This window comes from Prionailurus bengalensis, chromosome C1 (genome assembly GCF_016509475.1).
Source record: "Prionailurus bengalensis isolate Pbe53 chromosome C1, Fcat_Pben_1.1_paternal_pri, whole genome shotgun sequence".
Taxonomy (NCBI): domain Eukaryota; kingdom Metazoa; phylum Chordata; class Mammalia; order Carnivora; family Felidae; genus Prionailurus; species Prionailurus bengalensis.
The window spans coordinates 31,516,889-31,801,000 of NC_057345.1; the positions used below are offsets into that span (position 1 = coordinate 31,516,889).

General features: G+C 50.2%; 4 protein-coding genes, 3 long non-coding RNA genes and 1 pseudogene across 11 annotated transcripts; 4 read left to right on the top strand and 4 right to left on the bottom strand.

Annotated features, from left to right (window-relative positions):
• Positions 1-17,711: 17,711 nt before the first annotated feature.
• On the bottom strand, positions 17,712-58,665 carry RIMS3 (regulating synaptic membrane exocytosis 3). Of its 2 annotated transcripts, XM_043574564.1 has the most exons (9): positions 58,353-58,665; positions 41,672-41,848; positions 36,087-36,334; positions 30,657-30,798; positions 28,168-28,280; positions 25,858-25,959; positions 25,387-25,526; positions 25,029-25,130; positions 23,676-23,798 (listed from the first exon to the last, which is right to left on the bottom strand). In XM_043574564.1, exons 3-8 carry the CDS (start codon positions 36,301-36,303, stop codon positions 25,029-25,031), a joined length of 816 nt encoding a protein of 271 aa, XP_043430499.1. In that variant the 5' UTR covers positions 36,304-36,334; positions 41,672-41,848; positions 58,353-58,665; the 3' UTR covers positions 23,676-23,798. The 2 variants fall into 2 exon arrangements, with proteins under 2 accessions (XP_043430498.1, XP_043430499.1); XM_043574563.1 differs by lacking the exon at positions 25,029-25,130 and having other exon boundaries at positions 17,712-23,798; positions 58,353-58,664.
• A 7,498-nt stretch (positions 58,666-66,163) lies between these two features.
• LOC122479571 lies at positions 66,164-67,996 on the bottom strand. The gene is made up of 3 exons (XR_006296367.1): positions 67,419-67,996; positions 67,212-67,296; positions 66,164-66,316 (listed from the first exon to the last, which is right to left on the bottom strand). It is a non-coding gene; the product is annotated as an uncharacterized LOC122479571 (long non-coding RNA).
• Positions 67,997-76,802: 8,806 nt separating this feature from the next.
• NFYC (nuclear transcription factor Y subunit gamma) lies at positions 76,803-143,455 on the top strand. 4 transcript variants are annotated; one of them, XM_043574568.1, is made up of 10 exons: positions 76,803-77,061; positions 113,980-114,092; positions 121,556-121,627; positions 123,597-123,710; positions 126,568-126,663; positions 131,649-131,822; positions 135,319-135,477; positions 138,623-138,730; positions 141,175-141,234; positions 142,557-143,455. In XM_043574568.1, exons 2-10 carry the CDS (start codon positions 113,988-113,990, stop codon positions 142,674-142,676), a joined length of 1,008 nt encoding a protein of 335 aa, XP_043430503.1. In that variant the 5' UTR covers positions 76,803-77,061; positions 113,980-113,987; the 3' UTR covers positions 142,677-143,455. The 4 variants fall into 4 exon arrangements, with proteins under 4 accessions (XP_043430503.1, XP_043430501.1, XP_043430500.1 ...); XM_043574566.1 differs by having other exon boundaries at positions 76,827-77,061; positions 142,245-143,455; XM_043574565.1 differs by lacking the exon at positions 76,803-77,061 and adding an exon at positions 92,614-92,903 and having other exon boundaries at positions 142,245-143,455.
• LOC122482179 lies at positions 110,865-110,947 on the bottom strand (annotated as a pseudogene).
• An 11,039-nt stretch (positions 143,456-154,494) lies between the features above and the next one.
• On the top strand, positions 154,495-207,823 carry KCNQ4 (potassium voltage-gated channel subfamily Q member 4). Its single transcript, XM_043574570.1, is given in 15 exon segments — positions 154,495-154,531; positions 154,533-154,810; positions 184,416-184,506; positions 185,154-185,280; positions 185,575-185,750; positions 186,372-186,497; positions 186,886-186,996; positions 187,188-187,283; positions 190,153-190,241; positions 191,906-192,067; positions 198,978-199,198; positions 200,081-200,180; positions 202,508-202,639; positions 204,902-205,031; positions 205,628-207,823. Coding segments are annotated over 15 exon segments (2,088 nt in total). The 5' UTR covers position 154,495; the 3' UTR covers positions 205,841-207,823.
• A 19,687-nt stretch (positions 207,824-227,510) lies between these two features.
• Positions 227,511-229,575, top strand: LOC122480336. The gene is made up of 2 exons (XR_006296557.1): positions 227,511-227,621; positions 229,317-229,575. It is a non-coding gene; the product is annotated as an uncharacterized LOC122480336 (long non-coding RNA).
• CITED4 (Cbp/p300 interacting transactivator with Glu/Asp rich carboxy-terminal domain 4) lies at positions 227,622-228,983 on the bottom strand. Its single transcript, XM_043574571.1, has one exon. It carries the CDS (start codon positions 228,701-228,703, stop codon positions 228,149-228,151), a length of 555 nt encoding a protein of 184 aa, XP_043430506.1. The 5' UTR covers positions 228,704-228,983; the 3' UTR covers positions 227,622-228,148.
• A 37,890-nt stretch (positions 229,576-267,465) lies between the features above and the next one.
• LOC122480337 lies at positions 267,466-273,831 on the top strand. Its single transcript, XR_006296558.1, has 2 exons — positions 267,466-267,719; positions 273,306-273,831. It is a non-coding gene; the product is annotated as an uncharacterized LOC122480337 (long non-coding RNA).
• Positions 273,832-284,112: the final 10,281 nt, after the last annotated feature.

A 284,112-nucleotide genomic window follows, 5' to 3' on the forward strand; every position in this document is an offset into this window, starting at 1 on the left:
GTTATTTACATGAAATTAGATGCAACGATCAATGGAACCAGATAGAAAGCCCATAAATAAACCCATGTCTATATGGTCAATTAATCTAAGACAAAGGAGGCAAGAATATACAATGGGGAAAAGACAGTCTTTTCAATAATAAAATGGTAGTGGGAAAATTGGACAGCTACATGCAAAAGAATGAAACTCAACCACTTTCTTATACCATGCATAAAAATATACTAAAAAATGGATTAAAGACCTGCATGTGAGACCTGAAACCATAAACCCCTAAAAGAAAATGTGGGCAATAATCTCTTACATATCAGCTTTAGCAACATATTTATGAATAGGTTTCTGCAGACAAGGGAAACAAAAGAAAAAATAATTAGGACTATTCCAAGATAAAAAGCTTTGGGTTAGGAAAATATACATAGAACTTATACAACTCAACACCAAATGAAACAAACAATAAGATTAAAAGATGGACAGAGGACCTGAGTAGACATTGTTCCAAGAAGACATCCAGATGGCCGGACACATGAAAAGATACTCATTATCACTAATTATCAAAGAAATGCAAATCAAAACTAATGAGGGGCACCTGGGTGGCTCAGCCAGTTAAGTATGTGACTCTTGATTTCAGCTCAGGTCATGATCTCACAGTTCATGAGATCAAGCCCCATGTTGGCTCTGCACTAGAAGCATGGAGACTGCTTGGGATTCCCTCTCTCTCTCTCTCTCTCTCTCTCTCTCTCTCTCTCTCTCTGTCTCTCTCTGCCCCTTCCTCACTCATGTGCACCCTCTCTCTCAAAACAAATAAACATGAAATAAATAATAAAACATTCTATTTAAAAAAACTACGGTGAGGGACACCTGGGTGGCTTAAGTCAGTTGAACAACTGACTTCCACTCAGGTCATGATCTCACGGTTCATGAGTTCAAGCGTCATATCGGGCTCACTGCTATCAGATCCTCTGTCCCCTTCTCTTTCTGCTCCTCCCCTGCTCATGCTCTCTTTCTCTAAAATAAAAATAAAACAGTGAAAAAAAAAACAAACTACAATTAGATATCACCTCCCACCAGTCAGAATAGCTAGTATCAAACAGACAAGAAATACAAGTGTCGTTGAGGAGGCAGAGAAGAGAGAATCTTCATACACTCTGAGAATGTACTTTGGTGGTACCACTGTGGAAAACAGTATGGAGGTTCATCAAAAAATTAAAAATAGAAATACCTTATGATCCAGTGATTCCACTACTGGGTATTTACCTAAAGAAAACAAACACTAATTCAAGGGGCGGCTGGGTGGCTCAGTCAGTTGAATGTCTGACTCTTGATTTCAGCTCAGGTCATGATCTCACAGTTCAGGAGTTCGGGCCCTACATCCAGCTCTATGCTGACACTGTGGAGCCTGTTTGGGATTCTCTCTCCCTCTCTCCTGCTCACACTTGCTTTCTGTCAAAATAAATAAACTTTTTAAAAAACCACGAATTCAAAAAGATATGTGCATCCCTATATTTATTGTAGCATTATTTATAATAGCCAAGATATGGAAGCAATCCAAGTGCCCATGGATAGATGAGCAGATAAAAAACGATGTAGTATAGGGGCACCTGGGTGGCTCAGTTGGTTAAGCGTCTGACTTCGGCTCAGGTCACGATCTCGCGGTATGTGAGTTCGAGCCCCACGTCGGGCTCTGTGCTGACTGCTCAGAGCCTGGAGCCTGTTTCAGATTCTGTGTCTCCCTCTCTCTCTGACTGTCCCCTGTTCATGCTCTGTCTCTGTCTCAAAAATAAATAAACGTTAAAAAAATTTTTTTTAAATTAAAAAAAAAAGATGTAGTATATATATATATATATATACACACACACACACACACACACACAATGGAATATTACACAGCCATAAAATAGAATGAAATCTTGCCATTTGCAACACGAACGGACCCAGATGGTATTATGCTCAATGAAATAAATCAGAGAAAGACAAATACCATATGATTTCACTTATATGTGGAATCTAAAGAATAAAACAAACAGCAACCAGAAAAACCCCAAAGACTCTTAATTACAGCGAACAAATTGGTGGTTGCCAGAGGGAAACTGGGCAGGAGGATGGGTGAAATTGGTGAAGGGAATTAAGAGGTACAAACGTACAGTTAGAGGATAAATAAGCCATAAAGATGAGAAGTACAACATAGGGAATATAGTCAATAATATCGTAATAACATTGTATGGTGACAGTGACTACACTTGTCTTGGTTAGCACTGACTGAGTTTTTTAAATGGTATCATTAGAGGAAAGTGTTATACAGAAAGCAACTTGTGTAGTACCACATAGCTGGCCCTCTCTCCCAGCCTCCCCCCGGTCCCTTTTTTTAAACATTTTTTTAATTTGAGAGACAGAGAGAGAGAGAGAGAGAGAGAGAGAGAGAGAGAAGGGGAGCTTCAAGCAGGCTCCATGTTCAGCACAGAACCTGGTGTGGGGCTCGATCTCCTGAACCATGAGATCATGACCGGAGCTGAAATCAAGAGTCAGATTCTCAGCCAACTGAGCCACCCAGGCGCCCCCCTCTCCACCAGTTCCAAATACAATTTTATCACATCCCTACATTTGGGATACTGAGCGAAGCTTTGCTTAATTTAATCATATTATTCTAGGTAAATGAATTGCAACCCTCCAAATGAGTTTATGTGATCCTGATATTCATTTAATTCCAAATATTGTTAACCTCCCAGCCAGAAAGTCCTCAGAGCCACTTTAGGCACTTGCTCTTAAAATGTCCAGAGCTTCAGTTACCCATTCAAATGGACTTAAATTCAACCATGAATTGTCCTTGACAGTCTAATTGGATGGATATATTTAGTAAATGTTCCTGCATTGAAAGCCATTCATGCATGTGAGAGGCATTCGTGGAGTGCCAGTCCTGGGCCAGGCAATCTGATGGGTAAAGGCTGGCCTACTCATTCTCCCTCCGTGCACCCCTCTGTGTGGTCTGGAAATGCCTGTCCTCTCTGTGAGTCAGCTGAGGTTGGCAAGCACGAGGCAGGTCACTTGGAGCATTCTGGAATTTCAATAAGAATGGTCATTTTTGCAGACATCAATGAGATCACTTAAAGCAGGATTTCCTTTATGCATCTTCTAGGACTGACTGGAACTCAGATTTCATGGAAGGCGCTCAGGATAGCAGGAGAAAGTATGGATGGCCTAGAAAATTAGGTAGAGGTCTGTGACTTCAAGCAGTGAATAAGGAATCACTTAAGGTGATTTATCCCAGATGTGGAATAAACAACATTGGATGTTTCGGGTAGAAAATTTGGCAGAGACATTAAGATTACTTAGAAAGTGTGTGACAGTAGGAAGTGCTCACAAGGAGTTGCCTCTTTCAGTCATAGACTGATGGAGACCCAGCTCAGCAGCGTACAATAGGGAAGGACAGTATTTCCCTAGAAAAAACTATAGAAAACAAGGAAATTTGTAGTGTACAATATAGTATTTACTCAAACTGACACCATGGCTTCTAGGAGAGAAAGAATGCTATGAAGATAGAAAGGTCGGAGTTATTCCAAGGGTTCTGAAAAGCACAGAGACCATGAACCAGAGGCCAATCTGCTGTCAGGTTACCAGCTTCCCCTCTCGGTGGTTCTAGGACTTTACAGAAGTTACTTGACATCACTGACCTCCCACCTCCTGTCTTTCTAGTTCGGGTTCCCTGATACCCACATTCTAATAATTCTTCAGTTTCACTGGGATTTCCAGGACCGGACACACACGACTTTCCACCAACTCGTCTTCCCCTCCTGTCTCCACTTTCTACCTTTCCCGGCATAGATTCCACTGTCTTTTTGAAGAACTTCAACCTTTTCTCTCCCCTCTCCACCCATCATACTAATCTAGGAAACCTCCAGCCTTGATAAACCCAACTCTGACTTCTGGGCCTGTACTCAAGCAGCTGATCAGTGCCGGAGAAAGGCCCACAGAACACTGACCGCCTTCACTTTACCTCCCCGACTACAGATGTGGGGAGTAAGTACCACACGCGACATAAACCAATTTGCCTCTTACCATCCCTTTAAATATTTAGTGGGGGTAATCTCCTTTCCTGGAAGGGAGTCCAACAGACCTGTAACTTTTCTTCTCTTGGCAAACAGACAGTCCTACCCTCATTTTTGGTCCCAAACCCAGTCTGGCTACAGTGACAAGAATGTCCAGACGTGACCTGGTGTGGAGCCTTCCCACCTGCCCCAGGTGGGAACGGCTTCTGGTAGGAAGCTTGCGGTGGGAAAGGGCTTGATCACTGTGCTCTCTCCTCTCTTCCTGCTCACCTCCTCCCCTATCCGTTAATCACTGTTGGGGACCCATTAGAGTGTAAGGTCGGAGGAGGAGGTGAAGGAGGAAGTGGAGGAGGAATAAAAGTAGTATGTGAATGAATGCTCTTGAAAACTGGTCTCAAGCCCTTGGGTGCAAGTTGGCTCTCTGGTTGCATCTGGTAGATGAAGAAAGCCAATGCTCTCGTGGTGCTGTTACTCAGAGGTTTCACATCACTGACACGTTTCTTCGGTGAGCTGGACTCTGGAACGCACTTCTGTTCAGGTGGCTGTTTATGATTCCTTCCTCAGCCCTGGCACCACGTCTCAGCCTCTGTCCGCCAAGGTCTCCTCATCCCACTAGACAGTGCCGTTGATGGGGACCCAAGGCAACACTACGACAGCTCCTCTCTAGCTTCTGGCGCAGGAAACATTTGTATCTTCTTGCCTGGGCACATTCAGGCATGGGATCTGCCCCAGGGCAGCAAGACGCCCGTCAGACAGACCCCCTCCAGCCCTCCAGACTTCCACGTCCACAGGCCGCCGCACTGGGCGTCCCCTTTTCCCAGGGGCCCCCCAGCCTCTTTGCTCCCGGCTTAGGTGGGTGCTTTTGAAGCCCCCTTCACTAGGCTGAGATTCCAGAGTGGCATCCTCCCACTCGGCTGCCAAAGAGGAGGGAGGACCCTCAGCTTGGCATCGGCAACATTGCCCCGAAGAAGACCCTTCACACGTCTCCTCTCTGCCTCCATTGTCTGGCAGAAGGTAGGAGTTCTGAAAAAGATCCTTAGGTCACATTCTTTGTAGGTCTTCATAGGGCGACTTGGGCCCTCACTCTGGGATCTCCCGTCTTGCATCAACTGTATCTTGTTGCCAAGTCAAGACTTCAACTTTAACAGCTGGGTTCACTTAGCAGAGGCCTCAGCAACCCCCCCTCCCCCCCCCCCCCCTCCCCCCCCCCCCCCCCCCAGGAATCCTACAGTTCATCCATTAGCGTGTTGCCGGCTTTCCAAGACTACTGCAGAGTCAGGGCAAAGGTGCCTGAATTGCAGGGCTCTCTCCGCCCGCTTAGCAGCTGGCTAACCTCGGGCAACTTATTTAACTTCTCCGTGCCTTAATTTCCCTATCTGCAGAATGGGCTCAAAACGGCACCTACTTCTCAGCGGTAGGAGGTTGAAACGAGTGGACGCTAGCAAAGTGCTTAGACGGCCACCTGCCGTCTAGGGCGCCCTCGGTGCCAGGTGTTACTACTCTCTGCCCTTTCTGGCAAGCAGGTGCAACTCCTCGCTGTCTCCTGATGGCTTTCCCTCCTTTGACCGAAAGAGTAAGACAACCGGAAAGGGAAGCCCTCCTCTTCCGGCCACCAAAGCTACCGGCGTGCCTGCATCCGTGCGGATATTCTTTCCTTCCTCTGCCCGTTGAAACTATCCCTGCCAACCCCCCACCCCGCCCCAACCTGTGCTCGAGACGCCACCCCGTTTCCCTCCAGGGACTTGACATCCCCCCCCCCATTTCCGGTGCATGCAGAGAGAACTTTTAGAACAAGAACCCAAACAAGCAAACAAACAAAAACCACAACCACAACAACAAATCCCAAGCCCTTCCTCGACCCTGCATCCCTCGGCAGGCTCTGCAGAATGGAGGGAGGAAGAAAGGAGAGAGCCCCCCATCTCCGCCATGGGGTTACTGAGAAAAGAATGACCTAATAAACAACGTCAAGTCCTGAGCACAGCACCTAGCTTACAGCAAGCGCACAAACGTTAGCTAGTGTTCTTGGTGCTATTATTATGGTAAACTTTCCTGCTGTGCTTGCTGCCAGAAGGGAATCTCTTCAAAAGCCATTTTTGGGCAACAATTAGGAATCCAAACCCGAGGTACAATTCACGTAAGTCGCTTCAATATTTGCCTATATTGTAGCCTCTTCCCGCTTGATCAACCAGACGCCTCCGTCTTCTGCCTGCCGGCTGGCAAGTTCTAATGGGCTGGCGCTCTCCCTCTTAATATTTTTTTTTCATTAACGTGTCCGCCAGTCTCTCCTGACCAGGAGAAAACGCTTGGGCACAAAAGTAGAGGCCCTTAGGGACAAGTCCTCCCTCCAGGTTGGGGCCGCCCTCCCTGCTATCTCGGCCCCAGCGCGGGTGGTCTGGGCGGAGGCGTCGAGGCCCCCAGGATTAGCGGGTTCCAGGCCTATATTTTGGGGTGCCCGCAGAGCAATCCCGCCTGGAGGCTCCTAAAGCCCGTATGGCACGACCCCCTCCCCCACAACTCGGATACCTACCCTGCTAGGTTTTCTCAGGCCTACGTGGAGAAACCTTCCGACTCCGTTCAAATGGAATCCAAAGCCATTCAAACCAGAAGGAGCTGAGAAATTATATTCAAGATAAGCTCTCCGAGTGCCCTCTCCTGCCTAAGTCAAGGAGCAACCTAGTGCCGAGTGAGCAGAATTCTAGGAAAGGAAGCAGCGGGGGCCCCAGGCCAGCACTCACCGGCACAGACTGAAAGCTTGGCGGGGGCGGTCTCGGCTGAGCCAGGGTTACACCTACCGCCCCAGGCTGCCTCCCTTAAAAGTGAGAAGGGCTCTACTCACCACACCTGGGTTTCTCACCACCTTTAGGGAGTTCCTTGATTGCGTCCGGTCACCTCTGGCCTGATCATTCCATCACCTTGATTCGATTGCGGGTGAAATCTCCCCCAGCATACCAGTGATGGTGGGAGCTCACCGGATTATTTTAAATCCACTGAACTAATTTCCTTTAACTGTCCAGTGCCGGCTGGGTTCAAGTGAAAGGCAGGGCGCCTCTGCTCCCCGGGTAAGGCCACAAGATGCAGGCGCTCTGAGGAGTCATGGGCATGTCAACTCCAAGCCCCTGACTAACCGCTTCCAATCACACGACTGAAGTTGCCTACTGTCCCCTGTTTGAATACAAAAAGTCCCTATTTGGGGCACCTGGCAGGCTCAGTCAGTTAAGCTTCTGACTTTGGCTCAGGTCATGATCTCTCAGTTCGCAAGTTCCAGCCTTGCATGGGGCTCTGTGCTGATGGCTCAGAGCCTGGAGCCTGGTTCGGATCCTGTGTCTCCTTCTCTCTCTGTCCCTCCCTGCTCACGCTCTGTCTCTGTCTCTGTCTCTCTCTCAAAAATAAATAAACATTAAAAAAAAAAAAGAAACAAAAAGTCCCTATTTTACCTCTCTGATCATTCCTTTCATCTTAAAACACTCTCTTGCCGTGGGCCCCATGACACCCCATGCTCCTGGGTTTCCTCCTGCCTCTCAGGGTGCTCATCTCCAGTCTGCTTGGTGGACTCCTCAGTCTGTCTGGGGCCATAAATGCTGTTCCTTGCTCCTAGGTGCTGTCCCTCCTCCCTTAATATCCCTTTTGAAGGGTATATGTTTGCAGACACCTCTCAAATGGCACGCATCGCTCAGTTCTCTCTCTGAGCTCCTGGAGGACACCCAAATGTCAACCCATGTCCTACAGTGCACTTGATTCTTAATAGCTCAAAGCTAGGACCCTCCACCTGCCCATTCTTTGTCCCATCAGACAAACCTGCCCTTTTTTTTTTTCTTAATTTTTATTTATTCTTGGGAGAGAGAGAGAGAGAGAGAGAGAGAACGAGAGAGGGAGGGACAGAGAGAGAACCCCAAGCAGGCTCCATACTGTCAGCACGGAGCCCGATGTGGGGCTTGACCTCGCGAACCGTGAGATCGTGACCTGAGCCGAAACCAAAGTCAGACACTTAACCGACTGAGCCAGCCAGGTGCCCCTCACCTGCTCTTCTAATCTTCCCCATCCACCCTGCTGCCTAAGCCAGAAACTCGGGTGCTAAGCTCACCTCTCCCTGTATCTCGCTCCCAACGAGTCAGTAAGTCCTGCCCATTCTGCCTCCTTAATTCATCTCAGATGGCCCCCTCCATCCTCACCCCCTGCGCAGCGGAGACCAGTCTAGATTCTGTGCGATAGCTTCTTACCTGCACTCCTTGCTTCCTCCTTCGGTGTAGTCCACACGCGGGATCTGAGCAGTGTTTCTAAAACGTGATTCTAGCCATGCCTTTCTCCTTCTCAAAAGCTTTCCGAGCCTCCGACATTTCACGGGATAAAGTCCACTCTCTGTAAGGTGGCTTACGGAGCCCCACCAGGAGAGACCGCAGCTCAGCTCTTCGGCATCTCTCTTGCAGAAACTCCCCAAAACCTCCACTGGCGATGACCGTGTCACCACAGAGCGCTCTCTCGATGCCAGGTCTTCTTCTGTGTCGTTTCTTTTCCCCGGATGTTGCTGCCATAACAACCCCACGTCTTTAGCTCTGCTAATTCTGCACCTCTCCCCCCCCACCCTCGACCCTTAATTTGGGGGCCCAGGCAAGGACTCCTGCTGTGGTCTGGCCACCGTGCGGCCTCCACTCCAGCCACGTGCGTCCCGCTCTCAGTCTCCTTATAGGTGTCCCCTGGGAAGTCTCTGTCTCTTTCCAGAGCCACCGAGTCTGGCTTGGCACGCTTCTATGTGCTTCCGTGGCACCCTGGGCCTCCCCTATCGGCACTTTTCACAGGGGTTTCTGATGGCCTTTTGCTCGTGTCCCGTCAGATGGTAACCATTTTGCGACCACAGAGCGCTGTTGTCCTACTGGCTCTGTTTTTCTGGAAAGCCATGACAAATATGGCTATTAGGAGTTCAGGAGTTCATGCACACACATACAGACAGAAATAGGACAGGGTTCCCTGATAAAGCAGAGGTTCTGCTCCAAGGTGGGAGGCTTAGTACTGCTATCAACTCCCGCTTCTGCCCTGAATCAGAGGAATGAAAGAAAAAAAAAAATATTTTTTTCAGTTTTTATTTACTTATTGTGGGGGGAAAGAGAGAGCAAGCATAAGTGGAGGAGGGCAGAGAGAGAAGGAGGGAGAGAGAGAGAGAATTCCAAGAAGACTGCACCATCAGCACAGAGCCTGACGAGGGCCTTGATCTCACGAACCGCGAGATCATGACCTGAGCCCCAACCAAGAGCCAGAGGCTCAACTGCCTGAGCCATCCGGCCTTTCTTCCTCTGGGAGACCCTCAGAAATGGCTACTATGGGTATCTTGGTTTAAAGAGGAGGTGCTCAGGGGCACCTGGGTGGCTCAGTCGGTTAAGCCTCTGGCTCTTGGTTGGGGCTCAGGTCATAATCTCACGGTTTCGTGAGTTCAAGCCCCGCATCAGGCACCATCTGGCAGCACAGAGCCTGCTTGGGATTCTCTCTCTCCTCTCTCTCTGCCCCTCCCCCACTTGTCTCTGTCTCTGTCTCTCTCAAAAACTTAAAAAAGTTTTTTTTTTTTAAATCTATTATAATACTGGGAACCAAGAAGGGGTTTCCTTGATGGACCAGAGACGATTAGGAATCCCTGAAAGCCAGAGCTAGATTGGCTAACAGGGACACATCAGCGACAAAGATGAGTACGTGAGAATCCCACACGTCTGAGGAATTCTAAAATCATAAAAGAAAGAGGCACAACGGAGACAGAAAGGGTGGTTGTGGCTTCTGTCATTACATCCACGTCCCCTTATCTGCCCGTCCCATTTCCCCAAGTGGTCATTCAAGGACAAGAGCACAGAACCAGGTGTCCGGATTCTGGTTCTGGGACTGTTCCAAGGCCGTGTGGCCCTGGGCAGCTGTCTATCTCTCTCTGGGCATAGTTTCTTCTTCCTTAAAATGGAGGTAACATGCCCGCCCTGTGACATTCTAGTGGGACAGAGTGAGAAAGGTATGGGAAGAGCTAATGCAATGACCAGAGGGAAGCTCTAAACTCTTCTTCATTCCTTCTTCTGCTCCAGGACCTTCTTCCCCGGCTCCCCATACCCAGGCCTGGATGGGAGCTCAGTGGTTTCTCGGTGCGTGGGTCAGTATTGCTTTTCATTTCATGTTCAATCTCTTTTCCTGGGCATATGCAGCAGGCTTTCTCATGGTAGGGAGGTAAGGGGCTTCTTCTAAATTCCGGCAATGCCTGGACAGGAGCAGAAGGTGCCTATCAAGGCTCCTTCCAGGATGACAGAGAGTGGCCACCTCCCTTGTGGGCCACCTAGGGCGGACCCTAATGGGCAGAGGGGCCCCCGCCACTCCCTGGAGAGCCCTGTCCTATGACCCACTGCCAGTCTGCCTAGAACTGGTTTTATGAGCTCTGGATTGGGTTCTGCCCACACCATGTCTCTAACTGACTGGTGGGTGATTTGGGACAACCCTCTGGGCCTTTGGTTCTTAATTTGTCAGGTGGAGAAAGCTGTACTCGAGGATCTCAAAAGTGCCTTCCAAGTCAAAATGGTGTAGAATCTTGGACTCTCTTTTGACGGAGTCGGAGTCACAATGGAATCAAGCGAAGAAAGAATGCAGAACGCTGAGGCCATCACACAGACCCTCATTTCTCAACTGCGAGCCATGCAGAAGAAGCTGCCTGGCCTCACTCCTGCTCAGCGTGCTCTTCATCGCACTCCTCCTGCCCCCTCCCTGCCCGCTGTCCCGCCTCTTGTCCCTGTGACTTCCCTGCCTCTCCAGCCTATGCCTGCCTCGGTCACCAGTTACTCAGACCAACCTGGTTCTCTTCCTACCTCATGCCCAGACCACCTGCCTCCTCTTACGGGTTTCACCCCTTCCCAGTTCCCTGCCTGGGGCCCTTCCACCCTTGCCTGCCCCCCTGCTCCTCCCACCACCCACCTCCCCCCTCTCTCTCTCACCTGCATCCGCCGCCCCTTCCGACTGGCCCCCCTCTCCTCCCACCCCTCTCCCTTTACCCCTGCCCCTCCTCCTCACCCTACTTCTTCCCCACCTTCATGGGCCTTGGGCCCAGATAGGCCTCCCCTGCTCCTGCTAGGACATCTGCCCCCAACCAGCCCTCACCAGGCCTGATGATTCCCACACTCCATCATGGAAGCCTCGCGTCCCTCCCAGAACTCCTGGGAAGGTGATGTCCAGCATCCTGGTGACATGGTGAACACGGGGGGCACTGGATGATGACCAGCAGGCACACAACCAGGAGGGGCACCTCCCTCAGGTAAAGGTCTCTTTCCCCCATGTCCTGGTTATCTTGCTGCCTGAGGATAGCATATCCCTCCATATCCATTCCTTACATCATATAAAAATGAGGATCTTATTATTTTTACTTAAGAGACTCCGCAGGGAATAGAGCTTGGGGAAGATTGCTGAATTCTGATGGTCGTTGTTCATCTCAACACTTAAGTCACGGACACCCCCCCACACACAGGTATCTGTGCACACCCCCAGGTCCAGGTCACCAGAGATCAGCACGGGAGGTCCAGGCAGCTCTGGCCTGATGATGGTGTGAATGGAAGGTTCCGAGATGTTCTGTTTTCCAGCCCTTTTACGCAGTCTGAAAACCTTGGTTCTGATCTCTCAGTTTGCTTCTGTATCATGTTGATTGGTTGAGGTCCATTTGGTCATAGAAGACCTTTCTCCTGGGATAAGGAAACTCTGTTTTCAAGTTTGTTTGTTTGTTTGTTTGTTTAGAGAGGCAGAGAGGCAGAGAGGCAGAGAGAGAGAGAGAGAAAGAGAGAGAGAGAGAGAGAGAGAGAGAGAGAGAATCCCAAGCTGGCCCTGAGCCCATCACAGGGCTCAATCCCAAGAACCATGAGATCATGACCTGAGCCAAAATCAAGAGTCAGACACTTAACCAACTGAGCCACCCAGGTGTCCTGAGGAACCTTTTTTTTTTTTTTTTTTTTTTTTTTTAACACCAGGAGCAGAGTCAGCTGAGTTAATCATTCTCTTGGGTTCCTAACATGCTTGTATCATTGGCCTGAGGAAGGCTCCTCTCATGTTCTATTTATTCACTTTTATGCCCATTTCTCACTTCTTTCCTCATGTAAACACCACTCAAAATATTTTGACAGGTATGTGTATGTATTCTCACAAAATCTGTGGTGTTATTTTGTGAGCTGTATTTTTAATTTTCATACATGAGATTAGGCACTAGGTTTCATTCTGTTTGCTAACTTTCACCCAGCACTCTATTTTCAGGATGTGCCTGTGTGTGTGTGTGTGTGTGTGATCTCTGCTTCTAACTTCTGCACTGTCTCCTGCCGAGCTTCTCCCCCAGAGGACGCTCATCCATTTCCCCAGGGACAGTCACACATCCCCAATGCTCTGACTCTTCACCACCGTGGACAATTCCAAACCAACCGTCCTTGTATAGGCTCACTTGTGACGCTATGTGAGAGTTCTCAGGGATGGGTGCCCCGCACTGAGAGCACTGAGTTAAAGGGCCTCATCTTCCATCATTCACAAACAAGTGTTCTTGTTGGGGTGAGAAACTGTTCATTAAATATTATTCGTAAAGTGAGTTCAGTAAACTCCTTCTGGGCCATCTATGCCCAAGACCTAGGAAGTGAAATGATATTATCAAACCTATAAGATGACTTTTGGCCTTTAATAACCAGCCTACATTTCACAAATTTTCCTGGATCTCAGGTGATGGGTTTTTTTGTTTTTTTAATCAGTTTCTGGAGTTTCGAGGCAAGTGCACACACATATGAATCAAGACCGTAGACTCTCTACTTGACCGCCAGCACTGGCCAACATTAGCTATGGGTCAACGCCTCATTGTTGGCCTTTATTTACAAAAGAACTGCTTGTTGGACATCTTCTGCAACATCTTTGCCATTTGTTCTTGTAATTTTTAGTATTACTAATTACGGTAGTTGCTGCTCTATGCCAGTCCATAATGCCTCACACTTTCAGAAGCTGTTGGGGTCTTTGGTAAGTTCCTTTTCCTCAAGAAGATTACTTTCCCTGTGTCCCTAATCCTTGCCTGGTTGGTTGGCCAGTCTCCCTTGGTAACTGTCCTCTCATGCCACCTGGGCTTATGGCTAAACCAATGGAAGATGCAGGACTGGTGATGGCCGAGCCGGAAAGAATACAGGGGCCTGCCCTCAGAGAGACCATGGCTGGGGGGTCCTGGGTAACTTCCTTCCAGGTGCACCATCTCATCTGTATCCCAGAAAATTCCAGAAAAGTCCTCTGTGACCACCAAGGCTTTCACATGCTGAGAACGCATCTTTTGCAGGAAGAGGGAAGGTTTACAGTGTTTTTATCAAAGCCATGATCTTTTCAAGTGGCCCTTACCCTGAAATTTACAAGGTAGCATTGCTAAATGTATATGCCTAGGGAATCACTACCACATCCAGATATAGGATCGCCCCCAAATGTTTTTATGATCCTTTGTAGTCAATACCATCCACCCCAAATCCTCAGGAAACATTGATTGGCATTTTATCCCTGTAGATTAGTCTTGTGTGGTCAGGAATTTCATATAACAGGATTTACCCTTTCATGTCTGATTTCATTCATTCCGTATGCTGTTTTTGCCATTCATCGATGTTATTTTGTCTATCAGTAGTTCATTCTAGTTAGTGCCGAATGGGATCCCGTTATATTAATACATCAAATTGTTTTTCCATTGCACTTGTTGCTAGGTGTGACAGTTATCAATTTGTTGCCCCTGAACTCCAAATCTACCCTTCATTACCTGCTCTGCAGTAGTAAGATAGCTCTTTGAAGCATTTCTCACTTGCATCGAGAACAATATTGAGCCATGGCAGTAGATGGCGCTGGAGGGACGCGGCAGGAGGAAGAGACTTCCCTTCCGGGGCCCAGCGGGCTTCTGTTTGCTTCAGCTCCTCTGCACCTGCTACCAGAGATGAACGCATGGGCACATCCTCTGCTCTGCCCCAGCTATGCATCCAGATGTGGGCTCACGGCCTCAGGCCTAGCCCAGTGCCCACTTCACTACGGCCCACTTCATGGACTCTGCAAACCTCAGGCCTCACATGCCCTGCTGGAGAACAGACCACCGACTCCCCTGGGCACCAGCCTGCCGGCCTCAGCCCACTGGCTCCCGGGGGAAGTGTTTCCAGGGGCCATCCAGACACGGGCACAAGCACCCCAGGCCTTCACCACTCTGCCTGTAAGTAGGTTCCTGACTTGGACTCCCCCAGGGCACTCCCCGCCAGCCTCTGCCATCAGCAACCCAGAGGGACATTTGATGCTGACCTGGAGACTATCGGCCAGGCCTTGCACATTTTTCAACAAGGTGTGAATCCCAGCTTGAAGGAGAGGACACTCTTCCCATCTGTTCCCTCCTTGGATACTCTCCTACCTTAGAAGGTTCTGTACAGGTCTCTTAGGGTTACTCCACTGCTAAGGTAATACTTTTTACGATTAAATTTTCCATATTCCAATTACTGTGTGGTTCCTGTCCTCTGATTGAACCTTGACAGATATGTTAGACATTTGTATGGCTTCAGTTTTTTGGCTATTATGAATAAAGCTGCCGTGAACATTTTTGTCTTTGGGTGGACATATGTGGTCATTTTTCCTGATAAACACCCAGAAAAGGAATTGCTGGGTCATGTGGTAAGTGTGTAAGATATTTAAGAGAAATTGCCCAACCATATTCCAAAGTAGTTGTACCATTTAATATTTTCAGCAAAAGTCCTGCTCACCTCCATGCCAGCACCTTCATATTGCCAGTCCTTAATTTCAGCTATTCTAGTGGCTATGCAGCTCCCTGACGAATAATGGTGATGAGTGGGTTTTTAAAAAGTGTTTATTTATTTTTGAGAGAGAGAGAAAAAGAGTACAAGTGGGGGAGGGGCAGAGAGAGAGGTGACACAGAATCCAAAACAGCTCCAGGCTCTGAGCCCCAACATGGGGCTTGAACTCACGAACCATGAGATCATGACCAGAGCCGAAGTTGGTCGCTTAACCGACTGAACCACCCAGGCACCCCTTTTAAAATTTTTTTTTTTTAATTTTTTTTTTTTTCAACGTTTTTATTTATTTTTGGGACAGAGAGAGACAGAGCATGAACGGGGGAGGGGCAGAGAGAGAGGGAGACACAGAATCGGAAGCAGGCTCCAGGCTCCGAGCCATCAGCCCAGAGCCTGACGCGGGGCTCGAACTCACGGACCGCGAGATCGTGACCTGGCTGAAGTCGGACGCTTAACCGACTGCGCCACCCAGGCGCCCCTTAAAATTTTTTTAAATGTTTATTTATTTTTGAGACAGAGAGAGAGCTCATTTTATGAGCAGGAAGGAGCAGAGAGAGAGGGAGACACAGGCTCCAGGCTCTGAGCTGTCAGCACAGAGCCTTGGCTCAGGGCTCGAACTCACGAATGCAAGATCATGACCTAAGCTGAAGTTAGGTCATGGGTGGCTGCTTAACCGACTGAGCCACCCAAGCGCCCAGATGTTGCGTGTCTTTTTATGTGCCAGTTGGCAATTTGTATATCTTCTTTTGTGATACATTTGTTCTGACCTTTTGCCTGTTTTTACTTTGGTTCTCTTATGAAATTATCATTTTATTAGGAGTCTTAATGGTGTCTTTTAAAGAGATTTTAGTTTTGGGGCGCCTGGGTGGCGTAGTCGGTTAAGCGTCCGACTTCAGCCAGGTCACGATCTTGCGGTCCGTGAGTTCGAGCCCCGCGTCGGGCTCTGGGCTGATGGCTCAGAGCCTGGAGCCTGTTTCCGATTCTGTGTCTCCCTCTCTCTCTGCCCCTCCCCCGTTCATGCTCTGTCTCTCTCTGTCCCAAAAATAAATAAACGTTGAAAAAAAAATTAAAAAAAAAAAAAAATAAAGAGATTTTAGTTTTGATGAAATCCAATTTATCTTTATATTTCAGGGTTAAGTGCTTTTTATGTTCTAAGAAACCACTGCCTACCATAAAGTTATGAACATTTTTTCCCCACATTTTCTTCTAGAAGTTTTCAACTTTTTTAAAAAATTTTTTTTTCAATGTTTATTTATTTTTGGGACAGAGAGAGACAGAGCATGAACAGGGGAGGGGCAGAGAGAGAGGGAGACACAGAATCAGAAACAGGCTCCAGGCTCTGAGCCATCAGCCCAGAGCCCGACGCGGGGCTCGAACTCCCGGACCGTGAGATCATGACCTGGCTGAAGTCGGACGCTTAACCGACTGCGCCACCCAGGCGCCCCAAGTTTTCAACTTTTATGTTTAGGTCTATGACCCATTTTGAGTTAGTTTTGTGTACAATGTGGAAGGTCAAGATTCATATTTTTCTATGCAAATATCTGGCTGCTGTAGCTCCATTTGTTGGAAAGATTACTTGGCATCTTTGTAAAAGTCAATTGGCCATGCATAAGTCTATTTCTGCACACTGTTCTGTTCCACTGGTCTATAGGTCCATCCTTCCGCCAATACGCCAATACACTGTTACTTTATGTAAGTCTTAGGTAGCATAATTCTTTCAACTTGGTGGTTCTTTTTCAAAATTGCTTTAGCTATTCAAGGTCTTTTGCATTTCCAAATAAATTTTAGTCAGTATATCAATTTCTTCAAAAAGCCTGTTGGGACTTTTACTGAAAGTGCAATGAATCTGGTGATAAATATGGAGAGAATAGACATCCTCATAATTGTGTCTTTCAATCCATGAACATGGTATGACTTACTCTCCATATATTTAGTCTTTCAGTTCTCTCACACCACACGTCTCTGACCATTCCTCTGCAATCATATCTCACTTTGATGACAGCTGGGAAAAGTTTGCCACTTTTAAGGACCCAAGTGATTAGATTGGGCCCACCCAGATAACGCAGAGAGCAGAGGTGGAAAAGAAATGAAAGACAGAACCCTGGGAAGCACTCGAGCTCATATAGTGAGCCTGGCCTCATGACCCTTCTCTCAAGAGAGGGTGCCCCCTGGAACTGCAAGGGCACAGGCCAGAGCCAAGGCAGTGGTCGTGCTGAAGGACCCTTGGGGTGGAGGATGCCAGCCTTGCCCCTGGCAAGCATGTGACATTGGGACACTTCCTTTACCCATCTCCCGTACCCACAGCCCCAGCCCCAGGAGGACAATGACACTGGCCAGAAGTGACTAAACGTTAACATACCTTTCTGTCCCTTCCTGACAGGGAGGGGAAGGGGTGCTCCAGGGGTCAATGGTTGCTGTAGTTCACGGGGTGGAGGTCAACTGCTATGTTTACTGCTGGTATCGAGTGGCTGAAATAAACAAGACTGTCCCCACCATATGCATGAGCAGAGCTCCTGGACCTGAGAGCTCAGAAAGCAATGTATGAGGGGTCAAAAGCAGTGGCCTTAGCTCCACGTTACCTTCCCCTCTATTTGACTCTGGGCATCCCTTGCGAAGTCTGTGGGGAGAGAAGGCTTTGAGGGCCTGTAAGCAGGAACCCTGGGAGACAGCCAGGAAGCTGCCCGGCCCAGTCCCATTCCATGGCCCACGGACATCCCTGTGGCCACAGAGTTCCCGCACAGGACTCAGAGACCCAGGTCGAGGTTTCAGGCCCTTTTCGGAGACGTACTGCCCTCTCCTGCCTCTCAGCCTTCACATCGTCCTCCTCGTTTTAGTCACCTGGAACCCGGTTTTCTCTCTCGCAGAATTCAGAACTGTCTTCAGAAGGCAACACACGAAACCATTTTCAAACTGACTTTAATCTTTTTTTTTTTTTTTTTTTTTTTTTTGCTGCCCAAATATTGTACATGCAGAAGCCATGTGAAGAATTTTCTCCTCAAGGGAATTGGCAAGAATGTTGGACGAAACAGCCGGCAGTCCTCCCAGCCGTCCACCTGCCACCTAGGAGCCACAGCAAGTTTGGGAAGATGCTGCACATAGAAAATGTATAGAGCGCAGATATAAAAGGCTAATTGCTTCTTATCTAAACAGTGTGCTTGTCAGTCCCTATCAGCTATCTCTTTCTTTGCAGGATGCATTTGGAAATTCTAAAAAAGGGGTTCCTGCCTCCTGTGAATTTACATTCTAAAGGAGTGGATGGAATAATCAGGCCAACTTTTCCTAAGGAAGCAGCCACTCTGCCTGCGGAGATGATGTCTGGTGAGAGATTCTGGAGAGAGGAACGGTTTTAAGAAGCAAAATACTTTGACAGGAAGTAAGTGCCCTCTCTCCTCCCATCAGAGACCATTGCCTTCAACGTCCTCAGGTGTTCAACTCTCCCACGGATGTCATTCTAGAAGCAGAAATGAGGACTGACCCGGTCTCATCTGCTGGTGGGGATACTGACCTACTGCAGGGTGCAGCTGAGGTTGTGACATCACATCAGCACCGTGAAAATTGTCCATTGTAGACAACCCTTAATTATTTCTCATCAGTATGCAAGAAGAAAAGAGGGAGAACAAACCACGAAGAGGGGGAAGCAGAGTCTGTTAGGATTCCCAGAGTTCTTGTCAGAAGCAGCATCTGGGCATGGACGGATGAGGACCTGCACCCAGTTGGGGCACGAGGGGCTGGAAGGTTCCGGCCCGTGGAACCAGGTGCACCAGGCTCAAAACCCTCCTCAGCTCCAGATCAGACTTTTAAAACCTGGAAGGAACCATGGAGCAACTAGCAAATGCTCTGATTTTGCGGATGAGGAAGCTGAGGCCCGGAAAAGAGAGGAGTCTTGCACAAGGTCACAGTTTTGGACAAAACTGTATATAACAGCCTTCCATTCCCTGTAACCAGCCGTCCAGGCCATTGACCCGTGGGGCGGATGCTCTGTTGCCCATGGATTCCCAGGGCCCATTTCTGTTAGCCAAACTCTCTGGGCCCCAGTCTCGCGGACCCTTCCTGACAACGGGGTGGACTCCTTGGGGTGGGGGTGGGGGGGGTGGGGACCAGGGCCCCTGGCCTTACTGGCTAAGTTTCCAACTAGAGCCCCGGAATGTTTTCCCAAAGCAGTAACGCACTTTTCAACAAGCATCGCCCCAAGCTAGTCTAGGCCCCTGACAGAATTCTCTTACTGGTGTGGTTCTCCTCACAGGCACAGCCACGCTGGGCCCACAAAAGCCCGAGCTCAGGGTTGGGGGAGGGGGGGGAGAAGGAGTTGCTTTGCTACATGGAAAGATTAAGCCCTTTGTCAGAGAACAAGGTCCCACCATCAGGCACGCCAACACCTGCGGCCCAGTCGGTGCCCGGGGGGGGGGAGACCGAGTTGCTCTCTTTGGCATCACCGACATTGCTCTGAGATGCTCAGGCACTCTCAAAATAACCCATTCCCAGCCAGACCAGGCCAATCCAGCCGCCATCAGGCCTCGCCTGATTGGGCGGGACCCCCCTGCCTTCAGTCGCCAGTGTTTGGTTTTGCCCCGTCCTCTTCTGACCTGAGTGAAAAGCAGACTTGAGGGAGAAGGCAGGGGGGAGTCTACACGCCCATCGCTTCCCTCTTCGTTCAGTGAGAGAGAATCCGGTACAGGAAGCAGCATTTTAGAGAACCTCTTTGCGGGCCAGGATATTGGAGAAGACGGCGAGGAGAGGGAGTTACAGGGAGGAGTCGGGCCGGGAGGCAGGCCTCTTCTTTTCCGGCTCCTTGCAGACGCCGCGGAAACGCTGCTGGACAACCTGGCCCGGAATGGTACACCATCTCCCGCGCCCAGGCGGGGGGCACCTCGTCTACACCATCAAGCAAAGGCAGCCATTTCTTGCACAGAGTTTGCACAGTGCAGGAAGCAATCAGAGACACAGAAGAGCAGCCTTACTGAAGCTCTGCTGCTTTCTGGGCCGAGGAAGAGAGGGAATGGGAGGCAGCGGGAGCCCTGGAGTCCCAGGGTGGGGGAGGAGCTCAGCGTCTCCTGGGCAGCAGGGCGAGGAGCAAGAGCCCTGGTCGCGGGTCAGGGCTCCTGGTAACGCAGTCTAAGATTGTGCTACATTTCATTTCCAAAGACGGACCCTTGGAGGTCTCTAGTGTCTTTAAGGGGTGGGGGAGGGGCCTGCTCTCCTGGAGGCTGGCCCTGGCAGGCGTCATGCCCCTGGGAGAACCGGCGATCCCACCAGCGATGGGCTACACGGGTGCCCTCTCTCTGGAGCCCCGGGGCTCTGCCTCACCCCCCTGGAATGCTGGCATGCCCCAGAGGGCCTCCTTAGCCCACCGCTCCTTTCCTGGGAGCACTGGGAGGTGGAAGAGACCGCACGGGGAGTCGTTTTGGAGATGGTTCTTCCCTGAAGGATCAAATCCCCCTTGTCAAACCTAGAGTTGGCCCCGTTTACTGGAGCCTGATTCATACCAAAGGCCCTCAGACCTTCCTGTAGGGAAGGAGTCTAAGAAGGAAGTAGGACACATGGAACAGAGCAGAAACGTGAAGACAGATGCTCTGAATCATCCGTCACGGTTCCTGCCCACAGCCCAGCAATGCCGCGGGGCCACCCCCATCTCTGCCACATCCTCCACGAATCCTGCCTGAGCAGAGGAAGGGGAATGGCAGAGTCCCATCCTGTACTCAGCTCTGGGTTTCACCTGGGGTGAGGAGGCCTTCAGAGCCAGGAGGCTGTACCTGGCAGCGAGTCGGCCCCAGTTCAGGGAGAACTCTGGAGGAGATGGTTCCTTCCTTCCCCACCATCCTCTCCTCAAAGATGCTGCCCTCCCCAGGGAAGGACAGGAGTCTCACTAGTGCTCCCTCCCCTCCTGGGACAGGCTCGCTCCCAAACGGTTTCTCAGACAAACCCCTGGATCCAGGAGGGTGAGAAACAGACCCTTAAATCCAGCCATTCACCGTCACACACGCATCAGTCTCATGTGACCTCACCATCATGGGGGGTGGGAGGGGGGAGGGAATCCACTGGGGATTAGTAACTTATTTGGTGCCAAGGGTTAAAAAGAATAATTCCCTAAGGTCTACCCGGGGAGGATTGCTTCCCACTAGAGAGGTGGGAGAGTGAGTGGCCCAGCTCTTGGGCAGTTTTGGCAGCTAGGGACTGTAGGCAGGCCCAAGTCACCACACGTCACGCCCCATCTCTGGCTAGAAGTTCCACGGTGCTAACCAACCCTCCCCCAGAGGTGAGGGCATCGTTGCCTGCAGCTACCCAGAGGCCATTGCTCTGCGGGCAGCCCTCCACCTTCTCTGTCTTCCTGGGCCCCTAGAGGAATGAAGGTGATACCCCTCAGTGGTATCCCCCGTTCCCTGGGGATGACTGTGTGGTCTGGGTCTCACCACTCAGTGCTACATCAGCAAATGTCTACACTGTCCTGTGGATCACTACGAATCCCACCATTCCAAAAGTGTAGAGTACGTTCACACCGTCCTGAGGGAGGCCGCTCTGAAGGTGAACACCTCACGGACAAAACAAAAAAATACCCTTTTGTGAGCGAGTTTCCTCCCTTTCCCTACCCTAGGGTCAAAGAGTAGAGCCCTTCACCTTATTTTTAGAAACATGAGAAATGCATGCATTACCCAGTCCCGACAACAGGAGAGAATTTCTGCCTAAAGAGAAAACTCGACCCAGCTGCCTCCTCCCTCGCTCTACGCCCACAGCAGTCCTCATCTGTGATCAGACAAGGACGGAGGCTCCGGCAGGAGCCAGGAGCCCATTCGGTTCATTTCTTACTGCCCGTACCCACTTTCTGTCTGTGGGCAGGGCCGATGGGGTTTTCCTGGGAGAGAGGTGACCGGGCTCTGGCTTTAACCTGATGTGGCTTCCTGCCAGGAAAGGAGGCCCTTTGGGCAGAGACGCTTCCACCTCCACCTGCCCTCAGATCCGCCTCTCCGCCCATCCATCCACCTTTGGTTACAAATGGAGCCCAAGCACTCAGGCCCAGAGACCCCTCCCTCCACTGCTCGGCGGGGTAGCTCCCCTCCACCTCCAGTAGGTGGGTCAGAGTCATCGCAACCTGTGGGGCTGACGCTGGGGGAAGAGGCAGAGGGACAGTCTTCTCCACACCTTGACCCCTCCTGCCACCTCTTGGCTCCCCACCAGACGCGGACCCAAGCGCTACTGTGTCCATCCCCTGGGCAACCTCTAGCCTTTTGCCCTAGACCCGAGGAGGAAGAGGACAGATTTGGGCATTTCCTAGCAGACATCTCACAGGGCCAGTCCAGGCCCCGGTCCCCACCCACAGGGCCCAGCTGTCAGATGAAGTCAGGGTTTTTGAGTGGCTTTGGGAAGCTCCAGACAAGGGTAGAAAGAAAGCAGAGGCAGGTGAGGCGCCTAGGGCCAGCCAGGCCACTCTCCAGAGGGCAGCTGCGGAGCGCAAGGAGGTGGGGAGGCAGAAAGGGGAAAGTATTGCTTGTACAGAGCTGGTGTCTATGGCAGTCTAGCTGAGTCCAGAGCCAGGCTGCCCATGGGGCCAGAAGGCTGGAGCCCAAGTGAGTCTGAGCTCCCACACAGGGACCCTGGTCTGGAAATGAGCAAACAAAGAGAAACCCAAATGATCAACCTCATGCAGCTAATCCCCAAAGGTCAGACGGGATTCTCAAGGGGCACAGGGCAGGTCAGCCCCAGCGCCCCCCATTCCAGTAAGCAGCCCCACCCTCAGCACCTCCTCCACAAGCCAGGCCCCTCCAGCATGAGCCCAGAGAGGGACAGGACCACCCCCAGGGCCTGGAGAGGACACAGGTGCCCCCAGGGACCATCTGCTGGGGCAGATAACATCCCCCTTCTGAGGCCAGCCTCCTGGATGTCAAGACCCTCCACGTCCACACCTCCTGGGATCCACTGGGAGAGCTCCTTTGGCATGTTGGAAGTGAGGAGGTTCGGAGGAAGACAGGAGGTGAAGAACATGCCTAAGGGAGGTGCCAGCACTTCCCTCTAAGGGGCCTGGCCAGCAACCCTGGGAACTAAGACTTCCTAGCGTCTCACCCATAGGAAGGAGGCGGCTCCGGCCCAAGGGAGAAGATGGTCTCCAAGCCCTCAGCTCCCTGGGCATCCTCTGCTCCCCAGGCCCCTGGCCAGGGCACCAGATGAGCATGGCACATGCTGCAGATGCATTCAGTGGGAAGAGCTGCCAGAGCGCTCGGGTGGGGAGGAGGGCGTCGGGTCCCAGAGGGGCCTCGGGGTGGCCAGCTGCAGTGGGTGCTACATTCCTCAAAAGAGAGCAGTGGTGCTGGGAGAAGCAAAGGTGGAACACAGGACAAGACAGAAAACTAAGCAGGGACCGCCAAGAGGCGGCCCAGGCGGGGACATGTGGGCTCGGCCCCGGGCACAGGGCCAGGCAGGACGGACTGGCGGCCACGGCCCCCATTTTTACCCCTGGACTCGGGGGGGATTGGTGCCCACACAACACTCCTTTGGGTTTCTTTTCAACAAGACACAGAGGGATGTGGATTGTAGCCCATGTAGTCACCAAGACTGACCGTACCCAGACAGATGAACAGATATAACATGGTCACACACAGACACAGACATACACACACACACACACGCACACACTACAGTCTCCACTGCCAGCTGGGACGGGCCCAGTAGCCAACAGGCATGCAGCAGGGCAAGGGGGCCAGAAAGACACAAAGACTATGTACAAGGGAGGGGAGGCCATCAGGCATCCCTTCCCACACTACATCCTGGCCTCTTCTGGAGGTCCTTAGGAGCACGAGGGGCTGGTGGCACTCTCCAGGGAGGACTGGGACAGGCGCCTGGTGAGGGATCCAAGCGAAGAGTCTGCCACTGAGGACGTAGGGAAGAGTTTGTACCAGCCGGCGACCGCGGCGCTCAGGTCCAGCTCGTCCAGCATGATCTGGGCCATGCCCATGAAGCATTTGTGGTCCATGCGGCCGTAGTCTCCCCAGACGATCACCTGCCGGAGGGGTTGGGGGTGGCTGGTGAGACAGAGGCACTGAGCCAACTCCCTGACTCCAGGGCTCAGTAGTGGGCCCAGGAACCTGCAAGTTTCACCAGAGCACAGATGAGACAGAGAGAGCTGGAACGAAGACTGATCTGGGGCAACAGCTTACTGAGCACTTAAGGTGTGCCACAGGCTGGATCCTATAGACTTGTATCTATTATCTCAATTGTTACAACCATCTGTTACAACAGTTGTTGTACTGTTACAACAGTAAAGGTGTTGTGTATCGTTATTTTGACAAAGAGGACACTGGAGCTCAGAGAGGTTGATTAACTAACCCAGAGATATACCGTAATTGGTGGCAGAGCTGGGATGGGAACCTGGGTCTGCCTTCCAGAGCCTCCCAGCATCCCAGATGACAGCCTTCCCCATTAAGGAGCAGACTGAGAGTCCAGGACCTGAGTCATAGCTCCCAGTCTGCCCCTGGCTCAGGGTGGAGCTTGGGGAGACCCCTGGCCCTCGCTGGACCTCAGTGTCCCCGTCCATAAAACTGGAAGAGGGGACTAGATGAGCTCAGTGATTTTCACGCTTGTGTTTTTATCGGTGGATCCTTTTTACAAAGCGGAATCCCAATATATGCGTGCGTGTGTGTATGGAAACAGACACCCAAGATCACCCCTTCCCCCACAGAACCCTGGAGTTCTACAGCCTTTGCCATTTGCAACTCTGAGGGCTGTTGCCATGCAACCGCCTCAGCCCAGAGGAAGGGCCCTAGATGAGCAGTCGCACAGCCCAGACCGTCCCTGGCTCAGGCCTCCCCTCCGCCACCCACGTGGCCTCCGGCAAGGCCAACAGCCACAGCCACCACCGCCAATACCTAGCGAGTAGCTGTCTGTGCGCCAGGCGCTATGTGAGGCTCTTCACATGCACCTCTCGTTTACTCTTCACAACATACCACCCGCAGACCGTGATGGAGCTGGAACTTGAACCCAGGACTGAACCCAGAGCCCAGCCCCACTGTGAACTATCCCCACTTAGCCTCTCGAGCACCTCAGGCGCCTCATCTGCGGCTGGGGGTGATGATCCCTCCCTCCCAGTGCTGTTGCGGAGGGCACCGCACTCTCAGGCAGTTGGGGCGAGGTCACCTCGGCCCCGGGGTCACCCTGGCTGTGCAAGTTACCAGCTGAAACCTCACACGAGTCACTTCCCCGTTCTGAGACTGCAAGATGGGGATCATCATACCTACTTCCCAGGACCATCTCGAGCACAAAAGGAGGTCAGGACTGGAAAGCACTTAACACAGAGCCTGGCATGGAGCTGATGAGCAACAGACATTAGCGCCGGCTGGAAAGAGAAGGCGGCGGTCACACCCTGCTTCTAACTACGAGCAGGGCAACCTGGGGGACAGTGGAGCTGTCCCCCTGAACTCTGGTTTCCTAATGAATCAACCAGGGGCAATAACACCTCCCTGGGCTGTGAAAACAAACGTGTAAAGCGCATCAGTGCACCTGGTACGGTGCCCAGCACGGGACACATCGTACGTGGAAGAGATCTGAAATGACAACCTGCGGTTTTTGAGGATTGCCCCCATCACACTCACCTGCAGCACCTTGCCCTGGGGCCCCTCGTCAAAGAGCAGAGCCTGCTGGTACAGGGGGTCACAGGTCTTCTTGGCGACCTTTGTCTTCTTTTTGGCCAAGCAGGCCCCATTCTCAAGCAGGTAAACCTTGATATAGGTGGCTGCGGGACGGGAGAGAGCATGATGGGAAGGGTCCAGGAGAGAATGCTATGCCCTGCTCCACCCCCTGACATCCAGCTGGCCCTGGAGGTGAGCAAGGTGAGTGGGACGAGCTGACCAGTGGACAGCAGTAGAAAAGATGGACTCAAACACGGACTCGTCCGTCCTCCCCTCCCCCCAACCCTGTCCACTGGCCTTCCAGGCAAGCCAAGTCGAGAACACGGCTCTAGGCCAAGGGGCAGCCGAGGATGTGCTAGACCCGGAGCTCAGTTGCATACCCCTCCCTGGCAGGACTCCAGATGGAAAACCCCTCTCCCTGCTGCTCTGCCTTACCTGGGAGGGATTTGGAGCCTGGTTTGGGGGTCAGGCCCCGGGCCTCAATCACTTCCACCTCCAGCTGGCCACTCCGGTCCATGATGGCAACGTGCACGTCCCCTGCAAGGGAGAAGAGGGACAGTCCAGGCAGAGGCAGACGCAGGGGCAGGCCGGCCAGCTGCTGTAGAGAACGCCGTCTGCAGAGGACGCTACAGCACTGGAAAGGGCACAATATGCAAAAAATTGCATGTGCCAGGATTGCTCTCGGGAGGCCACTTGAGAGCAGGCTGTGAAATACTTTGACAGGTCCCCTGAGGAGAGGCAGGGGCATGGCCCTCGGTGGGGGCCATGCTTGAGTAACAACAAATGGCTGCCAAATTCCCAGGCGAGGCTAGGCGAGGAAACCCTGGGGGGCTTCTGTCTCACCGAACAGGACAGCAGGTTTGGGGACAGAACTTCCGGCGTCAGGAAGAAAGCGAGGGAGGCTGTGGGTTTAGCGGCTCTTATTCACCTTCTACGCAGAAGCCCTCCACCACGCCCCAAAATACATTTTGTCAAACGAGTATAGACAAAATATCAGTTTGCAGAGACGCAGAGATAGGAGCTTGTGTGGGACAGGAGGCCCCTGCCTGGGAACGAGGGGTCTGTTCGTACCCTTGCCAAAGGAGGGAGGAAAGGCCGGCTCTCCTGGGAGCAGAGAGCTCAGAATTCCTCACTATGCTCCCACAAACGATTATCTCGCTGAGGCAAGTTCTGTGTGAAGTCATGTCAGTTATTTCTAGAACTCTTCGCTTTGTTCGACACCAGTTAGCAGAATTTGAAATTATGCATTAGTCACTTGGAGCATCCTTCAAAGGAGTGCAGAATCATAAGCCTGATGCGGAAAGATGAAAATGGGCCAGACTTTGGGTTCAGCCACCCGTTTTAGATACACTGAGCCATCGTGCAATTGTTTGTATTTGCATACTTGGGAAGATGGGGATTTATTACTTTCAGGAAACCTCCTGGAAGTCATCACCCTCCCTCTAGCTATTTCTGACCTCCCCATGGGGGAGTGGGAAGGGGGAGGTCTCACTGTAACATCCCTAACAAGATGAGCAAATACAAGCCTGTCCTTTCCACTTCTAGACACCAGGCGGCGCCACACACAAATGTTCTAGGCTGTGGTGGTGCAAAAGCCTTGTGGAGATGGCTGGCTCCTCTCACTGCCTCCCAGCCCCTGGCTGGGCCTAGGGCTGGGAAAAGCAGATTCCCCAGGCCCGTAAGAGCCTGTAAGCAAGGGCTGGGAATTAGCCAAATCCTACCCAAGAGCCAGAGGAGAGCTGAGGGGTCCCCGTGGACCCCCCCCCCCGCCCTTCCAGCAGACAAAGCCTCCTGTGTAAGCACATTAGAGCAAGACAGGGCAGTATGGTGGGATAGAAACCCAGCTCCACAGCTTGGCTTAAGGCAGAGCACTGTCTGAGCCCAGCTCTCTCATGGGCTGTGACGTCAGCACTTTGAACCTCAACACTTTGAACCTGTGAGGTCAACATCTGAACACTGTTCAAATGAAGACTGAGTCCAGATGTCTGGGTCAGACTCCTAGGTAGGACTGATGGGGAAGCTAGTTCCTGGGAGGAGCTGCTTAAAGCCAACACAGTATCTAAGAGAGGGAAAGAGGGAGGGAGGGGACCAGAAGTGCAGCTAAAAGGACCAAGTGTAGACTCCGGGAAATAGGTCCTAGCTGCAAGGAAGGGAGATGAAAAAATTACTTAAAAGGCTTTCAGGTGCCAGGCACTATTAAGTAACAAGTCAAAGAAGACACACTTTCTAAGGAGTTAATGAAATAACTTCACTCAAAGCAGCGAATAGGAACTCAGCGAATTGTTGTTAGATTGCAGTACTAAGGCAGGTATTATTGTTCCCATTTTACAGATGAGGAAATTGAGGCCCAAAGAAGGGAAGTGACGTGGCCAAGGTTACACAGGGCATCAGTGGCAGAATGGACTTGGTGAACATCAATGCTGTGATGATTTTTGTTCACCGTTTTCCGCCCAGCACTCAGCACCGCCAGGCGGGTAGCAGGTGGTGGGAGAGTGTGTGGGGGGGGGGGTGGTGCGTGGTGGTGAGGGCAGGGGTGTGCTATAAAGCTGCTGCAGGGTAGCCAGCAGAGCAAGGCTGGCTCCCTTTGTCCTCTCTGATGAGAGACAGACTGAGGAGTGCCGGGCTCCTTCTTGGGGCACAAAAGCCGGAGTGAGGGCTCCTCTCTGCAGCTCACACTGTATCACACAGGGCCCCCACCGAGCTCACCCCTTCCGCCCTACTCGCTCTGCCCTCAAGGAGACTCACCCATTGGTGGTGTCGCCAATGTCTGTCGCCCCACAATCTGGGCTGGTCCCAGCCCATCCAGGAAATCACTAAACTGGCTTTCAGCCCCGAGCCGGGTGGTGGGGAAAATGAACCTGGAGGAAGAGGCAGAGGGGTATGAGGTGGTCTAGATAGTGAGATGCAGTGGCTTTGCCCCAAGGACACTGGGCCATGCCCCTCTGTGCCTCAATTCCCCACCCCCTACACAGTATGAGAACACTACTTTAGCTGGGAACAAACAGAACTGCTCATCTCTGCACATTGAAGAAAAATACTTTGATGTCTCTTGAGAAATAATAAAGATAATAATGTTATTCAATCCTCAAGCACCAGGATTTCTAAGATAACCCTTAGAAGGCAGGGCTTGCTGGGCACCTGTGTCCTCCCCAGGGGGGTATGGATGCCAAGAACCAGAAACATGGGCCAGGAATTTCAATGCCTGGAGCAAGTTCCGAGAACTGAGGTTTAGTTGACCATATGTTTGAAATCCAAGTCAATAATCTGAGGTGGTGCCCCAAACAGCAGCCGAGACCAAAATAACACAATTACAGGGTTGAGATAAAAGGCGAGTGATGGTGGGTGGTCCCTGGTTGTGGGGGCCTGGAAATAGTAACAAGCAAACTGACAGTGATTGAAAGTTGGCCAGACGCCAGCAGCACACTGAATGCTCAGCATACATTATATCATTTCATCCTTATAGCCATTTCCGCGCTCCAGGGGCTATTATTCAGTTTTACAGATGAGAAAACAGAGGCTCCAAGAGGTGAGAGACTTGCCTTGGCTTCAAAACAGAGAGGATGCCCAACTCATAGGGTCATGGCGGGGGGGAGGGGGAAGATCAGGGCAGGTGATGCATGAAAGCCCCAGACAAACAGGAAACAAAAAAAATGGTAGTTATTATGCTGCTGCCGTTAACATCAAGGGGAAGTGCTACTTGTTCATGTCCTCAAGCCTAGATGTTCTGGAGGTGGCCAGCAGAGAAAGGCCAGATACTAGAGGGCTGACCCGGGTCTTCTCAGGACCTACGAAGGACCGAAGTTCTAAGACCTCCTAGCATAGCCTCGGTTCCTGGCCTGAGAGATCAGATTGTCCCAGAATGACTCCCTGTTGGAGAGTGTGGCCTTGAGTTCCCCTTGGCCAGTGACAGGCAGGGAGAAAGACACAGGACATACCCTTGTTGAAGAGGGCCTGGATCTCCCCAACTAGGAAGTTGGCTGGGCTCTACTTCCTGGGAAGGGGCTTCGAGGCCCACCCGCTCTTACTGGCCAGCAGCAATAGCCTCATACTGAATTCTGTCTGAGAAGGTTACATACATAAAGTAACAGACTCTCAAGGTCACAGAATCAGAGAGAGCGTAGAGGTTGTGAAAAAAAGGTTATAGAGTCCAGTGGCCTTAATTCAAATCCTGACTCCACCACCACTGAATGGCTGTGACCTGGGGTAAAGGACCTCGCCCTCTTCCCATGCCTCAGTCTCTCCACCCGTAAAATGGAGTTATAATGGTACCGACATCCCCCAGTGTTGTTGTTGTGTTAAATGAGATTCTATTTTTGCTCTGATAGTAGCTGGTAGATCCCAGAGTAAAAGGCACTCACCTGATGCCCTGCATACAGTAAGATGCAATAAATGTCACTGGCCATTTGCATTCATGGAAGTGGGCACAGTAGTGACATATGAGGTCACAGAATCCTAAATAATAGAGCCACAGGGTCCTAAAGTCAATGGGCCTTGATGAAGCCAAACCAAAAAATCTTAGTCATATAACCAGTTGTATAGATTTAGGAGAGACCAAGGGAATATCTAACCCAGTGACTTTCAAATTTTTAACTGTAACGCCCCCTTCCCCCCCTCCCCCCAGGCAACAGAAGCAATATATTTAACACCACGGACCTCTGTGTATCCATATATTAAAAAAACAAAAATTCCCAAGGTAATTCATCCTCACTCCACAGGATATGTTTGAATTTTCCATTTCTTCTTCTAATGTTGGTTTTGACCCACTAAACTGATTTTACTTCCTGCCTGAGTCACCACCCACAGTTTGAAAAACACTGATCTAGTCCAACCTCCTCCTCTAAGCCCCAGGCAAGACCACTTGCGAGAACTCCATTCATCTGAGCCATAACAATGGTTTCAGAGAAGAATTTTAGGATCACATTTTCCTTTCGAGCCCCCTCCTCTGGAGCAAGGCAGCATGTAGGTGCTGGAGGGGGGGGTGGGTAGGGGGTGGGGATGAGACATACAGATGGGATACACTGCCCTGAGGCTGCTGGGGGGGTATTTGGAGGGGAAACAGCAGCTTGGAGCAGAGGAAGACTGGAGCCCAGGCGGCGGACCTCCAGGGGGGGGCAGGGACGCAGAAGAACCCGGATATCCGGACTGGAAACCCCTGCAGGAAGATTTCCCAGCCCTGCCCCTGGAGGGTGCAGGAGGGTGGAGCAGAGACCACAGTGGGCATGGGCTGCACGCACGTGCCCTCGGAGCTGTTGCTGTTGGTGCTCCCATCCGTAGACTCCCGGCTGCCCTGGCGTGTGACCCGACTCCGCATTTCCACGGCGATGCCTGTCTCTGTGCTCCTCCGGATGTTGCTGCGCAGCTTCTTGGTGGCCCCTTCTGTGACCCCCCCGAAAGCACAGAAAGGGAACAAGGTCAGATTGCTGAAGAGGCTTCGGAGAGCATGCTGCCAAAGTCACCTCCCAGGAAGGGGCAGGATGGGCAGGACTCGAACTGGAGGCAGGGGCACAGGTGAGCTGGAGCTGCAGGGTGGGGGGATCACCAGGTGGAGACAAGCCCTGCAGCCCTCACTCAGCCTCATCCCTGCCAGGCTCCCTGATGGCCACCTTCCCAACGCAATTCCAGCCTTTGCCCCAAATGGTTACATGCTCCTTTCTCTTCTGGAAAGTTTGCTTTCTCTGGCATTCCCAGATTTGCTTTCCCCCTTACCCTCATGAACCCTATCACACCCGGACCTCGCAATCCACCTCTGACTCTGATTCCTTCACAGAACCAATAAAAAACCCCATGTGAAGTTTAGCCACTCTCACATTAACCCACATTCTCAATGTGGGCCTGAATGTGGAAAGAGATGTGTGTGGCGGGCTGGAGGGGCCGTTAGGGAAGCAAGACTGAGAGGGACCACTAGGTTGGCCTGAATTGACCTTGGTTCTGAAAGAGAGGTCTGCAGAAGAACTCCAGAAGCCATGCGGTGAGAGCTTACTCGGTGTCTCTGTACCTCTTGTTTGGAGGGCCCTCTACCCTCACCCCAGCCCCCCTCTTGAGCCTTGCAGGGAACACGGGGCACTTTGCCTCTCCTAGCAGCACACCATCCTGCCTGGGTTTCCATGGCAACCTCCTCAGCATTGCAGTGAGGTCCCACTAGACACCCTCTCCTCCTGGGGGTGGGGGGAGCAGAAGACGAGTGGAAGGTTTGCAGGGCTTTCCCCTGCTGGCGCTTTGCTGCCTACGGAGCTTCATAGGTAGGAAGAGGCACTCAGATAAGGACTATACCAAAGGAGCCATTTGCTGTCACTGGTTAGAGGCCTGGGCAAATGACGAGTGGAGATGCTGACAGGGATGGGGAGGCTGGGAGTGGGGCCGGCAACACAGCCTCCAAAAGCAGTGGGGAGGGGGGAGTTGGCTATGCTGGCAACCTCCTCTCTTGGTCACACCCAATGGTAAATTGGGGAGGGGATGTTCAAAACACCAGCCTGCGCAAAGGGGAACTTTATTCCTCCTGCTTCGTCCTACTTACCTTTCAGGAAGTCCCACTGGGAGAGGGACAGCTGAGAAGGCCGGCATCACTAGCAGATGGGATGGGGGTCCTGGGAGTGGGGATGGGCTGGTGGTGAGGAGGAATGTCTTCTCTGAAACCACCCCAGCTTCTGGGATATTGGAATAGCTACTAACCATGAGTCAATGAGACCGCTGATATGACTGTTTGCTGGTCTATTTCTCCCCCCCCCCACCTTTCTCTCTCTCTCTCTCACACACACACACACACACAGTCACTTTAGCTCATGTGTATTTCTTTCACATTGACATAAGCAGATATACATGAGTGCTAATGATCACATGTATGAGTACAGTGATCTCACACACCAGGTCATGTATGTTCATATAATGGGCACACAGTCACAAATGGTCCTACCAGGTCTTAGTCATACATACACATGACATACTCTGCCACGGACATGTGACCTTCATGCCCTAACACTTGGAGTTGAACCCATCCACTCGATCACACACGTAGATACAAACTCATAAATGGTGTGTGACCCACCACACACACAGGGCAATAACAGTGGGTGTAGGGGACTCACGGTGTCCCTGGCTCCTAACTGCCACACCCCCCCAACCCAGTTAGGAGACAGAGGGTCTGTGGGAGCTGCACTTTATCCTCCCTTCTCATATCCCCCCCCCCAACAATACACACCCTAAGCTGAAGCCAGAGCCTCACCACCCCATGGCCCCAATCCCCCCTCTTCTACAACTTGAGAAGCTTTGACCCAGTTGGGAGAAAATTTACCTTCTTTGACCTACCCAACCCACTACGAGCCCCTGGGAAGGGTGTCGCAGAATCCTGAAGTGTTGGAGACACCTCGCTGACCTCCCACTGCCATAGATGGGGAGCCCAAGGTCCACATGCTCATAGGGCTGGGGCCAGACCCCAGGCCCACACTCTCCCAGTCTACTGATAGCCAACTTTTCACCCCCTCCATCAACTCCACATCGATTTGAGAGGTGATTCAGCAGAGATTCAGTTCTGTGTCTTCTGAGTGGGGAGAAAGTTCTTGCAACATCAGAGAAAATTCCTCTACTGGTTGGATACTTGTCCAGTCTGAATTCTGTCCATCTGGGGAATAACTTTATGTAGCCTCTCTCTAGAGAACTGGGTTCCTTGCAATAGTTCTGTGGTTCCTGGAAATTGAAAGACTCAAGGAACCATCCCATCTGTCCCACCACATAGAAGGGACAGGCAGTCGGAGCGCTCAGCACCACTCACAGGGCATCTCCTGGAAGGGTCCTGAGTCCTCTCCCCACCTTGACCCAGAGCCCAGAGCTGAGGTGGGAAGAGCTGCTGTCCCTGGTACTGAAAAGAGGAGCTCCATTTGGGCAAGGGCTGGAATAGCCCAGGGTGGGCCCTGAGTAGACCCAGCCTAAGGCCAGGCCAGAACCCACCTATGTCCTAGGACCCTAAAACTCTGACCCTACCTTCATCATTGCTCCCACAACTTAGAGAATGTTAGATATAGCCAGAAGCTGGGAGACCATCTCTATAGTTCCATTTTATAGAAGAGGAAATAGAGACCCAGTGGAAATGTGACTTTCCCAAGGACCCACGGGGAGTTACAGAGCCAGAATGAAACTCTGAAGTTTCAGGGTGAGTTTCTTCAAGGCCACTTGAGGAAAATGTGAGGAAAAAACTGGAAGGGGCAGGCAGGAGGCAGGAGAATTAGAGAGGAGGCTGGGGCAATAGTCCAGGCTAGATATCATGGGTCCTGAACTAGGACAGAGGAGGAGATGGGTGGCGCTGGAGCCAATGCAGAGTATGGACAGATCAGGAGGAAGGAAGCTCCTGGGAAGGGCAGACCTAGAGCTCAGAAGCTGGGGTCCAAGAGAGGAGTTCTCCCCACTTCACACAGCCCAGCCCTTCAGGGAACTGAGCCATCCCATCTGGGGGCAGCAGGGGCACCCTGCTAGGATCTTTTCCCAGAACCGAGTTTCCAGAGCCAGTGCGAGGTAGCCCATACATCCCCCTGGGGCCAGACTCTCCTACCCAGAAGGAGGCTCCAAGTTGGGACACTGGCAACCTCAAGACTGGGGAGAAAAAAAATGGAAAGAAAGAATTACAGATGGGAGAGGAGTATGCTACTGCTGAGAGGCAGAGTTGTGGGGGCTAGAGAACTCACTTCTTGTTGGGTCCTACTGTGTGGCCATGGGTAATAATAATACCAACAATTTACCAAGTATCTATTATGTGCTGGCATGAGGCTGAGTGGCTTTGCATATCCTGTCTCATGTAATTCCCTGGAAAGTCTGCAAGACAGGTATCATTGTCCTTATTCCACAATCAAGGAAGCAAGCTCGGAGAAGCGAAGTAACTTGCCTGAATCACCCAACTAGTAAATGACAGGGTGTGGCTGTGAAGGCCAACTTGAAGTTGTTCTCCAGGAAAGTGCCTTCTCCTCTCCAGGCTCAGATGCCTCATCGATAAAATGAGTGTAGGGGACTAGATGATCCCAAGGGGCCCTCCCTGCTCTCCCATTCGGAGACTGGATGATTCACAGAGAATTTTGGTTAAAAGGGCATCTGGGCAATTCTCCTGGCTCAGGCCCCAGGCCTTCAGCTGTACCCATGCCTACCATGGAGACAAGTGATCCAGGAGCCTCACCGTCATTCATCTCCCCTCGAGGCTTGAGATCTTCTTGGTGTTTACTCCAGTCCCTGCCCGTTGACTGTGGAGTCTGGGTAGGTGGACAGCCCCAGGCAGATCACCAGAATGTCTCCCAGTGACTCAGGCCCCAGCCCTGACCTTGGAAAACCATCTGTTCAAATCACTTCGGGCATGAAGAAGCCTTTGGGTCTGAAGCTGAATCAGCCAGATTCCTAAAGCCAGACTCCTGGAGCCCAATACCTCCTCAACCTCCTAATCTTAATCCCCCAACCTTAATCCCACCCCTTGGTTCTGTGCCAGCCGAACTCCTGGATCCCCATCCCCCTGATTCCCTAGCACGAGGCCCACACTGCAAACACAAAGGCCATGCCTTCTGGGCCACTGATAACCTGAAGCCCCCTCCCCATCTAACATTTCTCTGAGCTAAAAAACACACTGCAGCTTGATTGCTGGAAAAGACCATCCCACGTGCTCCTGTGAAGGGCTTTGTAAAAATCTATTTTAAGGCCTGGAAAAGTCTCCCACCCTCAACTGGGAGTCTTGATGAGCATTCTCTCTGGATCCTCCGGCGCCCCCGCCCCCTCACCACCCCCATCCAGCTGCCTATTTGAAGGTTTCCTGGGGAAGTTGTTACTCTGAACAAAATAAGCAGGAAGAGATTTTAAAACAAAACCAGCTGGTGTCTGGGCTGATGCCACAAAGTGAGGAGGTCTTGGGAGGGGAGGGCTGGCTCCTCCTCCGTGATGTGGGGTCCAGGGTGACTGTGTGTGACAAAGTGGGTCACCCCCCAGTCCAAGCATCACTAGGACTCCAAAACTAGGTGGCTGAGAAAATACGTTATTCAGGATGTAGCTGTTAAGGCGTGTGTGAACGTGGCTTTGGGAGGTATGTGCGTGTACGTATACGTGTGCGACATGTTTCTGTGACCATGGGCTGTTGTGTGTGTGCGCATGCGACTGTGCTTCAGTGATCTGGGTCTGTACATTACGACTCAGAGGAGCGTGCTTGTGCGATTTGCATGACTGGCTTCATTGTGAGTGTCTCTCTTGTGACTTGGTAATGTGTGGCTGCATTCCTGTGGCTATTTGTACTTGGGAAATTCAGAGAATGCAGGTGAGACTGTATCCTGCGGATGCGTGTCTGTGGAGCCGTGCCACTTAGCACAGTGCCAGGAATACGGTGGCTGTTGAAGGCGTAAGGGTGCGCACGGAGGCAGCACAGCGTAAAGTTCGGGAGCATGAACCCCGCAGCCCGGCTGCTTTGAATTCAGGCTCCAGCGACCCGCTTGCTATGTAGTTGGGGGCATCTTACTTCCCTTCTCTTGCTTCAGGATCTGCCTCATGGAGTTTATGGGGATCCAATGAGTTAGGACACGTACTGGACCCAGAGTAGCAGCTGATATACGGTAAGTGCTATATAAGTATTTGTAGGCATGAGGACACCCCCTGGGTGCCCTGTCATTGCAAGGTACCCCACCCCACCCCCTCCGTGTCCCACGTCCCCTCACCAGACTGGGGGAGCTGGAGTGTGCTCTTGCTCCACTGAGTCAGGCCCACGATGGCCACCATCTTGGCCCCAAGGCTGCTGCGCCGCTTCTTGGCCGTGGTGGTCCCGGTCCCACCCCCAGCCTGCTGGGAGCCACAGATTTCACCGCTGATGCTGGAGCTCCGAACCACATTCCTGGAGGCCGCGGCCGAGGCCGGACCAGGCTCCCCGTTAAACATGGTCCGAGGGGCGGCAAGGCCTCAGGCAATCCTGTGGGGGGAGGGCAGGAAACAAAGGGGTGCCACATCAGGCCCTGGGGCCACTCTACGGCAGCCCACCACTTCCTAGCTGTGTGACCTTGGGCAAGTCACTTGGCCTCTCTGAGGCTGTGAGGATTAAACGAATCAATAAACGTAAAGAGTGTGCACAGGGTCTGGCTCAATAATGGAACTATTCCTATTAGCACATGGCTATCCTGGCAAATGACCTGGTTTGGCCAGGTCAAGGCAGAGGCTGTGGAGTCGTACGGCCCACTCTTGAATTCCAAAGGCCTCTACACACTGGCTGTGTGATCTTGTGACCAAGCACCTCGCGGCTTCAGTGAACACCTCAGCAGAACGAGAAATAAAAGCACTCACCTCACAAGACTGTCGAAAGGATTAAATTAGAGCATGTGAAGGCGCCAAAACAGTGCCAGGCACAGAGTAAATAAAAAGTGTGATTATTGTCATGGCCAATAATAAGAACAGAGACAGCAGGACTGGCCCCAGCCTGTGGGGTCGGGGTGGGGGTGGCGGCTCCGGAAGGGGCCCTCCTGCTGGAAGGGACAGCACAGAAAAGTAGAAAGAAGCAGGCACAGGTCGCCCTTAAGCGCACCACGGAGTGGCGGCCCCTGGAGGCGTTTTGATCTGATTTCCTCCCAGTCTCTTTTCTATGCATTTTTAAAAATAATTGAACTCATAGTGCAAATACAATTTTGCATCCTGGTATCTTTCGTTTAACATCATATCACAAGCATTTCCCACTGTCGTGAACGCTTGGTATAAATGTTTTAACGCCACCATAATATTTCATTGTATAGAGGTAGCATAATTGACTTAAGTATTTCAATATCATGACCTCTTAGATCGGGTCTGACTTCCTCCTCTGTCTCCTGTCTTCTTTTTTTTTTTTTTTAATGTTTATTTATTTTGAGAGAGAGAGAAGAGGGAGGGCAGAGTGAGAGAGAGCAAGCAGGCTCTATGTGGTCAACACAGAGCCCAACACAGGGCTCCATCTCACAAACCATGAGATCATGACCTGAGCCAAAATCCAAGAGTCGGATGCTTAACCGACTGAGCCACCCAGGCGCCCCTCTCCTGTCTTTTAAACAACATCACTCAATACTGCTTTGATCTACTTATTTCCTTAGGATTGAGTCCCAGAAACAGAGTCACTAGGCTGAGTGTGGATACTGCCAGGAGCCTCCCCAACAGCCACACTCCTTTCCTGCTTCTTGACAGAGCGCTTGTTTTGTGCAGCCACCAGCCCATCCCATTTCAGAGGCAGATCCTGATTAGTTCAAGCCAATCAGTGAGCGGCCCTCATCTTGGTAACTCGTACTGGTACAAGGGCAGGCATATGACTAAGTTGGCCTGATCTGACTTAAGGGGAAGATTTGGATTCCATGCTTACCAGCGAAGTGGGGTCTCTCTCCCCACTTCTTCCCTCAAGACTCTTCCCCCTAGAGAGGGCCCAGTCCCAAGAGGAATCCAGTGTTGTCGAGCGCAGCACAGCACAGACAGAAAGGACCTCGGCCACCCTGGAGCCTGCTTTTCTCTGGCCTTCCAGTTATGTGAGATAATGTGTTTTCCACTGCTTAAGCCAATTTGAATCAGTGGTCTCAGTTACATCCCAAAGCATCCTACCTGATACCAAGGACATAAACATTTCTCTGATTCTTGTAAAATATTGCCGAATTCCTTTCCAGAGCTGGATTCAAAAAATATCGAAGCCCCCCCAAATTTCAAGGCCTGTGCAGAGTGCCGAGGATACAGCAGCGAGCCAGGCCGACTTGGTCCTGCCCGCTCAGAGTCTCCAGTCCAAGAGAGACAGACAGCGAGTGACTGATTACGTAATTAAATATTAAATCGGATTGTTCTGATGAGTGCTAGGGAAGACAGAGGGCATTGGAAGCCACTCTGGGGGAGCTGGGTGGCTCAGTGTTACACAGAGATGGGATCTCCAGCTATCGGCCTCTACAACTTGGCTGAAGGTCCAATGCTGCGGCAGGTGCCCTCTGCTCAGAGTATGGGAAAAACGGCTGCTCCGGCAGGCTCTGCACACAGCCCTTCCCAGCTCTGTCTCAGCCTACAGAGCTCTTCCCAGGGCAGCCCATCTCCGGTCACTTTGCTCGACCCTCTGCTCTCAGCCCTGTCACCCTGAGGGAATCTGCCTTTTCAAAAGGACATAGTTGAAGTGTCAGGTCAGGGGAGAAGGAGGGAGGAGGGAGGATGCCACTCTAGAGGATTTCAGTCCCCAGATAGCTGTGAACGGTGGCCACTTGGCCTCCTGGTCAGCATGGCTCCTGCCAACCAGGCAGATTAGGGCTGACAGTGGGGATGAGTCAAAGCTGTGTTCTCCCTTCTTTGTGGTTGTCTGGACTGTTTTCGCTCACCCTGTGATGTACACAGAGTCCCGGATTGTATTTCTCCATCCATCCCCCATTAACCTTGCAGCTAATGGAAAGTCCCCCTGGACTTGGGCCTATGATGATCTCTTCTCTTCAGTTTCCAATTCTAGTGCCAATTTGTGTGGGGTTTTTTTGGGGGGTACCTGCATGGTCTTTTGGTGAATGGTGGGAGAGGGCGTAAGCCTAACTTACTCTTTAAAGTATTGTTGTTAGGGGCACCTGGGTGGCTCAGTCATAAGCGTCTGACTCTTGGTTTCAGCTCAGGTCATGATCTAATGGTTTATGAGTTTGAGCCCTGAGTCGGGCTCTATGCTGGCAGTGCGGAGCCTGCTTGGGATTCTCTCTCTCCTCTCTCTGCCCATACCCCACTCGTTTTTTCTCTCTCTCTCTCTCTCTTTCTCAAAATAAATAATAAAATAAACTTAAAAAAATGTTTAAAGTATTTTTGTTAGGTGTATGGTAATCTCCACGTCATAGATCAGAAAAGTGAAGGCCTTGCCCATCCTACTTGGCTACGAAATGGCAACACCTGGACTCGAACCCAGGTCTCCTCTTCCCACAAAGATGTGAACACACTCAGCAGTTCCTGCCCCATCGACCCAGACCTCACCCAAAGGTGTCGGCCCATCCCTCTCACTCAGGCTTTGCCCTGGGTCTCCGGCTTTTTGAAAACTCTGCAAGAAAATTATCTCTGATGAGAAAAACCTCTCTGGGCCAGGTTTCCACAGCAGGCACAAGCATCTGGGGGCAGTAGAAACCCCACCCAGACACAGCTGGAGAAGGAAGCACTTCCCTAGCGCAGCCTACAGGAAGCTCAAGATTATCACTCCCAGGGGTTGAGAAGGGAAGGAAGTATGGGACAAAATTCCTGACCCTGCCAACCCAGGGGCTCATGTTTCCTCATGAATAATGAATGACATTGACAAGCAGATGGTTTGACATCCAGGACTCTGCACCATCTGGAGCCGCTTTCTCATCTTTAACTACCCAGGGATCACCCAGAGGGGCCTAGAGAGCTGGCGAATGCTTCAGAGGGCCCAGCCAGACAGGCCACCCTCAAGGGGACAGGAGGAACCAGACCCAAAGCAGTGGACCCAAGGTCTTAGGGCCTGACCTCTGGTGCAGGAGTGCTGGGCAGGGCAGCCTGGGAGAATGAAGAATCAGAAAGTGGGATTTGAATGCCTATGGATTCTTTGTGTCACTTTCTCTGGGCCTTGGTTTCCTCATCTGTGTGTAAAACAAAGGGGTTGGATTAGGCGAGCTCTACAAGTCCTTGTAACTGGAGAGCAGAGCCTAAGGACACATTCTGCATTGGCAGAACGGGGGCTCTGGCTGCTTCTCTGACAGTCAGTCTAGTTCAAGAGGGATAAGACAGAGGGGCACCGGGGTGGCTCAGTCGGTGAAGTGTCTGACTTCGGTTCAGGTCATGATCCCATGGTTCGTGAGTCCAAGCCCCACATCAGGCTCTGTGCTGTCAGTGTAGAGCCTGCTTGGGACTCTCTCTCTCTCTCTCTCTCTCTCTCTCTCTCTCTCTCTCGTCTTCTTTCTCTGCCCCTCCCCCACTCGTTCTCTCTCCCCCACCCCCAAAATAAATAAATAAACTTAAAAAAAAAAGAGGGGTATGGGGCACCTGGGCGGCTCAGTCAGCTAAGCGTCTGACTTTGGCTCAGGTCATGATCTCACAGTTCGTGAGTTCGAGCCCTGCGTCGGGCTCTGTACTGACAGCTCAGAGCCTGGAGCCTGCTTTGGGTTCTGTGTCTCCCTCTCTCTCTGCTCCTCCCCCACTCACGCTCTGTCTCTCTCGGTCTCTCAAAAAAAAAAAAGAGGTTTAAAAAAAGGGGGGGGGTAGACAGAGAGACAGAGCCAGCCACCTGGCCCCCATGTAAGTCCTACTTATAGTGCCCTCTGAGCCATGAGACCACAGGGATGGGGAAGGGGCAGCAGGCAGAGATGGGGGCAGAGTGTGAGGGGCCAGCAAGCCACAGAGCACAGCATCTCACATATTGGTGGTTCCAAGAGATTGCTAAATGACCTATATCCTTTCTACAAAAGTCACTTCAACAATTCTCTGCCTCTGAGCAGGACTGTCCCTTTCCCAGCCCAGTTCATGGCACCTCAAGGAAGGGAGCCTTTCCTTGCCGGGTCACAGACACCTCACTCTGGAGTTCTCTCTGCTGACCCCCATCTACTGCCACAGCAGCATCTACTACTATGGCTCGGGTGTCCCCTCCAGGGACGAGTCCTACTGTCCCCACTCCTGCCAAAGCTCCATGCCCGCAGATACCTTCCAAGCTCCCCAAGCAAGGAGGCTAGTGTTTTCTTTCCAGTTATGGATGTTTGGCCTCTACCCTGGAGTCACAGTACCCGAAGCGCTCCCCAGACCATCTCTTGAATCCTGACAGCTGGGGTTTCAGAGCTCTGCCAGGCTACCCAGGTCCCTCATGTGTCTAACCAGATCATAAGCCTGTTTTGAGAGTCAAACAGGGCCATCCAAAAGCCCAACATAAACCTAGCTACCCACTCTTTCAACAGGAGAGACCAAGGAATCTGTCACAGGGTGATGGACTGGTAGGTTGGAAGGGATGGCAAATAACTGAGGCTCTTACCACCTCTCTCCTTCTTCCACCCACAGCAGACATCACTAATCCATCTCTTTCCCACCAAGGACAGATTTAACCTCAGAATCCCTCTCAACACAGCTCCAGCACCAATTGGTGAAAAGCGGCCCATGATTTAAAACAGATTTGCCAACCCCATTCCAGCCTGAGTCTTTCATTTTGCAGAGTGGGAAATCAAGGCCCAGGGAAAGAGACACACCCAGGGTCACACAGAAAATTGGTGACAAAACTAGAGCTCCAACCCAATTCTCCTAACTCCCAGGTCCCACATCACCTGGCAGGTGCTTCCTCCCCACTTTGAAGAAAACCCAAACTCACCCAACTGATGAATCTGAGCGTGGTGTTCCACATCACAGGGGGCTGTGCCCCTACCAACAGCACACCCCTAGGGCATTTACACGAGGCTTCTGTTAACTTCTGCCCAGACACCAGTTTTCAAGAAAGGAGGTGAAGGCAATCAGGGTAGCTTCTAGGAGGAGGTGATGTGATAAGAGTCTGGAAGGAAAGAGGGGAGTTTAGAGGAAGGGCTAGTGAAAACATCTATCCTTAAGGGCTTCCAGGAGCTTGCAGAGTTAAGAGACAGACTTTGGAGATGGCTATGGGATGTTGAGCAAATCATTTAAACTCTCTGCTTCTGTTTCCTACTTTGTAGAAAGCATCTCAACTCCTGGGTCCCCGAATCTGCCTGTAGGCACGTTAATGTCAAACTACTGCTGCTGAAGCCCCACCCATAATTTTACGACTTTTAACACACAAGGGACAAATGGAGGTCCAACGGCTAAGAAGCTCTACATCTTACTCTTTCTTCCTCAGTCCTCCCTCCCACTGAAGGGATGTCCCTCCCCAGATACTGTGAGATACCCCGGGATGGGGGGTGGAGCACTTCTGGCTCCACCCCCAGCCATGTGACCCGGAACGAGTCATTCAGCCTCTCTGAACTTCCGGCTCCTCTTCTGTGCGGGGGAGTCTACTTGCCACCTGGACGCAGCCCCACTCTCCAGGCTGGACTTGGTGCCGGATGGGAAAACGAGGAGCAGGAAAACGCTGATTAAAAACACAGGCTTTGGAGGCAGACCTACTTGGTTCAAAACCTAGATCTGTCACTTGCAAGCCGTATGACGCCGGGCAATTTCCTTAACAACCCGCCCCCCCTCCCCCCTCCCCGAGCCTACTGCTCCTCACCACTAGAGTGGGGATAATAATGCCTGCCTTAGGATTATTAGATGAGATGCTATAAAATAAGTGTCGGTAACGTGCTAAATGCTCGGTTGGCCAACTACACTGTTACTACTCATAATGGTGCCTTTGTTAAACAGGGAAGGACTGTATGGGTGTCAGTGCTCACTGGGCCAGACTGCACACCGGGTGCAACCACTTCGTGGGAAGGCTCAGAGACCGAGAGGATCACCTCTCACCTGCTTCCCCCCAGAGCGCAGGACAGCGTGGGATGTGGGTCCCTGTGCCTCTCAGTTGAGGTGGGAGCTGGCACGTGAAACTGTGCTTTTCTTCTCCAGCCTCTCAGCTCCTGGGCCCTCACTGGGTGCTGGGTCTGACTTTTGAGGGCCCTGACCCAATCCCAGTCCACCACCAGGGCTTCCCGCTGCATCTCCCGTACCAGTCTGTGTCCATGTCAGGGGCCAGTGTCTGCATCCACAGAAGGGGAGAAGGGTTCTCTTTTTTTCTAGTTCTGCTTTACCCCACCCCCAGGAAAAGATGGGCGGGTGACAAGGCTGGCATATGGTGGGGGAGGCAGGCTGGGCTGAGGGAGCACACCCAGCTTGCATGGGGAGCACCATGCCAGGTCTCCTCCTGATTATGTGACCTTTGTCTCCCCCAAGCCAGACTCACATGCACAACACTATACACACACAGGGGGAGACACAGGGCACTGAGTTTCAAATGTGTGGTCACACACCATACCAACCCAGACGGATGACATACACTTAAAAGACATAATCACCTACGTACACAGCCAGGCACATGCACCCCCAAGACAAAAGTGCACAGAAGCAGCCACATTGACAGTCACAGGCGTTTGCAGACTCACATATGTGTACACACCCACGCACACTCAAACACACACACCTCCTCCTTGGCCTCTGCCCAGCCCAGGGAGGTGGGAGGAGCCCCATCCCTTTAGTGGGCAGGGAAGTAGGAAGGGTCATACCTGGATCCTGGGTTCTCTTGGCTGAGGCACGCACACCAGCTCTGAGCAGGTGCCTGTGCGAGCTTGAATACGTACACACTCATACCAGCTCCAGCCCCGAGTACCACCCTCCTGGCCCCCATCCCTGCAGGCCGGACAAAAGAGCTCATCGGTGAGGTTTGTGGTGAGGAGATGAGAAGGCTGGCAGGGAGCAGCTGCTGTCACCATGGCTACCAAGCTGACCCACTTCTCCTCCACCCAGCCTGGCCCACCCGGCCCAGGCAAGGGAGGAAAGGCAGCTTTGGGCAGGGGGGCCCTCTCCTGTCACACACAGTAAAGAGTCTCTGAGGGTGTGGTGAGGGATGGGTTGAGCACCAGGCTAGTTCCTGCATAGAAAGGAAATAGCCAGACATTCTTTGAGGGCAGCAAGGTGCTCAGGATATAGCCCCTGCAAAACCTAGCCCCTGGCCTCCCTCAGCTTTGGCGCCTCTGGCCCCAGGGACCTACGTGGGTCATGTGCCTACCCTGGACACATTCTCAGACACAGTCTTCACGGCAGGGCAGAGGGTGAGGCAGCCGGACCCAGAGCTCTGTCCACAACTCCAAGAGCTCAGGACACTGAAGGGCAAGATAGACCCAGAGCCGGCTGCACCCTGTGTCCTGCTCAGATCAAGGTTCCTGAGGGCAGGGCTTGTCCTCCCCATTTGAACCAGGGGCTGCTGAAGACACGGCCATGCCTTCATTCCTCAGACAGAGCTACCATGTGTCTTTCCTCAGCCAGGGGGCTCCTGAGGACATGGCCATGTGTCTTCCCTCAGAACTGGGGAATATAGAGGAAGCACACAGCCTTCAGACAGCTCAGTTTTGTGAGATCACTCACAAGGCAGAATGAATCACTCCTGCAAGACAGCTTGCCATAGCTCCCTAATTCTTTCAGGAGAAGGTAAAAACCCCTCACACCAAGGCCCACAAGCCAAGTGAGCCAGATTGTCCCGTGCTCTTGCTCCGCTTCTGTATTCCAGCTGCACTTGCCTTTTTTCCATTCCTCAAAAGTGCCCTGGGTCTCCTGTCTGCCTGGAATGTTCTTCTCCAGCTGACTCCCACCCTCATGTTCTGATGCCCTCTGTTTCTCTGTGTGCTGCCTTTGCCTGGCTAATCCCTATTCATCGCTCAGTCCCAGTTGGAAGGTCATTTCCTAGGAGAGTCTTCCCAAAATGACTCCCCCTGTCATGCTCTCCCAGACTCTGTACTGTTCCTGCCCGTTATGGGTTGAATTCTCCCCCCGGGAAAGATATGTCGAGGTAGTAACCCCAGTACCTCAGAATCTGACTTTGTTTTGGAATAGGGTCATTGCAGATGTCATTAGTTACACTGAGGTCATGCTGGAGTAGGGTGGGTCTCTAATCCAATATGACTGGTGTCCTCATAAGAATGCAACCACATGAAGGGCGCCTGGGTGGCTCAGTTGGTTAAGCGTCCGACTTCAGCTCAGGTCACAATCTCCCGGTTCATGAGTTCGAGCCCCGTGTCAGGCTCTGTGCTGACAGCTCAGAGCCTGGAGCCTTCTTTGGATTCTGTGTCTCCCTCTCTCTCTGCCCCTCCCCTACTCCTGCCCTGTCTCTGTCTCTCAAAAATAAATAAATGTTAGAATGCAACCACATGAAGGCAGAGACACACAGGGAGAATGCCACATGATGATGTGGGCAGAGTTTGGACTAATTCAGCAACAAACTGAAGAACACCAAGGATTGCCAGCGGTCACCAGAAGCTAGGAGAGAGCCATGGAACAGCATCTCCCTCAGCAGAACCAATCCTGCCACCTGCCTCCAGGACTGTTAGAGAATAAGTTTCTATTGTTTTAGGCCACCCAGTTTGTTATAGCTGCCCTAGGAAACTCATATACTGCTATTCTTAATTTGTTTAATGCCTGTCTCCCACACTCCACCTAAAACAGAAACCATATCTTCTTCACCCTGAACCTCCAGTGCCTGGCATAGACCTGGCTCTGTAAAAACGTGTTGAGGGCGCCTGGGTGGCTCAGTTGGTTGGGCGTCCGACTTTGGCTCAGGTCATGATCTCACGGTTTGTGAGTTTGAGCCCCGCGTCGGGGTCTGTGCTGACAGCTCGGAGCCTGGAGCCTGCTTCGGATTCTGTGTCTCCTTCTCTCTCTGCCCCTCCCCAACTTGTGCTCTGTCTCTCTATGTCTCTCAAAAGATAAATAATGTAAAAAAAAAATTTTTTTAAACGTGTTGAAGGAATGAATGACAATCTCAAACAAATATTAAATTGACAATATTTATATCTGGATAGTAGAATTGTGAGTTATTTTTATTTTCTTCATGTGACATACCGTGTTTTTTTAAGTTCCCACTTTAGAAACTGTATTGATGCTATCATAAAGAAAAACTAGGGGCACCTGGGTGGCGCAGTCGGTTAAGCGTCCGACTTCAACCAGGTCACGATCTCGCGGTCCGTGAGTTCGAGCCCCGCGTCGGGCTCTGGGCTGATGGCTCAGAGCCTGGAGCCTGTTTCCGATTCTGTGTCTCCCTCTCTCTCTGACCCTCCCCCGTTCATGCTCTGTCTCTCTCTGTCCCAAAAATAAATAAACGTTGAAAAAAAAATTTTTTTAAAAAAGAAAAGAAAAACTAAAATACATATTTTTCTTTTCAAAATATACATTAAAATAACAGTCATTTCCACCAGTATGTGTTTTGTGAAGAGGAAGAAGTTCTGCTATATGCTTGATAACTACTTTTTCATCGATTAATTGATTCCTCCTTGTGTCGCTAGAGTACTTTCTCGAGTCAGATTTACAGAGCTTGAGCTCTGGGGCCTTTTGGGGCATAGATTCCAGGTAGGAGGGGCCAGGCAAAGTATGCATGCTTCACAGCCATCTCAACCATCCACCCCTTCTCATAGCTCATGGGATCTGGCCAGATGTGCCACCTGTCACCTGATGGGGGCTGTTAGACTTGGCACTTAAGAACACCACCAGCCCTGGCTGAAGGCCATTCCCAAACAAAAGATCCTACCCTCAAACTTAAATATTTACACAAATCACTTGGGGATCTTGTTGAAATGCAGATTTCAATCCCATGGGTCCCAAGTGGAACCTGAGATTTTGCATTTCTAACAAGGTCTCAGGTGATACCCATGTTGCTGGTCTATGGGTGACCCAAGGCACTGAAAGTTAAAAATTAAATACTCTGGTTGTTCTTCAAGAGTGAATGCTTCAGGGGGTGCCTGGGTGGCTCAGTCAGTTAAGCGTCCAACTTCGGCTCAGGTCATGATCTTGTGGTCCATGGGTTCAAGCCCTGCGTTGGGCAGACAGCTCAGAGCCTGAAGCCTGCTTTGGATTCTATGTCTCCCTCTCTCTCTGCTCCTCCGCCACTCATGCTTTCTCTCTCTCAAAAGTAAACATTAAAAAAAAAAAAGAGTGAATGCTTCAGGATGAGGAGACTAGAAAAGGCACATTGGGAAGTGCATTGCAGAATACCTCAAAAGATCGGCAGGATTAGGAGAGATAGAAGTGGCAGGAGAGAAATGGAAACTACCTGGACCAGAAATGGAAACTACTGAAGGACCAGAGAGGAAGTGTTATGTTCACAGGATGGTGAATAGGGCAGTGCAGTTGGAACAGGAGGTAAGTACAATTGCGGAAGAGAAGGCTAAAAAGGTAGGCTTGGCACAGCCAGTGAAGGGCTCTGAATGCAGGGCTAAGAAGCTTGACTTTAATCCTGTAAGGAGTGAAATCTGACATGACTTGGAGGTAATGTTTTACAGAGCTCAATCTGACACTGAGTGCAGAATCAGAAGAAAGCCTGACAGAAGGAAAAACAGTCAAAAAGCAGATAAGAAGACTGCACTGCTTCAGACAATGCAGATGGAAAGAGGAAAAGGGTGGTCAGGAGTCATGAGAAGGCTTGGGGCATTGCCTAGAGTTAGTGATGGGACGAGGTTGGGGAGAGGAAAAAACAGAATCCAAAGTGATTTATAGGAAGGGTAGAGACTGAGAGGTGCCATCAGCAAAGCTTGAGGTCCCAGAGGAAAACACTGGCTTAAGGGGAAGATGAGTCCCATCTTAGATGTGATGAGTCTGAGATAATACTGCAACTCCCACATAGAGGCATTGGGCAGGTAAGCAGATTCACTGGAGCTCAGGAGAGCAATGTAAGTGGGCAGGATTTGGATGTGTACCCTGAGGGGAAAAGTGGCATATGGAAAGGAAAGAGAATGCCCAGAGGGGAGTACAAAGTGAGCAAAGGGCGAGGGATAGGAGGAATATAGAATCCACTGAAGAAGGGAGTATCAGCAGAGAAGTCAGAGAAAATGCCATGAGTATACAGATGGCCAACCTGGAGGCCCTACCACACCGTCACATCAAAACCAAGGGAAGACTTGCCCAGCCAAGAATGTAGACGGGCAAGGAAAGTCTAGGCCTGAAAAAAAAAGCACAGCTTGAATAGAAAGCAGGATTTGGATTGGTGGAGAAGAGGACGGATTCCCTGGGGAATGTCTGGGCTTCAGCAGGATCCCAAGGGGCCTGGGGCTCCCAAGCACTTATTCCAGATCAGCCCTAGCACAGGAAAGACGATCCCCTCACCTGCAAACACACTTAGTGCTCACACCCCCAGAACCTACAGAACCCCTCCCCCACCCCGGAGCAGAGAAGGTGGGATAAGAGGTCTTTGGAGCAAAGCCTTATTGTGGGAATGCACATAGTTTATCATCCAAATAAGACTTTTGAGAGTAAGCAGAGATGCTACCAACAATCACACCAGGACCACAGGTGTATATTAGGGTTGTCTCAGCCAAACACAGCCCTACTCTTAGCCTAGCCACAGCAGGGGGGAAGGGGGGAGAGGATGGTAGATCCTCCAAAATGCCCGTTTGATCCCTGTTCTCCCTTCCTAGATGGGGTGGCGGAATTGAGAGACAGGCGATAGGAGCAGGCAAGCTCATCCTCCGAGGCAGGGGCCCCAGCCAGAGCATGTTGGTGGATGGGGAAGATTTCGCTCCCCCCTCCCGGCAGCACCATGGACAGCGGCCGGTCCGCTCGCTCCCCTCCCCCTGGCCCCTGTTTCTCCAGGGCTGCAGCGAGGCCGATCAATATTTCATGGGGGAAGGGGCTCTGGTTACCAGCCCCGCGCCTAGCCGGAAGGCGCCACCCGCTCCCGCCGAGCTCTGGGGACCCTCCCCGGGAACCCAGCACACCCACGGCACGGCCTGGCTGGGGCAGGCGCCACCTTCAGGCACGCTCAGCATTCCCGGGCCCACTGCTCTGCGCCCCCGCCCCTGCCCTGGCACAAAGACCCGCGCGCACGCCACACGGCTTCCCGCGGCCACTCAGACACACCACGTATTCGGATGCGCGCTGTACAAAGCCAGCGGCCACACAGAATAACAGGCACACACCGCACCCAGCAGCCAGCCACCTAGACACACAGCACACACACAATATGCCTCACAGACACGCACCACGTGGAGATGAGTTCACTACAGACCCACACGCACATCAGACGCCCTGCCACACATACGCAAACTCACATGCTGCACAAAAACTCCCTCACAGAGAACCTCAGATTTATCCCACGCAATACATTTACCACAGATGCACATATCACACACTGTGTGCGCACACACGTACGACATGCGCTCAGAGTCCTTCAGATATATCGTTCAGAAGTACATCACCACGGAGAGCTACATGGATCTCACACACACACACACACACACACACACACACACACACACAGAGTCACAAGCGCGTGCACACACACAGTATGCTGGAGAGCGACACTCATCACACACACACACACAGTCACACACGCACGCACACATGCACACACCATGCCAGAGAACTACATTCATCACACACACACACACACACACACACACATGCACACACACACACAGTATGCTGGAGAGCTACATTCATCACACACACACTGTCACATGTGCATGCATGCACATGCACACACACACATACACAGTATGCTGGAGAGCTACATTCATCACACACACACACACACACACACACTCTCTCTGTCACACACACGCACACACACACAATATGCTTTCACAGAGACCCTCAGACATTCACCATGGATACAGGAGCACATGCCTCACACTACCCAGGCCCCCCACCCTCCTGGAGCCCAGGCCTGCCCCCCTGCTGTGGACATGGTTCTGGGGAAGAGTCAGGCGGGACCTCCACCCCTCCTGCCTGGCCCCAGTGTTGACTCCTGTGGATAAATTCTGTGTCCTCTGAGGACTCCCAGGGTTGCTGCCCAATCCCCGGGGGCAAGTAGGCAGCGGCACAAAGGGATGGGAAGGGGGTAACTGGGGAAAGGGAACCTTTGAGACCCCGAAGCCTCCTGGCTTTGTGGCCCCGGGGCCCCAAGCTCTGGGGCACCAGGCTCCAGGGATGGCCTTGCCCTCACTGGCAGCTCCCACGGCCTCTGTGCTCCCTGGGACTCCTGCCCTCTGGGAGGCCCCGAGGTTTGTGTTGTGCCTGGGGACCAGGAGAACTGTGGAGTCTACAGCTCCTGCTCTCCCCAGGAGTGCCCACATGCTGCCTCAGAGATGAGGGGGCATCCTACCGCCATCTAGACACCCCAACTCCAAGAGCCTCCCTCTCTCGTGGACTGAGGGAAGAGTGGCACAAAATCTGTCTGCAGAATAATCATGGCAGGATTTTCTGAAAGAATCTCAAGACGGGGCATGTGGTGAGGAGAGGGAAGTGGGCTGGCAAAGCAGGAAGAGACCCCTAAGTTTTCCAGGCAGGTGGAAGGCACCTTCAATATTACCCAGGTGAATAGTCCATGTCTCTGACATCCCCACACCACTTCCCAATTTTGCATTATCCACATAACAGTGTGCCCTGTCAACAATTTCTGCCATACTCTTGTACTGCTCCTTATTTATTGTGCTGACATTGACACTTTTAACTTACACGCATTTATTATAAGTAGAAATTTTGTGTTACTACTATAAATGCAACTATTATTGCTTTTAATAAATAGAAAATGAAAGTACAATACCTACCGTAAAAGCCAAGCTGTATTACTAAATTTTAGTTACCTGGAGTTGCCAGTCAAGACCTCTTTGTTAAAAAGGGAAGGGCAGCAGTGTTGGCAAGTTGTTAAAGACATACTGGCACTTTCTCCCTGGGACAAATTTGGACTTGATGGAGTGGAAAGGGAACCAACTTTCTCACTATGGGAGCCAATGCTCTGTAATAACAGGTCTGCGAGCCACTGAAAGTCACCTCAGGTCTCACTGAAGGTGCTACTACCCACGGTGGGAAGCTCTAGGCTTGGGCACAGTGGCTAGCTGGAGCCCTGTTATCACAGTCCAGTCTGGTAACAATAATCCTTAGAAATTGCTCAGTTCTTTCCCATTTACAAATTATCCTTAGAGCCACTATCTAGTATGAGCTGCGTACCGGGAATTATCATCCCATTTCCGAATGAGAAAATAGAGGCTCTAAAAGATGAAGAGATTTGTCCAGAATCACATAGCTGTACAGGGTTAAGTCCACGAGTGGGAGACCCTCAACTCTACCTGTCTCCATTTGTCTCATCTCTGGGATCCCTTGTTCTGGGCTGGCCCCTTGCTGGGCAGTGGGCGGGAGAGGGAGAATGGTAATCTTGTATTTGCCTGTGAGGCCCTCACAATCCTGAAAGGCCAACAGGCAAGTGAGTAAGTAGTGGAAGATAAGAACTTTTACTCTGGAGTCACACTGTGTGTCCCTAGCCATAAAAGTCACCTCTCTGAACCTGTTTCCTTGTCTGTAAAATGGGGGTAATAATAGTGCCTATTTAATAGGGTGTGAGGATTCAATGAAATAGTGCATGTGCGTGGTGTTTGGGACAAAGTAAGGGCTCAAAAATGTTTATTACGAGGGAAGTACAAAGAATAGAATTAATTCAGATAAAAAATGGCTGACGGTGGGGAGCGGGGAGGTAGGCATGGCATGGTTCTTCATAGAGGAGAGGAAATGAGTTCCATCTTAGAGAATGAATATGATTTTGGTAGGAGAACTATCCCGTCTGCTCCCACCCTCCCCTTCCTCCAAAGACAAGTGAGAAAATTTTGGGTCTCATCTATCTATCTCTCTGCTCTGGCCTTTGAATGACAACTGACAGGCTCTTCAAAGCCTGCCCTAGCATTGCTGCCCCAGGAAAAGACACCCCTTTAAGTCACAATGCCTGGGCTGTTTTCTCCAGGTGCTATCCAGATGGAAGGGTGGGGGCCAGGCACAGCCTGGCGCTCTGAGGGTTCTAGCAGATGTCTTTTAAAAAGTACTTGCCCCGATAACAAAGACTCTCCCCACCACCACCTTTCCATAAGGGGGTCAAGAGCAACGTCTGCAAATCTGACTTTGAGAGCCTTCCCAGCAGGCTGCAGTTGATTGGACCAGGGTGGGCACCTGACCAACTCTGAGCCAATCAGATCCTCTCATACAAGTTTGGATTTGGATCTGCCGAACCCTGGGTTCCCTGTCTGAATGTGGCGGGAACGCAGGACACGGTAGAGGAACTATAGGTAGTTCAGGGTCTGGTAAAGCAGGACAAACCAGTCCGTGGAGAAAGAAAGCTAAAGGCGGCCAGCAAGGTGCAGAGGATGGCTTGCTTCCATTTCTCCTGGCCTACAGCTTCTGCCTCCCAGAGGCTAACGATTTTTCTGCCCCTCAGTTCTCAGGAATCTCTTGTGTCCTGGTAATAAACCCTTCTTTATTACCGAAGCTGGCCCGAGTCGGTTTCTATATACAAGCAGAGACCCAATTAAGACGGGGGAGAAGCTGGGAGCTAAGAGGCACAAAGATGGACAATCCTGGAGGAAAAAAAAAAAAAAAAATCACTGTGCCTGCCCTGGATGAGCTCAGCTGACCGGGAGATGAGGAAGAGTCGACCTCTGTCGAGATGTAGACTCTGTACAGATGTGGCCGAGGGAGGGTGGGTTAGCTCTGTCCAGGAAGGGCCAGGACGGTCCTCAGAGGCTTCACAGCAAAGGTGGCAGCTAAACCAGTTTTGAAGAGTGAAGGACGTTCTCCAGGGAGAGAAAGCTGGGGTGGGGAGGCATTACAGGCGGCGGGAACACAAAGTGCAGAGGCACAGAGGCACAAAACAGCCTGACGTGTTACAGGAACTGCCAGCAGTTCAAAGTGTGGTGGGGGAGCAGGGAAGACGAAGCTGGAGAGGCCGGTCGGGTGCAGATCACAAAGGGCTTTGAATTCTATGCTAAGAAGATGAGGCCTTTCCTGTCAGCGATAGGGAGCTATTGAAGTATTTTAAGTAGCAGGGGGTGACAGGGTCAGTTCTGTGCTTTAGAAAGATCGCTCTGGGGCCCCCACGAAGAAAGGACTGGAGAAGGCAGGCCTGAAGGCAGGGAGGCCAGTTAGGGTACTGCAGCAATGATTCATCTAGCCCTTTCATCCACTGAGCAGCTCACTGTGTACCTACTGGGTGCTGGGGCTGGGCAAAACAGGACCCCTGACCCCACGGAGTTCACAGGCCAGCAAGACAGAGAAACAAGGGAGAAGCAACTCAAGTGTCCTGAGTGTCCTGAAGAAGTACGAGGTCCCACGGAGGGGGGCGGTGTTCAGTTTCTGGTTGTTACGCTTCACTGTGGAAATGCTACAAGAGCTGGTATCTCTCTGAAGGATAAGTAGGAGTTAACAAGGCACTAGGAGGAGTGCATTCCGGGATGAAGGAACATGTGTGAAAGTCCTGCTGCTGGGAGAGAGGAGAACGGTACCAGATGATCGAAAAAGGTAGGCAAGGACCAGATCACACGGGGCCCTGTAGGCTACATCAGAGTCTGGCTTTTATTCCAAGAAGTCTTAGAAGGGTCTTACACGGGGAAATGATACAGTCAAACATTTCTCTTTAGAAGACCACTCTGGCCACAGTGTGAAAAATGAAACAAAGCAGGGCAAGAACAGAAACGTACAGAGCCCAGTCTAGGAGGCTATCGCTGCGGTTCAGGTGGGCACCGATGGTGGTCTGGCATGGGGCGGCGGGCAGGGAGAGAGACACAGGACAGCTAGCACGATTGCTGAGGATGGCTGTGGGCTGTGGGGGTGAGGGAGAGGGAGGTGTCCAGGAGAACTTCCAGCTTTCCAGCTTGAGCAAGTGGGTGGATGGTGGCAGCAGAGATGAGCTGGGGATGTTGGAGGCAGAGCAGGTGCTGGCAGGCGGAGCTGGGGACCTGGGTTTGGACTCTAGGCTGATTGTGAGACATCTAAATGTGGTTAGACCTGCAGGGCTTGAGCCCAGAAGAGATCACTCAACTCAAGAGAGTAAGGAGATTACCGGGCAGTGGAGGAGGAGAGGGCAGGGCAGCGAGACGAGACGAGACGAGACGAGAGCAGGGACAGCTGGGAGGAATCCTGGGGGCAGCAGGGCCTGGGGGCAAGAGTGACCGAGAGCTCTGAGCCTGGCAAGTGAGAACCACAAAATCCAAAGGTTAATTCCCTCAGCCCCAGGGGGCATCAGGCTTTGGCTCCCACTCTCCTGGCCAAGCATCGGGCCTCAGCACAGACGCTTTCCAGCAGAGACAGCCCTCTTCTTGCTCCGAGTTACCTTCAGACTCGGCTCAGGGGACCCCTTCTCCTAGAGAAGACTTCCCTGGTCCGGGCATGCACTGTGCTGTCCAACAACCTGGGTTTGAATCCCAGTTCTGCCTCTTGATAGCTGTGTGACTTTGGCCAAATGTAACCTCACTTTCCTCATCTGTATAATGGCAATAATACTACCTACCTCATGGGGCTGTTTGAGGATGAGTACTTAGCAGAGAACCTAACACACAGTAAGCACTAAATAAATGTTACTATTATTAACATCCCACCCACCTTGGGACAGTTAGTCATGCCCTCCACCTTACACCTCCTCCAGTTGGGAACTATTTGTCAGTCTGTGTCTCGCCCAGCCTCTCCCTACCCCTACCCAGTTTGTAGGGCTACGTACGATGGAGGGCCCAGTGCTAAAGGAAAATGTGGGACCCCTTGTTCAAAATTAAGAATTTCAAGACGGTGACAGTAAAACTGAGGATGGGGTCCTTCTAACCCAGGGCTCCGTGCAACCAGACTCGTGAAGCCAGTCCTGTCCCCCCCCACCCAGCCCTGGGCCCGGCCTGGAGTAGACGTCAGTGCCATGCTACAAAGTAACATGCCAAATGACATTGGAATGGGTTCCATAATTTCCATCTGGAATTTCGTTTTATCCTTCCTATAGAAATAACATCAATCCAGTTTTATGGTTGAGGACACGGAGGTTGAGAGATGGGGTGTGCCTTGCCAGAAGTCACCTGCCTCGTGCAATGCAGAGCTAGGATGTGAACGTAGACCAGCTTGGTGCCGAAGCCCTGCCTCTTACCCTCTGGCTTCCTGGGGAGGTGGGGAGAACCTGGCCCCAAGGGGTGAACGTTGTCAACAAGGCCCACGGGGAGGGAGCTGAAGGGACTGGGACTGGCCTCCTCCTGGGGAGAGCCACATAAACAACGAGCTCCCTGGGCACCAGGGCTGCTACACAGGGAAGGGAGTGTGAGAGGGCAAAAGGTCACTCCTGAGAAGGCTCTGCCCGAGAGCCGCAGACCCTAGCCCACGCTCTCTGGACATCAAACCCTGCCTTCTTGCCTTAAAGCCCTTCAGGGGCTGCCACTGGCCTCAGGATAACTCCCAAGCCTTTAATATCCTGCTGGACCAGGGAGGTCCGCCCTCTGCTACCTGTGCACTCTCTACCCTCTCTCCTCCACTTCTGTCCTCCCCTCCCCCATACCAGGCCCCACCTGCCATCACCCAGGCCTTAGCCCACACTGCTCCCTCTCCTCATCGCTGCTTCTTTGCCTCAACTCCTGGTCACTCTAGGCTCCCTGAATCTCTCCTTTTGACACACGATACAGGGGCCATCACCTGCCCTGGACCATCCTGGGCTAGAATGCAGGCTCCATGGAGGCAGGGCTGCTTGGCTCACAATGCTTGGTACATCAGGTGTCTGAAGGCACCCCCCTGCAACAGAGGCAGGAGGGTCCTGCACTCCTTCTCCCCTTCTCTCCACTCCCTCCTAGTCCTCTTTTTCTTGTCCAGGCATCTCGAGCTCAAGGTGGGAGAAGCTCAAACTTGCAAGGGGAAGAGAATCATCATAGAGTATCCTCCCCACGCCCCACCTGCCAGGCCTGGGCTGGGTGTTGTACATCCAGTTACTGTATCTAATCCCCAAGCACCTTCCAGATGAGGGTGGGCACTATGAATGCAAATTATTCCTATTTTCCAGAGGAGTCTGAGACCACCTGCCTGAAGTGGCAACAGAGCCTGTAAGTGGAGAATGCAGGATTTGAACCCAGGTCTGTCTGATGCCCAAATACCTGGCATCCCCTCTGTCCCTATGACTCACTGTTTGGAGCCAGCTCCCTTCCAACCAGGGAGAGTTGTTTCTCACCCATGCCTTCAGTTCACACACACACCCAGGCAGCTCAGCTACCCTGTGAGATCAGCAAAACCCTAGTGCAGAAGGCAGCACCCCCATCAGTGAGAGGCCAGTGTAGAAGTCACCCCTCCTCTGGGTCAACAAAATGCCAGTGTAGTAGAAATACCCCCCAGGTCAGCCAAACACTAATGGGGGAGACACCCCCACTGTCAGCAAAATGCTGGTACGGGAGGTATACCCTGCACCCCAAGTCAGCAAAAAGCCAGTGAGAGAGAAACTTCTTCACTCCTCTCTGCCCAGGGCCCATGACATGGGCTGGGGGTGCACAGAGTCCTCCAAGGTGGTGCTCTTGGGGTGGGGTAGGGGGAAGCAATGGGGCTGGGGCGGCCGCTGCCGGGGGGAGGAGGCTGCAGCTGGGGAGCGGGGCAGACTCGGGTGAGAGTTCTCACATGGCACTAATGAAATCAACCACCAGCCTGCCCCCCCTTCCCCAGGGACCCTCCAGCCTCCAGCTGATGCAATGCCCAGGCCAGATAATTGTTTTCTTCCCTCCTTAAAGGGCCAGCTGCTGTTGCAGCTGCAGACATCACCCAGACCCCTGAAAGACCCCACAGAGCGTAGCACCTGGTTAGGGATAGGGGGAGCCCAGAAAGTAGCGGCTTGGCCCAGGCTCTGCAGAGGAAAATCCAATTAATGCCCGAGACCAGAAATGTCTGTGAGCAAGGAGGGAGAGATGAGAGTTAAGACAGAGACAGCGCCTGGCCCACAACCACATGCCCCGAGGGAAGGGAACCTGGTCCCGGGCTGGGTCCCCAATACCTGGCTTCCTTCTGCCTGCCTGTCCCGTCAGGTCCTTGGCACAGGGGTTGCTAGTGAGTTCAGTAGTTCTCTCCCAAGCTTCCCTGAGTGCCAGGTACTATGCGAAGCAGTTCAAATCCACCATTTCATTCACTCCTCCCAGCAGAACTGGAAGGTGGAACTGTTTTACTGAAGGAGGCTCCAAGAGGGGAAGGGATTTCCTCAATAGCAGCCAGAAAGTGGCAGAGCTGGGTCTGAAGTCAAGTTTGCCTGACTCTGGACTTCATACCTTGCAGAAGGTCGAGTACGTGTGGAACCCCAGGGCTGGAGGTCCCTATGCCAGGCAGCCCAGCACTGAGGTCAGCAAGGAGGGTCTATGGGCCCTAAACAGGTTCAGAAGGGCACAGTGCTTGGTTTAAGCACAGATTTCACAGACCCCTTCCCCAGTCACCTCCCCCAACCCCCAACCAGAGAATGCCCCATTAGGCTGCCCACATGCCCCCAGGGACAGTTGGCAGCTGCCTGATTACAGACTAATTGGTGGCTGGCAGCAACTCTTGGGGGGTGGGGGGGTGGTGGTGGTGGCTAGTTAACCCTCTGGTGACCAGGCCTAGCCCAGAAAGGCCCTCTCCCCACCACTTCAGGCCCCAAACCCAAGGACCCTAGACTTAAGAAGGCATCATAGGCAGAGGACCGGACCAAAGGGGCATCAGGCTTCCTCTCCACACCCAGACAACATCCATGGGGCTAGAGGTAGACTCTGACATTCACCTAGGCTCCCCAGCCCCAAAGTGGCAGTGCCAGCCAGCACCCCTTGTTCCCTGGCCTTGAGTATGGCATTGCCTACGCCATCAAGACCACAGAAGCTATGGGCACTCCCTGGATTTCCAGGCCCAGAATACTGGGAAGAAACCCACTCCTCTGGGCTGGGTTATCCAGACAAGGGGATGTAGGCATGGGTCCAGGCAGCCTGGAGGCTAGCCAGTGAAGCTACCCTCCCCCTGAATGAATGAGGGTCCAGGTTGCCCACCAAGAGTCCTGCCAAGCCTCCCTGAACTCCCCACCATGGATTGACCAACTGCCTTTCCCAGTTTCCCAAAAGCCCCCTCTTCCCCTCCTAGGGCCGGAGTGAGCACCATCCCTTTCCTTTCATGGGCTGAGGGGGTTCTCTGGGCACCACAATGGTGTTTCATTGGGAGGAAAGAGTGGCTGCTTGTCAACCAGGGCACAGGCAGGAGGGAGAAAGCAGGCTGCCTTCCAGCTCCCTTTCCAGGAGAGATTTTAAGCACTTTCCAAAAATGCCATGCGAGGCAATGCTGTTGAAGACCATGGCCCCAGGTGCTCTGAGAATCAGCAAAGAACTCAAGACTCTGGGGTCCTCTACCCCATTTTCCAGGTTTCCTCAAACACCCCACGTTCCCCTCTCATACCTTAGCCCCCACCCCAGAGCCATCAAACACACTCTGCTGATCCCCTGAGGCCCCGCCCCCCCCCCGACCCTGCACACTCACATCCTTACGTGGCTCCTCACGGCCCGAGCCCCCCTCCCCCGCTGGTAGTCCCCCAGACCTCCGCAGCCCCCTCCCCACGTCCACTCCCAAGCGAGCAAGGCCTACTGACTTACCCGGAGGTGGGTCCAGGGTCCAGACAGGGAGGGGTCTCCGCCGGGCTTGGCGGCTCCACAAGGCGGGGCAGGTGCTGCCCCGGGACCCCGCCCCGCGGACCCGGCGGTGGGCGCGGCCCCGTCCCAGGCGGGCGGCGGACTCCGAGGGGGTAGGGGCGCGGGGCGGGGAGGGGCGGCGAAAGAGGCTCACGGGGGCATCGCCCGACACCGGGCCGGGCAGCTCCGCTCCGCCCGCCTGCGCTGCTGGCTCCGCAGCCGCCACGGTTCTCAGCCGCCGCCGGGTGCAAAGCCCAAGCCCCGGCCGGCGGGAGGCGAAGAGGGAGGCGGGGCCTGACGGGGGCGGGGCCTCGGCCGGCGGGTGGGGCCACTGGAGGGGCGGGGTTAATGGGGGCAGGGCCTTTGGTGGTGGGCGGAACCTAGGGAAATGAGGAGAGTCTGGGTTTGCCCAGTTGCAGGCCCCAGGGTAACAAGACCAGCCTCGAAGGGTTTGGGGTCTAGAGGACGCCTCAAGCCTCTCCACGTCTCTCGGACACTCTGGCTTCATGACTGGTCCCCCTCTCTACCACCATTTATATCTGCACTTTTTCATCCTTCCTCCTCTTTGGGGAACCTCGCAGGACATCACTGGCACCACGGTACCACTACTCCCTGCTGGACCAGATCCAGGAAAGTCAGATGGTGGGAGATGAGGAAATGACTTACAAACTCAAATGCAATGTATAGGTGGAAAAACTGAAGCCTAGAGAGGAGAAAAGCCTTGTGCAAGTGCCTGCTGTGAGGAAAAAAACTTTCTGTGACCCGAAAATGTGGAAGACCTGAAGCTGGATCCCACAACTGGCCAGAGGGGAAGCCAGGACTCAATTCCATTCACATATTAATTAAGCTTTTGTTATCATCTAATCTACATCACGCCTAGAACTAGGGCCCGTGTTGTAGCATGAATGCTCTGGAGCAGCAGGGACATTAGATTGGAGGGACAAGACAGAGACCAGGGAAACGGCTGGAACAATGGTAGAGGTGAAGGGTGGGGAGAGCAGAGCCTGTGAGGATGTGGGAGAGGAGGGAGAAATTGAGGTTCCCTTGTGCTCTTCCCATGCTCCCTATCACAGAGACATGGAAACCAGGGGCTCCCTTTGGAATCATGGTCCCTTTGCGCATTTGATGACAACTTAGACAAATGTGCAAATGTATGCTTTGCAGATAGTTTTAGGGACTCCAGGGACAGAGGATTGGGTGGAGGGTTGATTCTTAAGTGCATATAGAAGAATAAACATGCAGGAATTAAAAAAGAAATCTAGAGAAAAAGGAATGGAAAGAGATTTTGCCTTACCTGATATTAAAACATAAAGTCAACGTACTTAAAGCAGTATGGTATTGAAGCAGGACTACACGAATCAGTGAGGCAAAATGGGGTAGAGGAATGGATTCAACTCCACAAAGGAATGCGGGTATGATAAAGATGGCGCTTCAGGCAAATGGAGGAAATAGGCCTTTCTTTTTTTTTTTTTTTCAACGTTTATCCATTTTTGGGACAGAGAGAGACAGAGCATGAACGGGGGAGGGGCAGAGAGAGAGGGAAACACAGAATCGGAAACAGGCTCCAGGCTCTGAGCCATCAGCCCAGAGCCCGATGCGGGGCTCGAGCTCACGGACCGCGAGATCGTGACCTGGCTGAAGTCGGACGCTTAACCGACTGCGCCACCCAGGCGCCCCGGAAGTAGGCCTTTCAACAAATGGGTGAGATAACTGGCAAGTCATTTGAGGAAATGAGAGAGAGCTGTGTCCTTACCTCACACCGAAGTAAATTCCAGGTGAAGAGCATATTTATATAACAACACCAAATGTACCAGAAGAAAGCATGAGTGGATGTTTTAATAATCCTAGAGACGGAAAAGACTTTCCTAAGCATGGCGAGAGCTAGAGGCCAAAGGAAAAATACCGATAAAATTTAAAACTTCTATGGAGAAGACGATAGGCACTATAAAAACTTCTATAGAGAAGAAATTATCATACTCAAGTTTGAGAGACAAATGACAGACTGGAGACCCTAAATCCCAGCTGCCTTCTACTACTGTCCCCTGAGAAACGGGTGAGCAGAAGGGACGGCGGCGTCTGTGAGAGGGCCAAGCACATTGCGGAGGCTCCTCCCACAGCGCCCTGGCCAGCGCCCACCTGTTCAGGGGCCGGGAAGCCCCGGAAATCCCAGTCGGGCCATCTGGGTCCACAGCAGGTGCTTATAGCACAGCAGAGCCAGAGTCAGCCCCGATGTTGCTCACCACTTCCCTCGTGTGGCCATCCTGGGAACTGTAATCCTGTAATCCAAGGTTCCAGTTCGTGCAGCTCTCAGACGTTAAGGTGGGATTTTTTTTTTTTTTAAGATTTTATTTTTAAGTAATCTCTGCACCCAGGGTGGGGCTTGAAATTACAACCCAGAGATCAAGAGTCGCACGCTTCACCGACTGAGCCACTCAGGCGCCCCATGGGATCTTTTTTTCTTAAAATAAATAACAGCTAAATTTTTGAGGAAGCTAACAATGTTCTAGGCATTGTACCAAACACTTAACATACAGCATTTCATTAACGCTCAAAGCTGCTCTTCTACGTCCACTTTATTATCACCTCCATTTCACACATGAAGAAACAGGATTTGAGGAGAAGTGACTTGTCCAAATTCGAAGTAGCAGCATCAGGATTCAAAGCCTGACTCTTGGTCCCACTCTTGATACGAGAAAGCCAAGGCCTTGGAAGAATTCAATGAAACAAAGTTTTTTGAAGTTACCCTTGAGCCAGGCTTTGTCCCAGGTGCTGGGGATTCAGTTGAGAAAAAGTCATTAGGGGAGACAGGCAGAGAAACATTTCTGACACAGTGAATCCTGGGAACAGTCAAGGCCCTGTTAACCACGGGGGAGAGAGGAGAGGTGCAGGCCCTTGAAGCTGAGTCCTGTGGAGTTTGAGAGAGGGGTGAAGGAGTGGGCAACACTTACAAGTCTGGGTGGAGGATGAGTGGAATTAGGGGAGGAGCAGTGGTCTGAGTCTGACTCTGGGGTAGGTTAGAGATGAGGCTGGACAAATATACTAGGGCCAAGTTCGAGTTTGGGCAAGAAGATTTTGAGAACTTTTCTATGGTTCCATAGACTTGGTCTAGGGGTCACCTGCTCTGCTGACCCAACCTGCCTCTTTCCTCCCAGATAGTCCCCACCTGAGCTCGGGGTACCAGTTGCTTAAGTCAGAAGCCTGGGAGTCACCCTTGACTCGTCCCTCGTCCTCACCTCCATCCAGTTCATTATCAGGGCCTGCGCAGTCTACCTTGTAAATACTCCCCAGGTTCATTTGCTGCTATCCGTCCCCCATGGCCGCTCCCCTCGTCCACACTGCCCTCCTCTCGCTCCTGAATCCACTGCTGGCAGTGACTTGGTGTGGAGGTCTCAACATCTCCAAACTTTCACACAAGAGAAAGCCTTCTAAAACACATCTGTCCACATCTACTCTCCTACTGAAAACCCTTTTCATTGACCCATTCAACAAACATCAAGCGAGCGTTTGTTACATGTTAAATACTGAGGACACGACAATGAGAAAAACAGAGAATTTAAAGTCTGTTAGGAGGGCAGACGTCAATCAAATGACTCCCACACCAAAATAATACATAATTACAAACTGGAATATGTGCCCTAGGAGGGCCTGACCTAGTAAGGGAGGTGCTAGAATGCTCCCCAAGGTACTTCGTCTCAAGTGAATAGCAACCAGAGCAGAGTCAAGGATAGGGTAAGAGCTTATGCAAAAAAGCTTCTCTGAGTCTCAGTTTCCTCAGCTGTACCATGGGGCTATTTACAGTTGTGAGGATTAAGTGAGTGAATATATAGAAAGTCCTTAGAACAGGTCTTAGGACATGATAAATTTTCCGTAAGTGTTAGCTATAGTAACAATAATTATTATTTAAATTTGCTTTAAGTAGAGAGCCAATGACGGTTTATCAGCAAAGGAGTTAAATCATAAAGAAGTATTTTTTAACGGTCATTCTTGCTGCAGTGAGGAGCATGGTTTGGAACAAGGAAAGAGCAGATTGGGGGGGGTTAATGAGGGCGATTTTGCAGGGGCCCACTGAGAGCTGTGGGGCATTTAAACCAAGGAGGCAGAGAGCATTTGGAGACATTTTGTGATTCGGGTGGGCGAAGCCACTGGCCTTGGTGTTTCGTGGTAGGAGGCTGCGGGAGGTGGCAAGGGGCTCCCAACATCTCGGCCCTAGCAACAGGGTGGGTGGTGATGTTCTTCACCAGATTGGGAAAGCTTGGAGGAGGACCAGGACTGGGGGAGGTGCTGAGGCCAGTTATGGATGTGTTCAGGCACAGGCACTGTGGGGCGTCCTAGATACGGGATGCAGAAGCAGCTGATTGGGTCTGGAGTCCAGGGAAGAAATAGTGGCTGCAGACACAAAATTGGGATTGTTGGCAAATACTTGAAAATTCGACCTCAATCATCCCGTCTGTAAAATGGTAGGAGGAAGGAGATAGCTAGGTGATTTTTTTTTTCTTTAAAGGTTTTATTTTTGAGAGAGAGAGAGAGAATGCATGCAGGGGAAGGGCAGAGAGAGAGGGAGACAGAGGATCCGAAGCAGGCTCTGTGCTGGCAGCAGAGAACCCAGACTGGGGCTTGAACTCATGAACTGTGAGATCATGACCCGAGCTGAAGTTGGACGCTTAACTGACTGAGCCACCCGGGCGCCCCAATAGCTAGATGATTTTTAAGGTTTCTCCAACATGTGTAAGATTCCAGTCGTTGAGGCTGGTAGGACCACAGAGACAAGGAGAAAAAAATCCACGTGGCCTAAAAGATTTGGCAGAGGCTCTTTGGAGGCTCTTTGCTATTCTTTCATCACACTATCTTTTACTGAGCAGCTACTATGAGCCAAAAGCTCTCCTGGAGTTGGGAGAGTAAGACCTTGCCCTTGCCCTCAGGGAATTCAGTTTGGTGCTGGGACAAAGCAAAGGGCAATTACAAAAATGTAACCCAAGTACCCGAAGGCAAGCTTGGGAGACCAAGAAGGCTTCCTAGAGGAACTGACATCCAAGACAACACCTGAAATTCAGGCAGAAGAAAGCCCTGTGGGGAATCTGGGCTGGGGAAGATTATGTGGTTATTTTAGAGATTTTCATCCCTCCCGATTTTTTCATCTGGACTCTGCCCTGAGAGTCTATTTCCCATGGAAAGCACAGCAAGAGAGGCGCCCAGAGCGCAAACTTAGGGAGGCACTCACTCTCAAGGGTGTGCAACGTGTCCTTGGCCGGGCTCCCCGTTCACACCCCCACTCCAGACTCTCCGGTGCTCATATCTTGCTGTCCACACACAGGGCTCTGTTTACAAAGACCCTCCCCCACCCCCATTGGCCTGGTGAAAGCTCACTCCTGCTCCAAGGCTCAGCTCTATCTGAAAGTCTACTGCTCTCACCACCCATCCCTGCCTCCACCCTAGGCCAAGGTGGTCCTCTGTGCCCTAACAGCATGGTAACGGCTGCATAGTGCAAACCAGACTCTGGCATCAGAGCCCTGCTGTGCTATTTATCGTCTGTGAACCACTCTCTGAGCTGGTTTCCGCATGTGGAAAATGTGGTGCTGACTTCACAAGGGAGTTGTAAAGATTAAATGAGAACATGTATGTAAAGTGATCTGCAGTGATTGGTACAGACTCCTCAGTAAGCGGTAGGTATTAATACTTTGTTTATACTTCTTCTAAAGCACTCATGTATTCTAATTATTCTCCTGTCTTTATCTTCACTATACCATAAGTTCCTTGGGGCAGGGGGGAGGAGGAGGAGAGGAAGGAGGAGGAAGATCTTTACAAATGACATTGAACAAGCCCTAAGACATGTCTGCTGCATAAATCAAAGAAATGACAAATTCTATGGAAAAAGTTCTGGGCAGGAAATCTGGAGCCTTGGGCTCTAGTCACATGGTCCCAGTGATGGCACAGTGCCTGCCCAACTTACACTCACTTGGAAGAAAAGCTGCCCAAACCGCAAACCCTTTTGAGCCCGTTGCTTTAGACCACTTGGCCCCTTCAGCTTCTAGACTTGAACAAATGGGGCCAGCACCAGAGCCACGGGTTACCATTTCAAATATTAGCCGGTGACCTTTAACTAATGGCCTACCACAACAATCTGAGACAGGCCAATTAGAGGCTCTCTTGGACCAAGGAACAGAAAGAAACTGTCAGGTAGCGGAGGGAGTTGGAGTAGGCAGGTCAGAGAAAAGTGAGCCTCGGCCAGTAAAGCCATGTGCAAGCCAAGATAAGAGGGAGCAGAGACCAAGAAGCAGCAGAAGCTGGTTAGTAGGAAGAGGAGAAAGGAGCAGCCCTGTGCAGAGATGGGGAGGGTGTCAGGGGAAGGAGAATGAATAGAACAGTGAGTCCTAGGGCTGCCTCATTCCTGCTGGCATTTCAATTCCAGTCCTCACAAGAAAAAATTCTTTATATTTCAGCTACATTGGGTAGATTTCTGTACCTTGCAGCCCAATGAGGCTGACTCTACTTGTTATGTTGGTCAGTCTCTGCCTCTCTCTCTGCACCTCAGTTTGACTAGACCATCTCCATGGTCTTCTCCAGATCAATGTTTGCTTTGAACACCATGTAGAGAGAATGAATTTTAGGTTGTTGGCCACTGAGTTCAGCATTAGTTACAGAGTGCCATGACATCCTGGCTCCCGAAATAGCTTGGTGACTGGTTAAAGAGCCTGTAGGAGGATCCAACACGTACCTGACTTTGAACCTGAGCCCTGCTGATAGTCTGCCTCCCCCTGTCCATTGCATCCTTTGTTGGATCACAAAGGAACTGAGAAACCAGGGCTGGTGTTTCTCCAGTGTCTTTGGCTGCTGAATGCCCTACCTACTGCCTTAACACTTTCCTGGACCCACTTCAGCATTTCAGAGGAGTCCAGTGCCAGGTCTGCTCCAAAGAAAGTGCCACTCCAGGAAGATTGTGAACAAAGAAAGTTTCCTTCTTTGGTGCTAAGATTTCCTGCCTTCCAGCTGTTTGGCTCTCAGCCTGTGCCCTGCCGTCAGCTTTCTAAACTAACAACTATGTTGATAATAATACTTCCTTGCTTTTGTATGGTACTTTGTACTTTTCAGAGCATTTTCATGCTTGTTGTCTTATTTGATACTCACAGAAACCCAGGGAGAATGGGCAAGAAGTGAGGTGTAGAGGATAATACCTATCATTTCTCCCATCACATCCACCCCCCCTTGAAACAATTTATTTTAAAAGAACTTAAAAAATTATCCCTCTGTTCTTTTTAAAATACATGAAAATAATGAGACTGAGCTTGATTAAGTGACTTGCCCAAGATCACAGGGCAGGTAGACAGCTGAGTTGGAACTAGAAAGTTTCCAGTCACGGATCACACTTAAGCAGGACACATCTTGCAAAACACTGCTGGCCATGGCAAGGGACCTCAGAGACATGGTGTGCTCGCACTACTGTCCCTCCCCCTCCCCCCCCCGCTTTTTAAAAATGTTTTATTTACTTTTGAGAGAGAGAGCGTGAGCAGGTCCCTACCTGCAGGGGGGGGGGGGGCAAGGGACAGAGGATCCAAAGCAGGCTCTGTGTTGACAGCAGCAAGACTGATGTGGGGCTCGAAATCACAAACCACGAAATCATGACCTGAGCTGAAGTCAGACGTTCAACCCATTGAGCCACCCAGGCGCCCCCACCCTGCTGCCCTTTTGAGGCCTCTGGGGATCGTTCACCATCTTACCGCTCTCGTCCCTACAGAGACTTGGCTACCCTACAGTGGCATGGGTAGCACCAGGAGCCCACAGAAGGTTAGATCCAAGCATTTAGTAATGGTTCCTTACATGTTGGCAAAGATAAGTGCTTTTGGAAGAGTCCGTGTTCTTGCTTTGATTACAGAGCCCTTCACGGAAGGTAAGACAGGAAAGGAAAGGCTGAGTCCCTCCTTCAACCAGCACCTCTGAAAAAGAGGAAGCAGAAGTAATAGTTCTTGCCCATCCTCCTTTCCTAAACTCTACTCCGCAGCAAGGACACCCTGTCCTGGCCCCTCTGTTTTGGGCCCCTTCACGAACTGTTCTCATTGCTGCACTGTCACCTGGTCAGGATGAGCCCACCCCTCCCAATCACAGCACAGATTCAAGTTACCCTGGGAGACAGCAGTAAATTCTCACCTCACAGTTCTAATAGGGGTAGGCGAGGAAGCAAAAGAAGTGGGAAGCCTCTGTGCTTTCTCCGGGTCTGCCCTTGCTCCTTCCCCAGCGCCCCCTAGAGGGCATAGTGTGCTTCTCTTGTGGCATCACCCAGCCCCGCAACTCCAAACAGCACAACTGGGAAATGAGTCAAGGCAGTCAGCCTATCCAATGGCCCGGACAGTATGTCAGCTCAGGTGAAGACAAGAGAATAGAAAATGTGCTTGGAATTTTGAACAGAGGGAATTTATTCCAGAGGACAGCTTAGAAACCTGTTGGCTTGTAGGAGCAAAAGGGCAGGGTGGGGCAGACTAGAGAGTAATAGCTGCAGGAAGCTTCTACCAGGCTTGGAAGATCAAATGGAAGGGTGTTCCTGGCTCCTGAAGTGCACTTGTTGCTGACAGTGTGCGAGCTTAGTTTTTGAAATGATGCTGCTGGCAGAGCTGCTTGAGGTCACTGGAGCCCACAGGTACCCACTGCTGCCCCCCCACCCCCCAGGACCACCAACACTGCTAGAGCCCGTGACAGTAACCCACCACTGCTGGAAATGCTGAATGTCTCCGAGCCCATAACCACCAGCTGCTGCCAGAGTCTCCAGTGGATGCAGAGAGGAAATGACTTTGCCTGTCCCGCTCCGGTCCCATCTCCAGGCATACCGTTTCTCACCTGTACTTCCCATTCGCAGAATCTGACAGGAAGCCAGTTGGCAAAGGGAGCCTGGGAAATGTAGTTTTCAGGACCCGGCATTCTTCTGTACAAAGCAGAGCATTGAAAGGCTAGAGCAATAGGCAAATGACCAGCACAAATGCTACTGAAAGTTACACCTCATTTGGGCATCTTAAAGGCCATAGGTATTGGACGTTAGCTGATTACCTCATGACTCCATTTTCCCTTTTCTAGGATCCATGTGTTTCTAGGAAGCTGGCTCCCTGGGAGCAGAGCAGGGCTGAGTCAGTCAATCCCACTGGCCAGAATGATTGGTTCAGGGTGGTCATATGAATCAGCCAGTCCAATCAGAGGGAATTTCAGGATTTTTGCTGAGAAGGCTGGCACACAGGCTGTCTCTTCCTTGCTAGCAATGAATGAGGAAGCAGGAAGGCCTTGGGAGCTGTTGGCAGTCATCTTGGGACAATAATAGGAGCAGAAACCAGGAAGAAAGAGTGGCCTTGAAGACTGGGAGACTGATTTGGGGGCACATAACCCAGATGCTGTGGCCACTGTGTAGGAAGCTCTGGCAGAGGTGATCAGTCTTGTGCCCTTTATGGTGCCTATTAGCAACCCACAAAGCAAGACCAATTTATGAGCATCATGGAAAAATCTGGAAGAGAAAGAAAGTTCTAGGAATCAGCCACTTTTCCCATGGTCACATCTTGGACCAGTGGCGTTTAAACGTTTTTTATTGTACCTTCAATACATGTGTGACCAGTACACATGTAGCTGTATAAATAACTCAAATAAAGCTTCACAACAGTTTTCACTGTATTTACCCTGCTATGTGCAATTAATTCAAATTTTCAATTCTATTCCATTTTTAAATAAAGCTGCTCATAAATTTCTAAATGATTTCATGATCTAATGGTTAGGACCTGCAATTTGAAAAACATTACCCTATACCATGCCATCATCAATTGCTGTAAAACTTAACTCTTGATTTTAATCATCCTAACCTTTGCTAACTTTCCTGCTTTTGTACCCATATTCCCTGTCTTCCTTTGCTCTGAAGGACAGTTACAGTGTCCCATGTCTTATTGGAGGTGAACCTCTCTCCAACCTGACACAAGAACACCAAGAATCTACCTCTGTAGCTATTCTCTTTTGCATTGCCAATTTCTGCCTGTCTACTGGAATGTTGAGTTTATAAAATTGCTCTAGAGTCTCTCTCTCTTTTTTTTAATTTTAAAATTTTTGTAGTTTTGAGAGAGCGAGTGAGGGGGGCGGGGAGGCAGAGAGAGAGGGAGACAAAGAATTCCAAGCAGATTATGCACTGTAAGCACAGAGCCCGATGTAGGACTTGGTCACAAAATGTGAGATCACGACCTGAGGCAAAATCAAGAGTCAGACATTTAACCAACTGAGCCACCCAGGTGCCCCTAGAGTCTCTCTTCTTTAGAGTCTCTCTCTAAACTCTCTTGAGTCTCTCTTCTCTAGAGTCTCCAAAGTCCCCTTTGATCCCATTTCAATAGCCACTTCCTTAAGTCAACCCAGATATGGTTGAATGGGATAGGAAGAAGAAGGGTGGCCTAGAGGTGAACTCAGTAGAGGGATGAGGACTCTGTCAAGAAGGCAAGTAGTGGGCACAAAAAGGAGAAGAAGGCATCACAATTTATGTGAACAGACAGAAATCAGAAGTGAACTCTTTGTGTGTGTGTGAGAGAGAGAGAGGTTGAGTGGGGAAGGGGCAGAGGGAAAGGGAGAGAGAGAATCTTAAAGCAGGCTTTATGCCCAGTGTGGAGCTCAACATGGGGCTCAGTCTCACGACCGTGAGATCAAAGAGCTGAAATCAAGAGTTGGACGCTTAACTGACTGAGCCACCCAGGTGTCCTGTAATCACAAGCAAACTTTGACTCAAGAACTGCCTTCCTTAAACCCCACTTTTGAGAATCCTGCTCCTTCCTTTGTTGGTGGAGCCTGGAATCTGGAGTGGTAAGCTCAAGTTCCATACTAGCTCTGCCATTTCTGAGCTGGCTAACTTTGGATAAATTACATCTCTTCTTTAAGTTTTCTCATCTGTAAGATTAGTCTAATAAAACCTACCTTATCAAGCTGGCTTAAGGATTAAATTAGATAAATACGTGTTAGCTCTTATGATTAAGGCCTTTTCCCATCCTTATACAAAACCTTACCTCCCCCCACCCACTAATAATAATTACCATAGTGACCACTTGTTAAGCAATGAATTCCTCTGTGCCAGGCAATATGCTAAGGACCTTTCCAACTGTTTCCAAGCCAACAAGGATTCCCTGGCCACCTTCTTACTGCAGAGTTTTTTTTCCCCTGATGATGTACTTGATATTTATAGAGTGTCTACCATGCATCAGGAAGTCAACTGACTTACTCACATTTCATTCATTCTATAGATGTTAGTTAAGCACCTACTATGGTGCCAGGAACTTACTAGGTGTTGGAGATACCAAGATGAACGAGGCCCTGAACCTCGAAGGACTCACAATCCAGTCACATAGTAAGTGTTATGTAGTGAGGGGAGGTATAGGAGATGTTCATTACCTGTGGCTTCCTTGGTCTAGACAACCCCATCTTTGGCTCCAGACCTAATGACTGATTCAGTGTTTGATTCTGTGTTTCTGGCTTGACTTTGGAGCCCTACTTTTAGGACACGCCTTTCAGTTCTCAACTCCCCATGGGCCATCAGGATTAAGAGAAAATTTTTGTGTTTCTTGTCTCTCCCTGCCTGGGATCCCCCTCCAGAGGAAAGGAACTTAGCAGATGTCCAAAAGACAGATAAATTGCTGGTTGGTTTTCACCCCAACACACTTTTAACACTTTCTGTCTTAATCTACTCAGTCTCCTAATTGCCAAATTCAATAGACTTTTTGTGCCTTTGCAGGTCTTTCTGGTATCACATATCATTTACTGTTCTTTGCATCTTTCACCTCTATAGCTCAGAGGGGTTAAGTAACCTGTTCAATTTACACCACTAAGAACTAGAGTTGGGACTCAAACCCAGAGTAGACTGACTCAAAAGCACATGCTTTAGCCACCATTCCCTACTGCCTTCCCAAGCAGACCAGTAGTCTAGGTCTGTGCTGTCCAATGTGTAGTCATTAAGTGCATATAATTATTTAAATTGAAAATAAAATAAAATAAAAATTCAGTGATCCCTTCATGCCCAGGCAGACTCTCTTCATGAAGCAGAAATGATGGCCACTCACAGATCCTTATGGCTCAAGATCTCCAGAAGAAACGTCCTGTCTCTACTGTACCTATGCTTCACATCTTTCAGAGGGCTTTGCTCAGCTTAGTTTGGGTCATGTGCCCATCTGTTCAGAAACTGTGACCTGTCTTAGCAAGGGTTCCTAGAAAACAAAGCCTGAAGAAGGGATCATGTGCCAAAGGCTTTTGTGGACGCACATTTCCAGGGAAGTGAGAATGAGGGGAGGGGGAAGCAGGAAAAGATGGGAAGCAATGCAAGCAAACGTTTGTTACTTCTTCACAATGAGCTGTGAACAGACACGGCTACTCTCTTGAGAGGTCCACCTACTTGGCCATGCAGAATGTCTCTAGACAGGTTGTATAGAGAAATTACACCTTAAAACAGACCATCAGAGGAAGGAAAAGAGTGGATTGTTCTCTCCTGCCACTTCCTGTCTCTTGTCTCCCAGTGATCACTGTGCCCTATGGGTAACGAAGTCTCCTGTACTTCTAGGTTGCTTCATTGGCCCCTTCGGGAAGCCAGAGCTCATGTTCTGTGAGGAGGTGTGTCATCAGGGTCTGGAAGTTTGCAGAAGCCAGAGAATATACGTTTGCAATTAGTTGGCCTCAGGCAGCGGAGCTGTGAGACCTCACTCAGAATTGATCAGCCATGCCTGTGGGTGAGGTGGACCAGATAACTAATGGTCTGAGACTGAATCACACTGAGAGACTGAAGAGGCACTGGGCCAAGATGTGGGGATCACTGAGATCAGTCAGACTGGGTCACATGCTTATCCCTACAGCTGATGGGATATGGAAGAAACACTGGGGAAGGAAATAGCCCATCCTTCTTCCCCTTATGCCAGTTCAGATCCTCAGAGAATCAGATACTGAGGCAGGATTAAGTGCAAAGGATTTATTATGAAAAACACCTGTGAGAGAAAATGGGGCAGAACCTGAGAGAGACTGACTGAGGACCACCAGATAGTGATGCAAATCTGACCCTGAAGGAAGGAGCGAGAAGGAAGGAGTTCTAGGTGGAAGGGTCTTTGACTGCAGTGTAGTTCTAAGCAAAGTCTGGCAAGGCCATTGAGGAGTCCTTGAGCCAAAGTCACCCATCAGAAGAGTATCCGTTTATCCTAAAAAAAAAAAAAAAAAAAAAAAAAAAAAAATCCTGTCCTGAAATTCCTGCTGGGCTGTCAGTGGCCAGGAGCAACCCATGGGGAGTGAAGCCTGGGAGAGAGGGGTGATGGATTTCATAGCTCAGCAGCTGGGCTGCTGAGGAGTTACACTTCTCCCAGTTGGAGATCTGAAAAGTGCATTCTCATGGCCACACACTCTCCCAGCCCAGCACTACATGCAGATGAAGAAGGATGGCTCTACAATCTAAAAGAAGAAAAAACGTACAGTGCCATTTCAGTTGAAAGGGCAAAGACAATGAGCAGGCAAGACAACAAATGTCCACCTATAGCTTACAATGTCTCATGTATAATTCAAACTCTACCTGTTCCAACCTGATCCCGTGACTTCTCCATGCCCTGAAAAAGTCCAGAAGTCTTCATCTGGAGACCACCATCCTCCTAACTGTGAAAGCTAGAAGTCATATTAAACACCTCTTGATCCCCTCTCCCCTGTCCCCTGAAATAGTCAATCAGTTCTCCAGTCCTTCCAATCCTACCTTGGAAATGTCACCTCTGCACTTGTACACTCTTCTCTCCATTCTCACTGCTACTGATGTATTCAGAAGCTCATTGCATCTTGCCTGAACTACTGTGAAAGTCTCCAATGGTCATTTTACAATCCCATTCCATCTTATTATCTCTGCCAGATTGTCTTTAAATGCAGTTTTGACCATTTCAATCCCTTTGTAAAAACTTCTATCACTGGGAAGTTTTTGATGGTGATGGAAGTTTTGAAGTTTTGATGGAAGATGGTGTAGCCACAGTGGAAAACAGTATGGCAGTTCCTCAAAAAATTAAACACAGAATCACCATATGACCCAGAAATTTCACTTCTAGGTATATACCCCAAAGAACTGAAAGCAGAGACTCAGATAATTGTACACCAATATTCACAGTCAGCATTATTCACAGTACCCAAAAGATGGAAACAACCCAAATGTCCATTTATGGATAAACGATAAACAAAATGTGTTATATATACATAACAAAATACTACATTCAGCCATAAACAGAAATGAAATTTTGGTGTGATATGGATTAACTTTGAATACATTATGCTAAGTGAAATAAGCCAGACACAAAAGGACAAATATTGAATGATTCCACTTACATGAGATACCTAGAATAGTCAAATGCAAAGAGACAGAAAACAGAACAGTTGTCACCAGGAGCTGGAGGAAGGGAGGATGGGGAATTATTGTTTAATGGGTGCAGAGTTTCAACAGGGGGTGATGAAACAATTCTGGAGATGGACAGTGCTGATATTTACAAAACAATGTGAATGTACTTAATGTCAATGAACTATATACTTAAAAATGGCTAAAGTGGTGAAACAAACAAAAACAAAAACAAAATTCCACACTAACTCTACTTAGCAGAAAATAAAACCCAAGAACCTTAATCTGAGCATATGTAACTTTCCAGATGATTCTTCTTCCTTTTCCTCTTACTCTATGTTTCCTCAAGTGATCTCCTGCTTCCTATATTTGCTCCAGTGGCCACCTACAAAGGGCATGCTCTTCCCCTACTTCTCATTTTTTTCAAGACCCCCTTCAAAGGTCACATCCTTGCAAATCTTTCCCGAACTCCTCCCTGTTTCATACTACGTGGAAGTAATCACTCCCTTTTTTGAACTCCTACAGCTTGTGAATTGTGTCTGTCTTTAACACTTACTGCTTTTCTTTTCTTTTTAAAGTTTATTTATTTATTTTGAGAGAGAGAGAGAGAGAGAGAGAGAGAGAGAGGCACAGAGAGAGAGAATCCCAAGCAGGTCCATTCTATCTGTGCAGAACCTGAGTGGGGCTCCATCCCATGAACAGCAAGATCATGAGCTGAGCCAAAATTAAGAGTCGGACACTCAACCGACTGAGCCAGCCAGGCGCCCCTTTTGGATCACAGAAGGCACACAAGGAGATAGAGAGGTATAGCTGAGGGTAGTCTAGCTGGCACTCTAGACAGGTCCCTCTACAGTGCTACAACTTTAAGGAATTTACTAACATCCCAGAACTGGTCTTCAACTTTATAAATTCAGAACCCTGATTTTAATAAGTAAACAGAGGGGAATCATCTCTCAAGGGGGCTCCTGGATCCACTAAGTTCACAGAGACTGGAAGTTACATAAGCCAGAATCCAATAGATTGATTTATAATGAAAAATGTCATTATCAAAAGAACTGAGATCCTCTAGGCAGCAGGTCACTAAATTCTGTCCCCACAGGTGAGACGTTTGCTGGGTGAGCAATCACACCGGGGAAGCACGTTGATCTTTTCTTAGCTGAGGCAGCCTGAGATACTCTCACCCACTATAGGGATGACATGGACAAGGAAATCCTAACGCTTAGGTCAGCTTGACTGAGGCAGGGCGTAGAAGGGCAATGCTAAAGTTTGCCTCTGTGACTGCCCAGTTTTGGGCTGTCATGGCTGATTAAGCCCTTTGGTTCACAGAATCTCTCTCCAAATAGGATATAGAATGATTGGTTGATAAGATTGACTAAGCATCTATTTATTAAATTACAATCACATTGGCTTTCATGAGATTCCTCCTGTATGCCTGGCCCAGAATTTGGTTTGCTTTTTGATCGTGTTTGTAGAGAAACTCTTGGCTTACTGCCACAGATAGCTAATTTTAGGGTTGTATTAGTCAGCTTAGGCTAGCTAGGTTATGCTACGGAAACAAACAACTAAACCTATTTCAGTGGCTTGCAACAAAGGTTTATTTCTCACTCACCTTACATTACAGGTCATGTACATCAGCTGTGGCTCTGCACATCTTCGTTCTGGGACCAACCCTGGAGAAGCAGTTCTATTTGGGACATGCTGCTCTCAAGGCAGAGGAAAAACAATATGGCGGAATCATTAGATGGCCCATTTATTTCTGTTCAGAAGTGGCTCATGTCATTGCATATTTCATTGACCAAAGTAACCCCAAGCTTGATGACATTAGTGTGAGAAGTATAATCTCCCAGGGACAGACAGACCAGATAGGCAGGGTTTTAGAAAGGCAGGGGCAGAGAATATTGATAATAATAGTCTACAACAAGGACTAGTATTCAGCCTGTGCACCAGTATGACTGGTACCAGTTATAATACTATCAAAATAGTGAAATGGTTTTGTACTGATTAATGCCTGCTGTCCCAAGCCTCCTGAGAACTCCCCACTCCTGGGAACTACTACTCACAAATTAGCAACTAAAGAGTTAATAACTAGCACAGAAAGATCTCTCCAGGACAGTTTATGGACTGCAAATCTGCTAGATCAATGCTTGAGCCCTACTTGTAGTTAAATATGTTTATAATCACCTTTGGCTGATTTCCTCCACTATGTAAATTCTTATTAGTTTAATTCTGAGGGCAACCTGATTTCCAGGCTCTTGGAGGGAAACTGACTGAAGCCCCTATGTGCTGTCAACACTTCATTATAACTATTTTTTTTTCTCAACGTTTTTTAATTTATTTTTGGGACAGAGAGAGACAGAGCATGAACGGGGGAGGGGCAGAGAGAGAGGGAGACACAGAATCGGAAACAGGCTCCAGGCTCCGAGCCATCAGCCCAGAGCCTGACGCGGGGCTCGAACTCACGGACCGCGAGATCGTGACCTGGCTGAAGTCGGACGCTTAACCGACTGCGCCACCCAGGCGCCCCTCATTATGACTATCTAATAACACTAATTTGTGCTCATTCCTACACATTTTTACATCTTTTGCAACAAAGTATATGCAATAATTAACTTAATAAGTATTTGTAGAAAGACTCACTTAGCTTTTTCCCATTAGCTGAGCTCATCTCTGTACTATCTTAACATAGTATTTATTTTGGGTCTCTCTGTTTTGAATTTTTTTTTTAATGTTTATTGAGATTGAGAGTGCCAGTGGGGGAGGGGCAGAGAGGCGGGGGGGGGGGGGGGGGGGAGATGGAGGACCTGAAGCAGGCTCTGTGCTGAACCCAAAGAGCCCTGGTGCAGGGCTTGAACTCCAACTGTAAGGTTATCACCTGAGTGGAAGTCAGATGGTCAACCGGCTGAGCCACCCAGGCGCCCCATCTCTGTTTTGAATTTTTAATGTCATTTCTCATGTCTGAAAATGTCATCATTATCACTAACTTCTTTATGACACTTCTGCAATTTGTGAAGCACTCTCCCTTACACTATTTCATTCAATCTCCCCAACCAACACTCCCAGGAGACAGGAATTAGATCATTTTACAGACAAAGAAATTGAGACTCAGTGAAGTCAGGTGTCGTATAGCTAGTTAGGTTTTGTTCATTCATTCATCAAATATTTATTGAGTGCTTGAAGTGAGATTTATTCAGGTTGGATCTGAAAACAATTTCCCTGAATTCAAGTCAAGGGCTTATTCCAGTATGCTCAACACCTTCATCACCAGGGTCATACACTCAAAGGGAAGAAATAATAATAGTGTGTTGGTTATAATGTTGAAGACCCCTGCAACCCAAGTCTCAGAAAGGCTCCAAGGTCATTTATAAAATTTAAGGTAACCACTAGCACCAGCAGTTTCATTTGTCTCTGTGCTTACACCTAACCCACTGGTTCAATGTAGATAGTCCCATTCCATACGTATTTGGTGAATTTATCGACACATTTTGGAGCTACTCACACTGAGTTTTGACACTTAATAGCTGTGGGACTTTGATCAAGTCACTTAACCCTTTGAGCATCAGTTTTATCATCTGTAAAACAGAAATACTAACGCCTTGGGACCAAGCGGTTGCGGAGATGAAAGAGCTAAAAAGATGTAATGCCCATTGTAACTGGGGTTTTCAAACGTCTTGATGAAGTTTTAAACTGCATTTAAATGAGAAAAGCAGTGTCTATGTCGACGTAAGGTTACCAGCGACAATTCTTGGGATGTGCTGTTCTTTACTCTGGAGTATATCATTTTACAGTTTTGATGTTAAATCCCTTTTTATGGTACTGGTAGCTATCTTCTTTACCGGTGCACGTAATCTGGCATCCCCGTGTCGTCCTTCGTCCCCCCAGCTCTTTCCTTCCAAATTAAACAAACCCAAAAAACCAAAAAAAACGTATTTCCTAACATTCAAGGGTGCGCACCACATCAAACGCCAAGCATAGAACACCCTGTGGAAGTCACCAGGCAACGCCTCCGGGTCCCCTAGAAGGGGGTGGGGTCAGAAGGCTCTCTGATCTCATTCCGCCTCCCCAGGTCGTCGCCCCTTCCTAATTCTCGCGAGATTTCAAACAACCCAGCTTCTGCGCACTTCAAGATACTGGGAGTCAAGGCGCCAAGGGAGGGGGAGGGGAAGGTGGGGGGAGACGGTGCAAACGGCGTGGCCGCCATCTTGTTTGTGCCCCCGCTTCGCGCGCGCTCCGTTCTCCGTGACGCACGCTTCCCCCTCCCCTCCGCCGTGCCCAGGCCTCTGCATTGCCGGACTCCGCAGGAGCGCGGGGGCGGCTCCTGCTCTTCCCTGGACTCCTGAGCAGAGGCGTGTGAGTGTGCGGGAGCGTCTGTGGGAGGGAGGGTGAGAGGCGAGCGGCGGCGGGGGGAGGGGCAGCGCTTCCCGCCTTCGGCGGAGACCTCACTTCCCTCTCGCGGCTGCCGCTGTAGTTCGGTCCGGCCTGCCCGCCGCCATGTTGTGTTCTCGCCAGGCCCGCCGCTGTCGCCGCCGTCGCGCTCCTGGGGTCCGTGCGCCTCGTCGGCCCGGCCCGCGGGCTTTCTCCCATTGGCGGAAGGCGACTGCGGGGGGGCTCGCTCGTGATTGGTCGGTGGCGGGGAGGCCGCGGACCTGGCACCTTATTGGTCGCGCTGGCTCGGGCCTGGGGGGTGATGAAGGAGTCGGAGGCTGCGGGGATGCGCGCGTCTCGGGCTCGGACGGCAGGGCGGTGACCCCCTCCGGTGCAGGCGTGGGGTGGAGGCCGGGGGCGAGCCTAGAGACCTTAAGGGGGAAACAGGGTGATGGTCTGGCAGGTACTGTGGGGATAGCCTGTGCACGCCCCGGAGTGGGAGGCACTCCTAACTCCAGAGGTACACTCCGTGGAACATGCGTGGCCCATCATAGAGAGGCGTACAAGCCCCAAGGGTGCCATGCTTGGAAACGCTGAAACCTGAGTTAGGGTCTGAGACGGTCTTTGAGATCCAAGAGTGCTAGACTTGGAGGTGTTTTTGTTTTTGTTTTTTAATTCCAGTATAGGTAACATAGAGTGTTACATTAGTTCAGGTGTATAACGTAATGATCCAACAATTCCCAACACCCAGTGCTCGTGGTGGGGAGTGCACTCCTTAATCTCCATCACTTGTTTCACCTATCCCCCCCCCCACCACCTGTTTCCCCCTGGTAACCATCAGTTTGTTCTCTACAGTTAAGACAGACTGGAGTTTAACACAGTTTGTGAATGACTTTGATGTCCATGGATGTCAGGTCTGAGGGCGTGGTATAGGAAAAAAGGCATCTGGGCCTTAGGGACCTATCTAAAGGATAGGATGAGATCAAGAATTTTGCTGGAGAGTGATAACATTGAAACCGAGGTTTCAGAGTTACCAGACCTGGGATGTGATATGAGGAGAAAATAAACAGACCCAGCCCGAGAGGTGGATCCTATTGGACCAGTGCGCTGGGCCTTCACCAAGTCTAAGAGGCAGGGGCATGAGGTAGTGACATCTATAAGAATGAGGAAGTGCAAAGCATTGGGGGAACATTTTCAGACTTGGGAATTATAGTAAGGGAGCAATTATAGATTATTGGGTCTCAGGACCATGCGGCCAATTTTGTAATGTTACATAAAGTTTTCCTGTATTGGGAAGGATATAGGTCAGGGCTGAGTTTCTAAAGCTACACTTGCTGGCAGATATTAGATACTTGGTATTTGTTTGAATAGATATTGGTAGGTATCTCTTTAGTGGAAGAGAGCTTAACAGAGATCCTGGACCTTGACTTATTTGTTTTCCTTTTTTAAAGTTTATTTTTGAGAGAGAGGGAGAGCGTGAGCGAGTGCATGCAAGTGGGGTTGGGGCAGAAAGAGAGGGAAAATCCCAAACACTAATAGTGCAGAGCCTGATGTGTAGCTGGAACTCATGAACTGTGAGATCATGACCTGAGCCCAAGTCAGACACATAACAGACTGAGCCACCCAGGCGCCCCTCTTTTCTTTTATATATACCTAAAAATTACACTCATCTTCCTGTGCACTTAAAATTTTTTTTTTAAAAGAAATAAGCAGATTTGAGAATAAACTAGTACACAGTTCCTTGCATCTCGTTTTGAGTAACAGGACTTGTCAACACTTTCTGGTTTGTATTTCACAAAACTTTTGTTCTAATCAAGAGTTGTTAGAGTAAGCTTGTTGGAGGTATTTTATCATTTTCCAATTTATTGTTATGACTTGAATTGTTCTACATTTGCATTTCCCAAGGTTTAGGGATCGTGGAAACACATTTGTGTTAAACTTCTCTGTTCCCTAATTTGTTTTTCCTCGTCTATGTTAGGTGGTCCTCTCTAGTTTCAGATAGATGCTATAAATCTGTTTTTATACCAATGTCGAGAAACTTTTCTGGTTTTCAAATGTGGTCAATTTGTGAATGCAACAACATTTTCAAGAGAGAAGAGGAAAGTAGTAGAGGAAGGGAATTGACATTTTGGGGCACATATTTCCTATTATGTAGGCATTATCATTTGCATATTGCAGATGAGAAAATTGAGGATCAGAGAGGTTGTGTAGCTTGTCCAGTGTCTGTGTGGTTGAACTGGGATTCATATCCAAGTTGCCCAGTGGCAAAGCCTGTAGTGTTATCTGCTGTGTTGTGTTATCTGCTGTGTCGTGTTATCAGTATAAACCTGATTAGTCAAACTTCCAGATAGCATTATATTTTATTTATTTATTTAGTAATTATTATTTTTTAAAATATTATTGTCAAGTTAGCTAACATACAGTGTATACATTGTGCCCTTGGTAGATAGCATTGTATTTCAAAGTGGATCATCTTTCTTTGATTGCTGGGAATTAGGAGCATATTGAGTGAGGAGAACATAATTAACAAGAGTTTGTTGTACTGTTTCAAAGACTCAGACCACAGGGTAGGAGCCATGTAGAATTTAGGTTCTTCAACTAGGTATTTAAATCATATCTCTTGTTTTTTATTGTGTAGAGAAAGATTAAAAGTAAACTGTTGGAGTTTTTCTGAAGCCAGGTAGATAATAGGGGAAAGTATGTACAGAAAGTTTAAGAATCTGCGTTCTTTAAAACCAGTCTTCAGAATATTGCTGACATAGTTTTTCTATATATGGAAGTGATTAATGTCAAGGAGTGAGGAACTACCAAGTATATAAAGAACTCACCTGGGAGCTTTTTCAAATATCACTAGTACTTTAGATGTTTGTCTCCAAACATTGGGATCTGTCCAGAAGCCTAGTGCCTTCTTCAAACTGTGCGATAGTGATTCTACTATATGCTTATCCTGAATGATATATAAAATTAAAACTGGATACAACAAAATATTTGTAATCCCAATTTTGCATGGAAATCTTTAAATAATTTAGGTTTCAAGGGGAGACCAATGATTTGGTAGTCTGAGTTACTTTGTGACTTAATGCAATTAGGTGAGGGTCTCCTCACTTTTATTTGCAATTACACTGCAGTGTAGGAGATGGAGTTAAAATATAAGGGGAATTAGGGCTTGCCATATTTTGTACATTGGTCATCTCAAGCTTCATTTGGCTCAGTCATTAAGTTAGCCAAATATGAAGAATGTTACAGCATCCATGACTTAGTTCTTTTTTAGTAAGTCTAGACAAGGTTGCAAAAACAAATATACACATATTCAGCAAGCATTTCTTAATTACCTTCCCTTCAACAACGGTGATCACCTTCATTCCCATTAACTCCTTACATCCATGGCCGGTTGCTGGGCCTTGTTATCATACATAATTCTGTTATCTCATTTATGTGTACATATTTTCCATTTGGTCAAAACTGATTCATTGTACTAGAAAAGATACAGGGTTTCTTAACCTCATTTACAGAGATGCAGAGGCAAAGTGAAATGAGGAGCCATGCTAGGTGTCCCTGAGGCAATTTTGAAATTCATATCTCTTTTAGTTCGGAGGTACTGAGCCATTAAGGATCTATGAATCAAACTCAGGAATGATATAGTTAGTTACTAACTTTTATTGAGTGCTTATGTTGCACCAGCTAGGGTGTAAATGTATTGTATATATTATCCACACTCTGTATGTGGTGGACACTATTACCACCTTTATTTTTGTGTGTGAAGAAACTGAAGGGTTAGGTAATTTGTTCAAGGTCACACAAGGTGGCAGAGCTCAGATTCAAACTTAGGTCTATAACTCTTAATTCCTACGAAATTTGTGGAACCCTTACTCTTAAACTGTGTTTTCTTGACACCTTAAAATATTATGAGAAAAGAAAAATTCCTGCATCTTAGGTCAGGAAGTGACCTTCAGTTTTTTTCAGGCAGGTACTCTTTAACTGAGGCCCTAGAGTGTGATGACCTTGACAAGGTCACTTGGCTTGGCAAGGGGAGAGCCAGGTGTAACCCAGATTGTTGGATTCCCAGACCAGTCTCATTCCACTGGACAGTATTGCCTCTTCCGTGGAAACATTGGCTTGATGATAGGGTTGACTCTAAGGCCCTTTTATATTTTGACAAGTTTGCCTCATTCATAGGAAGGAGAATGGCAAGAGGACATTATTAAAGATACAAATGACCTTCTTGAGGTTTATTCCAGCCTCAGGCATACAACCTAGGAAGAACATTCCTTAGCCAGCAAGTTGTTCTTTTCCATTCAGTTTCTTGTGCTCAAAGCAGACTTATTGTGAGTTATCTGATGTCTTCCAGTCTCTTTTCATTTTGTTTATTCAGTTTTTCATGCATGTGCTGTGACTAGTTAGGAAGGCTACAAGGTCATTTTAGTATTTTCCCAGTGACTCAAAGTACCTAACATAATTTAAGTAGATTAATCATAGGAAGAAGTGGATTTAAAATACTTTGGCCAAAAAATGCCATTGGGAGGGGGTAGTGTAGTTGCTGACGCTGGAGTCAGACCTGGGAAAGAATTCTGTCTGCGTTTACCCTCTGTGTGAGCTCGGGGTCAGATTCTTGACCTGTCTAAGCCTTAGTTTCTTCCTATGTAAATTAGTGGTAATGATACCTCTGTTACAGAGTAGTTATGAAAAATGAATACAGCAGCATATGGTAGGTGCCTGTCACCAAGTGGACCTTAGTAAGTGAGGGAACACATCACTTTCTTTTTAGAACAGCATAAAATCTGTCAGCCTGTTAAAGCTTCCCCAATGAGGAGGTCGTTTGTAATCGTCTGTTCTTTCATGTACGGTAAGATTTCTACGTGGGGGAGCAACCACTTGACATGAAAGAAATAACCTAATTTAGTTGTGGTGTTGTGATTTGGGAGCTGATTTATAGTGGATCTCTGTTATTATTAGTCTGTATTATTTATGAATGCACAAAGCAGTAGTATCTTCTGCTTCAGAGTTAGGTTGTCTCCAGATTGCCTCTGTTCATTCTTGGGTGCTAAGTGGTAATGATTTTGATGAGATGAGAACTTTTCTGTATTTGCCAAATAGCAATAATTACTAAAATCAGAACAACCAGTTTTATCTTTCAATCCAGAAAGATTTACATTATAGTCATTTAAAACTTTTTCTAGGGGTGCCTGGATAGCTCAGTCTGACTCTTGATTTTGGCGCAGGTCATGATCTCATGGTTTGTGATCATGATCTCCCAGTTTGTGAGATCGAGCTGCACATCAGGCCCTGTGCTGATGGCACAGAGCCTGCTTGGCATTCTCTCCCTGCCCCTCCCCTGCTTGCGCTTTATCTCTCTCTCTCTCTCAAAATAAATAAACTTAAAAAAATTGTTTTTCTAATTGTAGAAGTTGTCAGTTGAAGTGGGACTGTCAGTTTGGCTTGTAGTCACCTGGTAACATTTTCTTTGAAGTAAGCAGGAAGACAGCATTGTAAAATGGTTCAAGAAAAAAAGTCTGTCTGCCTGCAGAAATTTTTTGCCAGGTTGCGAAATTTGCTGCACCCTTCCCACACTTCTCCATGTTTTAGCAGTGATGTACCTGATAACAGTGAGGCAACATTTGTGCTCATTTTCAGTGTGAGAGTTGTATTTTCTGTTTTGGGTTAAGTCCTTACTTGTTTGCAGACAGATTACTTCTAAATTCAGTGTACTTTTATACTGTGAGAGCTTTCTAATGGATCAACTTCAGGTGCAGTTTAGAGAGAGGGACTAGGCTAACCTTTGCATTTGAATGTTTCCAGTGGAATAGGTTTACCTTAAAGGTTCAGATCTTCATGTCCAAGGTACATAAGGTGTCCTCATTAGATGAATACTCTCCATTTAAAATCAACGGTATCTTGTTACAGATCAGATTTAAGAATTAATCTTAAGTACATTCATGGGTATGAGCTATAAATAGTGATCTTGACCAGTGCTTCGATGAATGCCACAGTGACTCATAGGGAATGATATCGGAGTATGGAATATTTTGTATGATGTCACTGGCTTAAATCTATTAGAGTTAAAGTCGTCCCACCCATTACCTGTGGTTTCGCTTTCTACGGTTTCGGTTACCCATGGTCAGCCGTGGTCCAGAAGCAGATGATCCTCCGCTGACTATTGTCAGAGGATCAGTAGTAGCCCAGTGCCCTATCACAATGTCTGTCCTCACGTCACTTCAGCTCATCACGAAGGCATCTTATTTAGCGGCATCACAAGAAGGGTGAGTGCAGAGCAATAAGATTTTGAGGCAGAAAGAGACCACATTCACATAGTTTTTATTACAGTATATTGTTATAATTGTTCTATTTTATTATTATTATTTCTTACTGCGCCTAATTTATAAATTAAACTTTATCTTTGGTGTGTGTGTATGGAAGAAATGAATTGTAAATAGGGTTTGGTACTATCTGCAGTTTTAGGCATCTCCTGGGCAGGGCGCGAGTAGTGTCTTGGAACGTATCTCCTATAGATCAGGAGGGACTACTGTACTGAAGGTTTTCACAGTTTCTGTTATTGCTCACCCTTTCCTCAGGAGCTGCAAATTGTCCAGTGATCTGTATGAAGTGAGATTCTTTGCCCAATGTTAAGAAGACCTATCCTCCTCACTAGTGGTGTGATCAATTCATTTAGGAGAGGAAAGTGAAAGTACGTGCAATCTGCACAGTTGAACATCTTTGTCATTTTTAACTGTGTTAAAAATTATTGCTGTACCCTGAAGGGTAAGTGGCTTAGAATTTGCTCATTATCAGCTGACAAAGTTGTGGCCTTTTTAAAAAGCAAAGCACACTTGGTTGGCAGTAATTTGGGAGGCAGAGGATTGCTATTTATGGTGATATTTAATGTCATTTTTAGTAAGACTAAATTAAAAGGGAAAGGCCATAATGTGTGTAAAACTCCAACCATTTTGGAAGGTGGTCAGAATAGAGTTGCCTATAATCTTTTCATTCGGCTAAAATCTGTAAGGCAGCTTAGCGCAGCATTTCCTAAACTGTTTCATTGAACTTTAGTTCTTATACAATGTAATAAATGTCCTCTGGAGTTGAAAAAAGGATCCTTGACAAAATGATAGCTAAAGTGAAATGCATTTCTTTACTGCAGAATTAGTATTCAGGGCCTTTGTGTTTACGTGCCTTATGACCCTTCAAGAGAGAGGATACATAATGCAGTGTTTCTTGGACATATTTGGCCATGGAACCCTGTTCGTGAGAACATCTAATAAGTATTTCATGTTATGACTGGGGTGTTGTGGGGCCCAGTTGAGCAGTTCTAGTGCAGAGAGCTTATGAGTAAAAAATGAATCTTTTGTAGAGGATAGTTTGGCCAGTAGCGGAAAAGGATTTTTCTGGGAACATACAACGCAGGTCTCCAAAGTAACATGGACTCTTAGGGGTGAATATGATTTCAAAGGCCATCTAACCCCGTTGCCAGCATCCGTGACACTGGTGGCAGCTACCATTTTTTTTGTGCACTTGCTGTTTATCAGTCGGTGGTGGTGTTCTACATGCATTATTAACCACTGGTCTTCATGTTATTTATTTATTTATTTTTACCTTCTTAATATTTCCCATTCATCTACTTTTCAACATCTGCACTGCTACGTTTTCTGGTAACTAGAGTACTGCAGTGTCTTGTTTTCCCTGCTATCTGTCTAGAGCTGCCAGTCTCCCACCCGGTCCCACTTCTCCATACTGTACCCCAAATGATCTTTTAAAAGGGTAATTCTGAGAGGCGCCTGGGTGGCTCAGCTGGTTGGGTGACTGACTTCGGCTCTGGTCATGATCTCACAATTTGTGAGTTCGAGTCCCGCATCGGGCTGTGTGCTGACAGCTTAGAGCCTGGAACCTGCTTCGGATTCTGTGTCTCCCCCTCTCTCTACCCCTCCCCTGCTCTCTGTCTCTCAATAATAAATAAACTTTAAAAAGAATTAAAAAAAATAAAAGGGTAATTCTGATTGTGCCAGTCCCATGCTTAAACTCTTCAGTGGCTCACTGTTGTCCCTTAGAATAAAGTTCTAGTATCGTAGTCTTGTCCAGCCCTGTTCATGTTTCTGAGTTAACTTGTAGCCTTTTGCCCCTGGGCTACTGCCATACCAAACTATAGCCCTTTCAGGAATGTAATGCTTTATGTCAGCTCCAGGCCTTTGCACATGCAGTTTCTTTGTCTGTCTCATTAAGTTCCTATTCTTAGGATTTAAATCTCCCAAGAAGCCATTTCTGACTGGCCTGAAATTGAGTTAGGCCATGGGCTAAGGGGCTCTGCTTATGTCCTGTACTATGCATTTGTTTCTGTTGTAACTCTTAACATAGAGCACTATGATTGCCTGTTTTAATTTTCCTCTTTGTTATAATAGACTTTAGTCTCATTGAGGACAGGGACTGTATTGTTTAGGATCCCCACGTCTTAGCACAATGCCTACACCTAAGTATTTATTGAATGAGTGAAAGTTTCCTTAATCTTTACAGCCTTGCAAGATGGTTTATAGTTTAGGAAATTGGCCTCAGTGGGGTTAAATACCTAGTTTGAGGTTACTCAGCTAAAAAGAGGTGAAGAGGGATTAGAATCTAAATCTGTCTAGCTGCAAAGACTGTTTTTTCCCCCCTGCTTCTCCACATGGCTGCTCTTTTTCATCTTGTCTTTACATATTCCTGTCAAGTGTTCAAACAGCCTGTGCTAACAACCCCATCCATAGCTTCTGAAGCAGCTTGTGCCATCTTTGGACAGCTCTGAGAGAATAGAATAGTTTTCTAGAATAGTTTTCCATCCATTGGTCTTAATTTATGCTTTGGAGAATATAATTTATTTTTAAAAACAAGTAATTCAGGGGTGCCTAGGTGGCTCAGTTGGTTGAGCGTTCGACTTTGGCTCAGGTCATGATCTCACGGTTCCGTGTTTGAGGTGCGCATTGGGCTTGCTGCTGTCATCATGGAGCCTGCTTTGGACCCTCTGTTCCCTTCTCCCTCTGCCCCTCCCCCACTCACATTCTCTCTCTCTCTCTCTCTCTCTCTCTATCTCTCAACTTAAAAAAAAAAAAAAAGAGTAATTCAGGGGGCCCCTGGGTGGCTCAGTTGCTTAAGTGTCTGACTCTTGATTTTGGTTCCAGTCATGATCTCATAGTTCATGACAAGCCTCACGTTGGGCTCTGTGCTGACAGTGTGGAGACTTCTTGAGGTTCTCCGTCTTTCCCTCTCTCTCTGTCTCCCCCTCCCCACTGGCTCTCTCTCGCTTTCTCTCAAGCATTAAAAAAAAAAAAAATTCAGAATTTATAATCCACTTAAGGTCTCATTTATTAGTTTACTTCATTAATTTGTTGAGCAGTGATTTACTGGGCATCAGTGCTATATTCCTTATTCTAATGATACTATCATTGCTCAAAATGTTTCTGGGACTTTGGGGTTCTTTGGGGGTTATCTTCAGAACTTCTGTCAGATTCTTTTGAAAATGTGTGGACACACTTTTTTAAACCTCGAAGGTGGATTTGGTTTGGGAAATAACTAATAGTTGTTCAGGACCAAGTCAGGTGAAAGAAATGGGTCAGAAGCTACAATCTGGCAGCCCTTAATTTTCTTTGGTCTGCTTATAATTTAAAAAAAAAAAAAAAACTGAACCAAAATTGAAACTGGAAAGATTTAACATTCAAACAATCTGGCTTTCATGTTTGTATATATTTTTTCCTCAACCAGACAAAATGATACTATTTATGAAGTCATTGCGGTGGTTCTGGAAGGGATAATGAGGGTATAAAGGAATGGGCATAATAGATGTTCTCTGTGATGCTATTTACAATATTTTAAAATTGAAGATACTGAGGGATTAATATCTAAAGTATATAAAAAAATGTCTGCATCTCAACACCAAAAAGTAAACAGTCCAGTTAAAAAATGGGCAGAGGACCCGAAAAGACATTTTTCCAAGGAAGACATATAGATGGCCAACAAACACGTGAAAAGATGCTCAACGTTACTAATCGTCAGGAAAATGCAAACCAAAACCCAATGAGATATACCACCTTACACCTGTCAGAATGGCTAAAATCAAAAAGACAAGAAATAAGTGTTGGCAAGGATGTGGAGAAAAAGGAACCTTTGTGTGCTGTTTTTTTTCCTTCAAAAAATTAAAAATAGAAATACTGTATGGTCCAATAATTCTGCTGGATATCTACCCAAAGAAGATGAAAACACTAATTCAAAAAGATCTATGTACCCCTATGTTCATTGCATCTTTGGTATTATTTACAGTAGCCAAGATGTGGAAGCTAGGTGTCCATCAATAGACAAGTGGATAAGGAAGATGTGTGTATACACACATACACATACATGCATGCACAGTGGAATATTACATAGCCATTTAAAAGGATTAGATTGTGCCATTTGCAACAACATGGATGGACCTAGAGGGTATCATGCTCAGTGAAATAAGTCAGAGAGATGAATATTATATGATTTTTACTTATATGTAGAATCTAAAAAACAAAACTAATGAACAACAGAAAAGCAGAATCAGACCTATGAGTACAGAGAGCAAATTGATGGTTGCCAAAGTGGCGGGTGGTGGGCAAAATGGGTGAAGGGGAGTGAGAGATACAGGCTTCTAGTTATGGAATGAATAAATCAGAAGAGTGAAAAGCACAGCATAGGGAATATAGTCAATGATACTGTAATAGTGTTGTGTGGTGACAGATGGTAGCTATACTTGTGAGCATAACATAACACCTAGAGAAGTTGAATCACTATGTTACACACCTGAGACTAATGTAACATTGTGTGTCATACATCAAAAGGTAAAAAAAACCACAAAACATTGTAGACAGTGAAGTTATTAATATAAAACTGATAGAAAAATTATGGTATAGCCATTCAATGGAATATACTCCAATTGTAAATGATATAGATACAGATTTGATATGGAAAATTGTTCACATATTTAAGTGAAAATTACAAAGCAGTTTGTATAATATTATTATACAATATGTTAGATGGTATTAAAAGACTAACTCAGCCTTGTTTCTAACTGACATAAGCAAAATACAGTGTTTGATTCTGAGTGGTTGCTTTAAAGGTATTCTTAAAAAAATAGCCCATCTGCCTAACTGATAACATCAGTACAATACTGCTTTATACATCCATCTCATCAACTTAGTATATAAGTCACACAATGTATTTAATAGTCAAGTGAATATGGCTTTGTATTCATATCATAACATACGAAAAGTTCATTTTTCTCTAGAGGTTGTCTGATATTTCTTGAGGCTTCTAAGTGTACTTACTTTACTAAGTCAGTTAGGGACATCATCAATAAAATGTTCAGGGCACTGAAGAGCCCAGTTTCTTTGCTGCTATTTCTGCTTCTGATGTGATTGATACAGCATAACCTCCAAGATAGGTAATCTTGGGGGACTGAACAAGACTGTCCTTGACAAGAATTATCAGGGTGGTTAAGGCCAACTTCTGTCATAACTCTGGTCCTTCAGTCGTTCCTCAGGATCCCAGAGCAAGAGCTGTTCTGGCATCAGCTTTTTGTGTTCAGGATCTGACTTTTGTTTCTTTTATTGACTCTGAGGCTCTTGCTACAGTGGACTAGTATTCCTTCATGGCTTTTGTCAGTTGGAGCTGAATAGTAGCTGCCCCTTCAGATGGGACATACGCTCTCCAGTTTTCCTCAGTCCTCATTACTCATTACTTCATTGACACTGTGGCTAAGGTTGGGTTTGATGTATTGGGGATATATGTGGATATAAATAAAACACAGCCACTAACTTCAAGAAGCCTTCCTCTGGTAATAGAGACATGGTTAAAAGTAATTATAATGTGTGATAAATGCTATAGTCAAGTGTATATTTAGATGTTACTGAGTATCTACCACATGCTAGGTGTTAATGCTGAGTGCTTTAACCTTATATCATTTAAACCTCAATGCTCCCACGGGTTGGTGTTATTTTTTTTTTTTTTTTCCATTTTATACATGAAGAAGTGAGCTTAGGGATGGATAACAGCCAGTAAATAGGTAGCTATGATTCAGAATCAGTTTTCTGACCAAGAGCATCATTTCCCATGCTGCCTACTTTGAGAGCTTGAACCAGGTAACCAGAGGCAGTCATTTTGCCTCATAGTGATCTGGCTGTTTTTTAGGGCAAGACAATGCAGTTGTCTGTTGCAGAGGGCTGCTGATATCCAGGACCAGGGAAGAATGTGAGTTGGAATTCCAGAGATCCCATGAGGCTGTTAGTCCACAGTAACAACAGGCTAGAGAAGGGAAAGCTATAGTAAGTAAGTACAGTATAGTAAGCCGCCAGATGGAAATTCTAGGATAATTTCAGTTCTCTTCCCACTAGTAGCTTGAATTCTAGTAAGGTGGCTGTTGATGAGAAATAGGGGTTCGAGTGGTTTTCTTGCAAACCTTCCAAGAACTAATAAAAACTATGCCAAAGGTATTCACAGAGTATTAAGGGACATGTTTGGTTTAATCGGGTATATCAAACTCAGAATCAGAGGATGGGCATGTGGAACAACAACCAAATCTTGGCCTGGATGGGTGATGAAAAGCATGGGGAAGATTTTTTGTAGCAGCTGGGAGTCCTCCCACACTGCCCTTTATGGCTTAGGAGTTGCTTTCTGCAGGGTTGCAGGGTATGCTGGAGATGGAGGAGAGACAGCCCCTCCTAGTAGCTTTGGGGCATTAAGGAGAGAGACCTTTCTGCATCTTAACCCTGTATAAAACAAGGAATTTGGACTGGATGACTTCTAGCACTTTACAGTTTTTCAGTGCTTACTAGGCACAATACAATATACATGTGTTAACTCATTTAATACTTATGGTGGCTCTGGATATAGAATGGTGACATCCATGTATTACAGATGAGGAAGCTGAGGCTCAGGGTTAGTTCAGTGTCACACAGTTAATAAGCAGAGGAGTCAGAATTTGAAATAAGCTCTGTCTGATTCCCAGGTGCTTAGTTGTTTTTTCCCTAGTGATAAGTAATTAATAGTCAGCGATGTGAATGTTCTCCCTCTTCCTCTGCTTCCCACCTCATATAAGCTTCTTTGCTTCCTTCCAGCCGACTTGACCTCCAGTGTTGAGGGGTTGGAAGACTCTAGTGTGGATGAGACACAACTGGCTTTTTGGCCCTCTGCCTTCTCTTCTCAGGCTGGTAGCTATTCAGAATCTGGGATCGAAACTTCTGAGAAAAGAACTATAATACCTGCAGTTCTGTAGCTTCAGCAGTCATCCTACAACACACCCTGTTGGCATAACTAAACTCTTATTTAGATGCCATAGTAAAATCGCCACACAATCCCGTAACAGTTTATTTTGTGTTAATGATTTAATCACTAGTTGTTCCAAGTCCTGATAAATTATAAATGTGATTTGCTACTGGTTAAATGCCCCTAATACTTCAGTAGTAAAATGTATATCAACTTATAGGGTGCTACTTTGTCATATACTCAGCTAGGTCTCTAACCATCAGGTGAAGTTCAACATCAGTCAGATTTCTAATTTTTAGATTAATGAAGGTGGGTTTAACGGTTTATGCTACCTCTACATATGTGTGACTCCTAGGAATTTCCTTGGATGTGCCCTGGGGTGTTCCATGTCTTGGTGTCAGCCTTGTGGTACAATAGAAAGAATACCGCCCTAGGTTGGGACCTGAGTTTGCATTCTAGATGTATGGCTAGGGGCCAGTTGTTAAACTTTGTGAACCTCACTCTTTTTCACATATAAAAGAGGATAGTGAGGATTAGAAGGGGGAAAGTCTGTAAAATATCTAGTATAGAACCTGGCACTAATTGGTGTTCAGAAATTAATTCATTGCAGTTTGAGAAATGAGTAGAATGTGTGTAGAGAAGTTAATATGGATGGCAAAGTGATTAGGCGGACTACCTTGCTTTTTTTTTTTAATTTTTTAAAAATGTTTGTTTATTTTTGGAAGAGAGAGAAAGAGTGTGAGGAGGGGAGGGGCAGAGAGAGAGGAAGACACAGAATCTGAAGCAGGCTCCAGGCTCTGAGTTGTTAGCACAGAGCCTTATGTGGAGCTCGAACCCATTAACCGTGAGATCATGACCTGAGCTGAAGTTGGAGGTTTAACTAACTGACCCACCTAGGGACCCCGACCACCTTGCTATTTCAGGACTCTGCCACATCTCTGCATATGCCCATGATGACTTTTCATGTAAGGTCAGCTGAGGTATTTCTAGAGAAGGATTCATCCTGAGCAAACAGTCGTGTTTGTTTCATCCTGGGATGCTTAGTTTTCATGGGAGGAAGCAGTTCTAAGGAGATTGTTCAGAACTTTCAGTAATAGTGCAGTGTTTCTATTTGACCCATTTTGTAAAAAGAAAAGAAGACATGTTAACTGATTTTCACCTTTTTTTAGGAGGTTCCTCTTAAAACCTCAACAGTTGGGCACAAAATCCATAAGCAAATCTTTGACCACTGGTAAACCTCAGCACCCCAGAATGTTTTCCATAACTGCAGTACTTACAGTATCTTTCCTGGGCTCATTCCTGCTACTTATTCTTGAAAATGTGGTAAAAAGTTTATCTTCCATGATATCAGAACTCTGTAAGATTAAAAGCTGATAAACATTTTATGACCATCCTAAATAAATTAATCCAAACTATAATATACTTTAAACAGTGTAATCACTGGTGTTCTATCTCTGCCAGTGTTCCCCACCCTTTATTATTATATTTCCCTCTTGGGTTCCTGGTAGACTTTTTGGCAGTGCCACTGTCCCTGTCACTACCTTCTGACATTACTGCAGAATTTTCCTGTTTAGGTTAGTTTGTGTTTCAAAGTAAGGTGATTTTTCCTAGCACTAATATGTGCTTTTAAAATTACCAGGGACAAGATGACAGATTCCTTTTTAGAAATCCTACAAACTGTTGTAAGGCCATTGGTATCACTCTTTGTAACAGCTGTTAAAGAGGTTACATTTTCTCTGGAGCTATTTGATGAGCCCACCCTGGTTTCTTTTTCTTCTTCTGTTAATGCTCAACAGAAAACTGTAGATAGTTAAGCCACAACTTTCAGATCTTGTGCACATTGCTTCTCTGGTTTACTGCCATAGGATACTGTAGCAATATCTTACAGACATCTTTGATGGCCAATCAGAAGCAGTTAAATTACCTTAAATTTTTTAAATGGAACTCTGACAGCCAATAAGAAATCCTTTGGGTGGGAACTGTAACAACCCTTTCGTGTGATTTTAAAGAACAATTGTAAATTTGCAGTTTCCTGTGTTTTGGAAGCACAAGAGGCCCTAGTGCATCTGCTGTGTGCATTTGCCAGGCATTTCCAAGCCTTAAGTTCCCTGTAGTTTGAAGTCTGGATCTGACCCCTGTTCTGCTTCTCAAGGTAACTTTAAAACAGGAAGTGTACAAAGGAGGTAACTGATGACGTGAACAGCCAATCATGGCTTTGTGTTCTTAGCTGATAAAGCAGCTCAGCCAATGGGACCACTCTGGAGGCAAGGTTTGGTGTCAAATAGCATGCTAGATTGAATGCCTTTGACTGTTAAAGTGGAAGGAGGCTGCAGGGCTTCATTGGAGCCTCGGAGTTTTTCACTGAGGCAGGGGTCAGCTGAAAGACAAAGAAAAATGGCGAATAGTTTGCTGGGGGGTGGGGGGACAGCTGTTCGGGTTTTCACTGGAGTGGACATTCCAGACTCAGGTTTCTGCATCTCCTGCTGCCTTTTGTTTCCTCCGTCCTTTTGGGGGGGAGGGCTAGGAGTGACTTAAATTCTCCCTGTCCGAGGAGATATAAATAACTACATGTAAAATTAATGCAGTTCCCGGTAAGTTTAATTCTTTGTTTTGTGTTAAAATGGTAGAAACTGTTTAGCTTCAGAGAGTGTAGACAAGTTGCACTGTTTCAGAAAATGGCCACTTTACATTCCATGCATACCTTTTGGTGCACCTAGAATACCTTGCTCTGTTTAGATTTTGCATGCCCTTCACCTAGGATTTCTTTTCCTAGTTGAGTATTGACAAGATCAGGTACATGAAGAAAGGCTAATCATTTTTCAGGGGCACACAGAAACAAGGCACTTTCTCTTCGCATTGGGTAAACTTAACTGTTTTCCAAATAATTTTCCTTTGTTCAAGTGCACTGAAGCTTTCCTACAGAATAAGCTGAGTTGTTGTAAGACTTTTTCTGTTTCCATGCACTTTGTTGACATCTGTGTTTTCAGAGGTGGAAGCAACACTATTGCTGTGCTAAATTTGTGTGAAAATACGGTTTGCACGAATGCAGCTTCTAATGGTGAAGGCCCACATGGCAGTGTGAAATTCTCCCGGTAACTTTCTTGATTTACCTGTCTGCTTCTATTCTGATACGTACCAACTAATTAAATAACAGTCTTTGTTTTGAAATGCACGTTTGAGCTTAGAATGCTGGTGAGGAACATACTTTTCCACTATATTGGCAGTGACAAGAGCAAATCTTTTTCTGTCAATTTCACACATTTTTGTCAGGCATTGATTTGGTTCTTTAAAGTGATGTGAGCAAAGTGCTTTTCATTTTCTGTATGAAATATTTCGAATCCTAATTTACCTGCAGTTTGTGAATTGGAAAGTTAAGAGTACAGGCAACCCTATCTTTTGCCCTTGATATATTTTTCCCCTCTTTTAGGGATAGGAAGCTAATGCTGGTTGCTAATCAGTAACCAGCCAGTTTTTGTGAATAGTGCACTCTTCTGTCCCGTGTACTAACATCTATAATACACTTGATTTTAAAAAGCAGTTCTTTGTTTTCTTCTTATTTGCAAATATGGAATGAAGGTCATTGGAACATTTCTGCAGCAGACTCAGTGTGGAGCAGTGAGCCAGCAGTACTCAGTCTCTGGGTAGGGAAAAGGAACAGGCCCTAGTAGAGAAGTTTGGAGGGTGTTGATTTGCCTTCCCCTGGCTTCCCCTCCTGTAAGGGATTTACCTGAGAGGATCGATAGGGGTTTAGATTCGGGGCTCTTTGAATTGGAGTGGTGTTGCAGTGAAAGTTGCTAGATGCAGGCCTCTGTCGTTGCTCGCAAAAGTGACCTTGAAAAACTGCCGAGGAGTTGAAAGATTGAAGGACAAAGTTTGTTTATACAGATTTAGACTGAAAAGCTCTATTTAAGATGAAAAGAGACTGTACTTCTGATGTTCAAGTCGAGTGGTTAGTAGGAATATGTTATAGATTCAGATTAGGAGTTTTCAAGCAATAAGACAATGGGGCTGCATTCATTCTCTCTCCCACTTTTCTCCGTTCCTTCCCCCAGCAAAAAAATTCTAAATCCTTTTGGTATGATAGTTGAGTGAACTGCCTAACAGATTCAGAATTCCTTGCACGCTACCTTGTCTTCTGTGTAATCTAGAGGGTTCTTTAGTGAAGAATGGCATTTCAGGAGTTCAAAGCAGTTATGTTTGTAAAACTTCTTTGGGGGAATTGGAATGCTTATGGTAAGAAGACTCATTCTGGGAAGTTAAATCATAAGAGAAAGGAGTATGTGTTAAGGATTACATTTTAACAGGTAATTAATTTCCATTTATTTTTTATAAGTCATTGATTTATATGTTACCAGTTGCTCCAGGTTTTATGTATGATTTAAAAAACTCGTAGATCCTGAATGACTCTTAGCCTGGGAGAGGGCCTGGAGCAGGCAAGGCAGAATAAGTGGGGCACAGTACGAGGCCTTGATAAAAACTCTTTCTCTTGAGAACTTTGTGGATTTAGCTTCTTGGAAAGATATGTGGCTATTGCCTCTAGCTTGGGTTCTTAACCTTTCAGAATCATGGACTCTTGAGAATCTGACCCACTACCTGGAAAAATGCATATAGGCATGCCTATGCAGAACTCCTGGTGACTGAGAAAACTTCCAGTATATGCCGAATGGTTTTTTATGTGATCTCCTCATTTAATACTTTAGCCAGATAAATGTTTCCCAGAAAAAGGAAGGAAACTCTACTTCCATAAGGAGCAAAGGCCTTCTAGAGCTAACTATAACTTAGACTAAGGGTTGGTGTGTAGGGATGGGTGAGGCTTAGATGGGGTCTTAGATTTGGGCATTTGTTTACTCTGATTACAGTGTATGAAGTAGTATAGTGTAGTAGCAAAAGCAGGCTATTTAAAGTCAGGAGACCTGTGTTCAGGTTCCACTCAGCTATCACCAGCTTTGTGAGCTTGGGCAAGTCAGCCATTTAGTGTCAGCTTCCTCACATGTAAAAATGGGGCCTAAAAATAGCACCTTCCTATTTAGTGGTGAGGCTCAAATGAGCTCATGTATGTCAAAGTGCTTTTGCAAATTGTGAATTGCTACATTAATATAAGTTGTTACTAATCCAGACTGTTGGGGGAGGGGTGTTAAATACTTAGGAAGATAGATGGGCATCAGAGAAAAGAATGCCAGTATTTTAATATTTTTACAAAGGAGTTTGCTTAAATTGGACACATGTCTTTGTAAGCCAGTTCCATGTGCCTTCACGTGCACATTCCCGTTTGTGCTGACATGATCCTATGTAATTCATATGTTGAGACCATCAAACCTTCCCTTACCAGGATTCCTTTGAAAGAATTTTAACCCCTTTTTCAAAAATTAAGAGTCTCTCAGAGTAAGATGAAATGGGAATGCTGATTTTTAAAAAACCCTTAACTAGATTTAGGAACCTCTCAGAGTAGAAACTGGGAACCTGTTCTGATTTGTGTTATAATGCAGGTGAGTTCTAATAGTTAGTTGCAGATGTTTACTAAGCAGAGGTTACATTTTTAGTTTGTGCACCAAATATTTATAAAGTAAACTGGAGCCATTTTTTGTTGTTGTTTGCTTTGTGGTCATATGATTTTTTTGGTCAGTTTTCAAGCTTGGGAGGTAGTTATAGCTTGCAAAGTGGTAGCAAACCAGTCAATGTTGGGATAAAAACTGAAAAAAATAAAATAGTTGGTCTCTCATCAAAATATAAGCACTAGCAGGAATTTCACATAGCTGATACATACTGTGACAGAGATAAATTTCCAAGATAAATGGTGGAAACCCAGGGGGGGTTCTTTATCACCCATTTTACATGCCTGGTGTCCTCTATTTTTAGGACTCTTTTTCTTCCCCTGGGGTGGGGTGGATATTTTGTGATCTATTTGATTTCCTGTCCTATTAAGTCACTTCCTCTCAGGCGTGGTCAGTCAGCATTGATGTCTGCCTCCTTTCTGTGCATTGAAAGAATCATTCACACAGAATAAGGTTTGCCAAAATTGGCATTGGCCTCTCCAAATAAAAGTCCGCTTCCAGGGATGTGTACATTTGAAAACAACAGTCATGGTCACTGTGGGCTTTCTGTTCCTAAAACAAAATGAGATCTCCTTTTAGAGAAGCTATATACTTTTCGTGGAGGCATCAGTAACCCCAAAAGCATTCTTAAAGCCAATCATTTATACGTGGTCTTCTTCATGAGTGGATTTAATTTTTGCCTATTTCTATCCCCAATAACATATGCATACAGAGTTTTTATACTCTTAAGCTGATGGAAATCATTTCAGGATCTAGTCTACTTCCTTTCTTGTAAAGTGGGGAAGTTGATGCCCAGAGAGGTTAAGTGCCCTTGTCTGTCAGCCTTTTTTTTTTTTAATTTTTAATTTTAATGTTTATTTTTGACAGAGAGAGAGAGCAAGCAGGAGAGGGACAGAGAGAGGGCGACAGAATCTGAAGCAGGCTCCGCAGAGTCTGATGCAGGGCTCCAATTCATGAAAAAAACGTGAGATCACAACCTGAGCCGAAGTCAGACCCTTAGCCAACTGAGCCACGCAGGTGCCCCAGTCTTGTCAGCTTTTTAATGACTGGCCTACGCAGATTCAGAGATTCAGCTCCCACTTAGTTCATTCCAGGTTTCTTTACTTTTTATTTTTCATATTTCTCTTCCTTTTGGCATATCCATACAGGTTTGCTGTTTGAACACAGAAGGAACAGGGAAAATGGGCTAGGTAAGAGGTTCAGAAGTCTCCATGTGGAGTCTGTTGGTTAGAAAGTCTGCTGTGGCAGCAGACTTATAGTCCCTTTTGGGATATGAAGATTTCTTGCCTCAGCCAGTTGCTTATTCAGAAAGTAGAGAATCAGCTAGGAAGCTAATGGTGTCCACCTGGCTGAGGTGTCCCAGAGAGCTGGTTACTTTCATATATTACAAGGAAGTAAACTAAGGTGTACAAACACAGCACCTGCATGCCAGTTAGTTGGGTTTTTGTTTTGTTTAGTTTTGTTTTTTTGGTGGTGGTGGTGGTGGTGGTGGTGGTGGTGGTGAATACATCTTACAGACAAGCTAACTCCCAAACAAGTTTGGGCCTGGTTGTTCAAGTGAGTCAACTGGTATTTATAACTAAGGTCTCAGGATCGTTTTATTTTATTGTTTATTTATTAACATTTATTTATTTATTTTGAGAGAGAGAGAGCATGAGCAGGGGAGGGGCAGAGAGAGAGGGAGAGAGTGAGAATCCCAAGCAGGCTCCATGCTGTCAGTGCAGAGCCCAATGTGGGCCTTGAACTCATGAACTGTGAGATTGTGATGAGTTGAAATCAGGAGTCCCACGCTTAACTGGCTGAGCAACCCGTGTGCCCCTCAGGATCATTTTAAGCATTCGACAAGACTGAAATAGAAATCGATATCTGTATACTCCCCAAATAATATTTTAACTATGTTGACTTTAATCTTTACCACCAACAGTTGTATTGTGTGTCTGCACGTGTGTGTTTGGGTAGTTGTGGATTTGGTTTTGTTCTTATTTTGCATTCTCTGATAGACTATAATCTACTTGAAACTTTCATTTTATTTACTTATTTTTAAATGTTTCTATTTTTGAGAGAGAGTGCAAGCAGGAGAAGGGCAGAGAGAGACAGACAGACAGACACATAATCTGAAGCAGCGCCAGGCTCTAAGCTGTCAACACAGAGCCCGATGTGGGGCTCGAACTCGTGAACTGCAAGATGATGACCTGAGCCACCAGGTGCCCCCTGAACCTTTAACATTTTTTCTTTGTAGTTGCATTTCTTTTCACCACCTTCATATATTTGAATTAAAGTTACAATTCATTGAAAGAATGAGAGCCTGAATGATGTGCATCTTATGTAATGTTTAAGTGCTGAGGCATACCGTGTCTGAAAATTAGAATAGACACAGCTGGATAGTATCTTCCTCATGTCTGAATTTCCCAGAAGCTTAGTTTTCTTTTTAATCTCTTCTCTCTGCTGCCTCACTGTTGGGCCCAGATCTTTAGAACTTGGTCAGATTCTGTTTGTATTGTCATTCTTCTCTTCCTGTCTCTCCCCTTGGTGTCCCAAAGCCAGACCCCACTGTTCAGTAAGTGACCAAAAGTTTTCCTTTGTTGATTGTTCACTATGAATTGAGTTACAGTGCTGCACTCTGTAGTGAAAAAGGGCACTTGAAGGGTAAGAAATAAAGGTAAATTCCAGTGTAAATGCAAAACTAAAGAAAAAAAATCTAGTAAATGTTTAACCTTAAAGTGGCATAACATAGTTTATGACCTTGTATTCTTTAGTTCAAAGGAAGAAAGGAGACAAACCACAGCAAACAGCAGTGCCGATTCGCTTGGTTACCTTTTTTCTTGGAAGTATTATTATTTGGTCTGTCTTCATCATTTTCATTTACATAGAAAACTAAAGCAAGACCTGCTTGACTGGAAATACCCCAGATAGAATGAATTTTTCCTTTATCTCCTTAACCTGTATAGTTCTTACCTACGAGGAAGTCCCAAAGGTGTACGCTGTATACTTTCTTTCACTGATTCAGCATGCACGCATGTCTTACATGTGGAGACTTAAAAACGTGCACAAATAACATTTTACTCCAGGACCTAACATTTCTGGTAGGAGAAACAGAGGATGTATATCAAGTACATGAAACTGATATGGAAAGTACAAGCAAAGGACACAATTCAGAGGAGGGGAGACCTCTACTTCTGACCTAGGAATGAAGGAAGGCAGTTTAACTGAGCGTTGGACTCAGGGAGGTAAGAACAAGGGCATTCCAAGCATGGGGAAAGGAGGAGAAAGGTCATGACTGAAAAAGTGCAGCATGTGCCGAAGAGAGCAGTGAATGGTCCAGTCTGCTTAGACCATATAAGGAGATGAGTTAGGGACAGGAGGGAGTGGAAAAAGAAGTCTGGAGAAGTAAGTTGGGGTCTGCTGTTGGAGGGCCTTGACTGTCAAGAAATTTGAACCATCTCTGCTTGAATTGGTGAACCGTTGAAGATCTGGGGTAATAGATTGATGTGGCAGTCTCAGGTGTGTGCTTTTATAAGATTTATGAAGAGATTTATTATGTATTTATTATGTAGACATGAGTAGAATTTGAGTAGAAGGCACCAGAAACAGTGAACAATGCAGTGAGTTTGCATACTGGGTTCACAACCCTTACAGGATTGTTATGGGGGTGAAAAGGGAGAGCAATGCTAGTACCTGACACACAGCACTAAACCAGTATTAGGTATTATGATCATCATATTTGTTATTATATGGAGATGATGAGGGCCTGAATAGAGATAGTGGCCATATGAAGAAAGGTCAGGAGATGGACACTGTTGGACACTGTTACTCCAGAACCTGGAATTGATTAGAATTGAACAACAGAGTCTAGGACAACTCTGAGGTTTCAAGCCTAGGTGACTGGAAGACTGAAAAGTTAGAAGGAGCAGGTTTGGGGAAAGAGGAAGAATTTGGACACGTGGAGTTTGAGTTTGAATTCTGGGTGGCTTTCCAGTTGGAGAGGTCCAACATGCAGGACTGGAGGAATAGCAGAACTGGTAATGCATACTTGGAATTTAGGCTGTAGAGATTATGGCTGAACCTGGGGAAAAGATGAGAGAGAATCAAGGGAGAAAATAGACAGAAGGACCGGAAGAATAAAGTTTCATGTCAAAATTGGAAACAAAAGGTTGTACCCTCAAGCTGAGAAATGTAGAAGTGAACATAGTGGAGTTGTCTAGGTCAGTGTTCTGTAAGCATTTTTGAATTTTTTTTTTTCAACGTTTGTTTTTTTTTTTGTTTTGTTTTGTTTTATTTTTGGGACAGAGAGAGACAGAGCATGAACGGGGGAGGGGCAGAGAGAGAGGGAGACACAGAATCGGAAACAGGCTCCAGGCTCCGAGCCATCAGCCCAGAGCCTGATGCGGGGCTCGAACTCCCGGACCGCGAGATCGTGACCTGGCTGAAGTCGGATGCTTAACCGACTGCGCCACCCAGGCGCCCCTCTGTAAGCATTTTTGATTGTGCACCCCTATCATCTGAGTGTGCAACTCTCATATATGCATTAGTATTCTTTAAAATTGCTTATTCCTTTTTTAAAATGTTGGTTTAGTTAAAACCAGAGAATATCTATAGCTTCCCTATTCCAGGCCTACATAACGAAGTAAGGTGTCATTGTTAGCCCACATTTTTCTCAGAATACTTAGAGCACCATGCGTGATACATGATCTTGTGACAAGTTAAACGGAATGAGGGCGTCAGTATCAGCCCATAGCTTAAGTATTCAGAAAGCTAATATTAACATTTTCAGTGTGTGCTTTGATATGTAGAAGACTAAAAATCCTGCTTTAAAATCGGGTGGCCTTCATTTCTTCTGAATATGTACAAATATTTCCTTGAAATGTTTTCCACTAGTTCCTTGAGATTAGTTATATATATGTTTCTGTATATGTGTGTAGGTATGTATAGCCATAAGCTTTCTCTGTCCAGTGCAAAAACTAAGTCATTCGAGGGCCTGGGTGGCTCAGTCAGTTAAGCATCTGACCCTTGGTTTCGGCTCAGGTCATGATCTCACGGTTGGTGCATTCGAGCCCCACATCGGGCTGACAGCGTGGAGCCTGCTTGAGATTCTCTCTCCCCATCTCTCTCTGTTCCTCCCCTCCTCGTACGTTCTCTCCAATTCTCTCTCAAAATAAGTAAATAAACTTAAAAACAACAACAACAACAAAAACTAGGTTGTTGGTTTGTTTCCCAAGTTGCATGGGGCTTGATCTTCACTGGTGTTAAGTTTATAATAAAGTCTCAAATGGCAGCCTCTGCATGAAGCATAAATACACATGTAGGAATTCGGTAGCATTTGCTTAGCAAGTAACTTATAGCCACATGATCATGATAACACTAATGAGCAGCATAGAATATAAATTACCAGCAATAGGATAGCCTCGTCTGTAGGATTTAGCAGAACTTTTATTTTATATATTTTATTTTTATTTTTTTGCAGAACTTTTAATATAAGGCACCTATATTTAGTTTCTAGGTTAGGTATGTTGTAATTACCCTCAATTTAAAATAAAAGTAATAAACTTTTCACTAGAGAAAAAGTGGTAAAGTGGTAAATTTCCAGCCATAATCCATGATTATGTCTCTCCTGGTAGTTAAATGGCCAAATACCCATGAAGCTAGCCTTGAAGGTAGTTAAGCAGCGTAATAGTATGTAATGTTTATATGAAATAGTACGTTACAGTTAATGGAATGATTTGATATTCATTCTGTCACTTGGTATTTACCTAAGGTAGGTAAAACAGAAATATTAATCCCATTTTGTGGGTGAGGAAGTAAGAGGCAGAGCCTAGTGGCATGAGCCCTGTGTTCTTTGCACCTTGTTACTTTGTATGAAAAACAAGCTATAGCTGTGTCCATCTTCCAGGACTAATTCTTCCTTCCACCTCTTCTTGTGTGTGCTGCTCTTCCCCAGAAAGGAGACACATAAAAATTTTTTTTTCTCCAGAGATCACACATAATCTTACATGAAATGACTAAACAGTTGATCATAAAAGGAGCAAATATATAGTCAAACTGTATTATTATTTTTTTAAAATTTAATGTTGATTTATTTTTGAGAGAGAGACACAGAGCACGAACGGGGGAGGGGCTGAGAGAGTGGGAGACACAGAATCTGAAACAGGCCCCAGGCTCTGAGCTGTCAGCACAGCCCCAATGTGGGGCTCAAACCCACAAGCTGTGAGATCATGACCTGAGCTGAAGTCTGACGCTTAACCGAATGAGCCACCCAGGTGCCCACTGAGTTTTTTTTTTTTTTAAGTTTATTTATTTTGAGAGAGACAGAGACAGTATGAGTGGAGGAGGGGCAGAAAGGGAGAGAGAAAGAATCCCAAGCAGGTTCCACACTGCCGGCGCGGAGCGTGACCTGGGGCTCCATCTCACAAAACTGAGAGAGATCATGACCTGAGTCAGACGCTTAACTGACTGAGCTACCTGGGCGCCCCTATTTTTTAAGTTTTCTCAAACATAGCCACTTTTCTTTTCAGAACACGGCATAGTGCAAATAGGTAGGTACTAAATGAGTACCACCAGTGTGGTGGGAAATTTGTCTTTCCTGAATCCTAAATTCACTAAGGTCAGTAAGTAGTTGAAGGACTTTTTCCGAATGGATAGGAGGTTAGAGTTGTGTTATGTGTTCTATGCTGTTCCTTAGTTGTGCAAATGCACACATTATGGTGTGTATTGGGCACCCCCTAGATTTGTGTTCTTATCTGGAACCATAGATTGGTATTTTTAGATGCCTTATGGTGTTTTTAGATAATCAGTTGCTTTATATTTCCTAGCTGTGATTTCTAATCCTTGCTTTACCCCTAGTGAGGTAGTTAGGACAAAGGAATTCTGATTTCTTGGAGTGATGGCTGCACAAGTAAAATAACATTGTCATCATGTTCACAATGTGGCAATAGCTATAATTTTGCGACACTGAATAATACTGAGTCAGGTGATTCCTCCTGTTAATGTGCACGTCTGGAAACACCTCCAGCCAGAGGGCCAGGCTAAGGCTATGTCTGAACCAAAGGGAAGCAGTAAAGGGACTTCCCATCACCAGGCCCCCAGAGAGTTAACTTGATCTACCAAACCTTTTCATCCTCACTCTTGGTTAATGACCAGGTGACCTCAACTTCCCAGTCCTTGTGGGCAACTGCAGCTTTAACCAGTTTGAAAACAAAGCTCTCCGCTTTGAAATGTATAAGAATCTGGCATCTTGGTCTTTTGGAGTACTTCTTCCAGGAGAATGATGGACTTATTTATGTTCCAGGCTTCGAAGACCCATACATTCTTAAGTTTTTGGTCCTCTGTTGAGTTATTAATTCTACGAAGGGAGGAGGACATGTGGTGTAAGAGCACAGAACTGAGTGTCAGGACACGTGGATTTTCATTTGAGCTCTGGCATGTGCTTGCCCTGTGCCTTCTGACAAGTCCCTCAGTCTGTCTGAAGTGTTTTTGTCAGATGGGAATATTAATTAGTACCTGTGCCGTGTTTATAGCGAAAAACAAATGAGATGACAGAAAGAGAGTTACTGTACAAAGTGCACATACAGCATGTACAGATGGAAAGGACTAGCATTACCATCTCAGTTGCTTTCCACTCTTTGAAGTCGTCTTTACATTCTCAGTTCCTGACAGCTACATACCTGGAGGTAGGAGGGTCAGTGCTTGTTGGGCCTGGAGGATTTGTTTCTTCTGCTTTTTTCATTGCCTGCCTTCCTTTCAACATTTAAGTCAATGATAAAAGACACTTAGCAGAGGGCAGAATTTAGTGTGTCTGTGAATCAGCAGAATCCATACAGCCAAATCAATACAACCAAGCTCGCATTGACATTCTTACAATACCCTGCAGGTTTTTAATTGAGAATTCTTTGCTCACTGCCCTACCCCCGGTTTTAGATGGATTAACTCATCAGCACAATCTCCCGTTTTCCAGTGGAGTCCATGATTAGAGAATTATCTGCATTCGTGGTATGTTTTCTGAAGAAGACAGGTTTCTCTCCATACCTACTTTTTTTTTTTTTTTTTTTTTTTTTTACTTTTCTGTTGGATTACTGCACAAAGGTTATTGCACAGCAGAGTACAGGCACTTAAGAAGGGGTTTCCCCATGTGAACATTTCAGAGAAAAGGACCCAGAGTGAGGCCAAAGATACTTGGAGTCTTAAAATAGTTCTTGAGGAGCTTGTATTTGTCCAGTAGATTTGTGTTGAATTCCTACTATGAGCAAGGCATGTTTCCCTTGAGGATGTGCCAGAAACAAAGACAATTACATAAGAACTGGGGAGAAGATAGGAGCAGGGAAATTTTAGGCTTAAGAAATAATGTGCCAAATAATAACATGCCACACAAGTCTGAAGAAAGTGAATATGTTAATTGTAGAAATAGATTTTATTGGGTGCTGGGAATGGTTTCTTGGGGAGAAAAAAATTTAGTGGTCACTAATTAGTGAGCGTGTATATTTAGTTTAATTTGTTACAGTTGTACTGTAAAAAGCAAGCTTCTTAACAGTGCTCCCCCCCCCCCCCCCCAAAAAAAAAAACGTAAAAGATTGGTTTCAGTCCATGAGATAGTCTGAATAGTTCTTGCTTTCAGAACATGTTCCCTGTACTCCAGGGTTTGGGATGGAGATGGAAGGAGCCAGAGGTCTCTTCAGAGCTCAAAACAGAATCTTTTTCTTAGCCTTTGGGGCCAGGTAGGGTGGAGGCTGCCTAGACTCTAGGTCTCCTGTGCCCTCTAAAGTAACAAGATTTCTTCTGAAGGACAAAGCAGCCACACACACTCCTAGCTTACAGAAGTCTGAGGTGTCCAAGGAGACATGTTCTAGGAATTTAAATGTTTTTGGCTTAGTCTGGAGGGGAAACCTGCATAGCTACTGGTCATTGACATTCTCAGGGATTTAAATGTGGAGCATTCCTAGTCATTTCCATTTGAATTCTTTGCTTATTTGGATCAGTACACTCATTCTAAATTTAATAGTTTAAAGGGCTTTAAAATTTATTTCTTGTCTATTAAAAGAGATGGGAGAAGATTTCTCTGTATTTGTTTTTAGCATATTTTCTAAGAGTCCAGTTTCAGATGCATGGAAACAAAGTAAGTCTAAATTAGAGGATGAAGCAAGTTGAGTTACTGGCTACAGTACCTAAGGGAGGTTGGACTTGGGACTTGATGTTCTGTCTGAGACCATTCAGGCCAGGATTAGATGTCTTATCTAGCTCTGAGCAGTGAAGATTATATGCCATCTGGCATTTGTATGATTCTTGGTATTTTTCGAGGCCTTCTAGCATGTATTTTCCCATTTGTGTGCTGCAACTGCCCTGTGAGGTGCTCCTGCAGGTGAGCAAAGGCCCCCAAGAAGTTAAGAGATTTGCCCAAGATCATAAACATAGCAAGTTAGTCGTCAGAGAGGGAGAACCTCCATGTCCAGTACATTTTCTTTATGTATTTATCCTGTACTTTACTGCCCCCCACTGTTCACAGCTGAGTATTCATAGGTGCTGCCTACTGACCTGGAGACCTGCAAAGGGGAAGGAAAAAAATAGGAAAGAAAAAAGGACAGAGCTTGGAAAGAGACAACAGAGAAATAAGAAAAGGATGTTTATATGGTAGTAGATAAGAGTGCTATTAGCATCTTCTATTATTGTCACAGAAATGATGGGAGCAGGTGGATAAAAATGATCATTTGGGTTAAGGATTTGAGTCATTGATCTAAGCCAAGACTGCTTATCTCTCTGAACAGTTTGAATATACACATACCTTAAAACAGTGCAAAAAGTGAGGATGAACAAGCTGACTTAAGGCAAGAACAGAATTTTAGAGCTCCACCATTAACTATATTGTGATCTTGAGCAAGTAACTTAAGATAACTAATCCTCTGCTTTCTTATTTGTAAAATTGAAATAATATTGATCTCTTTATCACTGAGCTGAGTGAAGATCAATTGAGGGTAATGACTGTGACAAGTAGTTTGTGAACTCAACAGCTCTTAAGCTGGCATCGAAACATTCTGCAGAGTCCTACTTCTCACCTCTCCTGGGCACACACAAATACAGGATCCTGCCAGAACAGGAAGAGGTGGTTCTCAGGGTTTCTGAATCTCAGAAGGAATCCAGTAAGCAAAATGCCTCTTTGTTTTAGGATACAATTTAAAACTCAGGCTACTGGCACTGTTTGTCTCCAACTAATGTCAGAATTCTCTTTCAGGCTCAGAGCCTGAAAAACCAGTAACTCTCCATTCTTCTTGCAAGAATTTATTTACTCTCCAGAGGTTGGAGAGTCAAAGAGATTAACAAATATTCCTGTGGGGCGGAGCGGGTTGGCCCAGTTCACTCCTTCCTAATGGAGGCTGAACAGGTGAGGGAGCTGTGTAACAGCTGTGTGATCTAGGGCAAGTTTCTCCACCTCTGGTGCTAAGTTTCCCCATCAGTAAATGAGGGATGACACTCTTCTGTCATGGAAGGATTCATTGAAATAAAACTTAACAGTTTCGAACTGGGTTCTAAATGTTATCTGATCCTTTTTGTGTAAAGGGCCAGATAATATTTTTGGCTTGCAGGTCATACAGTTTATGCTGTAACTGTTCAGCTCTGCTAATGTAGCATGAAAGCAGCTTTAGTGTAAGTGAATGACGGTGCAGTCTTCTAATAAAACTTATTTTATGAGAACAGGCTGCAGGCCAGATTTGGCCTGTGGTCTGTAGTTCACAGACCCTTGCTTTAGAATACTTCACTAAAATACTTGATTTTTTTTCCTCCAACATACAAAATAGTGTTTTATTGCTGTCCCGTATGCAGGGATGGTTTAAGAACATTACTGAAGAAATGAAGAAAGTGTGTGAAGTAAGATGTTTACACATCATTTTCTATTCCACAGAAACAAATCTTAAAATGTTTTGTTCATGCCTTCCTATAAGTTTCATTGCTTATACCAGATGCTGTGCCTTCATTTATTTTCTAGTTATAACTGCATTATGATCTGGCCCTTGTTTAAAAGATTATGTTGTAGTAGATAGCAAACAGAAACATGTTTTTGTTTTTGAAGCAAAGTGTTTCTGCTGCCAATTTAAAAATGTGTCCTTGTGAACAGATCTTTGGGGAGAGCAATGTGCAGCTAGTTCCAACCCTTCGTCTTTTGGGAAGCATGGTTTTTCTAGTAGGCATTTTGAAAAGCAACTTCATACCTAGCCTCTTGGAGCTAAAAACAGACACACCCTCAAACATTGAACTTGGCATTAATCAGGGTTGGGGAAAGGGGTCTTCAGTCAGGCTGCATTATTCATTCTTATAGTACTGGATACTGTATAATCACCTGCGAATAGTAAGTATGACTAGCTGATATACAGTCAAGTAAGGGTTTAGAACTTAAGTAAGAAGGTTTCTGGCACTACGCTTAGTGCTTTCTTGCGTGATTAAGTAGAAACCTTAGATGAGCTTACATAAAGATTGTTGACCCCTCTTTTCTCTCTAGTCACCCTGCCTTCTTTTGTATTCATTCATTTATTGCATCAACTAGTGAAGTGTCGGTCTTCCATACCAGACGACCCCTTTGGCCTGCATGGTGAGTATACATTGCTCCTGGAGTGCCTTAGTGGAATGACTGGCCCAGGGCCACCAATTAGTAGGCAGTAGGCCAGTTCACAGACGTAGGTCTTTTAATTTCCAGAGGGATGCTATTTTTCTCCTGAAATTGTTGATTTGAGATTGGTTTTATTGTAGAGAACGCATGCCTCCTTAAGGTTTGAAATACTCTTTAGCCATGATTGATGATGGGTCCATCTGTACAAACTTTAGAACCAAATTGACTGTTGGTGGAATTGTTTGGTTTCAAAAGTCTCAGTTTTCAAATGTCATTTACACTTTTCTTTGTAGTTTAGAAGAATATCTAAAATAGCAAGCACAGATAAGCTTAAATCCTACCCCCTTCTTATCCATCTAGTAATTCACATTAACATTCTTTTTTTTTCTGTGTATTGCTCTCTCACCATTTGAAATGTAACATTCCAACAGTTTTGGCTATTTCAAATAAACCTGGAGCTAACTACAATAAATATCTGAACAGTACTGGAATGTAATAAAAGGCATGCAAAAATGCTGGCAGTTGGGCAAGATAAAAAACATGTCATCTAAAGGGCGCCTGGGTGGCGCAGTCGGTTAAGCGTCCGACTTCAGCCAGGTCACGATCTCGCGGTCCGTGAGTTCGAGCCCCGCGTCAGGCTCTGGGCTGATGGTTCGGAGCCTGGAGCCTGTTTCCGATTCTGTGTCTCCCTCTCTCTCTGCCCCTCCCCCGTTCATGCTCTGTCTCTCTCTGTCCCAAAATAAATAAAAAACGTTGAAAAAAATTAAAAAAAAAAAAAAAGGAAAAAAAAAAAACCATGTCATCTAATGACAGAGGAAGGCATGCTCAAAATGCAAGGCACAAAAGGGAGTGAAGAAGGTATGTGCTTTGCACATAGGGAGATAACTTGATACATGTTAAGTTGGAGATACACAGGAATGATTAAGGTTGCTTATAGCCTAAAGGCCGCAAGTTGGATTGGGGGGCGGTCATTAAAAGGAAATGGTGGTACCAATGTTTAGATTTGTTTTTCAGTCAAAACTGGGCTAAGATATATTTGCATTTGACAGTAAGAGTATTGTTTTTAGGTGAAACCTGACTGCCTGGAATGGGTCAGCTCTAGTACTTTAATAGAAAGCAGCATTGGTCAAGGTTTGCGTTTCATTTCAAGGGAGCTTTCTTTGATCTTTTTTCCTTGAACAGTTGTTATATTAGGGTTTTAGGTATTATCTCCCAACAACATCTATTTGGTTTTAGTTATTTTCAAAGAGCTATAAAGTGGGTTTAGGAATATTGTAAAGGACTTTCATAGAGCGAATGAGATTATGTGCCAAGAAAAGAGAGCTAAAGTCTAAAGGTACAGAGTTTTAGAAACCAGGGCATATTGCAATAAAACTTATATTTCTATATAATTTTATGAGGTAGATCTTTTTGATACATCCTGTTTCATGTCTAGGCATATCACTGAGGGAGGATTTGGTGAATCGTGGTACCTGGTCAAGAGGAAGAGCTTGGAATATTTCCAAGACCTTAAAAAGAGGAACACTCTGTTCTGAGATGTTTTGAAAACTGCTTAGGTCTCTTTTTCTTCATCAATGATAGAGTAACTGGATATTAGAGTGACAGCTAGATTCTCCATCCTTCAGTGATATGATTGAATCATCTCGTTTCCTCCATGCTTTTCTCCTTCTCTTCCTGCTAATGTATGGCCAGAGATACTTGCCCTCCCCCTACTTACCTTTTGTCATTAATTTTTCAAACTTTTCTAATCTATCGTGGTCACCTTCCTGACAAAGTTCTGTCTTTCAAAAGATTTACACTTGGGAATGGTATGCACCCATGTTTCCAGGCTTCCAGTCTGCCTTGCAACTTGCACAAGGTGTGTATGGGGGTGTGGGGGTGTGGCCTTCCTACCCTGCCCTTTTATCTTAAATTCACTTCAGTAAGTTTCAGGTGGATTTCTGATTGTTGTCCTTCTTACTTTAAAGGCCCAGAGAGAACCCCCTTTATCTGAGCTTCCCAGAATAGCTCCTATAACCACTTCCTTTGGTTGGTTGTTCAGGCAATCCCATTAAGTCTATTTCAGGGCCACACTCTTCAAGAGACCTCTTTTTCTCAGAAAGGCCATACCCAGCAATTCTCTTGCCTCTTCATTCAGAAGTAATCAAACTGGGTGCTAGATACTGTGAGGGATCCAGAGATAAATCATATTTAGGTCCTACCTACAAAGAGCTTGTAAACCAGAAAGGGAAATATGATAAGACATACACATAAATAATGATCATATAAGATAATCTGGTGAAGGCAGAAAGAGGTGCAGATCAGGGGCCCTGAAGGTTCACAGGAAGGAGTGATCACGTTCGGATGGGGATGTTTAGAGAAGACTTGTGGACAGATGGCTGTTAAGTTGAGCATTGGAGAAACAGCCTTTTTGTGATGGACCTTGATTCTTCTCTTTCTAGCTTTGGAAAGCAAACTGTTTTTAAAAAAGCAGGTAAATTAATAGATACTGGGAGTTGAGATTACCTCTGGCAACAACCATTCTATATACTTCATCTGATCCTTATGTCTTTATTAAATAGTTAAACATCTTATTCAGGTAGTATGAAGTAATTAACATGAATGGTAAATCTAATACTAATAATTAAATCTGGGAAATTCTATGCTGCATGTCTCATGAGTGATCTAAAGCTAATACAGCTTGATCTTAAGGCAGTTTTGTTGTCAACTGTGTATAAATAGCCTTGTCCTGTGATGGGATAGCAATTTAACATGGAATAAAAAGGATCCTGGAATATAAATCTTTCTTACTTTTTAACATACCTTCTCTCATTACTCTAGAAAATGAATCTGGCATGTATTTCATGAGCTGTAAATGTTATGAATAGGCTACTTCTGTAGCAGAATCAACTCAGTGGCAATTAATGCATTAATTATTAAAATCAGAAGTAATAAGATTAAGGTCAGTTTATATATATTTTTTAACTTGTTGGGGTGTTTGGTGAGCAAAATGCTGATTAGGTTTCGTTATTTTAATCCTGTGCCTCAGTGGGAAAATATTGAGAACACCAATTTGTTCTTATAAAATCTGTTGCTTGAGATTTGGTCTAATTTCTTTTCAATTAATTTTTTTTGAGAGAGAGAGAGAGAGAGAGAGAGAGAGAGAGAGAGAGAACGAACACACACTGGAGGGGCAGAGAGAGGGAATCCCAAGCAGGCTCCACACTGTCAGCATGGAGCCTGACGTGGGGCTCAAACTCAGGAACCATCAGATCGTGACCTGAGCCAAGTTCAAGAGTCAGATGTTTAACTGACTGAGCCACTCAGGCACCCTGAGATTTGGTCTAATTTTTAAAGCCCTGTGTAATGACCAGATCTGCTTTAATGAAAACCTTTTGAATGAAAGTAGTCACCTTTTCTTGGAATTTACAGTAACAAAGAGGTATTAACAGAATTACCTACTCATCATCTCTGTGCAAAGATGCTACACTTGATCTTAGCCAAAAGGCCGAGAAGCAATCTCTGTGCAGAGATGCTAGAAATCCTGCTCCTAATGAGATCTTCTGTTTCTGATGAGAATACCTTTGGTTTTGAAGTCAGAAATTTATAAAAAGAGGTTTCTGGATGGAAAAATCATAAAGCCTATAACTCTAAATCCAAAGCTCAAGTGGAACTTTGAAAATAAAACCTAATGTAAAGAACAGTGAGAGCTGTTCAAAGATGGAAAAGAATGCCTTATCAGCAAGACATTTTCCCAAAACTGGGGAGGGAGATACTCATATTGAAGTTGAATGACCACTTGGGATGGGATTGAGGAGGTTCAGCAGAGGTTGGAGTAGAGCAGTGTTCTTTAGATAGGTGGGCCTTGGCGGCTTTCGATGTCTTTTTTTTTTTTTTTTTTTTTCCTTTTTTCAGTCCTAAACTTCTGTGATGCAATAGAATACAGAGGACATTATTATTGACTATATTTTGTCATTGTCTGTGATTTTCTAATGCCGATGGGCATCTGAAGTTAGATATTTAACCTTTAGTACATTTTTCAATTCTAGAAATATTTGACAACTTCTGTTTTGTATCTAACCTTCACTCCTAACAGTGTGTGGCTCTGAGCCAGCCAGGTTCATTGATAATCTATTGACTGCACAGATGTTTGGGAACTGATCATACCAGCACATCCTTAGTTGGGATAGTTCAAAATTTAAAAGCATACTGTCCACAGACAGAATTTAAAGGTGCTTCTTGAATTGAGCACCTTTGTAATGTTTGTGGGAACAGATCACAGGACAACCAAAACTTGTTACCAACTTTCTAAATCTCACAGACCTTTTGCACTCAAACTGAATCTACCGGTCACTAGCAAGTATACAAAAATATCACACTGGCACTGGTTCATCTTCCTCCTTTGACTGTAGCAGTTTGTGTGGCAAATTTTGCTAGATCAGGCCTATCCATGGATCCATACAATAAAAAGTTAGATTCTTTTTTAAGTTTTTTGATACTTATTTTTATTTCTGGAAAGATTTTTTATTCCATTTTAAAAGGTTACATACAGTCTTCATTGTCCTGAGTACCTTGTAGATATCTGTTAATAAAAGTAGACTTCTCTAGGGGCGCCTGGGTGGCTCAGTCGGTTAAGCGTCTGACTTTGGCTCAGGTCATGATCTCACGGTCCGTGAGTTCGAGCCCCGCGTCGGGCTCTGTGCTGACAGCTCAGAGCCTGGAGCCTGCTTCAGATTCTGTGTCTCCCTCTCTCTCTGCCCCTCCCCCGTTCATGCTCTGTCTCTCTCTGTCTCAAAAATAAATAAACATAAAAAAAATTAAAAAAAAATTTCTGTAGATTACTTTGATTTCTTTGTTCTCAGTACATCTAAGAGCATAGTGTATAGGCCATGTGCATACAATGATGAATGAAAATGTCGTGGGAGCTGAGTTGAGAGGACCATACTTGGTTATTGAGGACTAAAGACTTTATCTAGTCGTTTCAGCTGTGATTCAACACTCTTCACTTTAATTCCCTCCAGAAACTCCAGGATCATATTGCTTCCTAGTACTTAGAGTTCTGTTGATGTATGGAGCTGCTTGTTGGCCTCCACCACCAGAAATTGGCTCCAAATCTTTTCCCATTACATCATCACCCACTAATGTCATTACACCAGAGTGAAATTTGCTTTGAAGATTGTACTCTTGTTTTCCTTCCATTTCTTTCCTCTCATCATTTCCTTTAGAAGGAAAAAGAAAAAAAAAAAAAAGAGAGAGACCTCTAGGACAATCCCGGCAAATATTTAAGAGGGAATCAAAACACCCTCACAGTCTAAACCGATGATTTATCAGCCCTCATTCCACTCGGCTAACGGAGAGTGATCTGCCCAGTGTGCGTCCACACAGGGTCTGGAAAGGAACACGTTTGGTCACATGATGCTTGGCTTTGGTGCTTTTCTTTCAGCCCTTCAGAATTAGTTCTTAATGATTTACATAGCTCTCTGCCAGCATCCTGTCACTGGCATGTTAAACCTTTTTAAATAATTTCCCAGAATAGAAATTCTTAGGACATCACTAAGTTTCTTGTTCTTTGTATTTAATTAAACTGTTTCTTGCATTTAAGTATTTGCCAGATAAGCATTTATGCCATCTGGAGTTTTTTACTTTCCCACCGTAAATCTTTTAAGACTTTATAGTATCATCTACTGTTCTAACTGATATGGGGGTTCTTATTCATCTTCCCTCCCCCATCACAAAAGCAGTTGACTGCATGCAGGTTTTGACCCTCTTTTCTTCATCCTAAATTTAATTCCCTGTTATTTTTCAACCACCTTTAAAGCTTCCAGTTGACAGTGTGCTTTGTTTGGCTTTGTTCCTAACAGAAGGCTTCAGGTAAGGAAAGAACTGGGAAGTGGTTCCAGTTTGGAGACTTGGTGCCACCCACTCAATTATTGGCCAAGGCTTCAGTGCTTCTGTGCCCTTGGAGGGAGATTAGCTGGAGAGTAGAAGGAATAATAATCATCAGTAGCCTCAAAGAAATGGGGCCACGGTGTCTGAAACAAAGGAATAAAATGGGCTCTTACTTTTAAGACTTGGGTTTACATTTCTATACAGTGTTAGTCACTGGGACCCTCAGTATGTCTGCTGCAGGCTGTGACATGGAATGTGAGAAACCATGTCGAACTTGAAAAAACATTCAAGGGAATGGCATTGAAAATTATGGACCAGACTAGAGCACCAACCAAGTACCCTTTTTGTCCCCTCCTAAGACAAGACATTAAAAGGCCTGATTCACATTAAGATTTCAGTTTGGATTTCTAGTAATTTTAGGTTTTCTAGTTAGAGCTCTTTGTTAGTGTCTGTGGTATAGGTTGGATAGAAGGGAAAACTTTTCCCATATTTTTTTGCTGACATTTAAGTTTGTATCAAGAGCCTCTTCACAATTATATACCTTCTCAGATTGAAAAATTGAATGAAATTGTGAAAACAGCCATAAGGAAAGATATAAATAACCTGAACAGAAAGTCTGCCGTTATTACTTCTAATGTATCTTATGTATGTGTTTATTTTCAGTTGTCAGAATGTCCACAGAAGGAGGATTTGGTGGCACTAGCAGCAGTGATGCCCAGCAAAGCCTCCAGTCCTTCTGGCCTCGTGTCATGGAAGAAATCCGGAATTTAACAGTGGTAAGTAAGAATGAGAAGCTTGTAGAGTGTAAAGAACTGTGAGATGAATAAGCAATACTGAGAGTAAAACGTTTTTAATTTCAAGTACATTTACAAAGGCATAGTTCATTCCTTACCTTTGGGTGGGAACATGAAGATGTAATTTACCTTAGTGAGGTAACTACAAGGGTTTTCTTTTTATATCTTAGTGGCTCTCCTTAGGCATGTGGGTGTATAGCGGATGCTTTGATGCAGAGATAGCTTAATGTGAGGCATATCTTTTGGAGAATGTGGAAAAACAGAGCTCTCACCTTCCTTCAGTAGCTGTAGCTCATTTCTTAGTCCTGTTTCAGTGGCCCTGCCAAATTTCTGGAATCATAAATGCTGTCGGGCAATTTATTCAACAACAAATCTGTAAGCAGGCATTCTTTCTAGGTGTTAAAAGATACCCTTTAGATCAGGGTTTCTGCACAGCAGCTTTATTGACATTTAGGCTGGATCATTCTCTGCTGTGGGGGACTGTCCTGTGCATTGTAGGATGTTTAGCAGCATCTCTGGCCTCTCTACTCATGAGATGCCAGTAGCAATCTTCTCCAGTTGTGACAACCAAAAACGTCCCCGTACATTGGCAGGTGTCTCCTGGGGGCTAAAATCATCCCATTGAGAACCACTGACTTAGAAGAATCAAATATAACCCTGGCCCTTGAGGGGCTTACAATCTAGTAATTACAACCAGAGTCATTTATTCAGTGAATATTTATTGAATATGATAGTGAATATACTTACTGAGGCAGGCACAGTGATGAGTCTAAAGTAGTAAAAGTCGAAGTGCTACGGGATTACAGAGGACATAGTGCTTGTTCCTCCCTGGTTGAGTTAGGGAGGCTTTAAGTAAAGGGAACATTTTTTTGGATCTTGAAATAGGAGAAGCATTCACCAGATGGAAAGGATGGGTGTGAGAGTATCTTAGGTAGAGAGATTGGCATTCGTAAAGGCCTGGAGGCCCAGAGGGGAGGGCCTTCTGTTTCAAGGAACAACAAGAAGTTCAGAGTGGCTGGAGGTTACTGTGTGAGTAATAGGGGTGAGGGGAGGAGTAAAGTGGTATGACAGTGGTAGAAGGAGGTGAGACTCATTAGAATGAAAATGTTTCAAGCGTGTAGTGTTATTTTCTTAGTGAAGACTGTTCCATTTGGTGTCATTTTAGCAAATACTGAAGGATCTCTCTGTTTTAGATGTGTCATTCCTGCCCGGAAGGCATTAAGCATCCTAGGAGAACAGATACTGGACTCCTTCCTAATGTAGAACTCATGTTGCACTTTCTTAGAGCTAGTGGTCTTTAAATCTCCGACGTAGGAGGTCAGTTTATTTGCTTACTCAGCAAATATTTATTATATACCTACTGTGGCTGTGCTACTTACTGTGGATCCAGTAGCGGGCCAGACAAGATCGTTGCACTCACAGAACATGCATCCTGGTGGGAGAGAGAGACTCTATAAACAAGTAGTGAATGAATAAAATAAAATAACTTCTCTTTATGGTAAAGGCCCCACTGACTTCAGGGCTTAAAAAAAAAAACAGATTCATATTCTGATGTACCTGTAGGTCATGTTTGTTTATATGGGGCATTTTAGCAGCTGAATTTGGCTTGGCCTTTCTCGGAGTGGCTTGCATTCACAGATGAATTTCCCCTGAAAAGTCATTGTTTCTTTTATTTAGTGTAAAGGTGGCAGTTACCTATACTGTCTCAGATAGAGGAGAAAAAGAAATGATAAAGCAAAATGTAGGGTATTTTGCTCATATTTTGAGTGGGTAATCTCAGTCAGGCTTATCAGGTGTTGGTGCAGGAGTCAGCCTGGCATAAAGCTAGTGCCCTCCTGGGCTGTGGTGGGATTGGGCCAGTGCTGCAACTCCAGCTTGAGCATGGAAGCAAAAATTCAGGATCAGGCAAGTGGCCAGATAAACTCTGGAGGTTCAAGCTCAGCACTTAACTTTTCTGTAGTTTGAGTTTTGATTTTTTTTTTTTTAATTGTGGAAAAGAATATGTAACAAACCGTGTCATCTTAACAATTTTAAAATGTATAGTTTAGTAGTGTTAAGTATATTTACATTATCGTGAAACAGATCTCCAGGACTTTTTCATCTTGCAAAGCTGAAACTCTATACCCCTGAAACAGCAACTACCCTTTGCCCCCTCCCCAGCCCCTGGTAGCTACCATCTACTTTCTGTTGCTGAATTTGACCACTCTGATGAGTACCTTCCATAAGTGGAATCATACAGTATTTGCCCTTTTTGTGACTGGCTTATTTCACTTAGTGTAATGTTGTAGCTTATGACAGGATTTCTTTCCCTTTTAAAGCTGAATAGTATTCCATATATATGTGTATACCACGTTTTGTTTATCCGTTCATCTGTCAGTGGGTATTTGCGTTGCTTCCACCTCTTGGTTATAGTGAATAATGCTGCAATGAACATGTGTATTCACATATCTCTTTGAGACTCTGGGCTGTGGTTTTTACTCGCCTTGGTTTAATTTGCAAGTTTGATTGCCAAAAAAGCAGATGGTGGTGTTGACCAACTTTTATTCTCTAGACAGCTAGTCAACCAGAGGGTCAAAGTGGGTTACTCTGAGGGATTCAGTTTTAGTTCACATTTTATGAATGAAGAGAAAGGCCAGCAAGGAGGACAGTTGTCTTTAATGATTCTTCTATAGATGGCTAAAGCTTTTTCCCCCTTGAAAAAGACTCCTGGACCACTACCATGGGACCGCTTAGATCAGATGCTTAGAGCAGCGGTTGGCATTTAATAATATTTAAGTGAATCAGACTCCCCTACTTGAGATTGAGTGTGAGGCAACATCAGTGGCGACTTCAAGTAGGGATGCGGTCTACTAAAGTTGGGGTGCTCTTTCCTTTGGTAGGACCCTTCTTTCTCCTCTGCCTGCAGCACATAAAGGCATCTTCCTCTCTGCCTGTGTAAATACTTTAGTATTTAATCTGTGCCTTTCCAGAACTCAACAGTACTTACAACCAGACTTCTTCAGATATGTCAGAGCCTCTTAGGTTGACATCTCAAAATTTCGAACAGATTTTTAAAAAATCCATAGGTTCAAACTGTCCAAATGTAGATAAAGGTTTTGCGAATATTCATAAGGTGTTGGAGTCCCTCTGAAACTGGGACAAATTTGTTCTAAAAACAAATTGAAATTTGCTAGGTGATCTATTTCATGATGTATTGGGAACACTGGCCCCAATCATTTTGGTCTCAGCTTTGCAAAAGCAATTTATCTTTCATCTCAGCTTGGCCATTATGTTCTCCTCGCTCTTAAAAGGCTCTGTAATTGTCCATAAATCCAGGTGATGTTCAGTTGGGATTGAAATTGGTTAAAAATCATACCAAAATGATGTACACTAGGATGATTGTGCAAAGTACCGTATTCCTACTCAACAGAGCTCTGGGAACGATAATTAACAGACTTCTTGGCATTGAGTTTTATCCCTCTAGACCTCTTTGAAAGTGGGGAAGAAAAAGCTAACTTCATATTTTTGGGGGCAGGTGGGGAAGTGCAGCAATGCTGAATCTTGAAAAATCTCCTCCTCTTATTCCCTCCATTCTGTTCAGCCTTTAGTTAGCTGTAATTTGATGCATAGGCCACTTTCTTTTAATTGCCAGTTACATCTTATTTTTTGGTGCCTTCAGATTGGACGGTGACATTTCTAACATTACAATCAAGCCAGATAACCGTTTAAACAAGAACTTAGAGATGAAGGTTGGTGGGCTGTTACAAAACAGCTCTTGTGCTGTTTGAGCCCTTCCTGTCGAGCAGCGCCTCTTTAAAGTTTATTGTCTATATGAACCAGATGAGGATCTGGTTAAAATACAGATTTTGAGGGGTGTCTGGGTGGCCCAGTTGGTTGAGTATCTGACTTCATTTCGGGGTCATGATCTCTCAGTTCATGGGTTCGGACCCCATATCGGGCTCTGTGCTGTCAGTGCCGGGCCCACCTCAGATCTTCTGCCCCCACCCCCTGCCCTGCCTCCATCACTTGCTCACTCTCTCTCGCTCACTCTCTCTCTCAAAAATAAACGTTAATAAAATATATATGTATATATATTTATATGTGTGTGTGTATATGTATTATATGTATTATAATGGATGTATATTATATGTACACATACACACATATATATATGTATATAGATTTTGATTTAGTACGTTTGGAGTGGAATCTAAGTTCTGCATTTCTTTTGAGTTTCCAGGTGATGCCATTGCTTGGTCTGAGGACCTCACTTTGAGTAGCAAGGCTTTTAAAGCGGTGGTCCTTAACTCTCACTGTGGGTCATAGTCATCAGGCTAGTTTTCAAAAACACTTGATGCCCCCTAGAGTTCCTTGTTCAGTTAGTTTGTGGTAGAGCCCAGGCCTCTTGATTTTCAGAAGCTCCCCAGGTGTTTCTAACATGCAGCCAAGGCTGAGAATCAGTGCTTTGGAGAGGATTAGAACATGGACTTTGCTGGAATGCCTGACTGGGTAGGACTGGAAAAGATTTCTCATCATTATTTGAAACTCCGGATGTTCTTTAGTGCAGCCTGAGACCCGTTGACTTTTCTTTGGCTCCAGATTCTCATTGAGTGAATTCAGACTTCTTGAAACTCGGCGGTTTCAGATGGCAGTGTTTTTAATGTAGTTCTTTGGTTGTGGTCAGGACCATGAGAATTTTCTGAGAGTGAATCTCTTCTTCCCCCTTGCTGATATCACTCCCAAGGGTACAAAAGAAAAGTCAGTATGTGTCAATTGTTCATCCACTTGGATCAGCATCAGGAGAAGTTAAATGCTATTCACATCAGTTGCATGGCTGCCATTGACAAGGGGAGCAGGGAATTGAAAGGCAATTTAGTGGACCTTAGCCTGTTGCTGGTGAAAGGGCTCCCCTCTCCAGTAAGCTTGTCGTAAACCCTTACACGTGACTGAAAAGGTAGGATGAGATTATAGAAGACTGGGCTCTTGTCAGCAATAATGAACCACACACGCACATATGAAGATCCACTTTTCACACACTGCGCCTTGAGATCTCAAGGTCTGGGGATCACGATAAAGTTTCCCAAAAGAAAAGGCTTTTTGGAAGGGAGACTTACAGCAGAGTTGTTTTGTAAATTTCTGCCACCTTTTATATCTCTACAAGATGGGACCCGTTTTTGTTTGAAGAATAGTCTCATAGAAATTCTAGAAGTAATAGATGGAAGAATTATTGATTGAAGAATAGTCTCATAGAAATTCTAGAAGTAATACTCTTCTCTTTCAAGTTGGGGAAGGAGGTCTTCTTCTCAGCTTTGGGCTTTGGTTAAGAAATTTTAGAACAGTCGTGTGGAAATACATTAAATAACTAAGCCCAATGAGAGCACACTTGCAAGAGAGTTAAATCTTGTGGTCATAATCTTGTGCTGTATGTATCACCCTGGGAGGCCTTCCAAAGGAATTATCCCCAGCATTCTCTTTAGCATTTCTGTTTAGCATCATCATTTTGTGTGATATGCCACATAAGAAGGAAGACCAGTGATTGATTTCTGTGGTTAAACATTTTTTAAAATCCCTTCAGGGTCTGGCCCCAATCCAGCATTCCCTTTCCTGCTGCTCCCCTCTGTACTCAGATCATACATCTAAAACTTAAATAGGCCATGTTTTTTGTGTCACCATACTTTTGCTTCTGACTGAATAACATTCTCATACTTTTCCAACAAGCACATTTTGTAACATCCTTTAGACACAGTTCAGATGTCAGCCCTTCTGTGGAACGTTTGCCAGCTCCTCTTGTTCATTCCAACCCCTCCCCTTGCCCCACCAGCTGCCTATTTCCTTTCTTGTCACTGGGATTTTACACCCCCATCCTAGTATAGCATAGGGGGGTTATATTTTTTATGTGACGGTCTTTAACAATTAAACTATAAATCTGTTCAAAGATAAGAATAGACTTGCATCTTTTACATAGTAGCAGGTATCATACATTCACTATTGGTCGAGTTGCATGAATGAGTGAATGAAAGAGGAGAAAAATAAGAATAGAAGGAATGTATCCTCCTGTCCTTTTCTGGTGAAATTCCAATCATTTGAACTTGTAAAGCTCTGCCACTCCAGAGGTAGTTTTAGTAGAAGCCTTATGGAAAATGTTTTACCTAAGTTGGAAAGAGAAAAGGTAAAAAAATTGGTGTTGGAGGTTTGCGGAGTTGGTGAGTGGTCCCAAGCAGCCCGTTGGGTTTGTGAGGAGAAATCCAGTGTCTCGGTGTGCATTTTATCCTAATAAAACTAACTCTTCCTTCTGTAGTCATAAAAATGGATTCTGGGAAGGCTGGTGATGTTTTTCTAAAATGCCCCACTGCCTTCTTTGACATATAGTTGAGAGTTTCTTTTGGTCTTAGAATAGAAAGTTCACTTATGCATGTTCATTATACCAAATCTAAAATAATAGCTGCTCCTTCCATAATGTGATGATGCAAATTCCCAGGTGAGCACGTTGGGTTTGGTGAGTCACATTTCAGACCACTTATAGAATCAGTCACTTGACACCTGGGCCCAGTAGGGGTTTCGCTGATTTTAGCCGGTCTCTCCCTTTGCACCTTTCTCTTCACTGCGGCTCTGAAACCCAGAATTGATTTTTATTTCTAGAATTGCATCCATCACTGGGCATGTGTTTAAGTACCAGTAGTATCAAAAGGGCTTAAATCGCAAATAATTGAGTAGTGCTGGTAAGAAAGCCCTTTCCTAAATTCTGTCCCTAGTAAAGTCACGTGGTTTCCTCCCAGCCCCAGGGCAGTTCCTAAAAGGCAGCTGAAAAATTTACCCATTTTTCTCCATACTCTTCCACTCCCACCCCAAACCCCGAACCCCAACCCCCAACCCCACCCCCAAGCAAACTTCGGAGACCAGGCCTTTGCTGCTGTGATGGGAAAGGAAGGCCCTCCTCCCCGATTTCTGGTGTCAGGTTAGTGCAAAGGTCAGAAGTAGCCCATATCAGCCAGTGCTGGCTGAAGACAACTGTGGGTCACAGTGGTCAGGTGCTGCTGGCACCTTGCCCTTGTAGTCCCAGAATAGAAGAAAAAACTAGCAACTCAAAGGAATGCCCTTGAGGCAAAAGTCTCATTTTAATCTACATATCGCAGACTGGTTGGTGTGCTTAGGGGGGCGGCGGTGGGCACTCAAGATGTACCTCAATATTGTGCTGGCACAGAATCTGATATTGTTTGGGGCTACTCTTCATGAGGGCGCTGTTAGATGGCATTGTAAGTTTATCCTGAAACCTTTAATTGTCTGAAGCTCTGCATGGGTTAAGAAGAATTTTGCTCTGAAACTTGTATTCTCTTCATTTAATTTGTAGCTCCTCTCCTGCCATGTTTTTTGAAAGGAGGGACTAAACCAGTCACAGTGTTTCAAGATGCCTGTCATGCCCTGTTGATTGTCCCCACCATTTATGTGCCTCTTGTTACTCATTTCAGAAAGATTTCCGAGTACAAGAACTCCCACTGGCTCGTATTAAGAAGATCATGAAACTGGATGAAGACGTGAAGGTGAATTCACTTTCGTTTTTATTATTCATATTGAAGTTATAATGGTGGGTAGGTTGTCGCTCATTTTTGTAGTGCTCAAAGCTTAAAAATGAAAATTTTGTTGGGGCGCCTGGGTGGCGCAGTCGGTTAAGCGTCCGACTTCAGCTAGGTCACGATCTCGCGGTCCGTGAGTTCGAGCCCCGTGTCAGGCTCTGGGCTGATGGCTCAGAGCCTGAGCCTGTTTCCGATTCTGTGTCTCCCTCTCTCTCTGCCCCTCCCCCGTTCATGCTCTGTCTCTCTCTGTCCCAAAAATAAATAAACGTTGAAAAAAAAAAATTAAAAAAAAAAATGAAAATTTTGTTATTGTTTCTTGCTTTTTTTATTTCTTTCCTGTCTAAAATTGTTAAGTGAGCTGAAATTGAACAGTTTTAATTATTATATCGTGCTTCTCTGGAAATTAAGGATATCTTGTTTTCCAGATGTTGATAATATGCTGTTTGCCTTTTTTTTTTAATGTTTATTTTTTTGAGAGCGGTTGAGAGAGAGCAAGCAGGGGAGGGGCAGAGAGAGAAGGAGACACAGAATCTTAAGTAGGCTCCAGGCTCTGAGCTGTCAGCACACAGCGCAATGCAGGGCTCCCAAATTGTGAACCCCAGGATCATGACCTGAGCCGAGGTCGGCCGTTTAACCGACTGAGCCACTCAGGCACCCCTGCTGTTTGCTTTTTGAATCACCCATCCTTTTCACTGTGTAGGGTAAACACAGATTATATCAGCAGGACAGTGCCATCTTCTCAGTTACCATTTTATTGCAATCTCTAGTTTGTCAATATAAGCTCTAAGAGATGCTTGATAAAGATACTGCTCTTGTTCTAATTTTTCAATCTGTGAGTTGTTTTACATGAATGACAACCTGTGAGGTTTCCTTGAAGGTGGCTATTTCTGTATACCTAGGCGCCCACCTCTTATTTCAACTCTCAGGAAGAGAGCAACACTCTCAGCTTTTTCTTTTTTTTAAGTTTATTTATTTTGAGAGAGAGGGCACACATAACACGTGAGTTGGGGGCAGGGGTGCAGAGAAAGAGGGAGACCCAGAATCTCAAGCAGGCTCTGTGCTGTCAGTGCAGAACCCAATGTGGGGCTCAATCCCACAAACGGTGAGATCATGACCTGAGCTGAAACCAAGAGTTGGACACTTAACTGAGCTACCCAGGTGCCCCTTCACTCTTCTTATCACTGAAAACTAATAGTCCCTTGTGTTTGTATAGAAAGCTAACAGTTCACAGCAATTTTCCCTTTTATTAGCTCTCACTTCTCCTTCTTTAACTCCAGAGCTCTTTCCATGGCTCTGTCCTGCACAGACCAGCTCACCAAGGGTTCAGAGCCTTGTTTGATCAAGAGCTTGAACTTTGAAATCAGACATGGCAAAGCAGCTTACATTACTTGAGCACTTACTAAGTGCCAGGCCCTGTGCTGGGTGCTTTTATATACATGACCTCATTTGATTCCCACAACAACACCGAAAGGTTGTCTTCTTTTTCAATATGTGAAAAGTAAAACCCAGAAGGATGGGAAGCCTGAAATTTTATCTAAATCCATTGGCTCTCAAACTCATTATCTTTCCCCACATTGTCTGTCCTTGGATTAGGACCTTAACCCTGCCACTTAACTGGCTCTTTTGCTGTGGGCAAGTCACTTTACCTCTCCTAAACCCTAGTTTCTTTAGGTTTCTTTGAAAGTCTGTTATGAGAATAAGAAAGTATGTGGTAGTTGCTAGAAAAGTATTCTTTTTCCCTCTTCCTTTCTTCTACTTGCTTTCTGCTTTGCCCGATTCTTAAGGATTTACTTTACCTTGGAATCTCTTGGGACTGCCACCTTCTCATTTTCCAGCCTTTACCCCATCGTCGATGGCAGGACGTGAGGCAAGGGACAAGTGGGCTGGTTTGAATGACATGCTGGTGATTGACAGGGAGGGCCTACATCTGTTGCAGATGATCAGTGCAGAAGCCCCTGTGCTCTTTGCCAAGGCAGCCCAGATTTTTATCACAGAGTTGACTCTTCGAGCCTGGATCCACACGGAGGATAACAAGCGCCGGACTCTACAGGTAATGTTGTAGACGTACATGGGGAAAGGGGACAGGCAACTGCCCTTGCCTTTGTCTGCTTTTCTTGCATCGTTTTGGACCAAAGATTGTTCTTCCTTAGGTTTCTGTCAAGCTGATGTGTGTAATTGGCATCTTCCTCCCACTGTTGTGAGGCAGGCATACTCTATAGCCATGATTGTATTTCCCCACCAAGAATCTTAATTGCCAGTTCTCACGTTTTTCACAGCTCAGTGACTGAACTCTTCACTTGGTGAGCTTTGACTATAGACAGAGGCTCAAGTGTTTGATCTATTTCCAGATGTAAACAACTTCTGGTTGGAAGCCTTGTGAGACTCCAGGAGAGGGCAGTCCCAGGAAGAATCCATCTCACTTACCTCATTTGCCTTTTTGTTCCTTGTCTGCCTTCCTGGGAACCCTTTCCTTTTCTTTCTCATTTTCCTTTTATTTTAAAAATCAACATTCACATTGTGTGTGAATTTCCCTTTACCTCCAAATTGAAGATGCGTGCTTATTTATTCTGCAAGTATTTATTGAACACCCACAGTATGCCAAGCAGTGTTCACACAAAACAGAAAGAACCCCCACACCCTTGGGAAGCCTACATTCTAATGCAGCTAGACATTGAGAACTTACTTTATGCTGCTGTGAAGGAAGCCTATGACTCTAGAGAGATCCAGTTAAAGCTATCTTCAAGATGAGTCCAGATTAAAAAATGACCAAGACACTTGGACAGTGTTTCAAAAAAGATACCCAAATGACCAATAAACATATGAAAAGGTGTGCGGCATCATTGTCACCTGGGAACTAGAAATTAGAACAAGACACTGGTTTACATCCACTAGAATGGCTAAAACAAAAATGATTGACAATACCAAGTGTTGGTGAGGGAGTGGGGTGAGTGAAACTCATATAGTGCTTACTGCTGGTCAGGATGTGAAGTGGTCCAGTTGCTTCGGGAAACTGGCACTTTCCAATAAACTTAAACGTATCCCCACTGTGTGACACAGCCGTTCTACTCCTGCGTATACACCCTGAAGTGTGGATGTTATTGTGTAAGAATGTTCATAACAAGCTTACTTATGATGGCCGAAAACTGGAGACAACTCAAATATCCATCAAGATGGGGATATAGAAACAAAAGGTTATAGTCATAAAGTGGATTACTACTCAACAACAATAACAAAAAACTGTTGTTCCATACAATGTGGGTGAAATCTGAAAAAATTATTATGTTAAGCAAAAGAAACCAGAGGGGGAAAAATTATATAACACATGATTCCATATACTCTCACCATCTGTGGTGATAGAAACCAGAGTAGTGCTTGCCTCAGATTCAGGGGGGAGGGCAGTTGATTGGAAAGGGATAGAAGGACACTTTTTATAATCTTATCTGGTTGATAGCTGTGTGGGTACGTATATTTATTAAAATTCATCAAGCTGTGTCCTCAAGACTTCTGTATTTTACTGAATGTGAGTATTCAGTAAAATACTACTGGCTTTAACAAAGGCAAAATAAAAAAAAGACCAACTCTACGTATATTTGTGTTTCCAAAATACTGTAGCACACTTTGGTGTATGTTCTTTTGTTCCCCACCCCCACTGTTCCCCCAATTCCATCCATAGATGAGCTGTTTAGATAGCTTTGAGTAGGTGACATCATCAGGAATGTGATACTGTATCGTACCGATCTTAAATGAGACCTGGCGACCTTAAGATGCACCCCGCTTCTGTTGGAGGGTTATTGTCAAGCTGGTGGTTGGCAAGAAGGGTGGATTGGAGTTTTGCATTTCAGTGGCTTGGGGCCATCACAGAGACAAGGGAAGGAAAAAACAAAATTTCCATCCCCTTTTGTTTTGTCTGGTGAGTCACCTCTCTTAAGATGTGATATATAGAGAGATTGCTAGGGATTTCTGTTACCATGTTCACTTACCCCCAACATTTTGTTACGAAAACATTCAAACATAAGCAAAGTTTACAGTATACTTACCTCTTAGATCCTACCGTTAAGTTTACTTGCTTTATCCCCGTATCTGTCTGTCCCTCTGTCCATCAAGTCATCTGTTTTTAAGTGCATTTCCCCTCAAGACTTCAATATATATATCACTCACTAGAGTTCACTACTTTTTCCTGTTGTTGTTGTTTTTTTTTTTTTTTGCTTTAAAATTTTCATGCAATGAAGTATACAGATCTTAAGGATCATGTGTTGGTTTTTAATTACAAAATTTTAAAAATTATTTAAAGAAAGGGAGTATCACTCTTAGAATTCCATTGGAACAAGCCTTGGTTTTGGTATCATTAGTCAATTCTAGTAACTTCAGACTTCCCCTTATTCATATCACATTAAACAAGATATAAACCACGGATTTAACATTGTGACTTTGAATTCCAAAATAAAAATCATAGCCTTGTGGGAACTAATATATAGATCCAGTGACCAGAAAATAATTGTAAAAAGTTATTAGGATTTCAGTAGAGATTCAGAAAGATTATAAGATTGAATAGTAGCTTAACCTTGAAACCTGCCAGTTGAGATTGCTAGACTTGTACAAATTTAGCTGGAGGATGATAATTTAACAATTGTGGGGCAGGCCTGGTGTAGGATCCAGCAGAGGTGATAGTTGTAGTTGGAGGCTCAAATCCCTAGCTTGTAGAGCATGAGCTACATGTAGATCTTCCGTGAAGTCTGATGTGAAGTGTATGAGTTTGGCTGTGCTTGCTTTAGCTATAGCCTTGGCTGTGGTTGTTGAGTTTGGCTTAGAAGTCATCATCTTATCTTACTTGTAACGTGGAGGGTGTAAAGCCAGGTGAACTAGTTTCTCCCCAGGCTAATTTTTCACCCTGCTTTTCTTTGTTACAGAGGAATGATATCGCCATGGCAATTACAAAATTTGATCAGTTTGACTTTCTCATCGATATTGTTCCAAGAGATGAACTGAAACCTCCAAAGCGTCAGGTGAGCCGGGAAGGCATTGCTGCTGCTTCTGACCAAAGAGCACCTTGCGTGCTGGTGTCAGATATGCTCCTTTTCCTCTCTCAAGTCATTTGCTGTTCCTTTTGCTTTTCTTTCTCTAGACCAGATCCATCCTTAACATCTCCCTCTGTTACTCATTTATGGATACTTTTAACTCAGTGCCTCTGAGGTGGTATTTCAGTGAAAGTAGACAAAATGAAAGTTAAAGACAAGTTACAAACAGGAAAGTGAAGCTCATTTCAAGGTATCCTAGGGAATTTCTCAGAGTTCTTAATCTGGGATGGGAGAACATTCCCAGCAAAGCACAGATTTTAGATTTTCCAGATACAAAGAAACAGCTTCTCTGTGTGCCCAGTGGTATTTGAATGGACTTTGGTTTTCTCTTACTCTGGTTTGCGGTTCTCTATATAGTGCTCTGGCTATCCATTAGATCACCTGTTAGGGTTTAAAAAAATACTAGTGTCCGGGCCCCACCCCACACCAGCTGAGTCAGAATCTGACAGGGAGGCCCAGGCATCAGTGCTTTGTCGAGCTTTTCAGATGTGCCTAATGTGCACCCAAGTTTGAGAACCACCACTTAAACCGTTTTCTGAGCAGTCATGAGAAAGAATGTGAATATCTGTCTTTCCCTCTCTTCTGCCTGCCCCTCTCCAAAGGCCACACTGATTGTCTTTTCAGCACCTTGGGTGCATAAAGCTCTTAACTGCAGTTGTAATAGACCCCTTTCCTGTAGAGCTCATTGTTTGAGGCACACGGATTGCATGACTCAGTCAGTGTGGTAGAGACACTTGGGGAATGGTGGCAGGGTCTGACAGGAACAAAGCCGTGCCTTGTTCTCCTCGCTTTATTTTGTTAATAAAATTTTAAGTGTTTTGAATGAATTATTTCATAATATATTATCCTTAGAACAGAGTCATTCAGTGACAACCATTGTCCTATGCTGTCTCATACTGATAATCAGTCAGGAAGTATAGAAGTGGGCATCTTAAAGGACACCTGTAATCCTGACCCTGCCTGGAGGCCTTTGGACCAGCAAATCCTCTGTCCCCTCCTTACTAGAGCAGGTGCCTCACTGCGGCTCCGTTCTTTCTGGGCAGTCTTTGCTACTGTAAACATCCTTGACTGGAAGCTGTAAGGTGTTCAGAGGAGCTTTCAGTCGGATGTTTACAGCGGCAGGCTGCCACGGTCGTCCCCCCGCTGCGCATCGCCTTTGAGACAATTGCAGGTTTGTGCCCACAGGCTCAGTTCCTCCTTGGGGTGTTTCCCTCCTCTCTGAGAAGTCACTACAACAAGAACTCCGACTACTTCTCTTCCCCCAAAACAAATGCTACCATACCCCTGCTCTCCTTGTTGGAATTTGTTCCAGAAGCCCCCTTTAAAAACAAGGTGTTGAGCTCTGTGACAAAGTCAGGCCTTGTGCTAACTCCTGCTTGTTCTCTATGGGCCGTCTGCTGAACCAGCTGGCTGCAGGGAAGGGTCATGTCCTGTCCCTTCCTCAAGCCCTCAGTGCCTGACTGACTCAGGGTGTCAGACAGTTCCTTGTTCCATCCTAGCCCGGCTCACAATGCTGTGATCCATCTCCTTTTAAAGTATGTCTAGCTGAAACAGCTCCTTGCTGCCTGGATTCAGGTCTTTGTAGGTGTTCAAGCCATTGATTGGCGTCCTGTTGGGGACAGCTGCTGCCTGGCCTTTGAAAGGTTGAGATTGCTGAAAGCTGGCCTGAAATTCTAAGATAGCACTTTTAATCCTCTGTAGACTCAAAGTTTTCCCAAGCTCCAAATTGGCTGGCACCTCCTTAAGTCCTTTAAAAGCGCCTACTCTCCAAAACTCACCCTTTCTGAAGGAGGCAGCAGTTCATTTCTGGCTACTGAAGCAAATGTACTTTTTTCAGTTTGGGGCTGGCTGCACAACTCTGTAGTGATGGCCCTGGGATGCTGCTCATTCTCTGACATTTGTCAGTCACCACTTCTGAAAAGATTCCAAGCGTAAGCCCTCTGGTCAGGGAGGCCACTGCGAAAGCTGGGCAAGTGCCCCATTCTGGATTGATCCAGTCATTCAGAGATTGTCCTAGCGCAGGGGGTGATTTCCCACTGCTGGGGAGAGAAACTAGCCAGAAATACTGAATTGTAGATCTAAGGTCCTTGACTTCTCAAGAAATGCTTGGAAATTTCTCTTGTTCTTTGGGGAAGCCAGTAAAGGCTATTTAGAAGCAGAGAAGAGTTGAGGCTGACTTCTACTCCACTAAAGCTATGAGTTGAAAGTTCCTGCCCATTGAAATGTCATTTTCTCTTCACCCATTTCTTTAAACCAAGCATAATCATTCCCTTGCTAGCTTGCCCTCCATTGGCCGGATGAGTCTCCATAATGCAGAAGAACCTTAGATGTACCTCCTTCCATTCCAGTGATTCGAGAACAATCTCGCCTGGTCCTCACAACACAAACCTAGGCGCCTCTACTTGGTACTCTCAGAGTGACCTAGACACTGCCTAGTTCATAAACAACTTAAGGGGGAGTGATGGGCAGTTTAGGAGAAGCTTTTTTACCTGCTGTCACAGTTTTTGGCAAGGAGTATTTTGGCTTTTGAAAGGGATGCTTAAAGGGTTTGCTTTTTGTCTGGCAAAAAGACTATATTCACTTGTAGACCAGTTGCAGTCAGAGATAACTGGAGACAGAACAATCACAGGTCAGGGCTGGGAGGCACCAGTTTCTCCCTCCTCCCTGACTTCTTCAAGTTGGTTGTGGCGGTGGGGGGTGGTGGGTTCTTGGTTCTCTACACCCTCTCATTACCCAAGAGCTTTTGTAAGTTAGGTCTAGACTACAGTGATGGATGTTTTTTTTATAAAATGAGAAGGGCATTCTCAGTGGAAAATAAATACGTTGAACCTATTTCAAGAGCTTTGAAAAGAGCTGTTGGCCTTTGTTTCTTGGTTAAGGGAGGGTATCTGTATTTATCCCTGCCACAGCCAAGAGCTAATTGACAGGCTGGCCTTTATTTATAATGGTGAAAAGTTGAGTTGAAATGGAGATGATGATGATGTCACAGTTACATTGTTCTGGAAACTGAGACCTCAATGAAAATAAAGGGGACCTCCTTTTTCTTCTGCCTCAGCATGGTTATGGTCAGGGTTCAGATTGTTTGGGTCTAAGGCACAGACTGCATTAACCTAGAAAATTCATTCTTGTTTGAGAACTAGCTTAGAAATCCAGAATGTTAAAAGTGTCTGCTGAGGCTGGGTGGGTGGCCGTTAGGGAATCTTGTCATGCCAAGACCCCAGTTCCTCAAAGCCTGGATGTCAACAGTACTAGTATCCTGGGCCCCCAGTCACCAGGCAAGCCCTGTTCTGTAGGGGACATGAGCTCCCCACACCATGACCACAAAATCCTAGAGGCAACAAAAGAGAGTGTAGCTACTCTTTTCTGTTGGTAATAGCTGTTGGGTTCAAGAGACTGTCATACACCAACTTAAGCGAAAAAGCACTTTCCCGGGTGCCTGGCTGGCTCAGTCAGTAAAGCATGTGACTCTTGATATTGGGGTCGTGAGTTTAAGCCCCATTCTGGGTATAGAGCTTAAAAAAAAAAAAAAGCACTTTCCTACCTGCAGCTGTCTGCCTGGCTCTATAAATCCATCCATCATTCAGCAACCTCTTACTAAGTACCTACAAGGGAATGAATGGCTGGAACAGTGGAGAGCAAGAGTTAAGCCCTCATAGGGCTTCCACTCAAGCAGGGAGGGCACTTGACAAGCAAGCAAAACAAAGTGTAGTGAGGAAAGGACTGCACAACATAGATTGGGGCACCTAACATAGTGAGGGTATGGGGTCAATACCGGCTGTGTCATTGTCATTTTGGGGAACTTTGAGGCAGCCCACAGTGCCTCTATACCTTGAAGAAGTGCCTTTTCCTCTCTTCTTGAGCCTGGCATACTTAGCCCAGAACAAGGAATTGGGTAAATGAAGCAAATTTTCTGCTCAGTCAACCCAAGTGGTTGTATGTTTCTGTTGTTTTTGTTGTCCCAGGCAGGGGCACCGTGTGTCGCAGGGCCCTCCGGAGCAGACGCCGACCTCTGTGTCAGTGGTCAGGGGCCAGTCAACCCCGGACCCTCAGGCTCTAACCATGTCGTAGTGTGTGTAAACATCCTACACTCTCAGCTGTGAGCTCAAGGTGGCTGGGAGAGGGTTGTTTACTCCTTCTGCCATGGAAAACGTCAGCTGAAGAAGGAACAGTCTCCTCATCCCGCAGATTGGACAGAATGCGACCTCCCTAGTCAGCCAAGGCCGCCCCCCAGCGGAGAGCTGTCCCTCAGGCCCCCTGGGTTGCGCTTCCGTGGCTAAGTACAACCAGAACCAGACCTGACGCTGGACAGATGTGCCTTCAGTGACCACGGAGCTCTTGATGTGCTGTGAAAAGCTAGGCGCTTACCTACCAGTGCTCTCAATCCTGACACTCAATTCTGAAGTTCCAGCCCAGGGAAAGCCCTGTTTCCCTTTTCCCTGCTCTGTCCCTCCAGAGCTGGCAGGAACCAAATAAGGAGAGTGCTGCCTACTGGGGAGATTGGGGGCTGGCCTGAGATGAGAGCCTGATGTTTGGGTAGCATCTTCCCAGTGCTCGCAATTAGCACCGTTTGCAGATCACAGGCCTTGACGGCGTTTACTGACAGGCACTGCTGGTGCGTGGTTTTTAGTTACGGTAATTATTTGCCCATTTGCAACTCATCACGCAATGGGTGATTACTCTGTACTTCAGAAAATTGGCTGTATGTTTTGTGAAGCCTATGGAATCTGTTATTTTTAGTTTGATTTAGCACAACTGGTCTCTTCGAATTCCACTTTCCCTTGGCTTCAAATGTGGAGAGCTCAGCATTCAGCAGGCAACTGCACAGAGTCCGTTTGGGGGAAGAATGGAAATTCACTGTGGCGGCTGCTGAGTCAGTTCTTTTCCTCTTACCTGCTGCTCCTTCTACCCCACAGGAGGAGGTGCGCCAGTCCGTGACTCCCGCCGAGCCCGTCCAGTACTACTTCACACTGGCTCAGCAGCCCGCTGCCGTGCAAGTCCAGGGGCAGCAGCAGGGCCAGCAGACCACCAGCTCCACGACCACCATCCAGCCTGGGCAGATCATCATCGCGCAGCCTCAGCAGGGCCAGGTCTGTGAGCTGCAGAGGGTGCCCGCCGGCAACACGGCACCGCTTAGGTTGGGGAGAGCACGGCCGGGGCAGAGGAGCAGGCCGGTCGTTTTACGACACCAAGTTTGAGGTCTAGAAACTTGGGCTTCTCCCCAGATTCAGCCACCATAGTGACATGTCACCCTGACCTCTCTGGGTCCTGGTTTCCTCACGGGTCACGTGAGGAGATGCAGTGAGAAGATGCTCTCCAGGATCCCTATGAGCTAAAACATTTTGGAAGGAAAAAAGTCTATATCATGCCCCCATGAAGAGTAGTAACATCCCCATGGGAGGTATTACAAGTGGACCCCGTGCCTGTGTTTACACTGGAACTAGGATTTGTTGTACCTCTAAGGAAGGGATCAGGCATCATTTCCAGTTTGCGTACTTCCCCTCCTCTTCTCCCTGTCGTTTTTCCGTCACACCATAGTTGTGTCAAGTGATCTTTTTACAGTAGCGACCAGAATATTCCCTCCCCCCAGTGGATTGTTGTGAAAGCAGTAACATCCATGCTTGTTGGGGATCGCGGGAGGCTGTGAAGAACTCTGTTCTCTGAGCTCTGACTCCAGATTCCCCGACAAGCATTAATTTATTCACCAAAGATTGAGTCCTATCCTATGTGCCTGGAATATAAGCATGAATAAAACAGTCCCTATTTTTAAGAATTTTCACAATCGGAGTGCCTGGGTGGCTCAGTTGGTTAAGCGTCCTGACTGTTGATTTCAGCTCAGGTCATGATCTCTCACAGTTAATGGGATCGAACCCCACACCGGCCTCTGTGCTGACAGTGTGGAGCCTGCTTGGAATTCTCTCTCTCCTTCTCTTTCTCTGCCCCTCCCCTGCTCATGCGCTCACTCCCGCTGGTGCTGTCTGTCTGTCTGTCTGTCTCTCAATAAATAAATAAGTAAATAAATAAACATTAAAAAAAAAAGAATTTCCACAAACTAGTAGGGTACAGTTACATAAAGGTCATACCACCACCACCTGAGAAGTGTAGAAATATTCTTAGGGCTGTGTAAAGGGTGTTAAGGGATCACATCAAAAGGGATACCTAACAAAAATGTGAGAGAGGTGGTAGAAGTGGATGTCAGAGAAGGTTCCCGAAAGGGAATAATCCAACTTTTAGAGGGAGAACAGTGGCAATGAATCAGATAAAGAGGGCAAGGAGGGCTTTCCCAGTAGCACAGCACAAGCAAAGGCTTGGAGGTGGGAACCCGCACCGGGAGTGGCGGGAGGGTGCAGTCAGCATGGGGACATCTAGGCAAGTCTGAAAATAGAGGCAGAGGACACATGCTAGATAGTCTTGTGTATGCCGGTAAGGATCTGGGTTTGCCTAGAAGGAAAAAACGATGACGGAGGTAGATTTAACTATTAATTATGATTTTAGGATTTATTCCCTGCTCCCCTTTTTATCCGTATAACAAGTTTTAGGGTGCTCGCTCTTTGCCAGACACTGTGCCGGGCAGGAGGGGTTCAAAGATGATCACAGCCTAGTCCCTGCTTCAAGGCGTTCACTGTACCATGATGCCTAAGGGATCTTTTTTGGCCAAGGCTTGTGCCTCTGCAGTGGTGAGAGCTTTATCCCTCCACAGAGCAAACTTTGAGGGAGTCTACGAAGCGCTGGCTCTCATCGACTCAACATCTAAGAAGCTCGTGGTTGTTGTGTCCTGACAGCAGGGCACACGCCATACGTGATTTGACAGCTGCCAACTAGCACAAGCCTTCATTTTCGTGAAGTGACTCAGAAATACCATGGAAATCCTCTTGGGGAAATTGAGTTGGTAAAGTACAGTGATGAGTTGGCAGTATACATTTTTTTTAGTCAGCAAGAATTTCATCTATTCTCTTTGCCACCCCAGACTTCTCAGCTTGGAGCTGGTGAGGCTTGTGGGGATGGGGAAGTTGGCCTCTCTCTGTGTCTTCTAGCTGTGGTTCTCTGTCCTGCTGGTTCAGGGTGGCCTTGTGCTGTATCACCCCTGCTTAGGCCTGTAGTAATGATTATTTCAGGTTGAGTTCAGATAACCTTTGCGGGACAGAACACATATTAAAGTTGGAAGGAGAGCATATTTTGGTAAAGTGAATCCTGTGCGTTCTGTCATAAAATTGGAAACTTCTATTCCTGGAGGTTGGAATAGAATAGGCTGAGTTGAAAATCGTGGTGTGAGAGAACAGGAGGTGTTTCCTGTTGTCCTGGCCTACCGCATGTATTTTTACAGAGATCCCTCTGTCCTCTTTACCTGCTGTGTCCAGTTCATAGTAATTTCTCCTTCCTTAGTAATCCCCTGCATCTCCTCTATAGTTCCTGGGACACATCCCCTTCTCCTGTAACTAGATGCATAGTATACGTATGCAGGCAAAGTCTGAGAGCATCAGAATAACAACATCAGTAGAAGCCCAGATTCACTGAGATTCCCAGAGTCGTCTTACTGAGGTAATTCTTAATTCAGAGTGGGACGGGACCATACCCAAATTGGGGCATTGGGGGTGTGAGAGTAGTTTAAAAGATTCCACCCTCCTGCCACTCCCATGACCGCCACCCCCTAACCCCTCCATTGCCATGTGCCACTACCACCCCACCCCCACCACATGAACCGAGTGCTGGGCCCACTGCTCTAGGTAATCTGCAAAGGTCACATCTGGGGCTAAAGTTTTAAAATTTTGAACAAGTGACCGACCAACCCTTTTGACAGTTCACGTCTACCGTCTCTCAAAGGAGTAAGTTTCGTAGGACTACAACCCACTAAGTTTGTGTGAGAGACACGGAACCTGCCAGGTCGTGTGTGGTAGACAGAATTTTCTTACATCTGAGATTCTTGTTTCTGGAAAGATAAAATCCTCGCTTTATTAAATTCTGTTACTTAGGGGTGGCCTCAGTTAACATCCACATCTTAGTGGCGTTTGCCTCTCCCGTGGGAAGCCGTGCTGGATCCAGAGCAGCCAGCTGGCCGGTGTGGGCTGGCGCTGCTCTGCTGCTTGAGTGCAGCCAGCGTGCGCCTTAGTTTCCTCCCAGTGTCTTGCATGCCTGGAATGGACTCCAGGATCCTGAACCCAGTAAATTCGTACTGACCCCGCTTTCCATTCAGTTTGCTCTCCAAATTCACCTGCTCCAGACCTGACTTTGGCCATTTCTCAAATGAACTGTCACGGTTGCTTTTGATTCTTTTGTATTGGATGTGCCTTTCTTTCGTTGCAAGAGCTCTGAAAGATTGCAGTATTTGAAGCATAGAGGTGTTTGGGGCTTGGGCAAATATTCTGTATCATGAGCCTAAACATCTGCGTGGCTTTCTCCCATCCTTTGTCTTGGAGAGTAACTTTAGCAGTGCCCCCTGTACACTGAGTATTGCTAAATAGTGTTAAGGTGAGTTTGGGTGTCCATGGAGGGGGTTTGCTCCCAGTTAATTGGTCGTTATTAACCCCTTGGTAAGCGCAGTGGCTCTAATCTCGAGCTGAATCCTCTTTTCTCATAACTCCTCTCTAGACCACACCTGTGACCATGCAGGTTGGAGAAGGTCAGCAGGTGCAGATTGTCCAGGCTCAGCCACAGGGTCAAGCCCAGCAGGCCCAGAGCAGCACCGGACAGACCATGCAGGTGATGCAGCAGATCATCACAAACACAGGAGAGATCCAGCAGATCCCGGTAAGGCCCGTTCTGCCTTGCAGCCGCAAGGCGCTGTGCTCGTGTGGGGGCGGGAGTGCTTCCAGATCTTACACACAGAGGATCTCGTATACCCATATGTGTAGATATACACGTGTTTTTTTAAACCTATGTCCCTGTTCACCCAGACCACAACTTGCTTCCCTGTATACTGCCTGCTTTCCTCTAATCCACTTCAGGTTTGCCACCGTGGGGCAGCGCCTCTCCACGTCCCCGCACTCCACCTACGCAGAGGATGCTGGTAACCACTGTTCCATGCCAGGACCTGACGGCCCTGGGAGGCAGTCCTGTCTTTTGATTAGCAGAGAATAAGAGGGAGGTGTACGGGGAAGGCCATAAATAACACTTGTTGCATATTCATGAGTCAGTTCCCAGTGGAGCCTGCAGCAAAGTGTATTTTTGGCTTTCATTTAACTTACCCATTCCTTCACTGTGGACTGCTGCTTCCTGTGTGCCTTGAGGGATTTCATTTCTTAGATTTGTTGGCTTTTTTACTTGTACTTGCTCTTTTGTAAGAAATGTCCTATCTTAACACTTGCCACCTATACACTGGTCATTTTGCCACCCGAAAACGTGGAAAGTGAGTGACACGGAGCAGTCCTTCTGTTTCTGCCCCTTGGTCTGCCTGTTGTAAATGACACGGAGGCAGATATAGAAAGTCATTTGGACTTGGCTAATCACTTCCTCTTTGCAGAAAGCTCTGTTTTTGTAACTGTTCTTACTAAGTTAGCAGATAGACCAAGAGAAAGCTTAGGAAAGTGGAGTGTGTGAGTCTCTGTACCTGTCTTTCTGTCTCCTCTCCCTCCCTCCCTTTCTTGCGCTTTTGGCGCACTCTCCCTCTGCTAGAGCTTGCTCCTTCTCCCTCCCTCCCTCCCTCTCTCCCTCCCCCTTCCCCCTTCCCCCTCCACCCCCCCCCCCACCCCCCCACATACAGACCCATCAGTTTCAGGTGCCTTGCCTCATTGTGTCAGGCACTAACCAAGACCTCTCTCTTGAATGGTCCTCTGTTTTACATGTGAAGGCATCAGAACAAATTTACTTAAGCAGAGAAGAGTTCCCACTTTATAGTAACTTTAACTCAAGTCTTTTTAACCCTCTGGGGTACAGAGCTTTAGCACGTATTTGTTGCAAATTCATTATTTTCAGATACCTTCTGTAGGAGTCTGCATTTTTGAACTCAAGAGTGCTCACCCCAATAGAGGGGACCTTCAGGAAGGAAACTTTGCTTCTCTTTTGAAAGCCCGAGGAGTTGGCTTATTTATCCTGTAGTTAACATCAAAAAGCTGCCAGGCGCCCCAGACCTGTCCTTGTGGCAGAGCACTGAGGGCAGAGCATCATTAGATGTCTAAACCTAAGCCTAAAAGAGGAGCTTCTTGCTTCTAAGAACTGCTTGGAAACTCTCTGGCTCACAATTTTTCAGTCACATCTGTTTCTGCAAAGAGCTCTTCCCAGCTGAGAGGTGTAAAATCTCTGTGGCTGTCAGTATACTTTCCCTGTTCTTGAGACAAGGCTTTAGTCTTTCATCCTGGTTCCTGGTCTGGAGTTCGGGGACTCCTGGGACCAGCCACCATCAGTGTCGGCAGATGAGGCTTCCCGAGCCTCCACACAGCTGCCTTCAGCCCCGCAAGCAACTTAGTGTTGTTGCCTGGAAGCCACATTACGGGATTTAAGGGGGGCGGTCTGGGCCTGGCATCACAACTTCCCAGCAGCTCTTCTTGACGTGTTCTCGGAAAGAAAAGACCGCAGGTCGCAATATCTTGCCCTGTCTCCTGTGAACCCGGTTCTTAACGGGTTTAGACTTTCTATCCCTCCGTTTTCCTAAGTGGACAATTCTGGAATGGTCTACCAAGAACTTCCAAGGTCTACACTGACTACCAAGTGTTAGTCTTTTCTTGGCGGGTCACATCCCCTTTGAGACCACAGTTGCAGAGAAGCAGTGTGACTGCATGCACACGGGCAGTTGCATTTACCAGCACTGTCCTCATGGAGGTAAAGTTCCCTGCCAGGGAGCTGGCTCTTGAAGGCAAGGGGAGAACTCACTCCGGGACAAGGAGGCATGACTTACCTGTTCACGTCAAGAAGTTCACCCTTGCAACAAAGGCAGGCTGGGCAGCCAGGGAGGGTGGTGTCTGGGCCCTCAGATAGAGAGAGACCAGTCTGTCCTCCTGGTACCTCTTTCATCGCCCAGATCTCGAGTGTGGATGTCTGCAGTGCTCTGCTGACTCTCTTCTGCTGAGCCATGGCTCCTCTCGGTGCAGCCGCCTTGGTCTCTCCGTTCCCGCTCGAGGCACAGAGACTTCCATGGTACACTGGAGCGTTAAGAGCCTGAGTTAAGGCTTTTAGCGCACAATTAAATGCAGCATGTGGTATTATTGTATTATCTGAGACTTAATCTTAAGCATGAGGGACTCTAAAGGCCTTTTTGTAGCTTTGGTTTCCCGTGATGGGGTTTTCTCTGAAAGGTTTATTGATTCAGTTTCCCCTTGGGAGGAGTTTGGCTAGAAGCTAGTGCTGAACACCAAAGATCCTAAAAGTCCCACAGACCCCCATTGGTCCTGGCTCTTGGGGACAGAGATAGTGAAGCAGGCCAGCTTTTTCTTCCGAGATGTGCAGCATGGGGTTGGGCAGGACTGGGGCTAGGGCACGGAGTGACGGCCATCTGCCGTGGGCTCCTGGCAGATGCTGGAGCTCTTGTGAGTATTGGATCAGCCATCCCGGGAAATAGGGTGGCGGGGTGTGGAGGTAGAGGGGGGAAAGGCCCACACTTTAGGGACAGAGCATTCCGATCATGTCTCACAGTCTTTGGGATAAAATCCTAAGATAAACTAAGCAAACAGCTAAGAGTCCGTGAATGTTGAGGGTGCAGCCATGCTCTTCGTCACATATGTGGCCAGATCCTCTGGGAATTTTCTCCACAGTCCATTCAGGGAACATATCCTCTGTTGTGTTTTGTGACTTGTGGGGTGGGGATGTTCTGGTTTTGCCTGTATTGACCTCTGTTGAAGAGGAGCTTTTCAGAGTCAGCTTCTTTGGAGAGCTTGGGGGGCAGGGGACGGTCACCGCAGGGGAAGCTTGCCTGGTGAGACCACACTCAGTCCCCTGCGTCTGTCTGTCTGCCCCACCCTAGGTGCAGCTGAATGCCGGCCAGCTACAGTACATTCGCTTAGCCCAGCCTGTATCAGGCACCCAAGTCGTGCAGGGACAGATCCAGACACTTGCCACCAGCGCTCCACAGGTATGTGCCCCAAAGGTGCAGGGCTTGGGTAGGGGACCGGCCCGAGCTGGCTTCTGGCTGGAAAGGAGGGCTCAGCAATCGCTCTCTTGCCACCTCACCCTTCAGCAAGGGTGACACCTCCACACCCTTCACATCTCTTCACCCCAAAGGACAGACGGGGTTTAGTGGAGGACTGGATTCAAAGCATGTCTCTTACCATCTTGTTCTCGAGGGACAAAGAAATGCAAAGGAGGGGAAATCTCAAGGACGCTTGTGAAGAAAGCCTGATGTATGTGTGTACATGTCTGACCAGAGGAAGCACTTTGACAGACTGCCTCCTCGTCAGCCTGAGTTTCCATCTTTGAACCTAAATAGCTGTTGTGTTCTGGCAGCCGCTGTGCCCTTTGGAAAGTTAGCCTGGATTTTACTTCCCCATGCACGCCCAGCCAGAGACTGTCCGCTTCGTCTCCTCTCGTGCCCTAAGAGACGGAGGACTGTGAGCCACAGGTGCTGAGGGGACAGCCTCCCTGGGCTTGAGGATTGGGGGTTGGGGAGTATGGGCATCATTTGCACTGGATGGGGGATGCTGGTCAGGGGGAGGCATTGTTAATGGATTCTTTTGCCTCAGACCCAAAAAAAGCAGCGATCGTTTAAGAGCTGGACCCGTCTGGCCCAGTTGCATTTCTGGTGATGTATCTATTGACAGTGGTGACAGAGCTGAGTTTGTAGAGCAGGTCTCCAAAGATCTCATTTGGGAAAATATAAGGAATGAGCCAAAAGCAAGGCTTCTGAGTTCCATATAGTCTCTGGGATCATTAAAGGGCCTGTTCTAAACCCATGCCTTGGCTCACATAAGGGCTTGGCCTTTTCCCTAATTCCTTTGGGGCTGACTGGCATGGAGTCACATCTCCAAACCGGTCAGGTCACACCCTTAGGTACCCCTCTTTTTAAAACACAAAAAACAAAAAGTCTTGTAAGATTTTAACCTGGGATCCAAAAACTTTTCATGGCGAGGGGATGGGAGGAAATGAGAAAGAAGAGGTTTCAGTTCCTCAGAGGCCAGTTTGGGGGCCAGAAACCAAAGCCAGTGAGTGGGGAGAGTCGGGTTGTCAGACAGGAGGGGGAAGAAGCAAGAAGAGGGCACCATTACAACAACTACATTACAACAGGTTGTGACTGTGACGGCCCGGCATGTAGTAGTACGTGTTTGTTGAATGACTGCTGAGTGAATAACGTGTAAATGGCATTTAAAGGTAAATGAAATTTTCTCAGCTCGTGTGAAGAGCAGTCCTGCTGGCCACAGGGCACAGTTGACCTTCTCATCTATGAAGATATTTGCCATTTGTCTCAGGGTCATTCATTTATTCTGTAGACATTTCTTGAATACTTAACTTTGCACTGGAGGCTGTAAAGATAGCCACTTAGAGACTGGTAGACTGGTGGGAGGGGAAGGACCCCCAGTAAGGGACAACAGTAGGAAACCGTCATGAAGCCCTATCACGCCTGTCCCCTCCTTACTCCTGACGGCCTTACGGGTAGGCCTGACAGGGTGTTTTTGGCTGTTGTGAGGACCCTCGAGAGGGTAGTCTGTACCTTGCAGGTTGGCTGTGAGGGTTCCAGGAGATGGTACACAGAGGACATTCCTAGTCAGATGTTGCAGAGGTGCACATATGCACATAAGCCTGCTTTCGTCTTCTTACTAGTCTACCAGGCTGCGTCCGCAGCTCGCACTATATGATGCGGTTCTGCACGTCAGCCAGCACGTTTCTTTTCAAATGTACTTAAAATCCCCACGTAAGATTGTAAGTACATGTGATACATGTTTTCCTTGCTCCACCCGCCTCCACCCTCCCCCCCCCCCCCCCCCGCTTGGCCCAGACGACTTCACGTGGCCTGTCTCGGAAAAAGTACTTCATAGGTGTGCCACAAGGGCTTCCAGGGCCAAGGCCACCTCCCCGCCAGGGTGTTTCATATTCCAGGCAGATAATCTAGGTGATACGGGTTTGGTTTGGAGCCCACCTTCCAAGAATGAAACAGACCACTCACCCCTTTGCCCCGCGTTTTGCAGTCTGCATTCACTGGCTGAAGGTCTCCCGGGGTTTCTGCCTAAGCCGTAAATGTTAGGCCTTGTCATGTTAGCACCTAGGAGCTTGCAATGAAAAGCAGGTGGGAAGCAGGTGGACATTAAGAGAGAGGGTTATGGAAGTTGTGTATGTTACACGTTCTGGGGTTCTCTGTGGTCCCCTCTGTGGCCCTCGGCTCGGAGTAGCCATCAGTAGTTGGGATGGGGAAGGACCCTTGCTCTCCTGCTACTCATTAAGCACCTGCTCTGTGCCAGGCCTCATTCCGGGCACTTGATGTGCATTGTCTCACGCAGTCTTCACAACCCTCTCCTGGTTGTGGGCTGCCGGAGGAGTGGGCCAGACCCTGCAGCTGACCTTACTCTGCCATCTTGATTCCTGCAGATCACGCAGACAGAGGTGCAGCAAGGACAGCAGCAGTTCAGCCAGTTCACGGACGGACAGGTAGGACACCCAGCTGGGGGAGGGGCCATGGGGGAGAGGCTGTGGGGGGGTAGCGGGTGTGAGATCTGTGGGTTTGGATGGTTACGGCAACTGTCCTATTTTCCGTTAATGAGTGGACAGAAATTGTTAAAGCGGGTTCAGTCTTGAATTTGGAGTACAAATCCTTTAGATTTAGATTTGTGGGAGCTGAAAATAATCTCAGACATTGTATAGTCCCAATCCCCATTTTACAGATGAGTCAGCCGAGTCCTAGAGATGAGAAGTGTCTTGTCTGTGCTCACGCAGCTCTTGATTGCAGAACCAGGACTAGAATGCGGGTCTCCTGTTTCCTTCTTTAGGACTAGTTTTTTCTAAGCTATGCCGCTTTTTAATAGCATGGGTTAGTTGAAATGCAGCGAACATGTGACTTCTCAAGCTCTCTTGGTGCCTGGAATTCAGTTAATTCTGAACTCATGTGAGGAAGGAGTCACCCTTTCCCTCTGTCTTTTCCCTCACACTAACAGTCCCAGAGACCCCCGAGTACATGGTAGGATGACCACCCCCCCACCCCCCCACGCCTGTGTTCTCTGCTGCCCAGAAGGGAGAGGAGCCGGCATCAGGACCCACGTCTGGCCCCTGCCTGCACCACACACTAGGCTCACATGCCAGGGCTCTTGTGGCACGGGGTGGGGGGCGGGCGGGGTCTTCGCCTGTGGGCTTTTTGAGGGGGGAATGCTTGAGAAGTCAAGTGTCCAGTTGGCCGTGTCTTTCCACAGTGGCTACCTGAGCTGCTTCTCCACGCCTCACGGGTCTTGGCTTAGTAAGCGTTTAAACCCAGGCCACCTCCTCAGCAGGGCCCATGTAGGAAACGCAGGTTCACTGTAGCCTCGGCCTGAGCCAGGTACTCGGAGGAAAGGAGGAGGAGAGGGGGTAATCCTACTGCCCCTGCTAGTGAGGATTACCAAGAGTTGGGGAAATGCTGACTTCCAAGCTGCTGGTACAGTGGATCGAATTGCTTGTGTTTGTCACAGAGGAACAGCGTGCAGCCAGCCCGAGGCTCTGAGCTAACGGGAGAGGCAGAGCCCAGAGAAGTGAAAGCCACGGGAAATGCAACTCCCTGCACCTCTTCCCCGCCCACCACACACACCCCCTCACACCGGGCCGGAGCCTCCTGTGTCTGCTGCGCCCAGCCCCCGCAGAGCCCCACTCCCCCTCCTCCCTCCGACGCCTTACAGTGGGTGGTGGTCGAGGTGTCCGGGGCCCCCAGCCAACTCGAGGCCCATAGGGAGCTGCATGCCCCTCTCCCGGGGGTGACCTCACTCTCTCCTCTCCACCCCTCGCAGCAGCTCTACCAGATCCAGCAAGTCACCATGCCCGCCGGCCAGGACCTCGCCCAGCCCATGTTCATCCAGTCAGCCAACCAGCCCTCCGACGGGCAGGCCCCCCAGGTGACCGGCGACTGAGGGCCTGAGCTGGCAAGGCCACGGACGCCCAACACAATTTTTGCCATACAGCTCCGGGCGATGGGTACAGCCTCCCTCCCCAGAGGACCCGGCCGACCTCCGCGCCTCCTACAGGCTAGGACACTGGTGCACTGCGCCCCACGCTGGAGGCCGAGATTCTCCAACAGAAAGATGCAATATTTTTTATTTCCTTTTTCTCCATTTTTTCTCCGAGGAATCAATATTTCAGTATGTTGAGCTGTGTGTCCAATGCTATGAAATGAATATTAAATAACATATTTATGGCATTTTCTTGAAGAGTGTGGTTGAAGAAATATTTCTTTTGTTTTCCTTTTTTTTTTTTATTCTTACCGCCACTTCTTTCCAGGAGCACATCTCCTCAGGGGGGTATGTTATCTCCTGAGTCTCGGAGCAGCTGCGGCCCTAGGATTTGCCACCTTGTTCTGCCCGCAGATTGAATTAGGTGACCACGTAGCTTCTTTCTCACTAGTGGTCCTCTTCCTCGTGACCCTGTGCTCGTCCCAGAGCTTTGTGTGTTTGCACCCAGAGGCCGTGGAAACATTCCTTGCGTTTAAGAGGTGAACTCATTTGCCATGGAGAGTGGATGGTTTCATTTCCAAACCCTTCTCTCCCAGGGACCCAAGGAGACTAGAACTTTGTGCATTTGCCCACCTCCACCCCCCATTTTTTATCTTTAAAATGCATTAAAAATTGTGCTAGTCTCCTTTGCTGCATGGACTTCAAACTGCATGAAATGCAATAAATCTCATTTTAGATAATTTAGAGTCTGGGTTTCTGTGTCTGGGGCATTCATGGGGCCACTTTTCTTGGGAAGGCTTGGAAATTAGGTTTGTTTGCCCTCAGGTTGCGTGTCTGTGAAGGAGCGGGACCCTTGTGAAGAGCGGGCGTCCAAAGCTAAGGGAGCTAATGCTGCATATCTGATTCAAATGGAGGTCTTCCGCTGATTTTGCAAATGAACTAGATCAGAATCTGTTTGCTGCTTGGAGACGCCCGCCTGCCTTCCCTCCTAGACTACCACATGTGGGCCAGATGCAGCGGTGTCCTGCTGGTTGAGCGTCAAGAGAGCATCTCTCGTGGAAGAAACTGTCTCTGTCCTTCAAACCAAGGACCCGGATCAGTCCCTCCACTTCTGCCTTGGCACAGGCTGCCATTCTGAGCTGCCGGCTACAGCCGTGCCCATTACCAGAGGCATGGCATCTGCCACGGAGGGCAGCCCAAGCCTCTTGTTAGCCAGCAGATCAGAGGGTTCTACAGCCAGGGTGTGCTTCCTGATAATCGAAGCAGGAAGAATAGAGCATTCCACTTCTTCACTGGCTTTTGTTGGCCACAGAGGCCAGCGGTGGGCCTCTTTTCCTAACCCTCACCGTACCATCCTTACAACCTGAGCGAGGCCTGCTGTTGTGGGGAGAGCAGGGAATGGAGTACGAGGAGGAAGGAGGTATTAATTTCTTCTCTGATGGTAATATGCCATAAAACCGTGGGCAACTCCCTTCTCTTTGGACTATCCTAAGGAGTGAAATGGGGACAGGGAAGGGGCTTTGATATGAGGTGATGGCAAGTCTGACCCTGATACCCTGGTAACTCTCACACCAAATGTCCCTCGCTGTTAACCATGGTAAGTACTTGGGCATCTGTCATCGATTTCATTTTCGATCATTTACCTAAGTGTACCTTGCGGTATTCCACAAGAAAAATTAAGATGGCTTGTGTAGAAAACATACACAAAGACATAATAAAATATGACAAATTAGGATTAAGAAGAATATCATTGAGTGGGAAATCCAGATTGTAAACGTGAACACAAACATTCTGGCCAGAAAGACCTACGTAGCTGTTTGAATTCAATTTCACATTTGGCCCTGGGCTCCCTGGCCACCGAGGCAAAAAGATGAGACCAGGTAACGGATTCATACTATAAAGGGAAGAAGAGTAACATTGTCTTTCAAAAGCAAAGATTTTCTCAGTTGTAAGGTTTTGGATACATGGTTCCCCTCCGGTGACCTCTTGGTAGGTGAAGCAGGTGATAACTATCACAAGAAGTCGGTAGTTCCGCCCCCATGAGTCAGGGGCAGCCCCCCCAGGCTTCTTCCTGACTCCCAAGTTTAGCGCCCCCCCCCCCCTACAGTTATCTTCGTTCTAGTTCTGGACTCTTCTCTGAAGGGGATCATCTGGCTTTTCCCACTGCCCTGTACCCAGTCTCACCCAGCCCCACGCGGAGAGATGCAGGCTCAAGGAACGCCAGCCTCAGAGGAACAGCAGCAGCCCAGTGATTTTGTTTCCTCACCAACCTCCCATGTTGAGGCCACAGCGCTGTCCCACCTTGCTGCTCTTCAACTCATTCTCGAAAACCCAAGTAGTTGGATTTTCACACCAGCCGGGGGGTCCCCGTTTCCCATGGACTTCCATTCTTATTTTGGAGATGTTTGGATCAGTTGTGATTGGCAAGCAGCTTCCTTACTGAGCACGTTCCCTTTAAATTTCCCCGCCAGCAAGGCCCATCTGGGTGTAAACAAACACTTTAGTGCAGCCCAAGAGAGCCCCTGTCTAATCCCCAGCACGATCCCCTTACATCCGGAGCACGCTTTCAACATTTTTCCTAGCACTTGCAGCATCCGATGATCTTCACGGTGACCCTGCAGGGGAGACAGGAAGAGGGATCATGATGCCTGTGTTACAGATGGAGACATGGGAGGCCTAGCAAGGTGCAGTGACTTGCCCAAGGTCACTCCGTGAATAGGGGTGGAGCTGAAGCCAAAACGGTGGTATCCTGACCCGTGTGTGTGCATAGTGGCTTTCCGGCCAAAGGTGGTGGGGTGCACGTAAGAACAAGACTTTACCAAATGTGAACAGTCTCCTTTTGTTCTGCCTCCCCAAGCCATTGGTCCAGTCTTGGGTATACGCGGAGTAAATAAAGCAATCGGATCTGGTGTGTGGACAGCTGGTGGTTGGGATGGCTGTCTCAGACTGGTGCTGGAGACTGGAGGCCCCTGGGGTTTTGAAGGCCACCTGGCCAGCCTCCTTGCTGTTCAGTTCTGCTGAGGCCACAAGGGGGCAGCAGGCAGCACTTCCCCAAGCCTCAGGATGGTGCCGTGTCTCACCCACCTTTATCCTGACTTGAGGCTGTTCTAGGAACTACAAGGGGGTAGGACTGTCCCCTTTTTCAGTGGGTCCTAAGTTCTTAACCCCATCCCTGGTAAGACCCTTAACTTTTGAAGGCAGGGGCATCTCTAGGGCAACTGAGGGCTGCAAACACTGTCCCAAGCATTACATCAGGGTAGGTTCTCAGGTTTTATTTATTTTTTAAAGTAATCTTTATACCCAGCCTGGGGCTCGAACTCATGACCCCAAGATGAAGCGTCACATGCTCTACTGACCGAGCCAGCCAGTTACCCCCGTTCTCAGATTTTAATAAGACTTTCTGGCAACCCAAGTTCATTCGAGGCCCTTCTTATCTCCCTAGTTTTGTGTCTTTCCACTCTCCTCTCTCCACTCTATGCACTCGGTTACCCACTGGTCCCTGACCTCACCTCCATGTTTTCAGAATGTACTGGCCCAATGCCTGGAATGTTTTTTTTTTACTTCCTCTTCCACTTACTGATGTCCTAGACATCCATCAAGGCCCAATTTAAATGGCGCTTGCTGAGAAACTTCTAACTCCTGGGGCAGAGTCTGCAAAGACCTCTTCCATGCTCCCACAGCAGTGTCTACAGCCTCTCCTGTTTGCGCTCGTATTCACAGTCATTCAGCAAATATTTCCTTGGCACTTTCTGTGTGTCCGAAATTGTTTTGGACATTGTAAAAACAGCTGAAAATTAGCCAGATGAGATTGTGTTATCGTGGAGCTTACATTGGGTTGGGGGAAAGGGGGGAGAGTGGATGGGAATGAGAGAGAGAGAGAGAGAGAGAAGCAGAAATCCCCTATCACTCTTAGAAGTTTCTGGATTTGGCTGTCTTCCTTACAGATGGTCCTCCTCCAGTTCAGAGTCCTCTCTGCACCTCCAGAGCCCAGCACAGGGCCTGGGACCAAGAGGATACGAGTGACTGATGAAGAGTGAATGAACATAAACCCTTCCCTGAAAACAGGGCCTCCACACCCCCACTCATTCCCACCTCCGCTCGTCTCTTGCTATTGCTTTTCCCTTGTTAACAATTTTTGTTTGTTTTATTGAGCTCTGATACTGTGCGAGGCAGGGATAGTAGATAGAGATTATTCTTTAGAGAAATTTCTGTGTAGGAAAATATATTTAAGCTTGATGCCTAATAGATGATCTCATTTCATCTTTACATCCTCATAAGGTAGGTATTCTCGTTTTATAAGTGAGAAGTGGGGGTTCAAAGAGGTTGAGAAATTACCTGAGGTCACCAGCTGGTCGAGTGGAGCCAGATGCTTCAAGAAGCCTCCCGTCCCAGCCGGGCTCAGCCCCATTGGTCTCCTCCCCTCTGTTCAGGATTCTTTCAACGTTTATTTATTTTTGGGACAGAGAGAGACAGAGCATGAACGGGGGAGGGGCAGAGAGAGAGGGAGACACAGAATCGGAAACAGGCTCCAGGCTCTGAGCCATCAACCCAGAGCCTGACGCGGGGCTCGAACTCACGGACCGCGAGATCGTGACCTGGCTGAAGTCGGACGCTTAACCAACTGCGCCACCCAGGCGCCCCCCTCTGTTCAGGATTCTTCTCCGCTAGAGAATAAGAGCTCCCGCACTCCCCTCCCCTGGTAGGGACCTAGCTTTTGTCCCACGACTCCAGCGTCTGTAAGGCCTCTGTACGGGGGCATCTGACCTCCCAGGAGGAGAGGACCCTAGAGGGGAGGTCAAGTGCCTGGTCACAGGAGCAACTTGGATGTGGCCTCCCCAAGCTCCCTGAGCTGGGCCGGTGGTGTTACTCCCTAGCTTGGGTTTGGAAGAGGGGATGGGAGAAGCAGCAAGGCTGGTGCCCGGGAGGGGAGAACATAAGATGGGTCCCAGTTGAGGACAGGGTGGGCTGGGTTCCTCTGGCTGGTGCTGAGGAGCAGTCCAAAGTAGCCAGCCCCCCTCGGCAGCCTGGAGCCCCCTCACCTCTCCAGCTCCCCAACTCTCCCCCAAGCCCCTGTGCCTCTCTCTTTCAAGTGAAATTCTGAGACAGAAGCTTTCTAAGATCTCGCATGTGTCAAATGTCTTTATTTTGCCCTTTGTTTGGCGACGGATGGCATTCTAACTTCACAATTATTTGCGCTCAGCACTCTGAAGATACTATTCCATTGTCTTTTGGCATCTGTTGTTGCTGATGAGACGCTTACTGTCAGTTCAATTATTGGACCTTTGTAGATAAGCTATCTTTTCTCTCTGGTGGCTTTTAGAATTTCCTTTTTATTCTTGATATTCTACACTTTAGCTAAAAGGTGTCTAGATGTCGTTTTGTTTTGTTTTTAAAGATATCTTACTAGGCAGTCTGAGTCTTTTCGATCTAGAAATTCATGTCTTATTTCTGGAAAGATCTTAGTCACTCTTTCCAGTATCTTTTTCCGGAGATAAAACATGCTGGGGTTTCTTCTTCAATCTTCAATGCCTCTTGCATGTTTTTAATCTCCTTATCGTACTGTGCTTTGTTCTGGAGGATTTCCTTGGTTCTAGTTTCTAATTCACTAATTCTCTCTTCAGCTGCATTCACTCTACTAACCCACGTATTGACTTTTTTTTTTAATGTCAGTGACTTTAGTTTTCATTTCTAAAATTTCTAGATAGTTCTGTTCATATCTGCTACATGGTTTGACATCTTTCTGTTCTTGTTTTATAGATGCTATTCCTTCTTTTATCTTCTTGAGGATTTTAACTATATTACACTTCCTTTCAGATTGCTCCGTTATCTCTAGATCTTTAAGTATGAAGTCTCCCATGAGAGCGATGTCTCTCAAGATACTGTACTTTTTCTTACATGTTGTGAAGTTTATCCTTGAGATAGTTCTTTTCAGCACATTTTCCTGACCATACCTGGAGATATAGAAGCCACCCAAAGAGCTGATTTCTCAGCTGTATTTGCCCAAACCATGTGGATGTGCACAGCCCCAAACTAGTTCTTATATTAGTGTCTTGGCTTGGGACTTTTCTGCCCAGAGCCAAGACCAGGAGGCTAGGAGGCAGAGATCTATTAGTCCTGTGTATGGCAGGCAGCACTTGCCCAGACCCAGCATCAGGCAGGGAGCCTATGGCAGCCCCTGCCACTTGTGGGGTTTGCAACTATACCTTCTGTCCTGCTGAATGCCTCCTCAGAGGTATAGCCTCTACTATTCACCAGAATGCCCTCTCACTTCTGGCCCTTAGAGACTTCTCACTCTTGCTTTTGAGTTTGGATATATTTTTATAAGTCGTCCAGAATTTATCTTGTATGTATCTTTTAAGGAAGAGGGACTTTAATACATGTTCAATCAAGTTCGACCTGGAAGTCCCACTCTCTGGGCCTCGACCCCTGTCATTGAGCCCCCAGCCTCCCTTCTGAGCCCCCATTATCCTCCTTGGACCCCTATCTCCTTCACCAAGTCTTATCCCTTTTCTGGACCCCCTTCTCTGCTACTCAGCCTGCAGTCCCTTCTGCTAACATCATCTCCTTCCCTGAGCCTGCATCGAAGCTTCTCCCACCAGGGGAGCAGGGAAGCTTTCTTCCAATGCACCCTCAGCAACTCAGAAACGTCCTTCCTCTTCGCTTTGCAACCGAGTCCACAAGTCCCAGCGGATCTCACTGAGAACACGGAGCCTACCAGCACGCCTGCAGTAGTAGTGGAGCCTTCTGCATGGTCTTCCAGGGGTTGGGGGTCAAGGAGGAAGAATCTCGAAGCCAGAGGAGGAGCCACAAAAGAAGGGATGGTTTTGACTTTCAACTCCACACCCCCTCTCCTTCAGTGTCTCCTCTTTGTGGGCCCCCCTCCAGCCCTGAGGATCAATGGGGGTTCACTTTCGCTGAGCTCAGCAACACCGTTCCCTCCCTACTTCCTGTGTCTCTGAACTGACTGGCCCTGAAGGCCTGCGTGGGCTGGGCTGGGGAAAGCTCAGGGGCACACGGAGATCTGGGGGGATAGAAACTCCTCTGTTCCCTCCGGTACCTCCCACCTGCCGAGGGGCCTAAGTCTCTTGTTCTCTCTGGCCTCACTGCGAAACAGAAGCAGGCCTGATCTTTATACTTCTTCCTCCTGCTCACAGTGGAGTGGAGCCCTGGGAGTGAATGATGCAAGTGATGCCATTACCCCGTGTGCACCCCACCCTGCACGCCAAGCCCCTGCTCCTAGGAAGCCTTCCCAGATTGAGAAGAGCTGCTAAGACTAGGAGCTTCTCACACCATGCCCCCTCTCCCATGCATTCAGTCTTCCTGATAGCTGGGCAAGGTGGGGTAGAGGTGGAGTGGCTTGCCCAAGGTTACCAGCTAATCCAGAGGTAGAGGCAGGAAGCCCAGCCATGACCTGTAGTTCAGTGCTCTTTCTGCCCCTGGCACTGCCGGCCTCCTTGGGTGCCGATCCCTCCAACTCCACCCCTCCTGAGCCCTCTCCTATGGAGCCCCAGCCTCTGCAGCATGGCCAGGCTAAGGCTGTGGCCAGACTCTTTCCTATCAGGCCAAACTGGACCCTCCAGCTTAGCATTCAAGGCCCCTGGTGTCCCCCTTGCCAAGCTTGCCCTTCCTCCCCTCTGCTCTATAACTTCTCCATCCCTACCCCCCACCTACACATACACACACACCCTACAACACAGGGGTAGAGAGCAAGATTAGGTGAGTCTCTTCACTGACCCTCGGTCTTCTTGTCTGTAAAATGGGGGTGTAAGCAGCGTTGCATCACAGGGTTTTGGGTTGGGGTGCCGAAATAAGACAATGCAGGCGGATCACCCTGGATAAGGCCTAGCATTTAGCCCGGACCTCATTAACGGGGTCTGCAGGCGTCATTGGCTGCACTTCTCCGCACCTCTCCGAGTCCCCCTGCCCCTGTCCCCTTGTGGAGACATTGCCAGTGGAGACTTTTCCCTTGTCTGACCTCTAGCAGCCCTAAGAGCTGTAAGAAAACCCCGGGGGAGAAGGAAGAGGAGGAAGTCGGGTGGGTGGAACCTCGACCCCCCCCCTCACCCCAACCCAAGCAGAACACCTGTGCTTGAATACTTCTTACATGTTGGGGTGCTACTTTACGATTCTGTCTATAAGGAGGATTCCACTGTTAGTAAAATCTGAAAACCACAGACTTAAAACCCCGCTTCCCACTCCAAGAAAAGACTCTGCACCTTTGGTTGACCTGAGATCACACCGGTGGGCTGTTATAGTCAATGACAGGCTTGAGCCTGGCCCCGGGACAGAGGTCCCAGACACTTTTAGACCCGAACCCTCACAGACCCGGGAGCCTCCACCCCTGGCAGGGGTGAGCCACGGAGAACAAGGATCAGGCCATCTACAGTTCCCCTCAGCCTACAGCACTGGTCCCAGGATCCCAGTGCACAGTAGGCAGGTGCCAGCCAGCAGGGAGGACAGGTCACAGACAGTTCTGGGGTCACCCACGGGCTGTGTATCCTTCAGTGCGTTCCTGTATCTCTCTGAGCCTCAGCTTCCACACATGCAAATGGCTGCTCTCTGTCTCAGATGGGGCAGGACCTGGCACACAGCTGGTGCCCTGCAAATGGGAGCTCTCCCTCCCCACCCTTCCTCTCAATCAATACTTGCTCCATTGATGGATGATGGTGACAGTGATGAACTACAGGAGATCCTGGAGTCCTGCCCCCTTCTTCTGGTACAGATGGAAAAACTGAGGCCCATAGTGGGGAAGGGACCCGCCCAGGTGGGTCTGGGCAGAGTGGAGACATTCCGGTAGTGTTAGGCAGTGTTACCAGGGAGAGGTGCAGGGGCTGGGGGGTGGGAAAGAAGCTGCTGAGGGTGGGGTACAGGGAACAGGTGGGAGAGAGGAAGAGAAGGAGGAGGGTGGGAAGCCACAGCACCCCCCCCCCACCCCTGCAGCAGGGAGGCGGACTGAGAGAGCTTGAGACAGCTGTTTGCTCAGAAAAGTGTCTTAGTCACTAAAGGCTGTGGTGAGGAAAGTCCATCCTCCCAGTCATGTCCTGGGAATCCGGATGGGGGCAGGAAGGCCACCGGGTGACCCTCAAAGTGGCCACCTGTCCTCTCAGAACCGGACTTTCTCCTCTGCCTCTTCCAGTCCTTATGCGCACGCATGCGCGCGCGCACACACACACACACACACACACACACACACACCCCAAATAAACCGCTTATGGCCTCCTAGGACCATCTTCTCCATTCCCCTCACCCCTTAAGAAGAGTCCACGTCTTTCCACTTTAAAAAGGAGTGGGCCTGTCCCTCTGTTTGTTACACACACCCCTGCAGGAGAAACAGGCAAAGTCTGTGTCCTATGAAAGTCCTTCCTGAGATCTAACTTCCATCCCTCTGGCAGCCATGGTCTCTTTCCTTTTCCTGCTGCCAGTGAGGAGGTTGTCTGGAGCTGGAGTTGGCAAAGGTGATGAGGGGCCCTCTCCTGGCAGTGAGGGCTCCTCACAAAGAGAGGAAGCGACTTGTTCAGCATCTCAGATGGGAAGAGAACCGTGGGGTCCAGAGGTGACACTAAGCTTAAAGATCAGATTTCCAAGAACAGACCCAGGTTCAGATATTCTGGGTATTGGTAAGGGCAACCTGGGTTCAAGTGGCGTTTCTGCCACAGAACGGCCTCTAAAAGATCTCCGGAACAACCCAGATCCTTTAACAACTGCTTTTCTTTCCACCTACCATTCAAGTCCTCAGATCTTCTTAGTCCTACCCTACAGGACCCCTCCCTGATTGTGGAAGCCCAGACAGTCCCATAGAGTACCGGAAAGCGTTGCCGCATCTCTAGGGGGTGCTAGCTTCATCCCACAGGGAGACAGGAAGGATGCGGTGCATCTGTAGCTGGGCCCTGGGGTCCAGAAACCTTCACCAGCTACCAGCGAGGTCGGGGCATAACCTGCCCAGAGGCACCAGGCTCTGGCCCTGGGCACACCTGCAGCTTCAAGGAACAGCAGGAAAGATTCAGGTCAGACCCCAGAAGGCATCCCGTGTTATGCAGAGGGAAAAGGGTCACTAGCCGGGCACGGGTGTGGGCCAGCTGCCAAGCTGGGCTCGGGGACCCCCCAGGTCCCGGCAGCCCCCTCCCCGCCGCCTGCAGATCTGCCTCTCTCCCTCCCCCACAGGCGCTCAGCAGATCAATGCTGCCTTTGCTGACAGCTGAGAATCGAGCTCGCCTTCCCGCCCCCTGCCCCGCCCCTCCCGCTCCGCTGGGTCCCCCGAGATCCTCCCGGAGGAACGAGAAGAGTTTGCTGCGGAAGCCTTCACCCTGGGGCAGGGCGGGAGGAGGGAGCGGCTGGTGGGGCCCAGGCTTCCGTCAGGGGAAGAGGGAAGGAGGATCGGGAAACCCAAATTACCACTCCGCGCAGGGCCCAGAGGGCTAAAGGGAACGAAAGGGCTGCCCCCTACTGCTAGAGGAGGTCAGGCACCAAGAACTTTCCAGCTGGAGAGGGAGTTCGTGGGAAAAGAGTCTCCCGTTTGAGGGTGGGATTCTGTGGGCCTCTGGGGAGAAAGTTGTCCGGCCCGCAGCGCTAGTTCAGAGCTCACCTCCCATCACCCACGTGCCTTGACCTGGGAGGGAGGCCAGGTAGCGGTTCAGGCTGGGTTGGCTGGGAGCAGGCCCCTCCATCAGAGGAGACTCTTCGTAGGGCAGGGTGGCCAGCCAGGAGGCTCTTTCCCCCACACGAAGAAGGGAAGCGCAGACGTGGGCGTGGGGCTGGGGGTGGGAGGAAGAACGGACACACCCGGGGTCCACTGTGCAACACACTGTGACCCAGCTCGGCAGCGCTGGGACAGCAGGCCTTTCAGGTAGGAGCTGCTCGCCGAGCCACACGCGGCACCGGCACATTCTACACACGCCGCCCAGCGGACTAAGGGCACGACCCGACGGGGCACACCTCATCGCTTCCACCGCCACACCCAGCGGGGCCTGGACGGTGCACACTCCTCTTCACACCCCTCCCCATCGTGCCCACGCCCCACACCTGCACGCACTCCATCCCATCACCGCGCGCACCCGCAGCCGCCCGCTCTGCACACACGGAGCACGCACTTCTGCATCCACTCGCACCCGAACTCCACGGGACGCCGAGCCCCGTCCACGGCCGCGGCCGCAACTCCACACTCCACGCCCCACTTTCCGCAGCCACACACCGGGCGTCCCACCCCAGCCCGGCCTTCGGGGCCCGGCAGCCCCTCGCGGCGGTGCACGCCACTTGCACGCGGCCACAGCCCCCCGGGGGCCGCCGCCACGCGGTCGGGTCCCGGCACCGACTCGGCGGCCCGCGCGGCCGGCGCGCCCGGCCCCGCCGCTCGCTCCGCGCGCCCCCCTCCGCCTCGCCGCGCCCGCCCGCTCGCTCCCTCCCGATTTGGGAAGGCGGCCGCGGGGCGGGCGGGGGTGGCGGGGGAGGGGCGGGGCGGGGGAGGATGACATGTGAGCGGCGCGCCTGAGGCAGGTGGAAAGGCGAGCGGCATGGAGCGCGTAATAAGAGAGTTGGAGTCGGAAAGAGCCGCCCCAGTCGCCGGGGAAGCGGGCGGTCAGTGCGGGCTCCGGCGGCCCCCAGGCTCCGCGCGCCCGCCCCCGGCCCCCGCGCCTCCCCGGCCCGGCCCCTAGCCCCCGCCGCCCCGCGCCGGCCCCGGGCTGCCCCGCCGGGCCCGGGTCCGAGCCATGCGCCGCTGAGCGCCCCGCGCGCGCCCGCCCCGGACCTTAGCCGGGCCCCGGCCCCCCCTCTGCCCGGCGCCGCCCATGGCCGAGGCCCCCCCGCGCCGCCTCGGCCTGGCCCCCCCCGCCCGGGGACGCCCCCCGAGCCGAGCTGGTGGCGCTCACCGCGGTGCAGAGCGAGCGGGGCGAGGCGGGCGGGGGCGGCTCCCCGCGCCGCCTCGGCCTTCTGGGCAGCCCCCTGCCGCCGGGCGCGCCCCTCCCTGGGCCGGGCTCGGGCTCGGGCTCCGCCTGCGGCCAGCGCTCCTCCGCCGCGCACAAGCGCTACCGCCGCCTGCAGAACTGGGTCTACAACGTGCTGGAGCGACCCCGCGGCTGGGCCTTCGTCTACCACGTCTTCATGTGAGTTTGCGACCCTGCGCCCCTTGCCGCGCCCCCGTGTGTCGACCCCCGCGCGGCCGCTGCCCGAGCCCGGGGCTCCCCGGGGATGGTCGGCCGCCATGACTCCGCCCCCCGCACCCCCCCACCCCAAGTTCCCACGACCGACCCTCCTCTCTACCCCCAAGCCTGAGCCCGATTTCTGATCCCCCGGTCTGACCTTAACCCTGATCCCCAGGTCCTGATCCCCGCTTGACCTCGCTTCTGACCTCCCCACCGCAACTCTTTATTTTCACCCTGATCTCCAACCCCTGCTCCTCTGTCCCAGGTACTCCCCACATCCAGCTTCTGGTCCCCCATCCTCTCTGCATTCCGGAGCCACTACAGCGGGGTCCCCTTTCCTCTTCCCTGCCTGTCTCCTTGTGCCCCAGACACAAAAGGGACTCATTGGCCCCCACACACTTTCTGTCACCATCTCCCCAACTTTGTTGGCAGAGTGGGCTTCCCCCCCGGGCTCCCCTTGGAGATGACCCTGTCCAGGAATGGCCTCCACTCCATTCTGGGGCTGGCCCCCCATTGTAGGTGTTTGGGGGTCCCCGTGAGCCACCTGAGCCCTGACACTCGTGTGTGCTGTATGTCTGTCTTCACCCAGCCTCCCCTCCACCGTCAACTCCCCAGTGGCAGCAGCGGGCGGCCCTGCTAGCTTGCCCAGCTCGCTGGCTGCTGCACCAGGCCTGGCGCTGGGCACCCTGGGGAAAAAGAAAGAGGAGAGGGGCAGGTTTGGAAACACTGACGCTGCGGGCCCCCTCCTCCCCCTTGCCGAGCTCCTACAACTTTCAAAAACACTGACCCCTCTTGGATGTAAAGAGTGAATTTTGGCAGCTTAGAGCTCAGTCTTGGGGGACGGCCTGGCCCAGCCGGGAACATGAGAGGCCCCGCAGATATCAGTTGAAGGGCCGGGCCTGGCGCTGGGACGCCCGGAGGTGCCCGAGAAAGACCTCCGGTCCCTGGAAAATGTACCGATATTAATTCCTTATTGCTGCTCTCAGAGAGGGCTCTCTGGTCTTGGGGTCTCCTGGGTGGTCCCCTTGCCTACCCACCTGACTGTCAGACGGTCTTTCTGCCTTGTCTGGCTGGCCCTGTGCCGGAATTTCCACCTGTGTGTGGTTGGCCCGTCTATTCATCTCTCCCCCTGACTGTCCAGCCGTCCCTCTGCTTGTCTGTTTCCGTCCCTCTGTGTGCCTGCCTGTCCACCTGTCCATCTGCCTGTCCACCTGCCTCACTCTTCTACTTGTCTTTTTCTTCCTGCCTGCCTCTGCCCCATCCTGACTGGGCCCACAGAATTTCAGAGGTGCAGGGGAGGAAAATGCTAGCAAAAGAGCCCCCCCCCCCCCCCCCCCCCCCCCCCCCCCCCCCCCCCCCCGCCACAGGGAAGGTGGAGGAAAAGAACTCTCTCAGCCAGTATGCTTGGGGGCAGGGGTGGGGATGGGGGTGGGGGTGTAGCCTTGACTTTGTGCAGAGACCCCCGCTGGGCTAGGCCCCGGGGCAGAGTGGAGTTTGTCAGGACATAAGGTCAGGTTTAGGGTCATGGTCAGCTGTTAGGAGTAGTTCAACGCCCCCCCCCCCATGCCCATTGGGAGGGTCCAAGCTGAATATTTTTCGCGGCAGAGAGGACTGCTGGAGTGACGACAGTACAAGGGACAGTGGGGTCAGGTGAGAGGAGCAGGGGGACTGCTAATTAAGGGTGGTTGTACTGCTTGCATTGCAGCCTGGGGTGCCCAAGGAGGCTGAGATGCAGAGAGCGCTGTGCCTTCCGTGGGCTCCTCTTGGGAGATGACTTGTCCAAGGCATGGCTGGGCCTGGGGAAGCCAGTTGCCCTCTGGGGTGGGGGTCTTTAGTCCCGAGGCCTGGCCTCTCGGTCTCCATGGGGGTCACTGGAGGTGAAGGACCAGCCTCATGTCACCTGGCTAGCCACTGTCTTCGCCTCCTCTGGAAGGGCCTCTCCTTCCTCTCCAGGAGCTAAATCCGCTGGCACCTTTGCCCCACATCCTGCCCTTTCCGGATGCCAGGAATGCCCTGGCCAGGGGCACGCTTGTTCTGACCACTTGTGCCCGGGAGCCCAGGGACGAGGCATCTCAGGAGCTCTGAGGAAGGAAATGCGGTGTGAAAACATCCAGACATTTAGGAGTTCTCAGGGAACTGGTCATCTGACTTAGAGATCAAAGGAAGTGAGGGGTTGGGAGCCCCACCTCTTGTGGGCTGTGTGATCTTGGGTTGATGGCTGGGCCTCTCTGAGCTTTTAGATGTCTCGGCCATCAAAGTGGTTAGAAACCCCAGCCTTGTGGACCTCCCTCTTGGATAAGGTAATAGGTGGGAAAGAGCTTGGTGAGCTGGAAGGGTCTGAGTGTAAAAGATGGATGTTATTATTGGGGCTGGCAGACGGGGCCCACACAGGAGGCCTCTCCCATTCTCGAGGCGCTCCAGGTGTGGGGTTTCTCAGTCACTCACTGTAGGGTCTTGGCTGTTCTTGCCAGGAAGTGCTTCCTGCTCTTGGACTTCTAGCTCTCCCGCTGCACTGTTGGTCAAATCCCTTCCCCACTCCACAATGGCGCTCAGAGGCAGCTCAAGCGTAGGGGTTCCAATGTGCACAGTTAGCAAGCACCCCCTTCCCAGAGGCTCAGGCCCAAGTAGGAGGGCCCTGGCAGAAAAGCCTGGAAGAGGAGGGCTCAGAAGGAGGGAATTGGGGTGAGCTGGGTCTGTTCACCCCAGGCGACACCGCCCTCACACCTGCCAGCGAGGTCCTCCTGGGCCCCGCACCTTTTCTGGCACCGAGGTGTGGGAGATTACCCAGAAGACAAGCCCCGATTTTTCCTCTCCTGCCAGTGCAGCTGTGGCCTCTGGGAAGTGGGAACCGCTGACTCCGGTCTTCTCCTTACTGAGGTCCAGCCTGAGGGATTGTGGGCCCATCTCTGAGCTCTCTCACCTCTCTTTAGGCTCCCAGTCCTCTCAGCCAGTCCCTCCTCTGCATCCCCAGCCTTTGACTTAAGCCCTCAACCCTTTATAGACCCTGCTCTCTGAATTTTGAGAAACACCACATCACTGCCCATCCTGCTTCTTGAGCCTTCGGGAAGGATGCTCACCTCCTTGCTGCATTCTCTCAAAGGCCACCCCAGCCTCCCTTTTGAAGCCAGAGCGCTGGAAGGGGCTGATACAGGGCAAGGCCCCATCACTTCCCATCTTCCCCGCGCCACTGTGAGGCTGGCTGCTTCCAGCCCCCAGCTGCCCAGTACTTTCTCTATGTGAAGGCTTACACTCTGTAAACATCCTCCTCAGCCTTGTCCCTGGGGTCAGAAGCTGTGGGAATGGGGAGGGAAGGAGGTGGCCGCCGCTCCTGGGGCCCTAGACTCCTAATGCGGGAGTCCTCCAAGCTCCCACCCTGACCATCTGAGAAAGATCACCGCCTGGGTTGGAAATAAGTCCAGCAGAGGGGGCCCAGAGCCCTCAGGCATCCCCACTAGGTGGGTCCTCACATTTTGACAGCCCATTTTGCTTATGAGAAAACTAAGGCTCCCGAGTCAAACAGTGAATGAGAAGCAAATGCAGAACCAGACGCAAAGACTCCTGACTTCCTGTCCAGGACCACCCCCTGCTCCCTGCAGCCGCCTGGGTTGGCCCTTGGAATTTGAACTGAAGTTTCTCATCACGCGTGGAGCATCGGTTATGTGGCCGGGCACCGTGCTAAGTGCTCTCCGTAGACCATGTCCTTGAGGAGGGTACTGTTCTCCTCCTCCTTTGACAGATGGGGAGACTGAGGCTCAAGAGAGGTCACTGAGGAGCCTGCTCAGAGCTAGGTCGGACTCAGAGCTGTCTTTCTCCTGCGACTCGGCTTAGGCCAGCAGCCCAGCCCCAGGCCCAGCCTCAGGCGCGGTAGTCCTGCATCAGTGGTTTCTCTGGCCCCAGCACCCAGCACACAGGCAGCAGGGGGTGGGCAGTGACAAGGGTTTGTGGGATTGGGTGGAAACTGCCCAGCCTCACCCAAGGCAGTCATACTTCTGCTGTTCACGGCTTTGCACACACGTCCCCGTGGCACACTCAGCAGCCTGCCTCATGCACACGCTCACTACAACTTGGACACACACGGCCGTGGATGTCACACACGCACCTGCAGCAGGCATCCAGTGAAAGGAAACCTAATGCACAGCTGTGTCCACTCTGCACTCGCTTTGCAGACACACACCTGGGCCTGCGGCCCCAGCCCAGACCCGTAGGACAGAGCAGAGTTGACCCCACTCCCGAGTTTTCTGCCCCCCCCCCCCCCGCCTGTCCATACCTGCGGGGCTGCCCTTACAGGTCTGTGTGTATTTGTGCGTTTGTCTGGGAGGGCGGCCTCAGGCCCGCGTGGGAGCAGCGTGGGTGGCCTCCTAGAATTTTGCTGGCCTTTGCTTCCCCCGAAGGGCCCTCTGAGGCCCTTCTGCCCAGGCCTGCAGTGTGCTGCTGGGTACACCAAGGCACGGAAAGGGGCAGATCGGTGGTATGACTGTGCCAGGAGCCCAGGCCTTCTGCCTCCCAGGTCAGGACTTGAGATGACAGTGTTCCTCACCCCCCCTGGGCTGACGCTCCAAGAACTTAGCCTGATGCTGGGGACAGCCTTGGAGCGTGACCCCAATTTTTTTGTGCCGCTGTTTTTAAGTTCTTAATTCTTTTGTCTGGTCTTTGTGAGGAGGGGGCGAATGGAGAGACCATCCTGCCAGCTTTCTATCCCTTCTATTCCCCACCCTCCCCCTTAGGTCCCTTTGCACCCTCCTGCCCGAACTCTCCTTTGGGGGTCACCCGAGCAGGTTAGATTCCTCGCTGCTACCCCACCCCAACCCCGTAGTACATTCGTTCCTGCCGTTGAGGAAGCCGTGCTGAATGACTAACTTCAGTCCGTATTGCCGTGGAAGCCTAGATTCTTGAACGTTGGAGCCAGGAGTGTTTCAAGAGGTGATTATTCTTGGGCTGATGGCAGCACTTTGAGTGGGTGATTAATTGAAGTTTCTCTGAGCCAGTCAAGGGAGCTCGAACCGCCTGGGGAGCAGGAGAGAGGAAAGCTCTGCAGAGTCTGTGGCCAAGGCCTTGCCCCTGCTCCAAAGGAGGCCACGCAGGGAGCTTCCCCGACTCGGAGCGGCTCATCACCCTTCCTCCCCGCACCACACGCACGGGGGCCGTTGCGCAGGACTGACCCTCCTATGGGCCAAGGGGCCCAGCGGGGAACTCTGGGGGCAGCCCCTCTCTAACACCCCCAGTGTGGGAGTCGTGGGGCTGGGGTGGAGAAAGGGGCGACGTGTCCTGTCTCCAGTGGCTGCCCCACCGAGGGTTAAGAGCATGGGATCTGAGCCGGACAGATTTGGGTGCACTTCTGGTTCTACCCTTAGCGGTTATGTGCCCTTGGGCAAGTTACTTCACCTCTCTGAGCTTCAATTTTTATCATCTGAAAGCTGGGAATGACCATTCCAGCCTCTGGGATAGTCAAGACCAAGTGGGTTAAAGCACCTGCTCTGTGCCCTGCATGGGCCGCAGCCACCGGCAAGGGCACCGGCGTATTGTGTTGTTGTCATTTTCACTGTTCTGCCTGGGGAGGGTCCGACCGGGTGCTGGCCCAGTAGGGGGCAGAGTGTGAGCTCTCCGCGGGGGTCCTGAGGGCCCCAGCCTGAGCCCCTTCCTTGTGGTCCCCCATGTAACCGCGTTCACATCTGAGCAAAGTGAGGCCGGTGAGAGGGTGCCACCCACCTATATGCTACCTTGTACCAGGTCACGTAACTAGTGAAGGGTGGTGCCAGGACTCCAACTTGGATCCTTAGGACGCTCTCCACCAGGCCTGGGGGCGGGGGGGGGGGGGGGCACAGGGAGACAGACCTAGGACTGGGGCCCAGGGAGAAGTCTGCTGAGACTGTCTGGCCACTGGCCTTTCCTGCTTCCTCTCCCAGGGACTGGCGGAGAGGTCTGGGGGGTAAGTGTGAGCATGTCTGTGTGGTGCGGGGGGAGGAGCGTGTATGCGACAGGGTCACCGTCTGGCCAGGCAGGCCGAGGTGTGGGCCTCGTTAGCAAACCCTGCAGCGAGCCTGGCCCCAGGGAGATGGAAGAACAGCCATGGTGCTCAGGGGGACAGTGGGGGGGCTGCTGGGAGAGGAGGGCGATACCCCACTCTCTCCTGAGTGTATCATCCTGGGGAATGGGGACAGGGAATCCCAAAGGTGATTCAGAGATCTCAACACCTGCTGGGAAGGTACCCACCCCCACGCCACCCCAATCCCCAAGCCTCACTCTCCTCCCCTGTAAAATGCGGCTGAACTGGAAAGTGGACCATTCAGGGCTATCAGGCGCAGAGTGATTCTGGAGGGCCGGAAGAGCCACCATATAGACTCCGAGTGTTGCCAGGCGAGGACCTGGGCAGTCTCCAGCACCTTCTCCCTGGGCCCCTCAGAGGACTGGGAGCACCAAGAAGGGCACCCAGGAGGCTGGAGCACCCAGCTGGGGCTCTAAGGGGCTGGGGAGAGGGTGCTGGTCAGACCACTGGGGCCCCCATGAAGTGCCCCTAGGACTCCAGGCTTTCTGGGCAACTCTCTCCCTAGGGCAGGATCTTCGTGCCCTGGGGGTTGGCACCTGGTGGGGGGTGAGGAGGGAATGGGAGGGGCAGCCCCAGGCAGCAGACTAATTGGGCTGGGAATCTGTGGGCAGCGCCTGAGGGAGGGAGGCAAAGAGAGCTGGAGCTCAGCAGTTCCTTCCCTCTTTCTTACTTCTTGGAGATTCGGGGAAGAGTGGGTGGAGTGGGGTCTCTGGCCTAGGGGCCCTCCCCAGTCCCTGCAGGGAAATCTGGGGGGTACTTTCTCCTGACTCCTCAGACATCTAGGCCAGGCAGGTGGGAGAGGGAGGAAAGCTTGCTGGAGATCAGTGGAGCAGGGTTCCCACTGAAGCATAAGGGATGCAGGTCAGACAGCAGGAAGGACTGCCCAACAACCAGGAGGCGGAGCGTATTCCCTGGGGTGCTCTTTCTAAAGCTTGGGGACCCATGTCTAGCGTGGCTGGACAAGATCTACTCTGCTAATTATCCTCGGCAAGCAAGCGGTACCCCTCCCTAACAGTGTGAGAATGGAAAACAGAGACGGCTCCCTGGAGCCCAGCTCTGGGGGCTGGGGGGAGAGGGGTCCAATCCGGTATCTTTTGGCTTTGGTGGGAGGGGGAGGTGGTCACAAGCTACCTCTCTGCCACCCTTCCTTCCCGGCCACTCCTCCCTGGGAGCCTCAGGCCCGTCCAGGTCACCGTCTTTGGGTTTATTTTTTGCTGGGCTAGGCTGTCCCCTGGGAGGGGAGGGGGCAGGGAGCAAAGGAGGGGAGAAGGAACAGCTTTGTCAGCACAATCCCGGGCGCCTCTGCTCCTGCCCTCCTTGGCCTGGCTGCCACCCTCTTCCGGAGAGACCGGTCCCTGGGCCCAATGGGGACCCAGACCCCTGCGGGATGTCCTTCCCTGGGGCACAAATAGGCCTTTCTCCCCTCACCGCTTCTCATTTTGTCCTGCGGCTAGCTTCTTTTCACACATGGGGAAACTGAGGCCAGGAGGAGAGACCCGACTGCCCGAGGACACAGCACACGCGGGCCTCCTCAGTGGATGGGTGCTGTACTGTAATCGTCCAGGACCGAGGAATGCCTCCCTCTGCATTCCACCCCTGATTTCACTCACTCGTCTAATTTCCCGACTTCTGGGGATCGCTGGAACTCTGGCGGGAGAGACAGAGGAGGGACGGAAGTGTGACCCGGGCCGGGCCGGCAGAGGGAGGGAGGTACAGCCTGGGGATGCAGTGAAGGCCGCCCAAGCTTGTCGGCCCTCTCCCCTCTGCCCTTCATTCCCCTTTCTGTAAAAATAAATTAGCCCTATTTTACAGACGGGGGAATGAAGGCCTAAAGGCAACATAGCTGCTAAGTAGTGGAGGGAGGATTCACACCCACAACGTGGTTCCCTGGGACGCTGCCACGTCGCCCCTGAGGGTCGAAGCCTGTTGGGCCTTCCCTTGCGGAGCCCACCCTTCCCTTGACTCTCTGGCTCTTCTCCTTCTGCCTGTAGAATGTTGGGGTTCCTCGGGGCTCTGCCCTGTGTCCTCCTCCCTGTACAGAGTTTTTGTGGAGGGGGGGGGCGGGCTCATGCCCTCCTGTGTCACTGGGAGTCACCTCTGTGATGACAGCCTGCCCCTCCGCAGCTCCAGCCCTGAGCTTCCTGTGGACGCCTTGCCTTCTCTTCTGGTGGGCACCTCAAACTCAGCCTCTCCCTCCAGCCTACCCTTCCCCAGTCTCCCCTGACGGTGACGCTTGTACCCTCACTGCCCAAGGCAGGAACCCCTTCCTCAAACATCCTTAGTGACCCACGTAAGAAGCAACTTGTGTCTCCAGCACATGCTGTTTAATGCTCCCTCTGCTTTCCCCTCGCCCTGAAACTCCCTCCCCTCGCCCATCCGTCATCTCAAGAACTCCTGTTCGCCTCTCAGCTTGAGGACCACCTCTTCTCGGAGTCACTCCCCGCACACCCCCACCCCCGGCTCAACAGGGGGCCCTTCCCCAGAGCTCCGCTCCGCTGGCTTCGCCCAACCAGCCCTGTGCGTTCTTCTGGACGCTTCTGCACCAGGATTGTGAGGTCTGGCCGGTGGGGGTTGAGCACAGGCCTTGGCGTGTGGTTGGTAATTTGTAAATGTTTGCTGAGCCAAGGGAACAAAGGTGGCATTGAGGCGGTTGTAAGGATGAGAACAGTTTTGCCAACTAGAGAGAGGTTGGAATAAGGACCCCAGGTCCTCTGTGCGCAGGCACTGAACTGGAAGCTTTAGCGATTTTTATCCTGAGTGCATTCCACGTGGAGGCAACAGCGAGAGCGAAGGCTCTGGGGTGGAATGCTCTTCCTCTACCCTTTCTGCCCCAGGATCTGCAGAGTCTGTTGTTGTGTCCGCGGCCCTGAGGGTGGAGCCTGGATCATCAGGCTATGGAGGTAGACTTTGCCCTGTGGGCAGTGGGGGACAGCCATAGGCAGTGGCAGGACAGGGAGGTGCCACCGGCTGGAAGCCTGATTTCTTCCCAGGAGCTAGTGCTTTGCAAACACTATTGTTCCCATTTTGCAGATAGGAAACTAAGGCTCAGAGAGGAGAAATAACTTGCCCCAGATCACACAGCTTGTCCACGGGGGAGCCAGGATTCGAACCCACGTCCGTGTGGCCCCCGGCCCAAGCTCCGGATGTCGCTCAGATACGTCAGCAGACCCATGCGGTTCTCAGTGGCCTAAGGCAAAATTGAAGGAAATAAGGACAATGTGGTGACTTCTTCATAAAGCTAAATTTATTCCACTTAAAGGAGTTTTAGTCTGAGATTATGTCCTTTCTTTTATGAAATGATGGGGCTGGGAACTTTTTTCAAATGTCCTTACTTGGCAAAATAAAAAGTTGACAACCAGTCCCCAAGTGTTTTTGGGAAGTTTTACCCGTGCGTGAAATCCTTGAGTCTGGGCGCCACCCAGCCGCCTCCCTCCTGAGCTCGAAGGCCGGAAGAGTCTGGGTGGGATGGAAGGATTAGGGGGATGGTCAGTCTCCACTATCCATTCCTTCTGGGCCTGTGCACCCAGAGGGCAGTGAGGACCAGCTCAGGCTCTAGCCAAGATTGGGCTGGGGGTGGGTGGGGACAGGGTCAACCACAGTCAGGGTTCACCTGTCAGTGAAGGGAGCACTGGGGAGGGGCGCCTGGTGGCTCAGTCAGTTAAGCTTCCGACTTTTGATTTCAGCTCAGGTCATGATCTCACAGTTGTGTGATCGAGCCGCGACTCAGACTCTGAGCTGACAGCACAGAGCCTGCTTGGAATTCTCTCTCTCCCCCTCTCTCTGCCTCTCCCCCTGCTCGTGCTCACTCTCTCTCTCAAAATAAATAAGTAAAGGGCGCCTGGGTGGCTCAGTCGGTTGAGCTTCCGACTTTGGCTCAGGTCACAATCTCACGGTCCGTGAGTTCGAGCCCCGCGTCAGCCTCGGTGCTGATAGTGCGGAGCCTGCTTGGGATTCTGTCTCTCTCCCTCTCTCTCTGCCCCTCCCCTGCTAGCTCGGGCGCAAGTGTTCTCTCTCTCTCTCTCTCTCTCTCTTTCTCTCTTGATCTTAGCCAAAAGGCTGAGAAGCGATGTCCATCTCTCTCAAAATAAATAAAAACAAACTTTAAAAAAGAAAAGAAAGAAAAAAGAGATATCTCAGGTATTGTGCCAAATGTTTTCCAAATATCACTTCATTTAATCCTTCCAAGAGCCCTGGGGGTAGGTACTATCATTACCCCACTGCACAGAAGAGGACACTGAAGCATAAAGGGTTAAGCACCCGGGAGGGCGGGACTTTAAGCCTGAGCGTGCAAGGACTCTGGGGTGAGCAGGTCTTCAGGGCCGCAGTCAGTGTGTGTGAGGGGGCGGGATGGGGGGGGCGCGGTGGCGCTCACAGTGTACATGGGGATGTGGGTTGGGATGGGAAGGCCACCTTCCTGCTGGGTGGCCTCCAGCGGTCACCTTCCTCTCTGAGCCTCAGCCTCCCTCTCCTACTATGGCTCTCAATAATAAGAGAGATAATAATAGCAAAGGCTTACCCATCATATTATGCCTGACTGGCCCTCATGGTCCTGCAGCCAGTATGAGAACCAGCTGAGCCTCAAAGTTCATGGTCTTGTCCTCCACCCCAGTTCTGCGCTGGGAACTTGCTCTCTCATTTGGGAAGCCTTCACTGGCAATCGCTTGGGGCCCGTCACTCTCCCAGGTGCTGGGGACAGAGTAGTGAATCAGACCCTCCCTTGGTCCCCGGGGAGATGTGGCAGAAGCTGATGGTTGTCCGGGGAGTGCAGAGTCCTGTAGGAGCCCAGCACAAAGGGGCCAAACCCAGCCCTAAATTGGGCATGGCTAGGAAGGCCTCCCGGGGGAAGAGGTTTAAGTCGAGCCCTACAACATGAGTAGGAGTAGTAGTTAACCAAGCCAAAAGGAGCATGGAACAGCATTCTGGGCAGAGGGACTAGCATGGGCAAAGCCCAGAGGTGAGGCTGACCATGGCATTTGCAAAGACCTCCAAGAGGTCAGGAGAGTGGGAGCCTGGAGGGAGCAGGAGGTGTGCAGAGAAGAGGCTGGGACACGAGCTGAGGGTGTCAGGCTGAGGAGCAGTGACTTCCTGGAGGAGAAGGAAGGAAGTGAAGACAGGAGTACCCTGGGCAGATTGGTATTTTAGAAACACCTTTGTGGATCTCCAAGGAGGATGGTAAGGGGGGAAATTCTGGCAGGGAGCCATGGGGATGCCATCCACTCGGCCTCTTTTTCCCTCTGCCCTCCCCTCCCCTTGGCCCAGCCCCCTGAGTGGCTCCTCTGGAGCTGCCCACTAACTCTGCCGAGGCCTGACCAGACCTGGCCTGAAGCCCTAGGACTTTGCCTGTAGGGAAAGTTCAGCTGCTTATGCAAAGCCTGGCCTGGGGGAAGGTGTGTGTGGCTGAGCTCAGGGAGCCTTTGGAAGCAGAGGGGATGGGTGCAGGCCCGGAGGCTGTCTGCAAGGATGTCTGGGGATAAGGCTTAGGATCTACGCGGGTCCCTAGAACAGTGGCCTTAGAACAGGCTCGCGAGAACACCCAGGGGTTTGGCCCAGCTAGTGGTGTGGTGTCCTGGAGAAGGACGGAGCTCGGGTGGCCCAGCCTGCCCCACCTCTTTGTCCCCTCCCTTTCTTGCAGCTCAATAGAGTGTGGAAATCACCGGTCTCACCCCATCCCCTCATTCTACTGATGGGGAAACTGAGGCCCAGAACAGGGCATGGGCTGAACTTAGGTCAGTGGCAGAGCTCAGATTGCAGCCCAGCCTAGCTCAAAAGTCTCAGTTGTCCCCAACACCTATAAATAACAGTGAAAAACTTTCTGCAGTGAAAACTTTTCTGCAGAGCTGACCGGGGACCCGGTGCCTTCTGGGGTGGTCTTCGGCAGGCCTCTTCACATCCCTGAGCCTCGGAGGCCTCTGGGTCCAAAATGCTACCTTGGGGCGCCTGGGTGGCTCAGTCAGTTAAGCATCTGACTCTTGGTGTCAGCTCAGGTCATGATCTCACGGTTTGTGGGATCGAGCCCCAAGTCGGGTTCCACGCTGTCAGCGAGGAGCCTGCTTGGGATTCTCTCTCTCCTTCTCTCTCTGCCATTTCCCTGCTCATGCACGCTGCCTTTCTCTCTCAAAATAAATAAATGAACTTTAAAACAAAACAAAACAAAAACAAAAATGCTATAAAAACAAAAAGGCTACACCCCCTCTCCACCGGGTGGTCCACAAAGCACTTAAAGCCATGCCTGGCCCATTGTGGGGCTTAATTAATGTTTGCTCAGTGGAATCCCACTGAGTTCTCCCAACAACCCTGGAGGAGATATTGTTACACTATTTTACACTGAGGCTCAGAAAGGAGAAGTGACTTGCCCAAGGTTATTCAGCTGGAAGTAGCTGATATGGGGCTGGAGCCCAGGTGTCCAGGCACCTAAGACCCCTGATGGACATGGCCCCAGTTTGGAGCCTCTGCTCTCAGTGCGTATCAGTTTAGTGTCCCAAGCAAGACCCAACAGTCAGCTGGGCAGAGTGTGTGTGTGTGTGTGTGTGTGTGTGTGTGTGTGTGTGTATGGTAAGCTGGCCTGGCCTGAAGGCTGGAACTCAGCTCACATCAACCCCTGGGCCTCCATGCTTGGGCAGACTGCAGCTGCTGTCCCATGGGGAAGGGGACCCACTTGCCCTTCTGCACTGAGGGTTTTTTCTCTTGGCTGGTTAGGGAGAGGAGCTGGCTGTGGCGTGACCAACGGGGCGCCTGCCCGCCCCTCTCACACTGGGGTCTGGCCATCTAATGCTCTGCACATGACAGGCATGGGATGGGCACTGGGCTGGGGAGAGGGATTTGCACTCTCCTAAGCCAGGGGCTGCAGCCCTCCTCTGTCTTGGCCAGGGCCGTGGGAGAGGTTTGTCTCTGCCCCCCTGCCCAGTGGCCCCAGCTCAGATCCCTGGCACATACCCAGCTCCTCTGCTTGGGGCCTTCCTCTGCCATACTCATGCTCTTCACCCTCCCACGATTTGAGCAGAGTTGAGACTTATGGGGGCAAATGCTGGGGGCATTTGGGGCTAACGGAGATGCCGTGTTGTGTAGCACTTGGGGCTGAACAGTGGGGCGATATTGAGGGGGTTAGGGCTCACACTGGGCAGAGTTACGGGCAGGACCTGATGGGGTGCAGAGCTGGAGTGTTTGGGGCTAATCCTGGGCCACCCCTTCCTGGAGAAATTTGGCTATAAGTCAGGGAGGCAAATGTATGGGCTATGCACACACACACCCCCCCCCCCTCCCCGGGCAGTAAACATAGCCGTAGCCCAGGAGACTGGCCCAAACATCCCGGCCCCCCCTACGGTTATTTATACCAGGACTCCCTCTCCTTCTCAGGCCTGGTCCGGCCTCTCAATCTACTCCTGAGCTAAGCAACCTGAGTTGAGGGGCCAGATCCCTACCAAGGCAGGAGGCTACAGCTGCAGGCTGCTTGAACCCCACCAGGGGCTGGGCACTCATCACCTCCCAACAGCTTGTATTGAAGGCACTGGGTCTTACAGATCATAAATGTGCTCAAGGAAGTCAAGGTCTGGGCAGGAGGCAGGAACCCTGGATTTACTCAGTGCTGTATGACTGTGGTCACTGACACCCCATAGCCTCAGCATCTGTGCTCAGTAGGAGGGAAGGGGCTAGATTAGTGCTTTGCAGACTGTTTTAAGCAGTAGATCTGGTTCCTTAGATGAAATGTGACACAGGAGGGCAATAGATAAAACATATCAAAGCAGGCACCTGGGTGGCTCAGTTGGTTAAGGGTCTGACTTTGGCTCAGGTCATGATCTCCCAGTTCATGAGTTCAAGCCCTGCATCGGGCTCTGTGCTGACAGCTCGGAGCCTGGAGCCTGCTTCGAATTCTGCGTCTCCCTCTCTGCCCTTCCCTTGCTCATGCTCTCTCTCTCCTTCAAAAATAAGAAAAAACATTAAAAGAAAAAAAAAAAACCATATCAAAGCATTGCCACCCTGGGTGGATTCAAAGGTAGGGGCCCAGAATCCTACCCACTCAGCCCGTCTGGCTCTGCATACCAGCAACCCAGTGCCTATACACAGCCATGCTTATTCTAGAACACATTCCAGGTAACCCTGAAGTCCCCCGACCCCTAAATCCCTGTGTCTGTGCCAGGGCATGTACAGGCCTCTTTCCTGGTTCATCATCCCAAGGGCCGGAGTGGTGTGAGCTCTCCTAGGACCAAAGGCAGCTGTTTGCAGCCAGTGTAGATGGAGCCTGGAAGAGTGGGCTGGGGCGCCCGCAGGAGTGGCCCCCAGGCCCCCCTGTTGAGGGATGAGCCCAGTGTGGGAAGAGAAGAGGGCACACTATGGGGTAGCAGCCCCTCCCTGCCAGATTCCAGCATGGAACTATAGAGTGTCCAAGATTTTCAATTCATACCTGGCCTTCCAGATCGTTATGAAGGTATACGCGTCAGGAAGGGTAAAACACAGTTTATCTAACAGCTGGCTAGCTTGATTTAAACTTTTAAATATTTAGACTAATAGTCGGTGTGTCCCATTTGTACTTCTTCTCCAACCCTGCCAGTGTTCAGGATGGGCTTGTATTTGCCCTCACTCCACCCACCCACATCTGCCGCCATCCCCAAATGCCTGTACCCAGAGTCCTCAGGCTTCCCAGGACAGTGGAAAGCCCTGACTCACTGATGCTCAAGGTCCTGGTGACCTGGTGGTCTTCCTGATTCCTGCCAAATACTGTCTGAGCATCTACTCAGCCAGCAAGGGCCTTGCCCTTGGTGGCTGGATTCTAATCAGGCGGTGGTTGGGGAGGTGGGGGCTGGACGGAGGCAAGAACAGCCTCAGCAGGAGGGAATCCTAGGGTACCTAGAGAGGGCCAGGAATCCAAAGGGGCTGGGGGAAGCACTTCTCCCTGAAGCAGATCAGGGATTCTTGGGGAGGAAGGGGGAACATCCCCAGGAGAGGAGAGAACGCAAAAGTCACCAAGGCAGAAATGTACAGGGGTGGAGTGTGTCTGACACTTGTGTGTTTCCAGCCTCAAGCTCTGGGCTGAGGAGCTTGGATTTTAGGTGGTAAATAGTAAGGAGCCATGGTAGGATTGTAAATGGGGGAGGAGCACTCAGACTGACAGAGGTAATGGACTAGTGGGGGTGGGGATGAATCATGGTAGTCAGTGAAGAGGTGGCTGGAGGGAGGAGGAATGGGGCTCGTCCCTCCATGGACAGGAGTAGGAAGCGGGAGGCTGTGCAGAAAGAGTTGACCTCCATTCTGCCTTCTGGAATCTCTTCTTCTGCGCCCTCTTCCTTCTGTCTCCTTCTCTCCCGTTCTATGGCCCTGTGTCTCCACACTGGGGAGAGAGGCACCTAATCCCAGACCCACCTCCCTAAGGAAGACCAGTTCACACCAGTGGTGAGTGGGAGGCCACAGCTGTATAAGAAGGCACCTGCTCATCATTCCTTCGCTTATTCACTCAACAGATATTTATTGATGACCCACAATGCACCAGACCCTGTGCTAGGTGTGGGAGAGATAGTAGTGAGCAGGATAAAGTCGCTGTGTTCACGGAGCTTACATTATGGGGGACTTGGGGGCCAGAAACTGTAGCTTTCCTGGGTGTCCACCCTCTGGCTTGCTTGGCCCATGCCCCTGCATGCCTGGGAGAGGGGACTGTCTCCGTTACCCCCTCATTTGTTTCAGCTGCCCTAGTATCAGCATCCGTGTCTCAGGACACTGGCGAGGGAGGTCTAATGCCCAGGGCCCTGGCCACAGGGACTGCTCATCTCCATAAGATGAGTCCAGGCCTGGAGGTCAGGTTCTGGGCTCAGGCCCTAGTTCTTTTCACTCACAAATGACTTGGAGCCCCTTACAAGGACCTTCCTGGCCTCAGTTTCTTTATCTGTTAAGTGTGGCTTTGGGGAAGCCCCGAGGAAATGAGGGGAGGAAAAGACCAGTCAATTCCAGTATTCCCCACTGGTGGACAGCAGAGGTGAAAGGATGCCAAGGACTCAGTATCATCATCATTATCAACACAAGATAATAATGGCTGCTCTCTGTTGTATTCACTGTGGACCAGCCTCAGGCATCTTCTCATTTCACTTGTTCCTCACCACCAGCTCTGAATCTTCCCTCCCCATTTTTCAGATGAGGAAACTGAGTCTCAGCAAGGTGAAATGACTTGCTTGAGGTCACATGCAAACCTAGCTGACTCTTGGAGCCCTTAAGGACGGTGCTGTGAGGGTGCTGCCTGGCACCTGCCCTCCTGGGCACTCAGCCTTGAAAGTAGTAACCCAGCCCTAGTGCCCCCCCCTCCACCTCCGCCAGCGCCCTCGAGGGCTGGCACCACCCGGAGCCTGGGCGCTGGGTCCCGCGACGCTAGGCCAGGACAGTACGAGGGACTGGATCAGGCCAGGATCCGACTTAGGGGCCTTGGCACCTCTGTGCCCTGGGGCGCTCAGTGCCCGCACCCGGTACTAGGTGGGCAAGCCCCAGGCAGTAAGGGTGTCGCGCCCCCCTCTCCGCCCCCGTCCTCGGGGACGCGGCGGCACCTTCACACTTTCCGCTTGGCCCGCTGCTCGCCTTTCAGGCCGCCGCGTTTTCAATTGTTAATTTGGAAACGGAAAAAGAAGCCGGCGGGGCGGGGGAGGCCGCAGGGAGGTAACTGGAGCCGCAGCGCCGCCCCCGCCCCCGCCCCTCCTGCGCGTGGTGCCGGGTGTCGGCGAAGCTCCGCCCCTCCCGGGGACGACTCGGAGCCCCGCCCACCACAGTGTCCCGCCCCCATCCTTTGCCCCTCCCCTTGTAATAAGCCCTCCCCGTGCCGAAGAGGCGGGGCGGGCTCTGCGGACCCCGGAGCACGGAACTGCTGCGCGTCGGCAGCAGAGGAAGGGGCCCCTGCAGCGGAAGGGGGTAGAGCACCGTCAGGGGGGAGGAGTCCCCCAGGAGCTCTCCTCCCAGGAGCCCCACCCTCTCCCGAGGAGTCCCGCCCGGAGTCAGCCTCCTCTGTGTCCCTAAGTGAACCCAAGCCTTTCCGCAACCCCTCAGCGCTGGTTCCACCCCCCGACTCCAGACTCAGATCGGGCGTCCCTGGCCCCATTCGATAGACGAAGAAACTGAGTCCCAGACAGGGACGGCTCACTTGCTCAAGGTCACACACACAAGTCTGAATTCTTGAGCCTGGCAGAGGTCAGGATCTGAGCGGAATTCAAGCCCTGTTCCTTGGGCTCTGATACTTGTAGGGTTCTGTCTTCCTCCGCTAGAAGAGGGTGAATCAGGACCAGAGATGCAATATGTCCCTTCCCTGACCTCCAACACCCTTTCTGTGGTTAATGAGCCATTGAAAGTTTTGCTTTGGTCTACCCTGACTCCTCCTTGCTATTATTATTCAATTATAGGGGGAGTTTTGGAGGTAGCCTTTCTATGCAAATGAGCACCATGCAAATGAAATGTAAAAGATCCTCTCCTCAGACTCCAGAAGTTGCTCAGGACAGGCAGCTTCTTTCTGGAGCTGCTAGGGCCTCACTTCCCAATTGAGAAGCTGAAATCACCGGTCCCAGATGGATCAGCGAAAAATAGGGCTCTCAGAGACCCTTCCTCAGGAGTAAAGCCAGACCCAGAGACAGCTGCCCCAACTCCTTAGCTTAGTGGTGGCAGAGATGGCTTAGGATAGAGAGCACACTGACCCAGGTTCCTAGCTCTGTCCATGCCCTTGTGCCTCCCTTTCTGCAGCCCCAACCCTGACAAATAGCTCAGAGCCATCAAGCAGGCTCCTGGCTTTTAGAGGACTCTGAACCAGCCGGAACTAGGGGCTGGGCAGCCTTTCCTGTTAAAAGCAGAGGAACTTGAAAGGACGTCCGCAGATGTGCTTCTGGTTTCCAGCCTAAGACCCTCCTAAACCATCCTTCCGCCTTGGCTGCGGAACAGGCCCAGAGAAGTTGTGCTCCTGGACCAAGGTCATACAGCAAGCCTTTCCCAGCTGTCAGGGCCCACTGGAGTCAGTCTTGCTGGATTCAGTCCAGCTGGGCCTGGATTTGGGGTTCCTATGGGGAGCAAGGCTTTCAGGGCAGCTGTAACCAACTGCCCCAGGTGTGGCCCATGAGTTTGCATACTGCTTTGCTTGCTGATAGCAAAGACATTGAAACACCCCTCCCCATCACGCCCCCTAAACCTCCCACTGGGTGGGATGCTCACTGGCTTGGGCCTAGAGCCCTCCCAGGCAGGGCTCAGCCTTGGGGCCTGTACTCCCCAGGGGGCCCGGCCCTCCCTGAATCTCCTGTTCCACCCTGTCAGCTCTTGGTGCCCTCTCTTCTCCGGGAGTGCTGACAACCAAGTGTTGGGGACTAAGCTCTTTCCCCTGGTTTGGATTCTTCTCTTCCTCTCTCCTCCCCCTTTGCGAAAGTTCTGCTGATTCAGAGGACAGAAGGCTCCTTAGAGGTGACCCTTACCCCTACTGGGCTCAAGTAGCCGGAGGCCAGGGCAATCCTTGAACCCAGTGCCACCCTGTCACATACGGCAGGAAGGGCAGGGGCAAGGCCTGAGCCTGATGCCTGGATGAGGGAATTTTTGAGATGGGGGGGGGAGGGGCAGGTGCCTGGGTCCTGCTACAGGAAGAGGAGAACTCAGAAGGACATTACCTTAGGAATCAAGAAATCTGGGTGCCAGACCCAGCCATGCCGCCGGTCTACTGTATGATCCCAGGTAGATCAGGCCCCTCTCTGGGACTCAGTTTCCCCTGTTTAAATGAGAGGATTGATTCACTCTAGGGGATCTTTCAGCGCTAAAAGAGTCAGCATCTGCTCACCCCCTGCCACCTCCATTCCCCTAGCACAAGTCACCGTCATCTTTTGCTTGAATCACACAACCGTCCCCCACCCCATCCCCTCTCTGCACCAATGTCTGTTCTCTACTCAACAGCCTGTGCTGTTGCAAACGCCAGTCGGATCGTGTTACTCCCTGCTCAGAACTCCCCATCTCACTTGGAGTAAAAGCCAAAATCCTCACAGGAGCCGGTAGATGATCTGCATCCCACCTCCTCTGCCCACCACTCTCCCTCTTCCTCACTCCGCTCTGGGGGCACTCCTTTCGTGGTGTTCTGGAATATACCAGGCAACCTCTGGCTCAGGTTTTTGCTCTTGCTTTTTCCCTCTCCTCGGAACCCGATTTGCCCAGATACCTGCGTGGCTCCCTCCCTCATTTCCTTGAGCTCTCTGCTGAAAAGTCACCTTCTCAATGCTGTTTTCCCAACCAGCCTCTATAAAATAGTCCCCAACTCCCATACCCTTGCTCCTTCTCCCCTTTCCCCACCTGATTTCTCTCCATCATCATCTCACATTTTCAACCTTTACTTGCTTGTTATCCGTCTCCCCCAGGAAACCGCACGCCCCACGCAGGCAGGGACGGTGCCTGTCTTTGTCGTCCGGCTCATAGGGAGCCCTCAGTAAATACCAAATCAGCAGTCAATCAGGCAGTGAGTGAGTGCTCCAGGGCCCTGGCCTGCGTGCTCAGGGCCACTCACCCCACCTGCTGCAGGAAGGGTCGAGATGTGCAGCCAGGAGTGGCCAGCAGGGCGGCACGGGCACCCTGGAGGGTGGGTGGTGCCTGGGGTCCAGCGCCTAGGTTGTGCTCTCTCTCAGGGAGCCCCGTTCTGAGTTGGGCCTGGGGCAGTCAAGGGGAAAAGGACAAGACCTCAACTAGCTCCTGGTCTGTGGGAGGAGGCAGTGCCTCAAACAGCCTTTCTCCAGTTGAAGTCATTGCCACGACCGACCGAGGTGGGCATAGAGATGGGGGTGGGGGATTAAGGGAGCCTGAGGTGGGCTCCCACCCGACCCAGCCGGGCTGGAGGAGGGGCAGACGTGAGGGAAGGAAGATCGGGAGGGGAAAAGTTGCTTGCTTTTGCAGGGTAGAGCTCTGACAATGGAGCGTCAAGTGCCAGCTTGGGCTCTGCGTGGTGGAGAGTGAGGTGGGGGGTGGTGAGGGCCTTCCTTGCTTAGGAGCTTGGGCCTGAGCCTGTAAGTTGGTGGATTTCACACTTTTTAAAAAAGCAGCAAAGCTCTTCGTTCAAGTGGAATCTTATGCCAAGCCCAGAATGTAAAACTGAGTCACCCAAAGCCACATGGAGCTTTCTCAGGTGGAACCGGGGAAGCCTTCCATTGGCTATCTTGTTTAAGTGTTCAGAATCCAGGCTGCCTGTGCCCCACCCTACTTCGCTTTCGTTTTTTTTTTTTTTTTTTTTGCTGGCCTCCTGCCGGGGAGCCCACGCTCCCTGTTTATTTGAGGAGTCCATGCTGCCTGGCCAGCCCTAAACAGATGGATGGCCCCTGCTCCCTCCTTGTTCCCACCCTTGACATGTTGCTCAGCCTACTTACCTGGTGCACCAGGTAGTCTGGCTGGCATGGGCAGAGGGAAGCAGCCAGAGCGAGTGGGAGGGTTTGGAGCCAGACCAGGTGGGAGAGGACGAGGCTATGACTCATGAAACACCTTGTCCAGAAGACACTGCCTTCCACATCCTACTGAGACCGAGACCATTCACACTAGCTCAGGAAAACCTGGCATGTGAAGGCGGAGGACACTCCTGCCAGGCTCGGGAAGAATCTCGTGGCATCACGGAGGGAGGCGCACTCCTGGGCTTCACCAAATAGAGAAGGGGAGATGAGGTTCGGGAACAGCGGCCTCACGTCCATTTCTTCCTCTGCATCCCTGCCAACTTTGCTCTGTGGCTCTTAGTTCCATTCCTGAGAAAGATAACCTGACTGGCTGGGCCCTGCCTACAGGGGGACCTTTCTTGGGTTCGTCTCCAGCTCTAGACGAATCCGTGGTGGCGAGGAGAGCGGCACGGAGCCATGTGGCCCCTCCAGGCCTGTGGTGGCTGTCAGAGCCGCCCCTGGGGCTGCCCATGTCCTTGTACATCCTGTGCATTGCCAAGGGGCCTGGCCGAGAAGACGTCAGTGGCACTGAAGTCCAGGCTCTGCTTAGGGCTGGGTCAGCCCTGAGCAGGGGATGCCTGTTTCTGGTGGGTCCATCCAGAGGGGTCAACTTTTTACAATTTTTCAGGCTAAAGGGGAACGCCTTTTTCTAATTGCTTCTCCAAGAGGGGCATTTTTTTCATATTTTGTACTATGTGCTGGCGGCCGCCGTCCCTCCAGGGACACCCTCAGAGAATCTGGAACTGAGCTGAGGGCTCAGCCCTCTCCCCTCCACCCCACTCTGGAAAATGCTAAGGCTGGAGGGGGTGGCCCCCTTCGCTGAATGTCCCCCACCTTCATGTTATGGACAGGGAAACTGAGGCTCCACTGAGACCTCATCCCTAAGCCTGAGCCCCCAGCATAGGCCTCTGGCCCAGAGAAGCAGCGGCCGCAGCCGCAGCCCTGGTGTGGGGCCCTGGGTCACGTGCTTTTGCTCCCTTTGCCATATTTAGAATCGCTGGATCAGGGGAAACTTCTCGTCCCAGCCCCTGAGGATTCTTGGAAAGAGCCTCGCTCTGAGGCCTGGCTGACTGCCCCTCCCCTCTATCCCCCTGCAAGAGAAAGTAAGAGCCTGCTCTCCCCAGAGGAGCCCAGGGCCCTCCAGACCACACTGCACCCCCGTGTCAGGGGGAGCCTGTCAGGTCGGGCTGAGGTCCCTCCTTCACTATCAATCTGGTTTGGGGTTTAAGAAGCCCTTTTCGGCTGGAAGGTGGTGGGGTTATGGCCTCTGTCCTCCAGGAACCTTGGCTGAATGGGGACAGACTGGCCCTAGCTGTCCCCAGGGGGAAGACAGAAGCTCGCCTTTGGGGTCCTGGTCTGGGAGGTGAGGAAGGGGTCACATACTCCCAAGGCCACATGTAGAAATGAGGGAGCCAGCTGGTGGCCAAGCAGGCAACAGACCCTGGTAGAGGTGTCTGGGAGGAGGGACACTGGAGAGAAGGAAGGAGGCCCAGGACGAAGGAAGGGGCACGGCCTGGTTCTGCATTTACTCTAGCCTGACTGGAGGCTGGGGCATCCCCTCAGCCCACTTGGCTGCTTCCTCCCTCAAGGAGCACCAAGCCTTGAAAACAAAACCAGAGGGGGCACCTGGCAGGCTCAACCGTTGGGCATGTGACTTGTGCTCTTGGGGACACGAGTTTGAGTCCCTCATTGGGCATAGAGATTACTTCAAGGGGTAAAAATTCAACAACAACAACAACAACAACAACAACTCCCAGAACAAACCAAACCCAAAATGCACGTGTGGAGCACCTGTGATGCTCTGGCTCTTTTCTCCCATTCGTACAGCAGGGAATAATGGTCCTATGTTCCCACGGGGACCCCTCTCCGGGGCCTGGCCAGTTCCCTCCACACCAGCTGTTCAAATGCTCCCCACCTCCCCCAGGAAGGAGGCCTGACTCCTCTGTCACAGAGGAAGTGAAGTCAAAGCCCCCAGGGAGCTCTCTGGCTTCCTTGGCCCCCCAACCTCAGGTTCCACCTAGCCCCTCCTCCTTGCCGCCTGTCCCAAGCTGGCTGGGGGCGGGGCCGGGGGGTGGGGGGTGGGGGGTCCCTTCTGCTCAGCACCAGCCCTGCCTGGCCGGGATCCGGGCCTCCCTGCTGTCCTGCGGACTTCATTCCATCGATCACTCCCTCTCTCTCCCCCATCTTCATCTTCTCCCGCTCTGCGTCCTTCTCCGGCTCCTGTCTGCCTCTACTCTGTGCCGTCAGGCTTCTTGAGCCAGCCGTACGCCCTCTGTTTCCTCTTTATCGCTGCCCCTCTCCCTTTCTCATCCCACCTGGGCCTGTGCCAGGCCTCCCCTTGGTCTCCGCTGCCCTTGCCAAGGTGCCCAGGGACCGGCTTGTCACCAAATCCAGCGGACGTTTTTCAGGCTTTATCTTGCCTGACCTCTTGGCAGCATTTGATGCTGGCTTTCGCTCCCTCCTTGAAACCCTCTTGCTCGGCAGCCTTGCTGCTGCTTTCTCCTGGTTTCCCTCCCATCTCGCCGGCAGCTCCTTCTGAGTCTGAGTGGAGTGTGTCCCCTCCCTCTGTGCCTCTGGGGTCCCATTGGGTCTTTCTCCAAATGTGCCGCGTGCTCTCCGAACTCTCTCGGCCACTCCCGTGGCCTCTACGCCCGATGTGCCCCACGTCGGCACTTCCGGCTTCGGTCTCTCTTCATGCCCGTGACCGTTTGCCTGGTGCGCCGCAGCCCTGTCAGTCTCCACGTGTCCCAAATGGAGCTCATCGCCCCCAGCTGCGCCTCCAGCGGGGTCTCTCGTGTCTGCCCACTCATGGCACCTTCACCCACCAGGTGCCCGCACCAGAAGTATGAGAGTCATTCTCCCTCCTTTGTCCCCATTTCCAAATAATCACCAAATCCTCCTCCCTGAAACCTCCATCCATCCCCTTCTCTTTGGTGCTGTCCCCTTCATCTCTCATCTGAGTTACTGTGGAACTTTCTACCTGCTTTTCCCCATCGGTCTCCCTGCCTCCGGCCCATGCTCCACACTACCCCTGAGTGGTAGTCCTGGAGCACGTAGCATACCACGTCATTCCTCCCTCGAAACTCTCCAATGGCTCCCCCTTGCCTTGAGGATAACATTCGTAATGCCTTAGGGTGCCCCTCGCGGCACCCACAGGATCTGGACCTCTGGTTTTTCCACTGCCCCTTCACTTCAGCCCCGCGTCATCCAGAACTGCTGGCCACCGGAGGCTGTCTGTAGGCCCCCACGTCTCGGGTGCCTGCACATATCCTGCTTGCCCTCCTGGAGGCACTGGCCATCACCCTCTCCGTGTCTTCACTGATCCCTCCACATTGGCTCTATGGAAGCTGTCTTAGGACTCCCCCCCGCAACGCCCTTGGCAAACTGTTATCCCCTTGTCCATCCTATCACTGCTTTGCAATAGTTGTTAATTTCTTGGAGCGGGGGGGGGGGGGGGGGAGGAGGTCTGGGTTATTCATTTCTGGCTTTGCAATCAACCTGGCTGAGTATGGATGGCAAAGAACATTTCTTAAGTGGACGTGGCTCAGAGGTTAGGAGATAACCCCTTCTCTGCGGGTTAAAAACCAAACCCCCAACTCCTATCCCCACCTCTTCAGCCTCCAAGCGTCTGTCTCTCCGGGGACATCCCCAGAGAATCTGGAACTGAGCTCATGGCTGACCCTCTCTCCCTTCTACCCCTCTGCTGGAGAGTCTTAAGGCTGACACCCCCCACTTCATGTTACAGATGGGGAAACTGAGGCCCAGAGAGGTAGCATGGCTTGGGGGTCCAGGTGGACTTGGGTTTAGGTCCTGGCCTTATGACTTTTGGACAATCTAGTATGCCTTTCTTTTTCTCCTTTTAAATAACTGCTTTATTGAGCTATAATTCACATACCATAAAATCCCCCCTTATAATTCGGTGTTTTTTTAGTATACTCACAGAGTTGGGCAGCCATCATAGAGTATCTTTCCGAGCCTGTGCTTTCTCACCGATAAGCCTTGGGTAACTTTGACACTGCGCTCACAGGGTTGTTGTGAGAAGTAATTAAAAATAAGCATGGAGGGGGCTTGGCCCAGTGTTTGGGGGTCACACGGTGAATTGGGGGCGAAGCCGATGTTGGCATGAGACCCACCTCCCCAGTAGGGCTTTCCTTGCTACCTCTGCCCCGTGGCTGTTTCTGGGCAGTGATTTCAAGAAGGTGGTGGGGGGAGAGTGAGGCGGGGAAGGCAATAATTGCAGTTGTTTAAAAAGCCGTGAGTTGGCTAATAATTGAGTCAGCCACAGGCACCCCTATCAGCTGAGCCAGTGCTTCTCAAAGTATGGTTCCCGGAGGAACAGCATTAGCATCACCAGGGAACTTTGTAGACATGCAAATTCTCCGGTCGGTCCCGCCTCATACTTACATTCCAGGAGTGAAGCCCAGAAGTCAGTACCTTAACAAGTCCTCTGGGTGATTCTGACACCAGCTGTAGTTCGAGAACCACAGATCTAAGCAAACCAGCTACCTATTCAGTCCCTAATCTCCTCACTGCCTTCCTGAATGAGCGGGATAGTCACAGCATGGGGGTGGAGGTGCGGAAGGGTTGTGATGAGTCTCAGGATAAGCCCAGCCAGGGAGAATCAGCCAGGCAGCACCCACCTGTCCCCGCACTGCCTCCTGGGCCGGGCAAGGGAGGACACGGGCCCCAAACTGCAGCCAGACATGGTGGGCAAAAATGTTCCAGAAAGCGGCAGTCTGACCTCTCTGTTGGGGCAATTATAGATGGCCCAAGCCAGCCAGCTCCTGCATACTACCTATAATTCTAGAGAGAGAGAAATTGGAGCCCCACAGGGGGCCAGAGGCAATCCTTAGTCCTTATTTGTTGCATGAATGAAGCCACATGGTGGTTCTGGCATTCACAACCAGACCCTGGCTTACAGCTCCTTCTCTCTGTCTCCTCTCTGCCTAAGCTCCAGACACTGATCTCCCTTCTGCTGTCCCAAGAGTGGGTGTCTGTGTGAGGACCCCTCAGGAGGACCAAGGTAGCCTGAGGGATCACACCGATTCACTGATTTGGAACAAGTCTATCCCTCCTTCCTGAGCCCCATTTCTTCATCTGGAAGATGGGGATAATTATTCAGGTGCCTGGGACACAAGATGTTCTTTATCAGATTTAATGTATCTGTTCCACTGTATTGAGCGTCTGGGGTGGAGAAGCTCTCAACCAGTGTATGAAGGCAGGGGAAGTGAAGTTCAGGGGCTTTTTAAACAGTTTACCACATGGAGCTGGTCAAGGTCAGAGGCCTGCCTTCTCTTCCCTTCTCAGGAAGGGCGCTGGGGGAGTCCAACAGGTCAGGGATGGATGTGCTTCGAGCTTTGGGAGCCTTCTCAGTGGGTACAAATTGGGGGCTTTGGTGACATGGTGCTTTAATGTTTGTTTCATGTGAATTTCTGCTATTCATTTACTCAGTCTATGAAAAAAATAAATAAAGCAGAGCAAGGAGAGAGAGAGTGGGGATGGGGCTATTATTCTGGAGAGGGGGTGGTTAGGGAAGGCCTCTCGGAGGAAGTGATGTTTGAACGGAGACCTGGATGAGTAAAGGAGCAATAAATAGGCAGAGGAAGCAATAAAACAAGTGCAAAGCCTGGAGGTGGCAATGGGTCTGGTGTTCCAGGAATGACATGGAGGTCGGGGTCAACGTGATGGAGGCGGGGGAGGGGAGGAGATGAAGTCTGAGAGGTGGGGTGGGGGCCAGAGCTCACGGGGCCTTGCTGCACATGCTGAGGAGTTTAACGTTCGCTCTCAAATGTGATGGGAATTTGGAAGTCAGGGGAGAGTTGGAGGAGAGTGATGGCGTCCAACTTTGCATTGTAGGAAGATCACGCCAGCTTTTTTGGAGAGAGTGGGTCACGGCTGGGCCAGGGTGGAGGCAGGGAGGCCAATCAGAGACGAGGTGGTGGCGGCTTGGTCAGGATGGTGAGCTGTGGACTGTGCAGGGATTTATTCTGAAGGTAGAGCCAATAGAAATTGCTAAAGGGCAGGATGTGGAGGGTGAGGGAAAGGGAAAATCAAAGGCCACTCTTAGATACTTGGCCCGAGCCCCTGGGCGGCAGGGGATGCCATTTACTGGGATGGGGAGACCCGAGGGAAACAAGAGTTGAGGGCAAATGGAGTTTGGTTTTGAACATGTTTGGTTTGAGAGGCCACCAGACATCTGAGAAGAGATGCTGAGTAGACAGCTGGACATGTGAGCTGGACTCCCGGGGAGAGGCTGCCACGCCCTGTCACCTGCCAACCGGCAGAAGCGATTATGGTAAAGAGGTGGGGCAGGATTGAAGGTGGCTCTTTCTCTGTACTTTTAAGGAAATGCATTTTAAAATTCCCATTAGTTTGTTATCACCCCTGTTTATTCTAACAAAATACGAGGAAATGCAGAGGAGCAAAAATTCAAAACAAAAGCCAAATCACTCTTAATCTTGCCACCCACAGATAAGCCCTTCTGACTCTTGGTATGAATATTAAAAATATCTACATTTTATTTTTTAATGTTTATTTATTTATTTTGAGAGAGAAAGAGTGTGTGTGCATGGGGGAGGGGCAGAGAGAGAGAACCCAAGCAGGGATTTCCCCCCCCCCGATGTAAAAAATATTTTTTTAATGTTTATTATTTATTTTTGAGAGAGAGACAGAGACAGAGACAGAGTGTGAGCAGGGGAGGGGCGGAGAGAGAGGGAGACAAAGAATCCGAAACAGCTCCAGGCTCTGAACTGTCAGCACAGGGCCAGACGCAGGGCTCGAACCCACACACTGCAGCGTGAGATGATGGCCTGAGCTGAAGTCGGAAGCTTAAATGACTGAGCCACCCAGGAGCCACCCTCTTTTAAAAACTCCCCCCCCCATTTTCAAAATATAGGTATTTGGGGGGCACCTGGGTGGTTCTGTCAGTTGGACGTCTGGCTCTTGATTCTGGCTCAGGTCATGATCTCACAGTTCATGAGCTCAAGCCCCGCATCCAGCTCTGTGCTGACAGCATGGAGCCTGCTTGGGATTCTCTCTCTCCTTCTCTCTCTGCCCCTTCCCTGCTCACACTCTCTCTCTCAACATAAATAAATAAACATTAAAAAAAAGTAAAAACTGGGATCAGGTTTTATGATCTGCTTCTTTCATTTAGCCTATTGTGATGTGTCCATTTTATAGACATAGAAAGAACAGTGTTGGGAAAAATAAATTCCTGAAAGCCTCAGCAGGAAGCCCCTAGCGTGGCCCTCTCACCCGCGGATCTGACATCAACTGAGCACTGGGACGGAAGGATTTCTGTCCAGGGCTGGGGTGAAGGCCCATCAAGATTTGGCTGCAGCCCTTCCCAGGGGAGGGGGTTGAATGAGATGACCTCAGCAGGGCGTTGGGGGGGCAGGCCCTCTGCTCCCGAGCCCTGGGTCAGCGGCCTTCCCCCTCCCTGGGGGATGTGGTTTTCTGTGGTTAATTATTGAACATGAGGAGTGGGTGCTCTCCCCGCTCCTCTCCCTGTGCCTTCTGTCTTCGCTGACTCAGCTCTCGCCTAGAACTGGCCAAGGAAGCCTCCTTCTCACTCATTCATTCAAAACCCTTTGCTGACCTCTGCCACCTGCCTCCTCTACCCAAGGGCATGTGCTGGTATGCAGCCCTAAGCCTGCCCTCCAAGCAGCCTGGGAACCCCTGTCCAGGGAGGTAGAGCCATGCCCTTCACGGGTCTACCTCCCCATCAGCTTCCACCGTACAGATGTGGAGACTGGCTCAGGGAAGGTAGGGGACTGTATAAGCTGGACCAGGATTTGAACCCAGGTCTCTCTGACCCTGAGCCCATGCCCCTGGCACCGTGAAACACAAATGAAGCCATATGGAAAGTGACGTGGGCCACATACACACAGGCAAGCACCGGGAAGGGGCGATCTGAAGAGGGAACAGTGAGGCGGAGGGCATCCCCGAGGCTTCCCAGAGCCGAGGGTGAGCAGAGACTCAGCAGGCTCCGACGCTGGGGTGTTTCAGGCAGGATGCCCTGCCAGCCGTCCCAGGCGGGGAGACGCTGGGAACATTTGGGGAACGCTGTGGGTCAGTTCATAAGGGATGTGTTTCCAGAGGACCCCATTCCCCCGGAGTCTCTTCCAGAGCACATGTGTGTCCGGCACATCCCCCTCCCAAAGAGCAGTGCTTCTGGGAGTCCAGATTCCTTGTGCTGCCTCTGCACGTATTCACATACTGAGGCCTCCAGCCTCCCTCCTCATGCCCTTTCCCCCTCTTCCCGTCCACTGGGAAGTGGGGGACCCTGGCTCTAATCTCAACTCTGTCCTGGACATAGTGAGTGACCTTGGGTGAATCCCTTTCCCTGTCTGGGCCTCAGTTTCCTCATGTGTGTGGTTGGGGTTGTGGGAAGTGTTGGCTGAGCTGGCCTATAAAGTTCTTCCCTTTTCTAAACGTCTCTCTCTGGGCTTCCCACAGCCCTCAGGGGAGTTCCAGGCCTCCATGGCATGGCTCCATGAGGCCTGATTCCCCTCCCTACCCCACTCTGAATCCTTCCCTCCTTCCCTGTCCTCCCCAGTCCCCTTTCCTTTCATAGTTGTCTCATTATTATTAATTCCCTAAGAGCCCACGAAGGCAGAGGCAATTGTCCCCATTCTGCAAATGGAGCGATGCTCCTGCCAACCTTGGAGTTCAGAGGGAGCAGAGACCCCTCCCTCAGCCGCCGACCGTGCCTGGCCCCCCAGCTGACCTCTGAGATACTTCTCTTAAGACAGTCTTAAGACCGAGGGCACCACTTGTGAATGGCTGAGCCTGGAGGCGCTTCCTGACTGTGGGAGTTTGAGCTGGTGTGTTTCCACCACCTGCCCGGACAGACCTGCCGCCCCCCAGAGGAATGACCACCTCCCCAGGCTGCCGCCCGCATTGAAGGGAACTGAGAGGCCTGTAACGTGTCTGTGAGCTCAGTAGCCCAGACCTTGGGGCTTCTCCCTTTTTTTGTCCAGCACAGAACCACAACTCCAGGGAACCCTGATTCCGATTCTGCCTTCCGGATAATTCTTCCCAAATCCTCCTGCGACCCCGCAGCCCCCTGCCAGAGGCTCCTCGGCTGTCCTGTCCGTGCAGCATTCTAACCCTCTCCATGCTGCTATTGCAGATTTTTGCTGGTCTTCAGCTGCCTGGTGCTGTCCGTGCTGTCCACAATTCAGGAGCACCAGGAACTTGCCAACGAGTGTCTCCTCATCTTGGTGAGTGCCAGAGTCCGGGTCTGAGCGAGGCCGTGTAAGGTAGCACCTTGGGGTTCAGGGTAGAGGTGGCTCAGAGAGTGGCTTGCTATGCTGTGTTCCCGGAGTTGATGGCTGCCCCTCTCTGGACTTCATCTTCTGCTTTAGAGCAAGTGTTGAGGGACCTCCTGCCGCTAAGCCAGGGCTGATGTTGGGCTCAGAGAAGAGGTTGAAAAAGCCCTACTCCTTCTCAGGACCAAAACTGCTAACTCAACCCCTGGTGTGATTTTTTTTTTTTTTTTCTCTCTCTCTCTCTAAACAGAAGCACCTTGGAAGTGGACAGCTGACAGATAGCCACCCCTTAGGTCACCCAGTCAGGGTTACTGAGTCTGGGATAGCTGGGAGGGGGAGGGCAGAGTGAAGCTCAGAAAAAGCCAGACAGCTGGTGGACAGGAAATGGAAGACAGACTGGGGCTTTCAGTCTGTGGAAGGCGCCACGTGCCTTCTGGAATTCTCCTCGGGTCCAGCCAGGTGTAAGAACGTCCAGGAGAGGTGGTCTGAGGAAATCCTGGTACCCCTAACCCAAGGACTCCGGGCTGGGCCGGTGCTGTGTGACCTGGGCCCTCGCTCCTGGAGGGTGGAGACGAGAACTCAGGCCCCTGGTCCCACAGGAATTCGTGATGATCGTGGTGTTTGGCCTGGAGTACATCATCCGCGTTTGGTCCGCGGGATGCTGCTGCCGCTACCGAGGATGGCAGGGCCGCTTCCGCTTTGCCAGAAAACCCTTCTGTGTCATCGGTAATAAGGCCTGCCCTGCCCGCGCCTGACCCCTGACCCCAAGCCTCAGGGTTGACGCCCTGATGCCACCCCTGACCCAGACCCTCGCTGCTGACAGAGATTCCACGACCCTCCCGACCCTTCCCTCCACGCCTCCCACCACGGTCCTCCCCCCTCCCTCCCCCACCCCAACCCCAGGATCGCCCCCCCCCCCGCCCTCCCCTCCCCCGCTCTCCCCCGCAGACAGCCCCAGGATCCCCACCGCGGGTCCTGATGCACGGTGGCTTGGTGAGCTCGCCTGTCCCGCCCCTGCAGACTTCATCGTGTTCGTGGCCTCGGTGGCCGTCATCGCCGCGGGCACGCAGGGCAACATCTTCGCCACGTCTGCGCTGCGCAGCATGCGCTTCCTGCAGATCCTCCGCATGGTGCGCATGGACCGCCGCGGCGGCACCTGGAAGCTGCTGGGCTCCGTGGTCTACGCGCACAGCAAGGTGCGCCGGCTGGACGTCTCCCGGGGCCGGAGGTGGGGGGTGGGGCAGGGCCCGAGTCCAGCCCCAGGGATGGGGAGACTGTGGGCCCGGCGGGGGCCAGGCCACAGGGGCCGATCTCTGAGGCCCGGCAAGGGCCAGTCTGCAGGAGGAGGGCAGGTGCAGGCCAGGAGGAGGGGCTTGAGGGGTAAGGGGTTGAGGGGCTCAGTCCGAAGCTTCTGGGTTAGGTGAGTCTGTGTGCACAGCAAAGTGGGGAGCTGGGGCGGGTGGGGGGGACTGGATGTTGGGGTGTGTGGGGTGTTGAGGGGCGGTGGGCCTGGGGACTGAAGTCTGAACCTGGAACCTGGGGGGGGGGGGTCAAGGGCGGGGCCGGGGGCGTACCCTGAGGTCGGGAAGGCGGGGCAGGGTCTCCCCGGAAGGAGGAGCTGGGAAAGAAAGACGGGCCGCCGCCCCCAGGCAACTGGAAGCGGTGGGGCGCCTTTATCCCCCCTCCAGAACACCTCTCGGGGTCATTCTGGGAACCTCCCACCTGCCCCCCTCTCCCGGGTACGCACAGTATTAGGCGCTTCCTTATACCCCTCTGGCTCGGCCCTCCTGACGTTTTCATCTTTGCTGTCACCGCAGGAGCTGATCACCGCCTGGTACATCGGATTCCTGGTGCTCATCTTTGCCTCCTTCCTGGTCTATCTGGCCGAGAAGGACGCCAACTCTGACTTCTCCTCCTACGCCGACTCGCTCTGGTGGGGGACGGTGCGTGAGGGTCTGTGCAGGGCTGCCCTTCTCCCTGGGACCCTCCCCTGCGTGACCATTGTGACCCTGACTCAAGGCTGAGCGGGCCTGTCTCTGTCCTCTCTGCTAAGGCTGGGACCCCCTGTGACCAGCCCCTGTGTTAGCCCCCATCCTGCCCCAGTAAATCTGCTTGTGCTCCATGTAGTTCCCCACACCAAGCCCTTGTGACCTTACCCCTGACCGGCATGGTGGAGTGATGGGGAGGGATCCATCTATGCCCCTAACCAGCCCCTGTGAGTGACCACAGGGCACCGCCCTCATGATCAGGCTCCCACCTGCCTGTGTCCCAACAAGCTCTTGTGGGTGGCTCCCGAGACCAGCCCTGAGGGTAAACTGTTTGTGTCCCCAGATCACACTGACAACCATTGGCTATGGTGACAAGACACCGCACACGTGGCTGGGCAGGGTCCTGGCTGCCGGCTTCGCCTTACTAGGCATCTCCTTCTTTGCCTTGCCTGCCGTGAGTCGCCATCCATTTAGGATCTCCCATCCCGGGGGAGAGAGGTCCTGGGGGCTGAGCCTGCCAAGCCCCTAGCCTGCAATTGCATGGATGGGAAAGGGACATCTCAGATGGGCAGTGATGGAGACCTTCTCTGCCTTTTGCTGTCCCCCCCCCCACATCCCCCCCCACAACCACGCCTATTCCCCTAGGGCATCCTTGGCTCTGGCTTTGCCCTGAAGGTGCAGGAGCAGCACCGGCAGAAGCACTTCGAGAAGAGGAGGATGCCTGCAGCTAACCTCATCCAGGTACAAGACGCCAAGGAAGCATGAAATGAACTGGTGTATCAACTCTGTGTGTTGACCCACGCGTCCCAGTTTCGCAATTGTGGCTCCACGTTGAGGCTCAGAGAGCAGATGTGACTCTTCTGGGGTCACGTGCCAAGTCAGAGGCAGAGCTGGGATGCTAACTGGGACTGCTAGAAACTTCTCTTGCTCCCTGGGCTCAGTTCAGGACTCACCAGAGCTGCCCCACTGTCCAGCTCCAGCCCCAACTCTACATGGCCTGCACTGGAATGGGGCCTAGGGCCTCTTGTCCTGCCACCCAAAGGTGCAGTCATCAGTAAGCTCATTCCACAAGCACTCACACAAATGAATGGTGTAGCTATAAACTGAGATAAACACTTTGAAAGAAAGAAATCGTTCTCTGAAGAGTGTTTAACAGGGTCCTGGCCTGATCTGACCTTGAAGGGGAACTCAGGGATGATGACCTTGGGAAATTGACACTCGAGTTGAGAGATGGAGGACCGGTAGGAGTCAACTAGGTGTAGAGGTAAAGGGGGGAGCATTCAGGGTAAGGGAATAGCATGTGCAAAGGCCCTGTGGTGGAGGGGAACATGGTGTGTTTGGTGAACTGGAAGGGAGCTAGGGAGGCTGGAACAGAAAGCTCGAGGAGGAAGGGTTTGGGGAAGTGGGTGAGGGCCAGATCCGAAGGCCACGGGGAGGAGTTTCCCATTTTCCCATTTTCTTAAGAGCAGGGAGGAACCGCTGACAGGTATAAAGCGGGAGTGGGTGACATGATCAGATATGTGTTTTGAAAATAGGTGAATGGATTGGAGGGTGACCCAGGTGTGTGTGTGAGATGATAAGAGGCTCTGGCCACAGTGTGGGCAAGGCAGGGCGCCGGGTGACCTGACTGGCATAGCAACAGACGAGATGGGGAGAAGTGGGCCGATTCTGCATAGTTAGGAGGTGAAATTAGCAGCATCAGGAGTGAGGAAGAGAGTGAGGGACATGTGTGGGGGGGTGACTTCCAGGTTTTTGGCTTGCCCAACTGGATGATCGATCGCCTTCCTCCCTGGAGGGGGGACCAGATCTGAGACACGAGGAATGTGAGCTTGGCTGGAGCACGTGGAGTCTGGGGGGCCTCAGCCCCTGAGCAGTGATGTTGACGAGGCAGCTGCATATGCGGGTCTGCGGCTGAGAGGAGAGGGGTGTGCTGGGCAGAGAAGGCTTGGAGCTGTTGCACCTGGGTAGTAATGAAGCCCAGGGCACGGATGAGTTCACCCCGCAGGGAGAGGAAAGACGACGGAGGAGACAAGATGGTCCAGAATGCTTAGGAACCCCAGCAGTTAGTGACAGGGCCCGCAGAGTTGAGCCAGTCAAGGAGACAGAGGAGGAACAGCCAGAGGGGTGGGAAGAAAACCAAGGAGCGTGTGGTCTCAGTTTCCCCCACTGTGCTGAGGCATTCTGATAGGGCATGGGCTGAGGCAAGGGCTCCAATTTTATATGAGTCTGTGACTCAGCCCTGGCTTCTCTCGAGTCAGGGTGTGTGCAAGAGAAGCCCCTGCGGGAAGTAGTTCAGGGAATACTGGCACATCCCAGCTTGGCCTGCTCCCAGCATGCCACCCTCGCACTCCCTAATCCAAGTCTGACTCACCCCCACTTATCTCTCCTCCCCAGGGTGGGAGCCCGTCCCCAGCCCTGCTATCTCCAGCCACCAGCCCAGCCTTTCCTTCTCGGCATCCCTTGGGGCACAATGGCCGTTGTCCCCCGGGAGCTGGCCTTCCAAGGGGCATTGTAGGGGCAGGCGGCTGGCACTGTCCAGGCCAAGAGACAGCTGGTATTGTGGTGCCCATAATTAATGAGACAGCTCTGGCAGCTGCTCCCCAGCTCAAGCCAGGGGCCTAGGCAAGCAGGAAGTAAAAATATTCCTGTCCTAGGAGGGTGCCTGGCCAGTGAGGTCAGCAGTGGGCAGTCCCTTAAGGACAAGAGGCACCCGAAGTGGTGGTGGGGGGGGGGGGCATCCAGGGCTCAGTTGTGCTCTGTCCATGCCTCCCTGCCCTCCCTAATCACCCCACTCACAGTCTCTCCTTGGCTCTTCTCGTTACCTGGAGGGAGAGGGACAGTCCTTCCTCTTGTCCAGCCCTCCTCCCTCCTGCTGCAGAGGAAATCCTGCAAATCTGTGGATGCTGAGGGGTTGGTAGGTGATGCTCTGATGCTCTTTCCTTCCCTCTTCAACCCCGTGGGCAGGGACAGGCAGCTGCGAAAGATGGGGTGGACTTATTAGTAGTAATTATAATTCACGCGATCAGTATTTATTCCCCTGACATTTGCAGAGCACCTACTATGTGCTAAAGGATACAGCAGTGACCAAGACACGGCTCTAGGGGGAGAGGAAGACATTAATCAAATGCACAATGAATGGAGATTTACTAGCTGTGGTGGGAGGAGGTACCAGGAGCGTTCAACAGGGGAACCCGGTTGTTAAGTGTCTTCCATGTGCCAGGCACTGCACTTGGCATTTAATACACATTTGCCCTTTTAATCCTCATGATACCCTGTTAGGTAGGTAGTATTACATCCGGTTTACAGATGAGGAGACAGGGGCTCTACAGCTTCCCTTAATTTGTCCATGCTAGTAAGGGGCGAAGCTGGGACTGGAAACCCATGTCTGCCTTACAAAACCCCAGCTCTTCCCTTAGACCCCTGGCTCTGATGCCCACCTGCTCCCTACCTTGCGGAAGTCTGTCTGGTCCTGCTGATGGCTATGGAATTGAAGCTGGCCTCTGGCTCTGAGTGCCCTTCGGCCGACCCAAGGACTGGGTTCCTTCTGAGGGGCTCAGAGGCTTACCTGATGCTTTGTCCTCCTCCCCCTTCCTCTCCCTCATATGACCAGGCTGCGTGGCGCCTGTACTCCACAGACACGAGCCGGGCCTACCTGACGGCCACCTGGTACTACTATGACAGTATCCTCCCATCCTTCAGGTAGGCCCTGCCTTCCGGGGGGGGGGGGCGGAATGGGTGGGCATGGGCTGGTGGTAACACCCCTTGGGGACAAGTGGCTGGGACTCAGCCCTGGAGGGTGGGGAAGGGGTGATGGCTCCCGGAGGCGTTATCGGGCTGGCTCTGCAAATCCTATGTAACGCAGAGCCCGGAGTGTCCTCTCTCCCGCCCTGTTCTGCCCCAGGAAGGCGGTGGACACTGGGCATGGGGTGAAGCCCTGCCCCATGGGGCTGCACCCCGGTTTCTGGAGAGCTGGCCGTCCGTAGGCTGACCCACAGGGCTGCCGTTCAGGGCGGTGGGCAGCCAGCTCATCTCCCCTTCGAGCTGAGGGTAGGGTTATTCCTTACCAGCCGGGTAGAGCAAGTGTGGGAGGGGCAAGAACGCGTGTGCCAGAGTTGGGTTCACGGACACACCCCAGCACCCGTGTGTGTGAACGTGACCCTATTTTTACTGGCCCTAGCACCCGGAAGTGGGTTCGTCCCACTGGCCCAGGCCAGGGTAGGACTGCCCCCGGGGGTGGCTCCACGAAGAGGATTATTAATAGCCATCTCCGAGGTTTGTGTGGCCAGGTGCCTGGCCAGGCCCTTGGGCAGGAATGGAGACCACAGAGTGTGGCTCAGTCCCTCGGGCAAGCGGGCATCTAGCACGAGGCTGGGCTAGGCTGCTGTGCTCAGCGCTTCTGCGGGCAGGTCTTTTTCCTGATTAGTTCTCCAAGAGCAGCTCTTGCGTGATTCCACTCACCCCTACACCTGGCTCCCCCTCCCCGCTCCCCCCTGCCTCCAGGGGCTTCCTAGGGGAGGAACAGGAGAGAAGGGGCTGGGAAGGGGGGCTCCACTTGATAGACACAAACTCCTACCTCAGAGACAGGGGTCGTAGAAGGAGCCTCCCTTTCCAGGGGTAGACGTGGGGAGTGGGGCAGGGGCTGGTTTGTTAGAAGTATGGTGTATGTGAGGCGGAGGGAAGATTTGGGGATAGTGTTGGGCCCTCCAGTAAGAGGAACAGAGCTTTGGTATGGAGATTCTAGGTCCATGGGCCTGCTGCTCCTTGGAGCTCAGTTTCCCCATCCATACAATGGGAAGGCAGAGGGGAGATATCCTCCTTGGGTTATGGAACCAGGAAATGCCCTGGAGGCTTAGGAAGAAGCTGAGCCCCAATCTGGTCTCCAAGAACCCAGTGGCAGGAGTGGATGCTGCAGGAGTGGGAAGCCGGGCTAGCTACCCAATCAAGTCTCTCTCCTGCGCCTCAGTTTCCCCCTCAGATCCCGTCGGATCTGGAGGGTGAGGATTTCAGGGCTGCCGCTGGCCTCCAGGGAGGCACAGCTTCATGTCTGGGCACTCTGCTTGATGAGCAGAGAGGAGGCTGGATTTGAGCTCCCACTTGCCACCTTCTGAGGGTGCCCTCAAGTTGTGCCCCGCCTGCAAAACCGTACCCAGCAGCCCTGAGGATTTCCCAAGAACTGGGTGCAGAAAAGGAGGGAGGAAGGCTCGTCTCTCCCACCTGCGACCCTGCCTGTTCTGGCTTGGGGTGTTTGGTGAGCACCTCTAGAGGCAGAGCCTGGCAGGATCTGAGCTCTGGAGCTCGGGGCCCACCAGGTGAGCGGGTGGTGCCACGGCCCTGCCTGCCGCTGATGGCGCCCTCTCCTGCAGAGAGCTGGCCCTCTTGTTTGAGCACGTGCAACGGGCCCGCAATGGGGGCCTACGGCCCCTGGAGGTGCGGCGGGCGCCGGTACCCGATGGAGCACCCTCCCGTTACCCGCCCGTTGCCACCTGCCACCGGCCGGGCAGCGCCTCCTTCTGCCCTGGGGAAAGGTAGGGGCCCCCCGGGGCCGCCACCTCCTCTTGCTTCTCCTCCTCCTCTTCCATTCGTTGTCTCATCCTCTCTCAGACCTGCCTGCAGCCACCATGTGGGTGTCTGGGCCTGTTCTGGGGACTCCCCGGCTCTGTCATGAGGCCTGGGCAGTTGTCGTCGGATGGCCTGACAGGTACAGACGGAAAGCCTCCCTGCAGAGGCCAGGCTGGACTCACCTGTTTGTCACCTGGGGCTCTAAGGGTCTGAGTGGGGGAGCTATCCGCACTGTCCTTTCCCAACACCTCCTCCATTCATTCCATTGTCCTCTTTCTTTCTCTGTTTCCGCGTCCCCCTCACTCTTCCATCCCTGCACCCCCATCCCTCCTGGGCAGCTGGAGAGAGGAGGAGGCCGCTGGCCACAGGTGCTTACGGCTCAGGTAATCGTGGGCACCATTCTGGGGCATGAGGGCAGGGAACCCCCTCCCCCAGCATGTTCCTCTAGAAGGGGCTTGCCCCTGAACTTGCCTCTCGGGAGTGAGGAGCCAGCTGGAGAGAGAGCTCTGTGCCTAAGAACCGCTCTAGGACCTACGTAAACGCAACCAATGACTAATGCTCTTGTCTTGTGCAACCCTTGTCCGCAGCTTGGCTAATCCCAGAGGGTCCTCTTGGGATGCTCCTATAATGCCTTTCTTCCTTACTGAGGGACATTTTGCTGCTCGTAACTGTCTCTTTCCCCTTGACCTGTCTCTCCTGGAGCTTTTGCATCCTGAAAGAAGAACAAAGAAAGAACGATGCTCACCCCCACATAAATGTTCAAAATAGTGGAGTTTCAGGCATTTTTGGATAAGGGAAGCTCACTAACTCACAGTATGGGAAAGTGGCCGCTCCCATAGAAGTGTAGCTTTGAGGTCAAGGATTCAATCCCCCCTCATTCCTCCCTGACCCCTACCCATCTCTTTCTTTTGTTTCATCTTCACACATCATCCCTGATCAGCCAGGTAGACATCTGGGCGTTGAGCCTCAGTTGTGATTCTGAGGCCAGGACCCAGAACAAGGGAGGGGAGAAGAGACCAGCCATTCAGTGATCAGAAGGTGGCGTGGTGAAAGTTTGTCTCTGCCACCTGATGCTGTGTGTCCTTGAGACAGTCACTGAGGGACTCTGGGCCTCTGGGTCCTAGGCGGAACATCAGCAATGTTTAGGATGATCGGGAGCTCTGGGTTCTCTGGGTTTCTGGGCTTAAAAGGCCTGGGGAACAGGGAGGAGGGAGTGTTGGTGCAAAGGATGCTGGGAATGACATTTCTTCCCTCTTCTCTGTGAGGGCATTTCTGGCCAGGGACCGAACGGGAAGCAGGGAGAATGAGGGTCCCTCCAGGTCAGGGGGTAGAGGGAGGGGCAGCATGACTGGGCAGGCCAGGCTGGGAGCTCCCTGGAAGAGAGTCCCTGGTGTGGTCCTAGCCGGATTCTCTTGTCCCTGCCTGAAGGCCTTTCGCTGTCCTCCCCAACCTCACCCAACCACCGCTTATAGGTAAGACTCAAGAGTTTTGGTATTTGAGCAGCCCTGCCCAGGGCCTGAACCAGTGCTCTCTGGAGCGTCCGGTTTGCTCTGGTCTCACCTTGCCTGGATAGAAAGGTACTGAAAATTGAAACTAACCTGGAGCGGAACACCCCTCCCTCCCACCGCTGCTCCAGGACTCTGGGTCCCCCAAAGCCTAGGACCAGATGACTGCTAGGGGCTTGGCCATCACTAACTCCCAGCCTTGTGTCTGTCTGCCCTGGAGTATCTGTGTGGCTGGGGCTCACGGTGATGGTGGTGGAGTGTCCCTTCTTCCCAGAGACCCCAGGGGTTTGAGCTGTGACTTCTAGGACATCAGTCATCAGGCTCAGGCCAAGTGGGCATATCCTCACTCTTGGCTTTCTGGACCTATGGGGTGGGTACTCCAGACAGGACCCCCCCCCCCACACACACACACCCACATACACTTATATACTCCTCCTCATTGGTCATCCCCTTAGTGCTACTTGTGGATGGACCCAGGCTGAGCACGTTCCAAGACTACAAGGAACAGAACTTCCTGGGGGATGGTATTGCCAGGGTCAGCACCTCCTCTCTTTGAGGTTTCTTGATGAGGCGCTAAGATGATATTTCTCAAGGCATGGTCCACTGACTTCCTGAATCAGCACCTGTGGGGTGTTTGTTCAAAATGCGGATGCCCGGATGTCTCCCCAAGCCCACAGAAGGAGAATCTCTGGAGAAGAGGCACAGAATTCTGCCTATTTAACACGCTCCCCAGGAGATCCGTGTGCGGATCTTGAGAATCTCTGCATCCTGGGGATGCGGGCTGGAGGATGATTTGGGTGGGGGTTCTTCTCTCCCACCAGCCACAGGAAGCCAGCCCCATCCTGGCAGCCCCCCCATGCTCTGCCCACCTGCCCCCTCCCCACTAACCTGTTTGTGTCTTGTTCTCAACTTCCAGCCAGATGTTTAGTAATAAACGGAGTTTCTTTCGGATCCACGCCAGCTGGAGACCGAGGTACCCCCTCGCCTGCTCCTCCTGTCCCCACTCCTCCTTGCCCCAGCCAGTTCGGGGGCTGGAGAGGGGGACAGGATAGGCCAAGGACAAGGTGCATGTGCCTGCCGCCTGCCGTCTGCCTTGGGTCCCTGATGAGCCTCTTACCTTCCTGGGGATGCCTCTGCCAGGTCTGGGGGGCAGACTCTGGAGGGACTCTGCCAGGAGGGACATCGGTAGGAGCCTTGGGATGAGTTCTGGCTCTGCCGCTGACCCCCGTGTGATCTTGGTCAAATTGCTTCCCTTCTCTGGACCTCAGTTTCCCATCTGTGGAATGGGCAGATTGAACTAGAGGCTCTCTGAGGGTCCTTCCCACTCTGACTTCTGCCGGGCTTTGGGTTTAGCTTCCTGGCTTCCCACTGCCCACCTAGGGACCTAGAAGATGCCTGAAGGAGCTGGGATTGGCACCTCTTCTGCTAACTCTAGAGCCCAACTCTTAAAGCTGCATCACCAGTACTTTCCTTGGTACCTGCCCTGTGCTAGGCCCCGCACTAGGGACACAGTGATGAATAAAATGGTGCCTGGAGCGTTGCAAAGAGCAATTGCTATTCAGTGTGATGAATGCAACAAAAAGAGGAAGCAGAGGGGCTACGGAGCCAAGGTCAGGCACTTCACCTCCCAGAGGAGGCCCCAAAAGGAGTGGACGTGAGGGAGGGCATCCCAGGCCAAGGAAGCAGCGTGCACCAAAGCAAGGAGGTGAGAGAGCACAGCCGTGGGAAGGGAGCAGGCAGCCCAGTGTGGCCAGATTTGAGAGTGGTGGTGGTGGTGGGGTGGGGGGGGTGTCAGGAGTGAGGTTGGGGGCAGAGCCGGATCCCGAAGAACCCCAGAGCCCTGCATGAGCATCATCCTGTAGGCCCTGCCTGGCAGCCTGGGCTCACTGAGTCTCGGGTTTCCCCAAAGTGCCTCTGGAGCTTTGTGGGGTTGAGGGGCCCAGGAGTAGATGGGTGACAGAGCTCCTGGCTGCTCATCCAAGACGCAGTGCTTCTTAGGGATAGGGCTCTGGATCTGAACCCGGCCACCACTCACTAGCTAGGGGACCGTGACCATAAGCCCTGGGGGCCTCAATTTCTTCCGAAGTAAAATGCAGACGGTAATAGCATCTGCTTCCACTCGAACTGGGCCTGGCTCATAGGAAGTGCTGTATGAATGGCTGGCCTTGTTAAATGTGGTATGATGAGCAGTTAAGATCTTATTTAAAAAAAAAAAAAAAAAAAAAAAAGCTTGGAAACCGTAGCTGAAGGAAATGGGGATACCCCTGAAGGGTTAAGCCAAGATGTCGCTGGGTTAGATCTGCCCCTTTGCAAGGTGACTTCAGCTATGTGGGCATGATGGCCAGGAAGGGCAGGGCCAGAGAAGAGGGGCCAACATTGAGGCTGCCTCTATAGTCCTGAGAAGTGGGGCTTTATGCAGCACCAGAGGGGTAGGCTGCCTCTTCCCCGCGCAAGCTTGGCCTTCGGTATCAGAATCCTTAGAGTCATTCCATGTGGAAGCGAGCATAGGGGTGGGTCCAGCAAGGCAGTCAAGGGCAGCTTGTGCCCAGAGCTTGCCCCCACCTCCCACCCAGGATAGCCTCAGTCAAGCCTACCCCATCTGGGTTCCAGGCACCAACCGACCCCTTAGGCCAGTTTCCCAACCTCGGCACCGTGGAAGTTTGGTTCGGATCATTCTTCACTGGGGGGGGGGGGGGGGGGGGGGAGGGGGGGGGCGGCTGTCACGTGCATTATGTAGCATAGTTTAGTGGCCTCCCCGGCCTCAACCTGCTAGATGCTGGCAGCAGCCTCCAGTGGGCCAACCAAAAATGTCTCCAGATAGTACCAAACGTCCCCTAGGGAGTGAAGGTGCTCTCAGAGAACCACTGCCCTAGACACTCTCCTAATTGCTAGTCCCAGAAAAAGAACACAGTCTCTCAAGTCAGGAAAAACTGGGTCCTGGTCCTTGCTGCATCCACAAGGGCTCTGTGACTTTGGGCAGGCGGGTTTACCTCCTTTCCAGTCTGTAAACTCAGGATGGTAAACGTGGAGCCCAGCACACAAAGAGGCCGAGAGAGCTGGGAGGGCCAAGGCATTCAGACAGGACCTTGAGTGTTCTGAGGAGCTTGGGAAGGGAAGGAGCACTTCTGATGTCCACCGTGTGCCAGGTTTCTTTCCATTTTGTTTGGGCATTTAGGCTCCAGAGAGGCTGACGTGAGCCATTTCCTGGGCCCTGCCCAAGGAGCTGGAATCTAGAGCCTCCCCTGGGAAAACAGTGCCTCCTTCTGTTGCAGAGGGGCCCAGGGCCTCTGGCTGGAAAGTTACAGAACCCCACAAACCAGGCTGGAAGCTCCTTCAACCATCACAGCATCAGAGCTGGAAAGGGACCTTTCAAGGCCTCTAGTGCAAGCCTCCAGACCCGTTCCTCCCTAAGTCCCGCTGAGAGCAAGCTCAGTCTTGCTTGCACACTTCTCGTGACAGGGAGGTCACCCCCTTCTCCCAGAACGTCATTGGAGTGATGTGCCGGGCGCAGAGATCCGGGGTTCCAGGCCCTTGGCTAAGTGGCAGGGCCTTCTCCACCCCCCTCTTGCTCTCCCCCTTGGAGGAGTGGGGGACAAAGGAAGGGGCTGCACGGGCCGGGTGGGTGGGGGGTGCTTGCCAGCATGAGGAGAGCCCCGAGGAATGGCTCTGCAGAGGAAAGTTTGGGAGAGCCAACCTCAAACTTTGGTTGGAACCTTTGGGATGCATTGAGGGGATCCTGGGCCAGCAAACAGCATGCTGGATTGTGGGGCTGCCTCGTCCTTCCCTTCTGATATCCTCAGGGCCCTAATCCATGACCTATGTAACCTCTCCCTTCTGGGCAGAGGCCCCTACTCCTAAGGATGGCCCTACATCCTGGCTGCCTTCCCGAAGGTGCCCCTGGTTTCGACGTCTTCCTCACCGCAGCACCTTGGCTCTGTACCCTGGACCCCATGCCCCAGGCATGGGGGACCCTAGCTCCCACCCAGCCCTGAAACCAGAATCCGTCCTCTGCTTAACTCTTGACCCGAAAGCCCCTGACAGTAGGCGACACAGTTTCCTCCCCCAACCCTTGCCCCACCTTAGGCCTCCTCCAAGACTGGCTGGTGCTCTCCTGAGCCAGGGCCCCAGACGTTTGGGGTGGAAGGGCCCCCAACCTGGGAAGGTCCCCACAGCAGGGAGGCAGTGGTGACACCCCAGGGCATGGGATGGGGGACGTTTGCCTAGGTCCTATTCAGACAGTGATAACATGGTCCTTGAAACTCTTGGACACAGAGTTTCTGTACCAGGTACTGGTTAACCTGGGCACGTCCTGGACAACCTGAGGCCTCCCCGCATCTGTCTTCCTCCAAGATCTGGGGGGATGTGGTGGGGAGCTGGGGTGTGGGAAGGGAAGTCTGAGCACACACACAGACATGCACAGGTGCATTCCCGTGCACACAGACACGTGTGGGTGTTGTTGAAATGGGGGTTCATTAGGCAGTGGGGGGTGTGGGTCTGGGAGGGAGGACATCAGTCCAGGTGGGCAGAGCTCAGGCAGTGGAGACCACAGAACCAGGTTACAGGCCTTCACCGGGAGGCTGGGCACCAGGCACGTCTGGGGCAGATATGAGGGCCCAGTAGCTGGACCCTCTGTAGCCGGCACACCGCGCCCCGTAATAGGGGCACTATTTACGCCGAAATCTGCGTGGTGCGGACCTTTGCACCGCCTGCAAAGCTGCACTAGGTCCTAAAGCCCTGACCTGACCGGTGTGGGATCAGAGAGCTCTGGCAGGAAAGGAAGAAAATGTGGACACGTGTCCACACCCTGGTACCTGGGTACCCACACCGTCACATGTGCGCACACGCACGCACACAGACACGCACACGTGCACAAACACACACCCTCGACTCCACGCGGCCTGCCTCTGTGTACAGTGAGGACCCAGAGGCCTTTCTCAGTGTGCATGGCCAGGTGAGCCTCTCCACCCCTCAGCAGCCTGTCTGTGCCCAAAGGGTGGCCATCTCCACCTCCACCCACCCACCTGAGCCAGACCCAGCGCTCCCATCCTCCTGTCTGTCTCTGACTCCTTTCTTGGGTCTCTCACTCCTTCCGTCCTGACATCTGTCTCCTGTGCACCCCTTATCTGTCCGCGCAATGAGGGGTGGGAGATGGGGGTAGGGAGGGGATCGGCTCAGACTGACCCTGCAGCAGCTTCTTGTAGGAGTCAGGGTCCCCCTCACCACACCCTTGTTCCATCCCCAGAGTCTCCACTTGGTGGAGAATCAAAAGCCAGTAGCCACGCCCAAGTCCTAAGTCAGCGGTGTCCCCACGCACACCCGCCCCCAGCTCCAGCTAACTCGGCTCTCTCCCCCACCCGACCTGCCCTGCCAGCAGCCGGATGGCCATCAAGGACCGCATCCGCATGGGCAGCTCCCAGCGACGGACGGGCCCCTCCAAGCAGCACCTGGCGCCTCCACCGATGCCCACCTCCCCGAGCAGCGAGCAGGTGGGTGAGGCCACCAGCCCCACCAAGGTACAGAAGAGCTGGAGCTTCAATGACCGCACCCGCTTCCGGGCCTCCCTGAGACTCAAACCCCGCACCTCTGCTGAGGGTGAGCCCCTGGGGGTCTGGGACCCGGGACCTACCTGCATGGGGGGCAGGGTGGGGACACAGTCCGGGCTGGGGGCAGAAAGACGGTTCTAGTCCCAGCTCTATAGCTGATGGGCCATCTTTGGGCTCTGGTCTTCTGGTCTGTGAAATGGGTGTCGTGACACCTGCTTTGCTGGCCTCTGGAATCAGATGAGAATTCAGAGGGTGGCACTTGGTAGTGGTTAAGAGTACAGGCTTTGGAGCCCGGCTGCCTGGGTTTGAATCCTGGCCTTTGCCACTTATTGGAAAGTTACAGAATCCCACAAACCAGTCTTTGGGGAGAGGGTGCTGACCTATGGGAGTCTGGGCATGGCTAGTGCCCAGGGCCTCTTCTTCCCTGCCCAAGAAGCTGCCTGGCCTTCCCCCACTCCTGCCCCCCCCCCCATGGAACAAGGATAGTATCCCCTCTCCATGCAGCGTACTGGCCTGGGAAGAAGCATTTCTCTTCCCCGGGGAGAGAATGACTTGCTTTCCAGGGCCTTTCCCCCTTGTCTCCGGGGCTAACTGTCCTGGTGGGACCATAGGCCTTCCTCCGGGGCTGTGTGTAATTTGCCTCAGGCCAAACCAGAAGTGCCCTAAAGCAGCTTCCGCTCACCTGGCCACTGGGCAGATTCTTACTCTGACTGGTCGTAGGGCAGATGGGCACGCAGTAAACCAGGGTTTTCCACCCTGGGTAAGGCAGCTAGGGAGGCAGGAGCCTGGTCTGCCTCGTGCCCCCAGGAAGGTTCTGCACCCTTACTGAGCCTCTCTTTATCGGTATCTCTAAGGGTGGCTCGGCAAGTGGTGGTCGGGGTTGGGAGTGGCCCCCTTCTGCTGCCACCACTCGGGCCCCCTGACTTTGCAGAGGGCCCCTCGGAGGAAGTGGCAGAGGAGAAGAGCTACCAGTGTGAGCTCACAGTGGACGATGTCATGCCTGCCGTGAAGACGGTCATCCGCTCTGTCAGGTGAGACTGAGGCCCGAGGTGCCCCACCCCCCCCCCGGCCCCCCAATCCATCTGCCACCCATTGTGGCTCCCCGTCTGGGGCCTGCCCTCATGGCCAGGCCTGGCCTAGCTCCCGGGCACACCAGCTGCTGCCCGCCTGGCACCCTCGGCGGTGCTGGCTGGCGGGGGCCCTGGAGTGTGGGTGGGGTGGGAGGGGCATATGGCTCCCAGCAGGGTTTGCTCATCCCCTTCACATCTGGAGGGCCGGCTGGGTAGGGCGGTAGGCTCGGCTGCCCACCACGGTCCCTCTCCTACCCCCGCGGTGTCCTCTCTGTGTCTCTCTCCTCTCCTCACCCCTTTCTCTCCCCCCTAGCTGTGTACCAGCTACCTACTCTCCCTGCATCTGTCCTGTGTGCTCTTCCCCTCCATCTCTGTGTCTCACTCCATCTTCCTTTTGCTTCTGTGTCTCAAAGTTCCTCTCTCTCTCCTTGGGTGTTTTGACCTCAGCTTGTCGGTCTCCCCCAGGGCTTCCTCTAGAGCAGTGCTTTTTCAAACCACAGGTCCCAACAGTTTGAAATCAACTTAGTGAAATCAACTTAGTGGGTCACGGTCAGCATTTAAAGAAAAAAAAGAATAGAAAATAGCAGAGTGCATCCCCTGTAGGAAGGATAAATAATGTTTATGAAACCTACATTGAGGTTGTGTGTGTGTGTGTGTGTGTGTGTATCCTGGTTTCTGATGTAAAATGTATTTCTTATGGTGGGTCTTGGTTAAACGAGTTTGAATGCCCCTGCCCTGCTGACTCTATCGGCTGTCTCCCTGCCTTGACAAGAGTGGGCCAGAGTCCCCCGAGCCCTTTAGCCATGGCTCAGCCATCATCTAGCCCCCAAGCTTCTTGGCGTGGAGTCCTGGCCTAGACTCTGTCTCTGGCCTGCAGCTCTAGCTCCAGAGACCTCTTTCACCCCCAGGCCTTCCAGACTCACCTCCTCTCTTCTCTGGCTGATGCATCCACCCACAGGCTCTTTCCTTTGTGTTCTTTGTAAAATCAGAGTCAGCTGGATCCCCCTCTACTCCCCAGAGAGTCTGAGGCCTCTCCCCACCCCCTTTTCATACATGCTGTCTCTCCCCCTCCAAGTGAGGCTTCTGGAACACATCGCCTGAGCTGCCACATAGCCTGGGTCAGCTCTCCTTGGCCACCCCACAGAGCAACTCACACCCAGCATACCCCAAACCTGCTCCTCCTCCCGTGTCCCCATTTCAGGCAGGGGCACCACCATCCATCCTGTTGCCTAAGCCATGGGCATCATTCTGCACTCAGACTCAGAAGCCTTGATGTCCCTTTTTGTCCTGAATTGCTCTAAAGCTGCCAGCTCCTGGCTCAAGCCCAGCCCCTAGGTCTAGTCTTCCTGCCCAAGACTCTGCCCCTCCAGGGCATTCTCCACATAGGCTGGCAGAACCATCATGCTAACATAGAGGAAACTACAGGGCCCCTTCCTCAGCACCCCGATTGCTCATTGCCTGATCTCTGCCAGGGATTCAGGGCTCTTCGGAGTACCTCTTCCTCCTACCCACCAGCCTCCTTTGCAAGGCCAATCTCTTTCCCTGTCTTCTGTGCCACCCTACCTCCCCAGGGGGCGGAGGGGGGGGGAACTGACCCCTTATCTTCACATTCTGTTCCAGCTACTTTGAATGGAATCTTGCTCATATGCCTCCATGTCTCTCTGTGTCCAGAAAGCCTCCCTTCATCCTCCTCTTGCCTTGGAGATGGAAAGTATCACTCTCAAGACTTGTCCTCTGACCTCCCCAGCTGAGGTCCCCCTTCTCCTGGTCCCAGACTATGAGAGGTCTCTCCATTCCTCGACACAGCCCTTGTCTCCCCATAATTGTGTGTCCTGTCTCCCACCCCAGAGCAGGGCTCCTGAGACCTGGGGTTGGATCTGATGCCCCTTGGGTACCCAGGGTCCAGCACAGTGGCACTAACAAGCATGTGTGGAGTGAAAGCAAAAATGTCTTCCCCCAAGTGGTCTTGATCATCAGTGTTCACAGATGCCTGCCCTGTGTCCAAGCTAGCAGAGAGAAACCAGGCCCAGTCCCTGACCTCCCAGGCAGATACAGGCACATTACAAACCAACCAACCAACCAACCAACCAACCAACCAACCAACCAACCTATGAGGGCTGAGGGTGGAACGTGGTGGGTAGGGAAGGAGGCTGGGAGCCTGACCCAGCAGAAGCTGTTTGCGGTGACCCAAGCAGAAGATGCCCTCATGGTAGGCAAATGGTTAGCAAAGGGATGGAAAGGGGGCTGGGAAGGAATCCCCTCCCGCTGAGACCCCCCTCTCCCGACAGGATCCTGAAATTCCTGGTGGCCAAAAGGAAATTCAAGGAGACGCTGCGACCGTATGACGTGAAGGACGTCATCGAGCAGTACTCGGCCGGGCACCTGGACATGCTGGGCCGGATCAAGAGCCTGCAGGCTCGGTGGGTGCTCCGGCAGTGAGGCCGTGGCCCCAGCCCCCCACCCAAGGACTGCTCATGGGAGCCCCTCCGCTCGCGCCCGAACAGAGCCCCGAGCGCCCCCTAGGGACCGCGGAGGGAGCTGGAGTTTTTGGCCTGGGCAAGGCCTCTGGCTTGCAGCTCGCCACCGAGGCTCCACCCTGCACCTGTTCCAAGCCTGAAGAAGGACCCAGGCGCAGGTCCTCTGTGCGAACCCTACTGACCTGCACTCCTCGGGGGACGTCTTTAGATGACTGTTTCCTGGTCCTAAAAGAATAGGATGAAAATAATCAGTGATCTCCCATCTCCCAAGGGGATAGGCAGATTGTCCTCAGTGGGACCCACCTCTGGCCTCTGGGACCCACTGGCACCTCTTCTCTCCACCTAGCGTATAGGAAGAATTCTTGCACCAGGACCCTAATCACCTACACCTTTCCCTTCTCCTCTTGTGGCCTGAATTATCACTGCCCATTCATTCACTTGTTTCCTTAAATAATCGTTGGGCTTTTGTCACTTGCCAGATAGTGAGGCTCTGGTGGAAAGCAAAATTCCCAGCCCCCATGGAGCTTTGATTCTAGTGGAAGGAGAGCAGATGATAAAATAAGTGAAACTAGACAATGTCAGATGATGATAAAGGCTCAGGAGAAAACTAAGGGTTAGGGTGTTGGGGATTGTGATTTTAAATAGGCAAGAAGCTGACATTTGGAAAAAAAAAAAACTGGAGGAGGGGCAACCAGCCCTGTGGCTGTTTAAATAAAGAGTTTTCAGAGGTAATAGCAAGAGCAAAGACTTGGGCAGGTGTCTGGGGTATTGTTTCAGGAACAGGAAGGAGCCCAGTGTGTCTGTTCTCTAGCCCGAGAGAAGTAGGCAAGATTAGAAGGCGAATGGCATTTGGACTGTTTAAAGCCCTGTAGGCCACTGCAAACACGCTTGCATTCATCCAGGGGGAGATGTAAGCCTTGGAGAGCTCTGAGCAAAGGACTGACAAGATCTGAGTTACATTTTAAAAGGAGCACCCTAAGTGCTGTGCTGAGAATGACCTACGAGGGGGCTGGGGTGGAGGCAGGGCGATCAGTAAGGAGGCTACTTCAGATGTCCAGATGTCCAGAGATGATGGGGACTTGGACCAGGGTGGCAGCAATGGAGGTGGGGAGAAATATGCCGACTCCAGATATATTTTGAAGGTAGAGCTGACAGCGTTTTCTGATGGGGTATAGGCGAAAAAAAGAGTCAAGGCCTGAAGCCAAGGGTTTTGGCTTGAGCAACGGGAAAAAGTTGCTGTTTGTCGACATGGAGGAGGCAATGACTGTGGCACGTCTCGCTCGGGAGAGTTGGGGAGTGTTGGGTTATGATGCCCATCGGACATCTAAGTGGAGTATTGCTCTGGCAGCCAGACAGAGGAGTGTGGACTTCCAGGGAGAGGTGTGGGCTGGAGATACAGCTTTGGTACCAACAATGTACAGAGGAATTGCAAATCTGGAACTGAAGACGTCGCTTCGAGTGAATAGAGAAGAGAGGTCCCAGGAGTGAGCCTTGGGGCCTACAATGTTTTGTGGCGGGAAAGGAGGAGGAACCAGCAAAGAAAAGTGAGAAGGAGAAGTCGGTGAGGAAGGAGAACCGGGAGAAGGTGGTGGTTTCCACCCCAAATGAAGTGGAGGAGGAAGGGTGATCAGATGTGTCCGGAGGCTGCTAAAAGGTCAAGTTTAATGAGGCCTCAGAACTGATCATGGAATTTAGCAACATGGAGGTCATTTGGATTTTGACAACAGCAGTTTTGGTGAGATGGGGGGAATGAAAGCGTGACCGGAGTAGGTATAAGAGAGAAAGGGAGGAGAGCAGTTGGAGAAGCGGACAGAGATAACATTTTCAAGAGTCATGCTTGTAAAGGAGAGCAGAAAAATCAGGTGGGACCAGCTCCAGGCTTGTCCACCTTATAACCCACATCCCCGCTTGTGTCTCTCTCTCTTTTACCTGTCCTCCCACCAGGCAGTGGATTTACTTGTCATGTGTTCGTGTGTGGTGCCTTTGCTCGGCTAGTCTGAAAACACTCAAAGCAGGGGCCCAGGGCCCTCCATCCAGCTGTCTCCATTTGTCAGGGGCAAAATGGTCCCTTCTCCCTATTGCGGGCTGTGTCTCCCCGTTCAGCAGGCAATCTAGGGTTCTCGAGTGAGGGACGGGGGCGGGGGGTGGGGGTGGGGCGCGTGTGACTAGGTGCTTCGACGCCCAGAAGGTTACCTTCTTCCACAGGGTGGACCAGATTGTGGGCCGGGGGCCGGGGGACCGGAAGGCCCGAGAGAAGGGAGACAAGGGGCCCTGTGACACGGAGGCAGTGGATGAGATCAGTATGATGGGACGCGTGGTCAAGGTGGAGAAGCAGGTGAGTATGGGATGGAGTTTCGCTCGTATGGCGGAGCTGGTCGTTGACCAAGAAGCTCCGGAAGGCCGCGAGGTCCAGCACAAGGGGAGGGTGCACTTCTCAGCCGCAATCCTGAACACCCTCCGGGGAGGCCCCAAGCAGGCAGGGCAGACGCGTCCCGGGCCCCACGATCCCCGCCCCACAGAGAAGCCGCGCCTCCTAGGAAGTCCGCCCACTCCTACCTGACGACCCCGATAAACCCACCCTCTCCTGCCAAGCCGCGCCTTCAAGTCGCTAACGTCTCAGATAAACCCGTCTAAATTTCACCTGTTTCCATGTAACCCCGCCTCAGTTGTCTGTCTCTAGCTCCCGGACTATTCCAACCAATCACAACTAAGTTTCCCTCCGGGAATACCGCCCCCCCCCCCCCCCCCCCCGCTTCCCTCCTTCGTCCCGCCCGCCGGCCAAGCTCCGCCTTTCCTGTCTCACCTCCCGCGGGAGGAGCCGCGTCTCCCAGAAGCGCCCCTTCCCGGCCAAGCCCCGCGTCCTGGCCCCGCGCTCCGCCCCAAACCCCGCCCCCGCCCCAAGCCCCGCCTCCAACCGCGCCCCGCCCCCAGGTGCAGTCCATCGAGCACAAGCTGGACCTGCTGTTGGGCTTCTACTCGCGCTGCCTGCGCTCTGGCACCTCGGCCAGCCTGGGCACCGTGCAAGTGCCGCTCTTCGACCCCGACATCACCTCCGACTACCATAGCCCTGTGGACCACGAGGACATCTCCGTCTCCGCACAGACGCTCAGCATCTCCCGCTCGGTCAGCACCAACATGGACTGAGGGGCTTCTCAGGGGCGGGGCAGCACACGGCCAGCCCCTGGGCCTGGGGCTCGGACCCGCCCTCTGAGGCCTCCGGACTCCTCTCTTACTTGAACTTGCTCCCTTGTGGGGAGAGAGGCCACACGCAGTATTGAGCTGCCTGAGTGGGCGAGATACCCGCCGTGGGGGTGCCAGCGACCCACCCCACCTCAGGAGCGTGAGATGCCAGGCCGCACCGAGGGCAGCCGCCGCAGCTGCCCCGCGGCCTCCTCCGCACCCCCCCCCTCCCCCAGTGCCCTGCCCGTTCCATCAAGGCCCGACACAGCCCGCCTGGCAGGGGCACTGTCCCGGGAGTGAGAGTGGGGCGCTGGGGTCCTGGGCCCTGACCCAGCTTCCAGCTATGCAAGGTGAGGTCTCTGGCCCGCCCTTCGGACAGAGCAGGGAAACCCTCCCGCCAAGTCCCCGCCCCACTTGGGGGTGGGCCCAAGGTGCCCATAGGTACCGACTAACAAAGGACCCTGCCACGAGGCAGTTGGGCACCATATATGCAAACTATGTTAAATATGCAACTTTGGGGACCCCCATGGGGTCCCTCTGCCCCTCCCTCCTTGGGAGATGGGCCTCCAGCAGTAGCTGGTCTCAGGCTGCTTGGCCATGACCCTCATCCCTGTTCTTTGGCTTATCACCCCCTCCTCACCCCGCATGGGGCCTGTTTGTTTCTCCCTTTCCTCCCCAAGGGCAGTGCTTGGGCCTTTCTTCCATTTTGCAGGGACCCTCGCCCAGAGGCTCCTTCTTCCTGCTGGATGTCCACTTCCCTCCTTGGCCTTCCAGACACCTTTGACAGCACAAGTTTCTGTATTTGCCCCCACATCTCTCATGCCCAGTGCTCCCATGGTCACACACAGTTTCCCCAGACATGCAGAGAGTCTCTCACACTCACAGTGATGCACACAACCACACACGCTTGGAGACACGAGCACACCGCCCCTCAGCCTCTCTTGGGCCTCTGCCACTGATGCCAGTGGGCAGGCCTTGCAGGGTGATGTCCACCAAGAGGGAGCCTGCCACTCCATCTGGGTAGGGGAGGGAGCTCTGAAGTGGCCCCAGGCCTCTCCAGGCCTCACCCCAGAGTTTTACCAGCTCCCCTTTCTCAAGATCTACTTCTCACCGGTCCAGGAGCCCTATCTGCTGCTTCTGCTGCTCCCAAGGGCCCTCCTTGGTGTCCGTACAGCACAACTCAGGCCTCGACCTCGGGGGCCTGGACAGCACTAGAAAGACCCCAGGCCCTTCCCCAGCGTGGGTACCAGGCCTGCTTCCACCTAGGCTTCCTAGTCTCTCTCGCTCTCTGGGACAATAATGATGCATTTAGCAAGTATTTGTCGGGCACCAGCTGCGTACCTGGCACTCACACGCACTGTTTCCCCTCGTTCCACACCCCGCTCTCCACTTCAGTTGGCAGCCCCCCCATACTGGCATAAGTACCCCCCCCCTCCACTCCAGGCCCCCAGCACCTCTTTGGTACTCCCTATCCTCCTGTCCCTCTTTTGTGAAGCCAATGCAGGTAGCAGGAGGGTGATGGGTAGTGGACCAATGGTGACCCTCTGTGGGGTGCCAGGGAACAGGGGCTCAGGCCCAGCTGCCTGCATCTCACGACTGGGGACCTGCATGCACCAGCGCCAGGGCTGGGGCTGGGTCTTCTCAGCCCCATGGTGCCCAGCCTCTGCCCCAACATACCCTCTGCATGTGACCATCATGTCCTGGATGGAGCCCGTCCTGGCTCACCTCACCTGCACTGTCCCCAGACAGCTACCCTCCATCCCCTCAGAGACAGAGCTGTGGAGAGGGGCAGGAGAACGGGATTACCCTCTGACCAAAGGAGACTTGGGATGAAGCCTTCTCTCCTTCCATGATCAAGGTTCCCCCACCAACCCAGTTCTCGGATATGCAAGTACCTCACTTTGTTAACTTATTAACTTATTGGTTTCATTAAAATTTTCAGTAGGAGGTGGTTGCTTTTGGCTGTTCAGTGGCTGTGGGGTGGGGCACCTCGTCTGGGGGTGGGGATGAAGAAATTTGAATTAGTCAGCACCCTTTTGCTTGTAAACAACAAAAATCTAACCCGTTATACCTTAAGAAAAAAAAAAAAAAGAAAATGAAACTTATTGGCCCAGATAACTAAACTGTCCAAAGGACAGAATGGTTGTAGGCACAGCTAGATCTAGGCGCTTTAACGTGTCAGGGATCTGTCTTCTGTCTCAGCCTCCCTCCCAGGCAGGCTGACCTCTCATGATGACCCCTGGCGCTTACAAATTTACTTTCTCTTGGCTTAGGGCCCCAGTGAAAAGTGAGTACCAGCTTCCTAATCATTTGTGTCAGTCAGGGTCCAATTAGGAAAACAGAAACTACACTTTTTTTTTTTTTTTAAATGTTTATTTATTTTGAGAGAGACAGAGCCAGATCACAAGCAGGGGGAGGGACAGAGAGAGAGCTGTCAGCACAGAGCCCGATGCGAGGCTCAAACTCACAAACCTCCAGATCCTGACCGGAGCCAAAGTTGGATGCTCATCCGACTGAGCCGCCCAGGCGCCCCTACGCTAGGTTGTAACAAAGAGAATTTTCAATAGGGAACAGATTACATTGATATAGGTGGGCTTGAAAGAACAGAAAGAATACTAAGGTAACTGAGAGGAAATTCCTGCAGGAAGCAGCTACCTCTCCTAAGGCTGCAGGAATGGAGGGGAGAGGTTGGGGTTCTCAGAACCCACAGGCTTGACTGGGGGAGTCCTGTCTTGCTAGGGCTCAGAAATCTGAAGGGAGGGTGTTGTCTGGCTAGTGCCAGCACCTTTTAGGGGATACAGTGAAGCTTTCCTGGGAGTGCGGAAAAACAGCTAAGGGCTGGCACCAACTGTTAGGCTATCGCTGTTAAGCTTATTAAGCAAAGGAAGAAAGAAGTCTCCACTCCTCCTGCCTTCCAATCTTTCCCTAATGCCTCTTATTGTCAAGGCCAGCTCACAAAGGTACTCTGGTTTGCAGAGTCCCAGCCCCAGGATCACAGAGCTGAGTGTAGAAGGCTGTGTTTGGAACTCTAAGACAATAGCTTCGTAACTGGCACAATCCACCCTTTTGGGCACTTGGTCCCCATACGCATCAATCCACACGTACTTGAACATCCATATATAACAACAGTAGCTTCCACCTAATAAGATGAAACTACCTTGCAAATGAGGATAATAACCCTCTTCCCCCAAATAGGAAAAGCACAAAGTCCCACCGTCCGATAGATGTCTCCATCTCCAGGAGTTAGTCATTGAATCCATATTTGGATGATGTTAATTTCTCCTCTAATTAAGTCACAAGCCCACCTACAACTAAACAGTGAACTGTAAAGTTAGCAACCACTTACAGTCTTTATATAAAATAATAGGGGAGAAGAAGGAGGGAGGAAAAAATTAAGTACTTAATATACAATGTACACACCAGACACAGAAGAAGATGTGCATGCCTGTGAGGGACCTCCTTTGGGTAACTGGTCACAGTGCCATAGTTGATAGATATTTGTTTATTAATTGAGTGTGTGTGTGTGTGTGTGTGTATATATATATATATATATATATATATGGCTAATTGGGTAAATATGTGTGTGAGTGTGTATATATTTGCAATTCTCTTATATGTAATTGCCCTTAGCCAGGACATCAGCTAGTTGGGGTTCTTTGTGTGATGGAGAGACCCAAATAATCATTCCCGAATGGTCTGGATCTTCCATGGGCCTGCGCAGTTTGGGGTGCCAAAGCTCTTTGCTAACTTTTACTATTGTCCGTGGAAGTACCAAGAGGGGCCCTGAAGGATCCCTGGGTTCTAGACGTAGTTCTCATTCTTATTGGGTAGCAATATCCCAATTTCCCTTTGGTGACGAGGACCAGTTAGGCAGGCAGCACAGTAACTCTTTCTTTGTCTGCTGGTGTAGTGGCATGAGAAATCCAAAATGACCAGTTAGAAGTTTCCAAATCCAAGGCAATGAAGACGGTTTCTTCCCTTCCTTTGAGAACTAAGACCTCCAGACTGGTGGAGCCCAACACTGCAGGGACAAGAAGCAAAAGTTTTGTGAGTGGGTGCAGTAGGCTGAATAATCGCCACCCAAAGATAACAGATCCTAATCTCTGGAATCTGTAAATGTTACCTTGTAAGGAAAAGGAATCTTTGCAGATGTGATTAAGTTAATGATCTTGCCTCGGGGGAGATAATCCTGGATTATCCGGTGGGCCCTGAATCCAATTATAAATGTCCTTTTAAGAGAGAAAGGCAGAGGGAAATCTTACACAGGAAAGGAGGAGGCAATTAGAGACAGAAGCAGAGACTGGAGTAGTGCGGCCAGAGCAAAGGTATGCCTACAGCAGCCAGAAGCAGGAAAAGTCCAGGAACGATTCTCTCCTAGAGTTCTAGAGGGAGGACAGCTCTGGTTGACACTTTGGTTTGGGCCCTGTGAGGCTGGTGGTGAATTTTTGGCCTCCAGAACTGTGAGAGAATAAATTCTGTTGTTTCAAGTCGCCCAATTTGTAGTGACTTGTTACGGCAACTACAAGAAACTAATACTGTAAGTTATTTGGTGTCATAGTGGGAGAAGCTATTCTCACTACCGCTCACTGATGCCTGGAACTGTATATTGGAGCTGCGTTAATGAGGCTAAGTCACTGTCCTCTCCATGATGGGAAGGGCCCAGGGAATCAACCTGGCACCAGGTGGTTAGATGAACCCCTGCAGAATTGTGGCATGTTGGGTATTCAACATCTGTCTCTCCTGATGGTAGATTGGACAGACAGTAGTGGCATTAAGCAGGTGAGCTTTGGGAGGGGGGTGTGTGAGTCCATATTGTTGAACCTGTAAATAGTCTCCCTTCTTGCCACCATGACCACGTGGTGCGAGAGCATGTTGAACGAGTCCTGGAGGAGTTGCAGAAAGAGGCCAACTGGTGTCCATGGGATGTGCCATCTTAGCCATCTGATTATCAAGAGCCTTGTCTGCCGTGGATGCTCTTTGGTGAGATTTCACTTGGGATAGAAATATCTTTACACTCTGTGCCCATTGCTGAAAGTCCATCTAAATACCTCATCCCAAGTCCTCCTTGTCACCAATCCTCCAATTCTGTGCTTCCTAAGTCCCTGACCGTGCAGCCAAACCATTAGCCATCACCCCAAACCGGTGTTGATGCAGTACCGAGTAGACTGAAGGATGAGTAGGATTCAGCCAGTTTTAGGAACTGGGTGGTAGTGAATGTTCCGGCTAGAGTGTCTAGCATGTATAAAGGTCCAGAGGCACCAGAGAGCATATGGCACAAAGGAATAGAAAGAAATCCCTGTGGCTGGGCCCAGGGAGCGAAGGAGAGAATGGTACAAGATGGGGCTTAGGAATTAGAGATCAAGGTCTTCAGGATTCCATAAGTCATTTATTCCAAAGAGATGGGACTTAACCGTGAGGGGATTTGGGAGCCAACTAAAGATGTTGACCAGGGATGAAACCGGGCCAGATTTCCATTTTACAAAGTTTTCTTCCTAGGTTGGAAGAGGGATTTGAGGGAGCAAGTCTGGCTGTTCCCAGTTCGGAGACTGCTGCAGTAATCCGAGCAGGAGATGTTGTTAACCTAGACAAGTCCCATGGCATTTCACTAATTGAGTAAATGTCTACGGAGCACCTGCTGTATGTCAGGTCCTGGCTCAGCACAATACACAAGATGAACCGCTGCGGGAGACCCAGGTCTGGGCCTGAGGTCATCCAGCCCCTGGGGGAAACAGATGCACAGTTACCCGGTGCACACGCCGCTCTTTATCTTCCGAGTTTGTCTGGCTCAGCAAGGAGTGTTTGCAGGTGGCTATGGGAGTCCCCAAACAGTCATCAAATATGGCCTCGAGAGCAGATACGATTTTAGCTTGGTGTGTCTTTATGTATTGCTATGTAACAACTCACCTTACACCTTAATAGCTTAAAACAACAACCATTTTACTCACTCTTGATTCTGTGGGTCAGCAATTTGAGGGGGGGCTCAGCTGAGCAGCTCTGCTGGTCTCACCTGGGATCACTAATGTGGTTGCCATCACCTGGCTTCTTGACTGGGGCGGGATGGTCTAAGATGACCTCACTGACCGGCTGTCAGCACCGTGGTTGGTCCGACAGGATGGATGGCTTGTCTTTGCTCCATGTGGCTTATCATCCTCCGGTAGATTCGACTGGGCTTCGTCACATGACCAGAGGGCAAACGTGGAAGCTCGGGCCTCTTAAAGGCTGTGGCTCAGAAGCCTTACCTAGCAGCTTGGGACTGCCGTGCCGCAGGGGCTCAGCTCATATGGGGTGCTCTGACTCTTGCAATTTTTACACTCTTGCAGATCAAAAAACCCCATGCTGCATCTTTCCCACTTTAGAGAGCTTATGCGATGTACTTTGAACAGTTCCAGTTGCCGCAACAACTTCTTTGTTTTCCCTCTGAGAAGTTGACGGACACATTTTCCCCTTCCACACCCACCTCTTGCGTGCAACAAGATTGTGAAAGCTGCTATACTGGTGTCTTAGTTTGCTGCCATAACAAATGCTACAGACTGAGTGCCTTTTTTTTTTTTTTTAAGCCCCAGAATCTTTTTTTTTTTTTTTTTTTTAGCTCCAGAACCTTTGCTACAGCATAGCCTATTTGGAACCCCAGTATAAAAGATAAAATCGATGCATACACACTGAGCATGTGCCCAGCATTTTGTTGCAAGCAAAAATAAATCGGATCTGTCTCCAGGAGGCTTTCTTTAACAGTTGTAGTAGACGGTATTATTCGTCTGAAAAGTCTTTCTCCTTTCCTTGTTGCCATGGCTACCTTTGGGTGGCGTAAGCTTCCCCACCTGTCTTACAATGGCTTTCCTTCAGATTCTGAGACAGAGTGGTGGGCAGAGGTTCACTGGGGAGTGCTCTCAGCAGATTCTTCTGTTGGGATGTCAGGACTGGGCAGAGGGAGAATTTGATCTGCAAATGCAATTTCAACTGAGGCATCTGCTGACCTTCAGGAGCTCTGGAACTCAGGCAGCCCTTCAGGGTTTTGCCAAATTGAGGAAAGGAGGCAGGTCTTGGTTTCCCTGCTTCAGTCAATCACCTGCCGTGAGCTGCCCCCGGGGGAGGGTGTGACTTTGGGTAAGGCAGTTTCCTATGGCCAGGGGCAATTCCCAGTGAGAGATGGTTGTGGGCCAGCAGCTGGGGAATGGGTGCACAGGCCCTAAAGGTATCTGAGCACCTCAGCTTCCACTCCACCACTCCAATGACGTTGGGCTTGGCCATGGGATTTACTTTGGCCATTGGAATGTCAGTGGGGGGAAGGGGGTGTGGGGAAGGACAGCATGTTTATTCTAAGGTAAGGCCATAAGAGGCAGAATGAATTCTGTCAAACCTCTTGGTGCATTCTTCCTCCACCACGAGAGACTATTGTTCCTTCATCCTGGGTCCAGAATGAGCATGAGCAGACCTGAACCAGATTCAAAGTCAGGAGTCCAGCCTGATCCAGCCAATATCAGCTGAATACCATGCTTGACATACAGACTCAGGAGTATGGAATCATATTTGATTTTCTAGGCCACTGAGATTTTGGATTTGTTTGTTTCACAACATTATCACAGTAAGACCTGACGAATACAGCTAGTAAGGTGGATTTTACAGGAAGCAGTGAGGTCAAAGGTCTACCAATGCACATCACAAAGCAGAACATTCCTTGAAATCTTGCCATTTGCAACTACGTGGATGGAACTAGAGGGTATTATGCTAAGCAAAATTAGAGAAAGACAAATATATGACTTCGCTCATATGAGGAATTTAAGATACAAAACAGATGAACATTAGAGAAGGGAAGCAAAAATAAGATAAAACAAGGAGGGGGAAAAAACATAAGAGAGTCTTAAATACAGAGAACAAACAGGTTTGCCGGAGGGGCTGTGGGTAGGGGGATGGGCTAAATGGGGAAGGGGCATTAAGGAAGACACTTGTGTGGGTGAACACTGGGTGTTACATACAGGGGATGAATCACTGGAATCTACTCCTAAAATCATTATTTCACTATATGCTAACCAACTTGGATGTAAATTTAAACATAAATATGGATTTTTTTTTAAATTTTTTTTTCAATGTTTATTTTTTATTTTTTGGGGGACAGAGAGAGACAGAGCATGAAGGGGGGAGGGGCAGAGAGAGAGGGAGACACAGAATCAGAAACAGGCTCCAGGCTCTGAGCCATCAGCCCAGAGCCGGACGCGGGGCTCGAACTCACGGACCGCGAGATCGTGACCTGGCTGAAGTCGGACGCTTAACCGACTGCGCCACCCAGGCGCCCCTAAATATGGATATTTTTAAAGAAGCAGAACATTCTTTATTTGTGTGTGTGCAAAAAAGGTGATTTTATGAGAGCACAGGGCCAGGACCCTTGGGCAGAAAGAGCTGCCCCAAACAGAACATTCTTTAAACTCTCCTTACACGCCTTTATTTTTGTACCATTTACTTCTGTGGGCATCAAACACTTCCTCCTCTCCTCCCCTCCCCCCTTTCTCCTCCTCCTCCTCCTCCTCCTTCTTCTTCTCGTTCTCTTCTAATTTCCCACATAGACTCTAAAGTGGGTGGGAGACAAGGAGGACTTCTTGGAAGAAAGGGGGAAGATTGCTGGAAAACAGATACCCTGGGAGGAGAATCCTGAGGCCCAAGACCCAAGCTACCCTGCCTGCTCGCCTGGGTGGGTTCAGCCGTTACCTCTTGCCTTCCCTCCCACTAGACTCTCCCTTGGCTCCTCTCCTGGACCTAATGACCCATACCCTTCCGCTCTTTCCCCAGGTGTCACTTCAGCTCCTGGAAGGCAAGAAGCACATCTGCTTCTGATCTGTAGTCATAACTATCCCTCACATCAGCCGGGGAACACAGGTGATAGATAAATGCTGGTTTGCAGCGGGGGGGGGGGGGGGGGGGGGGGGGGGGGGGGGGGGGGAAGCAGGGCCACCTGGGATTGACCGTCCCCTACCTGGGAAGACTCCCAGTCCCTGTTATATGTCTCCATGGCCACAAGGCGTCAGTAAAGACCTTGACTTGGTGTTGTAGCTCCAGCCTGGAGCCAAGAAGGAGGCTGGACTTTGGGGGCAGGATGCCCTACCATGAAGGCGCATTAGTTAGGACCAACATGTCTGAAGAGAGAGAGGTGTGGCAGAGCTGAGCACGTCACCTGTTGAGAAATGGGGACTGTAGGACTTGCCTCAGAGAGTAAGGGGCTCTGTTCTCTGCCCTTCATTCATTTGTTTCACAACTGTTCGTTCATCTCAACCATGTGCCAAGCACTCTTTAAGGTGCCAAGGTCATAGTGGCTCTCCCAAACTCACAAAGTCCCTGATCACATGGAGCAGACAGCAGATTACTGTCTCGACAGAAAACAAGCTAGACGGGGCCCCTGGCTGGCTCAGTCGGTATGGCATGTGACACTTGATCTCCGGGTTGCAAGTTCAAGCCCCACATTTGGCATGGAGCCTACTTTAAAAAAGAAAAGAAAGAAATTAAACAACAAAAGCCGAACAAGATAATTCCAGAGAGTGTTAAGCGCTGTGAAGACAAGAAACTGGAAATAGGAACGTGACAGCATTGAGGGGAGGCAATTTTAGGAAGGGTATCAGGAAGCTCAAGGAGAAACAAGAGCCTTCAGAAAAAGTCAGGGCTTCCAAGGCTCCCAGGGCTGGCCGGTCCAACCGCCATATTTTGCAGATGGGGAAAACTGAGGCCCAATAATCCAGGGAGGAGTCTAGAGAGCTGAGCCCAAGTTTCTTGACCCCCAGTTTTTCCCTTGGGTGGTCTTCCTCCTCTCACATCCTTGACCTGGGGAAAGAGTAGATGTAGGGGCTCTCTCAGAATGTTTTGGTTAAACAGGGACCAGAGGAGAGGCACGCCTTCCAAAGCCCTAAGTGCAGAAAACGGGAAACCACACCACAGTGGCAAAGAAATTCCACAGAGTTTTGATTTTCCCGTGATACAATTTCAATGCTTTAAAAACTATTTTAAAAATAAAATTCTTTTTCAAATATTGGTATTGATGCCTTTGCCTGTGTGAGGGGCACGGACCTGGAAAAGTCATCTTCCCACTCTGTGAGCCTCAGTTCCCTCCTCTGCAAAATCTGAGCCCAGCTTTCCTGACTCCCAAACCACTGCTCCATCCAGTCCTTGTATGACCACAGGCATCCCCCTGGCCACGTCTGGCCAGGGCCCCCTCCCTCTGCTTCTGAGCCTGTGCCCACTGTCCATCCCTGCCCTGAATCTGTCTATAAGACCATCAGACATAACCACACTCATTTAAGATTCCCAATGATCCCTAATACAAGTTTGGGAGTGTTATCATCCCCAGTTTGTCAACTAGGAAGCAGGACTTACTCAAGGCCACACAGCCAGTAAATGACAGGGTTTGACCCAAAGTTCCGTGAAGTTTTCTTTGCTCAAGGCTCTCATCCAAGATGGCAAAACCCCCCAAAGCTTTGCTGTTCTGGGAAATAAGCTTCATTTCCCTGAAAATACATTCATGTGCAATGTGGCCATCCTGGCTGTGTCACTTGGTGTGGTGCTGCCACCTCTTGAGCAAAATGGGGCATTGCATTCCATCTCCAGTCTGCACTATCTGGGTCAAACCCTGGGAAAAACCCAACCAAGAAGCCCCAGGCATGGGTCACTTGACCCATAAATACGCTGAGGTCCCAAACATGACCTGACCAAGCCACTTACCTTTGCTGATCCTTTACCCTTCCTCTTTCTTACCTTCTGCTGACCCGCTGACTAATGCCCCGCTATTCCCCTGAAACTGCTTTGGTAAAGTTGGTTTTCTCTTCCTGGTTGCCAAATTCAACAGCCTGTTTTTAGCCCTCATTTGTCTGATATTTCAACAGCATTAGACGCTGCTGACCACATCTCCTTCGGTGGCTTTCATGACATCTCTGGTTCTTCTCCGACCTCCCCGGCTGCTTCTCAGTCTGTTGCTCCCTTCTCTCTCTCTTTTCTTAATGTTTATTTAGTTTCCAGAGAGAGAGAGCAGAGGAGGGTGAGAGAGAGAGAGAGAGAGAGACGCACAGAATCCAAAGCAGTCTCCAGGCTCTGAGCTGTCAGCACAGAGCAGGGCTTGAACTCACGAACTGTGGGCGAGGCCATGACCTGAGCCGAAGTCGGACGTTCAACTGAGCCACCCGGGCGCCCCACGTCCCTCCCTTCTCTTTAATGTCTGTGTTCCCCAAGGTTATGTCCTTGGCCACTTTCTCTTATTACTCGGCATGACCATTCCTATGACGATCGCTGATACGCTAATAACTCCAAAACATGCTTATTCTCAGCCCAGAGCTCACTACTGAGCCCTTGGCCCATGTATCCAGACTTCCTCCAGTTGGCCATGAACCCTGGATGTCCCGGTGGGTCCCTTCTGGTCTTATCCTACTCTCTGCTATCCAACCTGCTCTTCCGGCTCCCACCTCGGGCAAGAGCCCATCTCATCCTCTAAGCCACACTCCTGGGAATCATTTTGGCTCCTCTCTTTCCTATAGCCTCTACTTTAGTAGCCCATTACTAAGACTGCGGTCACCCCCAATATTCATTCCCACTTCCTCTGTAGTAGTAGAACCCCCCCCCCCAATTCTGGCCACCAAGAATAAAGGCAACATTTCTTTTTTGTGGTTCCGTGCGGGCAACTTCCAGAAAGTGCCCTTCTCCTTCTCTTTCCTCCTTTTTTCTGGCTGGAATGTTGATAGAGCGGCCCGAGCAGCCTTTTGGGACCACGAGGTCTAACCCATGAGTGACAAAGCAATAAGGTGGAGAAGCCTAGATCCTGTGACGCTGTGATAACCACACCAGTCCTGGACCACCTCCCTGGTTTCTTCTGTTCAAGCTGCCGCTTAAAGCCACACACCTAATCCTAAATAATCCTAAATCTACAGTTCATTCAGCAAGAGGGTCCATCTACCCCAGACGCCGCGTGCCAGGCTTTTTCAGAGCAAATCTCTCTTAAATCTTACTCCTTCTGTGTTTACGGTCTCTGCCACATAACCCACCTTGCCACCACGTGTCCCGGGGTGCTCGTCTGTACCTGGATCAGCGTCTCCAGTTCTCCACTGGGCCCCTCTTGAATTCGTGCTACTCAGAGCAGTCAGAGTGATCCTTGCAAAACACAAACCTAGCTCTTTTTCCATCCTGCACGAAGACCGCATGCCCCTACCCCCATTACTTACAGGATCAAGTTCAAGCTCCCCAGCCTGCCACTCAAGGGCCATCCCTTCTCTGACCCTTGATCTACTCGAGTAGATCACTCGCTCCTCTGACCGCCGCCCTACACGCTGACACACTGGCATGTTGTCCTTCCCAGTCAAGCCTTAGTCACTCATGCCACTTGGTCAGAGGACACACTGTTACCTCCCTGGCATTTTCTTCTTTCATGTGCTCATGTCCCAGTCTACTCCATCCATCCCACCATGTGAGCACCTAGCATGTGTTATAAACTTTGGCCAGTACCATTATCACCCCCTAGTTTACATGTAGGAAAACTGGAACTCGGAGAAAGGAAGTGAATTACCCAGGGTGCACATTCACAGTGCGGACATCAATTCTTCCCAGTTCCAGCAATCTCTGTTCATTTATTTCGGGGGAGAGAGAGAGAGAGAGAGAGAGAAGAGTAGTAAGTGTGAGTGGTGGAGGGGCAGAGAGAGAGAGGGAGAGAGAGTATCCCAAGTAGGCTCAATGCAGGGCTCGATCCCACGAACCATGAGATCATGACCTGAGTGGCGATAAAGAGCAGGACGCTTAACTGACTGAGCCACCCAGGCGCCCCAACCAGCCATTCTCTTTATATAGAGACACCTCTGACACCTTCCCCGCCCCCACCAAGTATTCTGGGGCACGGGAGACTTGAGTTCTAATCTCCATTGAGCCACTTATTACTACCACCTGCTGTGGTAGAGACAGCTGGTTGTCCACCCAAATCCACCCCTCCCATTTTCTGTACTGATTGAAAGCACATTCTCTTGTCTTTTTTGCAGCTAAATGGGGTCATGCGAACAAATTCTTGTCAAGAGAATCTGGGCGGAAGTAATGTACGTATCTGGGCCTTAAAACATTGCTTGTACTTTACCTCTTTGCTGTCCTCTTCCTGAGAGCTGACCCAGCTTCCACTCCACAAACAAGACAAAACAACAAAAACCCAATCCCAGTAGCCCCTGGGTGGCTCAGTCGGTTAAGCACCGTCTGCCTTCGGCTCAGATCATGATCTCACAGTTCATGAGTTCGAGCCCCGTGTCGGGTTCTGTGCTGACAGCTCAGAGCCTGGAGCCTGCTTCCGATTCTGTGTCTCCCTCTCTCTCTGCCCCTCCCCCTCTCGGTCTCTGTCTCTCTCTCTCAAAAATAGATAAAACATTAAAAAAAAAAAAAACACCCCAACCCCTCAAAACAAAAAAGCCAAAGTGGATTTCGAGCAGCCTACCTGGCTCATGAGGTTGGGGTCATCGATAGCAGGGCAAGAAGGAAGCAATCTGGGTCGGAGTGACTGAGTAAAACTAGACAGAAATATTTTCTACTCTTGAAGCCACTTGAAACCTTTTCTGGTTCCCTTTGTATAGCAGCTGGGTTGACACTTAAATATCTCTCATTATATGTACTAGGCTAAGTACACTAAATTCAATAAATTACTAGCTGTGTGGTAGTAGGCATGTCACTTCCCCTCCATGTGCCTCAGTTTCCCTGCCTCTATGTATCTTGGAATAATAATGCGTAAGCAGACAGCTCACGTGTTTAGGGCACCAGCTGGAAACTTGAAAGGGTTTGATATGAAGAAGAAGGGGAGGAGAAGGAGGAAGAAGAGGAAGAGAGAAAACACTGTGATTTGAGGGCACCTGGGTGGCTCAGTCAGTTAAGCGTCCAACTCTTGATTTCTACTCCGGTCACGATCTCGCGGTTCCCGGGTTTGAACCCCGCGTCAGGCTCTGCACTGACAGTGTGGAGCCTGCTTAGGACTCCGTCTCCCTCTCTCTCTGCCCCTCCCCCACCCACGATCTCTCCCTCTCCCTCTCTCTCTCTCTCTCTCCCTCTCGAACATAAATAAATAAACATTAAAAAAACATTGCCATTTAGACTAGTTATGGAAAACCGAAGAACTTTTTGGGATTTCTATACCCATTTTGCCGTTTAGTATTACCTTATTTTGAATCACCTAGAGAGGAACAGGCAAACTTATCCAAACTACATGAAGGAGAGGTGATTGCCCAAGCAGAATTTGAGGAAACCTTTTTTTTGGGGGGGTGGGGGGGGAGGGATGACTGGATTCTAGAAGGCGTCAACGACAAATGTCTCCTTCTGCCTCTGGGTCTCCCTCTGCAGGCTGAAGAGGCCCATCCTTCCACCGTTTACGTGGGACATTGTTTGAAGTCACCATCCCCACTCTGGCCTCCTGTCTGGACACTGTTAACCAGCTGCTGCTTCTTACTCAGCACCTACTGTACTAATGTTGGAAACACCATCACTTATTGGGAACTTACCGTGGGCCAGGCACTGTGCTGGTCACACACACACACACACACACACACACATGTCAGCCTTGCTCATTTGATCTGACCAGTTGGGTGTGTGTGTGTCGATACATATTTTAGACTAGAAAGAAAAACCAAACCAGAGGCTCAGAGTGGTAAGGTGACTTTGCCCAATGTCGTATATGTAGCTGGAGGCCAGAATTTTAATCCGGGTCCGTATTACACCAAGACCTGGGCTTGTTTCTCAGCCCCCGTGGCCAGACTGTTGACCTTGCTCTCTGCATACAGAACTCGGGCCAGAAGCACAACGGGGCCGGTGTCTCCTGCTGTCTCCGAGGAGGGCCAGAGCATTCCTGTCCTGAATTTAAACCCAGAAGCTATTGGGGGGGGGGGGGGGGAATGGAGAGATTTTTTTTTGACACGAATGACACGAACGTTAAATGCCCCCAAAGGCAAAAGATACCATAAACAAAGTCAGACGACCGGCCACAGATGGGGGAGAGAATATTTGCAACATTTACCAGAGACAAAGGTTTACTATTTGTAATATATAATGAACTCTTATACCGTGATGACAAAAAGACAAACGGCCCGGTAGGAACACGGGCAAGAGTATGCACAAGAAATTCTTAGGACAAGAAACACAAATAAACAACATCTTTCTTGATAATCAAAGAAACAGAAATTAAACAACCTTTTTTAAAAAAGAAATTTAGGGGGCGCCTGGGTGGCTCGGTCGGTTAAGCGTCCGACTTCGGCTCAGGTCATGATCTCACGGTCCATGGGTTCGAGCCCCGCGTCGGGCTCTGTGCTGACAGCTCAGAGCTTGGAGCCTGTTTCAGATTCTGTGTCTCCCTCTCTCTGTGACCCTCCCCCGTTCATGCTCTGTCTCTCTCTGTCTCAAAAATAAATAAACGTTAAAAAAAATTAAAAAAAAAAAAGAAATTTAGGGAGGTAACAATTAAAGACATTGCTAACGTCCCGTGTGGCCCAGGGTCTGAACCAGCGGGCGCTCTGTCACAGCGCTGGCAGGAAGGTGAATGGGAACAGCTAGTTCGCGAACCATTTGGCAGTGGCTCTCACGGTTTTATTTGCTCATATCTTCTGACCCAGTAAGTCCCCTTCTAGGAGTGCATTATACAGAGATGTTTCCACGAGGGTGCAAAGGTAAATACACAAGGATGCTCCTTGTAGCATTGTTTAGTAACAGCGAAATTCAGGAAGCAAGTTCAATTTCCATCGACAAGAGACCGGTTTAAGCAGATTATGCACGATGCGGTCATTAAAAAGAGTGAGGGAGAGCCGTGTTTACTGACAAGGGAAGATTCCTAGACTACATTAAGCGAAAGAAAGAAACCCAATCTTATACAACCGTATAACCCTAGGCATGTAAAAAAGAGATGCGTATTGTGTACGTGTGTATAACACAGGTAACATAATGTACACACCGCATGTACGCGTGTGGAAAAACCCGGAGGGTCTTGGAATTTTCACTTTATACCTTCGAAATTGTTTGAAATGATTTTGCCTCAAGTGTATATTACTTTTGACTGAACACAGTGTGTTTGTTTTAAGAGCAAACAATACTTGACTCATGTTCTCTGCCAGACCAGAGCAGGGGCTGGGTGCCAGAGGGGGGGGGGCTTGCTGCCAGGATGTGCCAATTGACCGGAAGTGCCGACTTTATGGCACCGCCCACCGCAGGAGCTTTTCACGAGGAAGCGGCAAAGGTGCAAGTCCTCCTGGAGCGCACCCCCTGATGAGCTGTAGGCGACTCTCTGTCCCGTCCCTGCCACACCCGTTCCCTGGGGGAGATCTGGACTTGATGCTGATTGATGTTCAACAGCCCTCATCCTGCTGATGAGAACAGCCTCTTCCCTAGAGTCCTGTGTATTGTTGAGTAGGTTGCTTGACCTCTCTGAGCCTCAGCTGCCTGGAAGGAGGCCAATAGGCTGGGATGAGGCCGGTAACGACAGCTGCCTCTGGGAGCTGTTGTGGGAGGGGGGGACATGCACATCAAGCCTGCGGCCCCACATGCGGGGGAAGCATTGCATTTCCCGCCTCCCTCAGTCTAGCCTCCCTGCGTTCTAGCACCTGTGAGGCAGGAGGGGTGGGGAATGTGGAATGTGGTCCTCCAGGTACTGAGTTTAGAGCACTCGCTTCTTTTTTAAGTCTATTTTTTGAGAGAGGGAGGGTGGGGGTGGGGGGGGGAGAGAATCTCAAACAGGCTCCACAGCATCACCACAGAGCCCGATGCCAGGTCTGAACTCACGAACTCACGTGAGATCATGACCTAAGCCAAAATCAAGAGTTGGACACTTAACCGACTGAGCCACCCGGGCGCCCTGAGTTTAGAGCACTCAAATAATGCCCCTCAGGTCACAGATTCATGGTTGGGCTGTCAGTAATGCTGCCAACTCCAGCTCAGGCTCTGGCCTGGACCCTCTTCTGGTCTCGGCTCCCAGCCCAGGCCCAGAAAGTTCCAGCACTTTCTAACACCCACTTGGAGCCACACGTGGGGTGGAAGCCAGGACGGCGATGAATCAGGTTCCGTCCTCAGAGCTGCCCAGCCTGGGGGAAAGACTCCTCATCAACCCTGATACGTGGTGAAGGTGGAGGTGCCAGAGAGGGCCTTTCAGGCCAAGAAAACAGCACAGGCGAGGTGTAGAGGCATCAGGAGCCCGAGGAGCCTGCAGTAGAGGGTGGAGGGGGCCTGGAAGCTGGTTGGGATGAGGCTGTCTCCCCATCCCTGTGGAGATGCTCCCTGACATCCGAGCAGCTCACAGAGGCAGAGACTTGACATCACCTTCGTTCATCCTCACAAGAACCCTGTGGGATCTCCAACTGGCCCATGAGAAACACTGAATTCAGAGTAGCTTCATTTCCTCTGTCTGCCCTGGCACACGTTGGACCTTGGGCTTTTTACCTGGGTGTCCTCCCCGGGTTGACCCACCCCTACCCGTTTATCACCATCAGCTCCCAGGACTTCCCAGACCCTGCGCTGCTTGGCAAAACCTGCCTGGAACCCCCCCCCCCCCCCCCCCCCCCCCCCCCCCCCCCCCCCCCCCCCCCCCCCCCCCCCCCCCCCCCCCCCCCGCATGTGACTCTATGTTGCGCGCTCCGGGCTGGCCCACATCTCAAGTGCCAGGGTGCACGGATCCCTCTCCAGATCAGCCGCCTGGGGTCGAATGCGTGGCTGTTCACCCCCAACTCACCCCAACCAAGCAGCGCTGCACCATTTGCAATGTGCTCACAGAAACCTAGTCTTAACCGAATCCCTGCACGCACACCAAAGGGACTACGCTCCCCACTGCACAGAAACTGAGGCCCAAAGAGGCTCAGTGACTCCCGTACCCCACGGCCACAAAGTGGCAGGACCAGGTCTGGGACGCTGCTCTTGTTCCGCTCAGGCTCAGGTCCTTGGCCAGCCCCAGCCTGGGGGAGGGGGAGGGCCCTGGAGTACCAAAGTGGGCATGCCCACGCCAGCACTTAGTGGGATGTGACCTGAAGAACAATCCTGAGCTCATTCTGAGCAATTCTGGGATCACTCTGAGCCCCAATCCCCTGACTTCTGAAATGGGGGTAAAGGTACCTAGCGGTGTTATTCGCAGGGTTGAGTGGAGGTTAAAGGAGAGGCTGGAAAAGAAAGAGCACCTACTGGGTGCCGTTAGGTCCATCGTGCCTGCACACAGGAGGCAGTCAACAAATTGGGACTCAGTGATCCTGACCCAGCACGGCCAGCAGCGGGGTGGCGTTAAGAGTGAGGGAAGGACGGATTAGGAATTCAAGAGGATTACTTTGCAATCAGCTGAACCGAACGGCCTAAGCTGCCTGGGAAACACTGGGATCAGACTGTTCATTTAATTTATTCGTCAATGACTGTTGAACACTTAGCTGAGCTGGCACAGCGATGATGAGGATGGTGACAGCGGCTCTCAATTATTTCTGCCATGTCCCAGGTATTAATGCGGTCTCATCACATCAACCCTGTAAGGTTGCTATTCTGTGCAAAGGTTTGTTTTTTTTTTTTTTTCCCTCTCACAGGGCAGGTACTAATCAGGCCTGGGATGAAGGAGAGGCAAACGAGACACCCAGAGCACAAATTTAAGGAGGCTCTTGCTGTCATAGCTCTTACGACATTGGCCTCACCGTGTCCCCACCTGTGCTTGTGGTGGACTCTGTGACGTGCTGCCCAGACCCCCTTCCATGAGTTGTCCTGGCTGCTGGGGCCACTGGCCCTGCAGACAGCCGTCCCCTGCCAGCTCCCAGAGGGACTGCTCAGCAGCAAAGAGCTGCCTTGCCCAAGGTCAGCTGCCACCGGAGCTCCCCATGGGGCTGGCCAAGGCTCTGGTTGGGTCTGCTCTGTAGCTTTCTCTGCTCACATCTGCTCCGGCCCTTCCCTTCCACAGCTGCTGACCTTTAGGGCTCTCCCTAATAAACTCCTTGCAAGCTAAACCACATCAGACTCTGCTTCATGGGGGCCCCAACCTGCACCAGTGGTCCTGCTGGAGTAAACCCCTCACTAGCTGGTTAAAACACAGCCTTTCGAAAGACTAATATAAGGGTACCCCCGAAAAGCCCAGGTTCGGGGATACTAAACTACACACTACACTGTTCTAAACACCTTATGTGAATTGATTTAATTCATTTCCACTGCAGCCCTGCGAGGAGGAACTATTAGCGTTTCCATTTTATAGATGAGTTCAAGAGAAGTCTTGAAAAAAAAAAATAAAACTACTTTGTGATGAAATCCAATCATCGTTGAAAAGATGAGTCACAATAATGGGCTTCAGCCCCAGGGAAACTTTTCGTCTGAAAAGAAAGGAAAAAAAAAAAAAAAAAAAAGATGGGAAAATGTCTCATCTGGGCCACAACTCAGTTCCCAACCTTGAGGGAGCCTGACTCCCAACCCCAAAGACCCAGGCCGGGTATGAGAGTAAAATCCACAAGCCCAAGGGCAACAGGTGGGTCGCTTTAGGAAGTAACCCCAGAGAAGAGGTGAAAGGTATGCACTGGATCCACAGGGAGGTGGTGATCACCACCAAAGACTCAGAGGGCAAGGTGACTTATTGAGGTTAGGCAGCTAGAAAGAGTCGCTTCCGGAACTGGATCCCGAGGCCGTCAGAACACAAGCCTCTATGTGCTGGCAAGGACACTCCATCCTCCAAAGAATCCTCCAAAGGGTAGCAGGGATTTGGAGATCCAGGTGATGGACTGCCCCAGCCTTACCTTCTATTCCGTCCACCTGTTTGTTGTCCAATTTGTCAGCAGCCCCGCTGGGAAGGATGGGGGGGCTGGAAATAGCTCAGCAGCTGGACTCCCTCTACACCTCCCTCCACCCTGCCTTACCTCTACAAAGAGGCAGGTGTTGGGTTTGCATTGTAATCCCTTCCATATGGAGAGCACTTGGGTGTTTTACCAGCTGCTTGTTAACCCATCCCTGAATTTGCTCCTCATTTCTTGTGAGGCTTATTGCCTTATGAAATAGCAGGGCCAGTATATTAGCCCCATTTTACTAGCGGGAAAACTGAGGCTCATAGAGAAGGGAATCATGATAGTGTCCAGGAGAGTGCCAGAGCCTCCCATCCCAATCCAGCCTCCTGATTTTGTTTTTTTTAAAAATTTTTTTTTCAACGTTTATTTATTTTTGGGACAGAGAGAGACAGAGCATGAACGGGGGAGGGGCAGAGAGAGAGGGAGACACAGAGTCGGAAACAGGCTCCAGGCTCTGAGCCATCAGCCCAGAGCCCGACGCGGGGCTCGAACTCACAGACCGCGAGATCGTGACCTGGCTGAAGTCGGACGCTTAACCGACTGCGCCACCCAGGCGCCCCCTGATTTTGTTTTTAAGAGAGGGAGAGCGCGCAAGTGAACGAGGGGCAGAGAGAGTGCGTGCGTGCCAAAGAGAGTGAGAGAGAAACGGGGCTCACCCAAAGAGGGGCTCATGTTTACCCGAAGTGGGGCTCGAACTCACCTGATGTGGAACTTGAACTCAAGAATGGTGAGATCATGACCTGGGCCAAAGACAGATGCTTAACGATTGAGCCACCCAGGTGCCCCCAGCCTCCTGTTTGTTTTTGTTTTTGTTTTTATCTCTAGGTCTTGCGCAGAGCTGGGGCAAACATAGGCCATTCTGAGCCCAGAGCTCAGGGCAGTCCCTTTCCAGAAGCCTATCTGTCCTTCCCATCCTGTCCCAGAAAGCCCCATTATCTTAGGGGAGACCTTTATTCACTTGCCTAAGACTTCCTGTCGTCCACTCCATGCCTTCTGGTGGCTCCAGAGCCTATGGTGACACGGTATACCCTGAGTGAACTCACACCTGGAGAGAAGAGTCATGTTAACAAACAAGTTCCTCATTAGAGCGAAGCCCAACCAGTGTTCCTCTCCAGAGTCTCTGGAATTCATTCTCTCTTCTTCAGCCCCACTGCCCTGTCCTAGCTGGTCCTCGGCATCTCTGACCTCCTCCTTGCCTTCAGAGCTTCTGTCCTGGCCTTTCACCCACCCCCACGAAACACCTAGGGATCTTTCCAGAGAGCCAATAGCAGAGGGTGGCCAGGAGCTCACAATGGTGATCAGGACTGAGGAACAACCCTGCCGGGCCTGGGAAAGCTCTCACATCTCTCCTCTGTAGAGTGGGGACTGTGCCTGCTTCACAAAGTGGCTGGAAAGACCTTTGTTGTCCCTTCTAGAGACCCCATGCCCTAGTGCGTGCCCTGTACTTGTATGCTTCCTGCCTTTGAACAGGCTCTTCACTTACACGCCACCTTCTCCAGCTCCTAAAGATCATCCTTCAAGGCTCTGTTCACATCAAATGTCGCTGCCTCCCTGAAGCCTGAACTGACACACCTCCAAGCAGCTGAAACCACTCCTTCCTCTTGAATGGATGGTGTCTTGGCCAAGGAAGAGAGCCAGGATTCAAAGCGAGAACTGTCTGAATTGTCAGGTCCCACCCAGCTTCCCTCTGGCCTCTGTGCAGCCTGAACAAACAGGTGAGGGCAGCACCACCAAGCTCTCCCACCCTTTCTCTGAGCTGAGAAGTCCAACCTAAGTGCCTGTGGGTTACTCCACCGCCAGGCAGCCTCTGCCTTCCAGATTATGATGTAACAGTTGCACAACTCACAGATATTTTTGAAAGAAACTGTCAATTTCCTCTCCTGGGCACTGCCGGGGGCTGTGGCCTCCATCCCACCCAGAGTCCCCAACAGCCTCAGGACTCTAGAACCCAAATATAGTGCAGGGTTGTTGAAGTGATAAAGAAACGAAAACGCAAGACGGTAAAGTGACCCAGTTTTATTTTGGTTTTGGAGGCCAGGGGGGGCATTGCCCCACTGTGCAGGGATCAGGGCTGTACAATCTTCTCCTCCCCAAGGCGGGGGCCCAGGCAGCAGGGTGGAGGCCCGGTGGGTTGGCGGCTCCAGGGACCCAGTGACCGCAGTAGGTTGCACAAGGAGAGAAGGGGCATCAGGCAAGCAGCCTGGAATGGCTCAGATTGGGGGGTGGGGTAGAGGAGAATCCGAGAGGACAGAGAATCCAAGAACCGGGAGTCCGAAAGGGGGTCCGGTCCCCTTCACTTTACCGCCGAGGCTCCGGGACAGAGAGGGGGAGCTAAACTGTCATCCTGCAGGAGGCAGGGCCGGGAGTGAGGCCAGGCGTCCCAGCCCGGCGTCAGGCTCTGTGCGCTAACCCGCTGCCTCCACCCTCACGGAGGGTGCGCGCGGGGCCCAGGCGCAGGGTGCGGACTCCGGCGGGCAGTCAGATCCCCTTCTCCTCTCGGGCGCGCCAGGCAGGCGCCCGACCGCATTCAGCAGCTCACCGAGCCGGCGGGTGGCGCCGACCCCAAGTCCGAGAAGCAGTCGAACTCGCTCTGGCCCAGGAAGAGCTCGGGCAGCTCGCGCACGCGGTGCAGCCCGAGCTCCAGCTCCAGCGACGTCAGCGCTTCCTCGTCGATGAGTTCGGCGTCCATGCAGCCCAGGGCGTGCGCGGGCGGCGGTGGGGCCGGGGCGCCGGGCGCCGGCTGCAGGCACTGGGGCCCTCCCGGGACGCCGGGGGGCGCGGTCGCGCGGCCCGGGTACAGCGTCGCCACCGGCTGCAAGTGCGCGCTGCCGGCGGCCGGCGGTGGCACGGCCGGAAAGGGCTGGAAGGCAGGCGGCGGCCCGAAGGGCCCGTACGCCAGGGCCCCGGGTGGGGGCGGCGGCGGCGGGCCCAGCGGAGTCCCCCGCGGCCGCAAGCCGCTGTCCAGGCCCGGGCCCGCGTACGGCTGCAGCGTCCGGAGCGCGTGGGGGCCGTGGGAGGGCGCGCCGGGCGGCGGCCTCTGCACCAGGCGGTAGCCCTCGGCGAGCATCAGGTGGTCGGCCATGACGGCGGGCCGGATGCCTGCAGGGGCGGGGGTCGGATGGTCAGCGCGGGCGTCCCTCGGTCCCGGCCAGCTCTTCCTCCGCGGCGAGGGATCCGCGTCCCGTGCCCTCACCGCAGCCCAGCCAGGCCAAGGAAAACGGCACTCGACCCGTGCTACTGTCCAGCCCAGGGCGCACCGAACTCAGAGGTCCCGCGCGCCCGTGGTCTCAGCTCTCGGCAGCTAGAACACCGCACACCCACGGGTTCGGGCTCTGAGACCTCCGCGCCGCGCCCCCAGAGTCAGTATCTTCTTATACCAGAGGCGGAGCTTCCCCGCCCCCAGGCGCTCATTGGCTGAATGGGACGCTCCTGGGCCGGCCTGTCCCCCTCCTCCAGGTTTCAGCCCCGCCTCTCCCGGAGCTCCGCCCTTTGGGCCCGAGGCTGTGCCTTCAGGGTTAGAGAGCTGTCCTGGGGAGGGGTGTTTTGCACTTTTCAAGGGGTTTGGGCTGACTCTCCTGCTCAGCCTGGGACTGGTTGGGGCCAAGCTCGAATTGACCGGAAGGTGGGTTGGGAAGGGCCAAAGGTTTGGGTCCCCAGAGCTGTAGGATCACAAGCTCAACTTCTTAATTTTCCAGATGGAAACCGAAGCTCAGCGGTGGAAAGGATTTTCTGGGAATACACACCAAAGTCTTAACAGAGTCGAGACATGGCTTTGTGATTGCCATCTCTACACAGGACACATGCACTTTAGCGGTGCAGGGTCCCCCGGAAAGTTAACTGCTTGTCCCCATGACCCCAGGGGAGCCAGAGGCTCCCTCACGGGCTCCCACTTACTTGTCGGTGGAAGCATGTACTGGGTTGTTATTAAAGTAATTTATAGGCACGTCCCCTGAAGGACTTGTATCCTCAGCATTTGGCCCAGAGCCTGGCTCAGAACAGGCTTTTAGTAAATGTTGGGTGAAAGAACAAATGATCAAATGAATTGAAACTCATTCACCTGAGCTTCAGTTTCTTCATCTGCAAAATGGGAGCAATGGCAGCACTGACCCTACTGAGTTGTCGTGAGGGTTAAATAAAGCAGGGCATGTATAGTGCCTGGCACATAGTAGGTGCTCCAAAATGTACCTCAAATGAATGAAAGGCTGGATTTAGTTCTGTCCCTAGAGATCTTCAGAGTCGGGGATCTTGCACCTTCCCCTGACAGACTGGTAACAACTGGGATGGTTAGAGTGCTTTGCATTCCACAAGCATCTTTTTTTTTTTTTTTTTTTTTTAATTTATTTTGAGAGAGAGAGAGGAAGCAGGAGGGGCAGAGAGACAGGAGAGTGAGAATCTCAAGCAGACTCCACACTGTGAGTGCAGACTCCAACGCGGGGCTTGATCATGACGGTTTGTGAGATCACGACTGAGCTGATATCAAGAGTTGGACGCGGGGCGCCTGGGTGGCGCAGTCGGTTAAGCGTCCGACTTCAGCCAGGTCACGATCTCGCGGTCCGGGAGTTCGAGCCCCGCGTCGGGCTCTGGGCTGATGGCTCAGAGCCTGGAGCCTGTTTCCGATTCTGTGTCTCCCTCTCTCTCTGCCCCTCCCCCGTTCATGCTCTGTCTCTCTCTGTCCCAAAAATAAATAAACGTTAAAAAAAAATTAAAAAAAAAAAAAAAGAGTTGGACGCTTTACTGACTGAGCCACCCAGGCGCCCCCTGACAATCATCTTAATGGGGGCAGGGCATGGATGAGCAGCTCCATTTTGCAGATAAGGAGACTGAGGCACACAGAGAAGTGGGCGTCCTGGGGTCCTGCACAACCAGAGCTAGCATGTGAATGCCTGTGTCCTTAAAGCAGCTGGAGTCTCTCCAGGTGGCCAGGAGAGAGCCACCTGAACCTTGCCCCTCACTTCTTTGCCACTCTGCCCCTCCCTTCTTTGGCTCTTCTTCCCTGGTAGTGTCCTTGGGACTTCCTGGAACTTGGGTTTATCCAGCTGATGCAGAGGGGAGAACCTCAGAAGCCCAAGTTTTAGTCATATCCCCACCACTGGGAAGCACTGGGACAGCTGGGGGTTATGAGGGGGTTGTCCCTTGATTCCCAGGGCCTCGGTTTTCTGCTCAGTGAAAGGGAGATTCTAATCCCTGCCTGGTCACCCTGAGAGCTTGTGGCAAGGTCACTAGTGACGATGGGTGTGATCACGTTTTATGCCAAGTATAAAAGGTGCACAGTGGAGTGGATTCTCCTGAAACTCTCCAATTAATGCTTCACATAGAAATTCCTAAGGCTGGCTGCACCTGGGACTCACCTGGACATGTGTATCAAGTGGGGGAAGGTGGGAGGGCTTTTGAAAAATACTAAACCTCTGCCCCCACCTAAACCTCCTGACTCAGACTCTGTGAGGGTATTTTTGAGTCACAAGAATTTGTGTTTTCAAAGAGCGATCCTGTCATTCTGGCCTAGCTGATCCAAGGATGCTAACATTTGGGAGCCATTGTGCCACTAAACAGTTTTCTCAAAAAAAAAGCAAATAAATAAAGTGTGTGTGTGAATAATGTTAAAAAGCCCTTTAATGTGGTCAACAAATATTTATTGGGCACCCACTCTGTGCCAGACATTGATCGCCTAGTGGTATTGAAGCTTTGGGGATCAAGTAATTCTTTTTATTTTTTGGATTTATTTTTGAGAGAGAGACAGCGTGCGCAGGACAGGGGTAGAGAGAGAGGGAGACACAGAATCCGAAGCAGGCTCCAGGCTGTGAGCTGTCAGCATAGAGCCTCAAGCGGGGCTCGAACTCACGAACCGCGAGATCATGACCTGAGCCTATGTCGGATGCTTAACCGACTGAGCCACCCTGGTGCCCCTCAAGTAATTCTTTGAGCATCTAACGAAAGCTCCAGACATCATGGCCACAAACTGTTGTGTATGAATGTTCAGGCCAGCAGATCTCTGGGGGCATCCATGAGGTCATCAGGGGTTCGTGGAGTTTGGTTACTTGGGGACATGTAGGAAAGTGTAAATAAGGAAAATAATCATCCAGATGTTAGAAAGTGGGGGAAAAAAGTGGGAAAAAGAAAGAAAAATAGAGTTGAGAAGAGATTGGGGTACAGGGGCAGCTTGTAGTATTGAACAGGACGGTGATGGTAGGTCTCACTGTGACATTTGGGCAAAGACTTGTGGGATCTGGGACAAGAGCCATACCAACAGAGGGGACAAATGCAATGTGCCAGGGACAGAGGCATTACTGCCACCCAGGACCTGTCCCAGACCAGAATCAGTTTCTGAATCAGAAACTGGGCTGGGGCTCAGACAGCGGCAGACAGCGGCATTTTCATAAGCCCTGTGGGTGGTTCTGAGCCCCTATGTTAGGGTAAAGCCTCACGGTAGGAGTGAGTGACAGTCAGGAGGGCGTGTGGCTGCAGCAGAGGGAGCTTGGGGTTGGAGGAGGTCAGAGGGAGGAGGGAGGAAGATGACATGGGGCTTGTAAGGGCTTTGTTAGGTCTCATAAGGACTTTGCAGATGAGTAACATGATCTAACTTGGCCTGAGAAGCACTGCTCTCGGTGGATCTCATTTGTTCCCGGCATTTCCGTGAACTGCTTCCTCGCTCTGCCTCGGACTGCCCAGGCACCTTCATTTCTCGGGGCTCCTGCTAATCCTGCTGCCTGGAATTCTCTTCCCCGAGACACCCACATGAGTCACTCCTTTGCTGTTTTTGGATCTCCATCTAAGAGTCAGCCCCTCATGTGCCTGGGTGGCTCACTCGGTCTGTTAAGTGACCGACTCTTGATTTCAGCTAAGGTCATGATCTCGTGGTTCGTGAGATGGAGCCCCACGTCAGCACGGAGCCTGCTTGGGATCCTCTCTCTCCCTCTCTCTGCCCCTCTGCCCTCAAAATAAACATTTTTAAAGATTTTAAAATAAAAATAAAGATCGGCCCCTCATAGAGACCTTCCCAGGTCACCCTCTGTCCCTCTCTATCCCCTCACCCTGTTCTGCTTTGCCGCTCAGTGCCTCCTACCACTTGGCTTTATGCCAAAGAATGCCTCCCCGCAAGCAGGTCAGCTCCCTGAGAGCCCTTGATTCGCTTGTTCTGCACAGTACTTCTGAGGCCCCAGAGCAGTACTTAGAAAAGACTTAAATATTTGTTGAGTGATGAGGCAGAGCGGACATTATTGTCCTTCTTGACAAAGAAGGAAACTGAGGCCCAGAAAACCACTCAGGAGGTTGGCCGAGGTCACAAGGTGTGTGTGTGGGGGGAGCTGGCGTTGGGAGCGAGAAACCTGGTTAATTGTGGTGGTTCCCCCAGATGTCCAGAATTTTTTGGTACACCTCCTTAAATTTCCCTCTCCTTGAATGTGGGCTGGACGCAGTGACTCACTTCTAACAAAAAGAGTATAGCAGAATTGATGGTGCCGTTTCCAAGATTAGATCATAAAAGATAGTGTGGGTTTCTCCTTGCTCTCTTGAATCACTTGCTCTGGGGACATTAGCTGACACGTCATGGGAACGTTAGCTGACATCCAGCAGCCCTATGGAGAGGCCCACCTGGCAGGGAACAGAGAGGCTTTCTGTCAACAGCCCCTGAGGAACCAAGGCCTTTGGCCAACAGCCGTGTGTGTGAACTCTCTCAGAAGCGGACCCCCAGTGCAAGTCAAGCTTTTAGATGTCCACAGCTCCACCTGACATCTTAGTTTGCCAGATGAGAGACCTTGAGAGACCTTGAGCCGGAATGAGCTAGCCAAGCCATTCTTGGATTCCCGAACCACAGAAACTGAGATAATAAATGTCTGTTTTATTTTTTTAAAAACGTTTTTAAACATCTATTTATTATTAAGAGACAGAGAGAGACAGAGCATGAGCATGGGAGGGGCAGAAAGAGAAGGACACACAGAATCCGAAGCAGGTTCCAGGCGCTGAGCTGTCAGCACAGAGCCTGATGCGAGGCTCGAGCTCACAAACCGGGAGGTCATGACCTGAGCCGAAGTCAGACGCCTAACCCACTGAGCCACCCAGGCGCCCCAATGTTTGTTGTCTTAAACTACTCAATTTGGGGGGTAATTTTGTGCCACAGCAATAGATAATTAATACATGAATATATCAACCATCCCTGGTCCATCCCCCACATGGGCCTTACTTTGCTCTACTTTTTTTTTCCCCCTAAGCATTTATCATGTTTTAACACATTAAATAATTCACGTATTTATCATGTTTAATTGTTTATCTCCCTACCACTAGAATGTCAGCTCTGCACGGCGGGGAACATTGTCTGTTTCATTTATGGATTTATCTCCGGTACCTAGAACGGCACCTGGCACATACTATATATTTATTTTTCACTAAAAATGAGATATTATCAATGCAAGACAATTCTTATTTTGGAAAAAAATAGAATGGAAAAAGAATTCATGGATGTGAATTAGTAAAATAGGGATGTAGGTGCTCAATAAGTATCAGAATGTTGAATGACAGAACGGCTGACTTTGTGCTAGGGCGGCAATATGCCCCGCCCCACTCAGACACATTCCTGGCCAATGAGATGTGAGCAGAGGAGGTTGGGCGGGGCTTCCTGGAAAGCTCTTTCAAACCGATGAATTATGCAGAAGAGGTGAATCCACAGAGACCGGATGAGGATTGGGGGTTACCAGGAGCTGGAAGGAAGGGAGAACGGGAACAACTGCTTAATGACTCCTTTTGGGGCTGGTGGCTCAGTCAGTTAAACGTCCAACTTGGGCTCAGGTCATGATCTCATGGTTGGTGGGTTTGAGCCCTCCCATGCCCCCAGCCTGCTTCTGATTCTGTGTTTTCCTCTCTCTCAGCCCCTCCCTCACTCATGCTCTGTCTCTCACAAATAAAAAACAAAAACCAAAAAGTTAAGGATTCCTTTTGGGGTGATAAAAATATTTCGGAATTATATAGTTGGTGATTACACAACATGGCGACTCCATTAAATGCCACTGATTTGTTCACTTTAAAATGGTTTGTTTTATGTGATATGAATTTCATCTCAAAAAACAAACAAACAAAAAAAACCCACCACAGGTGGATTCAGCCATCACTCACTTTATGTGCTTTGCCTTTCCTTCCTTCCTTCCAGGGATGAGGATGTGAGGCCTAGAGGGGCAGCAGCCATTTTTTCAGCATGAGGGCAGAGGAAGAAGAGGAGGAAGAAGAGAAGAGCTAACACTTATAGAGTGCTTAATGTGTGCCAGATACTGTTCCAAGCTCTGTATGTATATTAATTCACTTAATAATTACAACAATCCTATAAGGAAGGTACTATTCCCATTTTATAGATGAAAAAACTGGTACAAAGAAGAAAAATGTTGCTAAAGATAGCAGAAAGGAATCTAGGAGAGGCCTGAGACCCCCCGTGCCATGGAGCCTCTGTAGCCAGTCCTGGAAGACCTACTTTGGCCTTCTTACTATTTGAAGAAAAAAAAAAAATTAGTCACGTCATTGTAGTTACGTTTCTGTCCATGCATCCTGAGGTTCAAAGCCAGGTGTGTCTGACTTTAGTGTGCAAGTGCACCTCACCACTGTGCTCCCCTCATCTGCAAATCAGTTATCGAGTGCTTTTTGGTACCTGAGATCCCACAGGATGGTGGTCCTCTTGTGGGTAGAGATGGGGTCTCTCTCCTCTCAGAAGCCCCATTGCCTGACACAGGGCCTGGTCTGTACCAGAGTGTGGTGTGAGGTTGGGATTAGCCGCCTGGATCCAGGAAAGGAGGGTGGAGTGCAGGAGGGAGACATTCCCCAGCATAACATAGACGTCAAAGATGCAGTGAGCCCTGGGGATGTGGGGGTGAAGGGTGGGTGGGGGAGACGTCATGGAGGAGGGAGTCTTCCGGGATAGGCAGGATCTGGACAAATGAAGATGGCAGGGAAATGAACCTTCTCAAGAAAAGCATAGCTTTTGAATGAAAGCAGCAAGGCATGAATGTACAGGATGAAGTTCAGGAAGTATCAGGTAGCTGGGTGGGGCCAGAATAATGGCCATTTGTGTCTGGGAAGGAGATCAGGCTTGGACGGTGAAGGCCCTTGAAAGTCAGTGCTCCTAACACTGAAAATCATTGTGAAGGGTTTTCTACATCTTCTCTCAACAACCCAAGAAGGAGAAAGGGCAGGTGGTATTACACCCATTTTACAGAAAGGAATTAAGAAAGAGAGAGGTGAATCCATTTGGGTGATGTTGGATTGCTAGCAAGTGCAAGGGCAGGACTTGAACCTGGGTCTTTTAATTTCACATCCTACACTGGCCTGCTCAAGCAAGCTATGGTCAGTGACTCCTTGGGTAGGAAAGGGCCATGGAAGACTTCTGAGCAGGAGAGTGCTGATCCTCTTGCTAGAACTTTCTCTCCTGCCAATGGGAAGGACAGGATGAATTTGAGGCAAACTGTTGGGGCATAGCAACAGACTCGTTCATTCGTTCATTCATTCATGCGTTCATGCATGCATTCAACAAATACTTTTTGAGCCTCTGTTGTGTGCCAGGCACTTCCTGACATTGTGGAGCTTATAATTGAGTGACAAGAGACATGAGAACCAAGTGAAAAAAACCAAACAATTACAAACTGTCAAGGGCTAAGAAGGAAACAAGCAGGCAGGGTGATTTGAACTCATTTCAGAAAGAGGGATCAGGGCTGCTGGCCTCTTGGACAGGTGACATTAAATTGAAATTGATAGAGAGGAGGAGCCAACCCTGCCAAGGACAGAGGAAAGAAGTTCTGGGCAAAGGAGCACCACATGCAAAGGCTCAGGTGGAAAAAAGCTGGTGGGTTTGAGGAACTGAATGAAGGCGCTTAGGCTGGAGGGTGGTGAGCCGAGGGTCGGTGGTCAGACAGGCAGGCGAGGGTCAGGTCGTGCGGGCACTGTGGAGCTGAGGCAAGGGGTTACATGTGTTTCAAGTGGGATAGGAAGCCACTGGAGCCAGGAGGCTCCCCTTGGTGCCCCCATCAGGACCAAACCCTGTGAGCCCGAGGAAGAGGGAGATTAGGGAGGGATGGGGGGAGGTGCTCAACCATGTATAGTGGAGTCATATTTAATAAGGGTGGGGAGTTGGGGCCCCTGAGTGTCTCAGTCGGTTAAGCATCCATCTTCAGCTCAGGTCATGATCTCATGGTTCGTGGGTTTGAGCCCCGCATTGGGTTCTGTGCTGACGGCTTGGAGCCTGGAGCCTGCTTTGGATTCCGTGTCTCTCTCTCTCTCTGCCCCTCCCCTGATCACACTCTGTCTCTGTCTCTCAAAAATGAATAAGCGTTAAAAATAAATAAATTAAATTAAAAAAAAATAAGGGTGGGGCGTTAACTTTTTAAAATCAGCATGTAAGGCAAAAGTCACACGTGGTTCTTAAAAATCCCCCGTGGAATTTATTACGTTTAAATTTTTGCACGTTCAATCTGTATAGCCATACGTATGTTTGTAGTGCTAGTTACAGTAATGTATAGTATATGAAAAATCATATGTTATATAAAAAGCACAAAATAAAGATATTATTTAATATTACTCTTGGGGCGCCTGGGTGGCTCAGTTGGTTGAGCGTCCGACTTCAGCTCAGGTCATGATCTCCCGGTTTGTGAGTTCGAGCCCTGCATCGGGCTCTGTGCTGACAGCTCAGAGCCTGGAGCCTGCAGCCTGCTTTGGATTCTGTGTCTCCCTCTCTCTCTGCCCCTCCCCCAATCATGCGCACACCCTCTCTCAAAAATAAATAAATGTTTAAAAAAATTTTTTTTTTAAATATTACTCTTCAACACATAAAAGAGAGATAAAGGCAGGAGTCAGCTAGTGCCCATGTATGTTTACATAAGGCTCCCCATAACGGATGCTGTTGGTGCCCCCCCAATCCCCTTTCCCATCTGTCTCTCCGCCTCCCAGCTGCCCTGATGTCTGCCATCATAGCTGCCTCCTTCTCTTGCAAATTGCCAAATGGAAGCCTTCTCTTCCCCCACCCCAGCCCCTGCCTGTCCTGGGGGCAGACTGGTGAGGGGCACAAAAGACTAGGCCCCTAGCCTCCATGTGAGATTGGCCTGTGGGGCTCCAGAGCTTGCTATGGCCCAGGCTGGGCCTGTATCTTTCTATCCCTTCCCCTCTTTCTCTTCCTCGCTCCTCTCTCCCCAGAGCTGTGCTTCTAGGGAATCCGACCTAAGACTTTCTCATCTATTAGGTGCTAACGGTTGACGTTCATTCATTGTCTTATGTACTCCTCACAATAACTCAGGGGGATCTGCCTAGCTCATGGCGACACTCCTTCTCTGAGAAGTATCCTCTCTTCACTTACCCATGGGAATCCCCAGTAATGCTCTGTGATCCCACATTTCCCGGATGTTGCCCCCTGTGCCAGAGACCACAGCGGTGGACCCTAGCCCGAGCGGGGCTGGAGTCTTTCTCCCAGGAGTCTGGAATTGGGCCTGAAAGACAGAAGCCAGACGGAGTGACTCTAGGACGGTCACACACAAACCTATGTGTAAACTGTGGGGACAGCCAGCTTTTGCCACAGGTAGCAGGTGAGCGGAGAAAGCCCATCTGCAGAGGGAGAGAGACAAAGCCAGCATGGAGGGAAAAGAGACAAGAGGGGAGATGGAGAGGGAGTCCTGTCTGAATTCCTGATGGCTTTGCAGGCATCGTGCCAGGCTCACGTGGCCCTCTGCTCTGGAGTTCCAGGAGCGCCCTGGTCTCCTCCTGACACAGACCTGAAGTTGCTTAAGCTAGTTAAAAAAAACAGAGTGTTGACCAAGATGAGGAGTTTTATCCCCAGTTTACAGGTGTTGAGAAGGGTGTCAGGAAGGGCGCATCACCAGCTGATGGGAACAGAGCCAGAAACTGACGCAGCTAAGATTCACAGCAGGGTCTGGCTCGGTCCAAGGTCAGGCTCATCCCACTGCTGGCCCTGCCTCCCCAGTGTTCATACCTGCCCATGGGGGACAGGGCTCTGGGCCCGTGAATGCAGCGTCTCTGAGCACCCCAACTCTGGACTGGCAGAAATTGCGTCCTTGGACTCAGAAACTCCTGAGCTGACCGAGAACATGAGAAAGGAAAGTCTGTGTAACTGGGACCCCGAGACCCCACACATCTGGGGGAAGGGGGGGTTGGCCTGAACTGCATTTCTTCACCAGCATCGGCCATCCCTTTAGAAATCAGGCTGATAAACGAGTTAATGCTGAGCCCAAACCAGGCATGATTAATCATTTCCTTCTCCACGCTTCTGCTACTGCATCCTGTGTGAGTCATTTCCGTATCCCTATACCTCACATAGTGCCTACCACAAAATAGGCATAGAGGCACCTCTGCTGAATGAATGGCATTTTATCTTGCACTGTTGGATGTTGTGTCCACTCAGTCCCCTTGGCGATACTTAAGGCGGCCTGAGGGTAGGGCCACATTTTATTCTTTGGTGTGGGAAGGGCCAGGTTAGTGCAGGGCAAAAATGTGGGCTCTGCAGACACTCAGGAGTCCATGACTTGAATTCTGCTTGGCTCTGCTTCTCTGGGTCTTCAAATCTTGTACAAGTTATTCCATCTCTCGGAATCTCGGTTTCCCCATCTGTAAAATGAGAGTGATAAGAATAACTATCTGATCGTGTCATCAGGAGGGTTAAATGAGATAATATACCTAACATTTACATCACTGGCCTAACACAAAGTAGGAGCTCGGTAGTATTAGTTTTCTCCACTCTGGTATTTCCCACGGTGCCTGGCATATGGCAGACATTCAGTAGGGCTAGGTCACCTTCGGGCCATCCAGGACCATCCAGCCCTGGTCAAAATGCCAGCATACTGCAAGTGCATGAATGGGCCTGGGAGATACCATTAGCAGAAGAAGAGTATCAGCTGAGCCCGGCCAAGTGTAGCAAAAGAGAACCAGGAGCCGATAAATGGTTGCTGTTTTAAGCCCTGTGTTTTGAGGTAGTTGTTACACAGCAAAAGCTGACTGAGACAAACAGTGAAGTTATAGGAAGGGCTGGGATGGAGCAGGTCTTTGGGACCAACTGGAACCAGAACTTCCTCTCTGTGTCTCTTGTCTTTGATTTTTTCTGAACATCATCTTTTTTTCTCTTTCACAGCACGCTGGTTTTCTTCATCGTGTAGAAAACATGGCTGAGTTTTATACCTTGCACTTTTAGCTACTGGAGAAAAAACTGAATCCTTTCTGGCAAAAGACTCCTTGGATCAGTTTGGGTCAAGCACCCTCTGGGACAATCACCTGGTGATGGGGGGGGGGGGGAGAATAGGATCACAAAACACACCCTTGGTGATGCATGCTGAGCACAAGACGTGCCAAGCCCTGTTCTGAGATTAACGTGTGTTTACTGACTTTATCCTCATAACACAACAATCCTATTGGAACTGTGACATCAATCTCTGCTTTGAAGTGAGGAAACTGAGGCACAGAGAGCTGAAGTAACTTGTCCACGATCATACAGCCAGAAAGAGGTGGAGCCAGGAATCACAGCAAGACTGTCTTGACTCCAGAGCAACCAACTGCACTACTCTGTCTCTCCTATTGAGCTCCTGGGGGATCCCATGTATAGCAGGGTAGGCAGGGTGGAGACCCTCCTAGGAAGCAAGTGGAGTACTTAGCTCAGAGAAGAGAAGCATCTAGGGTTCCTTAATCACATGCTTTCACATCACTAAATGGCTGTCAAGAGATAGGGAGAGTGGAAGGTTCTGAAAACGAGCCTAGGACCAGTGAGTAGACATCACCAGGGAGTAGGTTTAAGTTCAATTGAAGGAGCTTCTTTAGAGTCATGGTGTCTGAGGATGGGAGGGTAGCCCCTAGAAACACGAGAGCCTTGTTGCCAGAGGTTGGAGGAGCCTCTTGCCAGGGTTGTGAGAATTCCTGCAGCCCATCTCCAAAGGTACAGTTCATGCAGGACGAGTGGAAGATCCTCAGGGGGTAGGTGACTGGAGTCGATCAGTGGGTCCCAGATCTTTGGATCAGTAAACCACCCCCTTCCACATTTTAGGAACTGATGTAAGGGGACTTTTTTTTTTTCCCCACCAAGCTAAGACACATAAAATAGCCTAACGAGTTGGCCCAACAAACCAAAACCAACTACCAGTCGTTTCTCTCCTGCGCGAGAGGAAGGCCATTTTAACACCAAAATATCCGAATGGCAATAATCTCAGAATAAGCCATTTGCTTTCTCTTAAGGAAGAGCACTTGATAAAGGTACATGAACATAACAAAAAAAAGGATATATTAAAAACCAATTGAAAGTAGAAAAATTAGGGCACAACCCTTTGTCCTCCATGCTGATGTGAGTATGATACGAGCTCGTCCATTTGGGGATCTGGAATTTCTGGGACTTGGAAAATGTGCCACTTACTGTTAAGAATCCTGTTTTAAGGAAATGGAAGCCATACTCTTCCAGCTGTTTTATTTATTTTACAGACTGTGGGGAGTTAAGAAAAACAAAAACAAAAACAAAAACAAAACAGCTTCTGGGTTCTCCAGCCACGTTTTCTTGAACATTATGCCACCCTTCTGGACCTGCTGTCTGGTGTGTGGGGGGAGGGGAGCCCAAGAAGGGGCTGCCCGAGGAGCGGGTCCTCCTTGCCCCCCCCCCCCCCCCCCCCGCCGGGGCCTCCCACCCTGCCGCCTTCCCCACCCATCTATGCTGTTCAAGCACCTGACCAGCCAACCCTCACCAGAGGGGCCAGTTCAAACTGCCACAGAGACGTGTGGCTGGTCTTTATGAACCACTAGACCAGACATCCTGCAAAACCCCTTTCCAGTCTAATTACATTCCAATGACTGGTTCTCAGAGTCTCAGAGAACCCCCCTGTGACAGCCTTGGCTAGGCTGATTTTCGTCACAAAAAGAAGCATGTGAATGAAGATGGATTGTTATCATTAATAACAGTAACAGTAGCTGACATTTGGTGAGCCTTTCCTCCGGCGGGCGGTGGGCGGTGTTCGCGCATCACCTCGCTGAATTCTTACAATAACCCTGCAGAGAAGGAGACAGAGGTTAATGCTCGAGGTCACCCGGCAAGCAGCTGGCCAAACTAGCGTCTGAAGGTGTGCTAGGGTTTCGCTATTGACGACTGTGCCCTGTTCTTTATTTCCTTCTAAAACGTGGAAAGAGAGGGGGGTAGGTTGGGGCATGGAGAAACCGGGCCCATAGCTTCCCATATCTCCTTTAAGATCTGCTGTTTCCCAGCAGATGGGGACTGCTGTGTGATCATCTCCAGTTACTGTGGGTGTGACCTGCCTTCTAGACTCTGATGCATACATTCCCCAGGGGTGGGGGAGTCCTGTGCTCCTTCGATGCCCAGCCTGGTGCTGTCCTGGCTGGGGACTATGGGATGGGGGTCCCCCTGGGGGCCTGGCTCAGACTTAGGGGGCAGGATCGGGTCAGCCACCAAGGAGTAGTGCGGGGTTTCCTCTAGGTGGGCCGGCTGGCTCTTGCTGGGCTGGAAGCCAGCCTGAAAAGGAATTTCCCAGGCGTGTCTTAATTCTGTCTTTATGGGAGAGGGAGCAGAGCATTGGAGGACGGGCTCTGCTCTTCAATTGCTCAGAAACCAGATGCTCAAGGGGGAAAGCGGGGACTTGGGACGCCTTCCTTCCCGGGGAGGAAGCAACACTTTCTCCTAAGGTATCAGGGTCTGGTTTTTCCCTCCTGGGAAGAGACCCCACCTCACCCCACCCCCCAGAGCTGATGGGTACCCAGAGGAGAGTCTCGGCTTAGCCGGGTGACCACTAGCAATTTAACCAGTGCTGTGTAATAGAACGTGAGTCACACATGAAATTGTACATGTTCCAGTGGTCACTTAAAAAAATAAATAAAAAGGAAACCAGTGAAATGAATTTTAATAGCATATTTTATTTAACCCGGTATATCCAGTATTATATCACTGCATCATATAATCGATATAAAGATTAATGAGCTATTTCCCCTTTTCATATTAAATCTTTGAAATCTGGCATGTGTTTTACATTTACAGCATAATTTGGAGGAGCCACATATCCAGTGCTCAGTAGCCACAGGTGGCTAACAGCTACCCTATCGGACAGAGCGGCTTTACCCCGTGGGTTCTGGAAGCTTTACACCACGGATTCTAGGAAGACCAGGAAGGCCGCAGAATTTCTGCCTCGTGAGATTGTCTTTGGAAGGACTTCAAGGTCGTCTGGTCTGGTCCATCACACGCAGGGAAAAAACTTTCCTTTATGGAGACCCACTGCCCCCCTGCTGTCAGTGAAGCTGATGTCTGTGTCGAAGTCTCAGATAACTGCTCTATCCCAGCAACCCCCTGCCGGTGGAGATGGGCTGCTGATGCCACCAGTAAGGTGTAACACAGGACGGACAGGTGAGGCAGGAAGACACTGGAAGGAGAAAGGATGTGCCCTCCCCCAGTAGACCTCCTCTTCTCTGCCACCTTCTTCCTTTCTGGAAGGAACATCACAGTCTGGGCACAGAGTGGGCAGGAGTTCCTTTGATGAATCCCTAAACCTGACTCAGGCCCAACCCCCTCCCTTCTGATCCTCCTCCCTTCTCTTTATTGCTGTCTACAATGAGCTAGATCCTGTGCTTGGTTGCAGATAAAAGACTGGCCAGAATTCCTGGGGGAAGGGAGCAATTAACTCTGCCTGGGGCAACCAGGGCAGGCTTCCTTGCTGGACAGAGAGGAGCAGGGGAACTGTGGGTGTTGGGGGTGGGGGAGGGAGGGTAGGGGGCAGGAAATGAAGGGAGAGGGCATCCAGGCAGAAGGTGACAGAGAGAAAGAGCGAGGGGAAATGTGAAGGAGTAGGACTCCTAATTTCCCAGAGGTGAAGGCTTTCTCCTCCTCCAACTCTGGGGTCTCCGTAGCCACCATGGCTTCCCGTGAAAGAAGGAAGATTCCATTTTTTTTACATGTCTGCCCTACCTGAGGTCCTAAGAAGACCAACACCTGATGGGTACTCAGTGAACAGAGGGGAAAGAGGCAAGCTGACAAAGAGGACATTAGGGTGAGGTCAAGCCAGCTGGGCACGGGGGACACGGGGAGCAGGAGAGGGGCAGGGAGGTGCTACCCCAGTAGTTGGAGGTAGTATTGCCCTCATTCGACAGGGAAGGAAAGCGAGGCTCAGAGAAGGCCCATAAGGGGTTAAGGCTGACTTCAAAGGCCAATCTTTCTAGGTTCTTCCTGGCATGTCCTCACCTGGCTACTGCCAAGAACCCAGCAGTGACCAGGTTCTTGGCAGGCACCCCTGCCTTTGGAGAGGACTGCTTCACTGGGAGCTCCTGGTCAAATGGAGGGTTCCTGGAAAGGCCTCCTGTAACAGGCACTCACTACCCTACTGGACTTGGGGATCACCCAGGCAGCCCCCCTCCACCGCCCCCAGGTAAGGATGGGAGCTAAGGTGGCTGCCTCAGGGTCATACAGTGAGGGGGTAGGAGAGGTGGGATTGACCACTCCTGCCCCTGGGCGCTGACTCATGGCAGCCGGTGTGGGAAAGCCACTGCCAGTCTTACAGCCTTGGGTTTCCCAGTCGGGCAATGGGTAGGATGGTCTGGCATATCTGCCTGGGCCTAGAGCCAGGGGACTGGGAAAGAGCTGAGCACAGCACATCACCAACGTGCCTCGCCCTGTTCCAGTGCCAACAGTTCACATGGGGCATCCCTGCCCGTGGGCAGGAGCCTCTCCGGTTCTCAGAGGGACCAGGCCAGGCTCTGACGTGGCTCAAATCCCCAGCACCCAGCACAGGCAGGGCGACCGTCTGCCCGATTTGGCCAAGACCGCCTCCATCTTAGAAGTCCTGCATCCTGGGAACCCCTTGGTCCCGGCCAAACTGGGACACTTGGTCACCCCAGCCCTGGCACCAAATGCAAGTTCACAGCACTCAAAAATGTTCTGCGTGAATACAATCAATGAACAAATGAGCCACAGTGCTGGGAAGGAGGCTGAATGGTGACTGCTGTCCCCATCTTACAGATGAGGAACTGAGGCCCAGAGAGTTTCAACTTTCAGGTGGCTCATCTCTATCCCATGCCTTTTCACCTGCACCAAATTTCCTTCAAACTGTCCCCTGAGTATTTTCAGTTGGTCACTGGGGTGGGAGGCAGCTGGGCAAAGAAAAGGCATTTGGTAAATTATGCCCTCCTAAGCTTGAGGCTGGAGAAAACGCTGAGAAGAGGGGAGGGGGAGGAAGGGGAGGCTACCATTTGAGCTGCACAACCTTCCAGGGCCTCAATGCCCGTGCCGGGCTCGGCGGCCTCAAACCTCCTTCCAGCCACCTCAGCTCTGTGGCCTTGAGCGACTGACCGACCTATTCCCTCAGCTTCAGTTTCCTCATCTGTAAAGTGGGAATAAAATACAGACGCTCGGCTCCTGAGGTTTTCGTTGCAAGGATTAAATGAGATACTACACAGAAAGCACTCAGCACAGGGCCCGGCATAGATACAGTAAGCGCTCAGGAAATGTCAGCTGTTACTATGTTTCTTGTTCGGTGTTGCAGGCACAAACGGCGCGGTCCCTGTGTGGTGGCGCCGCGGGAGCGGCTCTGGAGGACAGAAGTCTGTCTGACACTCCAGTGCCTGCGTGTGTGACCCCCGCAAATCCCATCGCCTCTCTGTGCCTCAGTCACCACGTCCGTGAAATGGGGGTTCACCCGCCTTCAGGGTTGCCGCGGGCACTACGCGAGCGCGTGTGTATTTGGGATGGGTCCAGCACAGAGCGGGGACTTGGTGACGAGCCATGCCTTTCTTCCCCCCCACGCCCCCCGACCTTAACCCTGCGAACGATCCTGTGGAGCTCATATTGTTATTATTGTCATTTTTGTTTAGGGAACAAACGAACGGAGGAGTGGAGGGAGAGGGCGCGCGGATGAATGAATGAATGAATGGTTGGCGCGTGGGCACCTCCCCGCGCTCTCGGCCCCCTCGGCTTCCTGCAGGGAAGGGGGCTGCGGGCCCTGCGCTCTCACCGCCGGGGGGGGGGGGTGGGTGGGGGTTAATGGGCGCGGGGCGCTGGCAGGTGGCAGATGAAAGGGGCCGCGAGCGCCGCCCAGAAATTAGCCTCGGGGCGAGCGGCGGGGCGGGCTTATCGGCCGCCGCGGCCTCTCGGGCGGGAGGGCTCGCGACGCCGCCGTCCCCGCCCCCGCCCCGGGCGGAGGGCCGGGCTGTTCCCACGCTCGGCCGGGGCCGGGGGCGTTCTCGGGCCGGCTTGGCCGCGCGGGCCTCGGCCGCGGAGGCCGGGCTGTAATTAGGGTAATTGCGCGGCTCCCCGCGGGCGGCAGCTCCGGACCCCGCTGTGCCGCGCTGGCCGGAGGTGGGGCGGGGGGGAGGAGGGCAGGGGGCCGGGGGCGCCCCCACCCGCGGCGCGGCCCGGTCCTGCTGCCGTGAGTCAGCGCACCTGCTCTCCCAGCCGAGGAGGAAGGGGCTCCTGCCGGGGCTCTGCGGGGGGGGGGGGGGGGAGAGAGCTAGCCTTGAGGGCTCGTTGGCCAGGCCTTTCGATGCTGCTCCACAAGCGGGTGGTGTCCCGAGCGGACGAGAACTTCTGGGGTCCGGCCCCGGGAAGGTGCTTAAAGCTTCACACGGTATCGTGATCCGCCCGTCAGTTTCACAGGTGGGCGCTCAGAGACCCCGAGGGGCTAAGCGACTGTGCCCGAGCTTCCACAGCCAGGACATCTGTGCTTCAGAGAGGAGGAAAGTGAAAACCCCACGCGCAGCAAATGTTGGTTTGGCTTCTTCGAGTACTTCGGTGTTACTCCAACCCTAAAGCCCATCCCTGATCCTTTGATCTTTGGCCACCCTACTCATCACCCCGGCTTCTTACCACTGATACAAGCCACGTGGAATCCTTCCGGAAAAGGCACGTTAAAAAGAAATAATCCAATTTCAAGCTCTACTCTGTAATCCTAAACCCAGCCCAAACCTTAACCCTGGGCCACACCTAACTCCCAAATTAATCTTGACCTTGGCCCCCTCCCCTGCCACTGTTCCCACCCTCCCACCTCCAGGTACCCTCCTTCTTGAAGGTCTGCTTAAGGTCTCCCAAGGCTTGTTTCAAAGCCTCTGGACCTTTGTACATGTTGTGGCCTCTGGCTGGGACATCCTTTATTCGGGGCCACTTGGTTTCACCTTTTAAAATTAATGGTAAACCCTTTGAGTTCCACTCTCCACCTGTGCCACCTTGTACCCTGGCCAGGCTCTCCATAGACTCTGAGCTCTTAGAGGATGGGGTTCAAGCCTGCCGGAAGTAGAAATTGGGAGTAGAAACAATTAATTGTGAATGAGTGAGTGAATGAATGAGAGAATGAATGAATGGATAAGCAAATGAAGAGCTATTCTGAACCTAAATCCTTAACTCTCTCCCTAGCCCTGGATCCCTTCCCGAGTAGGGAACAATTGAAAGATCAAGAGAATGTCCCTCACTCTCCAAGTGCCTTGAGATGATTAATTCTGTGTATGTGTGCCCATGTGTGCGTATGCATTTGAGCCCAGGACTTTGAATCAGACAAGCCTGGGGTCTACTCCAGCCATAGTGGTGCTTCCCAGCTGAGTGACCTGGGCAAGCGACTTCATGTCTCTGGGTCTCCATTTGCTGATCTAAAATATAGAAACCATAATAAAACCTATTGTGGAGAATTGCCCTGCCCCCCACCCCCTAGTCCTTTGCCTGCGGCAGGGTCAGTGTTTGGTGCGACAGGAACCCAGTCTTTCTTGAGGCCAAGGAACACCAAGGAGGGTAGAAGGCAGGGCCACAAGGAAGGGAGACAGCCCCCTTGGGTGGGGAGGGAGGCTTCACAGAGGATGTGAGAATCAGTCAGTTTGCTGCTGGGCAAGTCCTGGCAGAGGCAGCTGCATGTTCAAAGACACCAAGCTGGGAACAAAGGTTGCTCTATTATTGCTGGAGGACAAAGTGGGAGGTGGGGGGTGGTGGCAGAAATTGGGGCTGGTGAGGGTGGTAGTGTCTGGATCAGGAAAAGCTTTGAGGGGCCTTTGGCTGTTGAACTGTATCTCAGAGGCAATAGGGAGCCATTGCAGATGTGAGCAGGGAGGGATGTCAGATCTGGGCTTTAGAAAGATCACACTGATCAGTAGTGTGGACAGCATGAAGGTGGTCATGGCAGGAAGCAGGGAGGCACTGAGTGCCTACTGTGTGCTGGGCGATATTCTAAATACTTATCGGTTTTAAGTCACTTAATTCCCCCAACACCCATACACAGAAGGTGCCTCGGAATCTTCTAGAAATACCATCTGGACACTAAAGTCTCCCATGTTTCCATCTTTAGCCTGCACCTCCCCTCTGTTGGACCTATATGCCTAACAGCACACAGGCTTCTCTGTTGCACCTCTAACTAGGATTCCTCGCCATCAGATGTCTGAAAACCGTCTTCCCAAACCTGCTCCTCTCAGCCTTCCCCATCTTAGTAAAATGACAATTTCATCCTTGAAGTTGCTCAGGCTAAATAAAAACTTAGGAGTCTTCCTTGCCTACCCTGTCCCCACCTTTTCCCTCAGTCCTTATATCCAATCCATCCGGGGATCTGGTTGGTTCTGACTTCAGCCCACGTCCTCAGTCTGATTACTTCCCTGCTGCAGCCAGTTGGGCTGAGCCCCGATTCTTAACCTGGATTACTGCAGTGGCCCCATTTGTGACTGGCCTCCCTGCCTCCGCCCCTTGCCCTGGCCTCTCCAGTCAATTCTTCACACAGCAGCCAGTGTGACCTTAAAATACAAAGTCAGATCGGGTTCCTTCTCTGCTCAGATCTGACCCCATCTCCCTAACATCAAAGTCAAGGTCGATGCAACAGCATCTAGATCCCTCCATAATCTAGTCCCTCTTTCCCCAGCTTCTTATCAGACTTCTGTACTAGGCCACTGTGAATCTACTCTAGCCACACTGACTTCTTTGCCATCCTCCAACACTCAGCCTCAGAATTCCTACACTTGCTTGCTCCTTCAAGTTTCTGCTCAAATGTGACCTTCTTAGTGGGACCTATTGTGGGACATTAGCCACCTTATTTTTTTTTTTAAGTCTATTTATTTATTTTGAGAGAGAAAGAGAGCACAAGTGGTGGAGGGAAAGAGAGAGGGAGAGAGAGAAAATCCCAAGCAGGTTCCATGCTGTCAGTGCAGAGCCTGATGCTGGGCTCAAACTCACAAACTGTGAGATCATGACCTGAGCTGAGTATTTCCTTCCCTTTTTTTTTTTTTTTTAATGTTTATTTATTTTTGAGAGAGAGAGAGCGTGCGCACGCAGGGAAAGGGCAGAGAGAGAGGGAGACACAATCTGAAGCAGGCTCCAGGGTCTGAGCCCGATGCAGGGCTGAAACTCACAGACTGTGAGATCATGACCTGAGCCAAAGCCAGACACTTAACTGACTGAGCCACCCTATTTAAAGTAACAATGCTTTTTCTCTCCCTACCCAGGGGCTCTCTATCCCCTTCCCTATGTGTTTATAGCACATATCACCATCTGAAACATTTTATATTCTATTTTTTTGGTTACTGTCTTTCTCTCCCTCTGCCCCCCACCACGCTAGAAGTCTCACGAGGACAGGGATTTTTGTTTATTTGCTTCATTGCCACATTCCCAGTGCCTAGAATATTATAGGTGCCCAAATAAATTGTATTTGTTTAAACTTTATTTATTTTTTGAGAGAGAGAGAGAGACAGAGAGAGATCATGTGCAGGGGAGGGGCAGAGAGAGAGGACCCCAAAGCAGGCTCCGAACTGTCAGCACGGAGGCCGATGTGGGCTTCAAACTCACAAACCGTGAGATCATGACCTCAGCTGGATGCTTAACCAACTAGCCACCCAGGTGCCCCAAATTGTTTTGAACCTCCAATACGGAATCTTCACTTTACAGATGAGGAAACTGAGGCACAAAGAGGTTAAGTACTTTGCCCAAGATCACATACTAGTAAGTGGCCGGGCTGGGATGATGGAACCAGAATATGGGCAGTGACCGCAGTGAGCGGGGGAGGGGAGGGCTGGGTGAAAACAAGGGCTCTCCGGACGGGCTCAGGTGACTGGGTCCAGAGTCCACGAACTGACTGCTGCACCAGCAGGGGAACCTGATATTGTAGGACCTCTCAGGGTTGACATGAAGGTTAAATTAGTCTGGAATTGAAAACACATTGTATATGTAACGAAAAAGGATTTTTGCAAAGCTATCCCATGAATTTTTAATTCCCGGCAATTTTCCTGTCCTTCGTCACCCTTGACACTGAGGCGTCTACTGCTTCTAGGGGAGGCAGATTTGGCAGCCGACGAGAAGCTAATCCTTGGCCTTGACTTTCTAAGTGGATATTTTGAACGAGTAGAACAGACAGACCGTTTCGGAATCCAGAATTTCAGATTTAAAGGCCTGTGCACTCGGGAGGGATAGAGAGTTTTTCTGAACGCACCCTCCCACCCCCAACCTCCAACTTCCTTTTACATGTCAAGACCTGGAGTCTGGCCAAATGGACCATGGACTTTTCACTCTGAGCCCTGGAAGGAGGGAAGGTACGAGCTATGGCAGTGATTCTCAAATTTGAGTGCACAACCAAGTCACCTAATGGGCTTATTCCAACACGGCTGACTGGCTGCTCCCAACCCCGGAGTTTCTGATTCAGTAACTCCCATATTGGGTGAGGCCTGAGAATGTGCATTTCTAACAAGTTCCCAGGTGATGTTGAGCACGCTTTGAATGGCCCTGATGTCAGGGATGTTCTTAGCCACACACCCTTGTGGAGCCCACCCCTTCCGGGATGGAGGTATGGAGGGGGAAAGGCAACATAGGTTTCCGGGATCCCAGGAAATAGGGATGTAGAAATGCTCAGGAGGACTGTGGGCCAGAGAGAGCTGGGGTCAGAGGAGAGGGTGTGGCAGCTGTGGCCAGGAGCAGTCACAGGCGGTGGATGCCTGGGGACCTCTCCGGAGGACAGGTGAGATGCATACATCAGCGCACCCAAGGGAAGAGACGAAGCTGGAGGCAACCCCGGGACCACAGACCCTGAGTTACCCAGGCCCTCGCCTCCACCTCCCCTCTCCGATGTTACCCAAGAGAAGGAAAAGAGCGGGTGAAAAATCCTGAAAGAGCGAGCATTTTACCCTCAAGAACTCAAGTGGACCCGGAGGAGCGCACTTGAGAATGTCTTGCCAAAACTCTATTGATCAATCCTTCTGCTCCTGTGAGAGCATGTGGCCCCACAGCTGCATCACAGTAGTTAAGAACCCAGGCTGTGGAGTCATTTACCGGTGACACAACCCTGAGCGGGAGACCCTCTCCAAGTGCAAGCTGAAGACGAAAATCTCCCCCACTTCACGGGACCGCGCAGTAGGAGAACATGCAGAACCAGTGCTCGGCACGGAGCTAACATGCAGTAAATGGTAGTTATCGTTATTCTGGGTTTAAAAAATTCTTTCCCTCTCATTTTTCCTTCTCTCTTCCTCCTTCCTCAAACACTTGCAGGCACCTACTAGGCTCTGAGCTAGATTTTGCCCTACGGGGAGGAATCAGACAGGTCAGGGGGTTACCGACCATGGGCTGTTACTGTGTTGGGGTACGCCCAGGAGACTGGGGGAATCAGAGAAGGCTTCCTGGAAGATGGGATGGATTGCTTACATAGCTGGCTTTGTAGAAGCTGGTAACAAGTCAAAAGAAGATTTTTTTTTTTTAAAGATACTTGGGAAGGGAGAGTAAAAATGATAAAATTTCTCCCTTAGTCGGGGTTCAGAAATATAATTCTCAGGTACAACAGTTTATAATGGGGGGCAGGAGAGGATGGTCATCTTTGGAATCAGGTAGAAATGACCTAGAATCCAGATTCTGAGGTTTAACAAAATGTGTGACCTTGGGCTAGTTACTTAACCTCTCTGAGCCTCAGTTTTCCTTATCTGCAAGAAGAGACTAAAGATATCTGCTTGATACCTGGGTCTGCCGTTTGAATTAAAGGAGGCTGACTCTGCAAAGCACCTGGCGTGTTTGTTTACTCATTAACTCCAAGTTCAGGGCAGGAAGGTGGATCAGGGCTGTTTTCTCTCCACTTTCCACCCAAAGCCAGCCTGTCGCTTGGCATTCTGGATCTCAATGAGCTGATGATCATCTGTGTTCCCCACCAGCCTGGGTGCTGCGTGGGGACAGGGTCTGATTCAAGCTGTTTAGCGAATCCACTTTGGAAAACATTTGGCATCATCAGTAAGGCTGAAGACCACCTGCCTTATAACACAGGTATTCCCCTCCTTGATATTTAGAGAAACCCTGCCATTGGGAGGCATGTACATAAAGGTTCACAGCAGCATGTCTATAACAGCGAAAAGCGGGAACACCCCAAATATCCATCAGCAGCAGAATGTATAAATGATCATGGTCCATTCTACAGTGGGATGGTACACAGCGATGGGAACACACAACTGACAGCTCCTGACGTCCAGGAACCTCAGGACGATCGTGTTGAACAAATAAAGCAAGTCACAGCAGAATCCATTCACTGCGATTCCTATGTATAGTTCACAAATATGCAAAACTAAGTGGTTTTTTTTTTTTTTAGTGATATGAACACATTTGGGAAAATAAATTTTATTATTATTTAAATGTTTATTTTTGAGAGAGAGAGCGTGAGCAGGGGAGGGGCAGAGAGAAGGAGACACAGAACTGGAAGTGGGGTCCAGGCTCCATGCTGTCAGCACAGAGTCTGATGCGGGACTCAAACCCACGAAGCATGAGATCATGACCTGAGCCAAGGTGGGAGGCTTAACTGACTGAGCCACCCAGGTGCCCCATATTTTTTTTTAATGTTTATTTTATTTTTGAGAGAGAGAGAGCAAGCAAGCAGAGCAGTGGCAGAGAATCTGAAGCGGGCTCCACGCTGACAGCAAAGTGCCGGAGCCAGGGCTCAAACTCACGAACCATGATATCACGGCTTGAGCCATAGTCAGATGATTGCCACCCAGGCACCCTGGAAAATACATTTTAAAGTAAGGGAATGATAGACACACAGTTCAGAAGGGTGGTTTCCTCTGTCCTGAAGGAGGGAAGGAGCCAGGGTGTGAAGGAGGGAAGGACCCAGGGCAGGAAGGACACACGAGTGGCACAAAGGTGGCTGGGGGGAGGGGAGGGATGCAGGAGTCACCTCAGTTCTCTCACCTTTAGAACATACATGTATATTATAAAAATTTTTTCTGTGCTTCCCCAATATTTAATATACCAGGGCCAAATCTCGACTAAGAAGCTTTGGGGGAAGAGGCCCGTGGGGGCAGGGAGGATACAAGTAGCTCAGAAAAGTCCCCAGGGGCTGCAGGGCTGTGGGTCTATAGGACCTGCCTCATGAGAAAGAGTGGGGCGTATCTCCTTCATGATGACCTCTCCCATCGCTGTGATTCCATGATCCACTATCATCACAGACTCTCAGATTTCCTTTCCCAAGTCCCTCGATCCCAGAAAAAAAAGGGCTCCAGGTTAGGGAAAGTGGCTTCTGAGTTTTACATCCGGGTCCTGTGGATTTTATTGCTTTCTGGGCATTACAGGACCATTGGGAAGAGGTAAAGAGATGGGGCCTGGAGAACCCCAAACGGAGCTCTGGCACACAGTGAGCGCCCAGTAAATTTCAGTTCAGAGAAAGGAAATGTGTCTTAGGGTGATTCCTGGCTTCCAGCTGCAAGACCTCAGAGGCCGGGTCCAAAGAAGCCTTGTGGCTTCTGCCTTGATCTCTTGGAACGCTGGCTCCTCTGGATGTGTAACCCAAGTTCAAGTCACCCGGTTTTATTTACAAAGCTCTTGCGCGAGAGCTCAGGACCTTAGCAAATCTAAGATGGGGGAAATTCCTCCGTGGTTGGGGAACTTCTCTGGTAGGAGGTTTCCAATGGCACCCGGCCTTGGCATTCTGGTGACCGCTCACCTCTGGGAACTGCAAGCCTTTCTGAAGCCAGGATCCCAGTTCCGGATTCCAGAGGGTGTGTAGTGGGAGGGTGGAACCCGAGAACGCAGCCGGAGGCGCTCGGGGCTTTAACAGAGGAAACCCCCTGCTCTCCCCAGCCCTGGGACCCACACAGGTCTCCTTCCTTCCGTGAGCCTCAGATTCCTCAATGGTAAAATGGGAGAGCAATCCCTGCTCGTCACAGGGCAGCTGTGAGGGATGAGAACATCCACCAAGTGCTGAGGACAGTGGCTCCCAAGCCCTGGGCTGGAGGGGATGCAGTCTAGAGTTTTCTTTTTTTTTTTTTTTTTATTTAAAAAAAAATTTTTTTTTTCAACGTTTTTTATTTATTTTTGGGACAGAGAGAGACAGAGCATGAACGGGGGAGGGGCAGAGAGAGAGGGAGACACAGAATCGGAAACAGGCTCCGGGCTCTGAGCCATCAGCCCAGAGCCTAACGCGGGGCTCGAACTCACGGACTGCGAGATCATGACCTGGCTGAAGTCGGACGCTCAACCGACTGCACCACCCAGGCGCCCCTGGAGTTTTCTTGATCAGAGCCAGTGAGAAGGCTCAAAGACTGGCCCCTGGACCTCCCTCTCTCCTCCTCCCCCATTATCTGTCCTCTTCTCCCACCCCAGCCCTCAGCTTCTGTCTCTCCTTCCCTCATTCCACTACTACCTATCTCTCCTCACCCTCCATTTTCTCCAGTTGGGTGGCCTTCAGGGACATACCTTTGTCCTCCTGGGGGCCCCACCCTGCCAACAGGAGGTTTAGGGACTGAGTGTTTCCAGGGCTGGGTCCAAGTGAGATGAGCTTCTCTACCACTGGCCTGATGCCCGCGCCCTGCCCATGCCCCTCCTGGTCAAGGTTACCCTCCCTCCACCTAACAGTGGCCTGGCAAAGGCCTGAACCTGGGCTGACTCTGAAGCAGGACAATGAGTTGTCCTGTGGGCGCCGGCCAGTTCTCCGCTGCTATTTGCTTCTGCTGCGGTCTATTCCACGCCTCTCTGTTCCAGTCCATTCCCTTTCCTCGTCCGTAGGAAAACATCAGGATTCTAAGCACACCTGCATAGAGGTACGTGAGGCCCAAATGAGCCAATGCATGCGAAGGGCTTAGAACGCGGCAGGTGTCATGTAGGTGACGGCTGTTAAGCAGATTCTGGAGTATTCTGTTTGTTAAGCTGTATGTAATTCTGAGCCGCCTTGATAAGAACCAGAGCTCCTCGCTCGATTTTTCGAATTAAATCAATCACAGATGGAGAGTTCCTTGAATTCAAGGGAGGCCAGGTGCCCTTGAGATTGGACCCTGCAATAACATCACAAACACCTATTCTATTTCTCCCCAGCCCCTCCGCCGCCCCCAAAGAAACTGTGACAATTTACCAGGGTGAGTGTACCTGGGGGAGAGGAAAAAAATCCAAACTTTTGGGGTATCTTCACCCTGGGTTTATTTTTTTTTTTTATTTTTTTTTCAACGTTTATTTATTTTTGGGACAGAGAGAGACAGAGCATGAACGGGGGAGGGGCAGAGAGAGAGGGAGACACAGAATCGGAAGCAGGCTCCAGGCTCTGAGCCATCAGCCCAGAGCCTGACGCGGGGCTCGAACTCACGGACCGCAAGATCGTGACCTGGCTGAAGTCGGACGCTTAACCGACTGTGCCACCCAGGCGCCCCTTCACCCTGGGTTTAAATATAGTCCCTGGAGACACGGTGCCCCAAGTCAGTGTGAGGGAGCCTGGCCTTGTCCCCACCACCACCACCAGGTGGGTCCATCTCCTTGATGACACTGTGTGGATGAGACCTGGTGGGCGGGAAGTAGCAGAAACTCGAAGTCCCCTGGTAAGATATATGTGTGCCTTGGTAGGAGGTCCAGACCACAAAAATTCAGACTGGTACCTCGTGATGTTCCTGGAGGCCTAGAGGTCTGGGCATGTCATGTTTGCTCCCCCCGAAGTGGGACCACCTCACCTCCCAAAAGAACATTGTTTTTGGTGGGCCTGTGGAATGTGGAGGCCTGGCGCTCCATATTGGGGTAATTTATCCCAACCCGTTGACCAAGTGATCCACAAGGCTTCCCCTTGGAGTAAGGCCCAGAGGAAGAGAAGTTTCCAGGTGGTGCCGGCTGCAGAGCAGGCCACTGAGGCAGCTGGATCTTTTGACTCTGCACTCACGACGGTGCTCAAAGAGATGCATGTATTAGGACGTTGTACGGACCCTGTGGCAAAGCCCTGGATAGAAGAATCACAGGGAAGGCCCTTGGTTGTTGGTTGTGTTGTTGTTTTGTTATTTATTTATTTATTTATTTATTTTTCAACGTTTATTTTTGGGACAGAGAGAGACAGAGCATGAACGGGGGAGGGGCAGAGAGAGAGGGAGACACAGAATCGGAAACAGGCTCCAGGCTCTGAGCCATCAGCCCAGAGCCCGACACGGGGCTCGAACTCCCGGACCGCGAGATCGTGACCTGGCTGAAGTCGGACGCTTAACCGACTGCGCCACCCAGGCGCCCCTGTTTTTTATTTTCAAAAAGATGTTTATTTATTTTTTGGGGCGGGGGGGGAGACAGAGGATCCAAAGCAGGCTCCACAGTGTCAATGCAGAGCCCTCTGCGGGGCTCAAACTCACGAACTGTGAGATTATGACCTGAGCTGAAGTCGGACGCTTAACCAACTGAGCCACCCAGCTGCCCCTGTGTTGCTGTTTCTTCTTTTTCTTTTTAAAAATTTTTTTTTTTAACATTTATTCATTTTTGAGAGATGGAGAGAACAGAGCGTGAGCCGGGGAGGGGCAGAGAGAGAGGGAGACAGAATCTAAAGCAGGCTCTGGGCTCTGAGCTGTCAGCACAGAGCCCAATGCCGGGCTCGAACTCACTGAGCATGAGATCATGACCTGAGCCGATGTCGGACACACAACCGACTGAGCCACCCAGGCGCCCCCCTGTGTTGTTGTTTCAAACAGCTTTATCGAGGTATTATATCCACACTGAATAAAATGCACGTATTCAAAGTATGGAATTTGGTAAGTTTTGATATATGTACATACTCTGACACCATCATCATCATCAAGGTAATGACCATTACCCCCAAAAGATTCCTCATGCCCTTCTGTAATCCCTCCCTGCGGCCTTTTCCCCTGTATCCAGGCAACCATCTATCCATTTTCCAATTTTGAGACTTTTGTATAAATGGGATCACAGAGTAAGTACTCTTTATGTCTGGCTTCTTTCACTCGGTGTAATTATACGTAGATTTCCCCATGTTGTTCCGCCTATCACTAGTTGGTTCTTTTTTTATTGCTGAATAGTATCTTTTGTGTGGATATACCACAGTTTGTTTATCCACTCATCTGTTGATGGGCAGTTGGTTTCCAGCTTTTGGCTATTACAGATAAAGCTGTTGAGAACATTCATGTATAAGTCATGGTATGGACGTGGTCCCTAGAACTGGAATGACCAGGTCATGTGTATATATATTTAAGTTTATTTATTTATTTAGAGACAGAGAGAGAAGGAGGGATGGAGGGAGGGGCAGAGAAAGAGGGAGAGTGAGAATCCCAAGCAGGCTCTGAGCTGTCAGCACAGAGCCTGACACGGGACTCAAACTCACAAACCATGAGACCATGACCTAAGCCAAAATCAAGAGTTGGATGCTTAACCAACTGAGCCACCCAGGCGCCCCCTTTATGGTGGGTACATATTTACATTTTTAAGAAACTGCTAAACTTTTCCAAAGTGGTTGTACTATTTTATATCCCCTCCAGCAGTATAGGAGAGTTCTAGTCCCTCCTCACCTTGCCAATACTTGCTCTGGGTCAGTCTTTTTAGCTTTAACCACTGTGATTGACATGTCCTGGCATCTCACTGTGGCTTTAGTTTGCATTTCCCTAATGATAATAATGTTGGGTATCCATATACCTTATTTGGTGAAGTGTCTGCTCAAATAGCTTGCCCGTTTTTTTTTTAATTTTTTTTTTCAACGTTTATTTATTTTTTTTGGGACAGAGAGAGACAGAGCATGAGCAGGGGAGGGGCAGAGAGAGAGGGAGACACAGAATCGGAAACAGGCTCCAGGCTCTGAGCCATCAGCCCAGAGCCCGACGCGGGGCTCGAACTCATGGACCGCGAGATCGTGACCTGGCTGAAGTCGGACGCTCAACTGACTGCGCCACCCAGGCGCCCTAGCTTGCCCATTTTTAAATTGAGTTGTGTGCTTTCTAATTATTGAGTTTTGAATTCTTTATCTATTTTGAATACAAGTGCTTTATTGACTGTATCATTTGCAAATATTTTTCTCCCAGGCTGTAGACTTTCTTTTTCATTCTCTTAGCAGTGTCTTTCAAAGAACGGACATTTTTATGGTTTATGAAGTCCAATTCATTGATTTTTTTTTCTTTTATGGAGTATGCTTTTGGTGTTGTAGCTATGAAATCTTTGCTTAAACCAGGGCCACAAACATTTTCTCCTGTGTGTCTTCTATATATTTTATATACATTTATATACTTACATACATTTATGTACATTTAGGTGTATGAATCCACTCTGAGTTACTTTTTACATATGATGAAAATATTAGATTGGGGTGTGTGTGTGTGAGTGTGTGTGTGTGTGTGTGTGTGCGTTTTAAAGGATGGGTGAGTACTTGTTCTTGTACCATTTGTAGAAAAGACTATCTTTTCTCCATGGATATACTGTGTACCTTTCTCGAAAATCAGTTGTACTTATATGTGTATTTCCGGACTCTAAGTTCTGCTCTATTAATGTATTTGTCTTGATTTACACCACACTATCTTGATTACTGTAGCTTACTCCAAAACAAAGACATAACTGATAAGGGGGAAAAAGGGGGAAATCTGTGTGTGTGTGTGTGTGTGTGTGTACGCGTGTGTGTATTTTTTCAAATAGACACACCTGCCAAGAAAGAACTTTTATTTTCCTTGGAAAGTGAGAGCTTACGTGACGCTTTCCCAAGCCCCACCCCCTTCCCATTTCTAGGTGCTGTCTGATCAGGGCTGAGGGAGACAGATCTAACACCTCCCATCTTCTAGAGACAATATTTTTTTAGTATGACTCAAGATCACATTTAGCTTGGTGGTGATTACTGTCGATTCACTTAAAGCTTGCTATCAGTTAAGACTTCTTTTTCTGTTAAAAGTGATCCTACTAATCTAAGTCAAGTCAAACCCTCTGCACTGAGCAATGTGTATTTTATACTACATGATTTTTGATTAATAATTATGTGTCCAGCCTCATGCTATAATTTATTATTATAATAAGTTATTATTATGGCTACCATATACTGAACACTTTTACTATGTGCCAGATATTATGCCAAACATTTGTTTTTAATGCTGTGGGAATTTATTGGCTAATGTTACTCAAATGTCTAGGGATTGTGAGGCTTCAGGCACAGTTTGATCAGGCTTCACACACTAGACATTTGCATACTTCATTCAAGCCTTACAACAACTACTTTATTAGCCCCACTTTATTGTTGAAGACACTGAGGCTTTTAGAAGTGACATCACTTTCCCAAGGTCATCATCAGCCAGGAGGCGGCAGAGTCCGGAGGAGGTAACTCCAGGGTCTACACTCTTCTGCTTTCCAGTTTGTAGAAATGAGGAAGTGAGGCTAAGAGAAGTTCAATAGGTCATATAGGTTAAGTGGACAGAGGATTGGGACCCCTGGGTCTGCCTGGCTCCGTATTTCCCACTGTGCTCTTGGGAGAGAAGTTTTTTGCATGAGTAGTCTGGGGCCAGTCCTCCCAGGCTAGAAGTGGTGACCCCTACGCTAGGGACTTTTAAAGTTATAACGCACCAATCAAATGTAAGGGTGGGGGTCATTACTATCATGACTGCTAGTGCCTGGCTTGCCAAGTCTAAATTGGGAGGCTGAAAGACTGGTTTCACTGTATCCGTGATTGATTTGGTTACATGAAACAGAAGCCCACTCCAGCTAGTTTAAGCACGAAGTGTAATTCAATATGAGGAGTCAGGGCTATCTCACAGATCTCAAGGGCAGGCAAGTCACACAAGGACCTCGCTCCTGGGACTGGCAAGCCATCCGGACGGAAGGCTCTCTGGGAGTGCCCAGCAACCCCTCCCCCCTCCTCTGCCCCCCATGCTTCTTCCAGAACACTGGTTTCCGGCCTCTGTCTCAAATGAGCGTTCTGAGCAAGCCTCCTCAGTGAGTATATGTTACCTTACCTGACCTGTACCTGTACCTAACTGTCTGGGCTCTCCTCATCCTAATTCTAAAATCTGGGAATCTGACTGACCCAGCCTGGCCTCTGGAGTGGTTCTCTCTGAGGCAGGTGTCTACCTCTGGCCAATCAGCTAGACAAGGAGGGGCGGCTGGCTGCATAGAACAAAGATGGGCCTCATTCTCCTTCCCTGTCCACGTTGGGGTCAAATAGACACAGGCAGAGCAGGTACCCAAAAGGGAACCTACTTCCCTTTGGGGACCAGGAGGAAGGAGGCCAGCTGGGTCATTTTTCTGCCTAGTCATTCCTCAGTGCCAAGCATCTTCAACGGTACATTTTCTCTATCAGGGATCCCTGCACCACTGGAAACTACAGAAGATTCTGGGAGAGTCTAGTGAAGTGTGTGTAGTTTGCGTTTTGGGGGCTGTTTAAGGCTCCTGGGACTTGCCTACTTGTTTTTCTTAGTTTCTTTAAGGGTGGTTTACAGACCGATCCTAAGGGATTTCCTGTGTTGTCTCCTGAGTCATGGCTGAGAATCATGGCAGATAAACCTGTTGCCTTTGACCGCTTACTTCTCCCACTGATTCCATCTAGTCTCTGTGTTTTCCTTTGCTGGGTGTGACTCTCTTGCATTCAAATGCCATCCACCTCTCAAGTGGGGAAACAGACAGAGAGGAGAGATGAATGAGTACAAAGATACCCAAGGGTGATATGGGAAGCGATTTCAGATAGTATGTGGACAGACATGATGTTGGTCTCACAGTCGGCTCGTTTGTTTGTTTGTTTAAGTTTATTTATTTTGAGAGAGAGAGAGAGAGAGAGCACAGGGGGAGGGGCGGAGAGAGAGGGAGAGAGGAATCTCAAGCCAGCTCTGAACTGTCATCGTAGAGCCCTACGTGACACAAACCGTGTCCCATAGACCGTGAGATCGTGACGTGAGCTGAAATCAAGAGTTGGGCACTCAACTGATGGAGCCACCCAGGCGCCCCTCCCAGTTGCATTTAAATAAACTATACTATTGCCTAAGCTGTGGCTAAATTCACTTAAGTAAAATAATCAAATAAAGAAAAACAGGAAGTAAATAAGCTTGTAAAGTTATATTGGATAAGGCAAAGTGACGAAGGTAATATGGTATGAATGGAGTTTAGGAAACACTACATTGATGAATAAGTAAAAGAATGAACAGATGAATGAATGAATGAATGAATGAATAGATAATGGGCAACAGTGGAATCTTTGGGTTTTATTTCCTTATAGACTCAAAATTACTTCCCAGTTCTTGGTTTTCAAGTCAGATTCATCAGGGCCCACAAGACACAAAGCTAGCCTCACTTACCATATGGAACAAAATCTGTTTACTATACTGTTTTCATTGTTCAGGTCAGCAAACTCTGGCTTCAGTGGCGACTGAGTCTACCTTTTAAGGTGAGTGTCTTAAGGTCTGGTTGCCCGGCTGCCTTTGGGGACTTATCCCTAATCTTACAGAAGGGAGGGTCTTGAGGAAACAGATGGGGTCTTTGGCTTCCCCTGGGAATCCCTAAATGCCATCTCTCTTTCTTGGCAAAACCCTGGGCCTGAGCCAGGACTGAGTAATAGAGGGGAAACCACCCTGGATGGAATGGGACAGGCCCAAGTGACCTTGGGCAAGTCCCTGCCCTCCTGCACTGGTCTCAGATGCTTCCTCTGATAAACAGAGAGTTTGACCCCACCTCATTTTTCTGTCCACCCAATAAACGTCTACTGAACTCCTACTACATTCCTGGCATTTGCTTGGCATGTGGGCAGATAAATAGAGGAATTAGACTCAGTGCCTGGAAGAACCCACAGTCAGGTGGGGTGGGAGAGAAGGCACATATAACATATAATTACAGATACTCTTGGTCGGTGCTAGGGGACGTGGACAGTCCCCGCCAGATCTGGGATCCCCAGAGTGTGTCAGTCCAGGGACAGGAATACGTGATTGACTTGGCAAGATTACAGGGCTGCACCCAGAGAGGCGTTGGCCCTTGAAGGTCAGGAAAGCCCTGGCCCAGCTTCCGAGAGCAAAGCTGGTGAACGGGGGCTTTGGAATCCGGCAGATCCAGGTTTCACTCCAGAGCAGACACCGACCAGAGGCAGCAGTGTAGTTCTCTGGGTCTCAAATTGTTCCTGTTGTCAAAGGAGGATGCCTCCAAGCTCCCCGGGACTTTGGACGTTCCATAAAGTGACAGAAGTGTGGCACAGAGGCTGGCGCGTAGTGTGTGTTTCCGCCGTCTGGGCACGAGGGGGCGGAGCTGCATGCCCCCCCCCCCCCATTCTGGGACACACCCGCACTTTGCCTCCCTGGCTGGCCTCCCCAGGGCAGACTTTCTTGCTAACGGCCTCTGGCCCCAAGAGGACTCGGCCTAGCTCTTCCTTTAAAAAAAAATTTTTTTTTTAATGTTTATTTATTATTGAGAGATGGAGTGTGGGAGGGGCAGAGACACAGAATCCGAAGCAGGCTCCAGGCTCTGAGCTGTCAGCACAGCCCGATGTGGGGCTTGAACCCATGAACCGTGAGATCATGACCTGAGCCGAAGATGGACACTTAACCGACTGAGCCACCCAGGCGCCCTTGCCTGGCCCTTTCTTGGTCCCATAAATGCTACGGTGGGCTTTCCTCCTTCCAGGCTAGAGTCCTTTCCACCATGCCCCTCTGCCTTCCTGATCTGACTGTGAACTTGGTACGTGCTGAAGCCACGGGAGGGACTCCTCTGGGGAAAGCCGGGGTAGGCTGCGGATTCCTTCCTCTCTCCCCAGCAGCGGGGCACTGCTGGAGCTCCCTCCTCCTGCCCAACAACTTGCTGAGGACAAGGTGACATCCTTCCTCCCTTCTCAGAGGCAGGACTGACTGGCTTCCTAGAAGAAGGCTTCAGGACAGGCCCAGCGTCAGACGCACCCAAGGGAGGCAGGAGGAAGCTGCTGGCAGGGGGAGGGTGGGAGCGTGGGGCAGCAGTGGAAGGACAGGTTCACCCGCATTCTTGGCAGGTCCCAGGATTGCAAAGCACTTTCTGTTTTTGTCACCGACTGCCAGTCGCTTACTCTGCCAAGGCCACAGCGCACCAAGCTTTTCAGAGCACGGAGCCCCTTCTGTTCATAATTCCCGCTCTCCACAACGTGAGAGATGGGTCCCACTGGCTCTGTTTTACAGATGAGGAAACTGAGGCCTCGAGAGGAAGAGTCACATGTCCAAACTCAGATGGGCTGATGGGAAGGAATCAACATTTCATCGAGAACATGCCACAAGCCAGGCCCGTTCCATACGCGAGAACCGTGCCTCCTTTCAACAGCCCAGCGAGACGCCTTGTTCAGGTTTTCCCCACTCTGCAGATGAGCTGCCCCAAACCCAACTTGGTGAACACACTTGCCCGGGGTCCCAGAACTAGGAAGCCCAGAGCCAAGATGTGAGCGGAGATCCACCGGGCTCCTGGTCCTGCTGTGCTCAATGCTCTCTCCACGGCAAAGGCTAGGAGGAAGCAGAGACTCAGAAAGGTTCAAGCTGGGCCAGGGTCACGCCAGCCGCTAGCAAGTGGCAAACGTCGTTTTCCACCCAGGTCTAACTCCAGAACTTCTGCATTTCCCGCAAAGCTGCATGGTCTCAATAACTTCTTTTGTGGAGCAACTGACTGATACCAAATCACCACAAATGACTCAGAGACAGAAAGACCAAAAGGGCCATGAACCTTATTACTGTTGTCGTGAACGCTGTTCTTCATCGCAGGGTCAGCATTTACACCGTATGGCTCAGACGGGCAGAAATAAGACTTGTTTTCTTTTGCAACTGAGCCTGACTTGATCACAGCTTCCCTCCCCCCCCCCCCAGTTTTATTTCTGAGTGAAAGTTTATTCTCTGCACAGCAACTGAATAAAATGCATGATCCTGCGTTTTCTTTTGTTATAAAGGACATTTGAGGACAACCAGTAAAATCTGAAGTCTATAGTTTAGATAAGGGTGCTGTATAGTGGTGACTCTCTAATCTTAATAATTGTTCTGTGAGTATATAGGAGGATGTCCTTTTTTTTTAATGTTTATTTATTATATTGAATGAGAGAGAGAGAGCACGTATGAGCAGGGGAGGGGCTGAGAGAGATGGAGAGAGAGAGAATCCCAAGAAGTTCAGTGCTATCAGCACAGAGCCCGACTCCGGGTTTGAACTCACAAACTGTGAGATCATGACCTGAGCCCACATCAAGAGACGGATGCTTAACTGACTGAGCCACCCAGGTGCCCCGAGGATGTCCTTGTTTTTAAGAAATACATGTTGAAGGAGGCACCAGGGTGGCTCAGCCAGTTGAGCGTCCGACTTTGGCTCAGGTCATGATCTCCAGGTTCATGAGTTCGAGCCCCACATCAGGCTCGCTGCTGTCAGCCTGTCAGCTCAGAGCCTGCTTCAGATCCTGTGTCCCCCTCTCTCTGCCCCTCCTCTGCTTGTGCTCTCCCCCAGAACAAATAAATATTTTTTAAAAATACGTGCTGAAGTACTTAGGGGTAAAGAGGTAGTGTGTCTGTAGCTTTTAAATATTTCAGAAAAACAGGATACACGCACTGCAGAAAAACACACAGAAGGGGAAAGCAAATGCGGTAAAATGTTAACATCTGGGGAGTTGGGGTGAAGGGTATCTTGGAAGTCTTTGCACTATTCTTGTGACTTTTCTGTAAATCTGAAACGATGTCACAAGCAAAAGATTTGAATTCAAAAATGTATTCTTGTTTGGGCAAAAAGTCACATCAGGATCCAAAATCTGATGGTGTCCAACTGCCACCCCTCAGGATGACATCCGGGGCCTTCGGCCTGGGCTCCTGGGCGGGCTGGCCCTGCTGGTGTCAGCTTCACTCCCCATCATTTCTCGGCTGGCATGACTGGTCCAGCCTGGTGCTGGGCCCGAGCGTGTGTCGCTCCAGAGTGCGCTCCAGTCATGGCCTCTGTTGTCAGTGCTGTGCCCTGGGAGCCCTTCTCATCCTGACCCCAAGTCTCTCACAATCAGTGTCTTACCAGTGCTTGGATACACCCCACTGGAAACTTCTGACGCTTACCATGACCCACAAAGGCCTTGGGGGAGTCACGCTCTCGTATGAGTCAGTCCCATCAGGAAAACGGAAGTCACACTGGCTGTTTTAAGAGAGAAATCTTAATGTAAGGAATTGGCTCAACAGTATTGGACAAGTGGAAAAGCAAACAATGAGATATCAGAGGTATGACTGCAGGAAACAGATACCATCCCTCGGGATGGGGGGACAGAGGGAGAAGCTGAGATTATTAGAATCTAGAAACTGGAACCCCGACCCTTGACGAGGGCACGCCTGTGGCTGGTGTTGATACATCGGCAGGGAGGCCGGTTCTGGGGATGTGAGAAACAGTTGGAAACTGGAACCAGTTGCCACTGCCGGGGCGAAGAGCTATTGTGAGGTGACGTTGCCACAAAGGAAGGGCCAGCAGGAAGCCTCAAGTCCTTTTCCGGTGGCCATCTTGTGCTCTCTAGCGCCCCCTATGGACAGAGCCTGCCGTGGAAACAGCTGGAGAAACAAGTGTCACAAGACAGAACAGAGAGGTGGGTTTGGGGTTAAGAGCCAACAGCTTAATAACTGGCACTGGGAGAGGGGTGGGAAGTGGGGTGGACCTGGGCAGAGTGAATGTGAGGTTCTTTTCCTAAATAAGCCTTACGGCCATTGCACCAGTATGGCTTCCATGTGGGCCCCCCGCCCTCTGTGAGGTGATGTCCTCTCCAGCAATAGTGAGGCACAAGCGTCTTTGCTCCGGGGTCTTCTATCCACATCCACTGGCTGTTCACCCTCCCTGGGCAGAAGATTCCAGAGGCAGGCTCCAGACTCGAATCCCTTCTCAACCCAGACAGGAAGAGCTCCTCGTCCTACACGAGAAACTTGCCTGCTCTCTCACTTCAGTAAACCTTTTATTCTCCGTCGTCCGAGTTTCATTTAAAGTGTCATATGAACGTTTAGTGAAAGAGAAGATTTTACAATTCTGGAAAAAATTTTTTTCTCCCCGGTATATGTGGACTCTTGCAAGTGAATGCCCGGCTCTTCAAAGCAATTTTGCTTCGGATCCTTTTAGGAGTCCAATCTGACATTCAGGGGGGAACAATGACTTCTTTCTCCAAGGCTGTTCTCCACCGCCCCCTCAGACAATGAGTGGAGGGCCATTAAACAGCAAGAAACATTTGGGCGAAGAAAAAAAAACCCTCCATGTAAAAATTCCCAATATTTTCCTGCTCCGGTAACACGAACTGAGTACACGCTGTGTACTCGGTGCCCTGCTGGGCACGGCCACCTTCATCCCATTTTGTCTTTTGTTTTTTTTTCAACGTTTATTTATTTTTGGGACAGAGAGAGACAGAGCATGAACGGGGGAGGGGCAGAGAGAGAGGGAGACACAGAATCGGAAACAGGCTCCAGGCTCTGAGCCATCAGCCCAGAGCCCGACGCGGGGCTCGAACTCCCGGATCGCGAGATCGTGACCTGGCTGAAGCCGGACGCTTCACCGACTGCGCCACCCAGGCGCCCCTCCCATTTTGTCTTTTGAACAACGCTGCGAGGAAAGTACAAAGGTTTCCATGACTTTAGAGCCTCAGCTTTTCCCCACTGCGCCGCGCCACCCTTCTGGGGCCACCTCTATCCTTTCACCTTTCGGAAGACTGAGGCCTGGCGGCGGTTACGCAAACCAGCAATGAGTACTGAGTTCCAGAGCAGTCTAGCACTGGGCAAGTAACTGAACCTCCCCTCCTATAAAGTGGGGATGTTGTAAGGATTGAAGGTAATGCATGGGAAGTTTGGGGCACACTGCTTGCAAAACAACAGGTATTTGATAAATGGTAATATTATTACTATAGCTCCTAATAAAAACAATAATAAACAATGTTTACCGACGGGCTTTTATGTCGGGCACAGGGCTGAGAACTTTGTGTGTGTTAACTGTGCGAAAGCCCGCAATCTCCCTCCGTTTCATGCTGGGATACTCACCCCGCCCCACTGGGAAACCTCACTGGTCTCGTTCATGCGGCGCCCCACCCTGAGGTCACAGCTCTGAGTGTGAATAACGCCAGCCACAGGAGGACATCCATTGCTCCGGACTGTGCATCCATCGGGAGGGCTGGAAACATCTACACAGCCCATCGCATTTCGTTAGCGGCGTGGTTTTCTTTCATTCCGCGGAGGGTTGTGCGAACTGCAGCTCCCAATCTTGGTGAGAGTGAACGCTTTTGTTGTGTAATTGAGGAACGTGAAGGCTTTGTGATGTTGTTATTCTCTTTGTTATTTTTTTACATTATTATGTCGGATTTACCCAAGAGTTACGAGAACGATAGGGAGAATTCACCAGCTTCCCTTAACGTGACATGATGTTTCATACCCATGGCACGTTCTTCGAAACTAAGAAACTGACGTTGGACAACACTATTAACTACCAATTGTATTTGGATTTCACCCGTTTTCCCACTAATGTCCCCTCTCTGTTCCAGGATCCCATCTAGGGTCCCACGTTGCATTTGGTCATAATGTGTCCCTAGGCTCCTTCAATCTGTGACAGTTTCTCAGTCTTCCCTTGTTGTTGGTTTTTGTTGTTGTTGTTGTTGTTTTTATGACATTGGCTTTTGAAGAGCATTGGTCAGGTATGCCTACCTGAGGCTTTGCTCGATGTTTCTCACGATTAGACTGGGGTTGGGGATTAGGTGGGGGGGGGGGGGGGGGGGGGGGGGGGGGGGGGGGGGGGGGGGGGCGGGAGAATGTCCCAGAAGTGAGGTAGCCTTCTCCTTGCGTGCTACCTGGGGATATATAATAGCATCGTGTCTTGTTACTGGTGATGTTGACCTTAATCATTTGGTTAGTGTCATGTCTGCTAGGTTTCTCCGCGGTAAAATTGATGTTTTGTTTTTTTTTTTTTTCTTTTCCATACTTTAGAAGTGAGTCACTAAGTCCAGTCCTGGAGGAAGAAAATTAAGCTCCACTTCCCGGAGGGAGAAGTATCAGAGAATCCGTGGACATCTGTTCAAACCACTATGGTAATTAATGTTCTGAAGAAGACACTTTGAGGCGAGGCAGATATTTTATTTCTCCTTCAAATTTCCCCCCCTCTTTTCACATTCACCAGTGACCTTGCCTGCAGCAGTTAGTGACGTGCTAGAGAAGAATACTTTTAACAACAACAAAAATACCGTGGTATCCATTGTTTGTGAAAATTCGTAACGTCAATAAGCCCTTGTGAAATCCGTTTTTATACTGTCTAAACCACATTAGAATCGACACGGTCTAGCTGGACTTAACACACGTTGTATTCAGGGCTGACTCAGTGCTGGGACCCACCGCTGAGGCCACATTGGCTTGGGATTATTGAAATACTTCTGCCCTCATTGGTAAATAGTGACTGCCTACACCCCGCGCTGAGTCCCACCCTCCTCAAGTCTTGGGAAATTTCTCCTCGTGTCTCCACAAATTAAAAAAAAAAAAAAAAAAAAAAAAAAAAGCCACACTCTCTAGACATTTCACTTGCGAGTATAGACCGAAGTTTGTGATCACCTCGCTGCAAGGGAAGAAGTATCCAGCAGGGTAATTCAAAGGTTCACCCCTGGGAGGGACGTTTTATGGGAAAAGAGAATGCCTGGAGTAGTTTTTGCTGGATTCGCTAGAAAAAGAGACCACGGCCTGATTGTGGGGAAGGTGGGAGCATGGGCTCCGGAAGTGGATCTGGGGACAATTTTGCGGATTTGACACTGTCCGGCAACGAAAGCCTTCGTCTTTGGCACAGGACCGGAGCCCTCTTTATCCTTCATCCCCAGCTCAGGCTAGGCAACTCCCATTCTGCTAATCAGCCCTGTGCTGGGCTGGCGGTGAAATACTTTGAAGAGTATGCAACTGTTACCTGTGCACACAAGACGTGTTAATCATCAGTCTGCGGTTTGGTTCAGGCACAGAACTCCGAGGAAGCAGGCTTTCGAGCCAAATAGAGCTAGTTTTGAAAACCAGCATAAGATACAAGTTCTGGGGCAGTCTGGCGTCGGGCAAGTTGCCGAACCTCACTTTTTGTAAATCAGGGGTGTTTTGCGGATTTGAGATCACGGAGGGGAAGTGTTCAGCCCAGTGCCTGGAAAAGAATTTGATAAACGGTGATGCTATTAATAATAACGAAAAACATTTATTGACCAGTTACTATGTCAGGCACGCAGCTCAACCCTTTACATGCATTAGTTATTTTAATCCTCATAATAACTGAGTTAGGGGCTTTTAGCATCACCCCTACTTCACAGAAGACGGGAATCCAGACTCTGAGAATTCAAGTAACGCATCTTATTTAAAATTTTTTTTTAACGTTTATTTATTTTTGAGACAGAGAGAGACGGAGCATGAACGGGGGAGGGGCAGAGAGAGAGGGAGACACAGAATCAGAAGCAGGCTCCAGGCTCTGAGCCGTCAGCCCAGAGCCTGACGCGGGGCTCGAACTCATGGACCGCGAGATCATGACCTGAGCTGAAGTCGGACGCTTAACCGACTGAGCCACCCAGGCGCCCCTCAAGTAACACATCTTAAGTTCACACACAACGCTGGTGGAACTGATTCAAACCCAGGCAGCCTGGCATCGATGCCTCTGTGATGTGGACACGCATGGGTGTCCATTAATCCCTGGCAATAACTCAAAAGCCTTCCAGAATTACATAGCCCTCAGGTTGGGAGCTCCTGCTCTATACACTGCACAGAGACCTTTGGCTTCTTACAAAATATTTCTGACATCCGCAGGCTTTGGTACTTATTTTTATAACTTTACAGCAAGAGGAAGACAGATAAAAAGGAACGGAGATTCACGCAGTTACCCAGAAACAAACAGAATATCCTGAGATACCTGGCGGGCAGAGTGCAACTTTCCAGAAACAGTCATTGGACAGCACTCCCCCCCCTCCAAAGCCCTGTCTCAGGATGCCTATTAGAGAACGACTGTCCAGTCATCCATTTTCTTAGATCTCACAAAACTTCCTAGAAATCTGAAGGCAACTAACCATGTGCAAAAACAAAAACAAAAACAAAAAACCTACCAAACAACAAAACAGGGCTTCTCTTTAATGGAAATAGAAGTGGGGGTGATCTGCTGAAAACTTGTTTTCTGTTGTAGTATAAAAGATGCCCAAAACTCCCTCTTGTCTTTCCTGCAAAGAAAGGGGTGGACGATGGAAGGCCTTTCGTTCAGGACTCACCCCTAGCCCACCCCCACTAGTGAACTGTTTTGAGTTTCCAAGTTCTGGCCCTGCTTAGGGGCAATTCAGAATCTCTGAATGAATGAAGGAAGGAATGAATGAATGCATAAATAAATAAATAAATAAATAAATAAATAAATAAATTTGTTTACTTTTGAGAGAGAGTGGGGGAGGGAGAGAATGAGCAGGGGAGGGGCAGAGAGAGAAGGAGAGAGAGAATCGCAAGCAGGCTCTGTGCCACCAGCAGAGAGCCCAACACGGGGCTCGGACTCATGAACTGCGAGGTCAGGACCTGAAGCAGAAACCAGGAGTTGGATGCTTGACTGGCTGAGCCACCCAGGTGCCTCCGGAATCTCCTTTACAAGGAATTACCTGAACATTTGGGGCCTGGGACCGAGATCAGAAGTGCTGGCCCTGACAGCGGATGACCCGGGACACTGACAGGCAAGCCCAGGACATGACCAGGCCCTGCTTAGTGCAGGGACGGCGGTGCCCACGGACTCTCACTGTTTGGAGCAAGGACAGGAGAGCCACCACAGCGAGAGTGCCACACCAGGGCAACAGTGACAATGGCATCACACGACTGCCTCTGGACTTTGAGACTCTCGTCCCCATCTTGGGAGTGAGAGTCAAGCACGTTCACTTCTCTTGGATTTTAGAAGCCCTGGCTATTCTCGAATGACCCAAAGTGGTCAGAGTAGCAGGGGAGAGGGAAGGCACCACCTGCAACAGGTGATCCTGGGCTTTCTGCTGATCCGGCCAGCAGATGCTCAAGACAGTTTAAATTCAATTCGGATAAACAATTTTAACACCCTGCGAGGGTTTCCCCCAGTTACAGAAGTATAACCATGGCCTTCTGCCACATCCCCCCTCCAGGGGACGATGTCTGCTGGAATGAGGAATTGGCAAGACTCAGCGCTCCTGGTCACCAAGTTTTTCTTGTCCCCATCACGCATCCGTGCTTGATTCGCGGGCGTCCACAAAGCCCCTTTGTGTGTGGCCAGCAGGAGCCCGGGCAGTCGGAAGGGCCGGGGCTGGCACTGTCCTTGGAGTTTGCAGAGAGAGGTACCTCTAGCGATGAGGCTCAAGCCAGGAAAAACAGGTCCAGGAGGAAAAATAACCTGCCACCAAAAAGCCAGTCTTATGGAAGAGGAGTATCACATTGGACGATCACTCATGCGACACAACAGGACTTTTCATTATTCATTGTGTTTCGAGACAAAAGATCTTTCTGTTCGGCTTCGTACTGAATCATTTTTCAACTACCTGGAGATGGAAACCATTTTTGAGAGCCCTATAGGAGCAGCCTCTGTTGGCAACTTGCAGCCACCCTTAAGGAGGGCCTAGCTCTTTGGCCAAGACCCCCAAGGCCAATCCAGGTACCCCATAAAGGCAGAGCCAGTGTTACTGAAGATTTGGAACACGGGCTGACATTGTGCATCCCGGAACACAACTTACACAAATGCTGATCAGACTCCTCCTTCCTACCCCAGTATTTCCTTCTTCACTGCTGGCTCCCCATCTCCTGTTGCCCCCTCACCCCTGCCTGCACCCAACTCCCTGGTCCATGTCTCCCCATCACCCCTCCTGCCCAACAGAAGCCCCTCTAGGAGCCTCAGCGTTTACTCTCCTTGGTCTGGGTTGTGGGGGATGTAAAGAAATACTTTTCCTCTCTCGTGGAGGTTTTTTTCTATTCCCTTTGACATTAGTCGACACAAATGCCATTTTTCCCTCCCCCAGATCAGCAAACACGAACTCAGTCTCTAGCATTTGAAGACAGAAGACAATGGTGATAGAGGCAAGGCTGGAGAATGAAGTGATAATCTGCTTCCGTGGGGCAGGCTCCCGGCTCTGGTCTGGTGGCCTGGCTTCAGCCTCGGGCTGGGCCTCGTTCCGCTGTGTCCCAGGACTGGCACCTGATCGGGTGTCAACAAATGTTCGCTGGACGAATGCTCTTGGGCATGCCACCTCATTTTCCAGCCTCAGTTTCCTCATTTGGAAAAGGAGGACAATAGTCTCTTTCCCTGTCTACTTCTCAAGGTTGGGGTGAAAAGCAGACGTGAGTTAAAGGGAGGCGTGTCAGCGTGGCTGAATCTAGCCTCGCGTCCTGCGGTCTCCGTTTTGGTTTCCTCAGAAGGGCCCCATCCTCTGGCAAGGCAGAAGCGGAAGCCACTTGGGCAGGTGCATCTGTAGCAAGTAGAGGTCACCTTGGCCACCTTCAGCTCACCCTCCCAGCGCCTTCCGTGGACCCTGCTGGCCTGTGCCACAGAACTTCCCCCTCCTCCTGTCGCCTCATCCATCCGGTGTCACACCCCGAGTCTGAGACAAGGCTGCTCTCTAGGGGTGGATTTTGGTGCCCCGACAGTGAAACAGGCTGCCTCCGGGAGGTGGCCTGCCCCTCTCCCTGGAGGTGGCAGCTGGGAGGGGGAAAGGGGGAAAATTTTGGACTGGGGAGGAGCTGCCTTCGTTGACCTTGGAGTCCGAAGGTGTGTGTTTTCCACCCTCTCTGCCACGTCCTCCACTGACAACCCTCCTTCCAGCATCCTCACCGGTGCAGACACTATGCAGTTTTCAAAGCACTTTGCACACACGATCTCTTTGGATCCACCCAGTAATTCCTACCTGCGATGAAGGTGTTATTAGTCCCATCTTTCAGATAAGGAAACTGAGGCTGGGAGAGATCACAGAGCTGGGACTTAGGCTCCTGTCTTCTGCTTCATGAAGCCAAGTTGCTGCTGCTCTGGATAATCGAGGCCCTTGGGCAAATTCACCCCATGACCGTGGGAGAGTCCAAGGGCACCCCCTGCAGGGGAAGATGGGCCCGGATGTCCTCTGGAAGCACCCACCCCACTCCCCTCAACACACCCAGGGTTTTTGTTTTTGTTTTTGTTTTTGTTTTGAAGCTTCTGGAAGACTTGGGTGTGGCTGCTGTGGGGCCAGAACAAGGCCCCGGCGGGCGCAGCTCAGTGCTCCGCGCTCCCACCCTGCTGTCCAGGTCCCCTCGCCAGCACGCCTGGCTACTCCCCAGACAGCAGGACGAACAAGCCTCCATTGATTCTGCATCATGGCTAGAAGAATGCCCCTTTGTTGAGCACTTCCCCCTCCTCCTGTGTGTCTTTGCCCACAGGAGAGGCATTCAGGTAGGAAGCAGCTTCGCCACGGTTCCTCCTGCAGGGACCCCAGAGGGAAGCAAAGGACAGAATACCATCCCAGGTCCCGGAGGAGGCCTGCCTGTCCTGCCTTCTCTTCTCTCGAATCCTCTCCGTCATTTCCCGAGCTCTCTCCACCCTTTCCTGTCACCCTGGCATTACTTGGTGGTGGGAGGTGGGGAGTGGGGGGGGGGGGTTGAGGGGGCGGGGTCCAGTCCCAGATCTCTCAATGTTCAAATCCTCCCCACCTTTCAAGGTCCTGCTCGCACGCCTGCTGCTCCATGAATCCCCACCAGAACGGGAAGCTTGTCAAAAGGAGGAAGCATGGGCTGTTCCTCTCTCTACCCCTGTGCCCAACCCGGAGCTTGGCCTTGAAGCGACACTTCAGAGTCTCAAGGAACAAATGAACTGACTTCTGTCGGTGGCTCTACCACTCCCAATCACCCAGGCCTGAAACCTGACCAGCCCAATACCTGGCTGGTCACAAGCTTTGCTGATTCTCCCTGAAAAGCCACCCCGACTTCTCAGTCTGGGCTTCACAGCCCTCCCCAGGCTGGCACCAACCTAGCCAACTGCGTCCCGGGGGTCCCCTCCTTCTGGCGGCCTGGACTCTCCACTGCTCACTCATCCACCCACCTCCACGCTATTTACTGAGCCCATACTGAGCCCTGCCATTGCTCCAGGGGCTGGGGATGCAGGGGACAGGCAGACTGAGTCCTCTCCCTCAAGGCTCACACAGTCTCTTGGGGGTAGACGGACAATAAATCGGTGTGCAAATGACAATAACACAGCATCGAACAGTGGGATAAGTGCTCTGGGGAAAAGCACGCGGGGTAAGGGGATGGGGAGTGACGACAGGGTGTGTGTAGCCAGGAGGCAGCGACTGAGGCTGGGCAGGGGCGGCGTCGGAAGGTGTGCGGGTGGGGGTCACCGAGGAATGACCAGCAGCAGGGAAGAGTTTGCATCTTCCTCGGGGCGCCATGGGAAGCTGCTGTTCTGCCAGTGCGTCGTGTGCGTTCCTAACTCCGGGCTTTGTCCCACTGAAATGCCCTCACCAAGCCTCTCCAGCTGCCTCTGTCGGGCTAGGATTCCGGGACGCAATGCCGGTCTCGCCAGCATTCTGAAGCCTCGCCTTTTTCCGCCGGAGTGCGGTCATCTCTCCTGCCAGATTCCCAGGATGCCCCTCTGGTCTTGGGGCTTAAGTGCCTCGACGTATCCAGTTCAGGTTCTCAAACATTTACTCGGCACCCGCTATGTGGCGGGTGGCTCACCCAATCCCTGTCACCTCCCCTTTCCTATGAGGTTCCTATCATGCCCAATCTTTACAGACAGGTAAGATGAGGCTCAGAGAGGGTCAGCAACTGATCTGTGACCTCATATTTAAGGAGTGGGGGAGGCAGGGTTTGAAGGGACGGTATCTGACCCCACAAGTCCAACTCTATTCTCACCGGCCCCAAGCTGCTCCTCCCCTTAGGTAACTTGGTAATGGTATTCAGGGCCCTCCAGGCCTGTCCCTGATCTCCTTCCCCACCTTCTCTTCCACAGGGACTCTCTGCTCCCAGGGACCACCGGGACAGGCACCCTGCCCTTCTGTGCATTTCTTGCCTGTGTGATATGCCACTCGTGGCATAGTGAGCACACCCACAGGTGACCACCTGGGACAGGGGCATCCAAGGATGGGCCCTGCCACCACTTCTCTCTCCCCCAAGTCAGGGAAAGGCCTCGCTCTAACCAACACCCTCACCCCAGGGCCACTCAGTCATCCGGAGAACCAGGGCCCATGACTTTGGAAAAGGTGCCAAATGCTAGGGTTGTGTTATCGTAAATGCAACCATTTTTCCCAGGCCTGATGATGCGGGGAAAATCATACAGTCCTTTGCTATATACCCTTTACTGGCACTGACCAGTCTTAAATTTTTCCTTTTTTTTTTTTTTTTTTTTGGTTAAATTCAAGATGCCAGGGCGTCCGGGTGGCTCAGTCGGTTGAGCATCAGACTCTTGTTTTCGGCTCAGGTGGTGATCTTGAGGTTTGTGGGATCGAGCTGCCAGCGCAGAGCCTGCTTGGGCTTCTCTCTCTTCCTCCCCATCTCTTTCTCTGTCTCAAAACAAATAAATAAACTTAAAAAAAAAGATGCGATAATAGTAAATAATAACAATAGCTACTTTGTCAAGGTTGTGCAAGATGCGAGGAGCCTGCTGGCCACCTGACATACACTACCTCGTTCAACCCTCCTAACAACCCCAGCACGCGGGTGTGATTATTATTCTCATCTTACAGATACAGGAACTGAATCCCAGAGAGGGAAAGCAGCTTGCCTGAGGTCACAGAGTTGATAAATGCTGAAGTTCAAACCGCAGCTCCAACCCTGGTCTGGTGGACCTCGAGGTCTTTGATCTCAAGCTCTGCAGCCCATCCTGCCACTGGTGTTTGGGAGACGCATCACAGGTGGGGGTCGGGGTGGGGATGGAGGGGGGCAGGTGTAGTTACTGGGGCTCCTGAGAGAGGAGACGGCGACCGGGCTGCTCAGGACCCCGTGAAAACACAGGTCTCGGTGCCAGGCACATCCTGGCTCTGCGTCCTGCCCACTGTGTGTCCTTGCTCATGTTGTTACCTTCTCTGTGCATTCATTTCCTCCCCTGTGAAATGGGATGATAGTAAGCCCTCCCTTTCCATCTGCAGTGGGAAGGAAGCACGATGATGTTCGTGATCGTGTTTTGAGGCCACGAAGCTCAGTGTCTTACTACCCACTCCCCACACTTCCAGGATGAGTGAACAGGGGGGAGAGGCTGGAGCAGCACTGGGGGAAGGGGGAGAGGAAAGTGCTGGACTGAGCCTTTTCTGTGTAGAGGGAGGCAGGTGAATGGCTTGCGCAGCCAACCTCACATGACGAGAGGAACCAACTAACTAGGTCACCTTGCAGGAGGAAAGAGCTATTCCGGGAGCTGCCTGCCGCCTCCCGGAGCAGAAGCTGCAGAACTGGGCTATTTCAGGGGCGGCACAGAGAACTCATCCGACAACACTAACTTGGATCGGGCCCCTGCCTTTGTGCCTCGGGCCATGAGAGGCCAGGTGGGCCTTGGGGGTGGGGGGTTGCGCACTGTGCTGGTGCCCTCTGTGTGGCGTCAGCAGTGGCAACCTGGGACCATCACCCCACGACCTTCCCCGTCCCCTGGAAACCGCCATCCCAGGCGAGGATGGCGAGTGAGGACAGCAAGACGCCAGGCTTGCATTCCCCTGCCTGGCTGCAACTCTCAGCTCTTCCGTGCGATAGTCCTATGACACGGGGCCATTTGCTTTACCAGTCCGGGCTTGGGTCTCCCCACCTGTAAAGTGTGGTGTTCCCAGTAATCCCATAACTCAATCCCAGCACTTCTGTGACTGTCTCCCTCACTTCTTGGCCTGCATTAAGAGGTAACGGTGCTTATGCCCTAGGACCGTTTTGAGGATTAAAGGAGATGATGACGTAAAGCACCAAGCACAAAGTCTGGCCAGAGGAAGTGCTGGATAAATGGTTATAGTTCCTAACTGGGCTCCTGGGGTATTCCATGCCATAGTGGTAGCCGTGAGAAGGACAGTGGATTGTTCTGCAGGTTTGAAAAGCAGGCTGTGCGTTGCTGGATGGGGCGGGGGACAGGTGGAGGGAGAGATTGTGCTGCAGAAGCTGGGCTTTGGGGGCACAGGCTCTGGCTCTGTAAATGCCATAAACAGAAGGATCCTTTTGGAAGGAACTTGGGGCTTTGACGCCAAGGACCGCCCTGTGCGAGAAGCACTCAGCTCCGTGCCGCATGTCTGTGCTCTGAGCTTCAGGTGCCTCGTCTGCAAAATTGGGGCGGAGGCATTAATCCCCGATGCTCTGGCAAGGAACAAATGAGGTCATTACCGCAAAGCCTTTGGCACAGCACTTGGCACCTAGTAGGCGCTCGAGAAACACCAGCTGTAATTTGTTCTCTCCCTGGGTGCCCACGGCGACCCCATGCAGAGAATGTTACCATCTCCACTTTGTAGATGAGGAGACAGAGGCACAGAGAGGTTAGGTAGGGTCCCCGAGGTCTCACAGGAAACAATCTTGTCAAGATTCGAATCCAGTCTAACTCTGGGACTTGTGCTTTTTGCCACTTTGCCTGGGATGTGGCAAGTACAAGAGGGAGTATATATAGACGTGCAGTTACAGACGTGGGACCAGTGCCCAGCATGGCGCAGTTATGTAATCAGTGGGCAGCAATGCACCTGTTGCACTTAAAACTATTCATCTCATCGTGACCATCATTCTGAAGCGAACTGGAAATGATAAAGCTTGAGGGTGGCCGGTGAAGGTCGAGGGTCCTCCAAGATACTAGAACAGACAGTAAGAAATCTGTCAAAAATAAGGGGCAAAAAACTAGAGTCATCAGTAGCTTCCTTGCAACGTTATCAGTTAATTGCAAAAAAAAAAAAAAAAGGAAAAAAATGGACGTATCAAACAATGAGGGAGTGATTGGGTTAATCATGGTTGATCTCTTTGTTGGAAAATTACACACCCATTTAAAACTATGATAATCTGACTTAACATGGAAAATGTTTACTTGCAATTACCGTTAAAGGGAAAAGGCTGGTACAAAATTCTATTTCTGCTCTAATTATACCTCTATTATAACTATCACCTGCATGTGGGGAAGAGTTGAAAGGGAACATGCAAACAGGTGATGGGTTAAATGCTGGAATTGAGGATTTCTTATTTTTTGCAATTGATTTCATAATTCAACCGTAATTTACTGAGTATTTACTAAGTGTCAGTCACCATGTGAAGCATGGTTATTAGTGTGGGTTATATTAGGATGATGCTAGCAGGGAGACTTAAAGAGAAAACAGGTTTTGCTGTCTTTTAGGATATTCTGGGTGGGGGAGGGAATTGAAAGCGGATGTGACGGCTTCAGGGTGTCAGGGGCCCCATCTGTCTGGTGACTCTGCCATCCCTAAGGAGTTGTTCTTTTCCACGTGGTCCGATAGGACCCGTTCACCTTCCAGCCTGCAGGAGGAGGATGAGAACGGGAGGGCATGCCCCATCCCAGGAAACATATGACTGGCAGTGGCTCATAACCATGCCCATTCTTTTTTTCTTCTTCTCCTAATTAAAGTTTATTTATTTATTTTGAGAGAGACAGAAACAGTGTGAGTGGGGGAAGGGCAGAGAGAGAGAGTGAGAGAGAGAGAACCCCAAGCAGGCTCCTATGTGGGGCTGTCAGCACAAAGCCCTATGTGGGGCTCGAACCCACAAACCATGAGATCGTGACCAAGATCATGGTCCAAGAGTCCATGAAACCAAGAGTTGGATGCTTAACCAACTGAGCCACCCGGGTGCCCCTCATATCATCCTCGTTCTTATGCATTAGTCAGAACTTTGTCACTTGGTCACCCCAAGCTGCAAAGTAAATTGGGACATGTCGTTACTTTGGGAGGCCATGAGCCGAGCTAAAAATCCAAGCTAATGTAGAAGAAGAGAGGACGGCACCTGGGGGACCTCTTTTGCAGCATGCCAAGCTAAGTAAGTGGAGGCCACGTCCCTGAAGAACCCACTGCCCAGTGAAAGGGAAATGCATGTCAAGAAATGATTACAAGATATTCAGAGAAGTGCTGGGATTGAGTTAAGGGATTACTGGGGACAGATGGCCAACACTGTCCGGTGGGGCGTTAGCAGCTCCAACCCCTGTGAAGATTTTGCCTTCGCGGGCAGCCACCCAGTTGGTACCGTGTGGCACTGAGCTCCCTCCCCAAGATCTGACAGTCCTGAGCAGGGGTGAGTGCACTCTAGACCCAAGCTGGGACCATCCAGTGTCTTCTAGGATGGTGAATGCAGTAGAGAGACACAGGATCTGGTCACAGTAGCCCTGTCCCCAGAAGGACCTGTCCTTCATACTGATTGTTTATTCAACTCCTCAGCCTTCGATCTGTGATGTGCCTCCATAGCGTCCCAAGAAATCCATCAATTTCCCCTCCCTCCACTTTTTGTTTTTGTTTTTGTTTTTGTTTTTGACTTAGAGTAGCCACCTGAGACCAAAAGAAGCTGAAGTAATTCAGGGGTCAGGATAAGTTAACAAGCAGTTTTGCTGAGATTCAATTCCAAGCGGGTATTTTCCCCCAGATGCATTGAGAAGCCAGGAGGGTTTTAAGGAGGGCAGAGGGGAAGGTTTTCCAGTCAGGGACTCAGCAGTATATAAATCTGGAAGCCTTTTACTTCTGTTAGTGGTTTATTGATTATGTAACAAAACGAACCACCGGAGAAGAGAAGATACGTAACAAAGACACTGAGGGATGATCGGGGGCTGGCAGCCGATGGCAGAGTTCTGGATGAGGAGGCTGGAGTTCTGCCATCCAAGGGAGATCTGGTTTCTGGGTGATCCTAAGCACACAAGGAGATGTTTTGGGATCTGTTTCTTCAATTCTAGGAGGAAAATCCTTTTTACTTAAGTAAATAAAAAAATCCCAGAAATACCTATGAAAACTTTACACCATTGCTCTCTCTCTCGGACCTGTTTAACCCTGTGGTGTAACCGTTAGCTTTTTCCTCCCCCGACCACCCTCTGCAGCCAGTCTCCCTGCAGATCCGAGAGCCCAGGACAGGTGTCCGAGGCCATCCACTTCTCCCCCACCAACCTGGCCACCCGCTTGTCTGAGCCCCAGACAACTGCTTCGCCTTCTGACTGGCCTGCCTGCTGTCATATTGTCCCCTTTCAATCTATTCTCTACGAAACAGCCAACGTGATCTTTTAAAAAGTCAGATCAAGTGAAAGAAGCCAGTCTGAAAAGGCTACATAGTGTACGATTCTAACTACGTGACATTCTGGAAAAGACAGAACTGTGGAGACAGTGAAAAGATCAGTGGTTTCCAGGGTTTTCATAGGGAGGGAAGGATGAACAGGTGGAGCACAGGTGAGTTTTTTGGGCGGTGAAATTATTCTATATGATATTGTAATGGTGGAAAGATGTCATTCATTACCACATTTGTAGAGCACAGAGTAAACCTTAATGTAAACTGTGGACTTCAATTAATAATAATGGATTAATATTGGCTCATTAATTGTATCGAATGTTTCCCACTAATGCATGGTGTTAATAATAGGGGAAATTGTGTATGTGTGTGTATGTGTGTGTGTGTTGGGGGTACAAGGGTATATGGGAATTCTCTGTACTTTCCCCTTAAGTTTTTAAGTGCCTGGGTGGTGCAGTCAGTTACGTGTCCAACTCTTGACCTCTGCTCAGGTCATGATCTCATGGTTCGTGGGCTCTGCACTGACAGTATGGAGCCTACTTGGAATTCTGTCTCTCCTTCTTTCTCTGTCCCTCCCCCGCTCGTGTGTGTGTGCGTGTGTGTGTGCACACGCACGTGCTCTCTCTCCCTCAAAAATAATGTTTAAAAAAAAAAACTACTCTAGGGGCGCCTGGGTGGCGCAGTCGGTTAAGCGTCCGACTTCAGCCAGGTCACGATCTCGCGGTCCGTGAGTTCGAGCCCCGCGTCAGGCTCAGGGCTGATGGCTCGGAGCCTGGAGCCTGTTTCTGATCCTGTGTCTCCCTCTCTCTCTGCCCCTCCCCCGTTCATGCTCTGTCTCTCTCTGTCCCAAAAATAAATAAATGTTGAAAAAAAAATTTATAAAAAAAAAAAAAAAAAAAACTACTCTAAACCTAGAACCTAGAACTACCTTAAAAAATAAAGCCTAAGGGCACCTGGCTGGCTCAGTCGGTTGTGTCTGACTCTTGGTTTCAGCTCAGATCATGATCTCAGTTCGTGGGTTCGAGCCCTGCATCGGGCCCTGCAGCTGCCAGCATGGAGCCTGCTTGGGATTCTCTCTCTCTCTGTTTCCCACCACCCCCCCCCCCTCCCCGCTTGTGCTGTCTGTCTCTCTCAAAATAAATTAACGTAAAAAAAATAATAATAAAGCCTATTAACTTAAAAAAGTCAGATCATGCCATTTCCCTGTTTAGAACTCTCCAGTTGCTTCCATCATATTTTGAAACAAATAATAAATTATAAAAAATAATACAACTCTATGGAGAACAAACTGAGGATTACTGGAGGGGTTGGGGGAGGGGGGATGGGCTAAATGGGTAAGGGGCACTAAGGAATCTACTCCTGAAATCATTGTTGCCCTATATGCTAACTAATTTGGATGTTAATTTTAAAAAAATAAAAAATAAAACAAGTAAAAAAAAAAAAAAGAAGAAGATAATTTTAGCACCAAACCAGGCCTTTGGGATTTAGCTTATTTCAGTTCATTCAATAAACATTCACTGTGTACCTATTTTATAAAAATATTGTGCTGGCTACTTAAATCAGTGAGGGGAAAGTACAAAGATAAATTAAAAATGTTATCTTGAGATAAAAATAATAATAATAAAACTCTTCGTCTGGCTGATGAAGCTTCCAAGATGTGGTCCCTTCCTCACTGTCTCCCTTCACTAACCGATACTCCAGCTGCACTGGGTTTCTCTCTGTTCCCCTAACATGGCTCAGTTGATTCCCCTGTGAGGGTCTTTGCATTTGCTGTTTCTTTTGTCTAGATGCTCTACCCCTGATGTTCAGATGGCTGGCTTCCTCTTATCATTCGGGACTCGGTTAATATGTCAACTCCTTAGAAGGCTGTTAACAACCAGTCAGCTGCTTGCCATAGAACCCTCTTTAGTTCTTTGCATGAATTACTGGCTGATATTTTTCTTGCATGTGCATTTTTGTCTTTGTTTAGTGTCTGGATCCCCACTAGAACGTAGTTGCCCTGGGAACAGGGGTCTTTTCTCCCTTTTCCATTGCTTTATCCCCAGCGCCTAGAACAGTGCCTGGCATATCAAAGGTGCTCAATAGATACTTGTTGAATGAATGAATGAATGAATGAGCGAACGAATGGATGAATTTGTTGAAACCCACATAGGGTTAGGCCTGAGCTGGCTCCTGGTTCCTGCAGAAGCCATGGCTGATGACCCCTGGCATCTCATGGTTTAATATACGAAGATTTATACTGAACGTCCAGAACAAAATATGGAGTGGTTAGCACGGCCATGGAGTCAGATAGTCTAGGTTCAAGTCCTGGCTCTGGTCCATAATAGCTGTGGTCTATAAACCATTCAGAAATGTTCCTAGAGCATATTACATACTTAACAAATGTTAGTCATCGCCTCTCTGAGCCTCAGTTTCCTCAATCTTCAAGCAGGGAAAACAGCACACAGCTTTGCAGAGTTAGAAAGAAGACCAAATACATGTGTATATGTAAAGCACGAACACAGTGGCCAGATGCGTAAGTGGACAATAAATGTTAGTTTCTCTCTTTCCTCATATCCATTACCCATGTGAGCCGCAGAGATGGCCTCCTACCCCCCAGCTGTGGTCAGGGCCCCTCCCCTGCTAAACAGTCCTTTACTCTTCCAACGGCCTCTAGCATGAGGTCAAAATTTGGGACACCCCAGGATATTTTAAATTATATTTTTAAGTGTTTACTTTAAAAAAAATTTTTTTCAACGTTTATTTATTTTGGGGACAGAGAGAGACAGAGCATGAACAGGCAAGGGGCAGAGAGAGAGGGAGACACAGATTCGGAAACAGGCTCCAGGCTCTGAGCCATCAGCCCAGAGCCCGACGCAGGGCTCGAACCCACGGACCGCGAGATCGTGACCTGGCTGAAGTCAGACGCTTAACCGACTGCGCCACCCAGGCGCCCCTTAAGTGTTTATTTTTGAGAGAGAGAGAAAGAGAGAGAGAGAGGGAGAGAATGAGTGGGGGAGGGGCAGAGAGAGAGAAAGGGAGTCACAGAATCCAAAGTAGGTGCCAGGTTCTGAGCTGTCAGCACAGAGCCCAACATGCGGCTCGAACTCACGAGCTGTGAGATCATGACCTGAGCTGATGAAGTCAGACACTTAACCGACTGAGCCACCCAGGTGCCCCCACCCCAGGCTATTTTACCTGCCCCTTTTTCTGCCATCTCTCTAAGGTTTTGTTTTGTTTTGTTTTGTTTTGGAGACAGAAAGATATGGAGAGATAGAGTACAAACAGGGGAGGGGCAGAGAGAGATGGGGAGAGAGAAAGAATCCCAAGCAGGCTCTGCATCGTCAGAATGCAGCCTCACATGGGGCTCAAACCCACAAACTGTGAGATCATGACCTGAGCACCCGGAAGTCGGATGCTCAACTGACTGAACCATCTAGGCGTCCCTCTTTGTAACTAATGTGTTGTCAGGTTAATAATAAACTAGTCTACAGCCATTTTTGGAGATCGTATCCCTGTCTTGTAGATGCAATGCACTTTCGTATACTAAGGGTTCTGAGAAAGCCTTCAGGAAAGAAATGTTTATCCTTGTTCAATCCAGAATTTTCCAAATGAGTTTGACTGTGAAACCCTATTAATATCCCACAGAACATGCTTGTGTTTCCGGAACACCCTTTGCAGTTTCCTGCCTGCACACTCTGCATAGGTTGGTCGTGCTCTCCCACAAAGGCTTCCTCCCCAGCAAAATGGCCTAATCCCTGGAGGCCCGCATTGGAGCCCTCTCCTCCGTCTGGTAGGGTGAGGCCCTCCTCTGGGCGCCCTCAGCTCGGCGTGCGTGCCCCTGCTCTAGCCCTCTCACCCCAGCATGCAGGCGCCCCTCCCAGGCTGCTGGCTCCCACCCCCAACACCCCAGTGTCTGCCTCCCTGCTCCCTTTTCCTCTGCCCTCCAGCCCATTTCCGTCCTCTTATCTGTCCTCTGTTCTTGGAGAAACATCAAAAACACCTCCTCTGAGAACCTCTTTTGTATGCTCCTGTCAAGAAAAATTTCTCTTTTCCTCATGCTCTTAGAGTTAAAGCTCCGGGAGGGTAGGACCCATATTTTTAATTTCTCCATAGTGCTTTGCACTTAGTAGGTGCTCGGCAGGTGCGTGTTTATTCATACATTCGGTCGGTATGTATGAAACACCTGTTATGCATCTTCTGCTGAGTGTTGGGGATATAATGGGAAACAAGAAAGACATGGAAGGCAGTAAGGGAAATGGGAAAAAGCAAGGACTCTGGAACAGACAGCTTGGGTTCCAATCCTGGTTCCACCAGTTTTAGCTGTGCATCCTGGGC

Excerpts from the sequence above, each read along its gene's own strand:
- RIMS3 (XM_043574563.1), bottom strand. The coding sequence starts at position 36,303 with ATGTTTAACGGGGAGCCTGGTCCGGCCTCGGCCGCGGCCTCCAGGAAT. Across the intron at positions 28,281-30,656 it reads AGCAACAGCTCCGAGGGCAC|GTTCATTTTCCCCACCACCC; the intron begins GTGCGTGCAGCC and ends CTCTTCCTCCAG. Across the intron at positions 25,527-25,857 it reads AGGCTCCAAATCCCTCCCAG|CCACCTATATCAAGGTTTAC; the intron begins GTAAGGCAGAGC and ends CCCGTCCCGCAG.
- NFYC (XM_043574566.1), top strand. The coding sequence starts at position 113,988 with ATGTCCACAGAAGGAGGATTTGGTGGCACTAGCAGCAGTGATGCCCAG. Across the intron at positions 126,664-131,648 it reads TGAAACCTCCAAAGCGTCAG|GAGGAGGTGCGCCAGTCCGT; the intron begins GTGAGCCGGGAA and ends TCTACCCCACAG. Across the intron at positions 135,478-138,622 it reads GAGAGATCCAGCAGATCCCG|GTGCAGCTGAATGCCGGCCA; the intron begins GTAAGGCCCGTT and ends GCCCCACCCTAG.
- CITED4 (XM_043574571.1), bottom strand. The coding sequence starts at position 228,703 with ATGGCCGACCACCTGATGCTCGCCGAGGGCTACCGCCTGGTGCAGAGG.